Consider the following 288,358-nt stretch of genomic DNA (forward strand, 5'->3'; position numbering starts at 1 on the left):
TGTGACCTTACTGTATTGGTTTATTGTTTCTAATAATCTTTTTGTGGAGTCCTTCGGGTTTTCGATGTATAGGATCATATCATCAGCAAAAAGTGATACCTTTACTTCTTCTTTTCCGATAAGGATGCCTTTTATTTCTTTGTCTTGTCTGATTGCTCTGGCCAGAACTTCTAGCACCACGTTAAATAAGAGTGGAGAGAGTGGACAACCCTGTCTTGTTCCTGATTTAAGGTAGAAAGTCCTCAGTTTTATGCCGTTTAAAATGATGTTGGCTGATGGTTTATCATATATGGCCTTTATCATGTTGAGATATTTTCCTTCTATACCCATTTTGTTGAGAGTCTTAAACATAAAATTGTGTTGTATTTTATCAAAAGCCTTTTCTGCATCTATTGATAAGATCATGTGGTTTTTGTTCTTTGTTTTGTTGATATGGTGTATTACGTTAACCGTTTTGCGTATGTTGAACCATCCTTGAGATTCTTGGATGAATCCCACTTGATCATGATGTATTATTTTTTTAATATGTTGTTGTATTCGGTTTGCCAGTATTTTGTTTAGAATTTTAGCATCTGTATTCATTAGAGATATTGGTCTGTAGTTTTCTTTCTTTGTGCCATCCTTGCCAGGTTTTGGTATGAAGGTTATGTTGGCCTCATAAAATGTGTTTGGAAGTATTGCTTCTTCTTCAATTTTTGGAAGACTTTGAGTAGAATAGGAACCAAGTCTTCTTTGAATGTTTGATAGAATTCACTAGTATAACCGTCTGGGCCTGGACTTTTATTTTTGGGGAGGTTTTTAATAGTTTTTTCTATTTCCTCCCTGCTGATTGGTCTGTTTAGGCTTTCTGCTTCTTCATGACTCAGTCTAGGAAGGTTGTATTGTTCTAGGAATTTATCCATTTCTTCTAGATTGTTGTATTTGGTGGCATACAATTTTTCATAGTATTCTACAATAATTCTTTGTATATCTATGATGTCTGTGGTGATCTCTCCTCTTTCATTTTGGATTTTATTTATTTGAGTCCTGTGCCTTTTTTCCTTGGTGAGTCTTGCCAAGGGTTTGTCAATTTTGTTGATCTTTTCAAAGAACCAGCTCCTTGTTTTATTGATTTTTTCTATAGTTTTTCTGTTCTCTATTTCATTTATTTCTGCTCTGATTTTTATTATCTCCTTTCTTCGGCTGGTTTTGGGTTGTCTTTGTTCTTCTTTTTCTAGTTCCTTAAGGTGTGAAGTTAAGTGGTTTACTTCGGCTCTCTCTTGTTTGTTCATATAGGCCTGAAGTGATATGAACTTTCCTCTTATTACTGCTTTTGCTGCATCCCAGAGATTCTGATATGTCGTATTTTCATTTTCATTTGTCTGTATGTATCTTTTGATCTCTGCGCTTATTTCTTCTTTGACCCATTCATTTTTTAGAAGTATGTTGTTTAGTTTCCACATTTTTGTGGGTTTTTCCCCCTCTTTTTTGCAGTTGAATTCTAGTTTCAAGGCTTTATGATCAGAAAATATGCTTGGTACAATTTCAATTTTTCTAAATTTGCTGATATTGTCTTTGTGGCCCAACATATGGTCAATTCTTGAGAATGTTCCATGTACACTAGAGAAAAATGTATACTCTGTCGCTTTGGGATGAAGTGTCCTGTAGATGTCTATCATATCCAGGTGTTCTAGTATTTCATTTAAGGCCACTATATCTTTATTGATTCTCTGTTTGGATGACCGATCTAGAGCCGTCAGTGGAGTATTGAGGTCTCCAAGTATGATTGTATTTTTGTTAGTTTTTGTTTTAAGGTCAATAAGTAGCTGTCTTATATATTTTGGTGCTCCTTGGTTTGGTGCATATATATTAAGGATTGTTATGTCTTCTTGATTCAGTGTCCCCTTAATCATTATGAAGTGACGATTTTTGTCTCTGAGTACTTTTTCTGTCTTGTAGTCAGCATTATCAGATATGAGTATTGCTACACCTGCTTTTTTTTGGGTGTTGTTTGCTTGGAGTATTGTTTTCCAGCCTTTCACTTTGAATTTGTTTTTATCCTTGTTGCTTAGATGTGTTTCTTGTAGGCAGCATATAGTTGGATTTTCTTTTTTAATCCATTCTGCTACTCTGTGTCTTTTTATTGGTAAGTTTAATCCATTTACATTTAGTGTAATTATTGACACTTGTGGGTTCCCTACTGCCATTTTATAAATTGCTTTCTGTTAGTTTTGTATCTAGTTTGATTCTTCTCTTTTGTTTTTCTATCATTTGTTTCTGTTTGTTTGTGTTCCATACTTCTTTCCTCTGTTGCTACCTTTTTTAAGTCATGTGTTTTTGTGGTGTTTTTTTCTAGGGTGGTTACCATTAAGTAATGAAAAGGGTACCTACCATATTCATTGTAGTACCCTATCTTATAAGTATTTCTGCACTTCATCGTCCTTTGCTACTGTTAATCTCCATTCTCTCCCCCCTTTTTTTTTCCTTTGTTGTCACAGTTTAAGTTTGGTTTTATTGTGTTCTTGGTGGAGCTGTTACTTGTGGTGTTGTTTTCTTTTGTTCTTTGAATCTGGTTGGAAAACCCCCTTTAGTATTTCCTGGAGTGGGGGCTTTCTCGTGATAAATTCTCTCATCTTTTCTGTATTTGTGAATGTTTTTATATCTCCTTCATACTTGAAGGATAGCTTTGATGGGTATAGTATTCTTGGCTGAAAGTTCCTCTCTTTCAGGGCTTTAAATATTGGGGTCCACTCTCTTCTAGCTTGTAGAGTTTCTGCTGAGAAATCTGATGATAATCTAATAGGCCTTCCTTTATATGTTGTACTCTTCTTTTCCCTGGCTGCCTTGAGAATTTTTTCTTTGTCATTGGTTTGTGTCATCTTTATTATGATGTGCCTTGGAGTGGGTTTGTTGGGGTTAAGAAAACTCGGTGTTCTGTTTGCTTCTTGAATTTGAGGCTTTAGTTCTTTCCACAGGCTTGGGAAGTTCTCATCTATTATTTGTTTGAGTATATTCTCCATTCCATTTTCTTTCTCTTCTCCCTCTGATATACCTATTATTCTTATGTTATTCTTTCTGATGGAGTCAGATAATTCCTGTAGGGCTTTCTCATTTTTTATAATTTTTGAGTCTCTTTCTTCTTCTCTCTGTTGTGCCTCAAGTTGTTTGTCTTCTATTTCACTAATCCTATCTTCAATCTGGGTTGTTCTGCTAGCTAAGCTTGTTACCTCGTTTTTCAGCTCGTGAATTGAGTTTTTCATTTCTGTTTGATTTGTTTTTATAGTTTCAATTTCCTTGGTAATATATTCTTTGTGTTCATTGAGTTGTTTTCTGATCTCCCTATATTGCCTTTCTGTGTTTTCTTATATATCTCTGAGTATTTTTAAGATTTCTATTTTAAATTCTCTGTCATTTAGCTCCAAGGCTTCCAATATGTTAAGTCTTTTCTCCATAGATTTTTCCACATCTATTTGTGTTACCTCTCTTTCTTTTGTATCCATAATATTCGATTTCCTCTTTCTTATTGGCATCTGAGGGTGGTCTTGTTGATAGCACTAATTAGAATTAATAAAGAGTAAAAAGTAAAAAAAAAAAAAAACAAAACAAAACAAAACAAAAACAAAAAAAACCAAACAAACAAACAAAAAAAAACAAAGGGTAAAACACCCCACAAAAAAAAGCAGTAATAATTTATTATTTCCCCCTTTTTTTTCTTTCTTCTCCTTCCCTCCTCTCCCCTCCTCAGGCAAATATCGTGCCTATAATGGAGGGCCTGGTTTGCGGTGAAGAGTTCAAGGGGCAAAAAAAAAAAAAAAAAGGGGAGTAGGGACCTACTAAATGCAAAAAAAAAAAAAAAAAAAAGGAAGAAAATCTTAGACAAGCATAAGTTGATCTGCCTGCGGGTGATGGTCAACTAAGAGATATAATGAGAGGGATAAGAGGGAACCAGAAAAAAGGACAAAAAAAGGAATAATAAAGAAGAAAAAATAAAAATAATAAGTAAAAATATGTTGTATTAAGTGAAGCAAAGACCAAATACAATGGAGACTTTGGGTTGGGAGGACCCAAAATGCCACAAAAATAAACTAACAAGAAAAAAACAAAAACAAAAGCGAAAAAGAAAAATAAAGCCAAAAAAAACCTTGAGTCCCAAATTAACTAATTTTTTTGTGATTGAGGATTAAATGGGAGGAAAGTAAAACGAGAAAAGAAAAAACGAATAGAAAGGAAAAAATAAGAAAAAGAGAAAAACGAAGGAAGAAATAAAAAAGGAAGAGAAATAAACAAAATAAAGCAAAAACAAACAAACAAACAAAAAAAACAAAAGAGGAGAGAGTGAGAGTTAAGTGTCCTGGAGTATAACCCCAAAGGAGGGTGAGGATGAAGAAGAGAAATAAAATGTAACACTTATGGGTAGTGTAGTTCAAGAAAAGGGAAGCATAAGATGGGCAGAGAATAGAAGGACCGAGGTGGAGGAAATAAAGGCAATAAGATAGAAGAAACAAACAACAACAACAAAAAAAAATTAGTGGAACAAGTTGTAAAGTCTGTGGATTTTTCTTGATTTTGAGATGTTAACTTCTTCCTTTTTCTTTTCTCTCCCTCTTCCTGGTCGGTGACTCTGTACCCCAGGCTCTGCCCCTGTGTCACATTTAGGTAGGGATTTGCAGTTGATGGGATTCTATGGCAATGTCATATAATTGGCTTTAGTCTTGCTGGTAGTCAAGGCTTGTTGGCGTTTGCAGGGTCCAACGATGAGAGAGTTTGCTTTCGTGGATTCTCTCTCCTAGTCCCCCCTTCCTGAATTAGCAGCCTGGTGATCCAGCTATAAGGCTGCCACTGCTTCTGCCTGGGGAGTAAGAGGCTCAAAGAGCTGGGAAATCCCCACTCTATCCCCACTCAGTGCAAGGCTTTGGGAAGGGCTCTGACAGTCAGGGCCTCCAGTGTAATCAGGCGGGGGTGGGAGTCAATTGTTGTCAAGGTGACTGTTCAGCGCCTAGCATTCAGTTGGACCTCTCAACCCAGGCTTTCCACACTTTGTAGCCTGTTTTGGCTGGTAAGAAGAGGCACTAGTCTCTGCTTGCGACTAGTGTGGTATAGATCTTATTATCTGCCAAGTCCTTCTTGTTAGCGTTTATCCCTGAATATGGAGGCTCTATCAATCAGAAGTTGCCCCCGCCCCTTTAGCGAGAGGCACTAAAAAATATCACGCCTCTTGTCTTGGGTCGGTGAACTGAGAGAGATCTTATCAATTAGAACCGAGGGTGCGCAGATTTCACGGGTTAAGTTAATTTTAGTAATTGGGTCGCAGCTGTGCTCCCGAAGGTATTTCAGGCTGCCTGCGCGCGCCCCTCCCCCAATGCTTGATTGTTAGCTTGAATGGCTGGGTGAGGTGCCCCGCCCGCGGAGAGAATCTCCCAAGTAGGGAATACCGCCCTGGGGCCTCTCCCGCTCCCGTGCGCGGGCCGCTGGGAACGTTAGCGGTGCTCAGTCTGCAATGCTCGGTCTGCAACCAGACCGGGCGCGCGCCAGCGGCTGCTCGCCGCTCCGGAGTGTGGGCGGTGCTCCCTCTGCAACCAACCCGGGCGCTGCTCGTGGCGGCTCGCGGCAGCGGCTGGCAGCGGCGGCTGGCGGCGGCTGCTCGCGGCTGCTGCTCGCGGCTCCCGAGTGCGGGATGACTTACCACAGGCGCACTTCCTCGCGGCTTGAATGAACGTCCCTGCGGTAGCTTCCTCCACACCCTCGTCTCTCAGATTCAAGTGATAACAGTCCTTTTGCTTTCAGTTTGTGTGGAACTCCGTAATGCTCCGAAGATAAATTTTCCTGTTTCTAGTTGATAAATTTGTTGTGATTTTGGGGAGATCTGTCGGACGCGCTGCTCACAGCGCCATTTCCGTGACGTCACTTCCAGTCTTAATTTAAAGAAATAAAACACAACAAAGATCTTATCTGAAGTGTAAAGCTGACTTAAGTTTAAAGTTTGTAAGTCCTGCCTTTTTTTTTGGTATTTTTCTGAAGCTGGAAACAGGGAGGCAGTCAGACAGACTCCCTCATGCACCTGACCGAGATCCACCGGCATGCCCATGCCCACCAGGGGGCGATGCTCTGCCCATCCTGGGGGTCTCTCTGTTGCAACCAGAGCCACTCTAGTGCCTGCGGCAGAGGTCATGGAGCCATCACCAGCGCCCGGGCCATCTTTTGCTCCAATGGAGCCTTGGCTGCCGGCTGCCGGAGGGGAAGAGAGAGACAGAGAGGAAGGAGAGGGGGAGGGGTGGGGAAGCAGATGGGCGCCTCTCCTGTGTGCCCTGGCCGGGAATCGAACCCAGGACTTCTGCACGCCAAGCGGACACTCTACCACTGCGCCAACCAGCCAGGGCCTATAAGTCTTGCCTTTTAACTTGAACTATATATAAGCTTGAACTATATACATTTGACATACTGAGAAATCTTTTTTTTCTTCTTTATCTCAATGAGAACTAGCTTTAAGGAGAAAAAATACATCTTCCTGATATTTAACTAGTAAAGTACTGTTCTAGCTAGTCATATTTTATTTTTGAGTTGGTTTATATCAAAAGTATACTTAGAGTAACAATGCCTTGCCAGCATCTGCTATTAAAAATAAAATTGTTTTTAATAGTTTAGAAATGTGACAGCATTAAAAATATATAAATTCTAAAGGAACAGCAAATGAGCTTTACATTTTCCCTACATTTCTCTAGCTCTTATTTTAATGTCTGAAATGTTTATAAGGCTGGAACACTAAAAGTTTTTTTCTCATAATTATTCATAAAATTCAATTAACCTATCATCAAATAAACAATTATGTTATCCTGTTTTTATTGCCCCCAATGGCTAGACTTTATATGAGTTATCTGAGTCAAAGTTTTACCTGAATTTCTTCTGAATTATGTTTTTTAATAAAAATGTATAAAGATATCTAAGCATCATTTTAAGCAAACTATTTATAAAACCAGCAAAACTATTTATAGCAATATTTAAAGACTATAAACATGCAGCTATATTTAACTCTCTAATTTAATCCTTATTTCCCACAACAATTTTGCAGAAATCATTCTTAATCTTTCTGTCCCTGATAAAAGTTCCTTGGGCTTATATATAGCTCCAAGAACACTTGCAGGCCCTTTTAAATTAATATCAAAACTCTTACAGGAAAGACGCGCCTATCTTCTGCTTACCTTTAAAAGACAAAATGACCTGCTTGCCTTTCTGTATTCCTCGGATCATTTCCCTGCTGTCCAAAGGAGGGGGGGGGGAATGTTAGAAGGAATAAATAAAACAATGTAAAACAAGAAAGGATGAGAGGAAGAAAAGACTCCAAACAAAAAGAAAAAAAAATGCAGTAGTATAGTACTGCTGGTGTGCATGAAAAAACAAAAAACAAAAAAAAACCCTATTATGGCTTTTTTTCCCCATTACCAGGGAGTAATTTTCCCTTCTCAAGTGAGAAACCTTCTTTGCCCTTTGAAACCAAAGTTGATATTTACTAATTAATTTATATAGAATGGTCCCTTAGCAACCATTTCCAAAAGGATCTGTTACCCCTGCTCTCTGGGTTTAAAGGTACACATTCCTTTTCCAAGTTGACTGTGTTTGTAGAGGCAAAGAGAATGCAGGAGTCTTCCAAAACCAGGTGTCAAGCGATAGTTCCAATAGCACCTGGAGAGTGAAAGGATGTCTTGGAAATTGGGCTGCTTCTATTTGACATTGAAATAAACTTTTTTACATTATTTAATTTATAGTTATTGTTATACCAGATGGGACGACCTTTAAGTTACCAAAGAATTACTATCTGCCATGGCGTGAAAATGTATTGAATACTTACTTCTTTATTGTTCTCGCTCACGTACCTTAATTATGGAGTATGTAAATGCCATAAGGAAATCATATTCTGTCTGTTTTGTTCATTGCATCCTCAGAATTCGATCACCAGCATAGAGTAAGCACTTAATAAACATTTGTAGACTGTTTAAGGGGACTTCTAATGAATGGTTACAAGTGCTTTCTAAGGCTTTGTAAATAATAATGGAAATTTGAATCTTATTTTCACTGCAGTGTTTTGAAAGCTGCTCAGTTCCCTTTCTTGACCAGCCTGTTAAGTCCACCTCTCTTATCTGGTCCTCAGGGTCTGGCCCTATACAATTACAGTCAGCGCCTGTGTCCAGAGCCCATGGAAATCATTCAAACCAGCCAAACCTAAACTCAGTTTTCTGCCTCGCCCATTCTTTCCCTTGGAAACCACAATAACAACATGCAAAACCGCAATAACAACGTGAGTCCCCAATTCCACTTTCTCTCTCTGCCTCATGACTGACCCAGATGCTTCCCCTGAGTGGCCCTGCAGGGCTTGCTCTGTTCTTTCTAGGGAAATGTGAGCATAACAAAATTGTCAAAGACTCTTTCTAATTTTTCTCTCTTAATCTGTGGCTAAACTCACCACCGCTCATCCCAGTTACTATAGTTAAAACATTCCCGTAGTGGTCAGACCTCCAAGTGATAGCACGTGCGTTTCTCTGCGTGGGGCCATTCTCCTGCTGCTGGAGCCAACTTTGTCATTCTGATGGGAGCTGGAACTGCTGGGGAACTAACACCTTGTAGAGTGTGGCTCCCAGACAATGCCTCACAGAGCAGTGATAGAAACACCCCAGCTCCCTTCTGCCCAGCTCTATAAACTCAGAGGCACATGTTATAGGCTGGGCCTCAGGCTTTTCCCAGCAATATTAAGCTCCAGTTGTTCACACTGATAGCTATTTAAATATTTTTTATTTTGGCTGACTTCTCTCTTTCTCACTTTCCTGTTGTCCTACCAATATTTTTAAATATTTTTTTATTTTGGCTGACTTCTCTCTTTCTCACTTTCCTGTTGTCCTACCAATATTTTATTTTGCCTCCCAAGGAAACTACTTGGATCTCATTTTAGTTGTCTGCAGCTGCTATAACAAATTACAACAAAAATTTACTCTCTTGGTTCTGGAAGCCAGAAATCTGAAATGAAGGTGTCAGCAAGACCATACTGCCTCTGAAGACTTTAGGGAGCCTTTAGTTCAGGGGAGCCTTGCTTACCTCTTCAGTTTCTGGTGCCTCGAGGCAAATTTGACTATGGCAGAACAATTCCAATTTCTGTCTCTGCCATCACACTGCCTTCTTTTCTGTAGTCAAATGTCCTGCTTCCCTCTTCTAAGGACCCTTGTCATTGGATATTGGCCTCACCTTATCCTTAAAGGAGCTCATCCTGAGATCCTTAACCCAATTACATTTGCAAAGGCCTTTTCCTCCAAATGAGATCACATTCACAAGTTCTGGGTAGACATATCTTTCCGAGGAAACCCAAATTTAGACCTCTGTTATCAAAAATTGAGATTGTCTCAGGGTAGCTAGGATTTCAAACCCCAGATGCTGGAGTCCAGACCCATCCTTGCTTTTGCTGATGCTCCCTGAAGGCTGCTGTCTGTACATGGAAACAGTTTCTGTTTCTCAGTTCAAACTTGGCTTCTAGCTAAATGAGTAATGAGCAAAGTTTCTTTCTTATCTGTGGATTTTGACAGTGCTTGTAACATTTCTACAGTGATGGGAGAAGCGAACCTCCTAACTCCCCAAAGAATTTGTTCTCTTCGTTCCTCCTTCTTTCTCCTCCTCTCGCAGATGTTGCTGTTTCTTCTGCTGTGGGTGACTGCCATTATCAACAACAGAACTGTTCGTTACTCCACACTGAGCTTATCAACCCGAATTTTACAAAACATGCATTAAAGCTCACTTACGTATTTCAGGTAGGGAGATGGTTCAGAGATTTTAGGATTTTGAGGTATAGATATCCTTAAATAAGTGACAAATTTCATCAGTGGAGCACAGACATACCTTCTATTTCCAAATCTCCCTCCTAATCCGGGACCTCTAGGAGGGGTTCTGCAGGCTTAAACAACATTGTCTCAGAATTAGAGTTGAGTGAAAATGGAGAGCAACCCCGGGTTATGGCACCAGTCTAATCAGATGCCTATTTGAGGCCCAGATCTCTTTCCCAAAGGTTTTGATAGGGTCTCCTGGATTCTGTTTGCTTTGCTTCTCTTGCCTGGGCTCAGATATGGGTTGGATTCTCCCTCACCAACCCCATTGTAATTATTTTTACCTATTCACCTTGGGGTCAGGAGGCTGATCTTGTGTGCATATTATAATTCAACACTGGCTTGGGGCATCTTTCTACCTACCTGCTATTTTGGGCTTGCCAGGAATTTCCCAAGCTTTTCAACCAAATGAGGAAATCTGCAGGGAAAAGCAAATGAAAGCATTGCATTCTATCATAACAGGAAGTGTCAGTTCATCTGCAGTTCAGTGTCCCACAAAGGAAGGGAAATGGAGACAGGTAAGAGATATAGCTGGAGGGTAGCAGGTGCCAGATCAAATGCTTAGGTGCCAAGAAAGAAATTTGAACTTAATCCTTAGGGCATTTTGGGGTCAATAAAGTACTTTAAGTAGGATACAGATAGACAATCTTGTGCAATATGCAATATATGGAAATTTGTCTGAAAGCAGAATCCACGACCCATTCCTTTTAGGTAGGTCATTTCTCCTAACAAACAATGCAAATGAAGGTCTTACAAAATATCTCTAATCAGTAGCAGACAAATGCCAATCAGCTGCTTTGTGCTTGGCTCAGGAGGGTGCTATTAGCATGATTGAAAACCAGACCTGTGCATCATGCCATCACTAATCCTGACCTGCCCAATCACATCATGGAGATCTCGGCTTTTCTCAACTCTCCGCTCAACATTGCTGATCCTCTAAAGAGAAAGGGGTAAAGCAGTACTGGCAATCAAACTATGGTGTGGCATATTTTTTTTTTTTGAAACCTCAGTTTATAACTACATTGTGAGTTGTATCTGCAGTGAAAACTGTTGATAGGAATTAAATGTGTTTCATTTCAGTTGTGCATGAAGGAAAAACATGGTCAGAAGATTTACCTGTCATTTATGTAAAAACATGTCATAATTTAGAAGTAATTTGGCATACTGTACTAGAGAGAGCAGGATGATACACCTGTGAAACTAACATAGTAATCCTTTATATATATACTATTATATATAATATTTGTATAATAATATATGTATAATATGTCCATATTATATACAGTATAAATATTTGTATACATATATAATCTATATAAATTATATACATATATAATCTAAAAAATATTACTTATCTATAATATTGGATTATATTTGTGTGTGGGCATGTGTATGTGTGTGGGTATACATATACATATATAAAACTTTTGAATCTCAATTTTAGTCTCCTCATGTATAAAATGAGGATTGTAATGCTCAACTCAAAGATTGGTTCTGAAGATTAAATTACTTATAAGGACCTGTGGTGGTGCAGTGGATAAATTACTTATAAGTAGTGTGCTTATCACGAGGCCTAGCATGTAGGAGGAATACAATTGCAGTGACTTTCCTTTCTAGAACACTTAAGCAGCAAAACCAAATACACAGAGATTTAAACATGTACAAAATTATGAATAGGTCTTACTTTCAATTATTAGTAGAAGAAAACAAAAAATTATTTATTTTTCTAAGTGGAAGAGTCTAAATTGATTATCAGTAAACCAAAATAATTGAGTTATTTATTTATTTGAGAAATTGGGCAAGAAAAGACAAAAACAAAACAAAACAGAGAAAACTTACAGACACAGACAATGATGTGGTGATAGCCCAGGGGGGCTGTAAGGGAGGTGGAGGAGGCTATAGCGGGAACAAATGTGATGGCAGAGACTTGCCTGGGTGGTGGGGTCAAACACAGTACAATGTACAGAAGATGTAGTATAGAATTATGCACCCAAACCTATATATTTTATTAAATAGTTTCACACCAATAAATAAAAATTTTTAAACTGAGTTAATTTCTAGTCTTTTTATGTTCTTATTATATTACTCACTTAATATAACTTTATTGTATTATCCAGATCATCTATTTTATTTTTTTTCTCAAATTTTCATTTCAAATTTCGATAGGTTCATATCTAGATACAAACATCTATCCTTCTAAAAATAATTAGTACACTTTATGCTATTTGACAATTTTCAGATTTGCTTTTATTTTATTTTTCAAACTGATGTAGGTATACACAAACATTTAATATTCAGGGTTATAAATGATTGATCATCATTACACAGTTCAAAGAAATCTTTAGGTTTTTTGACATTTCTCTCTCAAGAATTAGGGTCTCTGTTTCCTCTCCTTGAACCTGAGTAGTTTCTGTGACTAGTAAATGATGACAGCAGAAGTAATGTTGGGCCCATGTCTGGGCTCAGGCCTTCAGAAACAAGCAGTGCACACTCCTCCATCTTACAATACTGACTCCAGGAACCCTGAGCCAGCATGTTGGTCTGATTGTTCTGAAACAAGCATGTTGGAGAGGTCACTTCCAGGTGTTCCAGTTGACAGTTCCAGTTGAGCCCAGTCTTCTAGTCATCCCAAACCAAGACACTAATCATGTGGGGGATGTCACTTTCAATCTTCTATCAGTTCTCTCTGCTGGTTGAACTGTAGAATGGACCAGGGTTAATGCCACAGGCAGAAGTGAGTTGCTCAGCTGAACCCTGCCAGCATTTCTGAACCCCAAAACTGTGAGATCTAATAAAATGAGTATTGTTTAAAGGCACTAAATTGTGAGGGTAATTGGTTATATAACAATAGATAGCAGAACAATGGATTTACAGCAGGGAAGTGGAATGTGTTTCTCTCCTTAGTTGTATTGTCAGTATAGATTCAGAGAATATGTTGTGAACTCCAGTAAACTATAATGGATAAATAGGCATCAGAATAAAATTATAATATTTTTACAACTAGAATAGTTTCACATTGATAATCTTATACCTGGGAATTTTTTATATTCCCATAGTTTAAAACTACACTTAGATTTAAAGTGTAGTTTTTCTCAAAAGTATTCATTTTTCAGGATATTATTATGAATATCTGAATCAGAACTCTGCAATTCACCTGTGATTTTAGAGGCATAAATTCACATCAATTTTACTTAAATTATTAGATATTTCTGAAAAAACTATCCTTATAACAGATTCAAACTAATATTTTTTCCTGGTAATACTATGGTGCAGATGTGAGTGATAAATTAAGCTTTGTGGAACACTAGGTGTTATTCATGATGCTTCTGATAATAATTCTTATACTTGGAAAATAGGTATTAAAGGATAACAAGAGAGTATGAGAATTATTTACGTATACTGTGCATTCAGATGTGTCACAGACACTTAAAAGTAGTTAAGATAAATGGTAAATGGACTGCTTGCTTAAAACTTCCCCCTTAACTTCTGCTCCTGACTTCTGTCAGGTGTCCTTTCCTCAGTTCTCACTACACATTTCCTGCGTGTGTGTGTGTGTGTGTGTGTGTGTGTGTGTGTGTGTGTGTGTGTGGGCAAGGGGATTACATCTATTCTCAGGGCCTTTACATTTGAAACATCAAATGTACATTTGAAGAGATCCAAATGTACATTTTTTTTTCTTTTTCTTTTTCCTTTGAAAACGGTAGGGAGAGAGAGAGACAGAAACATCAAGCTGCTCCTGTACGTGCCCTGACTGGGAAATCAAATCAGCCGAGCTATCTGGTCATGGCTTAATTTTTGATTTTTAGAGTGACAGAGAGAGGAAGGGAGAGAGAGGGAAGAGAGAAGGGAAGCATTTGTTGTTCCACTCAGTCATGCATTTTTTGGTTGCTTCTTATATGTGCCCTGACCAGGAATCAAACCCATAACCTTGTTGTTTTGGGACAACGTTATTAACTGACTGAATTCACTGGTCAGGGCCCAAATTTACATTTCTAGTTTTAACATTTTTCCTGTTTCAAACCATATTTAAAATTGCATAAAAATCTCCATCTAAATAACTCTCCAATACCTCCAATCAAACAGTCAAAAACCATTTCATTCATTCTGTTCAGTTGCACAGTCATTCAAATCTATGAAGCTGGAAACTTTAGAATGACTTTGATCTTCTCTTTCCTAATCCTATGATAATTGCACTTCAAGTCTTGTGGTTTCTCACTATGAAACACTGCTTTTATTCTGTCTCATGTCTGTTTGCACACAATTTACACTCTCATCTATGTATTTCCTGCACTTGCACAATTAATTTCTCTCTTTTTAAAGGCAAATCACTTGTATGTTTGTTGTTAAAATATTGTTCAAGAAAAAAGAAAGTCCAGCAAGAAGATAGTTTTCTTTTAACTTAATATGAGAAAAATCTATGTCTCATTTGAGAAAATAACATACTTCCTTTATTCTGATCAAATTCCTGTAAAAATTTATATCAAATTATTAAATTATAACATTTACTACAAATGTGCATACCAAAGTGTGCACTAATCACAAGTGTACAGTTTAGTGTATTTTGAAAAAGTGCACACACTTCAGTAACCACCACACATGTAAAAATAACATTTTAGAACTCTCAAAGACTATTCATGCTCTCTCCCCAAAGGTAACCACTTTAAAGACTTCTAAATATCAATTAGTTTGACCTATTTTGAACTTTACATAACTGGGATAACAGTATGATTCTTTTGTGTTCATTGTCTTTTGCACAATTACAAAGTTGTTTTTTATTCATATTGTAATATATAACAGTAATTTGCTTATTCCCAATGTTGAATGATATTCCATTGCATAGATATGCCAGAATTTATCTGGTTTGCTATTGATTCACATTTAAATTGTCCATTTTTAGCTATTCTAAAGAATGCTGTTATGAACAGCTTTATGAGTCTATGTTAAAATGTGGATGTAGTTGTGTTTAGCATATTCCTTAAGAGTGTAATTGGTTGTAGTAACATCTGTTTTAATAAATGTTACCAAGCAACATTTCAAAATGTAGATACCAATTTTTATTCCCAGCAGTTGTATATGAGTATTCTAGTCCAAATCTTGGAAACATAGGTATTGTCAGTATCTTTAATCTTAACCATTTGGTGAACACATAATTGTATTCATTATGGTTTTAAATTTCTCCTCATGATAACTAACATGTGGCCATGAGATTGGCCACATATTTATAAGCCTATTCACAATTTCAATGCTTCTTTTTTGTAAAGTGCCTGTTCAAACAGTTTGAACATTTAAAAAACTTCTTTGCTTGCTCTGGCTTATTGTTTTGTAGGGTTTTTTTATTTATTTACTTTTTTGTGTATTTGATATACAATACCTTTGTTACATATATGTGCAGCAGGTATTTTCTACTCTGTGGCTTGCATAATCACTCTCATAAGGTCTTTTTATAAACATAGACTTTTTGTACTAATATGGTCCAATTTATTAAGGGTTTTAAAATTTGGTTAGGTTTTTGAAAAAAAGTCTGCGTAGAAAATATTTTATTTGTTCTGGATGATGACTAAGTGAATAGAGCATCAACTTCAGTGTATGGATGTCCTGGGTTTCATTCTCAGGGCATATAAGAGAACTGATCATCTGCTTCTACCACCCCTCCTCTCTTCTCTCTCTTCTCCTCCCACTGCCAGTGACTTGACTGGCTCCAGCATCATCCCCAGGAAGTGAGGATGGCTTGGTTGGTCTGAGCTTATCAGCCTCAGGCACTAAAAGTAGCTAGTCAATCAAGTGTCAGCCCCAGATGAGGTTGCCGGGTGGATCCTGGTCAAGGCGCATGGAAAAATTTGTCTCACTATCTCCCCTCCTCTCACCAAAAAAAAAGAAAAGAAAAGAAAAGAAAATATTATATACTGCTCACAAAAATTAGGGGACATTTCAAAATGAATATGAAGTGATAAAATATCCCCTAATTTTTGTGAGCAGTGTATTTATAATTTTACATTTAACTTTTCATCTTTAGACAATCTGAAATTAAATTTTATGCAAGGAATCAGTAATAGATAAAAATATTATGTTTTCCCATATAGATATTTAATGGGCCTAGTACCACTTATTAAATAAGACCATCTTTTCCTCATTGCCTTATAAAGATAGCTCTTTACAAATCAAGTGATATTATATGTGTGGGTCAGTTTCTAGAATTTCTGTTAAATTTCATTGGCTTATTCAGCTCTCCTTTGTTAGAATTCCTATGCTGCTCAAATTATTATAGCTTTATAATTTGTTATTAGAGTAAGACCGCTAACATTGTTCTGTTTCTTCAAAATTATCTTGATATCTATATTTGGAATTCAGCATCTGTATGCAAATTTTAGAATAGGCTCATCAAGTTACACAAAACTTCATGGATTTTAATTGTTTTGAATTTATAATTCTTATTTTTTAAAATATTGAGTCTTCTGATCTGTGAATATGATGAATCTTTCATTTTTTTAGCTATTCTCATTTTTTCTTTTTTTCTTTTTTGTATTTTTCTGAAGCTGGAAACGGGGAGAGACAGTCAGACAGACTCCCGCATGCGCCCGACTGGGATCCACCCGGCACGCCCACCAGGGGCGACGCTCTGCCCACCAGGGGGCGATGCTCTGCCCCTACGGGGCATTGCTCTGCCGCGACCAGAACCACTCTAGCGCCTGGGGCAGAGGCCAAGGAGCCATCCCCAGCGCCCGGGCCATCTTTGCTCCAATGGAGCCTTGGCTGCGGGAGGGGAAGAGAGAGACAGAGAGGAAGGAGGGGGGGTGGAGAAGCAAATGGGCGCTTCTCCTATGTGCCCTGGCTGTGAATCGAACCCGGGTCCCCCACACGCCAGGCTGACGCTCTACCGCTGAGCCAATCAGCCAGGGCCTCTTCATTTTTTCTTAATAATGTTTTGTAACATACATGATCAAAGTCAAAATTTTTATTTTGTCATATAATACTTTTTAAAATATCATGTCAAGGACCTTTTCTGTTTACTCCCTGCCACTTTCTACCATTCATACGTTTTCCCAAACTCTTTGAACTTCTTAATATGTCTAGAATAAAAGGTTATTTATTAACTCTTTTCTTTTGCATGTGATTTTTTTCTTCTTTCTCAAAAATTTTCTTCTCTTTCATGCCTTGTAGTTTTCTAGCAATAAGTTAAAACAAAGCTCACCTCTCATCATCTCTGTTAAATCTATCCTTGCAAAGTAAGTTGCAGTGCCCTAAATGCATTGATAACACTTTTTCATATCACTATATTTAATGTATATAACTGTTCCTTCTATAAACTTTCAATTACTATTTGATGACTGAGTAGATGTGTCTCTGTTAGCTAATCCTACTCAATTCACATACCTAGGAACACAAACACAGAGGGAACTCCATATCCCCCTTAAGTTTCAGAGAGTCTTGGAATCACCTGGTGCTTAAAATAAGTTAAGAGATTTATAACAAACATTTTAAAATTCACCTTTCAAGAAAAACTTAAATTCCTATTGCTGTATTTTTAAGCCTCTTATAATTTAGGTTGGCAACACATAGTATGTGTTTCACAGACCAACAACATCAGAATCATGACAAGGAGGGACATATCAGGCCCCCTTCCCTGGCCTGAACCCAGACCTTCTGAATTAGAAAAAATGGATAGAGAGTCAGTACTATAAAAAATGTCAGTACAATATTTATGAGCATTAACTTTTGGTATTCATTGACCTAGGAATGGCATTTTGGACATTGTTTCAAATGGCAGTTTGGCTTTTCAAGCAGAGTTATCCTTTGGGTATTATGGCCTTAAGATCTTCCCCTTACTGTCATTCCCTCTGAGAGTGTGTCCAGTATTCTGAAACAAGGTTTCTAGAATTAAAGCAGTCTGAAGGCTTCAGTAGCAGGCAGTTTCAGTTGGAAACGGCATACATAAGAATATATCAGAGATCAGAATACAAGGAGGCCTGAAGGAAACAACATCTCTATTACTGTTGTGGAAATCTGCCACAATGGATGCCAACCCAGTCTCTGGTTTTTGTTCATCCTATTTTAATTACTCTATTTCCACTTATAATGGCACAGACATGGTCCAGAAATCGGCAATGACAGTTATATTTCCATTGCAGGAAAAGTGAAAGAGCAGTTTCCGAGCATCAGGACTGGCCATTTTAGGCCCGTATGAGAGGCGGAGGAAGCAGTGAGTGAATTTCTCCACAATCCAGGTAACAGTGGACATCTAGACTGTGTGACATACTGAGGTATAGAGACTTTTGTCCTGTATTTTTTTCAAATGTAGAGTGAGAAGACCTATTTCTTGCCCTCTTTGCTCCTTGACGATGTGAGCCATTCTATTGTGCCCCAGAGCTTTCTAATTAGAAAGGCCCCTTGTTATTTGTCATGTCCAATGAGTTAATGGCAGAGAAGCTTCTTCTGTGACACTAAAATGCTGAACTGCAAGGAAATGGTGAGAACTCTGCTGACTTACATGAAAACAAAGTCGGAACAATGTAACTCCCCCTCCCCCATAACCCTGAGTAGAATACAAACCAGAAGAATATTTCAGCCTCATTTAATTTTGATGAGGATGCTGTTTATTTGTTCATTATAAATATCTCTTCACATTTCTTTATAGCTTTCAGAAGTTTATAGGCTCATAGATGGATGTCTAACAACAAGGAAGGAGAAAACTGCTGAATTTGGAACCACAGTGTTGTTTAAATTACTTGGAGAGTGTAGTCCCTGGGACATATGCTAAGATAGTAAGGGCTGATCCATTTCCAGATGGAGTTCTCATACCAAAACCACAGAAGGACTATGAATTTCATTTCACAACTGACAATGCCTCATTGCAAATCCAGCTGCCTAAGGATCTTGTTCCAAAACAGATTTATAAGAGGGCCAACAAAGGCCATGCAATAAAATGTTTCTAGGCAAAGGCCATGTAAGGAAATGTACGAAAATTCCTAGTACTAAAGACTACTCTAATTATTCTCCAGTCAAATTACCCAATAACACTGGGATAATGCTTCATTTGCTAGTTGGAAAATATACTGAGAAAAACAATGATGGCTCTCTTTTAGAGACAGCTAATATCTATCTATGTAAAGAAAAGATGTAGCTTCCCTAAAAGTTCTGACACTCTGAGTATAACTGAGCTTTAGAAAAGTGATGATAACATAAGTAATGTGGAGCCCATGCTTTCTTAAAATATTAAAAAGATTTCCTTGGGATTGGCAGACACTAAAAGTGGTGAGTATGAACGGAATATGTTACCTAATGCCAGCTCCTTATTTCAAAAAAAATCCTAAAATGTAACATATCAGTATGGGTAAGAGCCCAGATGCTGAAGAAATCATGAATTGCCCAAGGCCAATTCTAGGACTAAACTTGCTCACATGGGATGGTATTAATATTTGCTCATGATTGTCTCTTAGTTGTCAAAATATGGTGAAAGCAAACATATCAGGGAAACTAGAGGCAATTCTCTGATCATCAACCTAATATTCATCTTAGTAAAGGTGTGATAGAACTTAAAATTAATTTTGTTCATTCCATATGTGAAACAAAGATGAGGAGTCTAACAAGAGTCCCAGCTGCAGTGAGTTGGACATAAAGCTGTGTAATGGATCATTTGATGCCTAATGTTCATCATAATCATTACATCACTGGCATGATGTTGGCAGTGGCTCTCAATTCTGGTGGCACATGCTAGGAAGAGTTAAAATATACTGATTCCTCCATCACCCCACAGTTTTATTTAATAGGTCTGGGGTGGGGGTTGGGCATCAGCATTTTTTTTTCAGGCTTCCTCAGGTGATTCAAATGTACTACTGAGGCTGTGAACCACTAACTCATTGGACTAGGTCCTTTATTTCTCAACTTGGCTATTCATTAAAATGAGAAACCTTTAAAATTATTCCAGTTTACTCTGGGCCCCACCCCAGACCAGTTAAATCAGAAGGTTAGAACTTCTGGATACAGACATGTTTTAAAGGTTAACTGGAGTCATTCCATTTTGCAACCAGGATGGAGAGGGCTAGCTTTCTCACAAAGCAGATAGTAGTTTTCTACCTTAAAAACCATGTAATACAGTATAACTTAAAAAAAATGGACTTTCTTGCATTTTAGTAACCTAATGTCTAATATATATTATATGTACATATATGTAAATAACTTTATTATGAATCAGAACATGGAGGATATAAAGGGAAAAGACATAGTTTTGCTTTCAAGAGGTGATGAAGCTGTTTCATTGAATTTGCATTTTCCATCAGAATTTTAATATCATAAAAATTGGCAGAAAAGGAACTGGAGATTTTTTTTAATTTGTAAAACTGGGAGATAATTCTCATTTCAGGTTCTGTGAGTAAAAAAATAATTCATTTTTAGGAGATACTGTCTTCAGCTGTTTAAATCCTAACGTGCTTGAAAAATGCTGATGTGCTAGAAATATTCCGTTCCAAATGAGTCGATTATGAAACATCTAAAATCGAAACAAAAGATACAGTTAACTTATAATTACTCTGTTGAAGCATTTCATGCAAATCTTGGCAAACAGGTGATTCCATCTGAAAAATCTCAAAATATGAAAGTCAGCAATTCTTAGGTATGTGGAATCATTATGTCCAAGAACTGTGTCATGATATTTGCAAATGCCAAGTAGGTTTTCAATAAATGAAAGAAAGAGTAAAAGGTTTTATATTTTTATCATATATACCAACCACATTATTAGGTGCTTTTACAATCTTTTCCTATATGACATAATACCAATAGCATTCCTGTGATTCAGTAATGTATTTACATATCTGAGAACTGAGAAACCAGAGACTCATAGAAATTAAGGAGCTTTCTCAATGTCACGCAATTACAAGGTATCACAATATACAAGATTTCTTTGATCAAAGATCACTTGCTCCTTGAAGATCCAGTTTTTATTAGTACTTCTAAAAAATTTTTCCTTCAATTGGAAGTAGTCTGTATTGCCTTCTCTCTCTACATAAGCAACAATTGGGAATTGAACTTTTATACTATTGTTCAGTTGTTTGTTAATCCTCAGTATGGTGATTATTAGCCAGAACTCAATAGTGTTCCAGTTTCTGTTGGAGCTTACTAAAAAAATGTATCACTTAAAATCTTTGCCTGGGTAGGTTCTGAATGGGAAATAAAACACATTTCTGCACTGGTGATTTAATGCCTTCTAGGACCCATTGTCATTGGGAAAATCAGGTACCATCTACATACTCTGTAAAATAGGAAAGGGGCTACTTTTTGAGGTCATTCACTAGTTACTCCTAAAAGCAGTACTCAGAAATAAATTAAGTTAATCATGACATCAACCAAGTTGATGCTTTCACATTGAGGGCAGGAGCCAAGTGGTTAATTTTCTAAATCTTCAGTACACAGCAACCTGTCTTCCATGTAACTGGCAGTTGGCAAAGGTTTGCTGCAAGGGTTATGACAGAGTTTTGAAGATTTATATTACCTGTCTGTACCACCTCTATTTCTCTTAACCTTGTTTTTATTTTCATTACAGATCTATGCATATGCACACAGGTACAACATTATAAAGGGGAAGAAAAAGTTCTTGTTGAAGATTTATTTTGGAGAGAAAACTTCATTGTTCTGAGGAAGCATATATTCAATGGATTTGCAAGGAATTTTTCTAAGTAAAGAATAAAAGTGATCATCTGAGAATAGCTGTCCATTTCTGGGAAATGTCTCTTCTGCCATCTCTTTCTATCCCCACAATATTAGTTTCTAATTGCTGCTATAACAAATTACTGCAAACAGTGATATAAACAACACGAATGTATTACACTCCCATCTGGAGGTCAGAAATCCAGCAAGGGTCTTACAGGGTTGTATTCTTTTCTGGAGACTCCAGGGAAAAATCTGTATTCTTGCATTTTCTAGCTCCTAGATAGTGTCTAAATTCTTTGGCTAATGGACTCTTCCTTCATCTTCAGTCACCAACATCACATCTTCTTGACCATTCTTTTATTCTCATATAGCTCTCTGACCACAGCCAGCAGAGGAGGAAATTGGCTTGGCTCACTTAGATAATTCAGGTACTATTTTCCCACCATACTTACTTCTTATCCAGTGCTATTTTCAAATATTCTAAGAAAAGATTTGCTTTGACTCTACAAGGAAGACTAAACATTTTCTGTAGCCAAAAGTGGCATTATTGGTAAAATTAATTCTGAGATTCCTAAATATCTTTTAGTGATCTATTGATAGGATTTGGGAGGTGTGCAATGCTTGAAGAGTGAAAATTCCAAAGGCCAAGTTGTAACTATCAAATAGAGGGGAGAAAAAATTGCAAGCAAAAGAAGGAAATGACCAAGGTGCTTGTGAGCTATAGGCATGGGCTATAAGGCTCCAAGAAGAGGAAGACACAGGAGTCAACCCTTTCCTAATCCATCCTCTAAAGATTCCACCCCTAATTCTGAGACTCTTCAAGGATAGCAGTCCACTCTCGTTTGCAATGATGGGATGCTATCTCAGGGTGGTCCTCAACTATTTAGATGCTTGATAAGACTTCTATATAAAAAATAAAGAGAAATCAAATGTCTTCTTTCTCCCTCAAGTTAATCTTTTTAAAGCACATCTATAAGATTCCAAGGACCTACTGTGGTCTGCAGTATTTGCCAATAAAACACATGCAATAAGTCCCTAAAATGTGTTAGATCTTCACATATTTTATTTCTTTCAATTTTCTCATTTTGTTATGAGGTTATACCTCTATTTTGTAAGGAACAAAACCCAGGTTGAGTAACAATCTTGAGAAGCAGCTCTTTTTTTTTTTTGCCTGAATAGAGAGAAAAGCATATTTTAGCTAAAAGAACACAATTTTGGACCTCAAGGACCAAATGATAAAGTAGATAATCACATACAAAAAAAAAGAGTTAAAATGGTAGGAAAATATGCTAAATGTCATAGGGTGATGGTACAAACTGCTATAAAAATATTTTATCAAGGCACTCAGATTTTATTTAAAAGTGCTAAATTGTAGATTATGATATATTTGAAAAATTTGGCAAAAGTACCAATGAAGAGACAAAGGTGGGCATAGGCAGAGGCTAGAGGATACAGATATAGATGGCTAATTAATGAGATTTTCTTGTGTTCTCATTGCCCATATGCTAGAGTTAGTCATCATGATTAGTGAAGTTAACTTCAAATCACTGTAGTTTTTCTGAGCCTAGTTAGTTTCCTAAAATAAGATAATTTTGCATAGTAAAGGTTATATGGTAGATGAGTTTTAAAACTATTTCCAAATTTCCACTGCTTTTTATATCCAAACCCTTTGCAATATGACCGACATCTTTTCCCATCAATAAGTGGAGTCTTATTTCCCTAACATTGCAACTTGTGTTGACTGAAAGTGTGTGCAGCCTAAGAAGACTTACATGTTGTTTTTTTTAAAACTGTCACTAGCTTGAAACAAAGCATAAAACACATAGAATAGAGCTGAATTTGTCCAGCCGTCCCAATTGAGGCCCACAATATGTGAGAGAATCTACCTAAGATCAACAACAAAAAAACTGTCAGAGATGACGTCAGAGTAATGGCGCGGTAGGAAGCAATACCGATAAATCTCCCCCAAAACTCAACAAGATCTTCAACCAGAAACAGAAAAACCTATCCTTCAAGCCTCCAGATGTTTCGCAATACACCTGAAGGTATGGTCTAGCAAAAAATTGGCTAAATATATAATCAAACCCCGAAGGAAATAGGGAGTAAGAAATGCTCCGCCTTCCTCACTAACCTAAACAGGGCGGGTTTCACTGGAAACTGAGAATATAGAAACTGAGGTAGGCAAAGGGGGTGAATAGATCCAGGCTACGGCACAAATGGCCGAACAAGGCTGTGGCACAGAGATCCAGGCCAAGTAAAAACTGTTCCTGTGGCAACCCGGGCAATACAAGCTAACACTCACGCCAAACCCAGACAAAGAAAGACAAGTGGGGCAGCCATTTTCCCTGATCTCAGGGTTGGTGCGCGCAGATAGTGGGCGAGAGATTCCTTCCAAAGCCCCGAGAGTGTGCGCCCATGTTGTCCCACAGAGAGGCAGAGTCAGAGGCCTTTGTGTGGGCCGAAAGTGGAATCTCCGGGCCGCCCCAGTGCCCTGGGAAAGCCGCGCATGGGGACGGAGCGAGAGCCAATTCCAACACCAGAACTTTTCTGTGTGGGTGGGGATTTCACTCAGGTGAGACTTCTGGCCTGATATCCTGGTCGGCACGCACGGAGAGTGAGCGAGAGATTCCTCCCAGCACATCAGGAGTAGGCACCCGTGTTACCCTACAGAGGGGCAGAGTCAAAGGCCTCTGTGTGGGCTGAAAGCGAAATCTCCCGGCTGCACCAGCACCCTGGGAAAGCCACGCCCGGGGACGGAGCGAGAGCCAATTCCAACTCCGGAACTTTTCCGTGCAGGTGGGGGTTTCACTCAAATGAGACTGCTGGCCTGATATCCTGGTCTGCACACGCAGATAGTGAGCGAGAAATTCCTCCGAGTGTCTCGGCAGTGCCCGCCCGTGTTATCCTACTGAGGGGCAGAGTCAGGGGCCTTTGTATGGGCGAAAAAGCAGAATCTCGGGCTGCCCCAGTGCCTTGAAAAGCCACACCCGGGGACAGAGCGAGAGCCAATTCCAACGCTGGAACTTTTCTGTGCGGGTGGGGGTTTCACTCAGAGAGTGAGACTGCTGACCTGATATCCTGATCTGCGCGCATAGATAGTGGGTAAGATATTCCTCCAAGTGCCTCGGCAGTGCGCGCCTATGTTATCCCACAGAGTGGCAGAGCCAGAAGTCTTTGAGTAAGCTGAAGCCCCACCTGTTTATGCTAGCAGCTCTGACTGACTGAGCCTTACCCAGAGCCCTGTGCTGAGTGGGAATAGAGTGGGGAGTTGCCAGCTCTTTGAGCCTCTTACTATCCAGGCAGAGGCAGCAGCAACCCCATAGCTAGATTATCAGGCTACTAATTGAGGAAGGAAAGACTAGAAGAAAGGCTCCAGGAACACGGACTCTCTCACTGTCGGAGCCTACAAATGCTAATGAGCCTTGACTGCCAATGAGACTCAAGCACAATACACGACATCGCCATAGAGACTTATCAACTGCAAACCTCTACCTGAGCGTGCCAAAGGGGCAGAACCTGAGGTACAGAGTCACCAACCAGGAAGAGGGAGAGAAAAGAAAAAGCAAGAAGATAACCTCTCAAAATCAAGAATAATCTGCAGACTTTATAGCCTATCCCATTTTATTATATTGGTTTGTTTGTTTATCTTATCTTCATTCTTGATATTTTTTATTTCTCCTCCAATTTGGCCATTTAACTCTCTGCCGGTCTTACTCTGTCCTCTCCTTGAACTACACTACCCATAAGTGTTACATCTCCCATTATCTTTTCTTTCCTCTTCCTTACTCTCTATGAGGGTTGCACTCCAAAACCCTTAACTCTCTCTCTCTCTCCTCTTTTTTCTTTTTTCTTCTTTTAGTGGTTCCCTCTTTTCTCTCTCTCTCTCTCTCTTTCTTTTCTCCCTCTATTTTAGTTTCTTCCTTTGTCCTTTACGTCTCCTCTCATTCAAACCTCAATAAAGAACAACATCTTATCTGGGACTCAAACTTATGTTTGTGGCATTTTGGGGGGTTTTAACTTCACCTTTTTAACACACTATCAGTGCTCCCATTCCTGGCTCTCCAATTTATCTAGTTCTTGTTCCACTAAACACAATAGTAATTTTTTAATTTGTCCCCCCATTTTCCTGTTTCCCTCTTATTCCTCTCATCATAACTCTTAGTCAACCAACACCTAAAAGCAAATCATTTTATTCTTGACCAAATTTTTTTTCTTATTTGCTTTTTGTGGGTCCATATGCCCTTTTTTTTTCTTTTCTTTTTTTTTTTTTTTGCCCCTTTATTACTTCTCTCCAATTCAGGCCCTCCATTACAGGCATTGTTTGTTTTATTTAGTACAATATAATTCACAGTTCACCACAAGATTTTCTCAAGAAAAAGTGGAGAGGAGAGGAGAGAAAAAAAAAGAGGGGAGAATTAATTTCCTTTTTTTTTTAATTTTTATTTTATTTTTCTTTATTTCATTATTAACTTTTTAAAAATAACAACTCTTTTTTATTTTTTCTAACTTTTTATTGTTTATTAAATCTCATTAATACTATCAACAAAACCATCCTCAGATTCACTAAGGAAGAAAAATTTGAATATCATAGATACAAAAGAAAGAAAGGTAACAGAGCTAGATGAGGAAAAATCTATGGAGAAAAAATTTAATATATTGGAAAACTTGGAGCTAAATGACAAAAATTTAAGATAGAAATCCTAAAAATCCTCCGAGATATACAAGAAAACACAGAAAGGCAATTTAGGGAGCTCAGAAAACAACTCAATGAACACAAAGAATATATTTCCAAGGAAATTGAAACTATAAAAACAAATCAAACAAAGATGAAAAACTCAATTCACGAGCTGAAAAACGAGATAACAAGCTTAGCTAATAGAACAGGCCAGATAGAAGAGAGGGTTAGTGACATAGAAGACAAGCAACTTGAGGCACAACAGAGAGAAGAAGAAAGAGACTAAAAAATTAAAAAAAATGAGATAGCTCCACAAGAATTATCTGACTCCATCAAAAAGAATAACATAAGAATAATAGGTATATCAGAGGGAGAAGAGAGAGAAAATGGAATGGAGAACATACTCAAACAAATAATAGATGAGAACTTCCCAAGCCTGTGGAAAGAACTAAAGCCTGAAATTCAAGAAGCAAACAGAACTCTGAGTTTTCTTAACCCCAACAAACCTACTCCAAGGCACGTTATAATGAAATTGGCACAAACCAATGGCAAAGAAAAAATTCTCAAGGCAGCCAGGGAAAAGAAGAATACAACATATGAAGGAAGGCCCATTAGATTATCATCAGATTTCTCAGCAGAAACTCTACAAGCTAGAAGAGAGCGGACCCCAATATTTAAAGTCATGAAAGAGAGAAACTTTCAGCTACAAATACTATACCCATCAAAGCTATCCTTTAAATATGAAGGAGAAATAAAAACATTCACAGATACAGAAAAGATGAGGGAATTTATCATCAAAAAACCCCCACTCCAGGAATTACTTGAAGGGGTTCTCCAATCAGATACAAAGAACAAAAAAAAAAACAAAGCCACAAGTAAAAGCTCCAAGAAAAACACAATAAAACCAAATTTAAACTGTGAAAACAACAAAAAGAAAGGGGGGAGAGGATGGAGATTAACAGTAGCAAAGGATGATGGAGTGCAAAAGTACTCACAAAATAGTGCAATACAATGAACAGGGTAGGAACCCTTTTCATTAATTAAAGGTAACCACCATTGAAAAAACCACCACAGAAGCACATGAGATAAAAAGATAGCAATAGAGGAAAGATGTATGGAATACAACCAAATAAAAACAAAAGATAGAAAAACGAAAGAGAAGGATCAAACAAGACACAAAACTAACAGCAAGCCATCTATAAAATGGCAATAGGGAACTCACAAGTGTCAATAATTACACTAAATATAAATGGATTAAGCTCACCAATAAAAAGGCACAGAGTAGCAGAATGGATTAAAAAAGAAAATCCAACTGTATGCTGCCTACAGGAAACTCATCTAAGTAACAAGGATAAAAACAAATTCAAAGTGAAAGGCTGGAAAACAATACTGCAAGCAAATAACATCCAAAAAAAAAGCAGGCGTAGCAATACTCATATCTGATAATACTGACTACAAGACAGCAAAAGTACTCAGAGACAAAAATGGCCATTTCATAATGGCTAAGGGGACACTGAATCAAGAAGACATAACAATTCTTAATATATATGCAACAAACCAAGGAGCACCAAAATATATAAGACAGCTACTTATTGACCTTAAAACAAAAACTGACAAAAATACAATCATACTTGGAGACCTCAATACACCGCTGACGGCTCTAGATCGGTCATCCAAACAGAGAATCAACAAAGATATAGTGGCCTTAAACAAAACACTAGAGCACCTGGATATGATAGATATCTACAGGACATTTCATCCCAAAGTGACTGAGTGTACATTTTTCTCCAGTGTACATGGATCATTCTCAAGAATTGACCATATGTTGGGCCACAAACACAACATCAGCAAATTATGAAAAATCGAAGTTGTACCAAGCATATGATCTTATCAATAGACACAGAAAAGGCTTTTGATAAAATACAGCACAATTTTATGTTTAAAACTCTCAAAAAAATGGGTATAGAAGGAAAATATCTCAACATGATAAAGGCCATATGTGATAAACCATCAGCTAACATCATATTAAATGGCACTAAACTGAAGGCTTTCACCCTTAAATCAGGAACAAGACAGGGTTGTCCACTCTCTCCACTCTTATTTAATGTGGTACTAGAGGTTCTAGCCAGAGCAATCAGACAAAACAAAGAAATAAAAGGCATCCATATCGGAAAAGAAGAAGTAAAGGTATCACTTTTTGCAGATGATATGATCCTGTACATCGAAAATCCCAAAGAATCCACAAAGAGACTACTAGAAACAATAAGCCAATACAATAAGGTCGCAGGATACAAAATTAACATACAGAGGTCAATAAATAGCCTTTCTATATACCAACAATGAAACATTTGAGAATGAACTCAAAAGAACAATCCCCTTCACAATTGCAACAAAAAAAATAAAATACTTAGGAATAAACATAACAAAGAATGTAAAGGACTTATATAATGAAAATTATAAACCATTGTTAAGAAAAATTGAAAAAGATATAATGAGATAGAAGAATATACCTTGTTCTTGGTTAGGAAGAATAAATATAATCAAGATGGCCATATTACCCAAAGCAATATACAAATTTAATGCAATTCCCATCAAAATTCCAATGACATTTTTTAAAGAAATGGAACAAAAAATCATCAGATTTATATGGAACTATAAAAAAAACCCAAATAGCCAAAGCAATCCTAAAGAAAAAGAATGAAGCTGGGGCCATTACAATACCTGACTTCAAACTATATTATAGGGCCATGACAATAAAAACAGCATGGTATTGGCAGAAAAATAGACACTCAGACCAATGGAACAGAATAGAAAGTCCAGAAATAAAACCACATATATATAGTCAAATAATTTTTGATAAAGGTGCCAAGAACACACAATGGAGAAAAGAAAGCCTCTTCAATAAATGGTGCTGGGAAAATTCGAAAGACACATGCAAAAGAATGAAACTGGACTACAGTCTGTCCCCCTGTACTAAAATTAACTCAAAATGGATCAAAGATCTAAACATAAGACCTGATACAATTAAGTGCATAGAAGAAGACATAGGTACTAAACTCATGGACCTGGGTTTTAAAGAGCATTTTATGAATTTGACTCCAATGGCAAGAGAAGTGAAGGCAAAAATTAATGAATGGGACTACATCAGACTAAGAAGTTTTTGCTCAGCAAGAGAAACTGATAACAAAATAAACAGACAGCCAACAAAATGGGAAATGATATTTTCAAACAACAGCTCAGATAAGGGCCTAATATCCAAAATATACAAAGAACTCATAAAACTCAACAACAAACAAACAAACAATCCAATAAAAAAGTGCGAAGAGGACATGAACAGACACTTCTCCCAGGAAGAAATACAAATGGCCAACAGATATATGAAAAGATGCTCATCTTCGTTAGTTATTAGAGAAATGCAAATCAAAAGTGCAATGAGATACCACCTCACACCTGTTAGATTAGCTATTATTAACAAGACAGATAATAACAAATGTTGGAGAGGCTGTGGAGAAAAAAGAACCCTCATCCACTGTTGGTGGGAATGTAAAGTAGTACAACCATTATGGAAGAAAGTATGGTGGCTCCTCAAAAAACTGAAAATAGAACTACCTTATGACCCAGCAATCTCTCTACTGGGTATATACCCCCAAAACTCAGAAACATTGATACGTAAAGACATATGCAGCCCCATGTTCATTGCAGCATTGTTCACAGTGGCCAGGACATGGAAACAACCAAAAAGCCCGTCAATAGATGACTGGATAAAGAAGATGTGGCACATATACATTATGTAATACTACTCAGCCATAAGAAATGATGACATGGGATCATTTACAGCAAAATGGTGGGATCTTGATAACATGATACGAAGTGAAATAAGTAAATCAGAAAAAAACAGGAACTGCATTATTCCATACGTAGGTTGGACTTAAACGTGAAACTAAGAGACATTGATAAGAGTGTGGTGGTTACGGGGGGAGGGAGAAGAGGGAGAGGGAATGGGGGAGGGGGAGGGGCACAAAGAAAACTAGATAGAAGGTGACAGAGGACAATCTGACTTTGGGTGATGGGTATGCAACATAAGTGAACGACAAGATAACCGGGAGTTGTTATCTTTGAATATATGTATCCTGACTTATTGATGTCGCCCCATTAAAAATAAAATTATTAAAAAAAGAAAACAAAAAAAACCCGTCAGATCTGCATCTGAACACAGGAAACATGGGCCAGTGAGAGCCCCAATAAGCCCACTCAGAACAGCAGAAATTATTCATAAACTCATAGATTCATGAGATGTATTTAAATCCCCCCCCCCCCCCCCAGAACAGATAGTATGAATGACCGAAGATGATTCCTGCTTCTTTGAACACAAAAATAATGGTATTAGGCCCTGGTCAGATAGCTCAGTTGGATAGAGCATCATCCTAAAAAGCACAGAGGTTGCCAGTTGGATCCCTGATCAGGGCAAATACAGGAACAGAGCAAAGTTCTTCTCTTTCTCTCTCTCCCTCTTCTCTCACTAAAATAAATAAATAAAAATCTTAAAAAATAATGGTGTTAGCCTTTAAAACCACACAGTCCAGTGAATATTTTGCATTTGACAAAGATGGAGTAAATTTGAGAATAAGAAATGTTTTCTATTGTGTAAACATAATCTTTTACTTCTTGTAAGCAAAACAATTTTTGAGAGATTACTACCTACTATTTCCTTTGAAAAGAGATGTCAGAATTTGGTCTCAAGTCATGATTAATTAACAAAGTTATCTTCACACCATAAAAATTTAGAAAAAGGAAATAAAACTAGAAAAATAGGCAAAAATATATAAAGAAAATATTACAGATTTTTGACATAAGATAAAGCAGAAGGGGAATTCTCAGAGAAGAAAACATGCAAGGTGAGTACTGTGAAGGTAACTTCTGCTTGAAGTCACCTTCTTGCAGGGGTCTCCAAACTTTTTACACAGGGGGCCAGTTCACTGTCCCTCAGACCATTGGAGGGTTGCCAAATACAGTGGTCCTCTCACTGACCATCAATGAAAGAGGTGCTCCTTCCGGAAGTGCAGTGGGGGCTGGATAAATGGCCTCAGGGGGCCACATTGCGGCCCGCGGACCGTAGTTTGGGGACGCCTGTTAGAGTCTAGACCATAATACAGGCAAGGCAAGCTAACCTACATCTAGAGTAAAGGTAATGTTAAACGAGCCATAACAATATTTAAAACTAAATTTTAAAAGTATTAAGCCAAACTTCAAGTTACTTAACTTTCTTGCCATGACAAAGTCCGAAACTTGTAAAGGGAAAACACATTCAACAAAGTGAAATTTACCTTGTCCAGCATCTAATAAAAAACTATGATACATATAAGGAATCAGGGGGAAATAAAACTATAACAAAGAGAAAAACCAATGCATAGAAATAGACACACATGTCACAGAGATTATGGAATTAGCAAGCAGAGAATTTAAAAGTTTTTATGGGCCCTGGCCGGTTGCCTCAGCGGTAGAGCGTCGGCCTGGCGTGCGGGGGACCCAGGTTCGATTCCCGGCCAGGGCACATAGGAGAAGCGCCCATTTGCTTCTCCACCCCCCCCCTTCCTCTCTGTCTCTCTCTTCCCCTCCCGCAGCCAAGGCTCCATTGGAGCAAAGATGGCCTGGGCGCTGGGGATGGCTCCTTGGCCTCTGCCCCAGGCGCTGGAGTGGCTCTGGTCACGGCAGAGCGACACCCCGGAAGGGAAGAGCATCGCCCCCTGGTGGGCAGAGTGTCACCCCTGGTGGGCGTGCCGGGTGGATCCCGGTTGGGTGCATGCGGGAGTCTATCTGACTGTCTCTCCCCGTTTCCAGCTTCAGAAAAAAATAAATAAATAAATAAATAAATAAAAATAAAAAAAAAAAAAAGTTTTTATGACTAGCCTGACCAGGCAGTGGCGCAGTGGATAGAGTGTCGGACTGGGATGCAGAGGACCCAGTTTTGAGACCCCAAAGTCACCAGCGTGAGCTCAGGCTCATCTGGTTTGAGCAAAGGTCACCAGCTTGGACCCAAGGTAGCTGAATCGAGCAAGGGGTTACTCGGTCTGCTGAAGGCCTGTGGTCAAGGCACATATGAGAAAGCAATCAATGAACAACTAAGGTGTCGCAACGAAAAACTGATGATTGATGCTTCTCATCTCTCTCCGTTCCTGTCTGTCTGTCCCTATCTATCCCTCTCTCTGACTCTCTCTCTCTCTGTCTCCATAAAATATAAATAAAAAAATAAAATAAAAATAAAAGTTTTTATGTATATGCTCAAGTATGTAAAGAAAAGTATGAGCAAAATAAGAAGTGAGAGCAAAGAACCAAACTCTGTAGATCAGTGGTTCTCAACCTTTCTAATGCTGTGACCCCACAATACAGTTCCTCATGTTGCGGTGACCCCAAACCAAAAAATCATTTTGGTGGCTACTTCATAACTGTAATTTTGCTACAGTTATGATTCGGAATGTAAATACCTGATATGCATTATGTATTTTCCGATGGCTTTAGGCGACCCCGCCGGGGTCACGACCCACAGGTTGAGAACTGCTGCTCCAGATGAAAATCATAACATATAAATATTTTTTATTGCATTTATCAGGGTGATATTTGTTAATAAAACCATTCAGGTTTTGCCCTGGCCAGTTGGCTCAGTGGTAGAGTGTCGGCCTGGAGTGCAGGAGTCCTGGGTTCAATTCCTGGCCAGGGCACACAGGAGAAGTGCCCATCTGCTTCTCCTCTCCTCCCCCTCTCCTTCCTCTCTGTCTCTCTCTTCCCCTCCCACAGCCAGGGCTCCATTGGAGCAAAGTTGGCCCAGGCGTTGAGGATGGCTCTGTGGCCTCTGCCTCAGGTGCTAGAATGGCTCTGGTTGCAACAGAGCAATGCCCCAGATGGGCAGAGCATCGCCTCCTGGTGGGCGTGCCAGGTGGATCCCAGTCGGGCGCATGCAAGAATCTGTCTGACTGCCTCCCCATTTCCAACTTCAGAAAAATACAAAAAACAAACAAACAAAAATAAAACACCCATTCAGGTTTTAAGCGTACAACTCTGTAACATATCATCTGCATACTGCATTCTGTTCTCACCACCCAAAGTCAAGTCTCTTTCTGCCACCATTTATCCCCACTTTGTCCCTTTCCACCACCCCCTTTTTCTGGCTATCACCATGCTATTCTTTTTTTTTTTTTTTTTGCTTACCTTTTTTATTTTTAACCCAGCCACCCAACCCCCTTCCTCTCTCACAACTGTCAGTCTCCTCTCAGTATCTATGAGTCTTTTTCTATTTATTTGTTAGTTTACTTTGTTCAATAGATTCCCCATGTAAGTGAGACCATATGGTATTTGTCTTTCTCTGAATAATGTCACTCAATTGTATTAAAAGTAGATTAGACACTACAGAAGAAAGATAGTGAACTTAAAGTGAAATGAAGAAAGGAAAATAATAATAATAATAGTAATAATAATAATTAAAAGGACCTCAAGGGATATATAATTAGGTATAATTGTAAATAAGAAAAGAAACTATAAGATAATATAAGTATGCTATTTTAAATTTTATACATTATTCTTGAGGTAGTATATTATATGAAGATAGGTAGTCATAAATTAAAGATGCAATTGACTAAAAAAAGTTGAAAGAATAAAGTTCTCTTAGTGTTGACAAAATGTACTAAAAATGTTCAATTAATACAAAATAAGACAGGAAAAGAAGTAAGAAGGAAAAAAGGAAGCAAAAAATTTAGCAAGATGTTGATATAATCCCAGCATTATAAATAATTTCATTAAATATAAACAATCTATACATTTTTATTAAAAAGCATTGACTGTCGGACTGGATTAAAAATAAGACAGTCATATTCTGTCTACAAAGAATTACTTTAAATATAAAGATATAATTTCAAAGTAAAAGGATGAAAAAATATATTATGCAAACACTAATCAAGAGAATACTGGAATGATACACTAACATTGACTAATTGACTAAAGTACACATAAAAAGAAGAAAAAATATATATTAGCAGGAATAAAAAAGAGCATTTTGTTAATGAGTCAATTCATTGAGACAATACAATAATCTTAAATGTTTATGTTATAACAGAGCTTCAAAAAAAAAAATAACAGAGCTTCAAAAATACCTAAGAAAGAATATTACCAAACTGAAATTAGCAATAAACAAACTCTTTATTATAGTGGGATACTTCAATACTCTGTTTTTAGTAGTTAATAAAACAAGTAGTCTTAAAACAGTAGAATATGAAAAATTTTTAAACACAATCAATTGACTTCACCGAATTAGCATTATAAAGCGTTTCAAGTATTTTAGAAACCAATCTGAGCCCTGGCCGGTTGGCTCAGTGGTAGAGCTTCGGCCTGGCGTGCAGAAGTCCCGGGTTCAATACCCGGCCGGGGCACACGGGAGAAGTGCCCATTTGCTTCTCCACCCCTCCCCCTCTCCTTCCTCTCTGTCTCTCTCTTCCCCTCCCGCAGCCGAGGCTCCACTGGAGCAAAGATGGCCTGGGCACTGGGGATGGCTCCTTGGCCTCTGCCCCAGGCGCTAGAGTGGCCCTGATCACAACAGAGCAATGCCCTGGAGGGGCACAGCATCGCCCCCTGGTGGGCAGAGCGTCACCCCCTGGTGGGTGTGCCGGGTGGATCCCGGCCGGGCGCATACGGGAGTCTGTCTGACTGTCTCTCCCCATTTCCAGCTTCAGAAAAATACAAAAAAAAAAAAAAAAAATTGAAAATTTCTTATAAATTCAATATACCTTTAATGTATATAACCTTACAACTCCATTCTTAGATATTTAATGTATATAACCTTAGAACTCCATTCTTAGATATTTACACAAGGGAAATGGAGAGACTTAAATCTACACAAAGACAAGTACATGTGTGCTCTTAGATTCTTATTCAACATTGCCCCAAATTGGAAACAAATCTATCACTTGGGAAATGGGTGAAAAAACAGAAACATTTTCAGAAACAAAAAGCAAGATGCATTCAACCAGGTGGTTTAGTTTCAAAACTTTATGCTGCATAAAACAAGCCAGATCTAAAAGAGTGCAAATGGTATGTTTCCATTCATATAAAATTCCAGAAAATGCAAATGACAGGATGCACATAAATTTCCCTTGGAATAAAGGAGGGATGAGCGACCCTGATGCAAAGTCATAAGGAAACTCTTTGGTTTTATGGAAATGTTCTATACCTTGACTGTGGAGGTGGTTACACAGAGGTATACAGTTGTCAAATCTCATTGAACTATATTCACAAAATAGGTGTAATTTACTGCATGAAGATCATACTTTAATGCAATTTATTTTAAAAAAGAATGTCAGTTTTTCACCCCGTTCCTACCAGCCTCATTTAGATGAATATAATGTATACTCAGTATGTTAATTAGGAAATAACAATCTTTAAGGAAGAGCATTCTGTGGAATTAATGTCTGGGTAGGAGAATTGATGTTTTGAAATTTTTAATTGAAGTTGGCATTGCCTTCTTTTTTTCTGAAATGGAAATGTGAACACAAATAAATTTCATCTAGAAGGGAAATTCACAGCCATTACAAGTTCCTTGATTATGAAGGTGATACAAGGGACACGAATGAAACACCCAAATGCAAATTGACTGCCTTTACTTCTGTTATTTTTGAGTATCTGATGAATGAAGCATTGTGGTTAGCTAACTACCTTAGCTAATTAGAGAGCTAAACTAACCCAGCACTTTACAACTCTTTTAACCCATAGTGAACATGAAGAATAAAAAAAAAAAAAATTGAAGGTAATTAATCTAGGTGATGCTTTTAACTGTGTTAGGAAATGGCAGAGGATAATATTTTCACAGAGGGGAGATAATAAATCTAGTTTCAGTTGTGTTGAGTTTGAGGTGCCTTTAAAATCTCCAGTTGGAGATATCTAATAGGCAGATGGTAATACAAGCTAGGAGATTTAAGGAAAGTCATGGGTGCTAATAATGTCACAGCTATGGAATGAGAGATTGGGAGAAGTGGAAAGGAGAAGAGGAGAAGGGAGGGGAGAGGAGAGAGTTTTTTTAAAAAGGAGAGAAAAGATATGGTTAATATTTATTATAGACTTCTCTTTCAAGAAGTTGCATGTTTAAAGGTTAAAGAAAGGTAAAGAAAAAGAAAGGAAGGAAGGAAAAAATAAAAAAGGAAGGAAGGAAGAAAGAAAGAGAGAGAAAAAAGAGAGAGAGAAAGAAATAAAAAAGAGAGAGAGAAAGGGAAAGAAAGAAAAAAGGAGGAAAGAAGAGAGAAAGAAAGAGAGAGGGAGAGAAAGAAAGAAAGAGAGAGAGAGGGAGAGAAAGACAGAAAGAAAGAAAGAAAGAAAGAAAGAAAGAAAGAAAGAAAGAAAGAAAGAAGAAAGAAAGAAAGAAAAGAAAGAAAGAAAGGGAAGGGAAGGGAAGGGAAGGGAGGGAGGGAGGAAAGAAAGAGAGAGAGAGAGAGAGAGAGAAAGAAAGAAAGAAAGAAAGAAAGAAAGAAAGAAAGAAAGAAAGAAAGAAAGAAAGAAAGAAAGAAAGAAAGAAAAAGACTTGAGAGATTGCTAGGGAAAATATATATCTCTGATTCTTTATAGTAACTGGATGTCCAAAAATTCAATCCTATTCTCACACTACCTGGAGTTAACATCAGATTCCATACATTTAAAGGTTGTTTTACAAGACTTCCCTCACTTTCTTGCACTTCTGTCAAACTTTGCTACAAACTCAAGGCTTTTCATGACTTCTCCTTCATTTAGACTTAATAGTTTATTATTAGAATGCCTCACAGAACTGAGGAAAACACTTTTCTTATGCTTACTGGATGATTACAACGAATTCAACTCAGAAACAGTCTAATAGAAAAGATGCGTAGGGCAAGGTGTGACGAGGGTGGGGAGTATAGCTTCCATGTCTTCTCTGGGCAGGCCACCCTCCAGCACTTTCACCTCTTTGCCAATCCAGAAGCTCTTTAAATCTAATTATGCAAGTTTTTATAACCCAGTTTCTAGCCCAGACCTTTCCCTTCCCCAGGTGAGCTGGTGTGACTGGGGCTGAGAGTTTCCATACTCTAAGCACCTGTTTGGTCTTTCTGATAATCGATCCCAATCCTGAGGCTCTGTGGTGGTTTTGAGTTATCAATAGAAAAGACTCAGGTGTAATCAGAGGGACTCATTATGAATAACAAAAGACATGCCTATCATTCAGAAAATTCCAAAAGTTTTAGGAGATCTGTACCAGGAATATAAAACAAAGGGCAAATATCTTTTTTTTTATTATTCCCCAGTTTCTATCAGCTGAGGTATAGAAACCACCCAAGAGAATGAAGTATATGATAGAGCAGAACTATTAGATTTGTATGGTCTCCATGGAGATAGAAATGTGATAAACAGTATAATCTAAGTGCTAATGTTTGAAAACAAGGAGAAACACAGGTGAGAGAGATCTGACAGGATTCAGACTATTATCTATCTATCTATCTATCTATCTATCTATCTATCTATCTATCTATCTATCTATCTATCATCTACTATCTATCTATCTATCTACCACATACACAAACTTGAAATGCATGACAAGAAAATTGGAGCGTTTGAGAGAACAGAAAAACTGGCTAAAGTTAGGTCAGAGGCTTGCTGTACAGTTTTGCTGTCCTATGAGGCTGAAATCCACACATGTGTAGGGACCCCACTTTATAATATTACACAAATTCCTCAACAAAACTGATGACCCAGAACTAAGAACAGAGCAGTTGACTACAGACTTATTGGGGATTTTATTTTGGATTCACTATATAGTGCCAGTGTAAGAGGAAAACTTTCAAAAATTTTGTGTTTGAAACTTGTCAAGTATTTATTGATTAGATTCTGAAAAATCAAAGCAAGATTGTAAATTCAGAAGACGTGGTAAGAATTTCTAGATCAAAAAGACGAAGTATTAGCTGATGTGAGCATGTTGGGAGCTAGAGACACACATAAGGCTATTCAATATTGAAGACCAGTTTTCAAGATAGATGCAGTGGCAAGAGACAGGGAAATTTAGAAGGCCTTTAAATATATTTAAAAACTGAGGGCTGTGTGTGTGTGTCAGAGAAAGAAGGAGACAGAGTGAGGGACAGATAGGGACAAACAAACAGGAAGGGAGAGTGATGAAAAGCATCAATTCTTCGTTGCGGCTCCTTCATTGTTGATTAGTTGCTTTCTCATATGTGCCTTGACTGGGGAGCTACAGCAGAGCAGAATGACCCCTTGCTCAATCCAGCGACCTTGGGCTCAAGCCAGTAACCTTGGACTTCAAGCCAGCAGCCTTTGGACTCAAACTAGGGACCATAGGGTCATGTCTATGATCTCACGCTCAAGCCAGCAACCACATGCTCAAGCTGGTGAGCCCATGCTCAAGCCAGCAACTTCAGGTTTTGAACCTGGGCCCTCTGCATCTCAGTCCAATGCTCTATCTGCTGCACCACCTCCTGGGCAGGCAGGGCTGAGGGCTTTAAGGAACAACTCAGAACTAAGTTTAGGTGTGCTTAGTTCTAAGAATACACTAAGAAGTGTATATGATTTTCTTCCTTTTCTCTTTTGTTTTCTATACCTATTCCACATCTTCAGAGCCACATTCTTTTTCTCTTCTCACTCAGCATACGGGGATAGTGGAAGAGATAAAGATGAGGAGTGGGGAGTGGAACTATAGTTGTCATACTTTATATTAGAGCTCAGTGTTGGAGGAGAGGACATTGGCTGGGTGTGGAGTGAAAAGCACTGGGCAAAGTGAGACAATGAGGTGAGGTCTTGGTCCTGAAAGTGACTAGATCTTAATGGCGATGAAAACAATGTGTGGGTCAGGCATGCCTCACACCTTGTTGGAAATTGCCTTATGTTGAATGTGTATGTATGCACCCCAAGCCGACTATTAATTCTTTTTACTTACTACCATTGTAAATATTTTGTGTAGAACATTGCAATCTTTGTGTCACTGTTTTCAAGACTTAGATTAGTTAAGTGGTGCTGTGATTCTGGTCAACACGGAAGCAGAAAATTTTTTCACTGGTGCATCTATGGTTGCTTTTAAATTTTTGTATATTCTACCTTCCCTTTATACTCATGTAAAAGGAAAAATATTACACTTGTGTGTATATGTGTATTGTGCACATGTGCATGCACATATGTGTGTGCACAACACACAAAGCTGAATGAAGCCAATTATGCAAGGCTGCGATCTGAATTCGGTTTAGTTGTCATTAAATTGTTTTGTGACTGAGAACAGGATCCTTCGGGACATATTTTCTTCTTCTTCTTTTTCTTCTTCTTCTTTATTATTAAGTAGAAGGCAGGGAGGTAGAGAATTAGACTCCTGCCTGTGCTTTGACCGGGATCCACCTAACAAGTCCGCTATAGAGCAATGCTCTGCCCATCTGGGGCCATTGCTCTGTTGCTCAGCCACTGAGATATTTTAGCACCTGAAGCAAGGCCATGGTGCCATCATCAGCACCCAGGGCCAGACCTATTTTCTTAAAACAAAGCATACACACCCATTATAACCATTTGTGTCTGAAAAGAATGTACACGTTACTTGTATGGCAGTGAAGAATAGTTATAGTGAAATGCGTCTCATTACTGAAAGACTTTTCAGAGTTATGAACTACTTATTTTCTAAAACACAAGTTGATTTTTTTATACCTCTATAAAGCAGTAATATAGTTTTATTTCTTTCTATAACCATAATAGAATAATGGCCTGAAAGAGAGCAAAAGTCCCTATAAAATGTTAAATGTTTCAAAGCCACTTTATGAATTGAGATTCTTATTACAACTTAAAAATATTAATATGAATGTGTAAATAAGCGGGAGGTAGACCCTTTCAAGTATCCTCACATCTTGAAGCTGTCAAGATTTTAATTTTTAGCAAATGATTACTATATATGGAGGAAGACATAAGTAAACTGAAAACATTGTCTTTTAACATACTAATGTCTCTTTACCTAGTAATTTGGTGAAATAATTTAGCAAAATGCATCCACAGAAAATAGTTTTCTCTTCAAGCCTAATGCTCTTTTTCATCTCAACTGAGTATAAAATTATATCTTTCAAGATCTGTGAGTAGGAAAGGCTTTACGCCTGTTGAATAGTTCAGTGTGACATATGGTTTTAAACGCGACGATTTTATCTACAGCACACAGTAGCTGCAAATTTGAGCTAATGTTCCTGTGAAAACAAGAATTTGTCCAAAAGCTAAAGAAGAAGAAAAAAAATCATTTTAGTTACCATATGTAGAACACTGAAAACTGTATTAAATAGAAAACAATATTACATTTATGCATCACTAATAATTTAAAGGCATGTTTTTACATCTTGCTATTCTATTCAAACATTAATGGTAATAGGAATCTTAAATAAAAATTTTCTCCAGGGCTCAGGCAGGTAACACATTAAGAGAAGCAGGCACAGTGAGTATTGAGACTCACGAGGACTACCCTCTGTAAAGCAGGAAAGAGCTTTACAAAAGTTAGTAGTTTGTTGCCATGATCTACTGCTGACCTTGTGTTACCAGATGAGCCAAACTTTCAACAGATGCCCTATAATAAGATTTTTGTAAAATCTTATAATCATGCTAGCATTGGTATTTTTTAAACTTTATTTTTAAATAGTTCTATAGGTCAGTGTTAGTATGTGGCTGTTTTGTCCTACCCCACTATCTGTGCATGCTGCTGAATGAATGAAAAGATAGGTGGTGGGAGGGCAGAAAGTAAAGGATGAGGCAAAAAGGGAGAGAGAAAAATATATTTTCCAAAATATACATTGAGATTAAATTTTTATTGTGCTAAAGAATATTATCTAAAGTACTAATCTTAATCTTAATACAAAGAAAAATAAAGTTTATTAAAATACATATACAACTGATTAGGCTTTAGAACTTTATTTTTGCCTGATCAGGTGGTGGCACAGTGGATAGAGCATCAGACTGGGACATGGAGGACCCAGGTTCGAGACCCTGAGGTAGCCAGCTTGAGCACAGGCTCATCTGATTTGAACAAGGCTCATCAGCTTGAGCCCAAGGACACTGGTTTGAGCACGGGGTCACTCAGTCTGCTGTAGCCCTAGGTCAAGGCACATATGAGAAAACAATCAATGAACAAGTAAGGTGCCACAACAAAGAATTGATGCTTCTCATCTGTCTCCTTTTCTATCTGTCTATACCTATTTCGAGCAAGTTGGCCCCAGGCACTGAGGCTGGCACCATGACCTCACCTCAAGTGCTGAAATAGTTCAGTTGCCAAACAACAGAGCAATGGCTTCAGATGCATTGGCAACAGAGCATTGCCCCATAGGGGGCTTGCCAGGTGGATCCCGGTCAAAGCGCAGGCGGTTGTCAGACTTTCTGTCTCCCTGCTTTCACTTGATGATGATAATAATAATAATAATAATAATAATAAAAGAAGAAGAAAATATGTCCCAAAGGATCCTGTTCTCATTCACAAAACAATTTAATGACAACTAAACCGAATTCAGATCGCAGCCTTGCATAATTGGCTTCATTCAGCTTTGTGTGTTGTGCACACACATATGTGCATGCACATGTGCACAATACACATATACACACAAGTGTAATATTTTTCCTTTTACATGAGTATAAAGGGAAGGTAGAATATACAAAAATTTAAAAGCAACCATAGATGCACCAGTGAAAAAATTTTCTGCTTCCGTGTTGACCAGAATCACAGCACCACTTAACTAATCTAAGTCTTGAAAACAGTGACACAAAGATTGCAATGTTCTACACAAAATATTTACAATGGTAGTAAGTAAAAAGAATTAATAGTCGGCTTGGGGTGCATACATACACATTCAACATAAGGCAATTTCCAACAAGGTGTGAGGCATGCCTGACCCACACATTGTTTTCATCGCCATTAAGATCTAGTCACTTTCAGGACCAAGACCTCACCTCATTGTCTCACTTTGCCCAGTGCTTTTCACTCCACACCCAGCCAATGTCCTCTCCTCCAACACTGAGCTCTAATATAAAGTATGACAACTATAGTTCCACTCCCCACTCCTCATCTTTATCTCTTCCACTATCCCCGTATGCTGAGTGAGAAGAGAAAAAGAATGTGGCTCTGAAGATGTGGAATAGGTATAGAAAACAAAAGAGAAAAGGAAGAAAATCATATACACTTCTTAGTGTATTCTTAGAACTAAGCACACCTAAACTTAGTTCTGAGTCGTTCCTTAAAGCCCTCAGCCCTGCCTGCCCAGGAGGTGGTGCAGCAGATAGAGCATTGGACTGAGATGCAGAGGGCCCAGGTTCAAAACCTGAAGTTGCTGGCTTGAGCATGGGCTCACCAGCTTGAGCATGTGGTTGCTGGCTTGAGCGTGAGATCATAGACATGACCCTATGGTCCCTGGTTTGAGTCCAAAGGCTGCTGGCTTGAAGCCCAAGGTTACTGGCTTGAGCCCAAGGTCACTGGATTGAGCAAGGGGTCATTCTGCTCTGCTGTAGCTCCCCAGTCAAGGCACATATGAGAAAGCAACTAATCAACAATGAAGGAGCCGCAACGAAGAATTGATACTTTTTATCACTCTTCCTTCCTGTTTGTCTGTCCCTATCTGTCCCTCACTCTCTCTCTCTCTGTCTCTGTCACACACACACACAAAAAGAACTTAATTTTTTTCCAACAGCTGATAAAGATGGAAAAACTCAGGTAGACTGTGGAATTGATTTTGTGTATGGTATAAGATAGAAATCACAATTTTTTTTTCAACATAGATAGAATATTGACTTTGCACCATTTGTTGGAAAGACCATCCTTTCCACAATGCTCAACAGTGTCAACTTGATTGCAATCAAGTAATCTATCTATCTATCTATCTATCTATCTATCTATCTATCTATCTATCATCATCTATCTAATCTATCTCATCTATCGATCTATATATCATCTTTCTATCTCTCTTTGGATTCCATATTATAGTCCATTGTTTATTTGACTAATATGACAGTACTCTTGTAACAGTACCACACAGTCTTAATTTTTGTAGTTTTATAATAGGCCAAACTTGATACTGTTAGTCTTTCCACTTTGGTGGGTTTCCCATCTCAAAGAATGCCTTGGCAATATTTGGCCTTGTGTGTTAATATATAAATTTTTAAATCACCTTGTTAATTTCCAGTCTCTCTGGAAAACATTTTGGCACACAGATGGACGTATGTACCCAGGGACTGTACTTTAAGTACATTTTCCACAGAAATGCAAACAGTGGACTTAAAGACATATGCAAAAGTGTTCACAGCAGCACTTTGTAATAGGCAAAATCTGGAAATAATCCAAATATTCAGCCACAGTAGAATAAATAAATTAATTGTTTTATATTTAATCAAGTGAGAGCTATACTGTATACAGCACTGAAAATGAACTACTGTTGTAAGTAATGACACGGATAAATACAGCAATATTGAATAAAAGAAACCAGACACATTGAATACAAATTGTGATTCAATTCATATAAACTTCAGAAACCAGTAAAATAAGCTGATGGCATTGTAAGTCAGTATATTCGTTGTCTTTGTGGTTGAAGGCATAACTGGGAGTTGCTTAAAGGAAGCTACTTGTGTGCTTGTAATCTTCTACTACTAGGCCTGAATGCTGGATACATGGGAAATTTTACTTGTGAGAATTTCTGAAGCCGCATGTTTATGACTTCTGTGTCTTTTGATATGTATGCTATACCTTAGTAAAACATAATTTGAAAACATAGTTGTAGAGCCTGAGGCATAATAGCTTTCTTGTTTGTTTTTGGTCCCATTTAGTTGATTTGTCTTTTCCCTACAGAGAAAAATTTGAGAACAAGAAGATGTTTGTGGGTCCAGCAACATGGCATTATACTGTATGGTATAATAAACAAGGCTTTTATTTATTTATTCATTTATTTTTCTGAAGTTAGAAATGGGGAGGTAGTCAGACAGACTACTGCATGCGCTCGACCAGGATCTATTGGACATGCCCACCAGAGGGCGATGCTCTGCCCGTCTGGGGCATTGCTCCGTTGTGGCTGGAGCCATTCTAGCACCTGAGGCCAAGACCAAGGAGCCATCCTCATCACCTGGGCCAACTTTGCTCCCATGGAGCCTTGGCTGCAGGAGGGGAAGTGAGAGAAAGGAGAGGGGAAGGATGGAGAAGCAGATGTGTGCTTCTCCTGTGTGCCCTGACCAGGAATCGAACCCTAGACTTCCACATGCTGGGCCAAACTCTACCACTGAGCCAACCAGCCTGGGCCAAAGGCTTTAACTTTTATATTACACTTTTCTACGTCAGGAGAATCCATGTAAGAACCTCAGAAGATACCTAGAGTTACAGTGAGGAAGGTGCGCAGATAACTGCTGACCATTAGGTAACCAAGAACAGAAATTTTGAAGGAAAAGACAGAATAAGAGTGAATTAAATTGGGACTTATATTATAGAGAGGTCATAGGAGTCATCTAATCATATTTCTCTTTTTATTGAAAATTTTTTTCCTTTTCTTTCTCCTTTCATTTCACCAATGATTAGAAACTAAAGACTCCCACTGATGTAGCACTGACTAATGAAGAAAATTTTGCAACAACACCCCAAGATTTCTATCAATTCCTGTGTTTTTGTGAATTGGGTTCAACTGCTCATTGATATGAACAGGCTCATGGAGTCAAACAAGAGCCTATTGACAACTGTAAGGATAAAAGAACTTAATCTGGGCCACAGGGCTCATTGCTACCAATTTTGTGCTATATTATCAGCTGATAATAATTGTGTGGTATTCTCTCAAGCATGTAGATACAAACACTAATGTTTGTGGTATCATATGCTTCATTTCAGGTTGTCTTAATAGGGACATTCATGCCATTGGCTCCAAGAGTTAAGGTTGGGATTTTGTAATTTTTTTTCTATCTTGAACAGTTATTTTCAAATGCTTGTAGTTCCAGAACTTAATTTTTAAGAGAAATAAAACAAGAAACGTGTTTGGCGGTGGGCATACAATGCAATATGCAAATCATGTATCATACAAAAGTACACTTGAAACCCATATTATCTTATTAACAAATGTCACCCCAATAAATTTTTAAAAAAAGAAAACAGAACAAGGAAAGCGTAATATGCAAACAGATCAAAGTGGGTCCACTGTGAATGAAGCAGCCTGGGAAGAACACAGACTGGCTCCACTGAGTCCTGCTCAGCCTCTCCTTGCATTCCAGCCCAGCCAGCCCCTCAGACTGTCCTTCACAGAACCCGTCCTCAGCTTGGGTTTTCCCCAAAACACAGAGTCTGCAACAAAGTCTCACATGTAGGTATCTTACTTGAGGATAAAATCCCAGGGCATATGATTGTCTGGGAAAAAAGGAAGAGAAGTAAGGGAGAGCCGATACAAGAGTGCATTACATAACTAGTCATCACTATGGGTGACTGGGGACCAGCAAGCCTTAGACACAAACCTTCTGTTCTAGGGTTAGCTTTCTAAAGCCTGCTTTTCTGTGACCTACTGCATGCCTTAGACTCACCTGGAGTGCTCCCTAGTGCAGGCTCCTGGGCCATGAGGCAGAACTGCTGAATCAGAATTGCCTTAGCAGGGTCCAGGAATCTTCATTTTACATAAAAACTGTTAGGACTCAGGGGTTGGGAACCTATGGCTCGCAAGCCAGATGTGACTCTTTTGATGGTTGCATCTGGCTTGCAGACAAATCTTTAATAAAAAAAAAATTACGTTAAAAATATAAAACATTCTCATGTATTACAATCCATTCATTTCCAATCACTCATGTTCATGGTTGCGGGTGGCTGGAGCCAATCACAGCTGTGATTGGACAACACCAAATTTTTATTGGATAATGTATAACGTACATGGGTCATTGTATGGCTCTCATGGAATTACATTTTAAAATATGTGGTGTTCATGGCTCTCTCAGCCAAAAAATTTCCCAACCCCTGTTTAGGTGAACAGGCACAATAAAGTTTAAGAACCATTACTGCGCATTTAGATGTGGTTCAGCTGGAACCCATTGGCTCAAAAACACCCCTTTTGTATAAGTACCGTGCACTAACCGATTGTGCCACTGGAGCTCCAGAAACACCCCTTTTGTAAAGGGCTGATAGCATTTCTTATCAGTTGAAGCCGTTATTAATATTAAGTATATGGTGAAATAGGTAGGTGATGAAACAATTATTTTGTAAATAAATATACACATCCCACACTCATATTCTTTCCAGGAATCTTCTCTGTTAATTACCTCTGTCCCCCCACCCCCTAACCCCCCGCCCCCACCCTGCCACACACACACACACACACACACACACACACCCATGCAACTGCAGGTCTTTTGGGTTTTGTCGAAATACTCTTGACATTTGTGCTTGGACATTTGAAAAGTTTCTTCTCTTTACACTATTAAGCATTTCATTGATTGATTTGGGCCTTTGCGCTTTCTCCAGATCTATTTTTTCCTTAACCCTTCTCACTCTTCAGGGTATTTTGTGTCTAAATGTTGACCAAATAATTCTCTACACTGTAATCAATAAAATGTTTCCTCTTGGACTAAGAAAGTAAGAGGTTTTATTGCAACTCAGTTCCAAAAGTAGTAGACAGAGCCTGGATGTTTAAATAGAGCCTGAAGCAAGGGCTTGCCAACCTTTTAGAGGCTGCATAACAAATATCCTTTATTTGCTTCTTCAGGTGTTAGAGTTAGCTGAAGCCTGTTGAAGGTCATCCCTTGGCCTGCACTCCCTGCTACCAATACCAACCTTTGTGAGTCCCCTATGGAAATAAAAATTACCCCAGGAGGGATCGTACTAAGCTATAATCAGTTAATACCATACTTTTCAATTAATGCTCTAGCAGAGATTATTTGAAAGTCAGTTGAGAATAGGAACAAAGGGACAGATTGGTACTTGGAAAGCTTGGTTAGAATAAAATGAAAGAAAAATAAAGTAAAAAAAAAGGTGTTGGGCAGATAAAATATATTATGCTCACTTTGTTAAAGATGGCACTGCCCACATGGAAGCCCGTCGCCCAGGTGATATTAATGTGCGTTGGGGACGGGCTGTGGGCAGGCAGGATCCTTGTAGCCTGGGGCTTGGTTTTAGGACTAAGCCTTTTCCACACTTTTAGATGTGGGGTGGTACAATCCCATCATGCCTCAGATAAGTGACTTTGTATTAGAGACTTCCCTATTTTGTATATTGGATTAAAGGTTTTGATTTCTACACTATAAAGTGGGGGCAAACCTGGAGCTTGCTCTCTCGGTTCCTGAGATTAGCATTAGAGAGGAGAACAGAGAGGAGAGCAGAGAAAGGCCACGTGGAGGAGGCCAGGAGAAGCAGCCAAGATGGTAGAGTGCTGAGTGAGAAGCCAGTTTGTGCAGAGTTTGTGCAGGGAGAAGGAAGGAGATGGGGAACAGAGGTGAATAAGTCTGGTAAGCTAGAAACCTTTGATTCTAGGAAATTTGGATAAGTCAGTAGCTTTGTGAGCACTGAATGAGTGGGTTTTGGAGCCCAGTGTGTGTTTTTACTTGCCTGCCAGGTGCAAGCTAGGATTAAAGATGATGGCCCACCAGTTTTTGGCTCCGTTGTTTCTTTACCGACTGTCCGAATCCAATGTGATCCTGCATGTGAATGGCCACGATGGCGGCTCCTGGCCATACAAAAGGAAATAAATTTTTATGATTTTGCTTAAAACTGGTAGGTGGTCATGGTACTTCAAATCATTTGGGCTACCTTAATTTGCCAACCTAGGGTTTAAAGGTACATTACATACCTTGTTTTATTATACTTGCTTTACTGTGCTTTACAGATACAGGTTTTTTACAAATTGAAGGGTTGTGGCAATCCTGCACTAAGCAAGTCTATCACTGTTGCTTTTCCAATGGCACTTGTTCACTTGATGTCTCTGTGTCCCAGTTTGATAATTCTCTGAATATTTTGAACTTTTTTATTATTATTATATTTTTTATGGTGATCTGTGATTAGTGATCAGCAATAAAAATAAATCTTACCATTTTGGACAACTTAGATGGATCTAGACGGTAGTACAGTATGGGAAATAAGTCAGACGGAGAAAGACAAATACCATATGATTTCACTTACATGTGGAATTGAAAAAAACAAACAAAATATAAACGAACAATACAGAAACAGGCTCATAGAAGCAGAGCGCAAACTGATGATTGCCCAAGAGTAGGGATGTGGTGGGATAAGTGAAAAAGGTGAAGGGGAATATGAGGGACAAACTTCCAGTTATAAAATAAATAAGCTACGGGGATGTGGTGTACAGCACAGGGAATGTCATCAATAATATTGTCATAACTTTGCACCATGAAAGATGGCTACTAGACTTATTGTGATCATATAGAAAGGTACATAAATGTTTAAACATTATGTTGTATAATGTATAATTGGAACTAATATAATACTCTATTCCAACATCCTTAAATATATTTTTTAAATGTGTGTGTTCTGACTGCTCCACTCTTCTGTCTTTTTTTCTCTCCTCGGGCATTCCTATTCCCTGAGACACCACAATATTGAAATTGGACCAATCAATAACCCCACAAAGGCCTCTAAAAGTAAGAGTAAAGTGGAAGGAAGAGTCACACATAGTGCTATTATACACTCAGTAGATTATAGTGTTGTGCAAGCATAGCTTTTTTTTTAAGGGGGATAGACAGATTCTCACATGTACCCCAACCAGCATCCACTCAGTAACTCCCATCTGAGGATGATGCTCAAATCAACTGAGCCATCCTCATTGCCTGGGGCTGAGGCTCAAACCAATCTTCCACTGGCTGTGACAGGGGAAGAAGGAGAGAAGGAGGAGAGGGAGGGAAGAGAAACAGATGGTTCCTTTCCTTTCCTTTCCTTTCCTTTCCTTTCCTTTCCTTTCCTTTCCTTTCCTTTCCTTTCCTTTCCTTTCCTTTCCTTTCCTTTCCTTTCCTTTCCTTTCCTTTCCTTTTCTTTTTTTTTTTTTTTTTTAATTAAGTGAGAGGCAGGGAAGCCGAGAGACAGACTTCCACATGTGCCTGACTAGGATTCACCTGGCAAGCCAACTGGGCAATGCTTTGCTCATCTGGGCTGCTGCTCCATTACTGAACTATTTTAGCACCTGAGGCGAGGCCATGGAGCCATCCTCAGCACCCGGGGCCAACTTACTCTAACCACTCAAGCCATGGCTGCAGGAAGGGAAGAAAAAGAGAGAGATGGTGGGGGAGAAGCAGATGGTAACTTCTTCTGTGTGCCCTGACCAGAAATTGAACCCAGGACTTCTACATGTCCAGCCAAGGCTCTACCACTGTGCCAACCAGCCAGGGCCAGATGGTTGCTTTTCATGTGTGCTCTGACCAGGTATTGAACCTGATGTCCATATGCCAGGCCAATGCTCTATTCACTAAGCCATCCAACCAGAGCCACAAACATAGCTTTTATTTGCACTAAGAAATCAAAATATTTGTATGGCTTGCTTTATTGCAATGTTTACTTTATTATGGTGGCTTAGACTGAACCCTCAAATTCTCAAAGGTATGCTTGTATTTTGAAATTTTGAATTTTAAAAATAATTGAGATTTTTTTTCCAAAAGGGCAAAGAAAGCCACAGATCATTCACTTTTGCATGTCATTACATAATGATATTGTGACTCTATAGTTTATGAATATAGTATACAGAGAATTTAAAAGGTCTACACAATTCCCACATTATCTTTTATTTGCCCTGTGTTTACTGCCCAGAACTTAAAGATAAGGGATGCTTAGGCCAACAATATTTGTGTGGGGATTGCAATTCTAGAAGGCTGCCAGGAAGGAATATATTGGACAAATTACATTCCATTTTGAGGCTGACCCTAATACAAAAATAGCATTTCCTTTTTAAAAGGATGGAAGTAAGTTGGTTTCTCTATTCCAAGAAGTTGGTATATTTCCCCATGTATGAGGCACACATTTTTTCAAAAAATTAGGGGTCTAAAACTGGGTGTGTCTTATACAGTGGCTGTAGATTTTTTTTTTAATTGCATTTCTTGCTTTTTTGCACTTATTTTTGCTCTCATTGTTGAAGACACAGATCAGACACAGATGAGGACAAACTAATGGAAGGGAGTTTTGACAGTGATGAGGAGTTGTATGAATTTTATGATGAATAAAAATTGAGTTCAATAACTTTATGTAATACATTTTTTTTTCAAATTTCAGGCCCCAAAATTAAGCTGCATCTTATATGTGGCAGTATCTTATCCATGGAGAAATATGGTATTTATGTGGTCATATTATACACTGCTCACAAAAATTAGGGGATATTTTATCGCTTCATATTCATTTTGAAATATCTGCTAATTTTTGTGAGCAGTATACAACACATCCAACAACTTCTGCCTTGCATGATTCTTTTCAATTTGTTTATACAAGGGGTCCTCGGGTTATGACAGTCTCAACAAGAAACATTTCAAGTTTACGATGTTCACTCCCATAAATACTTTTTAAAAATTGAGACGTGTTTTGGCTTATGCTGTTAGTGTTGTACTTATGGACTATGTGGGTGAACTAGTTTGGTTGCACTCAGCAGAAGAATATGCAGTAACTATGAATAGGCTATGAGTGAGGCAGTTGGCATCCCCCAGTGCACTTACCTATGCCATTTTGGACTGTCAAAAGTGCAAGTGTTCCATTTGCATTGCTTTGGCGACTTTTTGGCCCTTATCATAGCTTGTAAACAAAATTCAGAGCTACTGGCATCACATGGAGAGGAGCTGTCTGCTGAGGACCTCATTCAGCTGGAGAAGCAGCTGTATGAAGAGGAAGACATAGAACCCAAGAACCCAAGAGATTTCCTAACAAGAGTTTGGCAAAAGGTTTTTCTATGGTAGAGGATGGGTTGGCAAAATTTCAGGCTGAGAACCCCAGTGATGACAGATTCAGTAAGGTCTACAGAGCTGTTATGGATGTCTTACAGTGCTCTAGGCAGATTCTGGAAAAGAAGAAGTCATCAACCTTCCTGACTAGCCTGGAACAATTCTCTAAGAAGGTAGAGAGGCATGAAACAGATCCTGTACCCTCTACATCACCTGCTTCTCAAGATGAAACACCTGTAGTACAGGTAGAATCATCTCCAGCATCTCCTGCATGTTCCTTAGGCAATCCTGATTCACCTGACCCAGTATCTCCAGCACCTTCTGCAGGTTCTCCTGCCTCTTCAGCTTCCTCCTCCTAATAGGTCACTCTCTCCCACCTTGTGATGCCCCTTCCAGTGTGCAAGCCAACCACAAGAATAAAGGTAAGAAATTTTTTTACACTATTTTTTTATTTTTTCTGTTTTTGCTAGAGTATAGTGTACAGTACAGTATATTTATGTTATTTTCCTTTTTCTGTGGCTTAGTTGTGTTTTTATGTTCTAGATTATAATTTTACAACTGTGTTAGGATAGATAAGTAACTTAGGCTAGGATGTATTTTGACTTACATCAAAATTCAGGTTATGTCACTATTGTAGGAACGAAACTGTGCTATAACCCGAGGACCCCCTGTATTTTAATATATATGGTACAAAAGAATATTTATACCATATATTATAAAGTCTGATTATATAATGAACAACTGTGAACCTATTATTTAATTCAATGTTCAAACATGGTTATATAACTTTCCTCTGCTTATTCATCTCCACTCCCCATAATCTCTCTCTTTTCTTGCACAAAGGCAACTAGTACCTTGAATTTTTTTTGTTATTATTGCCTATTCTATGTTTATATTTCAATCATCTATTTATAGGTCTTAAATAACAGGTTTTTTAGTTGTTATCTTTTTTTTTAACTTTGTATTCAATATACGATATTGGCTATCTTTTTATGAGGGTTACTCTTTTTCACTTTGCATCTCATTGCTAAAGTTAATTTATACTTGTCATCTGTAGTTGTAGTTCAGCATGTGTATTTCACTGAATGACTATGTCACAATTGATTTACGTATTCTTTTGTCAAAGGGGAAAGTGTTATTTCCACTTTATTGTTGCTGTATGAATATGTTCTCCTATGTCTCCTGGTGCACATATGTGCAAGAGTTTCTCTTGTGTGTAAACCTAGGACAGAGTTTCTTGATTTTAGCACTATTGACATTTGGGGTCAAATAATTCTTGGTTGTGTGGGGCTATCCTGTGCATTGTAGGATAGCAGCATCTCTGGCCTCTACCCACTAGATGACAGTAGTGTCCCCCAGTTGTGACAACCAAAAATGTCTCCAGACATTGCCAAATATTTTCTAGGGTTCAAAATCACTGACCTAGAAATATAACTGTTGGGTAGAGATTAGAGATCAAGAATATAAATATTTACATTTATAATAGAATGTCAAATTGTGTGCCAAGGTAATTATAACAACTTAGTGTCACTAGGTTTGTTATTGATTCATTTCTTCTCCAAGCTTGGTGTTGTCATATCTTTTAATTTGAGATAACTAAATAAGTATAAAATTGTATGGCATTATGATTATAATTTATATTTCCTTAATTATTGAGTAGATTGAAAACCTTTTCACATGTGCATTGGCCACACTTGTTTCTTCCTCTGTTAGGTGCCTGTGTGTTTTGGTCTTTGCCTAGTGATTGTATGTCTTATTGATTTGAAGAAATTATTTATATGTTCTGGTTACTAATCCATTTATTATTAAGTGAGTTGTAAATATCTCTCCTAGTTAGCCATTTGCTTTTTTCTTATTCTCTTTATAATGCTGTTTGATAAACAGAATTTCTTAATTTAATATAATTGAAAATACTTTTCATGTGTGAGGACTAAAAAACATAATACAGTTTCTTTACCTTCTAAGTTTTTCTAGCTGGGCTAATAATAAAATTAACATGAGGCATTAATAGGATAAAATCACATTTTTATTACTTGCACATGGGGAATTTAAATACGCATGAAAAATTCCAAAAACAGTGAGGCAACATTAGATATATACTATTTATATGAAGCAATAAAATATCCCCTAGTTTTTGTGAGTAGTATATATGACATTTTGGACATAGAAAAGAAAGGAAATGGCATCTTAGACTTCAAGGAGCAATGAACAATTTACAGATAGTTGAGGAGGAACAGAACACACAAGGCAGGCAAATTCTTGCTGGGCAGTCAGAAACAATGGGACACAGGGACAGATAGCCAACAGGCCTTTGCCTAAAGCCTTCTCTCCCCTTTAGCATGCTGACTTCAAATTAGGCTAAAATGAACATCCCAAGATTCTCTTCCTGGAGCAGCCTTTTCTATTGGAATATGTGAATTTCTTAGATAGAAAGGGGGATAGTCAAAGATTCTTTCTGAATTCTTTGTTTCTTAATAAACAGCTTAAAATCAATACCCTAAAAGGTAGCTTCAGGGTGGAAAAATTTGGTCCCCTTCAGTGGGTTAGCTTTTTTTGACCCAACATTACAAATACATTTGCCTATATATAAAATATTTTTCTGAGTTTAGCACATAGATAAGATAACTTCTGCCTGACTTGCTATCTCTTGTATTGTTTACTCTGGGGGAAACCACCTGCCATGATTTTAGGATGCTCAGCTGTCCTGAGAGAAGACTCACATGGAGAGGAACAGAGGCCTCCAACCAACAACCAACACCAATATGCCAGCCAAGTGAGCAAGTGCCTGGGGAAGGGGATCTTTCAACCCGTGTCAAGCCTTCAGATAACCGCAACATTATGAGCGACCCTGAGCCAGAACCCAAATGCCAGACCCTCCAATTTATGACTTTCAGAGATTAGGAGAGATAATAAATGATTATTGTCATTTTAAGCTACTAAATTTTAGGGTAATTTGTTACACAGCTATAGATATCTAATACAGCTTGCCTTTTGGTTTGTTAGTGACCTTTGATTATGATCAAATAACTGACTCTATTTGGTGAGAATCCTGCAGGACAAAAACTGAGAAGTCTTTCTTTCAGACTAGGTATGCTTCCTGCCTGTGACTCTGGGTGCCATAAGTGGAAACTTCTGTTTACCTGAGAGGCTTGGGTCAGGTCAAGAATTCTAGACTCAACTCTTTTACTTAATATTTACCTACAACTCAGTACCCAACAGCAGTGCTTGCTGATCTATCTTTAGGTCATCCCTCTCTCTTGACCCCTGATTACTACCCCCAGTTTTCCACTGTAATTTATGTGGCAGAGGTGAGGGGAAGGGATCTGAATATCTCCACCAACTCAAACGCAAACAACAGTGTTTTAAGACTGTTTATGAAAACAGTAGCAGCAGGAGGCCTTCAGAGAACCTAGTCAGCCATAGTACTACAAGCAAATAGCCAAAAAGATTTTGCCAAGGCCTTCTCATCTAGAAGGTTGTAGCAGACAGCTTCTTTCCATTATATAGGTAGGTGTTCAATACTTTTGGAGCTTTGTGGTTTCCAAAAACTAAGGTGAAAGGCATTTTAAAAGCAATAATTGACCTGTTGACAGAAATAAACTGATTGAATTTAGATATGCTATTAAATATGGGGTTATATAAGCTAGAGGTATTCCTTTAGCCTTCCCAAGGCATATACGTTACCTTATTTAACTTATTATGTGCCAAAAATTCAGGGCCTCCAACTAGTGTGAATTTTCCAAAGGGAGGAATTCCGGAGACTACAAACCTGAAAATTTAATTTTTACTTCCTCTGGCACTAACTCTTTTGCTTCTTTGGGCCCCAGTTTCCAAATCTATAAAATGTGGAGATGGTTTGACATGATTGTTAAGATCTTTCCCAGCTCCCTTATTTTAAAAAATATCTATGGATAACACCTTTGGCAGTAGAAATTAAAATATAAAATAGGCCCCTCTTGGCCACCAAGCATCTGAGAAGGCTGAGGGATTGTTACGAAGTTCCAATATTTGAGTCCATCTGCCTGCGTGCACTGGCCCACAGAAGTGCACCAGCAAGAGTTTGCCGTAGAGAAAGGTTAGTTAGAGAATTGGCCAATCTGGGGATGGGAAGCTCATGCTCCAAAGACTTGACTCCCCAATGGTGTGTAGTTTACAGATTATATAAGACAAAATTATAAGACACCGTGCGTTAGGGGTTTGGGATCATGCTGGGAAGTAAAGTTGGAGTAATACATTTCTTCAGGTCACAAGGACAGCTCTGAAGTCTCCTCTGGCATCCCTCTGTCTGGTTTCATGGAGAAGTAGCAGGGAGTATTTCACCTTAGAGTTCAGGAGCTGAAAGTCAAGATGGTATCTTCAGCCTTGTGACCTTTAGTCAGGTCTGGGCTATTGTCTTCTGCTGCCTCAGGGTTGCTGGTTATCCAGGGTAGAGGTCAGGTTTATGAGAAGTGGAGAGAGAGAGAAAAGGAAAGAGGAGATGATTTCTAGAGCTAGGATACAAAGACAAAAGTAATCAAAGTAATAAAGACCCTTGGTTTCAAAATGACAAGATTATTCTCATATTTCCAGTTGCCAACTTCACATTTCACATTGAATTGGCCTCAGCCTTTGAAGACCCTTTCATTACCACTACAAATGCCTCAGACATGCAGTACTTTAAACATATTTAGATATTAGTTAGCACATTAATAAGCAGTTTACACCTGTCAGAGACATGAATGAGAAACTTTGGGATGAGACAAAAAGAAGAAAGAAAATGTTAACAGAATTGAGAGAACAGCAAATCAAACTTTGCTGAATCATAATCTTGCTCGGGATCAACTTGAGCTTCACAAAAAGCTTTTTACCAATTAAAAATTGGCTTTATATGTGTGTGTGTGTGTGTGTGCATGTATGTGTACATATTTATGTGTTTAGGTATGTAAATATTTATGAACAATAAGAATTAATTGAAAAATTTGAGGTTGTTTTGCCAGAGAAAGACCTTCTTCAACAGAATCCTGCTTTTGTAGGGGTCAGGGCAACTTTCCTCTTACCTTTTAGTTCTTCTGGCTGGTTGAATAATTAAAAAAACCAAACATACATCAGACTAACAGAAAAAACCCAAATTTTAATATGTTCGCATGGGAATTCACATAAGCATAAAAATTCCAAAGATAGTGAGGCAAAACTAGGTATATATGTCATTTTGGACAAAGGAGAAAAGGGTTTAACAGGAACCAGGTCTTAGATTTCAAAAGCGAGAATGGCCAATTTGCAGGTAATTGAGGAAGGCTGAATACATGTGACAAGTATATTTTTGCTAGGCAACCCAGAAACAGTGAGACACAGGGATTAGCCAGTACACATGCTTGGAGTCTTCTTCCAGTCTGATGTTAGGGTGAAAATGCTTATGATGATTATGCCCAGGTACCTTCTGAAGCTGATTTTTCTATCGCAGATCTCTTTAAGGAGAAAAGAGGAAAGTGAAAAAACTTTTTGAGCTTGATAGGTATTAACTGATTTCAGTTCAAAATAATCTGTGTGCCAAGGTGGCGCATTCCAGAAAGGCAACTCTGGACTGTCACAATTTCCTCTCATCCTTTCTAAGCAAAGAGTGTTTTCTGCAAAGTGAATATGATGAAGCAACTGGGAATTGGGTCTGCCAAGAAAGGCTTTGTCTTTAACTTGCTTAGATGAGTCATTCTTGAGTTGGCAGTCCCTGACCATCTTCCCAGTTGGTGCCTGCACAGTGAGCCTCGCTGTGACACACTCCTCCAGGCACCTTGCAGGTCTGCTGGAAGAGGTGGTGGCAAGCTGAAAGATAGCACTTGTGGTTCCTTTTGACATGTCAGTCAGATACTGAATGCTTTCATGATGACTATTCAATTCAGTGCACCTTTATGTATCTGGTGGCATTTTCAAATGCAACCCACAATTCCCTTAATTTTGTTACTTCCCACATCAGAAACAGAAAGCTAAAGAAGGAAGATTGTAAAGAAGGTTTCACATTAAGGATTTGGGTGACAACAACCTGGTGATTTTTCAGTCAATCAGGATTTTTTTCCCCCTTGGGAAGAAATAGTAAGTAGGTGGATAATTATTTAGTTGAGCTTAAAATGTTTCTTCTGCATGAGTTCCAGAGAAAATGAAGATGCTTTTGTTATTAGCAGGGTAATAAAAGGCAGGCCTGAGGTTTCTGGTAGAGAAGGGAATTTCAAAAGGTATGGAGTTGAGGGGGAGTTTTCAGTTGTATTGTTAAAGAAAGGGGGAAATGAAGGACAGAGAGAGGGAATAAGTATCTTTTGTGACAAGGAGTATAAAATTTATTTACTAAAGGAAACCTAGTTAAAATTGCCATTAGAAATAGGGAATTCAAAATTTACCATAATTATGGCAAATTTGATTTGCTCTTCATGTGAAATACTGCATATCCTAATGCCATGGAAATAGTCTTTGATTAAATTAAAGCTTTTCAAGTAAAGAAGAAAAAAAATCTGATATACATACATCTCATTAGGTAGTTCCTTACTGTCAAAAACTGGATTCAGACCTCTTATTCTAGGGAAATCCTGGATTCACTGTGAGTGGGTGATAGGATTCAAGTATTCGAAGATAGAAAATTAAAAGTAAACATATTTGTTGAGAAAATTTAGCTATCTATAACATAAAAAGGAGACAATTGTCATTTGATGATGACATGCATTTCCTCTAGGTCTCTTTTTTATTATTAATATTAAGTGAACAGAATTATGAAATGGTAATGTTGCTGTTAGAAATAGGGCTCTTCCATGGAGTCACGAGAAAAATATTTTGGAGATCCACACATGGGAGGATGTAGTATAGTGGTAAGATTTATTGGAGTGACAACAAAGGACTGTCTCCAAGTGCTTGGTGTCTCATCCACGACCAGGTGGCTTAGCGCCCTCCCACTGGGGAAAAAGTCCAGCTTGTCTTCACCAGATCTAAGAGAAGGGCCAAGATCTAGAGCTGTTGTGTCATTGGCTGGACATCTGGAGCTTCCATATTTAGTTCAGTTTAGTCCATGCCAAAGCTTAGTCCAGCTCAATCTCTGTCTCCTTCAGCTAGTTTAGTCTCTGTTCCTGGCTGTGCTAAGGCACTGTGCTGCTACAATGAAGCCGGCACTTGGAGCTTGGGCCTGAATAGTAGCTGGGCCCACACAACTGCAATATATCCACGCTTGGAGTCACTAGACTTCTACTGAGAGAGAGAACATGTGTGAACAAGTAAATGAATGGGTGAATGTGTGCTACTGAAATGGGCCTTTGTTAAGCTTTGATTATATTACCTGGAGGCTTGGGAGAGAGAGGCTCTCTTTCAAACTAACCAATCTCTTTATTAATCCTTCCTTTGGGCTGGTGGGTCTTTTCCTCATTCAATCTTTTCTTAGATCTTCTGGGGTTCCATGCCATTGTCCAGTCCAATCCTTTTCTCAGACTAGATACCTCCCCTTAATGGCACCTACTGTGCATGCTCTTATTGTGCATACACTTAGCAAAAGAATTTCCTCTTTATTGTTTATTCTTCACACCCAAACCCATAGTGTGAGCAAGTAAACTTATTGCACCAGGGCGATTGGAAAGCCAGTCCTTCCTGCCTACATGGGGGGATAAATAGGTATTAATCCCCTTGGCAGGGATAATAAATAGTTCAATTAATAGAGACAGATGAACAGAATAAAAATCAAAGTTGTAATACATGCACGTAGGGAATTCACATAAGCATGAAAATTCCATTTAATTGTTCCTTAGTTATGTCTAAGAGTTAGTCCATTTAATTCCTGGATATGCTGGTATAAGAACATAAAACAGACAACAAGACAGACAGTTTATTCTTCTGGCTAAATAGATGTATTTAATAGTTAATTGATTTATAAAGAACTTGTTGAATTGTAATGTATTATGTTATCTACTAGTGATAAAATAGTAAACAGAAAGCAATATCTACCCTCATGGAACAGCTTATTAAACATTGTAATACAGCAAAGACTGCACTGGGTAAATAAAAGGAATTACACAGAAAACCCTGAGTCACTAGAAGGAGGTTTCTGTAGATGGTAGTATGGGAGTTGAGACCTGAAAGACAAGTAGGCTTAGTCAAGTGAATGATAGGAAATTGGAGAGGAACATTTCAAGGAAAGAAAGCAGTGTATTCAATGACCCATAGTTAAAACAAACAAAAGAGAACAAAACAAAAACACTGTATAGTCAGGGAGCTAAATTTTGTTTAAAATGGCTAGACACGGCTGTTAGTGTCAAGTTTTCTAAATCACAAGCCTTCAAGCTACAACCATTTCATCTAATCTGAGTTAAACTCTGTGCTGGGCTTGATAGAATTGCAAATAAATACATTTGCAAATGGAGTTTTATATCTAATAATTATATAATAATACTATAACTTTAAAGTAATATCCAAAGTCGTCTTGGTTCTCTCACAGATTTTTTATTTTATTTTATTTTTTTATAAATAAATTTTTATTAATGTTAATGGGGTGATATATAATAAATCAGGGTACATATATTCAAAGAAAACATGCCCAAGTTATCTTGTCATTCAATTATGTTGCATACCCATCACCCAAAGTCAGATTGTCCTCCGTCACCTTCTATCTAGTTTTCTTTGTGCCACTCCCCCTTCCCCTCTCCCTCCTCCCCTCCCACGCACCCTCCTCCTTCCCACCCCCGGTAACCACCACACTCTTGTCCATATCTCTTAGTCTCATTTTTATATCCCACCAATGTATGGAATCATGTAGTTCTTGATTTTTTCCAATTTACTTATTTCACTTGTATAATGTTATCAAGATCCCACCATTTTGTTGTAAATGATCCAATGTCATTATTTCTTATGGCTGAGTAGTATTCCATAGTGTATATGTGCCACATCTTCTTTATCCAGTCTTCTACTGAAGGACTTTTTGGTTGTTTCCATGTCTTGGCCACTGTGAACAATGCTGCAATGAACATGGGGCTACATGTGTTTTTACGTATCAATGTTTCTGAGTTTTTGGGGTATATACCCAGTAGAGGGATTGCTGGGTCATAAGGTCTATTTTCAGTTTTTTGAGGAACCACCATACTTTCTTCCATAATGGTTGTCCTACTTTACATGCCCACCAACAGTGAATGAGGGTTCCTTTTTCTCCACAGCCTCTCCAACATTTGCTATTACCTGTCTTGTTGATAATAGCTAATCTAACAGGTGTGAGGTGATATCTCATTGCAGTTTTGATTTGCATTTCTCTAATAACTAATGAAGATGAGCATCTTTTCATATATCTGTTGGCCATTTGTATTTCTTCATAGGAGAAGTGTCTGTTCATGTCCTCTTCCCATTTTTTTATTGGATTGTATGTTTGTTTGTTGTTTTTATGAGTTCTTTTTTTTTTTGGATATTAGGCCCTTATCTGAGCTGTTGTTTGAAAATATCATTTCCCATTTAGTTGGCTGTCTGTTTATTTTGTTGTCAGTTTCTCTTGCTGAGCAAAAACTTTTTAGTCTGATATAGTCCCATTCATTTATCTTTGCCTTCACTTCTCTTGCCTTTGGAGTCAAATTCATAAAATGCTCTTTAAAACCCAGGTCCATGAATTTAGTACCTATGTCTTCTTCTACGTACTTTATTGTTTCAGGTCTTATATTTAGGTCTTTGATCCATTATGAATTAATTTTTGTACAAGGGGACAAGCTGTAGTCCAGTTTCATTCTTTTGCATGTGGCTTTCCAGTATTCCCAGCACCATTTGTTGAAGAGGCTTTCTTTTCTCCATCGTGTGTTGTTGGCCCCTTTATCAAAAATTATTTGACCATATATATGTGGTTTTATTTCTGGACTTCCTATTCTGTTCCATTGGTCTGAGTGTCTATTTTTCTGCCAATACCATACTGTTTTGATTGTCGTGGCCCTATAATATAGTTTAAAGCAGGGGTTCCCAAACTTTTTACACAGGGGGCCAGTTCACTGTCCCTCAGACCGTTGGAGGGCCACCACATACAGTGCTCCTCTCACTGACCACCAATGAAAGAGGTGCCCCTTCCGGAAGTGCTGCCGGGGGCCAGATAGATGGCCTCAGGGGACCACATGCAGCCCGCGGGCCATAGTTTGGGGACGCCTGGTTTAAAGTCAGGTATTGTAATACCCCCAGCTTCATTCTTTTTCCTTATGATTGCTTTGGCTATTCGGGTTTTTTTATAGTTCCATATAAATCTGATGATTTTTTGTTCCATTTCTTTAAAAAATGTCAAAGGAATTTTGATGAGAATTGCATTAAATTTATAAATTGCTTTGGGTAATATGGCCATTTTGATTATATTTATTCTTCCAATCCAAGAATAAGGAATATTTTTCCATCTCATTGTATCTTTTTTCGATTTCCCTTAACAATGTTTTGTAGTTTTCATTATATAGGTCCTTTACATTCTTTGTTATGTTTATTCCTGGGTATTTTTTTTTTTTGTTGTTGCAATCGTGAAGGGGATTATTTTTTTGAGTTCATTTTCTAATATTTCATTGTTGGCATATAGAAAGGCTATGGACTTTTGTATGTTAATTTTGTCTCCTGCGACCTTACTGTATTGGCTTATTGTTTCTAGTAATCTTTTTGTGGAGTCTTTGGGGTTTTCAATGTATAGGATCATATCATTTGCAACAAGTAATACCTTTATTTCTTCTTTTCCAATATGGATGCCTTTTATTTCTTTCTCTTGTCTGATTGCTCTGGCCAGAACTTCTAACACCACGTTAAATAAGAGTGGAGAGAGTGGACAACCCTATCTTGTTCCTGATTTAAGATAGAAAGCCTCAGTTTTATGCCATTTAATATGATGTTGGCTGATGGTTAATCATATATGGCCTTTATCATGTTGAGATATTTTCCTTCTATACCCATTTTGTTGAGTGTCTTAAACATAAAGTTGTGTTGTATTTTATTGAATGCCTTTTCTGCACCTATTGATAAGATCATGTGGTTTTTGTTCTTTGTTTTGTTGATACGTTAACCGTTTTACATATGTTGAACCACCCTTGAGATTCTGGGTTGAATCCCACTTGATCATGATGTATTACTTTTTTAATATGTTGTTGTATTTGATTTTCCAGTATTTTGTTTAGTATTTTAGCATCTGTATTCATTAGAGATATTTGTCTGTAATTTTCTTTTTTTGTGCCGTCTTTGCCATGTTTCAGTATGAGGGTTATGTTGGCCTCATAAAATGTGTTTGGAAGTATTACTTCTTCTTCAATTTTTTGGAAGTCTTTGAGTAGAATAGGAACCAAGTCTTCTTTGAATGTTTGATAGAATTCACTAGTATAACCATTTGGGCCTGGACTTTTATTTTTAAGGAGGTTTTTATTAGTTTTTTCTATTTCCTCCCTGTTAATTGGTCTCTTTAGGCTTTCTGCTTCTTCTTGACTCAGTCTTGTATTGTTCTAGGAATTTATCCATTTCTTCTAGATTGTTGAATTTGATGGCATATAGTTTTTTGTAGTAATCTACAATAATTCTTTGTATATCTATGATGTCTGTGGTGATTTCTCCTCTTTCATTTTGGATTTTGTTTATATGAGTTTTTTCTCTTTTTTCCTTGGTGAGTCTTGCCAAGGGTTTGCCAATTTTGTTGATCTTTGAAAGAACTGGTTCCTTGTTTTATTAATTTTTTCTATAGTATTTCTGTTCTCTATTTCATTTATTTCTGCTCTGATTTTTATTATTTCTTTTCTTCATCTGGTTTGGATTGTCTTTATTCTTCCTTTTCTAGTTCCTTAAGGTGTGAAGTTAAGTGGTTCACTTGGGCTCTCTCTTGTTTGTTCATATAGGCCTGAAGTGACAGGAATTTCCCTCTTATTACTGCTTTTGATGCATCGGAGAGATTTTAATATGTTGTATTGTCATTTTCATTTGTCTGTATATATCTTTTGATCTCTGCGCTTATTTCTTCTTTGACCCATTCAGTTTTTAAAAGTATGTTGTTTAGTTTTCACATTTTTGTGGGGGGGTTTTCCCTCTTTTTTGCAGTTGAATTCTAGTTTCAAGACTTTATGATCAGAAAATATGCTTGGTACAATTTCAATTTTTCTGAATTTGCTGATGTTATTTTTGTGGCCGAACTTATGGTCAATTCTTGAGAATGTTCATGTACACTAGAGAAAAATATATACTCTGTCACTTTGGGATAAAGTGTTCTGTAGATGTCTATCATATCCATGTGCTCTAGTGTTTTGTTTAAGGCCAATATATCTTTATTGATTTTCTGCTTGGATGAACGATCTAGAGCCATCAGTGGTGAATTGAGGTCTCCAAGTATGATTATATTTTTGTCATTTTTTGCTTTTAGGTCAATAAGTAGCTGTCTTATATATTTTGGTGCTCCTTGGTTTGGTGCATATATATTAAGAATTGTTATGTCTTCTTGATTCAGTATCCCCTTAATCATTATGAAATGACCATATTTGTAAATGAGTACTGTTTCTGTCTTGTAGTCAGCATTATTAGATATAAGTATTGCTACGACTGCTTTTTTTGGATGTTATTTGCTCAGAGTATTGTTTTCCAGCCTTTCACTTTGAATTTGTTTTTATCCTTCTTGCTTAGGTGTGTTTCTTGTAGGCAGCATACAGTTGGATTTTTTTTTAAATCTATTCTGCTACTCTGTGTCTTTTTATTGGTAAGTTTAATCCATTTACATTAGTGTTATTATGGACACTTGTGGGTTCCCTATTGCCATTTTATAAATTGCTTTCTGTTAGTTTTGTGTCTTGTTTGATTCTTCTCTTTTGTTTTTCTATCCTTTGTTTTTGTTTGTTTGTATTTCATACTTCTTTCCTCTGTCGCTACATTTTTTAGTCATGTGCTTCTGTGGTGGTTTTTTCAAGGGTGGTTACCATTAAGTAATGGAAATGGTACCTACCATATTCTTTGTAGTACCCTATCTTATAAGTGTTTCTGCACTTCATCTCCCTTAAAATGAAAGACTGTTAATCTCCTTCCTCTCTCCTTTTTTTTTTGCTTTTGTTGTCCCAGTTTACATTTGGTTTTATTTTGTTCTTGGTGGAGCGTTTACTTGTGGTTTTGTTTTGTTTTGTTCTTTGAATCTGGTTGGAAAATCCCCTTTAGTATTTCCTGGAGTGGGGGTTTTCTGATGATAAATTCCCTCATCTTTTTTGTATTTGTTAATGTTTTTATTTCTCCTTCATACTTGAAGGATAACTTTGATGGGTATAGTATTCTTGGCTGAAAGTTCCTCTCTTTCAGGGCTTTAAATATTGAGGTCCACTCTCTTCTAGTTTGTAGAGTTTCTGCTGAGAAATCTGATGATAATCTAATAGGCTTTCCTTTATATGTTGTATTCTTCTTTTCCCTGGCTGCCTTGAGAATTTTTTCTTTGCCATTGGTTTGTGCGAATTTCATTATGATGTGCCTTGGAGTAGGTTTGTTGTGGTTAAGAAAACTCGGTATCCTGTTTGCTTCTTGAATTTGAGGCTTTAGTTCTTTCCACAGGCTTGGGAAGTTCTCATCTATTATTTGTTTGAGTATGTTCTCCATTCCATTTTCTCTCTCTTCTCCCTCTGATATACCTATTATTCTTATGTTATTCTTTTTGAGGGAGTCAGACAATTCCTGTAGGTCTTTCTCATTTTTTTTTTTAATTTTTGAGTCTCTTTCTTATTCTCTCTGTTGTGCATGAAGTTCCTTGTCTTCTATGTCACTAATCCTACCTTCTATCTGGCCTGTTCTATTAGGTAAGCTTGTTACCTCGTTTTTTAGTTCATGAATTGAGTTTTTCATCTCTGTTTGATTTGTTTTTTGTTTTTTGTTTGTTTTTTTGTTTTTTTGTTTTTTTGTTTTTCATTTTTCTGAAGCTGGAAACGGGGATAGACAGTCAGACAGACTCCTGCATGCGCCCGACCGGGATCCACCCGGCACGCCCACCAGGGGCAGTGCTCTGCCCCCCAGGGGGCGATGCTCTGCCCATCCTGGGCGTCGCCATCTTGCGACCAGAGCCACTCTAGCGCCTGAGGCAGAGGCCACAGAGCCATGCCCAGCGCCCGGGCCATCTTTGCTCCAATGGAGCCTTGGCTGCGGGAGGGGAAGAGAGAGACAGAGAGGAAAGCGCAGCGGAGGGGTGGAAAAGCAAATGGGCGCTTCTCCTATCTGCCCTGGCCGGGAATCGAACCCGGGTCCTCCGCACGCTAGGCCGACGCTCTACCGCTGAGCCAACCGGCCAGGGCTGATTTGTTTTTATAGTTTCAATTTCCTTGGTGATATATTCTTTGTGTTCGATGCATTGTTTCCTGAGCTCCCTAAATTGCCTTTCTGTGTTTTCTTGTATATCTCTGAGTATTTTTAGGATTTCTATTTTAAATTCTCTGTCATTTAGCTCCAAGGTTTCCAATATATTATATTTTTTCTCCATAGATTTTTCCACATCTGTGTTACTTCTCTATCTTTTGTATCCATGATATTTGATTTCCTTTTTCTTAATGGCATCTGAGGGTGGTCTTGTTAATAGCACTAATGAAAATTAATAAAGAATAAAAAGTAAAAAAAATGGAAAAAAATTTGGAGAAAAAAACAAAAAAAAAACAATAATAATTTATTATTCCCCTCCCTTTTTTTTTCTTCTCTTTTCCTCCTCTTCCTTCCCCCTTAGGAAAATATTGTGATGAACTGTAAATTATATTATGCTAAATGGAACAAATACTGCCTATAAGGGAGGGCCTGAGTTGTGGGAAAGTGTTCAAGGGGCAAAAAAGTAAGTAGGGACCCACAAAATGTAAAAATGAAAAAAATTTGGGTCAAGTATAAAATAATTTGCTTGTAAGTGATGGTCGACTAAGAGATATAATGAGAGGGATAAGAGGGAAACAGAAAAAAGGAAAAAAATAACTATTATATTAAGTGGAGCAAAAACTAAATAGAATGGAGATCCTGGGTTGGGAGGAATGCTAATGAGTTAAAAAGGAAGGTAAAAAGCACCCAAAATGCCACAAAAAAAATTGAGTCCCAAATTAAATAATTTGTTTGTGATTGAGGATTGAATGAGAGGAAAAGTAAAAGGAGAAAATAAGAAACTAGCAGAGGGAGAAATAAGAAAAAGGAGAAAAGGAAAAAAAAGAAAAAAAACAAAAAGAGGAAGAGAGAGAGAGCGGTAAGGGTTTTGGAGTGTAACTCTCATGGAGAGTAAGGAAGAAGAAAAGAAATAAATGTAACACTTATGGGTAGTGTAGTTCATAAGAGGACAGAATATGACAAGCAGAGAATAAAAGGACCAAGGTGGAGGAAATAGAAATAATAATAATAAAGGCATGAAGATGAAAGAAACAAAAAAAAATAGTGGAACAAATTATAAAGTCTGTGGATTTTTCTTGATTTTGAGAGGTTAACTTCTTCCTTTTTCTTTCTTCTCCCTCTTCCTGGTCGGTGACTCTGTACCCCAGGTTCTGCCCCTGTGGCATGCTTAGGTAGAGATTTTCAGTTGATGAGACTCTACGGCAATGTCATATATTAGGCTTCAGTCTTGTTGTTAGTCAAGGCTTGTTAGCGTTTGCAGGCTCCGACAATGAGAGAGTCTGTTTTCCCGGAGCTCCTCTCCTAGTCTCTCCTTCCTGCATTAGCAGCCTGAGGATCCAGCTATGAAGCTGCTGCTGCCTCTTCCTGGGGAGTAAGAGGCTCAAAGAGCTGGCAAATCCCCACTCAACGCAGGGCTCTGGTTACCAGAACTGCCAGCATAATCAGGCGGGGCTGGGAGCCAATTGCTCTCAAGGTGACTTTCTATGAGCCTCCAGGCCTGTTCAGCAGCCTAGCACTCTGTGGGAGCACTCCCCCCAGGCTTTCTGCACTTTGTAACCTGTTTTGGCTGGCAAGACGATGCACTAGTCGCTGCTGGCAGTACAGGAGGTCTTAACATCTGCCAAGTCCCTCTTTTTAGCGTATATCCCTGAGTATGAAAGCTCTGCCAATCAGAACTTGCCCCCACCCCTTTAGCAAGAGGCACTAAAAAATATCATACCTCTTGTCTTAGATCGCTTAACTGAGAGAGATCTTGTCAATTAGAGCCATGTAGGTCAGTTGGGAGGTGAGCAGACTGTGGGTTAAGCTAATTTCAGCGATTGGATCCGCTGATCTGCTATAGAAAGGATTGCAAGCTGCCCACGCGCCCCTCCCCCGATGCTTGATTGTTAGCTTGAATGGTTGGGTGAGGCTCCCCACCCACCCAGGGAAGCTCAGGTGTAGGGAAGTTCACTTTGACGCACTCCCCGTGCGCCGCTGGCAGGTGGTGCCCGTGGCGCGGGCGGCTGCTGAAGCTCAGGCGGCTGCTCACAGCGCGCGCGTTTGCTCCCATGGGCTGATTCACCACAGGCACACTCTTTCCTCGGCTTGAACGAATGTCCGTGCCACAGCCTAGCCTCCTCCACACCCTTAGCCCCCCCGACTCTCAGTTCCAAGTGAAAGCAGCCTTTGCTCAGCTTAGTGAGGAAGGCAGAATGTTTTTTTGTCCTACTTATTTACTTCAGCGTTGATTATATATTTAGTCAATTTTTCGCTCTACCCTACCTTCACCTTCAGTGTGTGGAACTCCCGGACACTCCAAGGATAGATTTTTCTGTGTCTGGTTGATGAACTTGTTGAAATTTTGGGGAGATTTGTTGGTCACACTCCTCACGGCACCATTTCTCTGATGTCCTCCTCTCACAGATTTTAACACTCATCCTATTGCAAAAGAAATTTATTCTCTTTTCATCCTATATCTGATATTTATTCTCTTTTCCCATTTGTGGTGAATAACCTTAGCCTGTCAACCCAGTTCAAATCTTGAAATTATACAGATATGTTAAGTAATATTCCCAAAATCTAACACATCATAAAGTTCTGTAGTTTTGAATTCCTCTTAACATTCTTTAAGTACACTAATATTAGACAAAATGGACTTTAGCATAAAATTATTCTTAGAGGCAAAGAAGAATACATTTTATAATAATAAAAAAGGACTTTACTTAAATAATAAAAGGGCCAATATATGTACCTGACAAGAGAGTCTCAAAATACACAAAGAAAAAACTGACAGGACTATAGAAAAATAGATACATTGGAAAAAGTTTTAAATGAGAATACTCTAATGGACATCTTTGACTTTGTTGGTGTTAATGTCCCTCTCTTCTTAATATAGTCTCTTTTATCATGGTTACATATATCACAAAGTTCATGTGAGAATAATGCACCCCTTCCAATCACAAGATGGGAATAATTAAGGTCCCATAAGCTCTAGAGTTAATGGTATGTTCCATTATACTTATAACAACAACAACAACAACAAAAAGAACATGCATACCAGATTAAACCAAGCAAAGACAAGTGAATTTCAAGTAAAGTGAATGCTGGTGCATTGATAATATTATTTTAATCCTGATTTATTTTTGGATCCAAAATACTAGTCACTTTTCAATATAGGAGCTATTCTGTTCCTCTTTTACTTAAGCCTATTGAGTCAGGATTCTGTCACTTGCAACTGTAAATGACAAAACAGCAAAACAGAGTTAATAATTATAATTCTGGTCACCCATTCTAATGGGAAGACATTCCCCACACCAAGCAATTCATGTATGTAAGTTGGGTGTCCCCCAATTTATCTCAAGTTATGACATTGTTTACCTTAGATATCTGACACTTAAATTGTGTCAGATTTCACAGATTTAGGACTCATTCTTAAAAACTATCCCCTCTGTAAAACCAGTAGCCACGGCCACCATCACAACCACCTGGCCCATGCAGGTTTAATTTGATTCGGACAGACAGTAATGAAAAAATGAAGCCAAGAACTGGTGGGCCATTACTTTTAATCCTAGCTTGCACCTGGCGGACAAGAAATACACACAGTAGGGAAACACTTCCCTTTTCATTCAGGGCTCCCAAAGCCACTGACTTATTGGAGTTTCCTAGAATCAAAGGTTTTTACCTCACTAGCCTTATTCATCTCTGTTACCCATCTCCTTCTCTCTGCACAAACTGGCTTCTCTTTCAGCACTCCACCATCTTGGCTGCTTCTCCTCTCCTCCACATGGCCTTTCTCTGCTCTCCTCCAGCATGGGCTCCTCTGCTCCATTTTATAGTGTAGAAATCAAAACTTTTAATCTAATATACAAACAAGGAAGTCTTTGATACAACGTCACTTAGCTGAGGCATAATGGGATTCCTCATGAGAGTGTACCACCTCACATAATGCAACCGTCAAGGGTTGGGGAAAAACTTAGTTCTGAAAAGATTTTAATATTAAAAGGGCAGGAAAGGCTTAGTATTAAAACTAAGCCTTAGGCTATAATGACTGCTGGCTTACAGCCTGTCTCCCACACCCAATGCAAACTATAAGTGAGCAAACATATACATCATATTTATAAACGAATTTGACCACCCTCTGTTCACTCTACTTCAGATGCCAATTAAAAGTGCAGGTGGTCATTTGTACTTATGACTGACCAACTATAGATCAGAAGTTTTGAAAACAGCCTCCTAGTTTTTATTAATTTGGTAGAGTGGCTCACAGAACTCAGAACTCACATTTTACTTCCTAGGTCGCTAGTTTATTATGAAAGTATATAACTCAAGAACAACCAGATAGACAAATGGGTAGGGCTCAGAGCTTCCATGCTCTCTGAGAGCACCACTCTCCCTGCATCGCCGTGACTTCACCAACCAGGGAGCTATCCAAAAGCTGTCCTTCTGTGTTTTAATGAAGGTTTCACTGCTCAGGCAGCATTGATTAAATCATTGGCTGTTAGCAATTGATTCAACCTCTAGCACCTCTCCCCTTCTCAGAGGTTAAAGGGATAGGACTGAAAATTCAAGTTCTTTAATCATGTGGTTTGTTCTCCAGGTAATTAGCTCCTATTCTTAGGTGAGATCCAAGAGTCATCTCATTAATATAACAAACAACACCTTCATTGCTCCCATCATTTAGAAAATTCCAAGGGTTTTAAGAACTGTGTTCCAGAAATAGTGAAAAAAGACCAAAAGTGTATCTTTTTTTTTCATTTTTAAGTTCAATATACTGTACTACATAAAATAATTAAATTTTACAAGTAAATTGAGGCTTAGAAGTTATATCTATTATTCTATTCACTATTTTTTTTTTGTATTTTTCTGAAGTTGGAAATGGGGAGAGACAGTCAGACAGACTCCCGCATGTGCCCGACCGGGATCCACCCTGCACGCCCACCAGGGGGCGATGCGCTGCTCACCAGGGGGTGATGTTCTGCCCCTCTGGGGCATCGCTCTGCCCCGGCCAGAGCCACTCTAGCGCCTGGGGCAGAGGCCAAGGAGCCATCCCCAGCACCCGGGCCATCTTTGCTCCAATGGAGCCTCGGCTGCGGGAGGGGAAGAGAGAGACAGAGAGGAAGGAGAAGGGGAGAGGTGGAGAAGCAGATGGGCACTTCTCCTGTGTGCCCTGGCTGGGAATTGAACCCGGGACTTCTACACGCCAGGCCGACGCTCTACCACTGAGCCAACCGGCCAGGGCCTATCCACTAATTTTTTAACTTAGCTTTCTCTTTATTACAACCAGAAATTATAGCTACCAAATTATGTGAGAATATTGTTGTGTTCCAGAAAAGAGTGAGTTAAGGAAGAAAAGAAACAAAATAAATCTCTATGTAACCATTAAATTGACAAGCTAATTCTCTTTTCATGTATTTGAAGGTCATTATTTTAATTCCCTATAGATATATTATTGTGACCAGATTTATTCATGGAAGTCATTGATGAAATATAACAAAATTTTATTATTATAAATTACAATGTCTTACCTGACCAGGAGGTGGCGTAGTGGATAGATCGTAGGACTGGAACGCAGAGGATCCAGGTTTGAAACCCCAAGGTTGCTGGCTTGAGCGTGGGCTTATCCGGGTTGAGCTCAGGCTCACCAGCTTAAGCGCATGGTCGTTGGCTTGAGCCTGGGATCACAGACATGACCCATGGTCACTGACTTGAGCCCAAGGTTGCTGGATTGAGCAAGGGGTCACTTGCTCTGGTCTTGACCCCTCCCCCATCAAGGCACATATGAGAAAGCAATCAATGAACAACTAAGGTGCCACAAAGAAGATTTGATGCTTCTCATCTCTCTCACTTCCTTTTGTCTGTCCCTATCTGTCCCTCACTCTGTCTCTGTCTCTGTTGCAAAAATAAAATACATGTCAATAATAAAAGTACATCACTAGTTTAAATGATTAAAGACCATTATGTATGATTAATTATTGAGCAAGGTACACAGAGATAATATCTTTATTTTACTCTGATCGCTGTCTTCTAATATGGCTAGTCATATCTCTCCCTTTAATTTTTTTTTTTATAATTTTATTTTTTTAATGGGGTGACATCAATAAATCAGGATACATATATTCAAAGATAACAAGACCAGGTTATCTTGTCGTTCAATTATGTTGCATACCCATCACCCAAAGTCAGATTGTCCTCTGTCACCTTCTATCTTGTTTTCTTTGTGCCCCTCCCCCTCCCCCTTTCCCTCTCCCATTCCCTCCTCCCCCCCGTAACCACCACACTCTTATCAATGTCTCTTAGTTTCACTTTTATGTCCCACCTACGTATGGAATAATGCCGTTCCTGGTTTTGTCTGATTTACTTATTTCGCTTTGTATCATGTTATCAAGATCCCACCATTTTGCTGTAAATGATCCTATGTCATCATTTCTTATGGCTGAGTAGTATTCCATAGTGTATATGTGCCACATCTTCTTTATCCAGTCATCTATTGACGGGCTTTTTGGTTGTGTCCATGTCCTGGCCACTGTGAACAATGCTGCAATGAACATCTTTACGTATCATTGTTTCTGAGTTTTTGGGGTATATACCCAGTAGAGGGATTGCTGGGTCATAAGGTAGTTCTATTTTCAGTTTTTTGAGGAACCACCATACTTTCTTCCATAATAGTTGTACTACTTTACATTCCCACCAACAGTGTATGAGGGTTCCTTTTTCTCCACAGCCTCTCCAATATTTGCTATTACCTGTCTTGCTAATAATAGCTAATCGAACAGGTGTGAGGTGGTATCTCATTGCCGTTTTGATTTGCATTTCTCTAATAGCTAAAGAAGATGAGCATCTTTTCATATATCTGTTGGCCCTTTGTATTTCTTCCTGTGAGAAGTGTCTGTTCATGTCCTCTTCCCATTTTTTTATTGGATTGTTTCTTTGTTTGTTGTTGAGTTTTATGAGTTCTTTGTAAATTTTGGATATTAGGCCCTTATCTGAGCTGTTGTTTGAAAATGTCATTTCCCATTTAGTTGGCTTTCTATTTATTTTGTTATCAGTTTCTCTTGCTGAGCAAAAACTTCTTAGTCTGATGTAGTCCAATTCATTAATTTTTGCCTTTACTTCTCTTGCCTGTGGAGTCAAATTCATAAAATGCTTTTTAAACCCAGGTCCATGAGTTGAGTACCTATGTCTTCTTCTATGTACTTAATTGTTTCAGGTCTTATGTTTGTATCTTTGATCCATTTTGAGTTAATTTTTGTACAGGGGGACAAACTATAGTCCAGTTTCATTCTTTTGCATGTGGCTTTCCAGGTTTCCCAGCACTATTTATTGAAGAGGTTTCTTTTCTCCATTGTGTGTTGTTGGCCCCTTTATCAAAAATTATTTGACTATATATATGTGGTTTTATTTCTGGACTTTCTATTCTGTTCCATTGGTCTGAGTGTCTATTTTTCTGCCAATACCATGCTGTTTTGATTGTCGTGGCCCTATAATATAGTTTGAAGTCAGGTATTGTAATGCCCCCAGATTCATTCTTTTTCTTTAGGATTGCTTTGGCTATTCGGGGTTTTTTATAGTTCCATATAATTCTGATGATTTTTTGCTCTATTTCTTTAAAAACGTCATTGTAAGTTTGATGGGAATTGCATTAAATTTGTATATTGCTTTGGGTAATATAGCCATCTTGATTATATTTATTCTTCCTAGCCAAGAACAAGGTATATTCTTCCATCTCATTATATATTTTTCAATTTCCCTTAACAATGGTTTATAGTTTTCATTATATAAGTCCTTTACATTCTTTATTATGTTTATTATTAGGTATTTTATTTTTTTGTTGCAATCGTGAAGGGGATTATTCTTTTGAGTTCGTTCTCAATTGTTTCATTGTTGGCATATAGAAAGGCTATTGACTTCTGTATGTTAATTTTGTATCTTGTGACCTTACTGTATTGGCTTATTGTTTCTAGTAGTCTTTTTGTGGATTCTTTGGGGTTTTCGATGTATAGGATCATATCATCTGCAAAAAGTGATACCTTGACTTCTTCTTTTCCGATATGGATGCCTTTTATTTCTTTGTCTTGTCTGATTGCTCTGGCTAGAACCTCTAGTACCACATTAAATAAGAGTGGAGAGAGTGGACAACCCTGTCTTGTTCCTGATTTAAGGGGGAAAGCCTTCAGTTTAGTGCCATTTAATATGATGTTAGCTCATGGTTTATCATATATGGCCTTTATCATGTTGAGATATTTTTCTTCTATACCCATTTTGTTGAGAGTCTTAAACATAAAATTGTTTTGTATTTTATCGAAAGCCTTTTCTGCGTCTATTGATAAGATCATGTGGTTTTTGTTCTTTGTTTTGTTGATATGGTGTATTACGTTAACCGTTTTATGTATGTCGAACCATCCTTGAGATTCTGGGATGAATCCCACTTGATCATGATGTATTATTTTTTAATATGTTGTTGTATTCGATTTGCCAGTATTTTGTTTAGTATTTTAGCATCTGTATTCATTAGAGATATTGGTCTGTAGTTTTCTTTTTTTGTGCCATCCTTGCCTGGTTTTGGTATGAGGGTTATGTTGGCCTCATAAAATGTGTTTGGAAGTATTGCTTCTTCTTCAATTTTTTGGAAGACTTTGAGTAGAATAGGAACCAAGTCTTCTTTGAATGTTTGATAAAAATCGCTGGTATAGCCATCAGGGCCTGGACTTTTATTTTTGGGGAGGTTTTTAATGTTTTTTTCTATTTCTTCTCTACTAATAGGTCTGTTTAGGCTTTCTGCTTCTTCTTGACTCAGTCTAAGAAGGTTGTATTGTTCTAGGAATTTATCCATTTCTTCTAGGTTGTTGAATTTAGTGGCATAAAATTTTTCATAGTATTCTACAATATTTCTTTGTATAACTACGGTGTCTGTGGTGATTTCTCCTCTTTCATTTTGGATTTTGTTTATATGAGTTCTTTCTCTTTTTTCCTTGGTAAGTCTTGCCAAGGGTTTGTCAATTTTGTTGATCTTTTCAAAGAACCAGCTCCTTGTTCTATTAATTTTTTCTATAGTTTTTCTGTTCTCTAATTCATTTATTTCTGCTCTGATTTTTATTATCTCCTTTCTTAGGCTGGTTTTGGGTTGTCTTTGTTCTTCTTTTTTTAGTTCCTTAAGGTGTGAAGTTAAGTGGTTCACTTGGGCTCTCTCTTGTTTGTTCATATATTCCTGAAGTGATATGAACTTCCCTCTTATCACTGCTTTTGCTGCATCCCATAGATTCTGATATGTCGTATTGTCATTTTCATTAGTCTGTATATATCTTTTGATCTCTGCACTTATTTTTTCTTTGACCCATTCATTTTTCAAAAGTATGTTGTTTATTTTCCACATTTTTGTCAGATTTTTTTCCTGTTTTTTGCAGTTGAATTCTAGTTTCAAGGCTTTATGATCAGAAAATATGCTTGGTACAACTTCAATTTTTCTGAATTTGCTGATGTTGTTTTTGTGGCCCAACATATGGTCAATTCTTGAGAATGATCCATGTACACTGGAGAAAAATGTATACTCAGTCACTTTGGGATGAAATGTCCTGTAGATGTCTATCATATCCAGGTGATCTAGTGTTTTCTTTAAGGCCACTTTGTCTTTGTTGATTCTCTGTTTGAATGACCGATCTAGAGCTGTCAGCGGTATATTGAGGTCTCCAAGTATGATTGTATTTTTGTCAGTTTTTGTTTTAAGGTCAATAAGTAGCTGTCTTATATATTTTGGTGCTCCTTGTTTCGTTGCATATATATTAAGAATTGTTATGTCTTCTTGATTCAGTGTCCCCTTCACCATTATGAAATGGCCGTTTTTGTCTCTGAGTACTTTTGCTGTCTTGTAGTCAGCATTATCCGATATGAGTATTGCTATACCTGCTTTTTTTTTGGATGTTATTTGCTTGGAGTATTGTTTTCCAGCCTTTCACTTTGAATTTGTTTTTATCCTTGTTACTTAGATGAGTTTCTTGTAGGCAGCATACAGTTGGATTTTCTTTTTTAATCCATTCTGCTACTCTATGTCTTATAATTGGTGAGTTTAATCCATTTACATTTAGTGTAATTATTGACACTTGTGAGTTCCCTATTGCCATTTTACATCTTGCTTGCTGTTAGTTTTGTGTCTTGTTTGATACTTCTCTTTCGTTTTTGTATCTTTTGTTTTTATTTGGTTGTATTCCATACATCTTTCCTCTGTTGCTATCTTTTTTATTTCATGTGCTTCTGTGGTGGTTTTTTCAATGGTGGTTACCTTTGAGTAATGAAAAGAGTCCCTACCCTGTTCATTGTAGCAAACTATTTTGTGAGTACTTTTGTACTCCATCGTCCTTTGCTACTGTTAATCTCCATCTTCTCCCCCTCTTTCTTTTTGTTGTTGTCACAGTTTAAATTTGGTTTTATTGTGTTCTTCTTCGAGCTTTTACTTGTGGCTCTGTTTTTTTTTTGTTCTTTGTATCTGATTGGAGAACAACCTTTAGTAATTCTTGGAGTGGGGGTTTTCTGATGATAAATTTCCTCATCTTTTTTGTATCTGTGAAGGTTTTTATTTCTTTTTCATATTTGAAGGATAGCTTTGATGGGTATAGTATTCGTGGCTGAAATTTCCTCTCTTTCAGGACTTTAAATATTGGGGTCCGCTCTCTTCTAGCTTGTAGAGTTTCTGCTGAGAAATCTGATGATAATCTAATGGGCCTTCCTTTATATGTTGTATTCTTCTTTTCCCTGGCTGCCTTGAGAATTTTTTCTTTGCTGTTGGTTTGTGTCAATTTCATTATGATATGCCTTGGAGTAGGTTTGTTGGGGCTGAGAAAACTCGGAGTTCTGTTTGCTTCTTGAACTTGAGGCTTTAGTTCTTTCCACAGGCTTGGGAAGTTCTCATCTATTATTTGTTTGAGTATGTTCTCCATTCCATTTTCTCTCTCTTCTCCCTCTTATATACCTATTATTCTTATGTTATTCTTTTTGATGGAGTCAGATAATTCTTGTAGGGCTATCTCATTTTTTTTAATTTTTGAGTCTCTTTCTTCTTCTCTCTGTTGTGCCTCAAGTTGCTTGTCTTCTATTTCACTAATCCTCTCTTCTATCTGACCTGTTCTATTAGCTAAGCTTGTTACTTCGTTTTTCAGCTCGCAAATTGAGTTTTTCATCTCTGTTTGATTTGTTTTTATAGTTTCAATTTCCTTGGACATATATTCTTTGTGTTCATTGAGTTGTTTTCTGAGCTCCCTACGTTTCCTTTCTGTGTTTTCTTGTATATCTCGGAGGATTTTTAGGATTTCTATCTTGAATTCTCTGTCATTTAGCTCCAAGGTTTCCAATATATTAAATTTTTTCTCCATAGATTTTTCCTCATCTATCTGTGTTACCTTTCTTTCTTTTGTATCCATGATATTCGATTTTCTCTTCCTTAATGGCATCTGAGGGTGGTTTTGTTGATAGTATTAATGAGATTTAATAAAGAATAAAAAGTTAAAAAAATAAAAAATCGAAAAGAGTTGTTTTTTTTAAAAAGAAAATTAATAATGAAATAAAGAAAAATAAAATAAAATAAAATAAAAATTAAAATAAAAAGAAATTATTCCCCCCCTCCTTTTTTCCTCTCCTCTCCTCTCCCCTCTTTCTTGAGAAAATCTTGTGGTGAACTGTGAATTATAACAAACAATGCCTGTATTGGAGGGCCTGAATTGGGGAAAAGTAATAAAGGGGCAAAAAAAAAGAAAAAATAGAGAAAAAATAAAAGAAAAAAAAGGGGGTATGGACCCACAAAAAGCAAATAAGGAAAAAATTTGGGTCAAGAATAAAATTATTTGCTTTTAGGTGTTGGTTGTCTAAGAGTTATGATGAGAGGAATAAGAGGAAAACAGAAAAATGGGGGGACAAATTAAAAAATTACTATTGTATTTAGTGGAACAAGAACTAGATAAAATGGAGAGCCAGGGATGGGAGCACTGCTAGTGAGTTAAACAGGTGAAATAAAACCCCCCAAAATGCCACAAACATAAGTTTGAGTCCCAGATAAGATAATTTGTTTGTTATTGAGGTTTGAATGAGAGGAGATGTAAAGGAGAAAGGAAGAAACTAATATAGAGGGAGAAAAGAAAGAGAGAGAGAGAGAAAAAAGAGGGAACCACTAAAAGAAGAAAAAAGAAAGGAGAGAGAGAGAGAGAGTTAAGGGTTTTGGAGTGCAACCCTCATAGAGAGAAAGGAAGAGAAGAGAAAAGATAATGGGAGATATAACACTTATGGGTAGTGTAGTTAAAGGAGAAGAGAGAGTAAGACCGGCAGAGAGTTAATCGGCCAAATTGGAGGAGGAAAAAAAAAGTGTCAAGAATGAAGATAAGAGAAACAAACGAACAGATATAATAAAATGGGATAGGTTATAAAGTCTGCAGATTATTCTTGATTTTGAGAGGTTATCTTCTTGCTTTTTCTTTTCTCTCCCTCTTCCTGGTTGGTGACTCTGTACCCCGGGTTCTGCCCCTTTGGCACGGTCAGGTAGAGGTTTGCAGTTGATAAGTTTCTATGGCAATGTCATGTATTGTGCTTTAGTCTCGTTGGCAGTCGCGGCTCATTAGCATTTATAGGCTCCGACAGTGAGAGAGTCCGTGTTTCTGGAGCATTTCTCCTAGTCTTTCCTTCCTCAATTAGTAGCTTGATAATCTAGCTATGGGGTTGCTGCTGCCTCTGCCTGGATAGTAAGAGGCTCAAAGAGCTGGCAACTCCCCACTCTATTTCCACTCAGCACAGGGCTCTGGGTAAGGCTCAGTCAGTCAGAGCTGCTAGCATAATCAGGCGGGGTTTCTGCCCACTCAAAGACCTCTGGCTCTGCCCCTCTGTCCGGTAACACAGGCGATCGCCCACTTCCGGGGCGCTTGGAGGAAACTCTCGCTCACTATCTGCACGCGCAGACCAGGATATCCGGCCAGCAGTCTCACGCTCTGAGTGAAACCCCCAATCGCATGGAAAAGTTGCAGCGTTGGAATTTGCTCTCACTCCGTCCCCGTGCGTGGCTTTTGCAAGGTGCTGGGGTGGTCCGAGATTCCGCTTTGGCCCACACAAAGGCCCCTGACTCTGCCCCTCTGTGCGATAACACGGGCGCGCACTGCCGAGGCACTCGGAGGAATCTCTCACTCACTATCTGCGTGCGCAGACCAGGACATGAGGCCGGCCGCGTTTCCCTCTGAGTGAAACCCCCACCAGCATGGAAAATTTCTACCATTGGAATTAGTTCTCTCTCCCTCCCGTGCGCGGCTTTCCCAGGGCGCTGGGGCTGCCCAGAGACTCCATTTTTGGCCCACAGAAAGGCCTCTGACTCTGCCTCTCTGTGGGGTAACACGGGCACCCACTCCCGGGGCTTAGGAAGAAATCTCTCGCCCACTAACTGCGCGCCAACCAGGAGATCGGGTAAAATAGCTGCCCCGTTTGTCTTTCTTTGTTTGGGTTTGGCGCGAGTGTTAGCTTGTTTTGCCTGGGTTGCCACAGGATCAGTTTTTCCTCGGCTTGGATCTCCGTGCCACAGCCTGGTTCGGCCATTTGTGCCACAGCCTGGATCTATTCACCCCCTTTGCCCGCCTCAGTTTCTATATTCACAGTTACCAGAGAAAGCTGCCCTGTTTAGGTTAGTGAGGAAGGCGGAGCATTTCTTACTCCCTATTTCCTTCGGGGTTTGGTTATATATTTAGCCAATTTTTCACTCGACCATACCTTCGGGTGTATTGCGAAGCATCTGGAGGCTCCAAGTATAGGTTTTTCTGTTTCTGGTTGAAGATCTTGTTTAGTTTTGGGGGAGATTTATCGGTATCACTTCCTATCCTGCCATTACTCTGACATCATCCCCCCTTTAATTTTTAAATGATTCCATAGTTTCTTAGTAATTTTAGATTATAAGAAGATTCAAATATATATATATACCCACTTTCAGGAAATAAAAAAAAAAAGAATTCTAGGCAAGTTTAAGCCAAGATTCTAGTCTCATATCTGTAGGTAGAGCACAGAGCTTATTCCTAGCAGCTGTGGCTGATGCAATGCTGTGAGAACACTTCAGCACCTGAAACCCTCCTAGGCACACCCAGGAGGGAGCTAACCCGGTGTAAGGAAGTAACTCAGTGCTAACCAGGTAGCTTCCTGATCTTTTCAGCCATTGGCTATGAAGAACATGCTGTAACACCCTATAGGCTGAATCCATGTTTATAAGCTAGCTTGCTTCCTGAATAAATCAGATCTACATCACCGAACCTGGTCCCCAGAGTTGGGTCTCTGTGTCTCCATTGTCCTCACCCCCAGTGGGACTTGTCCACACATATCTAATTTGATGTGAGTGTTTTTCTTTTCATAGCTTAGTTAAGGCCCATGGCTGCAGTCGAGAATGGCCCATGATCTAAACTTTCAGATTTAATTTTACTATTTCAAGCCTTTAGCTTCCGTTTTTTTGTATTTCTCTCTGGGCCAACATGTTCTCCATTTTAGCAAGCTTCTAAATACTGCTCTCTTGTTCTTGAATATAATTTTTTTTTTCAGTTCTTTAGCCAGGATCTCCCAAAGTTGTTCACTGACATTGTTCCAGATTATTGCTTCATGACATGGGTGATGTACTTTTCAGCTGACCTAGAATGACATCCTTTCAGCCTTTGTCCCCAGGGATCCATTCTGTTAGGATCCCTTCAACCCCAATACGCCTTTTTAAAGTATGACAGCTAAAGCTGTCAAATCAAATCAAGACAGCTAAAACACACTTGGTCTAAAAGAAATTCATTCCTGTTTTTCTGCCAGACTGTGGGTAGTCTGATCCTCAAGCCACTCTCTCGTCCTTCTCTTTTCATGGAAGGCATTTGTAGCCAATCATTTATCCTCTGATATTTGCAGTTTGACAACAGACTTTAGTATCTAATTTTATGGACACTGTCAAACTTCAGGGGACACACATAAATTTCTTCTAAATGTCAAGTGCTCTCAGGGCCTTACCATCAAACTTTGATGCACTGACTAAAGCTAAAAATTTCTGCATCTTGCAAGTGTTAGATTGGAGAGGATGGCTGGTTTCTCTTCTTTTGAAGATATTCAAAGTCTCTACAAAAAGCTCTTTTGAAGCCAATCTTACTTGGTTAAGTTGGGGAGAGCTCTCCTTCCTTTTCTTAATGTGTATTTTTCCCAATAACAGCACTTGTTAACAGATAAATAATTCTCTCATTTCATAACTTTTCTTTCACTTCATGAATTCCTATATTTTGTTTATATGTAATGGATGGGGAAATGAGTGGGAGAAATAAGTCTTAGTCTAATCACTTCTTAGCTTACCCTTGAGCGTATGTCTTTGGCTGCTCTTAAGAACATAAAGGCACTTATTGACAGTGGTGATACATATTTGGTAGCCATCATGGAAGGCCATTGTAATGGATTCAAATCATAATGTTGAAACAGTATTCTGGAAAGACCTGATGACACTGGATTTACTTCTTCATTTGCTGGATCATCAGGAAATCAAGGGGTCTCCAAAGAAGAGCCTAAGGTAATGAAGTGGTAGAACTCAGGGAAGTGGCTACTTACCAACTGTCCTGATTTTTTTTTTCTTTTGTGACAAAGACAGAGAGAGAAACAGATAGGAACAGACAGGCAGGAAGGGAGAGAAATGATAAACATCAAGTTTTCATTGTGGCACCTTAGTTTTTTATTGATTGCTTTCTCATATGTGCCTTGACCAGGGGGCTACACTAGACCAAGTGACCCCTTCCTCAAGCCAGCGACCTTGGGCTCTAGCTGGTGAACCTTGCTCAAACCAGATGAGCCCACACTCAAGCTGGTGACCTCGGGTTTGGACCTGGGTCCTCTGCATCTCAGTCCAACACTTTATCCACTGAGCTACCACCTGGTCAGGCCCAACTCTCCTGAATTTTTATATCTTAGCAACCAGGTGATTATCAGTGCCTCCTATGGCCTTTGGTTTGTTAAGTTTGAGCTTAAATCCACAGATAATAAGAAAAGTCTTATTCCATGTCCTGTTACATTTGAGCTAAGATGGAGCCAATGCCCAAAAAATGTTTGATAAAACTAATACAACATAGTTAAGCAAGGAGCTTTGGGGGGAGGAACCATTAAATAAATCAGAGATGTAAAAGGAGAGGAAAACCAAAAATGTGCTAACTAGAAAATATGAGTCATATTCAAAGTAGGCCATTTGTAGTAGAGAAGACAAGAGACTGAAGGTGAAGGGAACAGCCTTGTGTATATTAGTGATCTTCGTAAGAAGAATCTTAGGAGGGCGGTGAAGCTGAAAGCTAAAGCAGAGAGATGAGAAAACAGGAACAGAGATCAGCAAATGAACATGGCAAGTGTAGGTAACTCAAGTGTGAAGTTTTTAAGGATGGAAGGAAGTTGAGTGGTAGTAAGAAGGGCATACAGAACAGGAAAGCTTGTTCAGAAATGTTTGGTGGTGGTTGTTGATTTTAATAACTTAAACGTATTTGAGGACCGAAGAATAGGAGTTGGTAGAGAGTCAGTGGCTGTGACTGTGAAGAAAATGTGGAGCATAGTCCCTCTGTATCTGCAAGGACGTTATCAGGAGCTCACACAGATGGAGGTATTGGCTTTGGGAATGAGGAAGTTCATCTCCCCTACAAGACTGGATGATTGCATTCGAGTATTTACCAGGGTTCAGAAAAAGAGCAAATGTGAACAGAAGTAGTAGCTTAAGCTAGTAGACTCTCATCTTCTGTATCAAGTAGAAGGCAAAAACATGGCCAGTAGTGGCGGGGTGAAAAAAAAAAAAAAGAGGGGAGGTCTAGAATATTCAGAAAAGGGGAGGGGAGAATTTGAAGAACTAAATTACTGAGCTGCAAGGTTGAATCTAGTCAGAAACCAAGTTTTTGGTGGGGCTGGTGGTTCTGAGCAGATCTGTATGTCCTGAGGCTGAGGGAAAGGAATGTAGAGATAAAAGGTGCATTTGATTCAGGGAAAGGGGCCAGAGCTCAGATTAGGCTCTAGTGAGGAGGGGGGAGCAGAACAGAACTGAGTGTCTTGGGCCCAGGCATGGGGGAGGATCCAGAGAGTGGACAGAATGAAGAATAAGGCTCTGAGTAAATGGCAGGCTAGGTTTAAGTAGGAAGCAGATCATGTACCTGTAAATGGAGGAGGGGTTGACACACTGGCCATTCTTCTGAAGGGGAAACGAGTTTCAGGGATGTTGAGGCCTGGAAGGCCTGCTAAACTGTAACAGGTGTGGGAAATAGGGGATCACGAAGCTCTTCACTGCTGTGACTTCTGATCTGAAATAAGTTTCAACAATGTGAGATGCAGAGGATATAAAGAGAGACCTTGGAGGGGACAGGAGGGAAGCCACAAGGACGTACACAAATATGTGTGTGTTCCCTTGCTTTTGAAAGAAAACATTTTGTTTTCAGCAAATAGCTTGCATTTTTTGCTTCCTTAATTTTTTTTAAGTAAATACACAAAACAGCTTGTCACTGCTGGCTTCACAGAGAAGCAAGACAGGCCCTTGAGTGTTTTCCAGTAACCACCTCCCTAAGCTGGTTCTCACACGAGAAAGAAACTCAGAGTAACAAAAGGTGCTTGTGAAAGGTTCTTTTAGACTGAAATTTGGTGGAGATTAAAAAAGGGCGAAAGTTCAAATGAAAAGGAGCCACTGCCAAATAAGCAGGAATTTTAGCCAAGGGGAAGGAAAAGGAGACACTGGTTTAAAATGCAAGAAACCATGGCGAGCCCACAGTTCAATGCTAGAATCTGGTTCACAAGAAATGTCACACAGAGCTGGGATTGTTTATTCAAAGCAGGCCATGAGACAACAGTTGTCTCCAATGGGCACTCACACAGCTTGGATTCAAAATTATAAGTGCATTTTTAAAAGTGTCCAGCACTTCTCTGTGACCCGTTTGGTATTAAGCAAAAAGAAAAGAAAGCACAGAGTTGATTCTCGGTGTCTCTTGTGGGTTCAAGACAGCTTTACATATGGAAAAGTATTTTGGTGTCAGCTGTTGAACTGGTTTCCTGCTTTCTGATGTCAGTTGCCATTGGAAACTCTGCCTAGCTGTGTGGTAACATCACCCAGTTCCCAAGGTTCAGAAACCAACATCCCTCTACAGGAAAGCATTTCGTTCTTTATAAGTACATATTGTGTTTTGCCCCTGTTTCTGGGTGAGAAGGGCTTGCAAAGAGCTAAAAGATTGTGAGAATAAAGCTGTGGTATTAAATATGAGAGAGATGTGTCTGATAAAATGTAACAAGAGGTTCTGCAAGGACCAGAAACCCACCTTCACATCCCTGCAGTCCTTCCAATTTAGATCGTCCATTTGCTGTCATTATCACTGTACAGATTGGAGCTGCAGTCATCTGTCCTTCCTGTGTGAATGACATACATGGCTGTCAATACAGCAAGAACTTTTAGAATGAAGAGGGTCTCTGAGTCTCTGAAATTTTTGCCAAAGCTATTGTGCCATTTTGCATATGCATTTTTCTGGGTGAATATGTCTATAACTTTCCTCAGATTATAGGAATGGTCCATGACCCAAAATGCATTAAGTGGCCCTGGCTGGTGGCTCAGTGGATAGACATCAGCCCATAGGTTGGATGTCCTGGTTAGATTCCTGGTCAGGGCATACAGGAAGAGCAACCATTTGTTTCTCTCCCCTCACTCTCCCCCTTCACTCACTCTTCCTTGCCTTTCCTTCTTCCCTTTCCACAGCCAGTGGCTTGATTGGTTCGAGCGTGGCCCTAGGTGCTGAGGTAGCTTGGTTGTACAAGTATGTCAGCCTCAGGTACTAAAAATAGCTCAGCACTGGAACATTGGTCCCAGATGGTGTTGCCAGGTGAATCTCGGTTGGGGCACATGTGGGATTCTGCCTCAGTATTTCCCCTCCTCTCACCTGAAAACAAACAAACAAATAAAACTCTCCCAAAAAATAATAAAAAGCCCCAAATGCATTAAGAATCACTGAACCAAAGTGTCGCCGAATAAAGTACATTGGCCATACTCAGACATATGGAAAGAATGTAACCTAATGGTTTTGATTATGACAATGTAGTAATATGGACAGTACACTGAGCAAGCTGTCCTTCTGGTTAATGGATACAACATATCCAAGGAGAGGAAATTTTCAAGAGGCAATTGAGTCTCTGCTCAAAGCTGAGAGTATTAGTATTCCTCCTGTCAAGGCGTGAGGATCATCTTTCAGCTCAAAAAGAGTGTGTCGTGTCTGTATTCTTCTTGTTTTCAAATCCTGAGCCATTAGGGAGTCTGGGAGATGCAACAGAATCTCTTTTGTCTGGAAGGGAAGAGGTAGGTTTCAGAGCTCAGTGTAATGGTTCCACAGACCAAGTTAATATTGATAAAGGAGAAGGTCAGCCTAATCATCGGGTCTCATCAGGGGAATAAGTCTAGTGTCCTGTTCCAGCACTAAAAACATACAATCTGAAGTCAGACTGCTTGGGTTAAATCCTGGTCCACTAAGTAGTAGATAGTATAACCATGTGCTAGTTACACATCATCTTTGTGCCTGTTTCCTTGTTCTTACAATGGAGTTATAATAATGCAGTTGGTCCTCATCTGTCAAATATTTACTCGGCATATTCATGTGATGAGGTAGGTGTTGTAGGCATACCAAGATGAACAAAACCTGTGTATAACAAAGTAAATAAATAAAACTGTGGTTATGAGCAGTGGCTTCATAAGGTATTAATAAAAAATATATTAAGAGAATGTAGGGATAGGATCAATTTCTTACTAGTTCTCAGCATTTTCCTGAGAACTTCCTGGTCTTAAACCTCAATGGATATGTATAATAAATTAAAAGGAGGAAAGTACTAGCTTCAATAAGGTACATGGGTTAAGGACCAAGTTTATCATTGTGGTCTGTTCAGACTATTTAGATTATAACGTTGTCATCCACAGAGTTTGGTGGTTAACAGCCCAGTTTCTGGAGCCAGACTGCTTGTATACAGGTCCCATTTTTTCCACTACTAACTCTGTGACTTTGGGCATGTTACTTAATCTGTCTGTTCTAGTTTCCTTAATATAGAAAATAAAGATAATAATAGTGCTTTCTAGCATTACTGTGAGGATTAAATAAGCAAATATTTTACAAGCACCAGAACAGTCTCTGGAATATAATATGCTCTATTTTTATATTTAATAAATGACTAAATATTCATCTCTAAATGTCCCACACCAAACACATACTAATGAATAAAAAGATGATTACTGATTAATGGTTGAATGAATGAATGTAAAAAAATAATCTTAGAAAATGCCAGTAGTAGAGAAAATATGAATAAATTATTTGAAAAGAGCAAATTTGATAGTTAAAGTATTTGCAATTGCTGCTTTCCTATATAAAAACTTTTAATGTTGCAACTTCATTAATATAAAGTCCAAATTTTATGGCATGGTATATTAATAAGAAAAGGATAGGTTTTGCAGCAGTAGTATGTAAATCCCAAATCTCAGTGCCTTAGAAAACAGAAGTGTATTTCTTTCTCTAGCAAGGTCTGATGAAAGCGTTCTCATCCATGTGATCACCAAGAGATTCAGGCGGTTTATCCTGTGATGGTACCATCTCATGTCACCGTGATGGGAGAAGAGAAGAATGAAGTAGAGAAATCAACTCTTAATTGTCATGGTTCAAATGTGTCATTTCTGCTTACAGCCCAACCTTTAAAAGTAGTCATATGTCCCCATTGCAGCTGATGGGGGCAGGCTGAGAAATTAAGGACACACATGGATATTCACCCAGTGAGCAGCTATCTCAAGCACATATGGCATTCAGGACCCTCAAAATCTGATTGCAGTAATTCCCACCTTGTCTTTCAAATTAAATGAGGACTTAGGTCTCATAACAGTGTGGAAATCATTCAGTGTATACAACAGGCTCTCTCCACAAGAAATTCTGCGAGTGGCACTAAAGAGAGTCTCTCTAGACTTCTATTTGGCTCTGTGGGGGAGACAGAGAAATACAAGCTGGGGCTCCTGCCCTCAAGGAGCTTACAATATAGTTAAGGAAATGTGCAAAGAGAGTTAAAAATTTAAGGCAATGTTGAATCAAGTGCATATGGGAGCTGGAGATAAGGTAGCTTGGTTTTATATAAAGAGCGTGAGATTTGAATCAGACAGCCTTGGGCCCCAGAGTCTACTACTTGTATTATCTTAAGGAGGCCACTTAACCTCTACCAGTATATATTATATACATATATACTGTTGATGTATACATACACACTTAATAACTCAATGAGTAGTAGCTATTATTGCTATTTTTATTTTTGTGTAAAAAAATTTCCTTGATGCAAAATAAAATTTTTTTAGGCATGTGATAAAATACCATCTCAATTATTCTTTTTAAACCCCTCTTGAAGTCAGATCCAAAGCCAAGGTAAATGTGTTACCCATCTAGTCTGAAAGAATTTCTTCTAGATCTGGTCAGGTTCTAAGCCTACATGTAGATTTTTTTTACTGAATTTTGAGGGGAAACATGACCACAAAACCTATACCCAGCAAGACTGCAATAGTAGCTGGTACCTGCAAAGGTGAACAACCCTAGAGCATATGACTCAGCCAGATGTTCACTGGTATCCCGCAGGGCCTGCAGGATTCTTTCAGAACCACACAGTTGGGATTAAAGGTGTTGTTGGGAAGGAAAATAAGAAAGTCTCCAATGCACTTTCTATTTCAGTAAATGCCTCCGCACTTTTCAGCCTCCTGAGCCTGGATTATGGGGGGCTTTCCTAAGTCCATTGCTTAAGCTTTCCAAGTCACGTTTCCTGAATTATTTCAAAACTAATAAAATGGGGTTATTATTTTCTTGGCCCTTTAGGTGATTTTGATTCCCAGAGTCAATTTAGAGTAGCAGATGTACCATCTCTTTTCCTGAGCCCTGCCCATCGCAGATCAGCTGCCCTGGGAACTTATGAAGGGTGTTGACAGATGTCCCATGTATACCCTCATCTGTGATAAGGGGCCTGGGTGAGTGGAGCTCCCTCTCTGTAGCATCGCACACTATTGATCACCACAAACATCAGTGGATCCCTTTTTTATTCTGCAAACATTCTCTACTATTTAGAATAAGAATATCAATCATCTCATCATCTCCCTCAGAACACAGAAGCAAATAAGAAGGAAGACAATTTAACGGCATAAAGCTGCCCTGCGCTTTGTTCAGCAGAGTATCCAATTCTGTTGAATAATTTTCCATAGGCACAAATGATAAAGGAGGGGGTGATTGCCCATCTGTTTGCCCTCTTGGCTTTTGTCCAGCCTTTATTGTCTCTTTCAAGCTGGATCCATCTGATTGCGTTAGTGATGCAGGAAGGCATCACCAAACATGCGAACATTCCTGGGTTCTGGGACCTCTTCCCACATTGAAGTGGAGTGATACAAGGACTTTGCCATAGAGTATCTCAGCAAACTGGAACTGCAGTAAGATATTTAAGGTCAAAGCCATGACATCTGTGGCTGGGAAGGGGCCAAGAAAGATCATTTATATCTTCTGCTGCACACATGTGATTTATCATCCATCATCAGGCTTCAAGATCTTGACTGAGCAGCCAAGAAAGCAGAGCGAAGAGCTTTCATCTCTGCTTTCAGGATTGTTGTTTACATTACTTTGCCTTGTTTTTTTTTTTGTTTGTTTTTGTTTTTGGGTTTTTTTCCCCTACATGCTTATAGAAAGCTTTTTCAGGCTTGGGCAAGACTTTGCCAGGGCTTTTGTTTCAAGAGGACAAATCAGAATGGGAGCTGGGCAAGGAGGAGGAGAGACTAAAGTGGTGTTTCCCAATGTGAGGCCCATGCCCCACAGGGGGCAATTCGATAGTTAAGGGGGGCAATTTGAAAATGGACTCGACACGACTTTAACTCTTTCGCCCCGGGCCATTTAAATGCAATGCTAGATATCGGTGCCAAATTTAACAAAAAAATGCAATTCTTAAATAATTGCAGTAAATAATTATTAAGTATAATTTGGTTTGACGAGACCAAAATATCAACTGGGTGATTGGCGTCATCGGGGAACCCCGGACATTTTAAAAACTCGCTAAACAACGCAGTTATTCTCACCTAATTGGCCCATTGCAACTTCTGTAGTGTTTCACATCATTCAGTTGGTGTTAATTTGAAATAAGTGTCAGTCAAAACTGTTGTAAAAGCTCATTGATTTAATAAATATACATCTATATATTGTATAGATATAATTGGTAAGTATTTGATTTTATTTTTATCAATATTAAACTCTTTATTAAGTACTTCTTGCATCGGGGCTAGAAAGCACTAATATTTTATAAATATTATTGGGGCTATAATAGTGCATGCACGACAATTTTAATTTTAGAAGCATAACTTTCCAGAAAATTTTGTCAAGTGGAAAAAATATAGATACCTTTGGATTTGTGGTGGTAGTGTAGTAAATGTGTTATATACATTTAAATAAATATAATTTTTAGTATACGTTTACTCTATGTCACATTGAATATATTTTAATATTAGTTTTTAATTGATCTTATTTTTATTTCTTATAGCCCATAGTGAAATGAGTGGTGCAAGCAAGGAAAAAACTCATCAATATTCGGAGGAATATTTAAAATTTGGGTTCATACCCACTGTTCACGATGAGCAGATTCCTTTTTGTCTTTTATGCCAGCAATGCTTGACCAACGAATCAATGAAACGAGGTCATCTTGAGGCGCATTTGAAGGCAAAACATAGTGCTCATATTAATTCCAATTTGAGTTACTTTAAAACTTTAAAGAAAAATTTTGAAAAAAGAACAACATTAAAGTCTCTATTTACTGCTCATACTTCAACTAATAATCGTGTTCTTGAGGCTAGTTATCAAATTTCTTTATTCATCGCTAAAACTGGAGAAAATCACACTATAGGAGAGAATTTAATAAAACCGTCAATATCAGCATTTCTTAAAACGGTTCTTGAAAAAGATGACAAAGATGTAAAAGCTATGCCACTCAGTAACAATACTGTTAGCAGAAGAATAGACGAAATGAGTGAGGATATTGAAAAACAACTTATTGAAAAGCTGAAAACAAGAAAATTCTCCTTGCAAATGGATGAATCAACTTTGAGAGACAGTGAGGCAGTATTGATAACTTACGTAAGATATATTGATAAAAGACATTTTGCTGAAGAAATGTTGTTCTGTAAAAGATTAGAAAGCACCACTACCTCCAAAGATATATATAATAAGCTAAAAAACTACTTAGATGTCAATGATATACCAATGAAAAATATAACATCTTGTGCTGCAGATGGTGCTCCCAATATGATGGGCAAGAAAAATGGCTGCTTAAAATTGATGAAAGATGCAAATCCAGAAATGATTCTTGTGCATTGTGTTATTCATAGGGAAAACTTGGTAGCTAAAAACATCTCGCCTGTTCTGAATGAAGTATTACATACAGTAATAAAGTGTGTTAATGCTATTAAAGCTAGTGCCAAATGTGAGCGTCTTTTCAAGTTATTTTGTGAAGAACAAAATGAAGACCATGTGAGACTTTTACTTCATACTGAAGTAAGATGGCTATCTAAAGGAAACTGTTTGAAAAGATTTATGGAACTGTTTGATACTCTTAGTGATTTTTTAAGCGACAAACCTGAAATGAAGTATCTGTTAACAATAGATGGTAAAGCATTTGTGAGTTATTTAGCCGATATCTTTGAAAAACTAAATATATTAAATAAGCAACTTCAAGGAACAAATAAAACTTTTGTCGATGCAAAAGCAAAGATATTTGGTTTCATTACCAATATTGAGTTATGTCAGAAACATATTAACAACAAAAACTTTAAACAGTTTCATTGGCTCCAAAAATGTGAAGTAACTGATACCGCTTTACTTGTTATTGTCAATCATTTGAATATTCTGTCGGCTGATTTAAAAGAAAGATTTTCTGATTTAAAACAAATTGATTTCCCAACATGGATGATGCAGCCAATGTTAGTGGATTTGTCTGATATATCACATATGCAGTATCAAGAAGAACTCGCAGAATTGCAAAATGATGAGTCAGTTAAAGCTTTATTTAATATCAAAGGAGCGATGGCATGGCTTTGTGAGGAAACAGAAATCAAATTCAACCAAATGTGCAAGAAAACTATTGCTACCGTTTCCATCTTCATTTTTAGCTGAATGTGGATTTAGTGCTGTAAATGATTTACTGGTAAAAAAAAAGAAATTGGCTGGATATAACACAATGTGGAGACTTGAGACTAAAGCTAACCAAATTGGAACCTAATATAAAATCTCTGAGCAGATTTTATATTAAATTTCTGTTTTTCATTATATGTTTTGAAATTTTACTTACTGTGTTTTGTTAACAATTTCATAGTGATTTCTTCCTAGAACCTATCATTTATGTTTATTAAGTGAACAAATCAATTTTTTAATGTTAAAAATTATGTATGTTACATAGGGGGGGACATAAAAATTTTAGAAAGGTTAAGGTGGGGCATGGCACAAAAAAGGTTGGGAAACACTGGACTAAAGCATTATCATCACTGGCCTCTAGGTGGTAGAATTCATAGCCAAATTTTTTTTTTTAAGGAAATGGGCCTGGTTTCCAAATTTTATAAACTTCATCAGAAAAGAAAATATTTACTACTTCCACTTAAACCCCATGTGAAAAACCCATACACAATTTTCTCTAATTTTCTATTCTCTTCAATTTGTGAAGAATTATATAGCTCATGAAATAGACACAGTTTAGATTAGAATCAAAACATTTTCACTGGTGAAGACTGACTTTTATTCATGTTGTGATTTTTTACGTACCCTGTTATAGAATGGCAATTGTCGCTGTACCTAAATGCTTTCAACTCACTCTCTTAGATCCAATCCGATAGGATGTATGATGGTAAAGGAACTGCCATCATGTGGGAGGGCCTGCGGTTCAATTCTAGGCTGTGGAACTAATCAGAATACTTCCTTTACATCTCAGGCTGCATTTTCCCCACCTGTAAAATGATACAATGGGATAAGATAGTTTTCTAAAGTCTCTTTTTGCTCTGAAAGTCTTTTTTTCCTTCAGGATATTTGCTTCAAGTGGCATTTGCACATTTGTATTAACAATTTCTCTGTATTGATTTTGTGGCTACTCTATTAAATGGAAACATGCTTATCTTTGTCTTCACAAGTGTAATGGTGGCTAAAAGGGAGAAGGTGACATGACCTTCACCCTTTAAAGGCACATTATCCTGAGCAACTTCTCGGCTGTGCTCCCAATCTATTTTTGATTATGTCTCTTCTTTTACTAAAAACATGGTAATACAAAATTTAGAAAGAAGACATCTAGTATGTTTTTACTTTCCCCCACTTTCATTTAAAAATGCGCGGCTATCATGCACTTATTTTATAATCTATCATTAATCTCTGTGACACCACTGTGATTCGGATTTCAGAACATTTTTGAAAGGTGCATTGTCTCATACTGCTTTTTTACAGTGAGTTGCATTTTGCTACTATCCACCTTAAAGGTTGTTAAAGCACACTCATAATGGGTTATCATGATCCCAGATTAAAGCAACTCCTCAACACCAGAATACACATCCAAGCTTTCCTTACATGGATCTGATTTTACTTTTCAGACACAAAGACCTGTGTCAGACTTGTTCAGGGTCTGAAAGAAAAATATAATAAACCATTAAGATCCAGCCTCAGAATTCAGTTCCTCTGAAGTCCTGGGTAGTGATACTACTTACGTATTAACATTTCTAAGGACAAAAGGGGAGGGGATGGGAATGAACATTTATAAAGTCCCTTCTGTCATATATTTCAGATGCTATATTACGTACCTTAGGTACATTATAAACTTTTTCTCAACTAATCCTTTAGCAATTTCTCAGCAATCTGTGAGGTAGGTAGTATCATGGCCAAGCTACAGATTTTGAACACTACTGACTATGGAATGATCTGGAAATATAGAAGTGCGACTTAAACCCAGGTTTGTTTGTCTACTAAACCCATATGGTGGGTTTATGACTGCTTCTTCCTTTTGTACTTTTAAACTGATTGTTCTGTGTCCACATCAATTTCTTACATTAATTCCTTCAGTATTTAGTAGCTTTTATTTTTAATCTTCTACCATGCAATCTTCAGCAAGTATGTTGTTTATTGGAGTTCGGTGTTCCCCTGCCGGTCATTTCACCAGGAGGAGCAAAGTTCTGCAAATATTTTTAGATCTGGCACAGGGTCTTTGCTAAGCCAACCACAATGGAGCCTATGATTCATGAATCTGAAAGTCCTTCCCTGAAATAGAGTCATCTGTTTGCCTTGCCTTGTCATCAAATAAGGTGATGTAGTTCTAAGGGACAAAGAACACAGGCAAGGATATAAAATGTTGCTGGTGGAGAATAACTGCTGGAGTCTTGTGAACATGTTGAATCAGTTTAAGAAATTAATTGTTTAAATCTTCCTGAAGGAGATGATTTTTCAGGATTCTTTTTCCCATCATATGTATACAGTTGTATGTATGTATAAAAATTGAAAGTAGAGATTGTGGAAAAACTCCAAGTGACCTAGAAACTATGAACATTTTTTTACAAATGCTAGGTAGAGGAAAGTCAGCAGCAGATGCAGTCTGTAAGCTTTATGCAGGTTGAAGATACTGAAGATCACATACAAGTCATTTAACCAGATGTGAACATCAGCGCAAACATACATCCTCTGCAATCCTATGGCAGGGTGCCCAGCGGGGAGAAAAATTTAGACTTACCTAAGGAAACATGCTTGGCTTATACCATCAAATATTGAGATTTAATCTCCCTTTTATTCAATTAATACATATTTTAGTTGTAAGAACGGGAGTACTGAGAAACAGAACTCCCTTCCAAAAAGTAACAATTTTTAATTCTTAACAAGATCTCATGTTTCCAGGAACAAGGAATTCTTTGCAGATTTTTCATCATGTTAAGTTGAAATGCCAGAGCCCTTTTCAGGATCCCATGGCTTCTTGTCATTGTTTGTCACGCCTCAGAGAGACCAGGGCCTTCCTATCATTTGACTCTTCAAAAAAAACCTTTTAAAGGTTCAGTATTTGGAAGTCATTCTTGTGAATTTAATATATTTTATTTTCCTTCTTAGGAGACTCTAGTTATCTGTATTGTGTAGAATTATATAATTGGCATTCACAAGCAAGTAATTACCCAAATAAAATGCTTACTTCTTGCTCTTTCTCTTGGAGAAGATAATAATAAATTGACAAAAAATAAAAAAGATATAAAGAAAAAATGTCAGGTCTGTTTAAATTTAACTTCTTATTGGTACTTTAATACTGAAATACACTGTTCTTTGTACAAGAACAAGAAAACCCAATCATCAAAATATTTTAAAGATAGTTTTATTGACAAAATATCTCATGGCAAAGGTCCTAGCTCACATACAAGATCCTGCTCAAGAATTGAATAAACAATATATCACCCTCTGGTTCACCACATGCAGTTCAGAGACAAAGATGATCTACCTCAGTAGCTCTAAGCCCTGACTGCACATTAGACTTTCCTTGAGGTGAGTTTGAAACCCATCATTACCTAGATTCTCCCTGCACCCAGGGTTTTGGTTTAGTTTTTCTGGGGTGGAGCACAGGCTTTTTATTTTTAAAAGCATCCCAAGTGAGTCTAATATGAAGCTAAGATTGAGCATTGCTGCAACTTTCAGTAACTCTCTTCAACACAGTACAAGACAAACATGGGTGCTGGAAGAGGGAGGGAGGGAGAGGCGAGGACAGGAGACGGAAGTTGAGTTTGAGCTTACCAACAATTACTGGACATTTTTATTATTTTCTCTTTCTCCTTTCTGGCAGTGATGTAACACAGTATAAAGACCCTGACCTTGAACTGACCAAAGGACCAGATTTCTAATGGCAGGACCACTCCAGTATTTCATATTCAAAGCCCCAAATACAAGTCATTAGAGTTACTGCTCTAATGTTATTTTATTTCTCGTGTTAGTGCATAGGATAAAAGTGAAGTCAATTTCAAGCTGCCTGGAGCTGAGATTCAAAAGTTAAAAATAAAGAGTATATATATATATTCGCAACCCATCTTTCCTCCAACTTATGGCTTGACATCAATATTCTGCATTTTCCACCATTGGCACATAATTAGTGGGTGCCTCCACTTTCAGTTCACTTTTAAAAAACATTTATTGCCACCCCATCATCATCCTCCTCTTTCAATATCCTCATCCTGGTTAAGAAAATGGCTGTGTTACTCTGGCTGGATAGCTCAGTTGGTTGGAGCATCGTCCTGAAGTGCAGATGTTGCTGGTTCAATCCCCAATCAGGGCACATACAGGAATAGCTGTTTCTGTCTTTCTCTCTCTCTCCCTTCCTCTTTCACTAAAATCAATAAACAAATTTTTTTAAATAAAAGAAGAAAGAAAATGGCTATATTCTTATCCGGTCTTGGATCTACAATACTGCTCTCCTGCTAGAGAATTCTCCTCCAACCCTGTTCATTCTGCTTTCTTGCTCTTTCCTACTGTAAGTTCACAGAACTATTTCTCCAGTGTTATCTCCTATTCAAAGACTCTGGCCCAATTGATAGATTTTCTTATATAATTCTGAACAAATTACCTGATTGAAACTGTAATTTGAAACAGGTGTTCCTGTCTACAATTTGGATCGCTGGAGAATTAGGGACTTTGAAACAAAACAGGTTTGGAAAATCAAATTCTGACCCTGCCTCACAGAAAATATTAATGAAGTGGGAATAACAATGTCTGCTTAAAAGTTGTTCTGGAGATTATAATGAAATAATACATTCCAAGTAGCTGGCATACATTGTCACATTCCAATTTTTGACATATGTCTCCCCTTTATTACTGAAGGGCTAGAAACTATGTTACAGATCTCATTCAGACTGGTAGTATTTAAGATCTCAGGTTTGGAGCACATGGGATATATTCTTTAATCCTAAAAATGAAAAGTATGAGGCTTTTCTCACTTTCTTTAAATTATGCAGGCATCTTTTATAATTTGAAACTATATTTATATAGTTTATTGACAAAATATTAGGGTTCATGAATTTAGATATAGAAACTTTCACAATAGACTACAGGGCTGTGTTTCTACAAGGAATCTAGATTACATTGAGAATATTAACATTAATTTCATAAAAACTCTGCCTCATCCCCATAGACTTTTTTTTAACAGTTATAGGTTCAGAGCAAAATTAAGCAGAAAGTACAGAGTTCTCATTTATCCCCTGTCCTCACACATGCATCAGCTCCTTCACTATATCTTGCATCACAGAAAGATGCTTGTTATAACTGATGAAACCACACTGACATATCATTATCGTCAAAAGTCCATACATTACATCATCAGGGTTCCTCCATCATGTTGTAAATTCTATGGGTTTTGACAAATGTAAAATGAGATGTATTCACCATTATCATATCATATAAAGTAGTTTTACTACCCCCTTCAAATCCCCAAATATGTGCTCCACATATTCATGCCTCCCTTCCCCTCGAAATGACTGAAAAATTGACTGTCTCTGTAGTTTTGCCTTTTCCAGAATGTCATATAGTAGGAATCATATACAATGTAGTTTTTTTCAGATTAGTTTCTTTCACTTAGTAAGATGCATTTGAGATTCCTTCATGCCCTTCATGGTTTCTTTTTAGCTCTGAATAATGTTTCACTTCTGGATATAGATTTATTTATCCACTCATGTAGTAAAGAACATTATAGTTGCTTCCATGTTTTGGTGGTTATGAAAAAACTGCTATATATTCCTATGTGCAGATTATTTTTGGACATAAGTTTTTAATTCATTTGGGTAAATACTAATGAACAAAATTGTTGGATCATAAAAACTCCATTTTTTGTTGTATCAAAATTCATTGTCACTGCTATTTGCAACATGATAGATTAAATGTACTTTAGAATCAAAACAGACCTTTCAATCAAATAGACTTAATACTAAATTAGGATGCTGCAACAAACAGTTGGCTATTTTGAACAATATAGATATCATAATTCCAGACACTTTAGGTGTATTGAATAATATGCCTCATGCTTCCAGTGAAGAAATCTATTGCTCCCTATCTCATGTGTCATGATTTTCAAGTGTCACACCCCAACATGTGTCCTATCAATACTGTGCCTATTTAAACCCCACTTTAAATATGAGTGATCTGAAGATATCTACTGAACTGGTAGGATAGGTTCAACAAGAAGATAATTAGAGGAGAGATGAGGATAAGCATTCTCATTCTGGAGGAGGATCCTAGGTCAATGAGTATAAGTTTACGAGAGGACAAGCGATTCTGAAAACAGCACAATTGCTATCTCCCAGATGTGTCCTATGACCTATATCCCACCCCCTTGTATTCATATCTAAGGCAATGGAGAGCAGAAACTATATATTAAAGCTAAAGTTAATTATTTTTACTGAAAAATTTATAGAAAAATGAAGCATAAACAATCTTATTTCAAGAATTACAAGTGGTGGAGCATCGGCCTGGCATGCGGAAGTCCCAGGTTCGATTCCCGGCTAGGGCACACAGGAGAGGTGCCCATCTGCTTCTCCACCCCTCCCCCTCTCCTTCCTCTCTGTCTCTCTCTTCCCCTCCTGCAGCCGAGGCTCCATTGGAGCAAAAGATGGCCCTGGTGGGCGTGCTGGGTGGATCCCGGTCGGGCGCATGCGGGAGTCTGTCTGACTGCCTCCCCGTTTCCAGCTTTAGAAAAATACAAAAAAAAAAAAAATTACAGATCACAGTATAACCAAAGGGGAAAGTGCACTTTCCCACACCTTGCTGTAAGGTATTTTTCCCCGCCGAGAAGGTAGGAAGGGGGCCAGAGCCACAAAGTGTGGAATAAATAAACGGCTTTATTGAGTACAGAGCGCATATCCCGTCCAGCAAGGTTCCCTGGCCCCGAGGAAAGAAAGATGGAGGAGATGGAGGCTAGGGAAGTTGCACGGATTAAACCACGTGGGAGATATTTAAAGGGTCCCTCTAGGGAAGTGGAGCTACTATGACGTGGTGAAATTTCACTGGCTGGCAGACGATCGCTTCTTTCCAAATGGTTCCTGGGAAGCTTCCTTTGGCGGGCTTGATTGTGGGCAGTCCTAGCCAAAGTAGGCGGGTCTGAGTTCTCCACATGACTATCCCTCTATCCACCAACCTTACATTCTGACCTTTTGTGTTAAATAGAAAAAGGGGTGCCGTTTATTCATCTGGCTACTTCCTGCTGAATAGAGGTGTCGTGGGGAGGGGGAGATCAGAAAATGGTGGATTGGAGGAGTGTCAGGAGGAATATCTGTGTGGCTGTGACTGGAGAAACTTCGCAGTCCCGTAAGGATTTAAAAAAAAAAGAGAGGAGTAATAGGGGAATTTGCAGGGTCCAGCCTTTTGGTGAGCTGGAGATGGATGGAGTCCAGTGGTTCTGACTGCCAGTGGTCCTATAAGGAGGTAAGTTTGAGGCAGAACTGCATGTCAGGAGTGGTGTAAAAAGGGGAAAGGAAGAGGGTCCCATCCATTCCCATAACCGAAACCTGTGAGGGAACTAGAGGTCCAGAGTGTGATGGTAAAAACAGAGAAGGCAGCCCCCATGTCCACAAGAAATGAGATGGACTGACTTACCCACTTGTTGCAGAACCCTGGGTTCTCCGAGTCCAGGCCATGTCCTAGGAGTTCGAGTGATGCACCCACCTGGCTGGATTGGCCTTCCATTTGGGCGGCTTGTCCTCCACGTAGAGGCGATGAGGAAAAACCTGTTGCCCAAAGGGGCAATCACTTCACCAGTGACTGGGCTGCTTGCAGTCAGGGCAGGGCTCAGTGGGCAGCCACCGGCAGGGGCCCTGTCGGGACCAGTGGTCTTGCTTGCCACACTTAAAGCAAGCTGCTAGTGGCTCTGCTGGTCTCAGGGTTGCCACAAGAGTTGGGGTTTGGAGTGTTACCTTCTGATGCATGGGGGCCTGGTGAACAGGCCTGTTTCTACTAATTGGGACCATTGAAAACTTTAAATGCCATGTTCACAGGTTCCGGATAGGGTTTTGGGGGATTGGGAATAAGAGGGGGGGGGGCTCGTGCAGAGCCCGGCACCCAGATCCCGCAGGAAAAACGCTGGAGCCAAAGGCAGGACAGGGCAGGAACTTCCTGTAAGAAAATTGGGGTTGGACGTCCTGAAAACCAGTGTAAGAGCCAAAGCCAGGCTGAGAAAGGCCTGATGGAGGCTGGACTAGAGAAAACAGTGAAGGGAGGGGCCCCTGGCCAGCAGGGGAGGAGAAAGAAAGATGGTAGTAGATGGCGAATAAGAAACAGGTTTTTGCAAAGGGAGGGGAGAGAGAGTTTGGAGTCTGCGGAGAAGGAAAGATTAGAAGTAGAGGTTTTAGGTGAGGTTTCTCTGGCCAGAAAAAGGGCCTTGCGGTGGAACAGGCAGCACAGAGATTAAGGACAGGTGCGCAAATAATTAGGAGCCGTGAATGTAAGAGATCTCCAATCATTTCCCAGCTATTTTGGCGATAGTTAAATTGGTGAGGGTGTTAACACCGAAAGTCCCTTCAGGAGGCTAATTGAGTGGGTTCTGTGGCCTGGCCACAGAGGAGAAGAAGAACAGTTTCTTCTTCCTTAGGAAGGGAAATTCCTGTGCCCCAACAGCTGCACTCAGTTCTCGGAGTGGTCAGACCTGAGCATTAGCATCCTAAAAACTCAATGTCCAGCCACGGATGAAAGTGGATGTGCTTGGGGAGGTCTCCACAAGCACACGCTCACTCGGACGGATGGAAAAGCCTTCCCTGACATAGCTACGGTTTTGGACAGGGAGTCTCGGAGGAAAGAACTGAGAGGAAAGCTGGAGGCAGGGGACTTACCACACCATGCGCTGAAGTGGGTTGGAGATCGGAGATCGTGGTTCTTTCTCGAAGGGGAGAGGAAAGGAGTGGTCCTTGCGGACTTCTAACTCCTTCCGGGTTTTTGGCACTAAAATGTAAGGTATTTTTCCCCGCCGAGAAGGAAGGAAGAGGGTAGAGCCACAAAGTGTGGAATAGCAGACGGATTTATTGAGTACAGAGCACACATCCCACCCGGCAAGGTTCCCTGGCCCCGAGGAAAGAAAGATGGAGGCTAGGGAAGTTGCACGGATTAAACCGCGTGGGAGATATTTAATGGGTCCCTCTAGGGAAGTGGAGCTACTATGATGTGGTGAAATTTCACTGGCTGGCAGACAATCGCTTCTTTCCAAATGGTTCCTGGGAAGCTTCCTTTGGCGGGCTTGATTGTGGGCGGTCCTAGCCAAAGTGGGCGGGTCTGAGTTCTCCACATGACTGTCCCTCTATCCACCAACCATACACTCGCCTTACATTATCTTGCAGATTTAGCATCCAAAGCAGTGGGTGGTGGACTCTGTCAGAGAAGGTACATGGACTCTGGTTGTCAGTGCAATAACCCATTGGACTTGTAGTAAGGACAAGAAGAATGTAGTAGTTATTGGATAGAGTAGCAGTGGATGGAGCTTGGCAGAGCTGATATGTGTGTTAACATTTGGGAATTTTCAGTCGTTAATAGTGAGACTTTGCAAAAGGACAACACATTGGACAGATTGAAGGAGCCTGGGTTCCTCATGATGACTTCATGAAGCTGCCTCATGAATCTAGTCCCAGCCATCTCTCTCTATGACATTCAGTGAGAAAAAGACAAAGTCATCTCTATCTGGCTAGTGTTATTTTGGGTCTCTCTAATTGCAGTAGACCTTGTATTCTAGTAGTATCCCTATTTCTCACTTAGGCCACTGCCCACAGAATGTGCTCATGCTATCCCCTGGCTCCTCTGTAGATCCTCTTCTGAAAGCCTATATTCCAGTTACTTCCTGAACAACCCTAACTCCATTTTTCTGTGAAAACATACATTTCACTTGAAAAATTCACTCAGGTTTCTATTAGAGCTTTCCTTAAGAAACTGAAAATTTTGGCCCTGGCCGGTTGGCTCAGCGGTAGAGCATCAGCCTGGCATGCGGGGGACCCGGGTTTGATTCCCGGCCAGGGCACATAGGAGAAGCGCCCATTTGCTTCTCCACCCCCCCTCCTTCCTCTCTGTCTCTCTCTTCCCCTCCCACAGCCAAGGCTCCATTGGAGCAAGGATGGCCCGGGTGCTGGGGATGGCTCCTTGGCCTCTGCCCCAGGCACTGGAGTGGCTCTGGTCGCGGCACAGTGACGCCCCGGAGGGGCAGAGCATCGCCCCCTGGTGGGCAGAGCATCGCCCCTGGTGGGCGTGCCGGGTGGATCCCGGTCGGGCGCATGCGGGAGTCTGTCTGACTGTCTCTCCCCGTTTCCAGCTTCAGAAAAATACAAAAAAAAAAAAAAAAAGAAAGAAACTGAAAATTTTAAGTGGTTAATATTATTTATATTTTATTTTATTAGTAGTAGTAGTATTTTAAATAAGTAAGAGCAGGGGAGGCAGAGAAACAGATTTCCACATGCACCCCCCCCACTAGGGATCTACCTGGCAAGGCTGCTATGGGGTGATGCTCTGCCTGTCTGGAGTGTTGCTCTGTTGCTTGGCAACCCAGCTATTTTTAGCACCTGAGGCAGAGGCCACATAGCCATCCTCAGCTGCAGGGATCCAACTCGTTGGAGCCAATCAAGTCATTGCTGCTGGAGGGGGAGAGAGAGAGAGTGAGAGAGAGAGAGAGAAGTAGAGAGAGAAACAGAGAAAGAAAGTGGGAAAAGGGAGGAGTGGAGAAACAGATGGTTGCTTCTCCTCTGTGCCCTGACCTGGAATTGAACCCAGAACACCCACATGCCAGGCAATGCTCTACCACTGAGTCAACTGGCCAGGGCCAATATTATAAATATTTATATTTTAATGAAGCTTAGAGAGAAAAGTTATGGTAGGAAAAGAATGACCAATGGTAGGGATGTCTCTCACGGTGACGACCTATAGAGACGAAATAAGATCTGTAGGTTTTCTTCATAAATATTTTGATTGTGCCATCTCCACCACTTCACTCTTATATATGGCTGACCTGGGGGGATGGAATCCACAGCTGTGTCCCACAAGTGTCCTTTATAGCAATCTCAGTATATTTCCTACAGCCTGACTAACCTGAATTGTTTCTGTTCTGAAAACTAAATATTTTCTAAAACATAAACCTAAAAGAATAAAAAATCCTAAAGAATGCAAAAGGCATTCACATGGTCAAATACTCAAGGTTTCTCAGGTATATACAAGGGGTCCTCAAGTTATGACAGTCTTGACATAGGATGTTTTGAGTTTACAACACTCACTCCCATAAAATCTAAAAAAAATTGAGACGTGTGTGTTTTGGCTTATGCCATTGGCATCCTTCTTCCAGACTACATGGGTAAACCAGTCTGGTTGCATGCAAATGAAGAGTACGCAGTAAGGCGGCATAGATGTGAGGGAGTCGGCATCCCCTCCATGCTTACCTACCCCACTTTGGACTGTTAAAAGTGCAAGTGTTCCATTTGTGATGCTTTGTCATTTTTACTGTTTTATGTCATTTTTCTTTTCCTGTGGATTAGGTGTATTTTTATGTTCTATCTAGATGATGATTTTACAACTGTGTTAGGATAGGTAAGTGACTTAGGCTAGGGTGTGTTTCATTTTAAACCAAAATTCGGGTTACATAACTGTCGTAGGAACAGAACTGTGTTCTAACCTGAGGACCCCTGTACAGTTACAAACATGTTTAACTTAAACCCAAATTAGGGTAGCAACAGTGGGCCTGATGGCTGCATCTTCCCTCTGTTTGAGCACGTACTTGTGAGCCAACACTCTGTGTGATGTAAGATGTTTTTAACAGTGTCTATCACTGAGCAGATGATTAATGAATATTATTGAATGAATGATGAATGACTGCTATGTGAACAATATTGTTCAGTAGGTAAATCTCCATTTGTTATATTTTTTAGACATTTTTAGTTCCTAAGAGACCTTGGGTATAAGACTGGCATGGAAAACATGTGATCTGGAAAAAAAAATTAAAAAGACAAGTTAAGGAGAAAATGTGGAGGAGGGAGCCAGAAAAGTTTAAGAAAGAAAAAATTCATAACTCTCTTTTCACCCTGAGCACTATATTTCTAGAATAAAATATTCCTTGTTCAGCAACAGAGTTTATTTAAGCATACTAACCCCAGTATGAGGCATCAGAAGGTGGGGAAAAAAAACAGTTGGGTATTGAAATTATTTATTTTCTCCACAAATGGGAAAACACAGACACAATTGCTGGAAATTTATAGCAGTAGCTCAGAATGTATAAAAGATTCCTAGAGAAGCACAGGTGACTATAACAAGCTTCAGGTGGGTGGTGTATCATTTTACCTTTTGCAGTGGGGGTACAAGCAGGAAGAAGACACCAGCTTCATCTTATAAGGCTCAGGGAAGTTAAATCAGTCACTGACTGGGTTAATTTTCTAATTCTTTGACTTCTGCATGCCTCATACATTGTTCATGATTTATTTTTATTTGCTAAGCTTGTTCCAGGTTGTATCATCAGGAATTCTCTCCAGCTGATCAATATATAGTTCTAATGAATGAGAACTCATTTTCTTTTTTTTTAAAGAAAAGCATGGATGCCTATACCTACTGAATGCACCCTCACTCCTGGCACAGAATATGTTCTCACAAGACACCATCCTCATTGCTTAACACAACAGTGTATTCTCAACTTGAGTCTTTGTAGAAGACAAGTTTTGTGCTGGTAAATGTTTAACAACTGCCTCTAAGATGGGGTGGGGACCTGATTTCTAGAATTTATCAGTCTCTGTGGTGTAAATATACCCACTATGACCTATTTCATTGTTGTCTGTATGAGGCAACACAAGCCAAAATTGGACAGAGATGTCCACAATCCACTTCCAAGATCCAATACAAGCCACCTTCAGACACCATTATGTGTGATAGTCAATCAACTCTAAACTCCTTGAAACCCACTTTCAAACACCAAGATGTCTCTTAGGACTATAGACCTAGTAAGTACATCTCCCTGCTGGTTACCTTCTCTACAGAATGCCACCCTCCCACCCTGGGTTAATATATTTTCCAAACTTTGCAAACAGCCTGTTCTCTGTTCCTGCTATTGAATATGATCACCCTACGTGCACATCCCATCCACTGCCTTCCTTTCTAATCCTTCCCTTTGTCTTGAACTCTGGCCACCTCTCCCCAGACCACTGTTGTCTCCCCTTCTAGTAGTTCCACAAATATTTCCCAGGAAATATTGTTTTATTGTGAAATGTCTTTCAATTTCTTTTTGTCACTAATTTCCCCAGGGTTACCTAAATCTGAAACTAACCTGTCTCCCCCAATCCCATTATGTGTCTGAAGACAGTGCTGCTACCTTTGTCTAAGTAAATAAATGACATTTGCACTATTTGCCTTATAAGGTGAAGAGAAGAAATCAGGGAATCCCTTCTCCCTGCTGCCTCTTCTCGGCTGCTGTTACATTAATATTTCCAAAGGTGAACTTATCTTCTCTATTACCTCTTTTTTTAATGTCATTTCTCTCTATTCTTGTTGCTTTCATCTGCTAATTTCCAAGAAAGGCACCAAACTTTCCCAATGACTTAAGCATCAAGTCCACACATTTTTTCTCTCCCTTTTCCCTTGTCATTACAAATTTCAACAGCCAGTTACTTTTGTAAGCATATGTCTAGCTTATCACCCTAATGGTATTATTTATCTTACTGAAAATAAAGTATCTTTTTTTCTCATACACACATTGTATTCGCTCCTATCTCAGTAAATATGGTGGTTATCCTCCATTTGGCCACTATTCCAATACATTTCCTACTTCAAGTTGTGCTCCAAAGAGCTGGCCCTGCTCATTGTGTCACCTAGCTCCCTTGCTCCCCTTGCTTCTCATTATGACAAACTGATGACAGTCACAGCAGAAGTTGAGAGACTGGGAGGAAAGAGGTTGGGCCTTGTCCTCCTGCTCCCTCCCTGCTTCCACATCATGGCTCTAGCAGTGGGCACCTCCTTCTAGGACTACAACTACAGCTCTGTCAAATGGTCCTTTCTCTATGGTTTCAGTCTTCAGTGAGTCCTAGAACATTCTTTTCTAGGTGTGCCCACTCACTGTTACACATCCATGGGCCCCTAGGAATAGTCAATAAAGTCTTTCCAGAGCTCTACCACATTATACCTTGTTTTTTGCAAGGATCTCCTCTACGATAAGATCACAAAAAATATCAGTTATTCCATCTGAAATTGCCTCTTCAGCACTGTCTCCATTGGAAAACCCTATTTATCTTTAAGGTCCAAATGAAATGCTACTTACTATACAAAACAATATTCCCCTGCATCTCCCAGTAGAATGTAGTAGCTTCTTTCTCAGAATTCTCAAGGAATTTATTTACAACTCTTTTAATAAATTTACATTATTAACCAACATTGGAAAAGTCATATCTTTGTCAGATTTTAAGGTAAAATTTAAGTTTGCTAAGATACTTCAGTGTTTTCCAAAAAGTACACCTCAAATATCTGTTGAATGAACAAGATATTCATGTCATCATCTTTCATTTCTCTACCTCTTATATTTTTTCTAGCTCTTCTTAACAACCAATAAACACTCCTTTATGAATTGACTTTATGCTACATTTTCTACTTCTTTCCTCTCTTTATCTCACCAACCCCTTCTGTAATTAGACAGTCACTTTTACCAAATCAAGTCCTAAATTTCCTACATTTTTCTTTTCAATGGTCTTGCTTGCATTTTTAGTTTATCATTGCAATATGTAGGCACCACTATCTTAACCTCCCAATATCCCAAGTTGATAAAATGGTCCTGTCTTTAAAAATAGCCCCTTAGCCTTATTTCGACACTTCTGAAAGTCATCTGTTTCCCCTTGTGATGCAAAATTAGAAACTCAGAATCATCTTAAAATACAATTTCTCCCACTTCTTGATCCTACCTCTTCAAATTCCCTTGCATTATAATAATATTTTCCATAAGTATTCATTCACCATAATTTATTCTCCCATTTATTTCTGCCAAAATTATTAATACATAATAAATTATACATAATAAAAAGAATCTTCATATTTTGCATGTTTTCCTCATTACAATATATAGTTGAGGGCTAGAATAAGTACCAGAAGCCAAGTTTACCACCTTTATTTTATAGAAGGAACAATGGGATTAAGAGGGGTCAAAAGACTCAATCTCACACATCTGGGTTGTGTGGAAAAGCTGGAACGAGAGACTGTCTCATAACACCTACTGTGGCAATTTTTCCACTATCACAGTTTACCTCTATCCTCCTGCTAGATTAGTGTTCATTCTCACTGACCTCTTTATGTGATACTCTTGCTTATTAACTACTCAAGGTTTTCTATTGTCCCATAGGTAAGTAAATCACTCTGACAACCAGTGATCTACCTGCAGCTCTGTACTATACTTTTGGCCTCCCTCACCTCCACTGCCCTTTAATTCACCTATGTGTAAAATTATATGCTTATTATATAACTTATTAATTTCTAACTATATTCCATGCTCATCCACCTCTGTGTATACCTTTATGCTCTTCCTTGGCCAACAATGAACTACATGATCAATGCCATGTTCTCCATTTCACTTCTCAACACTGTCTTAACCAGGTATAATATCTCCTTTCTTTTACACACCTTAATAGTATGTCTATGATTTATTACTGAAAGTAGTGCTCCTTTGTAGAATGATCATAAGCCTATTTGCCTCTCTTTCCATTTTCCTCTATCTACTTACTCACCTTGATGTCTCTCATACCATCAGGTGCAGGACTTTATACAAAATGAACACTCAGTCAATGTTTATAAATTTTTATTTTTATGATAGTCCAATCTATTGACTGGTTATTTATTTTACATACCTGATTATTTTATTTAATATATTATTATTTTGGCTCTAAAATCTTAAGATGCTTATCTCACTACTATAGTATTATAATGTTGATTCTGAGGGATGGTGGTAGCATAAAAATTGTGGTACAGAGTCTCCCTCCTCCAATATAAAAAGGAATAACAAAACAGTCCTGCTAAAAATTTCCCAGCAGTAGGAAGAAATAAGAAATAATTATAAACTTCCAAAAGTGATAACCATTGGAATAGCAGAAGATTGTGGTATACAGGCCAGTTTGACAACCCTGCTCCTACATCAGGAAGCATGAGGATAAAAAACATTTTAAAAAATCTTTAGAATATGTCTGAATACTCTCTGCTTTGACAAGGAGTAGGCTAAAGGGAGGCTAAAGGGATGAGTGCATATGCCTGGGAAAATCAAGATCAAACATTGTGTAAATGGTCTACAAACCACATCTGGATCTTGGAAAAAACAGGAAAGACCCTTGGTTTTCTTGCTCCAGCATATAGTGCTAAGTTGAGGGAATAAGGCAAAGTTCAAAAGAGTTGAATGTAAGCCAAGCTGGGTGGAATGGAGTCTAACAAGGGACATCTGGTGGAATCTCAGCAATAAGAGAGAACTTGAGACCTCAGCAGAAACTGCGGTCAGCCTCATCCTTGCTTTCCCCTTTCCTGCATCCTGCTCCAGTCCAAAAGGGAAGATCAATGACTCCACAAAAGGTGGGGATGCCAAAGCTAAATCGCACAAACTATTTCAGAGAAAAAATAAGATCTAAATAAGGTGGAGGAAGAAAATAAATGCTTTAAGAGCTATGAAAATATATTACAGCTCCTCTCTGCTGAAACCAAACTATGCAAGTGAAGAAAGGCATAGCTTTTAAAAGATAACACAGATTACCCAATTTGAGAAAGTATATAATCCAAGAAACAGGCAGAAAAACAAACCCTAAGATAAAAATAAAAACAGCACAAATAAAATAAATAAACTAGAGGCAGCAGTAAACAGAAAATTATGATGAAGATGAGGTTTTCTTTATAGTTAATAAAAGTAGAGACAAGCTTAAATTAATTAGAAAGAAAATAAATATGGAAACTGTAGTCTGTCTAACCTAAAGGTTGATATTGCTCAAGTAAAGACTCCAACAAATAGGATAGAAAATAATTTGAGATATAATATGGGAAAATCACCTACAGTAAATGATGACATACTCTTCCAGTCGATTGGGCACATCATATACTAAGAAAAGTTAACACAAAGCTACTAATATAAAAGCACATTTAGTTATTAAGTAGAGCATCCTTCAAGTTTCCAGAAAGAAAAAGCAAGTTACATACATGTGAGGAAATCTGACTGTCCTCAGAATAAACACAATTTCAGAAATTGTGTAACAAAATTTCCATTATATCAAATCAATTTGTTTTTCAGATACAAAAACAATAGAAAAACATTTTTGTATATGAAATAACAGGTTCATTGAAACTTGGCAACATGAAACTTTTGAAAAACCTACTTGTAGATTAAATGCAACCTCTGGAGAAGTAAATCAAAATAAAAAATACTGAAATTAAGAAACCATGATAATAGAGCAGTGAGTTAAACAATTTATTTAGTTATGACTCCAAGGTAAAAACAACTGGGTAATTTTTATCACCCTAAATTAAATACTATATATGATTAAATATTAAATATAAAAAGAAGCTGACTCAGAATTATGTAGGTTATTATTTTTCCTCATTTTTTATAGAAGTAAATTAATGGTGATGACTAAAATTAAAATACATAAATTAAATAAATTTGTGCTACCTACAATTTATTGATGGCTTTAGTATTTTCTATTAAACTTAGAAAAATCTTTTAGTATTTATTATTTCATGTGATGCAAATGTCTAAAGTTCTACAGTTCTTACATTTACTTCAGTTGCTTATTATGTCGCTAAATTCATGTAATATTAAAATTACTAGCCAATATTTTTAAATAACAAGTATTCTATTTTAAAATTATTTTTGTCTTTCCTCTCTAATATACATATAGTATTTTTGTCTCTATATTTTTATTTCAATATATTTAGAAAGATTATTTAAATAATACATATCAAATGTAATTTTTTCCTAACCTTTACTACTGTTATTATGAGCATTATTAATGCTTTACCAGTAGCAGAGGACATGTATTGAGGGTATTTGCACTCAACACTGAGCTAAACATTTTTATGTATGTTATCTCAATGAATAATCAAAATAATCTTATGCAGTAGGTACTATAACACATTTATTGTACAAATGAGAAAACTGGGGTTGAGTGGAGATAAAGAGCTTGTCCATGGTTCTAGCCTAGTACTCAGTTGGTTCAAGCGTTGTCCTGATACGCCAAAGTTACAGGTTCACTTCCCTGTCAGGGCACATACAAAAGTAAATCAATGAGTGAACAAATAGGGGAACAACAAACTGATCTCTTTCTCTAAAAATTAATTAAAAAAAAACAAACTTGTCTATGCCCACACAACTAGTTGATGGTAAAGATATAATTCCATCAAACTTGCCTAAATCCCAACTTTATGTTTTTTACCAAGTTTATGTAATTTACCATTAGCTACACAATACTGAATATTTGATATTACTAAGGATAGTGGATTCTCATGTTAACCATCCCATGGAGATCTGCTTTTTTAGGTAGTCAAAAGAAATATATGTCCAGAAGACAAAGCTAGTTAGGGCTTTAGTTTCCAACTCCAATACAATATCTGGTGGCCTATTTTGATTCTGCAGATGATTCTTCTTGCAGAGGCTACTCTTGGTCAAAGTGACCTCTTTTTCCCCTTCTTCCTGAGTCCATCCACTTCATGTGCCAATACTGAAGATTTTGGAGTCTAGAGAAAATGACCACTCAAGAGCAAGACCATCAGATATTCACATTTCTCTTCTGTTCTTTCTCATTTTCTCCTCTGTGCTCTGCTTTTCTGTGACTTTAATATATCTCATTATTGAAGACTTTTTCTAACACATTAAGTAAAGGACAAGACAGGTTAAACTTAAGATGGAGCTTTTCAATTTTTGATTTTGGTAGAATAACCAGGAAGTCTGTTAAGCACAAAAATGCCAACATCCAATGATTGATAAGTTTCTGCAAACTGTCTGTCTCAGGAATCATAAGAATCCATTTAATTAGATGATAAGGAAGAATAACTTCCAGGACTAGGAGAAGGGGAAACATTTTTATCCAAAAGATGAGGATTTCAGACAGTTACTTATTATTTCATGTATCTGCATGCTTCTGAAAGAGTGGAATAGATTTTTTAAATATGTCTGGAACTAATGATATCATGAATATACTGAATATGTAATTAATAATACTTTAAAATGTGAAAATATAGGTTTCTGTTAACATATAGCTTGAGAGAATGACCCAGAAAGGCAAGACATTTATCTGTGTAGAACATTCACATGAGAGATGAAAACAGACTACTTTTCCTTTATGATTAATAAGGAAAATATTTTCAAAACATGATTTTCCCTCCAAAGTGGCATGTCAAAGAAATAAGAGAGAAAGAAAAACAACGCAAAACAGAAAAGTTAGTCCACTCTTGAGAAATCAAAGTTTACTGAATTAAAAGAAACCATGCTAAATAAAGAAAAAGAGAAATAAATTCATGTCAATCAAACAGGAAATATCACTGTTAATGAAGAGAAGCATACAAACAAAGCCTTTACTTCTCAAAGTAATGACTCCTCCAAAGATCCCTTCCATATTTCAAGTGAACCACAAGAGAGTACTTGACAGGGAAAAAAAGATAGCAACCTTAGCAGCTGAAATAACTCTTTTTAAAAATATATAAATAAATTTTTATTAATTTTTAATGGAGTAACATCAATAAATCAGGGTACATATATTCAAAGAAAATGTGTCCAGGTTATCTTGTCATTCAATTCTGTTGCATACCCATCACCCAAAGTCAGATTGTCCTCTGTCACCTTCTATCTAGTTTTCTTTGTGCCCCTCCCTATCCCCCAAGCCCTCTCCCTCCCTCCCTCCCCCTGCCCCCATAACCACCACACTCTTATCCATGTCTCTTAGTCTCGTTTTTATGTCCCACCAATGTATGGAATCCTGCAGTTCTTGTTTTTTTCTGATTTACTTATTTCACTCCATATAATGTTATCAAGATCCCACCATTTTGTTGTAAGTGATCGATGTCATCATTTCTTATGGCTGAATAGTATACCATGGTGTATATGTGTCACATCTTCTTTATCCAGTCTTCTATATATTTTTTTTACAATGATTAAAGCCTTTAAGCAAACTCTTGGCCAATACAGCAAGAATTCATAAAAGAGTAGTATCCTTAACATGTTCATCAAGTCCAAATTGGCTCCATCACCATGCCAAAATCCCTGAAAAATGTAACCCAACCCCAGTTCAGTCTGTTAGGAGCTGTCCCAAGGAGCAGGAGTCCAGGAAAAGTCCACATCTTGGGAAAAGTCCTCATGGCACTGGAATTGTTGTCACAATTCTATACTTTCCAGCTCACATCCAAGTCCCAATGACCGCTGCTTCTAGCTGGTAATGATTCAGGTAGACTGGAAAAGCCATCTGCAGCATGTGTGGAGATGGAGCTTCTGTTCTCCTCTGCCTGGAGAGATGAGACCAGGTTGCTTTTCCCTGGAGCTCTGCGACTGTGGCTTGGTAAAGAGAACCTTGGGATAAACTAAGCTGGGTGGCAAAGGTAGATTCAAAATAGAAGTTGGCAAAAGGGGGAAAGAGAGCTCTAAATTAGGAGTAGATACCAGCCTGAAATATGAGTGGGGCATTGAGGTAGGAGGAATAAAGGAAACACTATATATTAAACAAAGCAGCAGAAAATAGGACTATCAACACCCACAACAGAGATCTTCGAGGGAAGAATAAAAAACCTGACTATTCAGGCAAGACATAGTTAAGTGGCCCTTGTGCAAATGAGATCAGTTTACCTGCTTCTTGGAAGAAATACCCTAGGCTCTTCCATAGTGTTGTAGATGGGGCCGACGGCCCTGGGCACCTCAGCCTTCAGTGGCAAACCACAGCATTCTGGGCAAGGTTAGGTCATAGGTGGCTGGAGCAGGGCTTGAAGAGATTGAACCCTCCCTCAGAGGAGCAAGGAGGAAGCCTACCTTCCAGTGTCCTTGTTTCCTTACAGCAGAGGCATGTAAGTCTGGCAGGCTTTAGCTCAATGACCTTCCTTTCTACTATTGAAGCAGGACCCAGATGAAATCCTATGAGACCTCTTTGGGGCGTTGAGCCTTTAAGGGCGTATCCTAAAAGTTGGTAGTTCCCCTGATCTCTATTGGGCTTTTTCTGCCTCTTGGTATCTTAAAGGCCATGCTCAGAAGATCTCGCTGAGGGGTTTGAGGATCCCCATCCACCTATATAAATCTATTCCATAAATCTGGAGCTATTTGGAAAAAGACAAAACAGTGTTATTAGCTGGATCAAATAAAGAAGGTAGTAGTTTGCAGGAGAAAAAAGATTTGGCATCTCCTGTTCATCATCATTTTAAAAAATTCCCATAGGAGTTCCAGGATATGACTCCCCCCTTTTAATTTTTTTTTTAAATTGACCTTAAAATATTTTCTGGGTACACTTTAATAATACCTTGACTTTAAAAAATTGTAAGAATGAAAAAATACAGTAAATGCTTTTGATCTATATGCAGGAGCATTGTCAGTTTAACCAGTTTAGGAAATTCAATCATAGAACAGTGCATACAGACAATGAGCTATAACATGCTTAGCAGCCTCTCCTGTTCTGACAGAGGTTACTATAAATCCAGCATATGTATCCACTGTAACGTGGACATAGGACTCTTTGCCAAATGAAGGTATATGAGTAACATCCATATGCCAAAGTTGTCCTGGTATGGGTCCTTGAGGGTTAACTCCAAATGAAGGGGCAGATTGTAGTATAGGACCCCTTGGACAGGATTTCCCAATCTGCCATGCTGCTTCCTGAGAAAGTTGAAACTGTTTACACAGGGCTGCAGCGTTCTGGTGATGAATAGTATGAGACTGAATTGCTCGATCTGTCATGGTTGCTCCAAATAATTTTCTTTTGGGTAGCTTGATCAACAAGGGCATTCCTAGGCCCTGGCCGGTTGGCTCAGTGGTAGAGCATTGGCCTGGTGTGCAGGAGTCCCGGGTTTGATTCCTGGCTATGGCACACAGGAGAAATGCCCATCCACCTCTCCACCCCTCCCCCTCTCCCTCCCCCCTGTCTCTCTCCTCCCCTCCTGCAGCCAAGGCTCCACTGGAACAAAGTTGGCCCAGGCGCTGAGGATGGCTCTGCGGCCTCTGCCTCTGGTGCTAGAATGGCTCTGGCTGAAACACAGCAACACCCCAGATGGGCAGAGCATCTCCCCCTGGTAGGCGCACCGGGTGGATCCCGGTCGGGCACACGCGGGGAGTCCATCTGACTGCCTCCCCGCCTGCAACCGAGAAAAACACACACACACAAAAAAGGGCATTCCCTTGTGCTAAAGCTCCAGGGAACATGGAGTTAGCTCAAGTATGTCCTATAAAACATAGATCTCTATGTTGATATAGAAGTCTTTGAAGAAGGAGGAACTGCTGAAATAGTTCATCAGCATTTGTCCCTAAGACAGCAGTCTTTATACTGGAAACACCATAAGTAAATATTTGCTGTCTGTATATAGATTAAAGGGGGAATATGGTAAATGCTTGAAAAGCCATGATCATGGAATATAATTGTAGACTTTGAGCTGATTTTAAGTTGACAGTTTCAGTATAAAGTTGTCCATTGATTTGCAAGAGCGATTTGCCATTTAGTGGAAATTTCCCAGAGCCATTGTTGTTGATCCTTTGACAAAAGGAACAACAATATATTTTTTTTTTTGGCAAATGAATGTTACTCATATACCTTCAACAACAATAATTTTGAGGCTCAAAACCTATAAGCTGTTAGGGTCACCTATGCCCCTTGATAATCCAGGAGGCAACAAGATCAAAATATGGAAGTGTATTCCATGGGCTATTAGATGGTTCAATGTGCCCAAGCTGTAGCTGCTCTTGTACCAATTGAGCAGCTGCCCTAAGTTTCTCCTGAGAAAGGGGCCATTGGTCTACCCATACAGAATTATCTGATTTCCAAGTAATTGGGTCTGCACAATGCATTGTTGAGGTAGCAGGAGCTACCAAGACTCCTATGCTAAATTTTGATATCCTAATCCACATCTTCTGGTATTGGGTGCCATTTCTATGGAGGTAAGAATTCCTCACTGTTCTTTCCCTAGTCCCTTGGTGGGCAAAAATCCCCGATCAAGCATCTGAGTACTGACTAGACCATTAGGACTGACAAGCAACACTCCCAGATTTTTCAAAACATCTCTACTCCACAAATTAACTGGCCATCCAGGGAGCATATAAGGCTTAAAAAAATCTAGAATGGCTTTCTTAATCTTACCAATGTAGAAAACTAGAACTTTGTTGAGGGGATTTACTCTGCCTTATACCTTGTAATTTTGTGGTTGCTGTGTGAGTGGGCCAGGAAGGAGGCCAATGTAGCTTAGCAATAACAGATACATCAGCTCCAGTATCTAAAAGTCCTTTAAATTTTTGCTCATGTATTGTTAGTTCCATTTCAGGGCATTCCTGACCTATTTTTTTTTTTTTAAATCCAACTGGCAAAATCAGAGGAGCCAAATCACCAATTTGCTTGGGACCCCTTTTGCAGGATGTGGCCTGAGAAGCAGAATTAGCATCCTTATACTATTCTTCCAACTGCCTGAATTAGCCGTGAGACACATTCTTTTTTTTTTTTTTTTTTTTTTGATTAATTGTCATGAGGTGACATTGATAAAATTATCTTCCGTCACCTTATAACTGGTTTTCTTTTTGCCCCTCCCCTCCCCCAACCCCCTTCCTCTCCTCCCCCTTCACCCTGTAACCCCAACACTGTTCTCCATGTCTCTGAGCCTCATTTTTATGTCCCAACTATGTATGGAATCATATAGTTCTTAGTTTTTTCTTATTTACTTATTTCACTCAGTATAATGTTATCAAAGTCCATCCATGTTGTTGTAAAATATCCGATGTCATCATTTCTTATGGCTGAGTAGTATTCCATAGTATATATATACCAAAGCTTTTTAATCCACTCATCCTCTGATGGACACTTAGGCTGTTTCAAGATCTTTGCTACTGTGAGCAATGCTGCCATAAACATGGGGGTGCATTTCTTCTTTTCAAACAGTGCTATGGTGTTCTTGGGGTATATTCCTAACAGTGGTATAGCTGGGTCAAAGGGCAGTTTGATTTTTAATTTCTTGAGGAATCTCCATACTGTTTTCCACAGTGGCTGCACCAGTCTGCATTCCCACCAGCAGTGCAAGAGGGTTCCCTTTTCTCCACATTCTCATCAGCACTTATTCTGTGTTGTTTTATTGATGAGCGCCATTCCGACTGGTGTGAGGTGATATCTCATTGTGGTTTTAATTTGCATTTCTCTAATCATTAGTGATGTTGAGCATTTTTTCATATGGCTATTGGCCAACTGTGTGTCCTCTTTGGAGAAGTGTCTATTGATTTCTTTTGCCCATTTTTGGATTGGATTGTTTGTCTTCCTGGTATTAAGTTTTACAAGTTCTTTATAAATTTTGGTTATTAACCCCTTATTAGACGCATTGTCAAATATATTCTCCCATTGTGTAGTTTGTCTTTTTATTCTGTTCTTATTGTCTTTAGCTGTGCAGAAGCTTTTTAGTTTGATAAAGTCCCATTTGTTTATCCTGTCTTTTATTTCACTTGCTTGTGGAGACAAATCAGGAAATATATTGCTTTGAGAGATGTCAGAGAGCTTACTGCCTATGTTTTCTTCTAAAATGCTTATGGCTTTATGGCTTACATTTAAGTCTTTTATCCATTTTGAGTTTATTTTTGTGAATGATGTAAGTTGGTGGTCTAGTTTTATTTTTTTGCAGGTAGCTGTCGAATTTTCCCAACACCATTTGTTGAAGAGTCTGTCTTTACTCCAATGTATGCTCTTACCTCCTTTGTCAAATATTAGTTGTCCATAAAAGTGTGGGTTTATTTCTGGGTTTTCAGTTCTGTTCCATTGATCTATATGCCTGTTCTTATTCCAGTACCAGGCTGTTTTGAGTACAATGGCCTTATAGTATAACTTGATATCCGGATGTGTGATACCTCCCACTTTATTCTTCCTTTTCAAGATTGCTGAGGCTATTCGTGTTCTTTTGGTTCCATATAAATTTTTGGAATATGTGTTCTATATCTTTGAAGTAAGTCATTGATATTTTAATCAGTATTGCATTGAATTTAAAAATTGCTTTGGGTAATATAAACATTTTAATGATGTTTATTCTTCCTAACCATGAGCACAGAATATGTCTCCACTTGTTTGTATCTTCCCTGATTTCTTTTATCAATGTTTTATCATTTTCTGAGTACAAGTCTTTAATCTCCCTGGTTAAATTTATTCCTAGGTACTTTATTTTTTTGGTTGTAATGGTAAAGGGAATTGATTCCTTAATTTCTATTTCTGACAGTTTATTGTTAGTGTATAAAAATGCCTCTGATTTCTGAGTATTGATTTTATATCCTGCCACCTTGCTGAATTCATTTATCAGGTCTAATAGTTTTTTGACTGAGACTTTAGGGTTTTCTATATACAATATCATATCATCTGCAAATAATGATAGTTTTACTTGTTCTTTTCCAATTTGGATGCCTTTTATTTCTTTTTCTTCTTTGATTGCTGTGGCTAAGACTTCCAGCACTATGTTGAATAAGAGTGGTGAAAGGGGGGCACCCCTGCCTTATTCCTGATCTTAAGGGGATTGCTTTTAATTTTTGCCCATTGAGTATGATATTGGCTGTGGGTTTCTCATAGATGGCCTTTATCATGTTGAGGTATGTTTCCTGTATTCCCACTTTGCTGAGAATTTTGATCATGAATGGGTGCTGAATTTTATCAAATGCTTTTTCTGCATCTATTGAAATTATTATGTGTTTTTTCTCCTTCCTTTTGTTTATGTGATGAATCACATTGATTGATTTGCAAATATTGCACCAGCCTTGCCTCCCAAGAATAAATCCCACTTGATCATGGTGTATGATTTTTTTCATATATTGCTGGATCCGGTTTGCTAATAATTTGTTGAGGATTTTTGCATCTAAATTCATCAGGGATATTGGCCTATAATTTTCTTTTTTTGTGTTGTCTTTGCCTGGTTTTGGAATCAGAATTATGCTCACCTCATAAAAGAAGCTTGGAAGCCTTCCTTCCTCTTGAATTTTTTGAAATAGCTTGAGAAGGATAGGAATTAGTTCTTCTTTGACTATTTGGTAGAATTCACTTGTGAAGCCATTAGGCCCAGGACTTTTTTTGGGGGGATGGGGGTTGATAACTGTTCCTTCTCATGTGCTGTAATTGGTCTATTTAGGTTTTCTGATTCTTCCAGATTACTTTTTGGAAGATTATATGTTTCAAGAAATTTGTCCATTTCATCTAGGTTGTCTAGTTTTTTGGTGTACAGTTCTTCATAGTATTTTCTTACAATATTTTGTATTTCTGTTGTGTCAGTTCTTATTTCTCCACTCTCATTTCTAATTTTATTTATTTGAGTCCTCTCTCTTTGTTTCTTGGTGAGTCTGGTTAAAGGTTCATCGATCTTGTTTACCTTTTCAAAGAACCAGCTTCTGGTTTCATTGATCCTCCATATTGTTTCTTTAGCCTCTATGTCATTTATTTCTGCTCTGATCTTTATTATTTTCTTCCTTCTACCAGCTCTGGGCTTTACTTGCTGTTCTTTTTCTAGTTCTTTTAGATGTAGGGTCAAGTTGTTTATTTAAGCTTTTTCTAGCTTCTTGAGGTATGCCTATCATGCTATGAACTTCCCTCTCAGGACTGCTTTTGCTATGTCCCATAAATTTTGAGTTGATGTATGCTCATTATTGTTTGTTTCTAGAAATTTTTTAATTTCTTCTTTGATCTCATTGTTTACCCATTTGTTATTTAATAACATGCTATTTAGTTTCCAAGTGTTTGAGTATTTTTCAGTTTTTCTGTTGTAGTTTATTTCTAGTTTAATGCCATTGTAATCAGAGAAAGTGCTCAATATGATTTCAATCTTCTTAAATTTGTTGAGACCACTTTTGTGCCCTAACATGTGGTCTATTTTAGAGAATGTACCATGAGCACTTAAAAGAATGTATATTCTGCTGTTTTAGGGTGAAAGTTTCTGAAGATATCTATTAAATCGAGTTGATCTAATATGTCCTTTAAGTCTGCTGTTTCTTTGTTAATTTTCTTTCTTGAGGATCTATCTAATGATGTTAATGGGGTACTAAAATCCCCTACTATTTTAGTATTGCTGTTGATTTTGCCCTTTAAATCCATCAAAGTCTGCTTTATATTTTTAGGTGCTCCTATATTAGGTGCGTAGATATTTATAATGGTTATATCTTCCTTTTGGATTGCTCCCTTTGTCATTATGTAGTGACCTTCTTTATCTCTAACTATAGTCTTGTTTTAACGTCCATTTTGTCTGATATAAGTATTGCTACCCCAGCTTTTTTTCATTTCCATTTGCGTGAAATATTTTTTTCCATCCCTTTATCTTCAGTCTATGTGCATCTTTTGATTTAAGGTGTGTCTCTTGTGGACAGCATACGTATGGGTCCTGTTTTCTTATCCATTCAGCTACTTTATGTCTTTTGATGGAATCATTTAATCCATTTACATTTAAGGTTATTATTGATATGTAATTGTTTATTGTTTAAAACTGTATTCCTCTTTTGGTATATTCTTTTTCTCCTTTGATCTGTTTACAACAGGTCCCTTAGCATTTCTTGCAGCCTTTGTTTGGTTGTAGTAAGTTCATTGAGTTTTTTTTTTTTTTTGTCTGTAAAGCTTTTTATTTCTCCTTCAATTTTAAATGATAGCCTTGCTGGATAAAGTAGTCTTGGTTGTAGGCTCTTGTTCTGCATTACTTGGAATATTTCTTGCCATTCCCTTCTGGCCTCAAGTGTTTCTGTTGAGAAGTCAGAAGTCATCCTTATGGGGGCTCCTTAGTAGGTGATAGTCTTTTCTTCTCTAGCAGCTTTTAATATTTTCTCTTTATCACTTAGCTTTGGTATTTTAATTATGATGTGTCTTGGTGTTGATTTCTTTGGGTTTTTCCTTAATGGAGTTCTCTGTGCTTCCTGAACTTGTGAAATGGTTTCCTGCCTTAATTGAGGGAAGTTTTCAGCTATGATATGCTTGAACAAAGTCTCTATCCCTTGTACTTTTTCTTCTTCTTCTTCAGGAACCCCTATGATGCAGATGTTATTTCTCTTCATGTTGTCACAGAGCTCTCTAAGAGTTTCCTCAGACTTTTTGAGTCTCTTTTATTTTTTCTGCTCTGCTTCTTTGCCTTTATTTATCGTGTCCTCTAACTCGCTGATTCAATTCTCCACTTCATCCATCCTGCTTTTAATTCCTTCCATTGTGTTCTTTATTTCAGATATTGTATTTGTCATTTCTGACTGATTTTTTTTATTATTTGAATGTCCTTTTTTATATTTGCTATCTCTTTATTTAGGTTTTTGTAATGACCATCTATTGTTGTTCTAATATCTTTGAGCATCCTAACAATTGTGATTTTAAACTCTGCATCTGGTAATTTGGTTATACTGATTCATTTAGGTCCTTTTCTGGGGATTTCTCTTGGTTCATTTGTGTTGCATTTCTCTGCCTCCACATTTTCTCTGTGTAAAGGAAGTTTTGGCCCCTGGAGTCCACTGGGTATGGCCTCTGTTCCCTAGGTATGGTCTGTCTGCAGGCCCGCCACCCCCTCTTCTGTTGCTGCCTACGGCCTTTGGGTTTGGGCATTGCCGTTGCATGCCCACTGGGGCTGTTGCTGTGGTTTCTGCCTCTCCTTCACGGGAGTGGCTCTGCTCACATGCTCGGGTGCACAAGCCTTGGTGGCCTTGGCCTTTGCCCTGATATAACTCTTCAAAGAATAGTCTCCTCTTTCTCCATGTTAATTTTCTTAAGTTTTCCTCTTGGAATTCAGCGACCGTTTGTAAAGAAGAAACTTGCAAACACTGACCCAGGTTTTCATTGAGTGACATTGTCTCTCTTTATAGTTCTTTTTTCATATTATCGAACAAACCCACAGATTCCAGTCTTATCACTCCCCCCCCACACACAAATGAAGTATACCACCACCAGCTTTCAGAAGCTCACATCTAACATCCATTAGCACCCATCCTCAAAAGCATATCTCCATTAGTGGGTGGCTGATTTATGGTAAGATGTGGTAATATATTCATCTCCTATACCATGTCTCTGAAGTTTTTCAAAGATATACTTACATATGATTAGTAGTCTGATTAGCATCAGTCAAAGCAGCAGCAGCCACATCCTATACACTTGTTCACCCCACCTCATTTCTGGGACATGTTTCTACTATTTGAGTTATGATCCCATTCCTAAATTAGCCTCAAATAGATTATGGATTCCTTCATTTTATTTTTTCCTCTTTTCCAATAGGCTACAGCCAGCAGGGCATCATCATTAAAATTCCCCATAAAGCTCATTTGTTTATTATTTCCCTTCCCCCAACTTCCATATCTCTTCTACCCTGCTATGAACTCTCACAGAGCTGAAGAATTACCCGTGGAAATCTCACTGGTGGAGATGCACAATCTAGGGAATCATTTCAAGCTTCTCCTGTCTGTCAAATAAAGATGACAAATATTTACTGTCTCTGGACACCCCTCCAGGTACTTTCGTATTCACAATTTTATTTTATTCTGTATTTTAGGAAACAAGATTTCTTTCCTTATGAACAGGTGCAAATACTGCTGACATTTATAACACTCCTCAAAGACAAGGATGAAGAGAGGGTCGAGGCTTGCATGATGTTGGTTCTTCCCAGAGACTGATATCAGAGGATATTTTTTGAGGTGACTGTTATTTGTTTTTTATTATCCCATTCTCTCTCTCCATCCCAACGAGACATAACTATGCCAGAATCATACTTCATATTCATCTATAGGAACATCTGGTCCATGTCTAACATTTAATTTCCACACCATTAGAGTCAAACAATACATGTACATCAGTAGATAATGTAATGCATTATCATGCAAAGCAGAGAGTAGCAATTTATTAGTCTAATTTAAAATAGCCTTCAGCAAAAAGTAGTGCATCTTAATTCAGAATTCTGAATGGAATGACATATTTTCCAGTAAAATTCAAAAGTATGTACTCAGAGAGGCTTTGGAAAAACTTTCCTGAATGTATTATCTTCTGCATTATCCAAGGATGAAATACTGATTCTGGTTTTTATGTTCTAAACCAATTTCATCTATAACAACATGAAAAGAGATAACAGTCTTAGGAGAAGAGGAATAAAGGAATTTCTTGGACCACAAATAGACCCCCCACATCTTTACTTTTTAAAAATCACAACTGGAGTGTGTAGGTAACTCAGAATTTCTTTGTATGTACTTAAAAATCACAAAAAATTGCTTGTGTTAAATGTAGCATGAATTTTGCTTCTTTTTTTTTCTCTATAAGACATTTCACTGTATTTTAGCTTTACAGACAGAGGATACATAGTCTTAGTTTGTCTTGTGGAAGACTTTATAATTTGTACAAGGATTTAAATGATACAGTCTTAGAAAATAGCTTAAAACTATGCAGCCTGCACAAATCATTCACATATTAAAACACATAGACTTAAAGATCTTTTCAGTTTTTACTAAAGAAAATTAGAAGAGTGTCTAGTTTCTTAATACAAACACTTGATACAAAAAGATGTGTAATACTTGTTAACATTGATAGAAAACATTTCCAATCCCTTAAATGTTATAAACAGAAGTAATAGCATATACTTACAGTATGTCTATGACAGTATATTCTGAATTCTTTGACAGTAACCAAAGGTACACTACAGAGGACAATATCATCTCAAAAGAGATGGGTACATTTGTCATTTTGAGATTCTCAATGGTGCTTAATCTGCTACTCAACATTCTTTCTCCATCCACGGCCAGTCCCTGTGATGAATGTATATTCCCTAATTTTCATGAGTTTACAGATTTATGAGGGCAGTAAGAAATGCACATATATAATGAGAGGAAATAATATGAAGCACTAAATGTCATAAGAAAATGTCATAAGAAAATTGGAAAAGACATTTTGGGAGAGAGGGATTATTTCTTGTTCCAGACCAAAGAAAGGCTTCAAAACCAAGTTTGCTTTGTGCTGGAATTCAGAGGTCAGGTTGGCATGTCCTGAAAATGTTCTGTGACACAGCCCAGAAGGCAAGATTCTGACCCTTTAAGAGAGTTAATGAGACAGTAAGTCAGTCGTGGTATGCCATGCCAGATTGATATGGGCCACCTTACCCCCAAGACCCCACATGTTTCTACCAAACTTTCTGTTGATAAGGTTAATCCTTAGCTCAGATTCACCAATTAGTGTAAAAATATTTGCTCCTGTTCAGTGGTTGAGGTCTTCTACTTGAAACGTGTCATATGACTAATATTTTGTTTTCTCTATTCCACTCCTACTTTGTGATACCTGACCAATTTGGTTTGATACTGAGGCCACCTGCCCTGTGACCAGCATGGCGCAAATGCGGAAACCTCCAGGACAGTGATGTCTAGCTTTAATCCCTGATTGAACTAACTTCAGGGAAACTGGATGAGGTACTGTGTGCATTTCTATAATCTGTTACCCTTGATAGTCTTCAAATCAGTTTTTGGCTCCCATTACCTCACTCTACCCCAAAACGCTTGAATTTATCATGAATCTAGGAAAGTTGTCAACAACCTGGAACAGATATTCAGGTATGCCTTACCCCAAACCCAAACCATGACAACCAAATTCCCCAGTCTTCCAAAGTTATCTAAGGCTTGTTATGTACATTGAGTGTCATCTTTCAGTCATACATTATAATACATGTAATATATATAATAAAATAAATTAAAAACAAGAGTAAAATTTTGAAAGTTAAAAATCCACCTCCTGAAAGATCTACCCAGCAAGCCCCCTATAGGGTGATGTGGCCTCTGCTCTGTTGCTCAGCCACCAAGGTATTTAAGCCATGGAGCCATCCTTAGTGCCCAGGGCCAAATTGATCAAACCATTCCAGTCACGTCTGCAAAAGGGAAGGACAGAGAGAGAGAAAAGAGAAAGGGGAGGGGGAAGAGCGGAGAGGCAGATGGGTACTTCTCCTGTGTGCCTTGACCAGGAATCGAACCTGGGATTTCCACACGCCAGGTTGATGCTCTACTGCTGAGCCAACCAGACAGAAGCAGATAATTACATTTAAATATTTCCAATTTTAGTTCTTGTAGTGATTAACACTATAACTATATGTAATATATAGACTCTGTTCTAGAAAGAAGAGGAAATTTGTTCACTTACTAGAGTCACCTCATTTCAATTTATGTTATTATATTTTTAGTTCTTCAAGTGATTAATTTTATAGTTTTAATTAATATTGTTTCTTCAATTTTAAAATTATCTCCACCATGTAGTTTCTTTATTTTGCTCGATAAATATTTATGGAACACCCACATTGACCAAAGGCTCTGAAACATACTGGCTATAAAATGATGTGTAAAAACAGACATAAACCTTGTCATCATAGAAATTACTGCCTAATGGAAAAGATAAAAATCAATTAATAATGACACAAACAAAGAAATTATAATGAGAAATGCTACCCAGAATTTTATAGAGTTGTGAGAGATTATTTTAAGAAGGTCAGAGATGGCTTCTCAGAAGAGATTACCTTGATAAATGATCTTAAAAAATGAAAAAAACTTTACTATATGGAGAATGGTAATGAGAAAATTCTAGGCAGAAGAGCAGCTTATTCAATGGCCCTGTGGCAGAAAAGTCTTGGTGAGTATATCATGAAAGAAGCCAGTGGGACTCAAGTGGAAAAAGCTGGGAAGAGCAAAGAGGTAAGACAGAATAGATTAATATGGCCTGGCCATGCAAAGCTTTTCAGGCTTTATTAAGGGATTTTGCTTTATCCTAAGAGCCAGGGAAAGGCACTTACTGGTTTTTAAGCAGAGACCAATAGTGATCAGAATAGTTTTGAAAACTCTACCCTGACTAGACAGTTTGGTAAAGATGAATTAAGGAACTGGGGTATTATTTTTTTCCACTGAGCTTTTACTTTTTTCTTAACCTTGCTTTTAAAGTTTCCAAGGTTTTTGTCATTTTCTTTTACTTTATTACTATATTGGAGCCTTCAATGCTTTCCCAATAGGTTTAATGTTAATGTTAAAAGCCCTAAAAATATCTACTACTTTATGATCCAGCAAATCCCACTCTTTGGTATTTGCTCATACACAAATGAGAGCACATAGCTTCCAAAATACTGGGAAGGAGGTTCACAACAGCTTTACTCATAATAGCCAGAGATAAAAAGAACTCAAATGTCCAAAAGTCTCAACTAAGTTATGGTATGTAAATATGAATATAAATCATGGTAATATTAAGTGTTACCCAGCAATAAAAAGAGAGTGAATTACTGGCATATATAATGATAAAAATGATTCTCACAGCAAAAGAATTCAGGCACAAAGTAATACATACCATAGAATTGAATTTAGATGAAGTTCAAGAACTGACAAGTTAATGAGTAGAGATGGAAGTGGGAATTGTGCTCACTATTTGAGGGTGGCAGAGGGGTGTGACTGGTAAGAGGCATTCAGGCAACTTCTGGAGGACTGGAAGTGTTCTTTATTTTAATCTGGATAGTTCTTACTTAGGTGTATACATCTTTAAAAACCCATCAAACCTTATAAAGATTACTGAACTTGACACTCAGTAGTCTACATATATTCTCCAATAGAAATGTAAAAAGAAAAAACAAGCAGTACTTACGATATTGTGACACTGCAAATACTCCAGACCCAAGTGACACATTTGGCACAGATTCCTGGGTACCCTTCTGAAGATACTATTTCAAGAATGGAGGCCAAATCGATTCTTTTATCTTATCTTTTGTAATTTTCTCAAAATCATGCCTGCCATATGGACAGTGTACTTTAAAGTTCTTGCATGTCAGAAAATGTCTTTATTTTACTGTCTCTTTTGTTTGGCTCTACATCACTTTTTCTTCAGAATACTGAAGGAATTGTTCTGTTGTTTTCAGTGGGTGTCATGTTGTTTAAAAAATGTCTAAAGTTAAACTAATTTTTATAACTTTTAAAATTTCCTTAGTAAGTTTTAGGAAGCTTTTCTTTATACTTGGAGCTCTGAAATTTCACCAGAATGTTGTGGCTATTGTATTATATTTCTATTACTACTTAACAAATCACCATATACTTAGCAGTTTAAAACCAGTTAATTTATATCGTAGTTTTCTGTAGGTCAGAAGTCTAGTCTAGGAAAGACTTAGGTCAATCTTCTGTTCTAGGTCTCACAAGGCTAGGTTGTTTACTGGGCTGCATTCTCATGGGGAGAGTGGAGTAGGGAAGGATTAGCTTCCATGGTCCTTCAGGTTATTGGCGGAATTAATTTCCTTGAAGCTGCTGAATTCATGGCAGCTTGCTTCTTCAAAAGCAGCAACAGGGAGAGAGAGTTTCTTCTTTCAATTTCTTATTTCAGGGAAGTTCTTATTCCTCTTTTAAAGGGCACACTAGATTTGATCAAGCATCCGTAGGACAATCTCATTTTGATTAACTCAAAGTGAGACCAATTAGAGACTTTAATTATCTCAGCAAAATCCCTCCACTTTTACAGCATAAAGTAACCTGGTGCAGGAGTAGCATCCACCGTAGTCTTAGGCCCCTTCCCATAACCAAGGGGACATTATACAGGACATGTACATAAAATACTGAGAATCTTGGGAGCTGTCTTAAAATTCTACTTACCACAGATTTAAAAATATATATATTTTTTCTTTTCAGTATCATTTCTATATCATCAAAATTTTGCATAAACTGAGTTCAAAATATTGGTTGAATAATCACTTAATACAGCTACTTTGTAGCCCCTTTTAAATTTAAAGATATAAATTTTTCTTCTGTTCAAAAAAATTTTCCAATTATATCTTCAACAATATGTTTTTCTTTCTTTCTGAACACTTTATTTAATGTATTTTTAATAAATATTACCCAGGTCTCAATATTTTCTCTCATGTGTCTCATCTCTTTGTCATTTTGATTTATGTTCTTAGACATAAGTGCATGGAGGGATAAACGTCTATGAATTTTTAGATCACCAACTTTAATAACTGTGTCCAAGTCACTTCATTACCCTATTCAATATTTTATTTTGACAACCATATGCATAATTTCCAACAACTGTTTGTAGCTCTTTTATCCTGTTCAATTCTGGTAAGATAGCTTCTCAAATCTCTCTAAGAATACTGAAATCATAAGTTTTATTTCTTTTTCTTTGAATAAGCTACCTGCTTCTTTCCAGAATCAATCACTTTTTTTCTTTAGTCTCTTTTGTGAATTTTATAAACCCCCTTGTTGTAGATTTTACTGAATGTCTGGTGACCTTTGGTTATGCGTTCCTATTTGTTAGTGAACCACTACGTAGTTTCGATGTAGTGAAGAAGGTCCATACCTTTGCTTCTATATCTGATGTGCCATACTCTCTCCATCTTCCTACCTTGGCTCATATTATTCTGGTAACTGCATCTGTAAATCCTTCTTGTTCCCAGCATTCACTAGCACCTCCCACATTTTGAGGCAAGAGCACATAGTTTAGAACTTAATATAAGCTGAACATATGTTAGCAGGTTACTGGGATAGTTTACTTCAACATTAGTGTGATCTGTTTCCCATTAGTTTTCCTTGAAAGTGTGGGCCAGCTTCAGGCTCTGTGTGCACAGGTAAGGTGTGCATTGTGGCATGAATGACTTTGGTTATACATCAAAATAGGACAGGCATTTAGTTGAGGAGCCAGCCAATACAAATGACTCTGGGGACACATTATTATTCCCCCTCTTGGACAGCTCTGTCTTGTCTGTTGGAAGGTTTACATTAGTCTTTGCTCTACTACTTCATGTATCAGCACCTGTACCATAGTCCCTTATATTTTTCTGGTAGACTATTTCATTTCCTTAAATGGCAGCTTTCTGGGTATATTCACAGGATGGACATCCTGTGAGTCATGCTGTATGAGTGGAAGTGGGGCTATGGATACCAAGACATTACTGGTCCAGCTGTTTAAGAGAGAGCATGCTAATTAATTCCTTGATAGCTACCACACAGCCCTCTTCTGCTCACACTGCTTGGAAACACTAAGCATGAAGTCTTTCCTTTATCTGCCAGAAAGAAGGATATCCACTTCCACTCCAGCCTTCTGTGCATTATCTGGCTTTGCTCTGGTGAGAGATCCATTATTATGATCATTTCTCCTTTCCATCTTTCAGATGGATGCTAGATCATAAAATGCTTTATTGATGGGGATGAAACTTGAAGCAAAGCAAGATTTATTATATTATTCCCTTTAATCAATATTTGAATATTGAGTTTGCAAACCCTAGTAGGTATTGAAGAAGATCAAAAATGATAAAAGAGTCTTTTTATCCCAGGACCTTACATTCTGGTAGTATTTAAATAATAGTGGAAGACTAAGGACATTCGAAGGCTGGAAAAAATAAATGAGCATGTAATGAATGATACAGAATCAAAGCTGTGAACTAACTATATCTGAACAGACTGGTATGTTGAGTGATGAATTAGGGGCCATGCCAATGAGGGACTCCCACTCTAAGCTGTGGGTGCAGGTGAAATTGCTAAATCTGAGGAGCTATTAGCTTAAGAAGGTAATGTCTCACAATGATGGAGCTTATGCCGAAACACAAGATGGAGCTTCTGGCTGTTCTCAGGTGCTACCTTGTGAATCTCTGTAAGCTATTATGTGTCACCTAGACTGCATTAGTTTTCTATTGCTGTGGGACTATAAAAATATAAGGGACTATGGTACAGGTGCTGATACATGATACATTGTTATAAACCCATTATCTTAACACAACACAAATTTATTATATCATAGTTTCCATAAGTCAGGAGTCTGGGCATAGAATAGCTAGCTCTCAGCTCAGGTTCTCATAAGTCTGAAATCAAGGTCAGACAGAGAAACTTATTTGGTGGCTCTGGGAAAGAATTCACTTCCAATTTTATTCTTATTCTTGGAATAATTCAGTTTCTTGCAGTTGTAAGACCAAGGTCCTTCTTACTTTTCAAGCTGTTAGCTGGGGGCCATAGATTTTTTGCCATGTGGCCTCCTCCATACTCAAGCTAGCAGTGGCAATTCAAATTCTCTCATGCTTCCTATCCCAAATTTTATTTATCTTCATCTTCTAGAACCAAATTTAAAGAGTTCATGTGATTAAGTCAGACCCACTAAAATAATCTACCTTTTGATTAACTAACATTTAACTCAGTAGCAATCAAAATTAGATTTGCAAAATTGGTTTTATCACATAACTTAATGGGATAGATGTCATATTCAAGAATTACTCTCTCAGTTAAGAGGAGGCAATTAAGCATGGCTATGGACTGTTGAAGATCATCTGAGAATATACCTGCTACATGGGGTCTTGGAAACAACTACTTTCCCCATAACACCACCAGTAATGTGGAAAATAATCAAACACTTACATTTTCTTTCACTTCTCCTTTCTGCATTTATACCTACCCTCATTAATTTCACCCATGCACAGTAAATTTCTCTGAAAAGAGATAAGCAGAGAACTATTATGGGTAGAGAACTTTGCCTTTAGACTTAGTATTGAAGTCCATTTTTCTAGACTAAAAGAATATAATATAGAAACTTAGGGAAATAAATCCTTTATCTTTTCTATTACTAACCCTAGGGTCAATTAGAAACTCTGATTCTCCCACTCAGAAAAGTAAAAGGAGTCAAATTTACACTTATAAAATGTCTGCTATAAGCTAGGTGCAAAGATTTACATACTTATATATAATATCACTTATATCATTCTTCCAGAATCTGAGTATTATCTTCATTTTATGAATGAGAAAGCAAGGAGAGGAAATTCTTTGCTCAAGGTCACACAAATGAAGTGAAAAAGCTGGGAGTTTAATCTAGGCTGAGAACTTTTACAGATGTTACTGCAACTGCTGGGATGCAAGCAAATGAAGGCAATCCTTTCTATTAGCAGATGTGAGACAGTCATGAGGATGCTCAGGGTGCTTTACCTGCAGTCATAAGCAAAGCTCTGTTGACTTACAAGGCAAGTGTCGAAATATCTAAATATGGCTCTAAGACTTGACCTACTAAATCATTCATGGTAGGGGGCAAAATTCTCCTTTTTATTCATCCAAAGACTGAAGGTCAATATCACAGTTGGAGACTTGAACCTAAGGATCTGAAATGATGACTGAAGTGGTGTTGGATCAACTTTATTTCTTCTTTCTGAGTCAAGGAGGCTGAAATAACAATATAAGACAACATCTGAGATCCTAAACCATGGTAGAGAAGACATTGTTGCCATGGCCCCTGCTTCAGTTGTCCATTTAGGCTGCTATAACAAAGTACCGCAGACAGTCTTATAAACAACAGAAATTTATTTCTCACAATTCCAGAGGGCAGAAGTCCAAAATCAGAGAGCCATCATGATCAGGTAAGGGCTTTCCTCTAGGTCACAGACTTCTCATTCTATACTCATTTAATAAAAGGGGCTTGAGAACTTCTGGGGTCTCCCTATGAGAGCACTAATTACATTTAAGAAGGCTCTACCCTTGTAACTTAAACTCCTCTTAAAGGCCCCACTCCCTACCATCTCATTGGGTATTAGGATTTTGCATATGAATTTGGGCAAGAAGAGGCACAAACTTACAGATCATAGAAACAACATTCTAGGTACATTTTTATTTATTGATCTCTTTACTTGAACAAAAGATGTACAATGGTTTATACAGATACAAAAATATAACAAAATTAATAAGGTAGCACTTATTGAGTTCTTATTACTCACTAGGCACCATGTAATTTCCTCAAAACAGTCTACTAGTTAGGTATCAATATTTAACTCATTTTATAAATGAGAACAAGAAATGTTAAGAAGGTGAAAGAACTCACCTGAAGTTTAACCAACTAATGAGTAATGAATATAGGACAGAAATCATGCTAAATAAGAAAGGAAAATGAGAGTAAGGGCATTATTTGGTATCAGGTGTAAAATATACACTATGAATTACTATTTACTTGGTATGGGCAGAGTACAAATCAGACATTAAACTTTCTATCAGATAGTAAAAAGAAAGAAATTTGATCAATCACTATTCTCAATATCTATTTCTAGGACAAAGACAATCAATCCACTATTCTTGATAGTATGACCAATGAGAACATTTCACTTAGAGTCTTTATGGAGAAAACCATGCATAATTATATGTATATGAAAGCATATATTGCTAAACATTTTAATCTAGATCATGTATTTTACATGCATTTTATTCTCAATTTTTATAATAAGCATATGGTTTCAGTGCCATTCTTATCCACATTTGACACATAGCCAAACTGAGACCTAAGATATCAACCAACATGCCCAAGGTCACAGAAATGTAAACGTAGGTAGTCTGTTGCAATCTGTAATAATTGTTCTGTGCTGCCTCCATTGATCAATTTACTATCAACCTTACAGTAGTTTTGTGATGCTATTTTTTATAGCATCATTAAATATGAGCATCACACCAAAGTACATGGCAGTAAAAAATAAATAAATAAAGACAATTGAGAGCCAATAAATATAACAGTGTAGACAGAGAAGTATATAGCCGAGTCCAGGGATAGATTTTATTTATTTATTTGTTTGTTTGTTTGTTTATTTTAGGTGGGAAGAAGAGAGATAGTGAGGTAGACTTCCACATGCACCCTGACCAGATCCACTGGGGAATCCCATCTGGGGTAAATGCTTAAGTATCAAGCTACTTTTAGCACCTGAGGGTGACCGAGCTATGCCTCAGTGCCCAGGGCCATGCTCAAACTAACTGAGCCACTGACTGTGGGAAGTGGGAGGGAAAGAGGGAGACGAAGGGGAGGGAGAAAGCAGATGTTCGCTTCACCTGTGTGCCCTGACCGGGAATTGAACCCAGGATACCCATAAGCCAGGCCAATACTCTATCCCCTGAGACACTGACCCAGGCCCAGGGATTGATTTTAGAACATGAGTTCTCAACATGAATAATATCATCCACAAGGAAGTGATGATTAGTTTTTTTGTTTTTGTTTTTTTTTGGTTTTTTTTTACAGAGGCAGAGATAGACAGGGACAGACAGACAGAAACGGAGAGAGATGAGAAGCATTAATCATTAGTTTCTCGTTGCGCATTGCGACTTCTTAGTTGTTCATTGATTGCTTTCTCATATGTGCCTTGACCATGGGCCTTCAGCAGACCGAGTGCCTTCAGCAGACCGAGTAACCCCTTGCTGGAGCCAGCGACCTTGGATCCAAGCCGATGAGCTTTTTGCTCAAACCAGATGAGCCGCGCTCAAGCTGGCGACCTTGGGAACTCGAACCTGGATCCTTCTGCATCCCAGTCCGACACTGTATCTACTGCGCCACCACCTGGTCAGGCATGATTAGGTTTTGATAGGTAAAAACCTCTTAGATATTACAATGGTCATAGCTTCCAAACAGCCACAGCACAAAAACATATATACCATATATTTCAACTTTTTCAAGGAGACAATGGAGATTGGGGAAGTGCCTTAAAAAAGCTCTGTAAGGAGAGAATTATTTTAAAAAGTTGAGAAATAATGACTTAGAGAAATAGGTGAACCATATATTTTTCAGATTACCTTCATAGATATTATTTTCTCAACTTGTGGATTTGATAGCTATAAAGCATCAGTGCATTCCATACTGTCTACCCTCACCAAATGTACAGTTAACCTATTATCAATTGAATGCAAATACCTTTGCCCAAACAGATACCTTTGGAGGGATACAGCTGACATTTCCTGTGAAAACTGAGATGCCTAACAAAGATAATAAGGACTCAAATGTCACTTCTGCTATAAAGTAACAGAGTCTGTATACCATGCTAAGATTCTGCTTATGATGGATTAAAATTGTTTTATATCATATGAACACATAGACAGTCAAAGGTCCACAAATCTATATAAAACATTAGGGCAGGATAAGGTTAGTTAAAAGTTTCCTGCTTTTGGGGGTGAGAGTGGATTGAAGCATCTTCATCTTGTTAAAGAACTATTACATACCTTTGAACCATGCTATCCTTTCCCCCTTTTTATATGCTTTAGAAATGTTTTAATTGTTTTCAGAATACCTGCCTAGGTAATGGCTTCAGATGAAGAATAATTAAATTATAGCCCTCTGTTCTGGAAAGTCTTGGTAGTCTATTAATGCCACCCCAAAGGATGCAGGGGTGAACTAATGCAACATTCTAACATCGGGTCTGGGATTTTACTCTACTTAAAACTAATATATAAGTCTGCAACTGCTTGATGAATGCTGCTGAAAGACACAAGACTCCAAATTCTTTATTACATACAGCAAAGCAAGCAGCATAAACACCAGCATGTTTGCATCCTTTTCTCCTAAGTTCCCATGTTGCACAGGGGTGACGCAGACAGCCCAGATTGATGCTACACCTGTAATGGCTTTGCCTATATCCAAGGAGCACTAAAACTGGAAACCTGTTGTTTTATAGCAAACAATAAGCAAGCCTGCTCTTTGTCTCAGCAGGGGACATTTTCTCATACCTCAAGGTTGCTTACTGTAAACACAACACTGAAAAATGGCCAGGTAAAGAGTAATTAGGGCCTTGAATTCATTGCATACTCAGGAAGACAGTAGAAGCAACAGAAACTCAAGGAAGGGTGTCTATTTTTTTTTTTTTTTTGTATTTTTCTGAAGTTGGAAACGGGAAGGCAGTCAGACAGACTCCCGCATGTGCCCAACTGGGATCCACCCAGCATGCCCACCAAGGGGCAATGCTCTGCCCATCTGGGGCATTGATCTGCCGCAATCAGAGCCATTCTAGTACCTGAGGCAGAGGACACAGAGCCATCATCAACACCCGGGCAAACTTTGCTCCAATGAGCCTTGGCTGTGGGAGGGGAAGAGAGAAACAGAGAGAAAGGAGAGGGGGAGGGGTGGAGAAGCAGATGGGCGCTTCTCCTGTGTGCCCTGGCCAGGAATCGAAACCAGGACTCCTGCATGCCAGGCTGACACTCTATCACTGAGCTAACCGGCCCGGGCCAATTTAGCAGTTTTTTACAAAACTAAACATACTTTTTTTTTTTGACTGGGATAAGGGATATTTTTTTTTACTTTTTAAAAATTTTTTTATTCTTAATTTTATTGGGGTGCCATCAATAAATCAGGGTACATATGTTCAAAGAAAACATGTCCAGGTAATCTTGTCAATCAATTATGTTGCATACCCATCACCCAAAGTCAGATTGTCCTCTGTCATTTTCTATCTATTTTTCTTTGTGCCCCTCCCCCTTCCCCTCTTCCCCCCCCCCAACCACCACACTCTTGTCAATGTCTCTTAGTCTCGTTTTTATGTCCCACCTATGTATGGAATAATGCAATTCTTGTTTTTTTTTCTGATTCACTTATTTCATTCCGCATAATGTTATCAAGATCCCACCATTTTGTTGTAAATGTTCCGATGTCATCATTTCTTATGGCTGAGTAGTATTCCATAGTGTATATGTGCCACATCTTCTTTATCCAATTTTCTATTGAAGGGCTTTTTGGTTGTTTCCATGTCTTGGCCACTGTGAACAATGCTGCAATGAACATGGGGCAATATGTGTCTTTACGTATCAATGTTTCTGAGTTTTGGGGGTATATAGCCAGTAGAGGGATTGTTGGGTCATAAGGTAGTTCTATTTTCAGTTTTTTGAGGAACCACCATACTTTCTTCCATAATGTATGTACTACTTTACATACCCACCAACAGTGAATGAGGGTTCCTTTTTCTCCACAGCTTCTCCAAAATTTGCTATTACCTGTCTTGTTAATAATAGCTCATCTAACAGGTCTGAAGTGGTATCTCATTGTAGTTTTGATTTGCATTTCTCTAATAACTAATGAAGATGAGCATCTTTTCATATATCTGTTGGCCATTTGTATTTCTTCCTGGGAGAAGTGTCTGTTCATGTCCTCTTCCCCTTTTTATTGGATTGTTTGTTTGTTTGTTGTTGAGTTTTATGAGTTCTTTGTATATTTTGGATATTAGGCCCTTATCTGAGCTGTTGTTTGAAAATATCATTTCTCATTTAGTTGGCTGTCTGTTTATTTTGTTGTCAGTTTCTCTTGCTGAGCAAAAACTTCTTAGTCTGATGTGGTCCCATTCATTTATTTATGCCTTCACTTCCCTTGCCTTTGGAGTCAAAATCATAAAATGCTCTTTAAAACCCAGGTCCATGAGTTTAGAACCTATGTCTTCTTCTACGTACTTTATTGTTTCAGGTCTTATATTTAGGTCTTTGATCCATTATAAATTAATTTTTGTACAAGGGGACAAGCTGTAGTCCAGTTTCATTCTTTTGCATGTGGCTTTCCAGTTTTCCCAGCACCATTTGTTGAAGAGGCTTTCTTTTCTCCATCATGTGTTGTTGGCCCCTTTATCAAAAATTATTTGACCATATATATATATATGGTTTTATTTCTGGACTTTCTATTCTGTTCCATTGGTATAAGTGTCTATTTTTCTGCCAATACCATGCTCTTTTAATTCTTGTGGCTCTATAATATAGTTTGAAGTCAGGTATTGTAATGCCCCCAGCTTCATTCTTTTTCTTTAGGATTGCTTTGGCTATTCAGGGTTTTTTATACTTCCATATAAATCTGATGATTTTTGTTCCATTTCTTTAAAAAATGTCATTGGACTTTTGAAAAGAATTGCATCAAATTTGTATATTGCTTTGGGTAATATGGCCATTTTGATTATATTTATTCTTCTTATCCAAGAACAAGGAATATTCTTCCATCTAAGTGTATCTTTTTCAATTTCCCTCAACAATGCTTTGTAGTTTTCATTATATAGGTCCTTTACATTCTTTATTATGTTTATTATTAGGTATTTTATTTTTTTGTTGCAATCATAAAGGGGATTATTTTTTTGAGTTTGTTCTCAAATGTTTCATTATTGGCATATAGAAAGGCTATAGACTTCTGTATGTTAATTTTATATCCTGAAACATTACTGTATTGGCTTATTGTTTCTAGTAGTCTTTTTTGTAGATTCTTTGGGGTTTTCAATGTATAGGATCATATCATGTGCAACAAGTGATACCTTTACTTCTTCTTTTCTGATATGGATGCCTTTTATTTCTTTGTCTTGTCTGATTGCTCTGGCTAGAACCTCTAGCACCACATTAAATAAGAGTGGAGAGAGTGGACAACCCTGTCTTGTTCCTGATTTAAGGGGGAAAGCCTTCAGTTTAGTGCCATTTAATATGATGTTAGCTGATGGTTTATCATATACGGCCTTTATCATGTTGAGATATTTTCCTTCTATACCCATTTTGTTGAGAGTCTTAAATATAAAATTGTGTTGTATTTTATTGAAAGCCTTTTCTGCGTCTATTGATAAGATCATGTGGTTTTTGTTCTTTGTTTTGTTGATATGGTGTATTACGTTAAACGTTTTACTTATGTTGAACCATCCTTAAGATTCTGGGATAAATCTCACTTGATGATGATGTATTATTTTTTAATATGTTGTTGTATTTGATTTGTTAGTATTTTGCTTAGTATTTTAGCATCTGTATTCATTAGAGATATTGGTCCAGAGTTTTCTTTTTTTTTGCTGTCCTTGCCTGGTTTCATTATGAGAGTTATGTTGGCCTCATAAAATGTGTTTGGAAGTATTGCTTCTTCTTCAATTTTTTGGAAGACTTTGAGTAGAATAGGAACCAAGTCTTCTTTGAATGTTTGATAGAATTCACTAGTATAACCATCTGGGCCTGGACTTTTATTTTTTGGGAAGTTTTTAATATGATAGTTTTTTCTATTTTTTCCCTACTAATTGGTCTGTTTAGGCTTTCTGCTTCTTCTTGACTCAGTCTAGGAAGGTTGTATTGTTCTAAAAATTTATCCATTTCTTCTAGATTGTTGAATTTAGTGGCATATAGTTTTTCATAGTATTCTACAATAATTCTTTGTATATCTATGATGTCCGTGGTGATTTCTCCTCTTTCATTTTGGATTTTGTTTATATGAGTTCTTTCTCTCTTTTTGTTTGTTTGTTTGTTTGTTTTTGTATTTTTTCTGAAGCTAGAAGCAGTGAGAGACAGTCAGACAGACTCCTGCATGCGTCCGACCGGAATCAACCCGGCACGCCCACCAGGGGCGACGCTCTGCCCACCAGCGGGCAATGCTCTGCCCTTCTGGGGCATCGCTCTGTTGCGACCAGAGCCACTCTAGCACCTGGGGCAGAGGCCAAGGAGCCATCCCCAGCATCCTGGCCATCTTTGCTCCAATGGAGCCTTGGCTGCGGGAGGGGAAGAGAGAGACAGAGAGGAAGGAGAGGGGGAAGGGTGGAGAAGCAAATGGGCGCTTCTCCTGTGTGCCCTGGCCGGGAATCGAACCCGGGACCTCTGCCCGTCAGGCCGACGCTCTACCACTGAGCCAGCCGGCCAGGGCCTTCTTTCTCTTTTTTCCTTGGTAAGTCTTGCCAAGGTTTTGTCAATTTTTTTTATCTTTTCAAAAAAACAGCTTCTTGTTCTATTAATTTTTTCTATAGTTTTTCTGATCTCTATTTCATTTATTTCTGCTCTGATTTTTATTATCTCCTTTCTTCGGCTGGTTTTGGGTTGTCTTTGTTCTTCTTTTTCTAGTTCCTTAAGGTGTGAAGTTAAGTGGTTCACTTGGGCTCTCTCTTGTTTGGTCATATATGCCTGAAGTGATATGAACTTCCCTCTTATCACTGCTTTTGCTGCATCCCATAGATTCTGATATGTCGTATTGTCATTTTCATTTGTTGGTATATATCTTTTGATCTCTGCACTTATTTCTTCTTTGACCTATTCATTTTTTAAAAGTATGTTGTTTAGTTTACACATTTTTGTGGGGTTTTTTTCCTCCTTTTTGCAGTTGAATTCTAGTTTCAAGGCTTTATGATCAGAAAATACGCTTGGTACAACTTCGATTTTTCTGAATATGCTGATGTTGTTTTTGAGGCCCAACATATGGTCATTTCTTGAGAATGATCCATGTACACTGGAGTAAAATGTATACTCTGTCACTTTGAGGTGAAATGTCCTGAGATGTCTATCATATCCAGGTGCTCTAGTGTTTTGTTTAAGGCCAATATATCTTTATTGATTTTCTGTTTGGATGACCGATCTAGAGCCATCAGCGGTGTATTGAGGTCTTCAAGTATGATTGTGTTTTTGTCAGTTTTTGTTTTAAGGTCAAAAAGTAGCTGTCTTATATATTTTGGTGCTCCTTGGTTTAGTGCATATATATTAAGAATTGTTATGTCTTCTTGCTTCAGTGTCCCCTTAGCCATTATGAAATGACTATTTTTGTCTCTGAGTACTTTTTCTGTCTTGTAGTCAGCATTATCAGATATGAGTATTGCTACGCCTGCTTTTCTTTGGATATTATTTGCTTGGAGTACTGTTTTCCAACCTTTCACTTTGAATTTTTTTTTATCCTTGTTGCTTAGAAGAGTTTCTTGTAGGCAGCATACAGTTGGATTTTCTTTTTTAATCCATTCTGCTACTCTGTGTCTTTTTATTGGTGAGTTTAATCCATTTACATTTAGTGTAATTATTGACACTTGTAGGTTCCTATTGCCATTTTATACATTGCTTTCTGTTAGTTTTGTGTCTTGTTTGATTCTTCTCTTTTGTTTTTTTATCCTTTGTTTTTGTTTGTTTATATTCTATACTTCTTTCCTCTCTTGCTACCTTTTTTAAGTCATGTGCTTCTGTGGTGGTTTTTTCAAGGGTGGTTACCATTAAGTAATAAAAAGTGTTCCTACCTTGTTCATTGTAGTACACTATCTTGTGAGTAGTTCTGTACTCCATCGTCATTTGCTATTGTTAATCTCCATCCTCTCCCTCTTTTTTTTTTTTTTTTTTTTTTTGTCACAGTTTAAATTTGGTTTTATTGTGTTCTTGGTGGAGCTTTTACTTGTGGGTTTGTTTTGTTTTTTTCTTTGTATCTGTTTGGGAAACCCCCTTTAGTATTTCCTGGAGTGGGGGTTTTCTGATGATAAATTCCCTCATCTTTTCCGTATCTGTGAATGTTTTTATTTCTCCTTCATATTTGAAGGATAGCTTTGATGGGTATAGTATTCGTGGCTGAAAGTTCCTCTCTTTCAGGACTTTAAATATTGGGGTCCACTCTCTTCTAGCTTGTAGAGTTTCTGCTGAGAAATCTGATGATAATCTAATGGGCCTTTCTTTATATGTTGTATTCTTCTTTTTTCTGGCTGCCTTGAGAATTTTTTCTTTGTTGTTGGTTTGTGCCAATTTCATTGTGATGTGCCTTGGAGTAGGTTTGTTGGGGTTAAGAACACTTGGTGTTCTGTTTGCTTCTTGAATTTGAGACTTTAGTTCTTTCCATAGGCTTGGGAAGTTCTCATCTATTATTTGTTTGAATATGTTCTCCAGTCCATTTTTCTCTCTCTTCTCCCTTGATATACCTATTATTCTTATGTTAGTCTTTTAATGGAGTCAGAAGATTCCTGAAGGGCTTTCTCATTTTTTAATATTTTTGAGTCTCTTTCTTCTTCTCTCTGTTGTGCCTCAAGTTGCTTGTCTTCTATTTCATTAATCCTACCTTCTATCTGGTCTGTTCTATTAGGTAAGCTTGTTACCTTGTTTTTCAGCTTGTGAATTGAGTTTTACATCTCTGTTTGTTTTGTTTTTATAGTTTTAATTTCCTTGGTGATATATTCTTTGTGTTCATTGAGTTGTTTTCTGAGCTCCCTAAATTGCCTTTCTGTGTTTTCTTGTATATCTCTGAGTATTTTTAGGATTTCTATTTTAAATTCTCTGTCATTTAGCTCCAAGGTTTTCAATATATTAAATTTTTTCTCCATAGATTTTTTTTTCTCATCTATCTGTGCTACCTCTCTGTCTCTTGTATCCATGATATTCGATTTTCTTTTCCTTAATGGCATCTGAGGATGGTTTTGATGATAGTACTTATGAGAATTAATATAGAATAAAAAGTTTAAAAAATTATTATTTCCCTTTTTTTTTCCCTCTCCTCTTCTCTCCCCTCTTTCTTGAGAAAAAATTGTGGTGAACTGTGAATATTTATTCTGCTAAATAGAACAAAAACTACCTATAATGGATGGCCTGAGTTGGGGAGAAGTTATAAAGGGGAAAAAAAGGGGGTATGGACCCACAAAATGCAAAAAAGGAAAAAAATTTGGGTCAAGAATAAAATGATTTGCTTTTAGGTGATGGTTGACTAAGAGATATAATGAGAGGAATAAGAGGAAAACAGAAAAAAAATTTTAAAAAATGAAAAATTACTGTTATATTTAGTGGAGCAAAAACTAGATAAAATGGAGAGCCAGGGTTGGGAGTACTGCTAGTGAGTTAAAAAAGCTAATTAAAAAACACCCAAAGCACCACAAAGAAAAATTTTTGTCCAAAATGAAATAATTTGTTCATGATTGAGATTGAATGAGAGGAAAAGTAAAGGAGAAAAGAAGAAACTAATATAGAAGGAGAAATACAGATAGAGGAAAACACAAAAAGAAGAAAAAAGAACAAAAGGAGAGATAGAAAGAGTTAAGGGTTTTGAACTGCAACCCTTATAGAAAGAAAGTAAGAAGAAAGGAAAGATAATGGGAGATGTAACACTTATGGGTAGTAGTTCAAGGAGAGGAAAGAGTAAAACTGGCAGAGAATTAAACTACCAAATTGGAAGAAGAAGAAAATAATCAAGACAAGAAGATAAGAGAAACAAATGAACAAATATAATAAAATGGGATATGTTATAAGTCTGTGGATTATTCTTGATTTTGAGAGGTTATCTTCTTTCTTTTTCTTTTCTCTCCCTCTTCCTGGTCGGTGACTCTGTACCCCGGGTTCTGCCCCTGTGGCATGCTTAGGTAGAGGTTTGTAGTTGATAAGTCTCTATGGCAATGTTATATATTGGGCTTCAGTCTCGTTGGCAGTTGAGTCTCATTAGCATTTGCAGGCTCCAACAATGAGAGAGTCCATTTTTCCAGAGCCTCTCTCCTAGTCTTTCCTTCCTGAATTAGCAGCCTGATGATCAAGCTATGGGGTTGCTGCTGCCTGGGGAGTAAGAGGCTCAAAGAGCTGGCAAATTCCCACTCTATCCCCATTCAGCGCAGGGCTCTGGGTAAGGCTCAATCAGTCAGAGCCGCTAGCATAATCAGGCGGGGCTGGGAGTCAATTGTTTTCAAGTTGCCTTTCTATGCACCTCTAGGCATGTCCCGAATGCCTCAGCACTCTGTGGGACCACTTTCCCCAGGCTTTTGGCACTTTGTAACCTGTTTTGGCCGGGTAGAAGATTTCCTAGTCACTGTTTGCAAAGCAGGAGGACTTACAAGCTGCTATATCCCTCTTTTTAACATATAGCCCTGAGTATGAAAGCTCTGCCAATCAGAGGTTGCCCCCACCCCTACGTGCATAGCATAACAAGAGGCACTAAAAAATATCTCCCCTCTTGTCTTAGATTGCTGACCTGAGAGAGATCTTGTCAGTTAGGGTCGCATAGGTCAGTTGGGAGGCAAGCAGACTGTGGGTTAAGCTAATTATTCACGGGTCTGTTAGCTTGTATGGCTGGGTGAGGTGCCCCACCCACCCAGAGAAGTCCGAGTGTAGGGAATCTCGCTTTCCCGTGCCACTCTTCAGGGCACAGGGGTGACACTGAGACTCCGGTCTCAGCCCACGCAAAGACCTCTGACTCTGCCACTCTGTCCGGGAAAATGGGTGCTCATTCCCGGGGTGCTCGGAGGAATCTCTCGCCTACTATTCACGCTCACCGACCAGGATATAGGGATGGCTGCGTCTCGCCCTGGGTGAGGCACCCCACCTGCCCAGAGAAGTTTGAGCTTAAGGAATTTCACTCCTGCACACTCCCACACGTCACTCTTCAAGGTACAAGGTAGGCACTGAGACTCTGATTACAGCCCACGCAAAGGCCTCTGACTCTGCTTTTCTGTCCAGTAATACAGGCGCCCACTCCTGGGACTCTAGGAGGAATCTTTCGCACACTATCTGCGCTCACCAACCAGGAGATCGGGGCGATGGCTGCCCCACTTGCCTTTCTTTGTCTGGATTTGGTGTGAGCATTAGCTTGTGTTGACTGGGTTGCCACAAGCACAGTATTTCCTCGGCTTAGATGTCCATGCCACAGCCTGGCTCGGATGTTTGTGCCGCAGCCTGGTTCTATTCACACCCTATGCCCTCCTCAGTTCCTATATTCTCAGTTCCAAGTGAAAGCAGCCCTTATTTCGGTTAGTGAGGAAGGTGGAGTGTTTTTTTCTCTGTCTTTTTCTTCGGGGTTGATTATATATTTAGTCAATTTTTCATTCTATCATACCGTTGTGTTCAGTGCGGGACTTCTGGAGACTCTAAGGATAGATTTTTCTGTCTCTGGTTGAAGATCTTGTTGAAATTTTGGGGAGATTTATCAGTATTGCTCCTTACGGTGTCATTTCTCTGATGTCACTCCCTAAACATACTTTTTATCACACAATCCAGTAATTAAGCTACTTAATATTTACCCAATAGTTAAAAAATTGTGTCTACACAAAAACTTGAACATGGATATTTATAATGGGTTTATTCATAATTGACAAAATCTAGAAGCAACCAAGATGTCCTTTAGTGGGTGAATGGATATATAAACTGTGGTACATCCAGACAGTGGAATATTATTTAACACTAAAGAGAAGTGAGCTATCAAGCCACAAATACGCATGGAATGAACTTAAAAGTATATTGCTGAGTGTAAGAAGCCAATCTATCTATACAAGGCTACGTATTGTATGATTTCAACTGTATAATATTCTAGAAAAAACTAACTGAGTGGTATTGTTTATGTTGACTACATTTTTAAAGAATCATCTGTCTGGTCCTCTTTGTTAGTTGTAATTATACACTTTTAAATATTTGTATAATATTCTGGAAAAAGCTAAATGTAAAACAAACAAAATCTTCTCAATGGTAAGGGTAAGTCAGAGAAACATTGAGGCCAACTGTAAGAGCTTTCAGTGTGGCCACTGCTGGAACACTTGAACAACCAAATAAATATAGTGCTGAATAATAAACCAAAATATAAAATAAGTATCCATGAGTTCATACTGATATAAATAAATGATTCAACAAATAAATAAATGGGAAAGAAGGAACAAATTATCATGCATAAGAAATTCTAATAAATTATTTAAATACTTCACCCTAAATGAGGGGGAGTATAACTCCCAGTCCTTAAGTATGGGCTGTGCATAATGACTTTCTCCCAAAACCACAGAATAGAAAGAGGGAGAAAAGAGTCACTTTACTGTGGAGAAACTTGACATACTGAGTAAGCCAGGTGACTGAGGTCAAGATCAACAGTGATAAGTCATGCTGATAGTATATGCATTTGGTAGGATGTTTTGGGAATGGCTCTTTACCTCTGTGGTCTTCCTATTCCAGACACCTGGCTACGCAGGAGAAAAACATCAGGCAAGTCTCAATTGGGGGATATCCTACAACATACCTGACCAGTCCTCTTCAAAACTCTCCAGGTCACCAAAAACTAAGTGAGTCTGAGAAAGAGAGGAAACTAAGGAGGCAAGACAACTAAATATAAATGGTGTCCTGGATGGGATCCTGGAACAGACAAAGGACATTAGGTGACAGCGAAGGAAACGTGAATAAAGTAGACTTTATTAATGTATTTTTTTAATATGACGAATATACTATACTAGTGATAGGTGTTAATAAGGGCACAACTGTATGTTGGATATATGGGAAAATATGGGAACTCTATATATACTATTTATCATATTTTTGTGACATTATTTAGACATAAAACTGTCTAAAATTTCCAAAGTTCATTTTAAAAAGATGACATTTTGTTGTGCTAAGGAAAATGTTATATAAAGGAGGTGTGTTTTAATGTAGCCTAGTAGTATGCTTGCAGAAAGATAAGCATACATTGAACTTGGAAGTGACTCTTACAATAGAGTGGTCTTAAATAAAATCACAGAGTATGTGCACAAGAAAGTGGTTGAGAATGGCTACTTGGCAAATACAGAAATTTTTGTATTTGAAATTACTTATAATTCTTTGGAGACCTGAGCATGAATAAATGACATAGCCATCCAAGTGGAAAACTTAGGCCTTCCCATGGGGAAGAAACCTCCTTGGAAAAGAACTAGACTTAAAACCCATCTATATAAGGCCCTGGCCAGTTAGCTCAGTGGTAGAGTAGAGGCCCGGAATATGGAAGTCCTGGGTTCAATTCCTGGCCAGGACACATAGGAGAAGCACCCATCTGCTTCTCTACTCTTCCCCTTCTCCTCTCTCTCTATCTCTCTCTTCCCCTCCCTCAGCCAAGGCTCCATTGGAGCAAAGTTGGCCCAGGCGCTGAGGACGGCTCCATGGCCTCCACATCAGGAGCTAGAATGGCTCCAGTTGCAGCAGAGCAACACACCAGAGGGGCCGAGCATCACCCCCTGGTCGGCATGCTGGACAGATCTCAGTCGGGCCCATGCAGGAATCTGTCTGTCTGCCTCCCCTGCCCCGCTTCTCACTTTGGCAACAAAACAAAATATCTATGCAGGATGAATGAGAATCCATTTGCCCACACTATTAAACAGATTTTCACCAAACATTAATGATGAGAGTGATATCTCAGAGAAAAAGGCGGGTAGGAGAAGAATTACAATTTCTGGGAAATGTAGGGTGATAGGTTGCAAAAACAACCCAGTACTAGGTGCTTAGGCAGATCTGGGAGAGTCTTCAACAAGGAGCAGGACTGAATGTATCAGAATAGAAGATCTCAGACAGGCAAGACTGAAATCTGGGGGTTGTCAGAGGAGGCAAAGTTTGGAGTTCCAAGAGTCATCTGAGTATAAGAACTCCGAGTCCTGGGCTACAGACCTGAGCCCATTCTCTGTTTCTGTCTCTCACCAGCTGTGTGATTCTTCTAAGTCTTTATTTCACCAGCTGAACAATGAGACTAATAAGAGTCATTATCTCATAAGTTGTGAGTATTAAATAACATATGATTTTAAATGTTTAGAATAGTGTCTGACTCATATATAATAAAAGATAGCTGCAATTATTATAGTTATGATATTATTCATACTATTTTAAGGGATGCTTATAGAGGCTAACAAGATGGGGGAAGCATTTAAAACAGTGTCTGGCAAAAAGTAGAAACAAAGTAAACAGTTGTTTTAAGATGCCTCTTCTGAAAATGATGTTGACTTGGTCCTGGGGAATGCCAGATTGGCTTTCAGTTGTCATTGGTGTCTGCTCCTGATTATCTGCGTGGTATTTACATGTCTGGAGAGAGTTCTTCATTTCTTCTCTGTTCATTTTTCCTTTGTTCTTCTGCATTAATTTAAAAGTTAAGCACTAATCATCATAGTTAACCATTGATTGAATTTTTAACTTTTTTAATAATCCAATTTATTACGGTAACACTAGTTAACTTAATCATGTAGGTTTCAGGTAGTTCAAGTTTGCATTTAATGCTATAATCTGTTCTTTTTCTGTAGAATCAGTTTTGCTAAGAAGCATTTGAAGAGAAATACACACATGATATCAGTCATGTTTACCAGTTTTCTGGACAATAGTTATTTAACTTTTTCGTAAATGTCATACTAACCAGTAAAAATTTGTTGTCTAAGAGTTCTACTTGTAGGTGTGATGTGTCTTGAAGAAATAGTAAAAGGAAAACAGGATGATTACTTGCAATGCCCCTCATGCTCTGGGGCAGAGGATCAAAGATACATTTTAAATCAATAGAGCTAAAGTCCAAAAATTTGGGTGTGGTCATAACTTAATAGCTATAAATCTTAGTCTGCGTTGCCTGAAAGCAGAACTGAGATTATGTCTTCCATGAAGTCACTGAGGTTGTCTATTGGAAAATGTGATGGGAAGGATAAGTACACAGGGTAGAGGGAATGAAATAGAAAAGAAAGAAAAGCCAATATTAGGAAGCATTATCAAGTTGGCTACTAGAGAGAGTGATTAGAATTTTATCCCACTAGACTTTCACAGAAACATTATGAAATGGATCTCAAGCTATACATCCAAGTACAGAAGAGTGAAGCCTTTAACCACTGATACCTGAGTTCATAACTGAGTATACGAACTCTCCTGTACTTCTGGCTTTCACGTGCCTGTGTGCTAAGTGGGTTCACATGAAATTTTTCTAGGTGGCATCAGAGAAGTCCCAGGACAGGAAGTGTGAGAGATGCAGTCCAGGCCTAAAGTAGGGCTTTGCTTGTTGTATTTTTGCAAACCTTGATGAAGTAAGCTTGATAGTAGCGCTGAAGTAGTGAATAAGATATGTGGAACACTGTCTAAAATCACTATGCCATAAAACTTACTGTGGGTTGTGTAAAAACACCATGCTATATCAATGCAATAGATTTCTACATAGCAATGAGAATGAACAAACTACAACTACACACAATAATGTGGATGACCCTCGCAAATGAAAAGCAGACAGACATAAAAAAGTATCCTATCTATATGAAGTTTAATTTAAAAATAAAGAGTAAACTATAATATCAGAGGTCAAGATAATTGTTACACTTGAGGAGATAGAGACTGGAAAGTAGCAGAGGGAACTTCTGTTACAGGAAATTTCTCGAGTCTTCATTTGGGTTCTGGTGATCTGTATATACTCACTTTATAAAAATGCATCAAACAATATACTTTACTTTTTAAATTTGTGTTTGTTGTTTTAACTTAATACAATTCACACACATGCACACAGAAATTAATTTCCAAGTAGAAGATCTTTACTGAAGAGTTAAGTGCACACTTTAAAATCATTGAGGAAGGGGACATACTTATTTCTGAAACTAAAAATCTGGACAAAAATTTACAAAAGAGTCCTAGGAAAAAAATAGACTGTATGGTTTGAGATAAAAGAGTGTTGTATTTGTTGATATAGCTAATTCATTCAGTAATTGCAAGCAATAAATATTGATCTATTAAGCTTTTCCTTTCTGTAAGAATTATACTAGGTATTTAGTTAAAAATAAAATAAGCAAAGAAGTTGTCTTTCTAGAGCTTGCAGAGCTAATGGGGAGCTAAGAAATTTGTAATACAAAGGAGATTTCATCACACACACACACACACACACACACGAAAGTTAACTATGTGAGATGATAAATTAATTAGCTTGACTGTAGTTAATCATTTCACTATGTGTATGTATATCAAGCCATTATGTTGTATACCTTATGTATATACAATTTTCATTTAAAAAATAAAATAATATATTTGGTATCAAAAGGAAGAACCAAGAAAACATTGCATTAAAAAAATAAAATTATTAAAAAAAAAAAAAAGAAAGAAAACATTGCAAGAGTTTGGAAGTGGAAGAAGCCACTTATAATGAAGAGGCTCAAGAAAGCTTTTGTGGGGGAGGGGCATTCTGAGTCATGCTTTAGTCAAAGTGGGCTGAATTTAGTTATGTGGAGACTGGTGGTTAAGGCCAGCTAAGGACCACATCAAGATAAGAGCTGGAGACAATGATTCACTGTCCAGAGCCATGTTCTATTTATCTGGTTAATGTGGGTAGATTCATTTATTTGTCAGTTAATTTGACAAACCTTTATTAAATTGCTCCCATGGATCAGGCCATGGAATAGAATAGTAAATAAGTTTCTCATTCTCTCTGCACTTGTGGATGTTGTAAAGCCCAAGGGAAGATAAGTAAGTAAATGACTCTTTAAAAGAAAGTGCGATGCAAGGTTTGATGGAGAGACAAATGCTGTGAAAGCTCAGAACAGGACTACATAACAGAGTTGTGGACTTGGAGATAAACTCCCAGAAGAAGTGTCCTGCCCTGTAAGACCTAAACAATCATGTAGGGTCATGTTAATACTGCCTCTGGGATCCCAGGCTAAGAAATTTAAACAGTATACAATAAGTTATGCTACTTGCATCAACACTTGAACAAAGAAGTAATATGATACAAATATTTCTTGGAAGTGTAATCTTGCTGCTACACAAGATGACTATAAGAGAAAATAAGGGTAGGGAGACCAGTTAGCATATTTTAGATAAGATAGTAAGTGTCTAAACAAGTCAGGCCAGGGAAATTTTGAGAAATGGACAGATTTGAGACATACTGAAACAATAGACCGGAAAGAATTGTTAAATTGATTTTATTTTGGTTGAGAGAAGAAGAGGCATTCAATGACTGTTAGCTTAGTAACCTGTGTCATTAGCAGAACAAATGTAAGGGAAGAGGCATTCTGGGGATTGAGGGAACACTGGATTCTGTTTGCAGAGATAGCTGGCAAGGTCAGCTTTGGATGCATTGACTCTCAGAAGCCAGAAAGATATCCTGGTAGGGAGTTTTACATAGATTGAGTCTTAGGGAGAATATCAGAGCTGGAAATGTAGTTTTAGAAGTTTTGTACCACATGGACATACTTACTGCATTCAAGAAACTGAATGAGATTATCAAATAACATGACATATATAGAGAGAAAAATGAGGAAATGCTGGCCAACAGTGAGACCCTAGGGGCAGGGAAGACATGGAGAGGGGTGGGAAGAAAATAAAAAAGGAAGAGCAGGTAAAGTGAGGGAGGAAGAAAGTGCCAGAAAGTCATTAGAACAAAGTTTCAGGAGGAAAGGGGAGTGGTCCACAGCGTCAGATGTTATAGGAGCGTACTATTAAAGCAGTGCTTAAAAGACATGCTACTATATGTATATTACCTTGGGACAGGCAACCTGTGAAAAGAACAGCTAGAATTGTTACTATTTTATTTGATATTTCCTGCAAAGTCCTCTGTCCAGGGATAACTAACATTTTAAGCTAAGCGTTATGAGCATATTTTCTTGAGAGCCAAGACTTTAAAAACCCAACCAAATCATTTGAAATGGTCACTTGGGTTTAGCAATTTTGTAATTTTGGCTTAGTGTCTTTATGTAAAACAACTCATTTTAATGGCAACCTTAGCTAGAAAGGCAATAAATATTTTAAAACCAAAATACCTTTAAAAAACAACAACAAAATACGAGAAGTGAAATGTTTACCTCAGGCAAGGGAGTAAGGCCATACAAATATACAGCGATGGGAAATGATTTCACTTTTTAGGTGATGTCCAAACAACACAATCAACAGTTCAAATGTTATAGAAATGTCCACCTGAAACTTGTGTACTCTTATTGATCAGTGTCACCCCATTAAGTTTAATTTAAAAATAAAAAAGAAAGAAAACCTGAATACTTTGATTTTAAATAATCTTGCAACAGTACAAAATGAGACTAAGAGTAAGGTATTAAAAACTAGGAAAAGAGATACAGATAGCATCTTTTTAAGCAGGTATTCATCTCAAACAGGTAAGGGAAAGCTCCCATCTAGGAGTAGTGTGGTCTCTCTCTTTTGAAAATTTTCCCACTAAAATCTGGGATGAGTTGACATCTATGAACATCCAAGTGGATTCAGATTTGTCATTTCAGTTGTCAGCAGGTACACCTCTCAGGTCAGCTCCTTTCTTTAGTAGTAACTTCATGCACCCACTTTGTCCTTCTGTCCTGGTGTAGTTATCAACAGCAGCACCTCCTTCCATTTTCAAACAGGTCCCAAAATGGATTTTAAGTTACATGGTTGCTCCACTACACTCCGCAGAAAATAATAGTGAAATTTGAAGGCTATGACATTCTGATAAACTGGAATTTGAATTTAGAGCCCACCACTTGGAGGCATAGTTCTGGCAAGATTTGCTCTTGGGCAAATTTTAGCTTCTTGGGCCTCAGTTTTCCCAAATGATAAAGGAATATAACTAAAGAAATTATTAAATAAGGTTATTGTAATGAGGTGATGTCCAGAAAGGTTTGAGCACTTCACTGGAACATGCAGAAAACCTTGGTAAATGCTACCAGTAATTATTATTATTATTATTACTGTTGTCATCTCCCATCTAGAGACTGGGATTTATTTGAAGCTATGTTTTTGGTTTTTTTTTATCCTATTTTGTTTTGCATGGTTATTGACCTTTTTAAGTTCCAAGGGGAATGCCCTCTTCCTGGTACTAAGAGTCCACTGAAGATGACATTTCTCTTGGTGTTGGGTGCAGTAAGAAGTACCCTAAATAATCTTGCCCCCATGTGGGTTTATCCCAGCATCAATTTCACTATAGGCTCCATGGTAGTCAGCCATAGCTCCTAGACCCAATTTGATGTGAAGGCAGAAATAGGGCCTTTGTCAGATTTCTCAGTGGATAGAGTATCCACCTGGCATATGGATGTCCTGTGCTTGATTCCTAGTCAGGGCCCGCATGAGAAGCAACTACCTGCTTCTCTCCCACATGCTCTCCCCTTTCTCACCAACTTCCCCTCCCACAGCCGGTGGCTTGACTGGTTCATTCTAGCATCAGCCCAGGTGCTAAGGATAGTTCTGTTGGTCCAAGCATCAACCTCATGAGCTAAAAATAGCTCAGTTGATTTGAGCATTGGCGCAAGATCGAGGCTGTGAGATGTATCCTGGTTGGGACTCATGTGGGTCTGTTTCACTGTCTCATTCTTTCACTTAAAAAAAGACAGAAATAAAAGAAAGAATTACAAATAAAAGAAAGAAATATCAAACTACATAACCAGTATTCTAAGTTCAGGCCATATATATTTAAGAGGCGTTTTTCTTATTTTCATATGTGTTGCTACAAGTATGACAATATAAATTTTGAGAGGATAAAGTCTTTTTCCTATAATTATTATGTCCTATGACCTGAACTCCAAGTTTTCTAATACTTTGAAAACTGAACCAAATTACCTCTGTGGATTTTCTCACTGCCTCAGAAGTTAGAAAACATGCAAAATATTCTTTTACCTTTTATAGATTCCACTATCATTTTAGGCCACAAGTCTGCGTCTCAAAGATAGTCTGTCATACATAGTGCAATAAAACTATCACTACTTTTGCTTTTTAAAGCTTTTTTCCTGAAGGTCTTATTATCAGATTCTCTTTGGTTGATGAAAGCATTAGAACATTTGAGTCACACTTAATGAAAGCATCACCCAGTGCCAACATCTCATCTGATTCTTAAGAACTGGAGGATTGTGTGATGTTCTTTATTTTTACGCCTTCTACATTTATGCTTTTATTTATTTTTTAAAGCTGCAAACTGTCTTAATGTTTATATTTTATCAAAAAGTCAGAAAATCTAAATAGCCAATTCAAGTTAAAGATCTACTAGTGAAAATTTTAACCAGTTTAAAAGATTTCTGGATCTCTTGACTCCAAGTCCAATACTCTTTCCTGTTGTTGCAGAGACGTTTCACAGCTTGGTTCTGAACTCTGCAGAGAAGGAAGATGGTAACTGACCAGAATCAAAGTGGAATGAAGCTAAGGACATGGCTGGCCACCAAAAGGAGAGCCAAGCTCAGGGCAGGTGGGCAGTCCCCAGGAGACACCCTAATGCCCCAGGTTGGCCTCCCAGGTCCTTTTCAGGGATTGCTGGCAGCAGTGGACTAACCTAGGTGTGGTCTCCATGGGGCACTCAGTCCTGCCAAGCCTCCTGCTAGCTCAGCCAAAACTCTATACTTGAAGTTGCTGATTACATACAGCATTTTCAAATTACTTCAGATTTGTTTTCTAAAGAAAAACCTGGGATCTATAAGAAATAAAGGGTCAGTATGGAGAGAATACATTTGTGCTTTTAATTTCTCTTATATCTTGTCTGTATGGATGACATTGATGTTTATGGACATTCATGATTACCTACGAGAAAGGGAGGAAGTAAACATTGGGATGTTTCCCTTCTTTGAGTATTGACCCTGTTTCCGTTTGGTTTTAGCTGTGTTAAGGGTTGGGGGAATTGGGAGAAGGGGGCAATGCATGAGTCCTCAGGCTTCTGGTCATACCCATGGAGGCCTGCCGCTGTCCCCCAGCAGATACAGATCCACATTGCCCTTCCCCTCTCTATACCTAAAGGTTCTTCTGGACAAGAAGCAGATAACACTAAGAAAAAATAATCCTCTTTCCTTTCAGATTCTAGATGTATTTGCCAAACGATATATTATTTTCTGTTCAAGAGGCTATAGTAACCTACTGCTCTGATAATACATTTCCTTCATATTGTGATTGCCTGAAACTTGCCCACTTTAAATAAAGAGTACATCATTTCCTCAAAATACTCATAAGCAGTACAGGAAGTGATTACAAACCCATTGCAATGAAGATTCCATGAGACAAGACAAACATTCAGCTCAGTGTCTGGCACACAAGTCTTTTTGGTAAACACTGGCCATTATAATATATTAGCCTATCGTTTAAGCAGGATGTTTTGATTCTCATAACAATAGGCTACAGCCTAGACAAAGATGCCACATCAGGGTTTACTGTTCATCCATATCACATCAGGCCAGACTTGGTTGAGAATATAGTGCAGATCCTCCTCAGGCCTCTGTCTTCAGAAATATTATTGCTCTGAAAATAGTAAATAGAGAAGAGCTGGTGACAAGTTACTGAGCTGGAAATAAAGGAATAAAAAGAACGCACTTATGAACACACGGGTTTTCAAAAACCTCTTAGCACATCTATGGGACTTTATTTGGAATCAGTGCCATCTGCTTGCTGGATGTCTCTGACAGCACTGTGTCCATGAATTTGGACCCTTCTTTCTTCCCCCTCAGCTGTGCAGTGGAGCCAGATGTTCTTGTGTTTCAGCAGCGACCACATCCATCAAGTTCTCTGTGAGACAGGATCATTCACGCTTGTGTAACTTCATTTCTCCAGCAGTGAGACTAGTGGGCTTGTTTCATTCATTTTTTTCCCCTTGATTTTTCTCTCCTGTTGCTTCAAATTAAATTAAAAGCCAGCACTGTCACTAATTAACCAAGGGTGGTATATTTGTAAACCTGGATTTGCCGGTTTGCCAGTTGGGTTGCCAGTTGAGAAAAATCCCTCTGCACTCTTTGCCAAAATAGGGTTTACCAGGCACCATTGGTGTCTTGGCAAGGCTGCTTGGGCTTTGTCAGAACATAATATAACTGTGTAAAAGATGTCCTTCAGAGATGTGAGTTGCCTTGTGTTGTTCCCAGCTTAAATATGCTGTGTGAATTAATTAACACCAGCATGAGAGTAAACACTCAGATATTGTTACCTTGCATGTAGCAGCAAACAAATTTCTGTGCATAGCTTTCTGTCTCGTAAAAAAGAATGATGGCAGCTGTTATCACAGGAAGAGAGAGTATTGGGAGACTAAAGCACTGGCATCTGCTAACAGGCAGTCTCTCTTCCCAGGTTCTAACAAGCTCACAAACTATGAGAGCTGTATTATCAGAAGTGGGTCTTAAAAATATTGCAGACTTTGCCCATTGAAGAGGTAACTGTGTGTTTGAGGGCAAGTGTGCCATCAAAGAAATTTCAGCTGCAGGGTAACTGAATCCATACTGGAAAGAAAGTTTTCTTGCTCTCTTTCTCCTCTCACCTGTGTAAGAGCTCTAGTGAGAGCTGGGCCGCCAGAGGCCAGGGACTAGTGGCCTAAAGCAGTAGTCCCCTACCTTTTTTGGGCCACAGACCGGTTTAATGTCAGAAAAATATTTTCATGGACCGGCCTTTAGGGTGGGACGGATAAATGTATCGCATGACAGAGACAAGCATCAAGGATGAGTCCTAGACGGATGTAGGAGGGAATCTGGTCATTGTTTAAAAATAAAACATCGTTCAGACTTAAATATAAATAAAACGGAAATAATGTAAGTTATTTATTCTTTCTCTGCAGACTGGTACCAAATGGCCCACGGACCAGTACCGGTCCGCGGCCCGGGGGTTGGGCACCACTGGCCTAAGGTAACTATTGCTTAGCTCTTGAACACCCTGAGTTTGACATACTCTGGGCTGTGGAGTAAAAGAGGGTGCCTGTTTCCTCTGATCCTTGATCTGAAGTGAACCTGACCATTGGAATCTGAGATTCAGCATGACCAAAGGAAATGAAGTTAAAGATAAGAGTCCAGCCTATGGAAATAATGCTGATTTTCATACAATCCAATGAAAATAGAATTCATTTTTTTCCCTTAAAAATTTGCTTTTAGTCTGGGAACAAAGACCAAAAAATACCTTTATATATATATATATATATATATATATATATATATATATATATATATATATATATATTCTTTTGTTTTGTTTTGTTTTTTGTTTTGTTTTTAGGTGAGAGGAGGGGTGATAGTGAGGCAGACTCCTGCATGCGTCCAGACAGGGATCCACCTGAAAACCCCATCCAGGGCTGCTGTAGTACTGATTTATTTTTAGCACCTGAGGCTGATGAGCTCCAACTGAGCTATTCTCAGCACCCAGGGCCAGGCTTGAACCAATCAAACCACTGGCTGTGGGAGGAGAAAAGGGAAAGAAGGGGGAGAGAGAGGGGGAGGGAACAGATGGTCACTTCTCCTGTGTGCCCTGGAACTCGAACCCAGGACATCCATATATCAGGCTGATTCTCTATCCCCTGCGCCACAGGCCAGGGCCAACATATATACTCTATAAGAGTGCTGTCCAACAGAACTTTCTGTGATAATGGAACTGTTTTCTGTGCTGTTCAGTATGGTAGTCTCTCACCACATTGTGGCCCTTGAACACGTGAAGTAAGCCTGGTGAAGCTGGAGAACAGCCACTTATTTTATTTTTATTTAAATTAATTTAAATGCAAATATTCACATGTGACTATGAACTCTATTGGATAGCACAGCAGCTCTACAGCATATGAACAATGGTGTTATTTTACATTTGTGCAAACCTTTGTGTTGACTGGTATAATAGAAGTTGACTGGTTCTCAAATCTGTTTCTTCTACACTTTGTCTGTTGTAATAGCTTTGGTTGAGTTTATGAAGAAAATCTAGCCATTCCCATACCTATACACTCTGAAAGAGAGATATATACTCAAGAATCAAGATTTAATAAATTAAGAATATTTAATGCTTCATCAAGGACATTTTTAAATGATGTTCATATTTAAAAGAAAGCATTTGCTACCACAGCCCAGATTTATGCTAAGCACCAGCAGTTTTACCTACCACTGCTTTTATATCAATAGTTCAAGTGTCACCGAGATGTGCAAAATTGAATAACATGTAAATGTTGCTTTGTAAATTGTTTAGACTGTTTAAACCTTCTGTGAGGGTATCCAGGACCCTTCGAATCTCTCCTGCATACCCCTCCCCTCCATAAAATCACACACATGCCACTTTATATCTAACAGCACAACTTTGCTCTGTTCTCTGAGCCTTGGGAGCCAGCCAATAGGGATCCCACCATCTTCCTCCAAGCACTTAAATTATATTTTCCAACAAACAAAATTACCACCTTAAAAGAGATCCTGTGCCATTTGAAATAGTTGTTGTATTCCTTGTTTACCCTCTCCCTTGCAAACAGATCTGCAAGTTCTTACTTTACCTGCAAGTTCAGAATTTTCAACCTGTCTGCTGAAAAGCCCCACCAGGATACCACCTACAAATAATCATCTGTTTATTTCCTTGACTCTCTATTCCTGCTATTACTCCTTAAAAGAAAATAGTATTTACTTCATAAATATGAGCTGGATTAGTGAATATTGTGAGGAACGTGTCTGCATGGCCCAGCCGCACCTCTCACCTCTCCCACACTGACCTGCTTCTCTTCCTGTTTACTTTTCTTAAGGACCTCCCTGCCACACAGTCACTAACAATAAACACTTGAGGCAAGAACTTCTTTTTGTTTACTTAATATAAAAATCATGAGTTATATAGACAGTCCTTAGAGTGAGTAAGTGCATGACTACCTTTCATTGGGGTAGAAATTTTTAATTGAAAAAAAAGACTTGTGACTTCTTTTAGCTTTCTGGTTCTCAATGTAAGATGTAGCCGAAAGGAGCTGGATCCATGTCATGTAGCAGTGCGAATAATATATTTTAAGACATTGTCGAGAGTAATGGCGGGGTAGGAAGCGATACCGATAAATCTCCCCCAAAACTCAACAAGATCTTCAACCAGAAACAGAAAAACCTATACTTGGAGCCTCCAGATGCTTCGCAATACACCCAAAGGTATGGTCGAGTGAAAAATTGGCTAAATATATAACCAAACCCCGAAGGAAATAGGGAGTAAGAAATGCTCCACCATCCTCACTAACCTAAACAGGGCGGTTTTCTCTGGTAACTGTGAATATAGAAACTGAGGCGGGCAAAGGGGGTGAATAGATCCAGGCCATGGCACAAACGGCCGAACCAGGCTATGGCACGGAGATCCAAGCCGAGGAAAAACTGATCCTGTGGCAACCCGGGCAATACAAGCTAACACTCGTGCCAAACCCAAACAAAGAAAGACAAGCGGGGCGGCCATTTTACCCGGTTTCCTGGTCGGCGTGCGCAGTTAGTGGGTGAGAGATTTCTTCCTAGGCCCTGAGAGTGGGTGCCCGTGTTGCCCCACGGAGAGGCAGGGTCAGAGGCCTTTCTGCGGGCCGAGGGCAGAGTCTCTGGGCAGCCCCAGCGCCCTGGGAAAGCCACGCACGGGAGGGAGAGAGAACTAATTCCAACGGTGGAGATTTTCCATGCTGGAGGGGGTTTCACTCAGAGGGAAATGCAGCCGGCCTCATATCCTGGTCTGCGTACGCAGATAGTGAATGAGAGATTCCTCCGAGTGCCTCGGCAGTGCGCGCCCGTGTTATCGCACAGAGGAGCAGAGTCAGGGGCCTTTGTGTGGGCCAAAGCGGAATCTCGGGCCACCCCAGCGCCTTGCAAAAGCCACGCACGGGGACGGAGCGAGACTCAATACCAACGCTGCAACATTTCCCTGCGGTAGGGGGTTTCACTCAGAGCGTGAGACTGCTGGCCGGATATCCTGGTCTGCGCGCGCAGACAGTGAGTGAGAGTTTCCTCCAAGCGCCCCGGAAGTGGGCGCCCGCCTGTGTTACTGGACAGAGTGGCAGAGCCAGAGGTCTTTGAGTGGGCGGAAACCCCGCCTGATTATGCTAGCAGCTCTGACTGACTGAGCCTTACCCAGAGCCCTGTGCTGAGTGGAAATAGAGTGGGGAGTTGCCAGCTCTTTGAGCCTCTTACTATCCAGGCAGAGGCAGCAGCAACCCCATAGCTGGATTATCAGGCTACTAATTGAGGAAGGAAAGACTAGGAGAAAGGCTCCAGGAACACGGACTCTCTCACTGTCGGAGCCTATAAATGCTAATGAGCCTCGACTGCCAACGAGACTAAAGCACAATACATGACATTGCCATAGAGACTTATCAACAGCAAACCTCTACCTCAGCATGCCAAAGGGGCAGAACCCGGGGTACAGAGTCACCAACCAGGAAGAGGGAGAGAAAAGAAAAAGCAAGAAGATAACCTCTCAAAATCAAGAATAATCTGCAGACTTTATAACCTATCCCATTTTATTATATTTGTTCGTTTGTTTCTCTTATCTTCATTCTTAATACTTTTTTCCTCCTCCAATTTGGCCGATTAACTCTCTGCCGGTCTTACTCTCTCCTCTCCTTGAACTACACTACCCATAAGTGTTACATCTCCCATTATCTTTTCTCTTCTCTTCCTTTCTCTCTATGAGGGTTGCACTCCAAAACCCTTAACTCTCTCTCTCTCTCTCTCTCTCTCTCTCTCTCCTTTCTTTTTTCTTCTTTTAGTGGTTCCCTCTTTTTTTCTCTCTCTCTCTTTCTTTTCTCCCTCTATATTAGTTTCTTCCTTTCTCCTTTACATCTCCTCTCATTCAAACCTCAATAACAAACAAATTATCTTAACTGGGACTCAAACTTATGTATGTGGCATTTTGGGGGAGTTTTACTTCACCTTTTTAACTCACTAGCAGTGCTCCCATCCCTGGCTCTCCATTTTATCTAGTTCTTGTTCCACTAAATACAATAGTAATTTTTTAATTTGTCCCCCCATTTTTCTGTTTTCCTCTTATTCCTCTCATCATAACTCTTAGACAACCAACACCTAAAAGCAAATCATTTTATTCTTGACCCAAATTTTTTCCTTATTTGCTTTTTGTGGGTCCATACGCTCTTTTTTTTTCTTTTTCTTTTTTCTTTTTTCTTTATTTTTTTTTTGCCCCTTTATTACTTTTCCCCAATTCAGGCCCTCCATCACAGGCATTGTTTGTTATAATTCACAGTTCACCACAAGATTTTCTCAAGAAAGAGGGGAGAGGAGAGAAGAGGAAAAAAGGAGGGGGGGAATAATTTCCTTTTTTAAAAATTTTTATTTTATGTTATTTTTCTTTATTCCATTATTAATTTTTTTACAAAAAAAACTCTTTTTGATTTTTCATTTTTTTATTTTTTTTATTTTTTTAACTTTTTATTCTTTATTAAATCTCATTAATACTATCAACAAAACCACCCTCAGATGCCATTAAGGAAGAGAAAATCGAATATCATGGATACAAAAGAAAGAGAGGTAACACAGATAGATGAGGAAAAATCTATGGAGAAAAAATTTAATATATTGGAAACCTTGGAGCTAAATGACAGAGAATTCAAGATAGAAATCCTAAAAATCCTCCGAGATATACAAGAAAACACAGAAAGGAAATGTAGGGAGCTCAGAAAACAACTCAATGAACACAAAGAATATATGTCCAAGAAAATTGAAACTATAAAAACAAATGAAACAGAGATGAAAAACTCAATTCACGAGCTGAAAAACGAAGTAACAAGCTTAGCTAATAGAACAGGTCAGATAGAAGAGAGGATTAGTAAAATAGGAGACAAGCAACTTGAGGCACAACAGAGAGAAGAAGAAAGAGACTCAAAAATTAAAAAAAAATGAGATAGCCCTACAAGAATTATCTGACTCCATCAGAAAGAATAACATAAGAATAATAGGTATATCAGAGGGAGAAGAGAGAGAAAATGGAATGCAGAACATACTCAAACAAATAATAGATGAGAACTTCCCAAGCCTGTGGAAAGAACTAAAGCCTCAAGTTCAAGAAGCAAACAGAACTCCGAGTTTTCTTAACCCCAACAAACCTACTCCAAGGCATATCATAATGAAATTGACAGAAACCAACAGCAAAGAAAAAATTCTCAAGGCAGCCAGGGAAAAGAAGAATACAACATATAAAGGAAGGCCCATTAGATTATCATCAGATTTCTCAGCAGAAACTCTACAAGCTAGAAGAGAGTGGACCCCAATATTTAAAGTCCTGAAAGAGATGAACTTTCAGCCACGAATACTATACCCATCAAAGCTATCCTTCAAATATGAAGGAGAAATAAAAACATTCACAGATACAGAAAAGATGAGGGAACTTATCATCAGAAAACCCCCACTCCAGGAATTACTAAAGGGGGTTCTCCAATCAGATACAAAGAACAAAAAAAAAAACAGAGCCACAAGTAAAAGCTCCAAGAAGAACACAATAAAACCAAATTTAAACTGTGACAAAAACAAAAAGAAAGAGGAGGAGAAGATGGAGATTAACAGTAGCAAAGGACGATGGAGTGCAAAAGTACTCACAAAATAGTTCGCTACAATGAACAGGGTAGGGACCCTTTCATTACTCAAAGGTAACCACCATTGAAAAAACCACCACAGAAGCACATGAGATAAAAAGATAGCAACAGAGGAAAGATGTATGGAATACAACCAAATAAAAACAAAAGATAGGAAAACGAAAGAGAAGGATCAAACAAGACACAAAACTAACAGAAAGCAAGATATAAAATGGCAATAGGGAACTCACAAGTATCAATAATTACACTAAATGTAAACGGATTAAACTCACCAATAAAAAGGCACAGAGTAGCAGAATGGATTAAAAAAGAAAATCCAACTGTATGCTGCCTACAGGAAACTCATCTAAGTAACAAGGATAAAAACAAATTCAAAGTGAAAGGCTGGCAAACAATACTCCAAGCAAATAACATAAAAAAAAAAGCAGGTGTAGCAATACTCATATCGGATAATGCTGACTACAAAACAGGAAAAGTACTCAGAGACAAAAATGGCCATTTCATAATGGCTAAGGGGACACTGAATCAAGAAGACATAACAATTCTTAATATATATGCACCAAACCAAGGAGCACCAAAAGATATAAGACACCTACTTATTGATCTTAAAACAAAAACTGACAAAAATACAATCATACTTGGAGACCTCAATACACTGCTGACGGCTCTAGATCGGTCATCCAAACAGAGAATCAACAAAGACATACTGGCCTTAAACAAAACACTAGAGAACCTGGATATGATAGACATCTACAGGACATTTCATCCCAAAGTGACTGAGTATACATTTTTCTCCAGTGTACATGGATCATTCTCAAGAATTGACCATATGTTGGGCCACAAAAACATCAGCAAATTCAGAAAAATTGAAGTTGTACCAAGCATATTTTCTGATCATAAAGCCTTGAAAGTAGAATTTAACTGCAAAAAAGAGGAAAAAAATCCCCCAAAGATGTGGAAACTAAACAACATACTTTTGAAAAATGAATGGGTCAAAGAAGAAATAAGTGCAGAGATCAAAAGATATATACAGACTAATGAAAATGACAATACGGCATATCAGAATCTATGGGATGCAGCAAAAGCAGTGATAAGAGGGAAGTTCATATCACTTCAGGCATATATGACCAAACAAGAGAGAGCCCAAGTGAACCACTTAACTTCACACCTTAAGGAACTAGAAAAAGAAGAACAAAGACAACCCAAAACCAGCCGAAGAAAGGAGATAATAAAAATCAGAGCAGAAATAAATGAATTAGAGAACAGAAAAACTATTGAAAAAATTAATAGAACAAGGAGCTGGTTCTTTGAAAAGATCAACAAAATTGACAAACCCTTGGCAAGACTTACCAAGGTAAAAAGAGAAAGAACTCATATAAACAAAATCCAAAATGAAAGACGAGAAATCACCACGGACACAGTAGATATACAAAGAATTATTGTAGAATACTATGAAAAACTTTATGCCACTAAATTCAACAACGTAGAAGAAATGGATAAATTCCTAGAAAATACAACCTTCCTAGACTGAGTCAAGAAGAAGCAGAAAGCCTAAACAGACCAATTAGTAGGGAAAAAATAGAAAAAACTATCATATTAAAAACTTCCCAAAAAATAAAAGTCCAGGCCCAGATGGTTATACTAGTGAATTCTATCAAACATTCAAAGAAGACTTGGTTCCTATTCTACTCAAAGTCTTCCAAAAAATTGAAGAAGAAGCAATACTTCCAAACACATTTTATGAGGCCAACATAACTCTCATACCAAAACCAGGCAAGGATGGCATAAAAAAGAAAACTACAGACCAATATCTCTAATGAATACAGATGCTAAAATACTAAACAAAATACTAGCAAATCGAATACAACAACATATTAAAAAAATAATACATCATGATCAAGTGGGATTCATCCCAGAATCTCAAGGATGGTTCAACATATGTAAAACGGTTAACGTAATACACCATATCAACAAAACAAAGAACAAAAACCACATGATCTTATCAATAGACGCAGAAAAGGCTTTCAATAAAATACAACACAATTTTATATTTAAGACTCTCAACAAAATGGTATAGAAGGAAAATATTTCAACATGATAAAGGCCATATATGATAAACCATCAGCTAACATCATATTAAATGGCACTAAACTGAAGGCTTTCCCCCTTAAATCAGGAACAAGACAGGGTTGTCCACTCTCTCCACTCTTATTTAATGTGGTACTAGAGGTTCTAGCCAGAGCAATCAGACAAGACAAAGAAATAAAAGGCATCCATATCGGAAAAGAAGAAGTAAAGGTATCACTTTTTGCAGATGATATGATCCTATACATAGAAAACCCCAAAGAATCCACAAAAAGACTACTAGAAACAATAAGCCAATACAGTAAGGTCGCAGGATACAAAATTAACATACAGAAGTCCATAGCCTTTCTATATGCCAACAATGAAACAACTGAGAAGGAACTCAAAAGAATAATCCCCTTCACGATTGCAACAAAAAAAATAAAATACTTAGGAATAAACATAACAAAGAATGTAAAGGACTTATATAATGAAAACTATAAACCATTGTTAAGGGAAATCGAAAAAGATATAATGAGATGGAGGAATATACCTTATTCTTGGCTAGGAAGAATAAATATAATCAAGATGGCTATATTACCCAAAGCAATATACAAATTTAATGCAATTCCCATCAAATTTCCAATGATGTTTTTTAAAGAAATAGAGCAAAAAATCATCAGATTTATATGGAACTATAAAAAACCCCGAATAGCCAAAGCAATTCTAAAGAAAAAGAATGAAGCTGGGGGCATTACAATACCTGACTTCAAACTCTATTATAGGGCCACGACAGTCAAAACAGCATGGTATTGGCAGAAAAATAGACACTCAGACCAATGGAACAGAATAGAAAGTCCAGAAATAAAACCACATATATATAGTCAAATAATTTTTGATAAAGGGGCCAAGAACATACAATGGAGAAAAGAAAGCCTCTTCAATAAATGGTGCTGGGAAAACTGGAAAGCCACATGCAAAAGAATGAAACTGGACTACAGTTTGTCCCCCTGTACTAAAATTAACTCAAAATGGATCAAAAATCTAAATATAAGACCTGAAACAATAAAGTACATAGAAGAAGACATAGGTACTCAACTCATGGACCTGGGTTTTAAAGAGCGTTTTATGAATTTGACTCCAATGGCAAGAGAAGTGAAGGCAAAAATTAATGAATGGGACTACATCAGACTAAGAAGTTTTTGCTCAGCAAGAGAAACTGATAACAAAATAAACAGAAAGCCAACTAAATGGGAAATGATATTTTCAAACAACAGCTCAGATAAGGGCCTAATATCCAAAATATACAAAGAACTCATAAAACTCAACAACAAACAAACAAACAATCCAATAAAAAAATGGGAAGAGGACATGAACAGACACTTCTCCCAGGAGGAAGTACAAATGGCCAACAGATATATGAAAAGATGCTCATCTTCTTTAGTTATTAGAGAAATGCAAATCAAAACTGCAATGAGATACCACCTCACACCTGTTAGATTAGCTATTATTAACAAGACAGGTAATAGCAAATGCTGGAGAGGCTGTGGAGAAAAAGGAACCCTCATACACTGTTGGTGGGAATGTAAAGTAGTACAACCATTATGGAAGAAAGTATGGTGTTTCCTCAAAAAACTGAAAATAGAACTACCTTATGACCCAGCAATCCCTCTACTGGGTATATAACCCCAAAACTCAGAAACATTGATATGTAAAGACACATGCAGCCCCATGTTTATTGCAGCATTGTTCACAGTGGCCAGGACATGGAAACAACCAAAAAGCCCATCAATAGATGACTGGATAAAGAAGATGTGGCACATATACACTATGGAATACTACTCAGCCATAAGAAATGATGACATCGGAACATTTACAGCAAAATGGTAGGATCTTGATAACGTGATACGAAGCGAAATAAGTAAATCAGAAAAAACCAGGAACTGTATTATTCCATACGTAGGTGGGACATTATAGTGGAACTAAGAGACATTGATAAGAGTGTGGTGGTTACGGGGGGGATTGGGGAATGGGAGAGGGAAAGGGGGTGGGGAGGGGCACAAAGAAAACAAGATAGAAGGTGACAGATGACAATCTGACTTTGGGTGGTGGGTATGCAACATAATTGAACGACAAGATAACCTGGACTTGTTATCTTTGAATATATGTATCCTGATTTATTGATGTCACCCCGTTAAAAAAATAAAATTATTAAAAAAAAAAAAGAAATTGTCATCAACTTTTACAAGATTCTTTAAAACTCAGAGATATTTAAAATTTAAGAGGGCTTCAGCTGTCCTCCCTGCCATGGATTTCATCATGCTAAAATTGACAATACTAAGAGAAATTCCACAATATTTGATCTAGGTGTGTTAAACTATTGATATGAAAATTTAATCTGATATTCTAAAGGAAGAATAGTATAGAAGTGCAAGAACTAGACAGGATTAAGAAACTTCTCTTTTAGTCTTGGATTTTCCCCTAAATAGCTGTTTGAACTTGGACAAGTAATTAAACTTCTTAGGTTTCAGTCCCTTTATGATATAAACTTTCTTTTCCATCTTTTAGTTGTTTTCTTTTTCTTTATCAAGTGAAAAGTGGGGAAGCAGAGAGACAGATTCCCACATGCATCCCAACTAGGATCCACCCAGCAAGCCCACTACTGGGCAATGCTCTACCCATCTAGGGCCACTGCTCCATTGTTCAGCAACAGAGCTACTTTTAGCACTTGAGGTAAGGCCATGGAACCATCCTCAACACTCAAGGCCAACTTGGTCAAACAGTTAGAGCCATGGCTGTGGGAGAGGAAGAGAGAGAAAGAGAAGGGAGAAGGGCAGAGGGAGATGGGGGGAAGCAAATAGTCTCTTCTCCTGTGTGCCCTGACTGGGAATTGAAGTGGAGACTTCCACACACTGGGCCAACACTCTGGTTTTCTAAATCTATATAATCTATTGCTTCCTTACTCTGATAAACCACACACTTATAGTTTGTCTTTTGCAAATATAGATAATGAAAAATGTAACTAAATTTTATTTTGCTTGGAGATTATTTACTAATGTACAAATGATATGAGATGCAAATGTAAGCATTAAAGTGTATATGGTTTGGCTTCTGTGCATACTAAGCCAAGTGCAGCATGAGAAACCCAAGGCCAGAGGTTATTCATTTTCTACTCAATGGAACAACTTTTTGTCATACATCAGTAAACTCTCCAGTCAGAAACAACTAGTTTATAAAAAACATAAAGATGAAAGTTACCTTTAAGTTTTCTGGTTTGTCAATAATACTGATTATTTACAAATATAGATTCATAAATATAACATCACATGCTTAATTAAAATTTGACACTACACAAGATGCAACAGAATGCATTATTTTCTAAATCTTTATCTCATTGAACAGGACATAACAAATACCATTTATGCTGGTTAATACACAGGCAAAGGTATTCATGCACGTGTGCACAGCCCTAAGTACTAGGACTGGGAATATCTTCCTTCTAATAACTTTACAGTGTTGTCAGATTAGCAACATGGGGGCATTATTTATAGCTGCATATATTAGCTTTTCTATGTTTCACTGAGAAAGGTATAACACAGATTGCTGCCTATGGTTTGAGACTTGGTATAACCATTCTACTTGCAGTGAGAATATTTTTTATATCAATATCTTAACACACCTGTGCCTTTCTTCATACCATCATTATCACTGAGCCATGTGATCAAGCACTGTCAAGGGCACTATGAGGGGAGAGGCATATATATTAACCTTAGACCATACAGTGATTTATATTGGAGCAAGTCAGCATGATGAGTTTGTTTGATAAGACTGTGGATAGGAAAAAACTGCTATGACTCCAACTATGGCACTAATTCAGAGAAAGGACTTCTGTCGAGGAAACAAGCAGATAAAAAGAATCAGCCACTGTCTCTAATGAGGTGGTCTAAGCTGCTTTGTCAATCATCAAAGTTAAGCGGTTGGTTTGAGATATCTATTGAGGCTGTTCATTGCTTTAAAAAATGCAATTCTAGCCACAAACATTTTTAAATTAAATGTATATTTCTTTATGAACGGACCCTCTGGCAAATGTCTTTTTAATTAACTAGATATCATTTTTGTCTTTTTCAGACAACTCCAATTTCTTCCTTACTAAATTAGAGGAGTATCATTTCAACTTACCTAGAATTTTACTGTTCACAGTAAGCAATCTGACTGATCACAGTGAGTTTCATGTAGCCTCATTCATATCTGTCCCCATCTCTAGGAAACTGAAATATTTTTTCTAAAAGCACTTATTAAATTGTAGTAGAGCAAATATCCTTAAGTAAAATGACCAGTGACAACCCATTTATTTACCCCTTATCATCTTTGCAAAGAATCTTAGTTATAAGATGTCATCAATCTCTCCTCTTAGGATTAAAGTATGACTGCTCTCCCTCTCGCCTCTCACTGCCATCTGTTATGTATTCCTTACCTAGAATTTTCAAGATAACATCTTAAAATGCCCTAAATGATTTTATTTTTATTCTTTTTAAGATATTGCTTCAAGATGTGCCTGTCTTTTCTTTTCTTTTCTTTTTTTTAATTCACTGATGTTAGCAAGAGAGGAATGGGGAGAAGGAGAGAGAGAGACAGAACATTGATATGTTTTTGTATGCACCCTGACTGGGGTTTGAACCAGCAAGCTCTATACCCCGGGACAATATTCTAACCAACTGAGCTATCTAGTCAGAGCCCCATCTTAATATTTTGATGACTAAGTATACAGTGTGAGTGACAAGAGAAACTAGAAAGGAATACAGCGGCAATCAAATTACTCTTATAGGCAATGCATCTGAATGAACAGAACTATGCATAGTATTGAATTGAAAATGCATAGTATTAAACTAGCAGTGACTAAAAGTTAAAACTTTTATATTAAAACACTTTTCTTGCCTGCAGGATGATACCTGTGTCTTTTCCCCCTCATCAGTCCACCTTGAGACTCTGTTTTGTTTAATGTATGTGACTGGTTTGCAAGCCTGAGCTAACTGAGAAAGGGCTCTTTCTAAGGATAGTAAATCAAAATAGCATCAGAATCACTTCAAACAAAATTTTAAAATTCAAGTTCAGAACAAGTAGTTTATACTGCAAATATTTTTGTCTTCACACCTGCTTTCCTTCTCAACTATGTCTTCAGTGACATTGTGCAAAGCAACTACAAGGGCAATTCCATTTCCATAGGTTACAATGACCTGCAGAAAAGAATAAAACAGAATGAAAAGAATAGAAAGAAAAAAAAACAAGCCTTCTTTGTTCCTTTGTACATACAAACTAAGCATGAGATAGAAATCACAGTGGAAGTCAGTGTCATTAAAATAAAGTGACTTGTTTTTATCACAAGGCTATTTTCAGTTAAGTCCACTCTAAATCTTATCTTTATTCATCCTACAGGTTATAGATAATGCATCACCATATTAAAATTCTCTGCTTGAGCTGAATCTTCCTATCTCTGGTAGGCAAGTTGGGTTTTATGTGTGTTGATTTTAAAAAGACAACAATATGAAACCTTTGAAGTTGAAATTTCTTGAGTTCAGGCAATGTTCTATGTATTGCACAGATCCTGCCTGGCAATTTTAGAGAACTACAGTAATTAAAGTAAATGATATAAAGTAAATAGTATAAGCAAAGATCTGGGTTGGTCTTAGGAAAACTTTTATTGAAGCGTAATATATATACATACAGAAAATACAAAAATCTTAACTGCTCAGTTTGATGAATTTGCACAAAGTGAACATGCTCTCCTAATCATCAGCTAGATCAATATATAAAACATTAACCAGCACATAAGGAGACCTCCCATGCCTTGTCCATATATATATGGACAAGATATATATATAATCTCCCCAAAAGTAATCACTCTAATGACTTCTACCACCAGAGATTTTGGTTAGCCAGTGTTTGAAATTGATAGAAACAGACTTATAAAGTGTGTATTCTTTGTGTCTGGCTTCTTCCCTCTATAGCATATTGCAGAGATTTATTCATTTTGTCATATGTGACAGAGGCTTATCTTTTATTGTTGTATAATATCCTTTTTTTTTGTATCTTCAGTATATCAAATGTCCATTAATATTTGAGCCCTTACAAAGCATGCTATGATCAACATTGTTTTGTCACACATACACAGGCATTTCTGTTGAGCATGTACTTTGGGGTCATAATGTATATTGAACATATTAGCAGACACCACCAAACAATTTCTCAAAGCAGCTATGTATGAGGCTTTCAGTTGCTCTACATCCTACATGTCATCTTGGTATATTCAGTTTTGTTATTTTAGCTAATTTGTTGGGGGTAAATAGGGGTTTTATATTTTAGTTTTAATTAGAATTTCTTTGACAACCAATGAAGGTAGATACTTTTCATATGTCAGTAGGCCATTTGGATATATTACTTGTGAAGCACTTGTTAAAAGCCTGAGCTAATTTTTCTACTGACATGCCCTTTCACTACTGATAGGTAGAAGTTTTTAAGGTATTTCTGATAAAGTCTCTTGTTACATATATAGATGCAGTGCAATGTCTTCCCCATCTCTGAAGCTTGCCTATCACTCTCCTAATGATGTCTTTAATGAGCATACATTTTAATTTTGTCTAATTTACCAAAATTCCTTGTGATTCGTGCTTTTTAGATCCTGTTTAAGAAATCATTTCTTACACAAATTTTATATAAATATTCTTTGTTACTTCCTAGGGGCCCTAGAGTTTTGTATTTTTTTTTCATTTGTATTATAAATTGCCTTAAATTATAAATTAGATAGATTCTTTGTCTATAAATATACATTTCACTCAACATCATTTATTGAAAATACAATCCTTTTTCTCAATGCATTGCAGTGACGTCTTCAGGAGACCATATATTTGTTAGTCTATTTCTAGATTCTCTATTCTGATCTATTTGTCTATTTATCTATCATTAAGCCAATACCATACTGTCTTGATTTTGAAGCATTAGAATAAACTTGATATTTGGTAAGCCCTCTAACTTTTTTTTCCTTCAAGATAGCCTTTCCTTTATACATATTTTAAAATAAGCTTACAACCATACTTCATCCCCTTCCCCCTCATTGCAAACATAAAACAACAACAGTAAAACCTCTGGCACTTTCACAGAAAAAGTGGTAACTGTATAAATTAGTTTGGGGAAATTTGAAACTGAGCAGAGCCTGGCAGTTGTGAAACTCTCTGGTTAGTACATAAGAACAAGGAAAAAAGCGGTACCCTTTTGGATGGTGATCAGAATGGGGTGAGGGAATGGAGGGAGTGGAGAAAACATGGAGGGAAGACAACAGTGAGGCATAAGGAAAAAAAATTTGCATTATATGGTTGATTCCATCTGTCCTTTAGGTTGACTTGTAAGCTCTATATTTAAGTAATAGAAATCTTATTATCATTTTCTTCCTATCTAATTCACATGGAAAATCTGTATAGTGCAATTAGTAGAATAAACTTTAGCTTGGAAGACAATCCTTTTTTAAGTCCTCAAAAAGTAATGGCAATATGAGAACAAAGTTTTAATACACTTTTACATATACTTCTAACAATAAAGCAAACATATGACTTATGCAGAGCAAGTTAATTCTCATCTGATGGGGGAAAACTGTGACTCAAAAAATATTAATGACTAAGGCCTGGGTAAAGAGCTGGATTCCAGGACTCTTAAATCTTGCTTTATAATTTGTTTCCTTCCAGAAATGTCTCTTGGCGTTTCAAAGCATAAAAGTAGTAACCTTAGAGCAGGGGTAGTCAACCTTTTTATACCTACTACCCAGTTTTGTATCTCTGTTAGTAGTAAAATTTTCTAACTGCCCACCAGTTCCACAGTAATGGTGATTTATAAAGTAGGGAAGTAACTTTACTTTATAAAATTTATAAAGCAGAGTTACAGCAAGTTAAAGCATATAATAATAATTATTTACCAAGTACTTTATGTCAGATTTTCGCTAAGTTTGGCAGAATAAATCTTTATAAAACAACTTACTATAGTTAAATCTATCTTTTTATTTATACTTTGGTTGCTCTGCTACTGCCCACCATGAAAGCTGGAATGCCCACTAGTGGGCGGTAGGGACCAGGTTGACTACCACTGCCTTAGAGTATTTCCAAAGTGTATCAAATGTCTACTCTTCCTTTTATACTGCAATCATTTGTCTACTTTTATTATTTCATCAACATTGTGATAAGAACTCCCTTTGGGTAGCACCTTCATTAGGCCTGGCATTATAACTATCTCCAGTTGAGTACAAAACAATGAAATAGATACCCTACAAGATGAAGGGCAGAGTATAATCTGTATTTTACAATGAAGTATAATTAGTGGTATAAGCAAAGTGGTTAATTAGTACTAAGTCAAATTCTAAAATGTCAAAAACATCAAAACAAAATCAAAGTGAAAACAAACACAGTTGTGGTTGATAAACAGGTACCAGACTCCTGAAACATTGAACATGTAACTAAAAAGCTGAGGACTTGTTCAGGTAATCCCTAAATTTTAATTTCCCTCCCTACCTCTTGTGTTTCTTTAGCTTTTTACTGAAGTCAACTTAACAATATTTATTGGCTAAGATGAAAGGCAGTATAACTAACAAGGAAGAAATGACTGAGCTGTGAGTCTGGAAATGTAATTTCTCAGTCCCCACCCTAAACATTAAAATTCATCTTTAAAATGAGAGTGTTAGGCTTGATGTCATCTAGTGTCCTGGCTAGCCCAGAGGTTTCTAGGATCTTTTGACCAAGTGGGGAGGAGAGAAACAGAGGTTCACATGGGATTTGAGGAAGACTCTAAGAGAGCTACTAATGCTTTACCTCATTTGGACATATTTTCCCATCCCCAAAGGCTGACAATGAGGTTTAAGGGTCATATGCTGAGAGGATTTGGGGGGAAATAATTTGAATATTTATATAAAGTGTGAAATATTATGTGGAATATGAAAATGTCTGTGGTATATAGTCCATGTCACAGAGCAGCTTTTAGTGTCCTTGGGGAAGATATCAATACAAATATGCAATGATGTAAAAACTCAAATAAACCTGACTGAAGTGCTAAAATAAAAAAATATAAACATTGGCTTTTATACAAACTCAAAGGTACATGAGCTAACACTGGAAGTGTACTGAAGGTGATCTTGACAAAGAAGCTAAGAGAATGGGCATCTGAATAAGGAGATGTATTGTAGGTCTGTATATTTTTAATAGGAATATGATAATCAAGGTATTGAATACATAGAAATGAAGGTGGTATCTTTCAGGAACAATGGGAAGAAGCCATCCTGGATTTGAGAAAATGTTTAGGGCATTAGTGAGAGGTAGGACTAGAGGGGTCAGGGAGCATCCATACTTTATCGGAGGTTTTTGGGCTGAAGACAAGGACTTCCGAAAGTTAATGGGGAGTTGGCTACAGGACAGGATTACAGGATACAATTTAATCTTTTAGATAGATCAACTGGAAGACTATACGAAGGAAGAGACTAGTAGCAAGTGTCAACTTTGATATCTATTGCAATTGTCAGGTATAGGTGAAGACCTAAAGCATTAAACATGAAAAATTCAATATTGAAGGAGCTTCCTTACCAACTCTTCTCTCATCCTTTCCACTAATGTTCTGCATAAACCTCTGGGTAATAGATATCAAATTGTTCTTTAACTCATCAAGCCTAAGAAACTATCCCAGTCCCCGGTGGTGGTTCTTTGTTGGGTAAAACGGAATTCATTTCTGTAGATTGCTTCACGGAGGCCTCTGGGAAAATCATTCTTTGAGGTGACCTTTGGTTTCCACATGATTGTGGAGATATGACCCAATCTCCACCCTTAGCTCAAAATGAAAACAAATCCCCCTCATTACTTTTTGGCTTGCCTTACTTCTTAATCCCGGCCAACTTTTTTCCAGGGTCTCCTATCTGCTCTCCTCCCACGATAATATTCTTGCCTGTTTTGCTCCCTTGGAGCCAGAGACATACTCTTTATGTGGTAGAAAAAAGTAGATCTCCCCCAAAGCTACTCTGGACTAGCTGTCCATAGCCCAGTGATAATAGTTCCACTATCTAAAAGAAAAATGATTTTTACCACAAACACTCCCAGGATGATTCAGCCCTGACTTCTCCTAGGGGTGGGGGCAGTGCAGTTTACCCCTCTTCCCAGCATTCAGGCTTCTGTGAAGAAGCATCTGCTGCCTTGTTCTTTTCTATATTAGGATAAAATGCTTTTTGGCTGGCTGATTTCAGGCCCCTAGGAAAAGAGGGGGAAAAGAGTTTCTCATAAAGTCTTCATTGCACAACCAATCCATCTGCATCCTGGGAACCCCAGGCATGTTTTCAGGGACTGAGCCACAGAGCAATAGTTCAGAGATGATGGAGTTGGAAGCTGGGTATGACATGCTTACTCTGGGGGTACAGATGGTATCTATTTAATTTAGCTAGAATTCCTCCACTGTGGTTGCTTTAAAACACCGGGATCATTTTAAGTGGCTTCTTATCACATTTGGGAGGGCCAGAACACTTTTCCTAAAGATTAGTCAGACACAGCTTTTGGTTTACATAGTTCAGATGTGGAATTGGAGAACCAGCTGAAAAAGAATGGTGTCTAGGGATCAAAATTCCTATTTAAAGATGGCCTGTCCTTGAAAATATGTCTGAAAAGCACCTGAAGGAAAACATTTCAGGGAGACAGGTTCCTATCAGTTTGTTCTGTGGGCAGGGCTGCAAACAAAGGCACAGTGTTCACGTTAAGATTCCTGACCCAGATTAGGAGCTGGAGACCAAGGGAGGTGGGGATGCTAAAGGAAGCACCCGCCTGTGGGATGTTGTTGGCCTATCTCATGAGGAGACTTGCTAGGGAAGTCTGGGGAAAGCAGATTGTGGTTTGCTCTGTTTGTCTGTCTGTCTCTGTCATCTCTCAGTGTTTTGTGTGCCAGTGATCTAGTTCACAGTGAAAGGGCTGACAGGCTGCATGGCGTCGCTGGTCATCATTCAGAAGTAGATGCGGAGGCCCAAGCTATCTCCTGGAAAATAATCACATTTGCAGTGTTGTGAGCTTTGTGTTTATTTTTTAATTATTGTAATGATGATGATGATGATAATAATAATAATCATTGTTGTTGCTATGATTTTATCAAATTGACCCACTTAATGTATTTCTTGTCACACTTTGAATGCTCTCATGGGCATGGGATATAGCTGTCGAACAGGACTTAAACGTAGCAAATCTTATGTCTCAGTGCTTGCAATTATTTAAGGACCAGCAGACTGCAGCCTCCTCTTTTTGTTCAATAAGATGGCTTGCAAAGCCAAAGTGAGGCACATCACAAAAAAGGGTAAAAAGGGCTAAATAAATATATGGTGATGGAAAGTGATTTAACTTTGGGTAATGGGCACACAATGCAATGTACAGATTGTGTGTCATAAAAATGTACATGTCAAACCTATATGGCCCTATCAACCATTGTAACCCCAATACATTTAATTAAAAAAGAGCAAATAAAAAAAAGTCAAGGTGATGAAGGAGGAAGAAAATGTTTATAAATGATAAATATAAGCTTTTTCTCAAAGTCCAGACTTTATGCCTCCGGTCATAACATAGCAACCAATTTTCAGAGTTTTAACAAGTAGCTCCCAAAAGACTTCCTATTTGGTGTTGGGAAATTGACAGATTATAGTTTCTTGCTCCCTGGTTAGGGTTTATGGGCCAGGGAACAATTTTTATTAAGTTTCAATGCATCTGTGATGCTTAAATAAGAGACTGAAGGAGGCACTTGTTCTGTACTTTAGGGTAAGTTGCATTAATTTTTATTTTAGGCTGTCTCCAAACATGGCTTTTATAGACTAATTAAAAAAGCAATTTTTATTAGTGCACAAAAAACAATGAACACAGTCAAGCATGAATATCTTACAACCAGGGTCATAGGAAAATTATGAACTAAAAAATCTGTGATAGTGGCACAGAAATCACAATGCCTAGATGTTGCGTTCTTGAGGTAAATTAAACTCTTACCTAAATGGAAGATTCTGAAAATGTAAATCTCCACTAGTGATTCTTCTTCATTCTCATCCCACTGCAGTCAGAATTCTGTATCTATATCCTTCACTAGTTTATGCTCATCATAAGCTGTAAGATCAACTTCAATGACTCAGCTCTTAGTGGGTAATGTCGCCCATTTATACCAATCCTCATATTCCCATTTGCTTGTTCAGAATATGCTGGGAAACACTAAATCCTTGATAAAAAAAAATCTGTCAGTAAAATCACTCTATTGTTATATCTCTAGGGAGATACTTTAAAACTGTATGAGCAGAATCTTTCAAATAATAAAAAAATACGAATTATCAGAAGTTTAAAAAATGTAAAGTACATTTTGAATAACTCTCTTATCGAAGCTATTTTTGAAGGTTTTTATATAGTGGTACCTACTACATTGTTATACAATTATAATGTGTATTTGAGATACATTATCTCAATTAATGTTTGTTGTATACCAAAAGAAATTTCCCACAAGTAAAAAAAATCAGTAACTCACCCCAAAATTTTGTTTATTTAGTGCCAATCATCTAAACTTCCAGATGACTGTCAGTGATTTCGACTTTTGAATCTGCCAGTCTGGGGTCTTGAGTTTACCCTATAATTTGGAGCACAAATCATTACGTTTGCTACTTCTGTGAATTCAATGTTTCAACCACATGATTAGCCTGCCATGAAGATTTTCCATTGCTTCAATACTCCAAGAAAAAAAAGGAAAAGAAATAAGCAAGCAAATTAAATATCTAAGAATTTTAATTTTAATATGTAACCTATTACCTTGTCTTAGACAAAGCATCTTGACTTTCTTAGCCTTAAGTTGGCTCAATTGTCCGAAGACGGTGCTCATTGTTGAGGTATTTTGTTTTATAGAAAAATAAAAGCAGTCTCTAGAATTGAGTTGGAAGTCCTACTCACAAAGTAACCTATCTAGATGGTGCCTTTGTTTTTGATATTTTCTTTTCTATGTTCCCCTTAGTGAAAGCATGTGGGAGGTGGGGGAATTGGAGGCTATTCCATAATTTCTGTACAGGAGGGACTTAGCAGCTGAGGACACTCATTTGTCTGAAAGTTGCCTTTAACTAGCAAGTACATCATTTTACTTTAGTTGCATGTTTATTTTGAGAAACTTTGAAGGAATTGTTGGAGATTATAAGGAACATTGTCCATGTTATTTAAGGCAATACTAGCAGCTAAAATGAACAAATGGAAAAATCTCAGTGGTTTAACACAACAGTTTACTTCTTATTCATATAACATTTTTTTTAGGTAATTAAATTTAACAGGGTGACATTGGTCAACCAGAATACATAGATTTAGAGAAAACATCTCCACATCATTTGGACAGTCCATTATGCTGTATACCCATCACCCAAAGTCAAATCATCTTCTGTCATTCTATATTTTGATTTTCTTTAAGCCCCTCTCCTTCCCAATATCCCCCTCCCTCTCTTCCCTTCCCCTTCCCCTGGTAACCACTGCACTTTTATCTATGACCATGAGCCTCAATTTTGTGCCCCACCTATGTATGGAATCATACAATTCATAGCTTTTTCTGATTTATTTATTTCACTCAGTATAATGTTATCAAGGTCCATCCATGTTGTCATACATGATACTATGTCATCATTTCTTATGGCTGAATAGTATTCTGTAGTATATATGTACCACATCTTCTTTATCCAATTCTCCGTTGAAGGACATTTTGGCTGTTTCCATGTCTTGGCCACCATGAACAATGCTGCAATGAACATGGGGCTGTATGTATCTTTAAGTACCAATGTTTTCAAATTTTGTGGGTATATACCCAGTAGAGGTATTGCTGGGCCATATAGTAGTTCTATTCTTAATTTTTTGAAGAACCACCATACTTTCTTCCATAATGGTTGTACTACTCTACATTCCCACCAACAGTGAATGAGGGTTCATTTCTCTCCAATACTTGTTATTACCTGTCTGGTTGATAATAGTTAATCTAACAGGTGTGAAGTGGTATCTCATTGTAGTTTTGACTTGCATTTCTCTAATAGCTAGTGAAGAAGAGCATTTTTTCATAATCTGTTAGCCATTTGTATTTCTTCTTGGGAGAAGTGTCTGTTCATGTCCTCTTCCTATTTTTTTACTGGCTTGTTTACTTGTTTGTTGCTGTTTTGTGAGTTCTTTATATATTTTGGATATTAGTCCCTTATCTGAGCTGTTGTTTGAAAATATCATCATCCATTTAGTTGGCTGTCTATTTGTTTTGTTGACAGTTTATTTTGCTGTGCAGAACCTTCTTAGTTTGATGTGGTCCCATTCATTTATCTTTGCCTTCACTTCCCTTGCCTTTGGGGTCAAATTCATAAAATGTTCTCTGCTGCCAAGGTCCATGACTTTAGTACCTATGTTTTCTTCTATGTAATTTATTGTTTCAGATCTTATATTTAGATCTTTTAATCCATTTTAAATTAATTTTTGTGCAAAGAGATAAACTGTAGTCAAGTTTAATTCTTTTGCATGTGGCTTTTCAATTTTCCCAGCACCATTTATTCAAGAGGCTTTCTTTTCTCCATTGTGTGTTTTTGGCTCCTTTATCAAAGATGATTTGACCATATATATATATATATATATATATATATATATATATATATATATATATGGTTTTATTTCTGGGCTCTCTGTTCTGTTCCATTGGTCTGTGTGTCTATTCTTCTGCCTGTATCATGCTGTTTTGATTATCGTGGCTCTGTAGTACAGTTTGAAGTCAGGTATTGTAATGCCTCCAGCTTCCTAAAGCCTTGGATTATTTTGGTTATTCTAGGTCTTTATGTTTCAATATAAACCTGATGATTTTTTGTTCCATTTCTTTAAAAATTGACATTGGAATTTTGATGGGAATTGCATTAAATTTGTATACTGCTTTGGGTAATATGGCTGCCTATTCTCTCCACTCCTATTCCACATAGTGCTGGAAGTTCTAGTCAGAACAATCAGATGAGAGAAATAAATAAAAGGCATTTATATTGAGAAAGAAGAAGTAAAGCTTTCACTTTTTGAGAGGATATGATCCTGTTACAGAAAATCCCAAAGACTCCACAGAAAGGCTACTAGAAACAATAAACCAATACAGTAAGGTCACAGGATACAAAATTAATATACAGAAGTCTATTGCTTTCTTATATGCCTGCAATGAAACCTCAGAAAAAGAACTAAGAAGAATCCCTTTTAAAGTTGCAACAAAAATAAAATACGTAGGAATAAACATAACAAAGAATATAAAAGACTTATATACTAGAAACTACAAAACATTACTAAAGGAAATTGAAAAAGACACAATGAAATGGAAAAATATTCCTTGTTTGTGGATAGGAAGAATAAATATAGCCATATAACATTCTAATGTAGAATACTGGTCAAGTTGCTTTTCTCCAAGTACTAATTCCTGGTCTGGCTCCTTCCATCCTGGGGCTTTAACCTCTTCAACAAAAGGCTCCTAAGGATGCTGTTTTTAGCATCAAGCTGAGAAGGGAAAAGGAAAGAGGGATTTCTTTTTTAATAAATCAGGTTTAAAAGTAACATATTCCCTTAGCTGGAACTCATTCTCATGGCCACATTTAATGACAAGGGAGGCTGGGAAATGTAGTCAAGCTGTGTGCTCAAGCAGAATAAAAAATGGGTTTGCCAATCCTCTGGCAGTGTCAGGTAGAAACTTCAACTTCACCCTCCAAATCTTTCCTTAATAATTATACTGGGAAGAATGTGAGGCACAAACTTTATTGTCAAGCTTCCATCTTCCAAGTTTCCAGTTTAGAGGTACCAGTGATGGTTATGAGATTCCCTCAAAGCCTAGCAGCCATAAAGAGACCTCTCCCTGAGAGTCTCCTGCCCACCAGGCTCTGCTATGCTTCCTCATTCATAAGCCTATGCCTCTGTAGAAACTACAGCTACCAGGATGACATTTAAAAGACGTAACTCATTGTGCACAGGAGTTACACATTTCAAACCCTCAAAATTGAGTCTTCTCATTTCTTTTTTCTCCTGACTTGGCATTCATTTTCTTCATGCTTGAATGAGCTTTTTAATTCTGCCAAGGTGTAAGTTCATATTTGCAACATTTTTATTTCAAAAGAAAATGCAAGCTAAAAGTCTGATTAATTTTCAAGAGCTAGAAAAGGTTTGTTTTTTCCCACCCCCATATAACACAAAAATGGATGTGCTAATTTAGCTGAAATGTTATGAAGTATGTACTACTGGGTTGAAACCAAGTATGGAAATTCCATGAACATTTCCCTCTGTGCAATCTCTTCAGAGGCACCTGTTTACATCCTACCAAACAGATTTCTGTTCCAATAATTAAAATGTAAATATATCCAACAACAGTAAAAGAAACTCACCAATTTGAGGATGCCTTAACTCTCTGAACAAATTTGATTCTTTACTATATAACATTACAGATGATTCCAGTACTGGAGTGATGTACTCTACATTTATACATGAAAATTATCAATAACTATCAGGGTTCTATTATTATCGTCAATTAAAGTGTTCAATCTACAGTTACAATTTCACTATAGTTTAAAAGTTCACCCATAAACCAACTAACCTTATAAACACTTTGACTCTTAATGAAATGATTAGTGGAAGAATAGTTGCAAGTCAGATGTTGTATAACTTCCTAGAAGCCAGTTTCCCACAGCATTGCAAGTTCTTGGAATTCCACTGATGATGTTCTCACACTATGCATGCTCAAAAATTCACTGGCAACACACATCTGTGTTTACCCTTTTAATCATGACAGTGTCCACAATACTTTTTATATTCCTAAAGGATTGAGTAATACCTTCAGAATATTAAAAGGCAAACATGACTTATGTTAGACCTGCAATCATTCTAGCATCCTTAATAATAAAAGAGTCTAAAATTGGAAATCACTAACATCCTGGAAGCAGAAGATTGTCAGAACTGCATATTTCTGGCTCAAGGGCAAATTAATATAATAGAAGGATATGCAAAGTAATGAAAGAAAAGACATAACCCTGGATACATGGGCCTTTGGGATTGCTTTTCTCACTCTTCATCTGCATTCCAAATTAGTTCTATTTAAATTAGGAAATTTTTTCAATATATAAAATACACTGTTGTGCATTTTACCACTTTATTTTGATAACAATAAATGCACACAGACTCTATCACAGGAAGAGAGAAGATCATCAATTAGTCTTTTCTTCTTGTATTGATTTTACTTTTTAAAAGGGTCTTAGGAGAAGAATATAAGAGCCAGAGTTCATTTCCTAACAACTCTGTGTTACAATCAGAATCAACAGACCAGAAAGCACTTGAAATTAGACATGCACAATAAAACTGGCACCATCTTCTTCCCACCCTCTTAGCCAACATCATTATTTATCATATTACCTTTCCCATTGAGCCAGATATGAGTGAAGAATTATTCTCAACATCAAGATTTAGGGATCAACTACTGCTCAACAATTGATCTAAACTGTAACTCAATATAAAAAACTCTATTTGCATTCCTGACATAGAGGATCCCTGGGTGAGAATCAAGGTGGAGGGTGGAGAGGAGATCCAGACAGTCATGACCTTGGAAATTTCTCTGTAGGTTCAAGTGGTCATGTCAGCAATAGAAGTTGCCATTCATATTATTATTTCTGAGGTGATTTTCTTTCTATTTTACTTTGGCCTCAAGAAGCTTTGATGGTTTTCTGGCAGACATAGCTGTGGTGACCACATGAGGGCTAGAGAACATAACAGAGAAAGACATCTAGCTTTCATTGTATATAGAATACTTTTTTCCTCCATTACAGTCTCACCAGTTATCGAGCCACGGGATAGATACATAGGCTGCCAAATGCAGTGACCTCAACAAAACAGATGAGGCCACCTATCAATATGCTGAGGCCCAGGAAGGGGTTTCCAGGGGCAATTTCTCCCTTCTGGGTCTCTGAAAAGTAAAATCTGTGCTGGCCCGTAGCTTTTTGGTCAATTGGTTACCCACTGGAAATTCATTCTGAATCACAGGCAAAAGCAACACATATGCAAAACCAAACGGCCAGCAACTATTGCATTAACCTCAAATCTATCTTATCTTTCTTTCTCTTCTTTGCCCTGATATTCTCATTATGTTTTTAATTTTTTTCCTCTTTTATTGATTTATTGGGGTGACACTGGTCAACAAAATCACATGTGTTTTAAGTACGCAGTTCCACAACACAGCATCTGTCACTGAGCCATTTGCACACTGCCACAAGTCAAGTCTCCTTCCATCACCGTTTACCCTCCCTGTACTGTCTTCTACCTTCCCCACCCCCACTCCCTCTGGAAATCACCATACTGTAGTCTTTTTTAACTTTTTAAAATCATATTATGCTGTTTTTAGGCATATTAAATCCTCTGTGGAACAAGGAATGACATAAATACATAAATACAAATTAATATATGAAGACATTAAAATTTCTACCACTACATCTTGTTACATTTCACAGTCCACGAATCTACCATAGAAGGTTAATATCTTAGGAATATTGTTTCATTGTTTTGGTTTAGTGTGTATTAGTCAAAGGTGTCTGTTGTCCAAAGGCATGCTAATATACCTAAGAATAACACAATTGATATTATCATTGATCCACTGGCACAGTTGCATCTTTAAGATATTGTTGAGCCTTTTTTCCACATGAAAAAGCTAAAGCCATTAAAGGTATTCCATGATTTAACTGAGTCTCAGAAAACGCCAGAGGTGCAAGAAGTTATAGGAAGTTGGCTTATGTTTTTAGGGGTTAATATTCCCTTGAGAGAAGACATTATGTCTTCTCTTTATTTATGTCTGTGAAATCTTGCTTTTGACTTGACCAGGCTAAAAAAAATAATGTCTCACAGGTAACTGATAGACTGTGAAATTAAGTTCAGGAAATCAGATCACTTGAAGGAGCAATCCATATCCTTGAAATCAGCCTGCCATCACAGACTGGAAAAAATCTGGCTTTGAACTCTTCCAGCAGTTTTGTTCCCTCTATTTGTTTTTGCAGTTGGTGGAAGAAACTGATGCTTTTGAGAATGGCAGGAAAGAGTGAAAACAAAGCTTTTTTGCAAGCATTTTTGCTGGCAATAGGGTTCTTTTCTCCTTTGAGTCCTCTTAGTTTTGCAAATATATTTATCTTAAAGACTCTTACCATAGCTGTCAGCAGGACTTATTACAAAAGTAACTAGTAATGAACAAGAGCTGTTTCTTTATTCTACACCTGTCAAATATAGTGTTCTTTACTTGAGCGTCTGCAAATGTTGGTGGGCCAACTGTAATGTTGGACTAGACTCCATATTAAGAAAACAATCTGTTGTCTGTTGACAAGAGGTGGCTACTTACTATCTTATATTGATATAATAAAATTAAATCTGCTTTTAATGTGCACACTATTTATGTGTCAGGTGCTTGGTATATATTATTTCTAAGTCAAAGATAGAGTGATTATTATTATTAATTATTATTAATTGTTACTGTTGTTAATAATAATAATAATAATTATAAAACCTGGAGTTAAAGTTTTTCACTTAGACTAGGATGTGTAGAAGAGGTCAATGCCCATTGTATTGATAGGCCAATTCAAGTCATTGATAGATATGTAGAAAGGGTGGTGGATGTGAGGAGTATACATTTTGAAGAATGGAGTCAGACTGAAATATAGAAATCAAGAAAAGAAATATTATTAAGTTGCAAGAGAAAAGGACAATTAATTATTCTCAAGTGTGAATCAGGAATATAATAGTTTGCTAATCCTGTCTTTGCCCAAAATAAGGGCTGCCCATTCTGTGGTTATAGAAGCTCTCTGCACTGTTAAATTCCATATACTTTGTAGAGAATGACTGTTTTTTATCTTGTAAAATACAGTTCTAAATATATAATGATACATAACCCTCACCCTCAGGGCCTAGCAATTTAGAAGATTTCTTGAACTCATTTCTCATTTACTTAAAAATAAAGTAGGGCAGAGCCAAGAAGCTTAGTGAAACTTGTATCCAGTGGTACGGTATAAAGGAGCTGCAGTATGTGTGGGATGACCACTAACTCTTGACACCCTCTGCTCTGACAATTCTTCATATTGTCTTTAAATCAATTATCTGTAAAATGGGATTTTATACCATATAATCAGATACAACTAGCTTGCTTATTAAATATGCAGATTACTGGATTCTGACGCACTGGCCATGGCACTTACTTACCTACACTTTGATAAGCACTTTAATTAATATATAAAATAAAAATTTCTCCAAGTCCTCCTTTTTCTACCCAATTACCTCTCCCAAATTTGCTCTTAGGTAACTGCGAATAGATCTTTGCAGAGGTGTTAAAAAATAACCATGATGTTCATAGATTCTATTTAAAGGACTAATTCCCCCCAAAGATTTGCATTTTTGAAGTGGTTTCCAAAAAAATAAATATATTTCTTGAGGAGAAGGACATTGTGATATTAAAAGAAGCCAGTCTGTCAAAGTGTGATGTGCAAATGCTCAAATAATAAGAAAAATAATTACAACCAAAAATTATGGAACACTGATTTACTATGTGTCAAGTCCTTGTAAGCATTGTTGCTAATTCTTATTACAGACCATAGGAGAAGTAATATCACCTTTTTAATGAAGAAAAAAATGAAGGTTGAAGTGATGACATGCCTTGTTCCAAGACCATAAATATAGCAGATGCCTAAATCAGAATTTTAATTTTACATTGTTTTGACCTTATAGCTCAGTCTTTTTTCATTAGACCATATTTTTTTTCTGAAAAAAAAAAAAGAAAGAAAACAGACAAAGTACACATTAGACACCATCTTTAGAGAATTCTTGTGACATCTATTTGACCAAAGTTGCTGAGAACCCTAATTATTTTTATGAACTATTAAAACATTTCATATGTTTCTAGACATTTCTTTAATAAGGTTTAACTTTGCTGGGTTGAAAATGTGGCATTTTCATTACTGCCCTGAGACTCTTCCTGGACCCAACTCTTTTATTTCTGCTACTTTGGTTTCATTTCCATCAGTTTTCAAAGAGCTGCTTGTCTAAAATTAATTTTTTTCTAGTTACTTGCATAATTATGAAGTAACTTCAAATAAAGGTTATAGAGTTTTAGAGATATGTAGAAAGTGTAGATCTTTTGTGTAATTCTTATTTGTTGGCTGGAGAATAAATTTCCAGGTTTATAAATTTGTTCTGTCAGTTTGATATTCAGTTCAAAACATTTGCCATTCTGGCCCTGGCCAGAGAGTTCAATTGGTTAGAGCACTGTTTCAAAGCACAGAGATTGTGGGTTCAACCCGTGGTCAGGACACATACAGGAATAGATCTATGTTCCTGTCTCTCTTCTCTTTCCCTTCCTCTCTCACTAAAATCAATAAATATTTTTTTTAAGTATTTTCCATTCTGATTCCCAAGGAAAGCAACATTTCTCCTATAGTCATCTCTCACAGTATTGAAGAAAATCTTCATGTCTTAAATCTGGAAGCTTTTCTCCAGCTACTTTAGTTTTATTCTGTTTTTTTTTTTCCAGCGAGAACATACATATAAAAAAATCATCAACAAAGTGGTCAATCTAGATGAAATGAACAAATCTATAAAAACATATAATGTTCCAAAATGGAATCAGAAAGAATTAGAATCTGAATAGACAGTTTACAGCCAATGAAATTGAAGCAGTAGTCAAAAAACAAACAAACAAAAATCTCCCAACAAACAAAAGTCCTGGACTGGATGGCTTCATGGGTAAATTTTACCAAACATTCAAAGAAGAATTAACTCCTTACACTATTCCAAACAATTTTAAGAGAAAGGAAGACTCTTAAGCTCATTTAAGAGGCTAGCATTACCCTAATTCCAAAAGCAGATAAAGATACCACAAAGTAAGAAAACTTAAAAAATTATAGACCAATATTCTAATGAACATAGAGAATAAAATCCTCAGCAAAATTTTAGCAAGCCAGAGTCAGCATTACCTTAAAATGGTCATACACAATGATCAAGTGGGATTTATTTTTGGGATGCAAAATTGGTATACCTCTGCAAATCAATAAATGTGACACACCAGATAAACAAAATAAAGTACAAAACCCACATGATTTTATTAATAGATGCAGAAAATGTATTTGATAAAATACAGCATTTATTTATGTTAAGAACTCAGCAACATGGGAATAAAAGAAACACATCTCAATGTAAAAAGGCCATGTATGACAAATCTACAGCCAATATTATGCACAATGGGCAAAAACTAGAAGTGTTTTCTTTGAAATCCAGAACAGGATAGGGATATCTGCTATCACCACTCTTATTCAAGATAGTTCTAGAGGTTGTAGCCACAGCAATCAAATAAGAAAAAATAAAAGGTATCTAAACTGAAAAGGAAGAAGTAAAGTTATCATTATTTGCAGATGGCATGATACTGTATATAAAGAACCCAAAAGATTACACACACACACACACACACACACACACACAAACTACTATAACTGATAAATGAATCCAGTCAAGTAGCAGTATAGAAAATAAATATCCAGAATCAATTTGCATTTTTATATGCCAATAATAATCTATCATAAAGGAAAACCAAGAAAATAATACCATGCACAATTGATTCAAAAGTATAAAATACCTAAGAGTAAATTTAACCAAGGATGTAGAAGACCTGTACTCAGAAAATTATCAATATAAGACATTGAAAAAATGAAGTGAAGAAGATACTAATAAGTGCAAGCATATATCATGTTCGTGGATAAGAGGATTTAACAACATTAATATGTCTATACTACCCAAAGCAGTCTATAGAGTCAATACAATTTCTGTTAAGATACCAATGGTATATTATACAGAAATAGAACAAATATTACAAAAATTTATATGGAACTATAAAATACCCCAAATAGCCATAGCAATCTTGAGAAATAACAAAGTTGGAGTAATCGTGCTGCATGATATTAAGCTATACTACAAGCCCATGGTAACTGAGAGAACATGGTACTGGGCATAAAAACAAATATATAGATAAATGGAACAAAATAAAGAACGCAGAAATCAACCCACACCTATATGGTCAATTAAAATTTGACAAAGGAGGCAAAAGCATACAATAGGGTAAAGAGTCTTTTCAATAAATGGTGTGGTGAAAATTGAATAGATATGTGCAAAAAAGAAAAGAAAAACTAGACCACCTTTTTACACAAGAATAAACTTAAAATGAATTAAAGACTTAAATATTAGATGCTGAACTATAAATATCTTGGAAGAAAACATAGGCAGTAAAATCTCAGACATTCCCTGTAGCAATATTTTCTTAGATATATCTCCTTGGGCAAGAAAACAAGAGAAAAGATAAACAAGTGGAACTACATCAAACTAAAAAGTTTTGCACAGCAAAGGAAGCCATAAACAAAATAAAAAGACAACCCGCTGAATGAGAGAACATATTCACCCATACAACTGATAAAGGATTAATATCCAAAATTAATAAAGAACTTATAAAACTCAACATCAAAAATCTAATTAAAAAATGAGCAAAAAACCTGAATAGACACTTTTCTAAAGAGGACATTCAGATGGCCAATTTATGAAAAGATGCTCAATGTCACTAGTCATCAGATAAATGCATATTAAAACCATAATGCAATATCATTTTATATCTATCAGAATGGCTATCATCAACAAACAAGTGCTGGCAAGGGTATGGAGAAAAAGGAACACTTGTGCACTGTTGGTAGAAATGTGAGTGGGTGCAACCACTGTGAAAGCAGTATGAAGTTATTTCAAAATTTTAAAAATATTCTACTTCTAGAAATTTAGTCAAAGAATCCTGCAACACTAATTTGAAAGAATATAAGCATCCCTATGTTCATATCAGCATTATTTACAATAGCCAAGATCTGGAAATAGCTCAACTGCCCATCAGTAGATGAATGGATAAAAAAGCTGTAGTACATTTAAACAATGGAATACTATCCAGCCATAAAAAAAAAAATCTACCTTTTGTGACAGTTTAAATTGACTTGGAAATCATTATGCTAAGTGAAATAAGTCAGTAATAGAAAGACAAGTGCTATATATATGGTTTCACTCATATGTGGAATCTAATGAACAAAATGAACTAACAAGTATAATAGAAGCTGAGTCTTACATAGAGAGCAGGCTGATAGCTGTTGGTGGATGTTGGATGATGAAGGTGGAGGAATAGAGCAAAAAAACTTCAAAAAATAGAAAAAACTCATGGACATGGACAACAGTGTCATGATTGCTGGTGGAGGAAGGTGGAGAGTATAGGAGGCATAAATGATGATGGACAAAGACTTGACTTGGGGGTCAGGAGTGAACACACAATACAGTGTATAGAGATATTTTGTAGAATTGGGCAACCAAAACCTGTATAATTATGTTAACTAGTGTCATCCCAACAAAATTCCATTAAGAAATAAGTAATATAAGATAAATATTAAAAAATCAAAATTCCAAGATGTGTTTTGGAAACTTAAGTAACAAAGTGTTTAAACTGAACATTAATTTTACTCAAGGACATGTCCCAAAGGATTAGGAATCTTTTTGAAAGGCAGGTTTTCTTTTCTTTTCTTTCTTTTTTCTGTGACAGACAGAAAAGGTCAGAGAGGGGCACAGATAAGGACAGACAGGAAGAGAGAGAGATGAGAAGCATCAATTCTTTGTTGCAGCACCTTACCTGTTCATTGATTGTTTTCTCATATGTGCCTTGACCTGGGGGCTACAGTAGACCAAGTGACTCCTTGCTCAATCCAGTGACCTTGGGCTCAAGCTGGTGAGCTTTGAGCTTTGCTCAAACCAGATGAGCCCTTGCTCACGCTGGCAACCTCAGGGTCTCGAACCTGGGTCCTCTGCATCCCAATTCGATGCTCTATCCACTGCGCCACCATCTGGTCAGGCAGGCAAGTTTTCTTTAAGAAACTATGTTAAGAGAGGCCATCACTTTGCATTGATTAGGGTAAATCAATGGAGAATATCAATCATCACCTATGCTCTTCTTGTGTCCATTCTTTACATGTGCCAATCCAGGGCCTGCTTGCCCTCAGATGCTTCCCTGTCTTTTGTGTCATCAGTGGAAAATGTGGATGGAACATTTTCAAATCTTCCTGTTAGCCACCCTTCAGCAAAGTTCAGTCAATGGAAGACACAGGCAGAACCTTGTGGGAGGTGAGGATATAATAGACCCAAGTATGTCTTTCTTTTCTTTTTTGCCTTGTCCAGGTTTTTGGGCTGTGGCTTCAGATGCTCCACCTAACCAGCTCCTGCTGGATGTTTCTACTCATGTTGCAGCTTCCACCAAATGACCATTGTCTTTGGGCTCAGAAAACACTATCTCTTCCCTTCGTTTCTCCAACCTGGGAGTGAGAATTCCTTCCTGCTCTTTAAATCTTTTGGTTTACATTATTGCTTTTTGCCTGGTTTTTCAGCATCTCCATTACCTGCATAATACAATTTCATCCATATAGTTATCTGAACTGGATTTTGATTTTCTTGTTAACCCTGACTCATACTCTATGAACATAATATTCTTCAGAGCATTAATGAAATGTTTAGATTTATTTCAGTGCTTTTTAATGACAACCTACAAAAGTATGAGAAAATTGCTACAAACCTATCTATTGCTATGATGTTGAACTATAATTAATTATTGGGTATTTGTTCTTATGTATATTTTGTTGAAAGGATTTTTAATTGCATGCTAATTACACAGTAATTTTATTTTGACAAAAAAAATTTTGAAAAAATAACACATCAGGGCTTTTTTTGGTTTTTATTTGTTTGTTTCTTTAAATAATATTCAAGGTTATTAACTCATCTATTAAAATATCTACTCCATATACATTTCAAAGCATAATTTTTAAGAAAATATCTTAAATTTCTAAGCTAGCACAAATGTAGACACCTACTAAATGTTTTTATAATACTATCAACTTTATAAGACTTGAACTAGTACATAAAAACATCTTCATCTACATTTGAAAATAAATTAATAGTATACCTTGTGTATTTGCACAAAGTAAAAAAGAGGGTCAAAATCACTTTTTTTAACATGAAATCTATCCAGTGACTTCCATAAAGTAGCTGGATAGTCCCTGTCCTTTAGCCAGGGCTACTACTGGTGGGAAAACCATTCCTAATCCTAGTCCCAAATTGTTACACAGACTATTTTGGCTTTCTTCAAACTCCTTTTATTCCTGTGTCCATAAATAAACTATATTTATAGCTTAAATTGCTGATAGATGAAGTCATGTGTCTGAGTTTTGGCCAATGGAATGTGGGAGAAAGTGATGCTTGCCCTTTCATTCTTGATTCCTAGAAACTTCTTGATTTAGTCTCCACTTGCAAACTTCTTTCACTTTGCCAAAAACAAATATTATAACTGAAGAACCTATGATTCTAAAATGGCAAGTTACAAGCTGAAGCTGGGATCCTCAATGACTGTGGAACAGAGCAGCTCACGTTTTCCAAAGGCTCACATGTATTGGACTGTGATGTGTAAGGAAATTTTGCTTTGACTTGTTGGTCACTGAAATTTCAAGGGTAGAGTAGTAAGTATTTAGCTTGATTAATACAGAGATAAATTAAGTGCTGACAGAACAAAATCTGAGATATATTATTAATGGGAGATCTAAATTTTTCCTTTTGTGTTATTTTTACTACTTCACTCATATTCTTTTCTTCTGATTTCCTTATATTCATATTAATATGGAAAATAAGCTCCATTGAAATATTAATTAAGCAGGGCATGCTGCCAAAGGCATGTCTGTTGGTGTGCTTTGAGAATTTATTTTGTATTTTATATTTCATAACTATAGCATGAAATCTTTTTGTTAGTCTCCCTAAGCTGGACAAAAGACATGCTCTGTGTTGAAGGTAATTGGGACTTTCTAAATGGGTCATCAATCTCTTCTAGGGGGAATAACCTGCTCTTTTGCAGAAGGAAAGGCAGGAAGGAACTCTTTTTATATGAGAACCTTAAAAAATTCAAGGGTTTGCAGGACCTGAGGAAAGAATAGAAATGAAGATATAGGTTTAGGATATTTGATAATAGTCTAAGGCCAGAGGCATGCTGAATCAATAGACCAAATGAAGTATGCACGAGGGACTCACATTAGTGTTTAGAACCAATGGATAGAGGATCTATCTCATACTTATTCCATATTTCTGTAATAGTTGACTAACCACCACATGAAGACCCCTCCATTGTACCAAGGCCAATACATACATAACAGTGGAGGAGCAAAAGGCCCAGTACTCTATAAAATGAAGTGATCTATACTATAATAGTAATTCTTGAAGCAAGATTAGAAGACAGTAAATATTCCATTGCTTGACAATTTCATGACTCTGTACTCTAGGCATAGATGTGTTATATTTTTATTCCAATCTTCAATATTCTTAGCCTGTATGATTTTGCACAGCTTATTTCAAATAAATTAGGGAACATGAAGCTCTAAGAATGCAGTTCTTATTTGTAGTAAATATTCTGTACCATAGGTTCATCTTCTCTTGTGGATGACTGTTTCTGGTTGGTTAGGCTGACTTCAGAATGGAATCCTGGTAGATTGAAAGAACATTATCTTTAAAGTAAAAAATATATATATATCATTTGGCTGTTGGAAAACCTATTTAATAATCTTTTGATATTTTTTCCTCTACCTACCTCTGGAATTATGATGGCTATCTATATGGATGAAATTCTAACCATGATGACTACTACATCATGGAATTGTGCTCAGGATGAAATTAAGTAATATATATAAGTACACCTAGGATGTTGCCTGGCACATGGCAGGGACTCAGTAAATCTATAGATATTATGCAATTTTTTAAAAAATAAATGGACCTTGGTGTTTCTGTGTCCAGGGAGACCCAGGGAGAACAGCTGTTGTTTCTAATACAAGTATAGCCATGACATTTTTCTCATACCTCCTCAGTCATTTACCTTTTTCTTATTTACAGCTCCTGTGGGCCTGAAAGCTATATTACTAAAGGTGGAATGTATAATACAGCTAGAAATGCTGTCATGCTCTCTGATGTAATGAGGGCCCCACTCTTCACAACTTGTCCTAAAACTAGCCCCAGAATGACAAGGACTTAATTTTCCAAACTCTGATCCAGGAAGAACCATTATTTTCTTGGAATTTACAATCAAGAATTCTTTAATTATAATACATACATTTGATGTTTGTTATTTTCTCATTTCTAAAATACTATTCCTCTATAGCAGCGAAGGCAAGCAGAAAGATATGTTTCTCCTTTCCTCCCTCCCTTCCTTCCTTCCTTCCTTCCTTCCTTCCTTCCTTCCTTCCTTCCTTCCTTCCTTCCTTCCTTCCTCCCTTCCTCCCTTCCTTTCTTTTTAATTTCTTTCATTTTCCTTTCTTTCATCCTCTTTGGTCTTCATATTTTTTTTTGGACAAAATCCAACAACATTATCTTTATGTCTATGAACTATTTGTACCTCTCTAAAAAACTTGAAAACTGTGCCCATTTTCTTATTCTGGTCTAATAAATCATCCTTAGATCTGTTCAGTACCACAGGGCATGAAAGCTTCCCTGACCCTACAAGGGAGCATCATCACACAATCACCTTCATCTAAAATCATTATCATAATTCCCACTTATTACACTGAATTATGATGAAGAAATAAAAAAATATATGTGAATCGTCTGAATAAAAATTTAGCTAAAAATAAGTCTTTTACCTATTTTTTAAAACTATGAAGTTATTTAAAGGCCAATACAGTTTTTGAACACAAGTCTGTGTCATATAAGCAATTGGGTAAAAGGATACAAAAAAGTAGATATAAAAAAATTTTGTTCATAAGGACAACATGTATATAATACAAGACAGTGTGTCAGTTGTCAGAGGAGAGGGATGAACAGAGAGATCAAGGTGTTGAGGTCATGGAATGTCCTCTTGGAGGAAGGAGACTTTAAAAGGATTTGAAAGCAGAAGGAAGAATGATAGAATAATGTAGACCTTCAAGTTAAGTATATAAAAAACACATAAGAAAAATATGGACAAGGGAAAGTATGGAAATTAATAAAATAAACTTCACTAGAGTAAGAATCAAGTTGGGAGGGAAGAAGAAATAAATGAAGCTGGGTGAGAAGCTCATGCAATGTAGAGTGTTAAAGAACAGACAAGACAACTGGGCTTTGTCCAAGGGGCAATGGGAAAACTGGGGATTTGAAGTAAGACCATGATGAAAGGGATGATTAAAAAAGACTAAAAGATCAAGAGGGAGTGGGTATTAAAGACAGAAAATTTTGTTAGGGATTGTTTCAATTTTCCAGAAGGAGATATTGAATATTTAGAAAAGGAATAGAGGAAGTCAAACCATCACCAACAACAACAAAATCCTCACAAGAGAGTAAGAAGAAACATGACTTGGAGTTTATGATTGGACATTATGGTCATGGTTCTAAAACACTAGCAGACACCAGAATGTTTTGTGGTACTCATTAAAACTCAAACTTTGGGTCCCAATCCAATGTTTTTACTCTTTATGATAAGAGAATCACAGGGGCTAAGAAGTTCTCAAGATTCCATGGAAGGTAGAATTATGTATCTAACACTTAATGTCAGGCATGTTGTATAGATTTTATTTCCCAAGATTAGAATAGACATATAGTCAAGTAAGAGGATATTGTATTCATACTTATTAAATTTCACATGTCATTTGAACAGATAATACCATAAATACATTTCTTTTCCCAAAAAACAATCACTGTACCCACACTCCCTTTCTAAGGTCAGAACAATGATTTAAGAATCACATTGCACAGCAGTGATATACTACGTATTTTCAGAAATTAACCAAAATGAGAACTCCTGGGGTACATAACTCAGCTCTCCCCTTCTAACATGTGCATGGTTTCCTTCATCTCCTATTATGCTCTTTGGACTTGTAGTCATGCAAATAACACAAATGAACAGCTGCATTCAGTGAACCAGATGGTCACATGTGGGAACAGAGATGAGATAGAGACAATAGAAGTAATAGCCTATAAAGTAGGTTAGCGCTACTGATATCCTACTTTTTTTTTTATTAACACAAAGTGAAAGGTTAATTATTTCCATCCATCCTCACTTAACAGAAAGAATTAATCTTGAAGGCACAGTAAGAAATTTGCAGCAAAATTCCATGACTGCTTATTCCAAAACTGCGTAGGATAGTAATTAAATGTGTGCTGGAGAGCTTGATGGAAACAATGAAGAGACTGATGTGAAACTGTTTTTTGAGATATATGTGGCAAAGTTTGAGGGTTTTAGAGAAGAGAGTAAAAAAGAAATATGTTCTTTTTATTTCTCAGTGTTAAACCCAGATGAAACAAAAGAGAGTCTTTCGGTTACCAGATGCTGTTTTACTCTGATATCCAAGATATTTGAAATCAAGATAACTCTTTTCCTCTGTGCACAACATAAATCATGTTTAACATTAATTTACATTTAAAGATGCCATGTATATTCTTATATTTTGTAGACATAAAAAGATTTACAATGTTTCTAAATTTCCCATAATTGTATTTTTATTTCCTCTCTTAAGAAGTCCTTCCTCGTTGCACAATATATGTGTAACCATCTTCATTAAAATCGCATGTTTAGTCATCTTTCAATATCCATGAAGAAGGAGAAATTGTGATGGACACCACTGCTTTGCAACATATAGATTGACTTGCTGAAGAATCTTAAAGTATATAAATGGCAGTTAAAATCCAAGATAATCATATTTTATCTATATCTTCATTATCATAAAAATTGAAGTCAATCTATTGCCTGGCTCCACCTTTTTTTTATAAAAGAATCTAGGGCTTAGGCCTTTTGTAAATAGTTACATAAAAAATGAGACACAGGAAATAAACAATTAATACTGCTATAGCAAAATAAAACACTTGACTCCAATATTAGAAATAAAAAGAAAATATTTTTAGTAAAATTAATTGAATAATAAAAGAAAAACATAGAAAAATAAATGTTTAGACTTGATTTGATTACATAAAAATATTTTAGATTATATATCTTTTCTTAGTATAAGAGTAAATCATGTTTATTTGTAGACAAATTAGAAAAGACCCAAGATATAAAGGATAAAATAAAAACTACCCATTATTCTAGAGATAATCAGCATTAATAATTTGTTACATATATTCCTAATCAATAATTTACACATTAAACACACGAATAGCTATACATGGATACTGAAGATATCCTACATTTAAAATAGTCAAAATGGATAAAGGACTTAAATGTAAATCATGAAACCATAAACATCTTAGAAGAAAACATAGGCAGTAAGCTCACTGACATCTATCTCAGCAATATATTTGCTGATTTATCTCCACAGGCAAATGAAATAAAAGACAAGATAAACAAATGGGACTATATCAAACTTAAAAGCTTTTGCACAGCTAAAGACAATATAAACAGAATAAAAAGACAAACCACACAATGGGAGAACATATTTGACAATATGTCTGATAAGGGGTTAATAACCAAAATTTATAAAGAACTTGTAAAACTCAACACCAGGAAGACAAAGAATCCAATCAAAAATGGGCAAAAGAAATGAACAGACACTTCTCCAAAGAGGACATACAGATGGCCAATAGACAGGTGAAAAAATGTCCAATATCACTAATCATTAGAGAAATGCAAATTAAAACCACGAGATACCACCTCACACCAGTCAGAATGTTGCTCATCAACAAAACAACACAGAACAAGTGCTGGTGAGGATGTGGAGAAAAGGGGACCCTCCTGCACTGCTGGTGGGAATGCAGACTGGTGCAGCCACTGTGGAAAACAGTATGGAGATTCCTCAAGAAATTAGAAATGAACTGCCCTTTGACCCAGCCATCCCACTTATAGGAACATGCTTCTTTTTAAAAAGTTACCATTAAATATTATTCTTTTTCCCATAATATATTATATTTAAAGTTATTTTCAATCATGGTCATTAGTCATGGAATGATATCTCAGTCATTTTACGATTATATGTTTAATTACTTTCTTATTGAAAGTAGTTGTCCTGAGCTGGTTTGTCCAGTGGATAGAGCATTGACCCAGTGTATGGACATCATGGGTTTAAGCGCTGGTCAGGGCACACATGAGAAGCAACCACCTGTTTCTCTTTTCCTTCCTCTTGCCCTTCTCTCTCTCTTTCCCTCCTGCAGCCAGTAGCTCAATGGGTTCAGCATCAACCCTGGGTGCTGAGGATAACTTGGTTGGTCTGAGCATCAGTCTGAAGCACTGAGGATAGCTCAATTGATTTGAGCATTGGCCCCAGACAAGAGTTGTTGGGTGGATCCTGGTCAGTGGGCATGTGGGAGTCTATCTCCTCTCCTCTCACTTGAAAAAAAAAGAAAAGAAAAAAGAATATATATTTAATTCAAATTTTGTACTACTAATAATGATGTGATAAACGTATTTCCTATTATTAGATTATTAGATTCCTACTAAGTTCTTGTACTCTGATAAGGAGATAGAAATTTATCAAGTAATCAATCAGAGCCAGAGCTAAGACCTTTTCCATAATTTTTATAAAGGATGAAGGAGACAAGAGGTTGTGGCACTTTAGTTGTTTATTGATTGCTTCCTTACATGTGCCTTAACAGGTGGGCTCCAGCCAAGGCCAGTGACCCCTTGCTCAAGCCAGCAACCTTGGGGTCAAGCCAGAGACCTTGGGCTTCAAGCCAGCGACCATGGAGTCATATCTATAATCCCACCCTCAAGCCAGCAACCCTGCGCTCAAGCTGGTGAGTCCACACTTAAGCTGGCGACCTCGGGGTTTTGAACCTGGGTCTTCAGCATCCCAGGTTGACGCTCTATTCACTGTGGCACCATTTGGACAGGACAACATAATTTTTTAATAGCTACTCTTGTTTTTAGGCATATTTCTACTGGGGACACATCGGTAGACAAAACCTGAGAAGCCCCTGGCTTCATGGGACTTGGGTCCTAGCATTCTCATTTATTAAGATATGGAAAAGAAGAATAAATACAATGTTTTGGGGAGTTTAGTGGGAGGGAAAGAAAAGGGAGATATATAAAATTCTACTTTGAGCATGTTGGGATTGAGTTTCCAGTGAGCTACCCAAGTAGAGGTTTACTGAAGTTTCTCAGGAAATAAGTCTAGACTAGAAACATTGAACTGGAACTGATCAATACACAGAAGGGCACAAACACCACGGGAGTGGCTACAATCACCCAGGGGGATGGGCTGACTGAGAAATACTGAGAGTGTAGAACTTACACCCAAGGAACACCAACATATTAGAAAATTATATTTGCAAAGGATATGAAAAGAGAAAAGATGAAAGAAAAAAAACACTAAAATTGTGGAGCCATGGAGCCAAAGGAAGTATATTGCCAGAGAAAGAAAATAGACAATAATAAATCTTCTGAGATTTCAACTGAAATTAAGATTGAAATGTTCACATTGCATTTAGAGACATAAAGTTTATTACTAACACAGATGAGAAGTATAACAATAGGCCCTGGCCGGTTGGCTCAGAGATAAGAGCATTGGCCCAGTGTGTGGAAGTCCTGGGTTCAATTCCTGATCAGGCACACAGGAGAAGCACACATCTGCTTCTTTACCCCTCTTCTTCTGTCTCTCTCTCACTTCCCCTCCCACCGTCATGACTTGGCTGGCTCGAGCAAATTGGCCCAGGGTGCTGAGATGGCTCCATGACCTCACCTCAGTAATAAAAAATACCTCAGTTGCCAAGCAACAGAGCAGTAGCCCCAGATGGGCAGAGCATCGCTTTGTAGAGGGCTTGCCAGGTTGATCCTGATCAGGGCACGTGCAGCAGTCTGTCTCACTGCCTCCCTGCCTCTAACTTAATAATAAATAATAAATAATAATAATAATAAGAAGAAGAAGAAGAAGAAGAAATATAACCCACTACACACTTCTTTAATCTCTTATCTTCATTGTTTCCAATAGCAATAGAATAGCTACTGCCTTCTGTGGCCACACCCTGTATTTTATCTTGAAATCATAAAGTCAGACATTACACTCTGTGGCATTAACATTGTTTCTCCCATCTCACATATGCAAATGCTTCCAATTCAAAAAACCATTTGATATTGACTCTATCAGTACATTGATCCCCTTTTTATCCTAACTATTGGTTCTTCCCATTCCATAGTGCAACACTCTCCCATGAACATTGAATAATTTTAACCCAGTTTGGGGGCATTGGTGATGTGACAATGCACCTCTACTTGTAAACCAACAGAAATGCTATACTCAGCATAAAAACATGTAGATTCTCTTTTTATAAGATTTTTATCAGGAAGTATGAGTTGCATTCTAGCTATCTGTTTAATTGCAAAACACATCAGGAAGTACATCTATAGTTCCATAGGTGAAGGTATAGTGGAATTTCCATTAAAAAAAAAAAAAACACTCTCAACCCTCTAATGATGATCATTAAAAAAACTCACTTCCCTGAAATTGTCATTTATCCATGAAACCTAGAAATCTCCTAGAGAGAGATAGCATTTGAACCAATGGAAGCCAGAATGATTGGGCTCAGTGGCTATTGTCTTAGTTTGAGTTCCCCCAAAATCTTCAGATAAGAAATCAAGTTCAAGTGATATATTTGGGCATGATACCAAAAAATAACAATGGAAGGAAAGGGGTGAAACAGAGAAAGGAAGGCAGCTAAAAAAGGGTGTGCTATTATACCAGTTACTCCATTGAGTAACTGGAGCTTAATCTTACTGGAAAGTTCAGAGTGTCAAAGTAGAACATGTCACTAGGAGTTATCCCCATTTCCTTTTTGCCTCCAGGAAAAAGCTAGAGTATTTATACCTGCTAATAATAATGCTCAGCTAGCAGTGCCCCTGGTGATAGCAGAGGTGGAGACACAAGGAGCGAGAAGACAGAGAGGGTTATATGCAATGGGAAGGCAGCCTCTGCTCCAGCCTCCTCTGATACTCCCCTACTCAAAGATGCCCAGATAGCCCTTACAATTTCTCTCCAGGATATAAGATTCCATAAAAATCTATGGGTTTATATTTTAAAAAACAGTTTTGTTTAAAAATTGTTATTTGGATTTGAAAATGATATTTAAAGTGTTCCTATTTAGGTTTTCAGGAGATCCCTTTTTGCTGAATTTTACTTAAGTAAACCAGTACAAGGTCTATTGGTTTTGTCTAATGGTATAACCTAGTGAAAAAAAAATGTCTGTATGTATGCATGATGACTGAATAAGACCTAACATGAAAACATTTGATCTTGTTCTCCTAATTTTGTTTGCTTACTTGCTACCTTAATCAATAAAAACTGGCTTTATTCCAGCATAAAAATTAACCCCAATATCCCAATGATCTAACACACTGAAGGGTTATATTTTAATCATATCATGTCCCATATATCAGCACAAGAATCTCTGCCTTACATAGTCATTCAAGAACGCAGGATGACAAGGGGTCCACAATGTTATAGCTACACCCTGTGCTATATGCAGCTTGTTTTGTTACAGCAGCAAGGAAAGAATGTGAAAAATCATGCATAAATTTTCTTTTGTCTCAACTTATAACAGACAAATCATTTCTGCATACTTTGGCCAGAACCTCTCACATTGCAAAACTAACTGCAAAAGGCTGAAGATGTAAGAAGGCAAAGGGATTGTGATGATCGTTATGGTTTTTGTTATACCTACTACAGAGGAGACACTCTAACAGTCATCCAGGACAGAGGCTTTTCAGTTGTGTCCTGCAGGAACTCCACTGCTCCCAGCACCCATTAGGTGGAACAGTCATTCTGTTTCCCTCCCATGTTAGCCAGGAAAGCTATTCTTTAGTATTTTTTCAATATTGATTTTTTTGTTGAAGAAAAAATTCTGTAGCTTTGAAAATAGTTAGAATGTGGCAATGTGATTCAGTCTTTTTATTTTAAAGATAAGAGAAATCAAGTCCAGTGATGCAAAGTTTTTAAGGTCATGCAACTTGTTAGTAAAAAGACCTTTTAATAAAATCTTGTTAGGACATCACCCACTTAGACATTATGCCTCTCATTGCTGGAAAAATCTTTTCTCTAAGATATGTGTGAGAGTATCTGGAAAATATTAAGCAGGAAGTGATTTGAGAAGTAAATGAAAGAAGAGGAAAAAAATCAGAAGAGGGAGGCAGCTAGAAAAAAAAAAAGTTTTGGCAAAGTGTAAAGAGTTAAAGTGAGAGAGCCAGAGAGAGAGGTGCAGAAGGTGTTAAGAAGCTGGAGCCCAGAGAGCCACCTAGTCTAGACTCCAGATGTGAGTACATGGCTTCTGCGTTGCGATGCTGAACCCTGCAAATACTTTTGCCAGATGTCAGGGCTGAGCTGCAAATCCTTGGATGGGTGACAGAATTGGCTGTTGTTCTGTTCAGTGTTTTGCTTCTTAGCGTGTTACTCTGCTGGTTGCTCTAAGGTTATAACACCAAATAATGGAAAAGCCTTTTATTCCTGCAGTTGGCATTTTGGCTGACCTTGAAGAAGGGAAGCTCAGTGCTGAAGCCCTCTTGAGTATACAGAAGCAGGTTGGTAAACTCGGACTAGAAGATGTAGCTACCTTCCCAAATGGAGATCAACCTGACCTCCAGGAAAGACTAAACTGTGAAGAGACAGAGTAAATAAAAGAGAAATAGGTTATCCCTGGCTAGCAGCAGTATCTTGGGAAAATAGCTTTATCTTTCTGGGACTCCATTTCCTCTGAAAGATTTAACTAATTGCTCTCTAAGTTCCATTTGAACATTGACACTCTATAATCCTGTGAAATAGCACCATAAAGGAAGGATTAAAAAAAAAACCCATGTTCCTTTTAAGCTTACAAGATAAATCATCAAAAAACCCAAAACATTTGGCTTTGTTAAATAAATAAGGTAAATACTTATATTTGCTCTCTGCAAGTGAGCTACTTGTAGAATCTAGCAATGAGATTAACACATGAAAACTAAGATGGAACAGCCCTAAGGACAAGGAAGAGTTTTTAAAAAAGGATAATATTAAAGGGCCAGTCACAGGCAATAATTCAGAAATCAACAGAATTTGTGTTTCTAATTTTTCCATCATTCTACTATTCTTTAAACCAATACTTAGTATCTGCTACATGCTATGCCTAGAAACTTGATGGAAAGGGAAATAGCTCAGTCTTCACCCCTGTAAAGTCTACAATATAATGGTAGACTTAAGTGATTAAGCAAAGCTATAATGCAGTCAATAAGGACAATCACAGGGGAAGAGGTGTGACAGATGCAAATGGGAGAGGCATCCAGTACAGGTTTGGAATACCAAGGATCGTGAGGACATGCTTTGTAAACTGAGTCCTGTCAGAAAGGTGAGAAGGAATTAATCAGACAGTAAGGTAGAGAAGGAAAGTTCTAGGCAACCACTTAAGGCATGATCAAGAAACTGAAAATAGCCTGACCAAATGGTGGTGCAGTGGATAGAGTGTCGGACTGGGATGCTAAAGACCCAGGTTCGAAACCCTGAGGTCGCCAGCTTGAGCGCGGGCTCATCTGGTTTGAGCAGAAGGCTCACTGGACCCGAGGTTGCTGGCTCAAGCAAGGGGTTACTCGGTCTGCTGAAGGCCCATGGTCAAGGCACATATGAGAAAGTAATCAATGAACAACTAAGGTGTCGCAATGCGCAACAAAAAACTAATGATTGATGCTTTTCATCTCTTCGTTCCTGTCTGTCTGTCCCTGTCTATCTCTCTCTCTGTCTCTGTAAAAAAGAAACTGAAAATAATGCATTATGTTGTCCACTTACTGCCTGTATCATCATGGGTATACTAATTAACCTCTCCCAGCCTCAGTTTCCCCATATCAAAAATGAAACAGTAGCAGATCACATAGAGAGCATATATATATATATATATATATATATATATATATATATATATATACACCTTGGTATTAAATGAGATGGCATATATACACCTACTACAGAGACTACCATATAACAGGTGTTTAATAAGTGATAAAAAATTATATTATTACAGTATAGGACTTGAACATTTTGCCCAGGTTTCTAGCTTAGGGATTGGTTAAATGGTGATGCCATTCCTCACTTAAGGAATATAGGAAGAAAATGCAGATATGGCTGGGAGGGGTAGGAAGATGATAAATTCAATTCTTGAAATACTGAGTTAGAAGCATATGTTCAACCAGCAGATCATGTGTCCAGTAGGTAGTTGTATGTATGTATGTATGTATGAATGTATGTATGTATGAATGTATGTATGTATCTATCTATCTATCTACCTACCTATCTATTATCTATCTATCTATCTATCTATCTATCTATCTATCTATCTATCTATCATCTATCTATGAAAGAAGGAGAGAGAGCTGGACTGAAGATATATTTTCAACTTAATGCACTTATGATACAAAAAATAATGCACCCCATTTCCCTTTCATTGTCTCATGTTGTTTTTCTGAAAAGCTCCTTTTTTTTTAATCCAGTCGTTCACCCATAGCTGTCAACTTCTAAATTCTTAGCTAATAATTAATTGTATTTTAATAGTGGGAGAATTGTAAATGTTAAGAAAACTGAAATTCTTTAGGACCCTGAGAAACAGCACCATCAGACAAGTTTGTGAAATCTTATGATCAACTGAAGTTGAATCATTGAGCAAAGTTGGTCAGGTCACAAAGAAAGCCAGAGGCTCCTAAGCCACACCTTTTCTATGATGATGTTGTTTTCTAAAAAGAAAACAGTAGTTGGTCAATAGGGTGGATCGGACATAGTTTTCCTGACATTTCTTTGTAGCTGATAAATGAAATTAGTTAAAAAACATTGTCAGTGTAGCAAAACTGCCTGCATCCCTTATTTTTTTATTTGAAATTAACATCAGATGAAACAATTAATGCCTTTCAGAGAATTTTTTGGATCAAAAACATACACATAATCACATGACAAAGTTGGCATTTAAAGGAGAAAAAAAAACTTTATTTAACATAAAACTTATTGAAAAATTCAAAGGCAGCCAACTGGGCAGGAAATTAAGGTGAGGTCTCTGAAAAATCTCTCTGCTCATCTATAGGAGGAAACATCAGGAGGCTTGGCTGCAGTTCCTTAGATGTTTTCCATATAAAGTCTTTGTTTAGTGAGGCTATAAGCTGTCCCAGATATTACCTTCTTCCCTCCCACTGAATATAAAACTCTACCAAGTCTCTACTCTAGAATTAAATTCTAATCCTAGGCCTTCTTTTCTGCTGTTGTATATGACCTCAGACTCTGAAGAACTCCAAATTCTAGTTCACAATCTACTTTCACTGAGACCCTGATTTCTCTATTCTCAGTGATGGGTAGAAAGAGCTCAGACTTAAAGCAGAATATATTCTTCTCAAACGTAAGTGAGTGTGAGGTGCACAAGACCCTCTGAAGAGTATTAAATTAATAAGCATTTATTTATAAACCTGATGTGTTAAGTCTAATTCAACTCTCCCACTACTCACAATTTAATTCATATATTGAAGCTGTAGCTGCTATTGCAGTTTTAAAATCACTGGATTTTGTGTTAGAGAAGTAGAATGTGTGTTCTGGTCCTACCTCTCATAGCTATATGAAATTGGGCAAGTTATTATTATCAGTACTGGAATTTTAATCTCCTCCCCTCTAAAAAAATGGAGGGCCAGACTTTCCTTTCTGTGTTCCAGTATTGTTTTATTATACCTCTATTTCAAGAATTGTCACCTTTAATTATAATGATTATTTGCATATCACTGAGATTATGGATTGCATCTTAGTTACCTTTGTGTACCTTTATATTCCCAGAATACAGAACCTGGATCATTGTAGATGATCCATGAGGTTTTATAAAAGGCATGAAAAATATCACTGCCTCACAAAGTTGTCAAATATATTAACAACAAGCATAACAGTTGCCTAGCTGGAATGTGCACCTGCCTCTTCTTCAAACACACAGAAATACAGAATATAATATAACAAAGTGATGGTTTTAGTTTAACAATGCTCAAAATAAAAGGGAGGAAAGTCCTTATGCTGTTAAAATAAATAAGGAAGTCAATGCCAACGTTTCAAGCTCAGATAATGCTAAGGAGGCTTAAGGGACTTTTGATGAGAATACATACAACAGAGCTAGCTAAAGGAGTTGTAATGCTTATGATGGAGTAAGGTGATGTGGACAAGAGCTCACTAAAGATGAAGACTTATACTTGAAACGTCTGTATGAAAACATGTCCTTGGAAGAGTTGCTCCCTCTCTGGAAACTAGACTAGAAAAGGTCACCCTGAGACTCTACTGGGAAAAAAAAGTATCTGCTACAACAAATTCAAGAATCAAAAATAATAAGTAACGCTTAAAAAGTATTTTACATTGAATATATCTCACACTCATAAGAGAAGAAAATAAAACTCTTATATGAGAACACAAATTCATGTTATTGAAGCTTTCACAAATCAAAAAACTTTATGGAAGTTGCATTCAAAAAAATTTTTAAATGATCAATCGTCCAAAAAATTGGTCGGCCATGAGAAAGAGCCAGCCACAACAGACAAGAAAATGAGCACTTTTAATAATAGACCATCTAAAAGAGATAATATTAAAAGTACATTGAACATAATGGTTAAAAAGACAAAAGAGAATATAAAAACCATAATAAAAAAATATGATTCCATGGGGAAGAAGAAAACATTTGTAAATATCCATGTAGAAATGTCAGTCAATGAAATAAAACACAATTGGTCAAGTTAAACAGGAGAAAAACCAGTTGCAGAGAAAAGTAGTGAAATGAATGATAAGAGCAAACTACACAGATTATAAATATTAAGTAATAATAACAAGTAGCTGCAAAGAGCGGTCAAAATATATTGATGGCAGAAGGAGAATGACCAGGGAACAGAAGACAGGTTTGCCAGATAAAGAAGTTGGAAAGAATGGAACAAAGACATTTATTTGAGACAGTAATGGCTGCGATTTTTCTGGTATTGAGTCAATTCATGATTTCCCAGATTAAAGTAGCATAATAATAAATGTAAAATGATTTTAAAAAGTTTTTAAATGTACTTCTAAACACATGAAATGAAATTGAAGAAAGCACTCTTCTACAATCATAAAAGTAAAAAGAGAAATGAGGCAGATTAGATTACTTACAATAAATATAAATTAGTAACAAAGAGGTCAAAAAACAAATAAATGAGATTTTTCAAAGGAGTGAGGGAAAATAACTGTGAATTTAGAATCTCAATGCTAGCCAAACTTTTCAAAAAGCAAAACTAAGATAGCAATTTTAGAAAAAAATATTGGGAGAATTTACCTTCCACAAGCCCTGTAAAACTATAGAAGAATAAATATCAGTAGGAGGAAAATTCAGCCCCCCCAAAAAGAAGCAAAAGTAATCACAAAGCAAAAATGAGCAAAGAAACATGGGTAAAAACTAAAGAAACATCAATTCTAAATAGACATTAACAATTCAAATAGATAATTTAGGTGGGGTTTCTGAACAAGGTGGAAATAAAACACAAAATAATTATAACAAAATGAAAAATGGAAAATTTAAAGCATATTAATCTCTTTTCTGTAGTAGTAAAGAAATTGTTTAGATTTAGACATTGTTGAATTTAAAATGTCCTAAGAAAATAGAAGTAACATCAATAAATGTGTAAATTCTAACCTAGTAAAAATAGAGTAAAAAGAGGAAAGAAAAAAAGGGAGGAAAGAAAAAATTAAGTTTGGTTATTTCAATAAAAATACTAAAGGAAAAGAGTAAAGCAAAGCAAAACATAGCTGAAAAAATGTTCCAAAAATATTAGCAATATCATAAAAATAGATTTAAATTGCTTGTTATTTTTTATCAGTGAACAAAATATAGAACAAATTCTAGCTACATACTTTTTATGAGATAACTAAAACATAAGTATGCAAGTGGTTTGAAAATTAAAGGATGAAAAATATATGTAAGAAAACATTGTCATAAAGATTGTTTAGTCGTGTTAATAGACAATAAAATAGAAATCCAGAAAAAACTTATTAGGACAAAGAGAATTATTATAATGAGGAAAAAAATGTTTATAAGATTTACATAATAATACAAAGTTTTTTTGGTACATAAGTCTAGTTTTAATTATATAATTATATATTATAAAAAAATATTTATTAACAGAATTGCAATAAGAAACTAAAAAATGCAAAGTATGAAATATTGACCAAACTCACAAAAACCAATTCTAAGAAAATAAAATGCTAAAATTCTTAGGGAAAATAGAAAGTCAGAATATACCAGAAATAATAAGCTAGATCTAATGGACATATATTAAATTTTATAATCAACAATTAATTACAATATAAACTCATCCAACTTGTATGGAACATTTTTAGACTGATCATCTACAAAATCACAAAAGACTCAAGAAATAACAACAAAAAAATCTATATAACAGAGACCATGATTTCTGATTTTAAAGCAAGTAAATTGGTATTTAATTACAAAAGATAGTCATAAAATTACAAATATAAAAATTCATTCGTAAATAGTCACTGGGTCAAAGAAGTGGTATTGGAGCTTACAAAGTATTTAGAACTAAACAATAAACTATCGCATGGCAAAACATCGTAATGCTGCTAAAATATTATTGGTGTGTAAATTTATGGCTGACCTGTATAGATTTATGTAAATAGGTTCTAGTACCCTCTAGCTTCATGTTAGAGCCACACCAGGGGATCAGACTGGGTTAAAAAATTGGTATTAGGAGATTTATTCTCCTGGTATTCAGCCCAAGAGATAAACTGGCTATGTCCCACCAAGTTTACTGCTCCCCGCAAAGAAGTAGATAGTTGCTTAACTCTTTCTCCTCTGGGGTGCAGTAAACATTCCCTCCACCATTTCTTTGGGATTGGAGGTTAACTTCCCAGCTGCAATTAGCCCTGGGTTGCCTTATTGTCTCTTGAGGTTTCTGTATATCCACATCTTTTTATTTTCTTTTTTTCTTTTTTTTATTTCTTAAGCTGGAAACAGGGAGAGACAGTCAGACAGACTCCCGCATGCGCCCAACCGGGATCCACCCGGCACGCCCACCAGGGGCGATGCTCTGCCCACCAGGGGGCGATGCTCTGCCCCTCTGGGGCATTGCTCTGCCGTGACCAGAGCCACTCTAGCGCCTGGGGCAGAGGCCAAGGAGCCATCCCCAGCGCCTGGGCCATCTTTGCTCCAATGAAGCCCCGGCTGCGGGAGGGGAAGAGAGAGACAGAGAGGAAGGAGGGGTTGGGGGTGGAGAAGCAAATGGGCGCTTCTCCTATGTGCCCTGGCCGGGAATCAAACCCGGGTCCCCCGCATGCCAGGCCAACGCTCTACCGCTGAGCCAACCGGCCAGGGCCTATCCACATCTTTTTAAATAGTCCTGTTGTAAGTAAACCCTGCTTAAATTATACTGATTTGAAAATGTCATTTGTTTCCTGTTGGGACCATGACTGAATCAGTGAAATAGATTTATTTTAAAAGACTTGTTCACTCCTGGAGAAAGAGAGTGAGTAGAGAAAGGGCAAAAATGGTATGCTTTTCTGGGGTGACTATAATCTGGACATTGGAGATGTCTGAATCTGGCAGATGCACTATTCCTGCCCTTTCTTTCCCTGGGCATATTTCTGGATTCTTTAGAAACTCTCCATCTCTCACCCTTACTTGCCTTGACATGGTCACCATATTCTTTTGCTGGCCACCATTTGGCCACCTTTGACTCCATCTCAGAACCAGTGCTGCTGACAGGTGGACAACTCCTCTGCCCTCAGGTGAATAGTGAGAAGGAAGAGAGGACTTCTAATGGAATGAATGAAGAAAGATCGTCTCAGCTTGATCTATAAGATTTTATATTTTTAAAAATGTTCTTTATCAACATCAAAATATTAGCATGAATATTAATGTGTTTCATTTGAATGATAGATACAGGGATGCCATATTATTTTCTTTATGTTTAAAAACATTTAATGCTTAGGAAAACAATTTTTGGAAAGAGTAAAATGACAAGGTATGCACCACTATGACACAGGGAGTTAGCACATTTCTCTGGCATTTTATTCACACCCCATCCCACACCTCTACCACTACCAACATGCTGATTTCAAATTGCAGAGATGAAGCAGACTATTTACACTAAACAAAATTAGCAACAAAAAAAGAAATATTTTTCAAAGGTCTGAGAGGAAATAACTGTGAATTTAAAATTTTCAACACCAGCTAATTTATTCCAAAATGTAAAAGTTAGAAAATAATTTTAGAGAAAAAAATTCTGGGATAATTTACCATCCACAAGCCCTTGCTGTAAAAACTATAAAATAATAAATATCAGTAAGAATTATACCCAAAGGAAGAAAGAATATTTCAAGAAACAGAAGTATAAGGTATCAAGTTTACATTCTTCCCACTGCATCCCAACAATCCCAAACCAACTTGCCAAATGAGATCTTTCCAAGTTGTTTAGGATGGGAATAGGCTGGTAAGAGAAAAGAGGATGGAAAAAAGTTACAAGATTTCTGAAAGAGTTGAAGCTACAGGTTATGCACTCTCCAGTCCCATAATCCACCCCCCACCAGAAGGGGCTGCATCTCTTCTATGGGTTCTTTTCCCTTAACTGGGTAACCTTCACCACAGCAGCCATTGTTTATCCCTGTAGAACTCAGCTCCCCTTTATTTTCTTATCTCTACAAGCCACACCCCACTTCTCTGTAATTTAAAAAATCTGGAAGCAATGGGAGTATAGGTTTGCCTCAAGGCCTCAGTAACAGAACATAAAAACTGTATTAGTAATGTCTGAAGGTTGAGTACACTGCCACTATCACAATTGAAGCAACAGATCCTAATTACACTTTATATATAAGTAGCTACAAGCTTTGTCTGCATTAAAGAGGCTGTCATGAACTTGAATTACATGTTTAAACTTAGCACCCACCCATGTATAAACTCCAAGATTTTACCTTAATTATCAGCTAAGGTTTGTTTGTTTGTATTTGTATAAGATTACATGGTATGCAGAATAATATAGTGTTCAAGCTCAGTTTTTAATTGAGAGATAAAGATTTTGAAATGTCATCATTTGATAGTGACAGGCCAGAACTTAAGTCTTGGGTTTCTCTCTGACTGCAGGTCCAGCGCTCTCTTTCCAATTTTTGGATAAGATATCTGGACACTTCTAAGAGCATATAAGGATTTTCTCAGTTACTAAGTATAATATCTTGTTAAATTAAATATGGGAAATGAGAAACCATGAACTCAAGCTATATAAACATTTTTATTTATTAGCTTATTAGTTTATGAAAAATTATTGAGAACCTATTGTATACCAGGCATTGGTATCCACACATGTCATACAACTCTTTAAAGAGCCCATAGTAGATTTGCCCAAGATAGACGGGCTTAAATAACAGAAGTGGTTATTTTAGAAACCACTTATACATTTAATTTAATACTTTTAGTTTTATGATCATATCATAATGTTCTGCCATCTTTTATCAGAATAATGTTGGTTTAGCACCTTGGTGCTTTGATGCTATCCAGGGCATTTCCCAGTTGATGTTCTAATAGTAGGTTTTTGAAGAGTTGGCATTGGCTTCCAGTCTTACTTCTAAAGTGGTCAAATACTTTTATGCATCCAGGTTTTGGATTCATTGAAAATCAGTCCTTTGACCCTTTCTTGTCATCTCTTTGTTACCAAAAGCATCAGAAGAATGACAGTGTCCAGCTGCAATGTGCTGGTGACTACAGAGAGAAGTAATGTTTTCAGTAGGTCACCATGTACTGAAGTAAGGGGTTAAAAATCAATGTGTATTTCTAGCAGAGGCCCTGGACAAATATGAGGCTAATGGTGGACAAATTTATGTGTGAAGACAAGAGCACACAGGAGAATCAGAAACTAAAGAAGGAGAAAGATGCTGAATAAGAAACACAAGCTTTTCTTTTGCCTCTGGAAGAACACTTAGCTACAATTTGCCTTCAAAACTATTTCATATTAAGTGGCTTCTATTTGCATAACACTTACTTTTCAAGGCACTTGCTGCATATTATTGCCATGTAGTCCTCTAGAGATCATATAGTGTTGGCCAAAAACTTGAGGCTTGCCAAAGGCATACAGGTCTCAGTAATAAAGTCCAAAGCTTGGCCCTGGCCGGTTGGCTCAGTGGTAGAGCGTCGGCCTGGCGTGCAGAAGTCCCGAGTTCGATTCCTGGCCAGGGCACACAGGAGAAGTGTCCATCTGCTTCTCCACCCCTCCCCCTCTCCTTCCTCTCTGTCTCTCTCTTCCCCTCCCGCAGCCGAGGCTCCACTGGAGCAAAGATGGCCTGGGCGCTGGGGATGGCTCCTTGGCCTCTGGCCCAGGTGCTAGAGTGGCTCTGGTCGCAACAGAGAGATGCCCCGGAGGGGCAGAGCATCGCCCCCTGGTGGGCAGAGCGTCGCCCCCTGGTGGGCGTGCCGGGTGGATCCCGGTCGGGTGCATGCGGGAGTCCATCTGACTGTCTCTCCCCTTTTCCAGCTTCAGAAAAATACAGGAAAAAAAAAATGTCCAAAGCTTGCAGAACAAGGCAGGGAGAAGATCAGAAAGTAAAGGGAAGACCGGAGTTATCCTACTCTTGTGATCATGCTTTTGTGTGGAGACACAGTATCACAGTTTTGGTTTGGCTATTGCAAGAGGCAGATCTGAGGAAATAGATGTCCTTGATTCTGGAAAGTAATTCTGAGTATTTAATGAAATTCACTGGGGTACTAATGGGGTGGTCATGATAAGTAATAAAATTTAGTCCTGATAATGACTCAGAAAATGTTCATGTGCATTTCCTCCATTGATCAACCATGGGGGACCTGCATTCTGGAGAAGGAGTTCTAGTGAGACATACATTTCAGCCTGGCCAATGTTGCATCCACCGGGTACGAGAACAAACGTTGGAGACTTTCAGGAGTTTAGATGTTACTTTATTGGCCAGTTTAACCTGCACGGGGGCGAACTCCCAAGATGTCGGAGACTCCGTGCTCACAAGGAGCTGCAAATGGAAGCCGCGCCTGGCGCTTACAGCCAGGTCCTTATAAATCCTAAGTGAGCAAGCATTTACAGAAGCAGATGTGGCAGTTTAGCTATTGGCTAGGGAGGTCGCACGCAGCATAGCAACAGGGGCCGGCATAGCAACAGGGGCTGGTTTTAGCTTAGTGGCGAATTTCAAACATAAACTTCTGATAAGGGTCTCTGACCTTCTTTGTTCTCAGCCTCACAGGGGCCCTATCAGCACTCCCTGTTCCTTCAATAGTTACACTCTTGGCAGCCCCAGCATATCAGTACTCCCTGATCTAACATTCCCCCATCTCTTTTGGGCATAAATCAAACCCTTGATTCTTCATCAGTGGGGAGACTGGTGTAAGGTTGGGACAGAACCATTAATTTTACTACATCTATCCTCTCCTTTACGAATGCAAGGAGCTTATTAAGGATTATTGGTCCAAAGGTAAGAGCCAATAATAATAATAGGAGGGGTCCAGCAATTGTGGATATGAGGGTAGTTAACCAAGGAGAAGTCTTGAACATAGAGGCATACTAGCCAGGGCTGTCTTCTTCTAGGTTCCTATTCTTTAATCTGTTTGCAAGTATCTTGATATTCTCTCTAATTACTCCAGAGTGGTTAGCATATAAACAACATTCTTCTCTTAAAGCAGCACACAGTCCTCCTTGCTCAAGGAGGAAGAGGTCTATCCCTCTCCTATTCTGAAGGGCTACCTTGGCTAGGGAGTCTATTTGCTTCTCGAGGTATATTACCTGTTCCTGGAGAAGCACAATATCTTTGGAGAAGGTCTTGGATAACTGTCTGAGGGTAAGTTTTCCTTGAATGAGGGATACTATCCCTACTGCTGCTGACCCTACAATTCCTATGGTAGCTATGATAGGGATAAGGAGTGGAGCTTGTTTTGCCCGCCTCAGGGGAGCAACAAGGAATTAGGGGTTTTCCTCATATAGATATACCTGTGGAATAATATAAGCACTTACACAAAGCTCAGGATGAGTGGGGACTATACACTTGAAGATACCTTGAGTGCACACAAACCATAGTCCTTCAGGTGCCTTTGTCACTTTTGGACCCTCTAGGGTGGCAGGTAGAGTTTCTTGGTTAAGGCAATAGTCACTGTAATTGGAATTACCTAAGGTGAAATTTTCCAGGAGGTAGCAGGTTCCTTTCCCGTGGAACTCTGCTAAAGTGAGAGATCCTTCTGAGACACAATCCTTTATCTGATCCTGGTTCTGGTCCCTTGTAAGGGTTACTGTAGTGGGAGCCAGTTCCCCTTCTCTCAAGGTGTTGGCTCCCAGCCCTACATAGAAAGGGGGTCTGGGACTAAGGCAAAGCCAACAAGATTCTGTAATTTCAGGCTGTGTCTTGTTAAAGAAGGGAAATACCTTATCCAATAAATCTAGGGCATACATCTCTTGGTGGTGTGGTCTTTGTCTTTCTAGTAATGGACTGGGAGTGTAAAAAGGCAATTTATGGTTCTGCTCTCCTGGCTCGACTGGGACAGAGTCTGCAGTAGGAGTCGTGGCAGCTCCGCTCTGGTCTGGGCCTGTCTTATTGTCTGGGAGCTTTGGTGCTGCCAGAGTGAGTGCTGCCAGGAGGCTGACAGGGGGCCTAGGTGGCCTGAGTGGCAGCCCATTCCCTACTCCTCGAAGGAGAGGTCTGTTCTTTGTAGGAAGTTTTCTAATGGTGAAAAAAGTACCTGGGTCATTTCCCCATACATATAATCATAGTCCCCAGATTTTTCCTGAATTCTAACTTGGGTCTTGAAGCTTCTTAATGGTAATAATGGTAGGGTTGCAATTATCTTTAGCACAGTTATCATCCCAATTATCATGGGGCCTTTTCCCCCCTAATCTAGTCCTTAATCGAAGAAGACTTATGTCTGGGTCTGGTTTAGGTGGACTCCATTGAAATTCACTGACTAGGGTCTCACAACCCCACTTTTTACAAAAATAATCTGAGTGAGACCTGCATATGTGACGCCGTCCGGAAGGGGGTTTGGGACAAGCATACTGTGGAGTATACCATGAAGCCCTATTTTTCACATTGGGGTCATACCTATTACCTAAGGTGTATGAGCTAGGCAAATCATCAGCGAGAGGGCTCCTGGCTGAATCAGAATGTCTCCAAGCTGCTGGTGAATCACAGAATTTGTCTTCAAAGAACTTTGATAAGTCAGCTTGAAGAGTTATGGGGTTGTTATTATCCCAGGTGTTATTCTGTGCTATAACTGTGCCATCTGCTGTCCTGATTAAAACCCATTCCTGCAACTCTAGTCCCTTGCTGGGTAAACAATAAAAAGTCATCAGTCCTAAGTGGAGGAGAAGGTGAGCTTTAGAGGCTCTCCAGGGGTCCACTTGACTTGCCATCTGCGAGATCCTTCGTAGGGTGGTTGGGCCGGCTTCACGTGGAAGAGGTGATCCAGTAGGGCTTTTCAGCTACCTTAATAGCTGTGGGTGTACTCAGGATCACTGGAACGGTCCATTCCAACGCGGCTCAGGGTTGCCCCGTCTGCGGTTGAGACTCCACACCCACTTTCCAGGCTCTGGTGGCTCCGGTAGTCGGGAGCTGTGTTTCACATTTGATGGGCTGATCTCTGGAGGGCCTGCACCTCACTTCTGATGTGTTACAGGACCTGCAAGGACTTGAGGAAATTATGATTAGAAATCTCTAGTTCCCCTCTGGTCAATCGAGGTACAAGGGGCACAGGTTGCCCAAATAAGATTTCATAAGGGGTCCATTTATTGAGATCGGGGGTATATCTGGTTCTAAAAAGGTCGAAAGGGAGGAGCTCAACCCAGTTTTCACCGGTCTCCCCTCTCAGCTTAATTATAGTTTCCTTCAGAGTCCTGTTCATTCTTTCTACCTGTCCCGAACTTTGGGGCCTATAAATGCAATACAATTTCCAAATGATACCTAACTTAGTGGCTAATTCTTGAGATATCCTGGATATGAATGCAGGTCCATTGTCTGACCCTAGGGCTAGGGGAATGCCATATCTAGGTATGATTTCCCTTAATAAAACTTTGCAAACTGTGGAAGCAGCCTCTCCTTGCGTGGGGAATGCTTCTACCCATCCTGAGAAGATGTCTATTAATACTAATAAATACTTATAACCTGACTTCCCAGGGGTCATTTCTGTGAAATCTATATATTTCCCACAGTTCTCCCGGAGCTTTCCCCCGATACCTCACAAAGGGGGGTAGCTTCTTATTCTGCACATTTACTCTGGCACAGATACTGCACCTCGAGACAATGGAATGGACAGTATCCCTGATGTTGGGTCCTACATAATACTTCCTGATAAGTTGACCTAACTTATTCTGCCCTAGGTGAGTGCTAGTATGAATATCTCCTACTATTTCTCTGACTATTCCCTGGGGTAAATAGAGCCGGGAGTCAGGAAGCTCTATCCATCCCTGCTGGTTTCTCTTTCCCTTCAATTGTATCCCTTCCTGCTCTTCTTCTGGGGAATATCTAGGATCTGGAGGTAATGTTGGCTTAGGCAATAATGGTAAAAGGCTTTCTTGTGGCCCAGTGGCTGCCTCTCTTGCAGCTGAGTCTGCTAGGTTGTTACCCTTTACAATAGGAGAGTCCCCTCTTTGGTGCCCTTTGCAGTGGATGATGGCAACTTTGGTAAGTAGCCAAATGGCGTTTAGGAGGGCAAGAATTTCACTGCGGTTCTTAATGTCCTTTCCCCCTGCTGTCAGGAGGCTTCTCTCCTTATATATGATCCCATGAATATGGGCGGTGGTGAATGCATAACGGCTGTCAGTATAGATGTTGGCAACTTTTCCCTCTGCTATCTGTAAGGCCCTAGTTAGTCCTATTAGCTCTGCCCTCTGTGCAGATGTCCCTGTGGGCAGCGCTTTCTGCCATAGGACCTCATCTCCCGTGGTCACTGCTGCCCCTGCATACCGCTGTCCATCCTTGATAAAACTGCTCCCATCAGTAAAGAGAGTAAGGTCTGCCTTCTCATAGGCCTGATCCCTTAAGTCCGGGCGGGAGCCAGTCACTGTGTCAAGGATTTGCTTGCAACTGTGGGCCAAAGTGGAGTCTGGTATTGGCAACAGAGTCGTTGGGTTCAGGGCCACAGTTTTGAGGAACTGAACAGAGGGAGGATTCAGCAGCTGAGCCTGATACTGCGTTAGCCGCACATTAGATAGCCATCTGTCAGGAGGTGCTTGCAGCACTTGCTCTATGTAGTGTTTCCCAATGACTTGGAAGTCCTGCCCTAAAGTCAATTTACTAGCCTCCTTGACTAGTATGGAGGTGGCAGCAAGTGCCCTCAGACATGTTGGCTATCCCGAGGCTACAGGATGAAATTTCTTGGACAGATAGGTGACAGGCCTCTTCCATGGCCCAAGTTCCTGGCTCAGTACCCCTAAAGCTACCCCCCCCTTTTCTGCTATAAATAGCTGAAAGGGTTTGGCCAGATCTGGCAGGGCCAAAGCTGGGGCAGTCACCAGGGCCTCTTTAAGCGCTTGGAATGCTTGCTTCTCCTTATCTGTCCATGTGAACTGCTCTTCCTTACCCCTGGTTAGTTCATGCAGGGGTTTAGCTAGTTCTGCAAAGCCTAATATCCACAGTCGGCAGTATCCTACTGCACCCAGGAATTCTCGTACCTGCCTTTTGTTAGTAGGCTCAGGGATCTGCAAGACCGTCTGGATTCACTGGCTGGACAATGTCCTTTGCCCTCCCTGTAAGTTATACCCTAAGTAACTTACAGTTTGCATCACAATCTGGGCCTTCTTGGCAGAGACTCGATACCCCATTCACCCGAGATCTTGAAGCAGGTCCAAGGTAGCTTCCTCACACTCTCCTTCGTCCTTGGCAGCTATGAGGATGTCATCTACATACTGGAGCAGTACAATCAATGGATTGGAGGAACGGAAAGCCTGCATATCTTTGCTGAGGGCCTCATTAAAAATGGTGGGGGAATTCTTAAACCCTTGTGGTAGTCTAGTCCAAGTGAACTGCTCCACCAGTCCATTATCTGGGTCATTCCATTCAAAGGCAAAAATCTCTTGGCTCTGAGGCTCCAGGGGAATACAAAAGAAGGCATCCTTTAAATTCAGGACAGAATAATAGGTATGAGTTGGGGGCAATGAGCTCAGTAAGGTATACGGGTTGGGCACCGTGGGATGAATAGTCTCTACCTGCGCATTTACTTCCCGCAAGTCCTGGACCAGATGATAGTCTTGGCTCCCTGGTTTCTGGACGGGAAGCAGCGGGGTGTTCCAGGCTGATTGACACCTCCGGAGGATGCCTGCCTCCAGCAGGTGTTGCAAGTGCCGGGCAATTCCCTGTCTAGCTCGGGCTGGGACCGGATACTGCCTGATCCTAACCAGTCTAGCAGTGCTAAGCAGTTGCACCAGGACAGGTAGTTGGTGAGCGGCCAAACCTGGGGAGTTGGTTTCCACCCAAACCTCAGGTACCCGGGCAAGCAGGGTGTCTGGAACCCCTTCCTCGGCCTCCTTACCTTCCAAGATGGTGGCAAGTAAGTGTTCTTCAGACAGTGGGACAGTTACTTCCATGCTGACCTCTGCCTCTTTGCTCCTCATAGGGCTTTCCTCCCGTCAGAAGGTTATAGTGGCCTGTAGTTTCTGCAATAAGTCCCTTCCAAGCAGTGGGTAAGGGCAGTCTGGAATGACTAGAAAAGAGTGGGTGATGGTGCCTCGACCTAAGTCAGTAACTCTTGCGGTGACCCATGGGTAGGCTTCTGCTTTGCCTGTTGCCCCTATTATCTTAGTAGTTGCTTTCCGCATCTGGCCCTGTGGTTTCTTTAGAACTGAGTAGGTGGCTCCCGTGTCGTCTAGGAAGTCTATTGACTTTCCTTCGACTGTTAAGGTGACCATGGGCTCCTGGGAGCCGACGGGAATGGAGCCCTGGCCCCGTCAGTCTAAGGTTTGGATCAAGACCTCTGGGGTTTGTTTTGGCCTCTGGCTGTTGGCCCTCAACTTTGGGCACTCTCTCGTCCAGTGTCCTTTCTCCTTGCAATAGGCACATTGATCCTTGTCTATTCGCTGTCCTTGGCCCTTCCTCTGTCCCCCTTTTCCTCTGGGGGGAGGTTTCTGAGCAGCGATCAGGATCTTGGCTACCTCCTTTGCTCTGCCAACCTCCGGATCATCCCTGTTGATATATACTTTCTGGGCTATTTCTAATAGCTTACTCCTATTCTCCCCCTCGAACCCCTCAATTTTCTGAAGCTTTTTTCTTATATCAGAAGCGGCTTGAGTCACAAAGGCTATGTTTATTAGCCTCTTGTTTTCTTCCGCTTCTGGGTCTAAGGGGGTGTACACTCTATATGCCTCCATGAGTCTCTCTAAGAAAGCTGCCGGGGATTCTTCCCTCCCCTGGATGACCTCACTTACCTTGCTAAAGTTGGTTGGCTTCCTAGCTGCTGCCTTGAGCCCCTCAACAGAGCCCGGTGATACTGGAGGAGCGCATCCCTTCCCCCAGCAGTATTAGGGTCCCAGGTAGGAGGTTGAGATGGGAGAACGTCTTCTACCTCCCCTCTTCCCTCCCGAGTTTCCCTTTCCTCCCCCAATACCGCCTTAGCAGCTTCTTTCATTATTCTATCCCTTTCTTCAGAAGTGAAGAGGGTTTGTAAAATCTGATGACAGTCGTTCCACGTAGGCTGTTGGGTCCTAAAAATGGTCTCAAGGAGAGATATTAATCCCTGAGGTTTCTCAGAAAATGGGGGATTTTGATGCTTCCAATTGTATAAATCACTGGTGGAAAAATGCACATAGATGAGGTGAGGAGGTGCCTGTGGATCAGCATCTGGTGCCGGTGGCGCCTCCTGGAGGGGCAAGATGGCTGCCCCCCCCCAAGGAGGCGTAGCCGCGCCTCCGCTGAAGAAGAAACAATGGCCTCGTCCCTCGCCAAAGGAGGAAAACGGGCCATGCCCCCTGCAGAAGGAGGAACGACCATGCCTCCCGCCGAAGAAGGAATGGCCACGCCTCCTTCCAAAGAAGGGAAAACAGCCATGCCCCCTGCTGCAGGAGGAAAACTGGCCGCACCCCCTGCCAAAAAAGGGAAAATGGCCGTGCCCTCTGCCGAAGGAGGAATGACCATGCCTCCCTCTGAAGAAGGGACAGCCACGCCTCCTGCTGAAGGAGGAATGGCCACGCCTCCCACCCCATAGACCGCCCCTCCTCGGGTGTGGGGCGGACTCAGGAGCCCACTCACGTCCTGCCACAAGGAATCTGGTTCCTCCTGCCCCTGATAGGGTGGAGGGGAATTCACCAGGTCTAGGTGGTCCTCCGGCGGTCCAGGCAAAACAGGGTAAAGTCTGGACGGTTCACCAGGCTGTGTCGGGGAATGGACTTCTCCCTTTTCCTTTTCTTTGACCCTCCCAACTTTCTTATCCCCTGTAGTGAGACAAACCACTCACCTGCCTCGCTGGCTGTCCTTCAGACAGTTTCTGATGTACCTAGGCCACTCAGTGGCTATATCTACCCACACATCTATATACAGGTATTGGTCTGGGTGGGGTGCTCTATAGACAATGGCTCTAACAGAAAATAAAGTTGGAAGGTCAAAAGTGCCCTCTATGGGCCATCCCACATTAAATGCAGGCCAGTCCAGCTGGCTCAAGGTTCGGAGGAAACCTGGACTCAGAGGTGGACCTCCGTACCCCTGAGCTCTCTTCTGGAAATCAGAAAAATTCTTCAACAGGCACTCGAGCGGGGATTCAGGCACAGATTCCTGTTGTCCCATTCTGGATGACTCAGGAATAATGAGAAAGGGCAGGATACAGGAAACACACTATTAACACAGGGAACACACTTGTTTCTCTCACACTCAACTCAGTCATTCAAGCTCAGACAAACCACAGTGCAGCGCAAAAAGGATTCCTAATGTGACCGGTCACTCCTAGAGTTAACAAATCCAAATATCCAAATTTCAGAGGGCAGTGTCCCGCCTCTGAAAGCCCCGGGTGGGTTACCGGCAGCATCCCACCTACCACCTCAGGAATGTGCGCTCTAGAGCTCAAAAGCCAACCCAAATGAGGATCCTCAGTGAATACTTACCCAGCTCGAGCTGTTTGAACTGCTGTCCCTCCAGGCTCCGACCCAAAACTCCGCCAAGGGAGAATCCCGGGCGAGCCCCCAAAATATTGGATCTGGGTACGAGAACAAATGTCAGAGACTTTCAGGAGCTTAGATTGTACTTTATTGGCCAAGTTTAACCTGCGCAGAGGTGAACTCCCTGGTGTCCTGAGACACCATACTCACAGGGAGATGCAAATGGGAGTTGCCCCTGGCGCTTACAGCCAGGTCATTATATTCAATATATCCTAAGTAAGCAAGCATTATACAGAAGTGTATGTGGCGGTTAACTATTCGCTAAGGGGTCTGCACGCAGCATAGCAACAGGGGCTGGGTTTAGCTTAGTAGTGAATTTCAAACATAAACTTCTGATAAGGGTCTCTGACCAATGGAATGCAAATGTTTTCCCTCCTTTGTGCTGATCTTCTTTGTTCTCAGCCTCAGAGGGGCTCTATCAGCACCTCCCTGTTCTGGCTCCTTCAATAATTACTTCTGGCAGTCTCAGCACCCCTTCCTGAATCTAACAATATTATTATATTTATTTCTATGATATCTGTAAGAATAGCTCCTCTTTCATTCTTGAGATTGAAACTTGTGTTCTTTGTCCTTTATTTTCTTGGTAAATTATACAAAGTATTTTTTAAATAAATTTTACTGATCTTTTCAAAAGATGTATTTTTGGCATGCTCTTTTAACCTATTGTTTCACTATTTTCTCTTTAATTTTTGCTCTTTATAAAGTTATTATCTTCATTTCACTTGGGTTTATGCTTTTCTTAACTTAACAAATCATTAATGTTAGACCTCTCTTCTTTTCTAATATAACCACTAAAAGCTATATATTTTTGTTCAATCACTGCACTAATTACTGCATAAAGTGCCTTTTAGTTAGATTAGTATGATCAGCAGGCTGGGGTTTTGCTTTAGCTACAGTACATTTCTTTTTGCATTGATACATTTTTATAGTTCCCTGAATAGAATTTTACTAAGGGTTTTGAGATAACAATGTAACCCATGTATTTTTGGATTCTCTAAAGGCTTTTAAATATTTTTTTAGTGTAATTAATTGGCTTACACCCCTATTCCACATAGAGTGGGAGACCCAGCATCTCAGCCTCCATGCCTGAGGATTCTTTGGAGAACAATGTTTCTCCTAATTACCTGACTTTTTACCCTGTTTCTCTTCTCAGTCTTCACACTTGACTTCTTAAATATGTTCTTCCTTTCAACATTCCAGTTTATCACTGGAAAAATCCATGATGCCTTTAATTCCCAGAATACTACTGACCTAAAGGTACATGTACTGAAGGCTCAGGGCTACATAGTGCTAATATTATAATTTAGGACAATCAAGAATGCTATTTACCCTTTGTAATCCTTTGCCAATCTCATCTTCTGGGGTCTAGAAAATTTTTCCATTTTCCTCATCCTCTTAAAGTCAGTGTCCCATTATGATGATGGGCTCTCCCTTTTTCCTGTGAGTTCCTGCTCTCTCCTCTTTATCTGATGGTGATTTTTCTACAAAATAATTAATTGTGTTCCTGCTTACATTAACACAGAGAGCCCTGTGCTCTGTCCTTATAGAACCAAAAAACACTTTTTAAGTTATCATAATATTGTCAGATGACATAAATAAGACATGATTATTTAAATAGATATCACATTAGTATAAAATAAACTCTATTACCAGAAAGAATTAAGAAATTATATATTAGGAATAATCAAATAGCTGACAAAGAGAATTCCCAAATATAATAGATATAGATTAAGATCTTCTTAAAATATTAGGGTATAACTATAAAACTGTTTCTACTGGAATTACATTAATAGAATATTTTTGAAAAGCTGAGGAGTATTTTGGCATCATATAGTATTCTTATTTTATATATGGTGGACTTTGCATAGAACCCCCAAAAGTGTCAACAAATAAATATCTGTAGCAGTTAAAGCTCTGAAAACAGAAGGTATACGTATGCAATATGTATGTATACAAATGTTTACCAAAAACAGTCTTCAGTCTTCATACAAATTAACAGTTGCATGTCCAGATCATTGGATAGATGGATAAAAACACACAGGACATACATGTTACCTTTACATTGTCAGTTAAGTCCATGGAACATTGCCCTTGGCTTTAGTACAAGAACCAACCTTAGAATTGCCAGGGAATATGGGCACTGCCTGGAGAGGACTGATTGACTCTACACAAGTAATTCTCATTTGAGAATTATGTGGCAGAGACTTTCCCGCAATGTGCAATGTGGCTGTCCATGGACATTAGCAGACTTGACTCAATTTGAAGTTACTTTTCAAAGATAAAGCCTTAATACTGCATTTGAGATTTAACAGGACCAAGCTTTGCATAGATGGATTTTTTTTTTCTCATTCCAAATGAATTGGAATTCCCTCTCTCTCTCAAATCAATAGAAAAACTAAAAACTAAACATGCCCTCACTTCACACCTTTATTTGTATTGAAGATTCCATTTTAAAACTCACTGTTAATTTGCTGAGTTATACATATCAACAGTATGGATTTTAATCAGATGACCTTTTGTGTAAATATTTTCCTCAGATTAAAATCTACCATTTCAGTCTATTTGTTCCATTTCAAAATTTTGTAAATTTATATGAAGTCAAATGTATTTTTTGGTATACATATATTCTTACATTATTTCATCATTTAACTCATTATCCTCAAGGTAATTGATATAATCTGATGTAAAACTCTAATTCTAAAACTTTCTTTAGTTCTCAAAAGAACTAACAAGTAATTCTGCTCTTGTCTGCTTTACTTTGATATCATCATTAATTTATGCTATATCTTTTAAGGGTAGTCAGACTTGTTTTGAGACATAAATGATAGAAGTAAGTATAGTTAATGTTTATTGAATACTATTTGTCAGATACTTTGATAAACTCTTTACATACAGTATTTAATTTAATGTTTACAATACTATCAAAAAGGTACTATTGTAAACAAAGAATAACATTAAAGTTACTCTTGTTTTGCAGACAGGAAACTGAGGTTTAGTGAGATTTAAATAACTTGCACAAGTAGTATATTTATTAAGTAGTGGAACCAAAATTCAAACCTAGGGTTTGTTTTTTCAATAATAGTTTAATTTTAGATTATTGTTACATTTACAAAAATTGTAAAATTGGTACAGAGAGTTTCTATACACCCTGAACCAGTTTTCCTTACTATTAGGGACTTACATTAATAACATTTGTTTTAATTAATGAACCAAAATTGTTATACTTTTATTAATTAAAGCCAATACTTGCCCTGGCCAAGTAGCTCAGTTGGTTAGAGCATTGTCCTGATACACTATGGTTGTGTGTTCAATTCCTGATCAGGGCACATAAAAGAAACAAACAATGAATGTAAAAGTAAATGAAAAACAAGTCCATGTTTCTCTCTCTCAATTTAAACAATAAATTTTTTAATAAAATAAATCTCACATTTTATTCAGATTTTCTTACTTTTTACTAATGCACATTTCCTGTTTCAGGATTCCATCCAGAATCCCACATTACATTTAAGTATCATTTTACTGAAGTTCCTCTCAACTGTCATGGTTTCTCATATTTTTCTTGCTCTTGATGACCTTGATATTTTAATATTGTAGAAAACATTTGAATTAGAATTTATCTGATGTTTTCTCATGATTAGCCTGAAGTTATAAAACTTGGGAGGAAAATCACAGAGACAATGTACTATTTTATCATTGCAGCATGTCAAGTAAACATACTAACAACATGAGTTATGACTGTTGATGACCTTGATTACCTGGTTTATCAGATTTCTCTACCATGGTACTTACCACCCCTCCCACACATACTTTTCATACTGTACACTTTGAAAAGAAGTAACTATTCACTATCCATACTTAAAGAACTAGCCATTACTTAGGATGGAGTGCTTACAGAATTTATTTAAAATTCTTCTGCATGGGAGATTTGTATCTTCTTCCCCATTTATTTATTCATGTAATCACTTATTTATATGAGTATAGACTAATGGATCTTTATTTTATATGTTGGGTTATAAGGAAAAATTATTATATTTATTTTATTGCTTTAATTGTTCTAGCTTTGGCTATCAGGAGCTCTTTTATTTGGGTCCTCTGTCCCTTGAATATATACAATTGAGATGTGTGTATTTGATTATTATTTATTTGTTTATTTGATTGACTTTCTGATCTAACATTTCTTCCCTATCTTAGGAGACATTATACAATATTCCATTATGAGCTGTATGAATTTTTTTAAATGTTCTTTATCAAGTTGAAAAAGTTACACTATTCTTAATTTGTTAAGAATTTTTATCATGAATTATTGTTGCATTTTTGTAAATGCTTTTTTTTCTGTATCAATTGGCATACTTATACAATTTTTAAAATGAGATTGAGATTATTCAGTACCTTTTTTCCTTTTTAAAAAATTTTATTTATTTATTTTAGACAAGAGAGAGAGAGAGAGAAGGGAGGAGGAGCAGGAAGCATCAACTTCCATATGTACTTTGACCAAACAAGTTCAGGGTTTTAAACCAGCAACCTCAGCGTTCCAAGTCAATGCTTTATCCACTGCACCACCATGGGTCAGGCAGTTTTGTTTTTTTTTCTTTAGGTTGAAATGCAAGATTATATTATTATTTTTTTAAATGTTGAATCAGCTTTGCACACCTGAAATAAATTTCACTTGGTCACAGTGTATAATTCTTTTTAGAGATAAGTGGATTTTATTTGGTATTATTTTGTTGAGGATTTTTTTCTTCATGTTCATGAGAAATATTAGTCTACATTTTTCCTTTCTTGTGTTATTTTATTTGGTTTTGGTATAAGGGTAATACTAGCTTAATAGAATAAGTTAGGAAGAGTTTGTTCTCCTTTTATATCTTGGAAGAGATTGTAGATATTTGGTATAATTCCTTTCTTAAATGTTTGGTAAAATAATCAGTAATACTTTTTATTTGTAGAAAGCAGGTTATTAATTGTTGATTTCATTTATTTAAAGATATAGGCCTATTCAGATTATCTATTTTTGTTGTCTGAGTTTTGGGAGTTTGTGTATTTCAAGTAAATGGTCCATTTCATCTAACATATCAATGTTATGAGCATTGAATTGTCCATAATATTTACTTATTATCCTTTTACTATCTATTGAATTGATACTAAATGCTCCTCTTTCATTTTTAATTTAATTTAATTTTTTAAAGCAATTGTCTGTAATAGATGAAAATTATGTATTTTTTTCATTTTTTTCTTCTTTTTTTAAAATTTATTGTGTTAACATGGATTCAAGTGTCCCACTGAATATAACACCCTCACCCCCCACTGCCCTGTGTGTCCACATTTACATCCCTTTCGCCTCCCACCCCTCAAGTCCCTCCCCCCTTCCCTCTGGGATTTGCTGTCCTGCTATCTATATCTCTGTTATGTATTTATAATTTCACTCATCCCTTCACCTTTTTTATCTCAACCCCCCTTCCCTCTGACAGCTGTTCCTCTGCTCCTTGTGTCTCATTTCTAATTTTAGTACTTTGTATCTTTTCTTTTTATTTTCATTCTTATACCTGTAAAACCTTTTATCTCTGTGGCTTCTTTCAAAATGTTCTTGTTGTCATTGGTTTTCTCTAGTTTAAATATAATATACCTAGCAGTTTATTTTTTAATATTTACTATGCTTGATATTTTCTTAGTTTCCTGGATCTAGAGTGTTATGTCTTTTTTTTTAATTTTAGAAAATTTTCAGCCATTATTGTTTCAAATATTTCCTGTTACATTCTCTTCTACTCCTTCTATTATTCCAATTACATGTATGATACACAATTTGTAATTGTTTCATCCTCTAATATTCTAGTCATATTTTTCACCATTTTTCTTTGCATTTTGGGAAATTTCTACTGACAATCATGCTCACTGAATCTTTTATTGGTCAAATCCAGTCTTTTCATAAGCCCATCAAAATAATTTTTTTACAGAGTTTTTGTTTTCAGCATTTCCTTTTGATTATTTCTTAGGATTATATCTTTCTGCTTACATTATCTACTTGTACTTGTCTATTCTCTTGTACTTGTCTATTCTCTTTTCCATTAGAGCTCTTAAAATACAGTATTCCTAAATAACTAATAATTATTTTAAATTATCTAACTAATAATACCATACACTGTGTCATAATGAGTCTGGATCTGAGTCATGTCTTGTCTCTTCAGACTGGTTTTTCTTGCCTCATAGTATACTTAGTAAATTTTTGTTAAAATCATGATATGATGTATTGAATAACAAAAGTGATAAAAAAAAAAAGTAAAGGTAAATTGGCCATTAGTGTGAGGTTTTTGTTCATCTGCCTGGGAGGTGGCTATGTTCAATGTTTGCTGCAGTTGTAGTTGACAGAAGCTTCATTATTAGGGTGGCAGTTTGCCCTTGTGATTTCAAGTTTGTGATGGGTCTAATAAAAGTCAATGATTTTCTGTTTGCTCAGCTATTTTTTTTAATGTGAGGATGGAAGTGATGACTTCCAAGCTTTTTAAAAGATGGAGCTGAGAGCAGACATCTCTAAACCGGAGTTTCTTAGAAACCAACACATGTGCACTTGACTACCATGCTATACTCCTCCCTATCCCTTCCTATGGACTTTCTGCTTTATAATTAAGTTGATGCTGTTTTAAAATGTATACCAATACCTAATACCCCTACTTATGTCTTCTCTATTCATATTTTTAAAAATCTGTTCAAAACTTTATTTTTCAGAAAGCCTTTAAATTATTTTGTTACTCTTACAAGAACAGATGAGTCATCATTGCTTAACCTTTTCTAATACCTTTCACACAAGACTATACTTTCAGGGATCATTTCTATAGTTTGTTAATATCTTTCACAAATTATATATATTTTTATGTGGTTCTTCAATGCTATCATGTTGAATTTATTAATTGTATTACATATTCAAATGTCCTAGTCTTTTAATTTTCAAGTTGATAAAGCTTGAGAGTAGTGTATTAAGTTTCCTTAGTAAAAATTTAAAATACTTCAATTTGAAATTTAAATTTGTTACTGTATTTTCAACTCCCTTGTAAGTTTTCCATAATATCAACTAGCTCTCTTTTTTTATTTAACCTGTGATTCATCTTAATGTTTTTTGATGACTTTTTGTTCCTATTTTATAAAGACTTATTCTCCTAATTATACTGAGGAAATGAACTGATATAATACAGAACAGGTTTCCACTCACTTTACGAGGTACACTTTTCCATGAATTTTTAAAGGAGCACTCCCTTTCTCTTAGGATAAATGTTCTCCTGGGTCTTTTTATAAAATTTTGACTCATATATTTGTTCACTTAACAATCATGTACTGAGAATAAATCACATTCAGTTTCTGAAATACATGCTCAAGTTACAAAGTTTATTGAGACTTTGGCCCAGCAGTCATGAAGCAGAGAGTATCATAGTCAAGACAAAGAATTAACTTGAAAAATTATAATGTGATAAGTACTATGGTTGAGGTACACCAAAATTGGCTATTAAATCTTGATTATTTGAACTTTCTAAACTTCCACTTTCTTGTTGTGTACTAATGGAAATAAGGACAACACTTACCTCCTGGGATTACTGTTAAAAGTAAACAAGGATGCCTGGTCCAGAACAATGACTTAAGCAGTTAGCTATTATTTTGATCATGAACAATTTACCATGAGCCTCCTATCTGCAATTCTACCATCAGTCATTTTCTGCCTAAGTCCCCTTTTTTATTTCTTCAAAGCACTTATTAACATAAGAAAATTTTTATTTATATTTCAGATTACTAATAGATATTTCTTCCCATAATAATATTAGTTCAAGCAGGTGAGAACTTTGTTTTTATTGTCACTGCTTGCTATTTGGTCAGGTTCTGGAAAAATGATGCCCAATCAATGATGAATAAATAATTAAAATATTTGCTTCTCTGAAACTATTTTCTCAATGCATGCTACCTGTAGAAAATGTGGAAGCTACAGAACTGTATAAAAATTAACTCCCATCTTTGAGCATTTTTGAAAAAAATATACTTTGAGGATTTTCATGAATTTTCTTCCTGGGTTTTCTTATCAATACATCAGTTAGGTCATATTGTATTTAACAATGGTATAGTCTGCATTTTCATACTTAACTTTATAATCTATAAATTTTACTTCTATTTCAAAACTTTTTTCATGGACTTATATTTCTTTTTTTCTTTTTCTTTTTATTAAATTTAATGCAGTGACATTGATAAATCAGGGTACATATGTTGAGAAAAAATATCTCTAGATTATTTTGACATTTGATTGTGCTGTATACCCCTCCCCCAAAGTTAAATTGTCTTCTGTCACCTTCTATATGGTTTTCTTTGTACCCCTCCCCTCCCCTAACCCCTCTCTCCTTCTTCACCCCATCCCCCCTCCCCCAACTCCCCACTCCTGTTGCCATCACATTCTTGTTCATGTCTCTGAGTCTCATTTTTATGACCCTTCTATGTATGGATTCATCTTAGTTTTTTTTTCTGATTTACTTATTTCACTCTGTATAATGTTGTCAAGGTCCATCCATGTTATTGTAAATGATCCGATGTCATCATTTCTTATGGCTGAGCAGTATTCCATAGTATATATGTACCAAAGCTTTTTAATCCACTTGTCCTCTGACGGACACTTGGGCTGTTTCCAGATCTTCGCTATTGTGAACAATGCTGCCACAAACATGCGGGTGCATTTCTCCTTTTCGAGCCGTTCTATGGTGTCCTTGGGGTATATTCCTAAAAGTGGGATAGCTGGGTCAAAACGCAGTTTGATTTTCAGTTTTTGGAGGAATCTCCATACTGTTTTCCACAGTGGCTGCACAAGTCTGCATTCCCACCAGCAGTGCAGGAGGGTTCCCTTTTCTCCACATCCTCGCCAGCACTTATTCTGTGTTGTTTTATTGATAAGCGCCATTCTGACTGGTGTGAGGTGATATCTCATTGTGGTTTTAATTTGCATTTCTCTAATGATTAGTGATATTGGACATTTTTTCATATGCCTATTGGCCATCTGTATGTCCTCTTTGGAGAAGTATCTATTCATCTCTTTTGCCCATTTTTGGATTGGGTTGTTTGTCTTCCTGGTGTTGAGTTTTACAAGTTCTTTATAAATTTTGGTTAACCCCTTATCAGACATATTGTCAAATACGTTCTCCCATTGTGAAGTTTGTCTTTTTATTCTGTTCTTGTTGTCTTTAGCTGTGCAAAAGCTTTTTAGTTTGATATAGTCCCATTTGTTTATCCTGTCTTTTATTTCACTTCCCCATGGAGATAAATCAGCAAATATATTGCTCCGAGAGATGTAGGAGAGCTTACTGCCTATGTTTTCTTCTAAGATGCTTATGGTTTCATGGCCTACATTTAAGTCTTTTATCCATTTTGAGTTTATTTTTGTGAGTGGTGTAAGCTGGTGATCTAGTTTCATTTTTTTGAAGGTAGCTGTCCAATTTTCTCAACACCATTTGTTAAAGAGGCTGTCTTTACTCCATTGTATTTCCTTACCTCCTTTGTCAAATATCAGTTGTCCATAGAACTGTGGGTTTATTTCTGGGTTCTCTGTTCTGTTCCATTGATCTATATGCCTGTTCTTATGCCAGTACCAGGGTGTTTTGAGTACAATGGCCTTGTAGTATAACTTGATATCAGGAAGTGTGATACTTCCCACTTTATTCTTCTTTTTTAAGATTGCTGAGGCTATTCGTGTCCTCTTTTGGTTCCATATAAATTTTTGGAATATGTGTTCTATATCTTTGAAGTATGTCATTGGTATTTTAATTGGTATTGCATTGAATTTATAGATTGCTTTGGGTAATATAGACATTTTAATGATGTTTATTCTTCCTAACCATAGGCACAGTATATGCTTCCACTTGTTTGTATCTTCTTTGATTTCTTTTAATAATGCTTTGTAATTTTCCGAGTACAAGTCTTTAGTCTCCTTGGTTAAGTTTACTCCTAGGTACTTTATTTCTTGGTTGTAATTGTGAAGGGGATTGTTTCCTTAATTTCTCTTTCTGACTGTTCATTGTTGGTGTATAAAAATGCTTCTGAAAAAGAATGAAGCTGGGGGCATTACAATACCTGACTTCAAACTCTATATAAGGCTACGACAATCAAAACAGCATGGTATTGGCAGAAAAATAGACACTCAGACCAATGGAACAGAATAGAAAACCCAGAAATAAAACCACATATATATAGTCAAATAATTTTTGATAAAGGGGCCAAGAACATACAATGCAGAAAAGAAAGCCTCTTCAATAAATGGTGCTGGGAAAATTGGAAAGCCACATGCAAAAGAATGAAACTGGACTACAGTTTGTCCCCCTGTACTAAAATTAACTCAAAATGGATCAAAGATCTAAACATAAGACCTGAAACAATAAAGTACATAGAAGAAGACATAGGTACTAAACTCATGGACCTGGGTTTTAAAGAGCATTTTATGAATTTGACTCCAATGGCAAGAGAAGTGAAGGCAAAAATTAATGAATGGGACTACATCAGACTAAGAAGTTTTTGCTCAGCAAGAGAAACTGATAACAAAATAAACAGAAAGCCAACTAAATGGGAAATGATATTTTCAAACAACAGCTCAGATAAGGGCCTAATATCCAAAATATACAAAGAACTCATAAAACTCAACAACAAACAAACAAACAATCCAATAAAAAAATGGGAAGAGGACATGAATAGACACTTCTCCCAGGAGGAAGTACAAATGGCCAACAGATATATGAAAAGATGCTCATCTTCTTTAGTTATTAGAGAAATGCAAGTCAAAACTGCAATGAGATACCATCTCACACCTGTTAGATTAGCTATTATTAACAGGACAGGTAATAGCAAATGTTGGAGAGGCTGTGGAGAAAAAGGAACCCTCATACACTGTTGGTGGGAATGTAAAGTAGTACAACCATTATGGAAGAAAGTATGGTGTTTCCTCAAAAAACTGAAAATAGAAGTACCTTATGACCCAGCAATCCCTCTACTGGGTATATACCCCAAAAACTCAGAAACGTAAAGACACATGCAGCCCCATGTTCATTGCAGCATTGTTCACAGTGGCCAGGACATGGAAACAACCAAAAAGCCCGTCAATAGATGACTGGATAAAGAAGATGTGGCACATATACACTATGGAATACTACTCAGCCATAAGAAATGATGACATCGGATCATTTACAGCAAAATGGTGGGATCTTGATAACATGATACGAAGTGAAATAAGTAAATCAAAAAAAACCAGGAACTGCATTATTCCATACGTAGGTGGGACATAAAAGTGAAACTAAGAGACATTGATAAGAGTGTGGTGGTTATGGGGGGAGGGGGGAAAGGGAGAGGGAAAGGGGGAGGGGGAGGGGCACAAAGAAAACTAGATAGAAGGTGACAGAGGATAATCTGACTTTGGGTGATGTGTATGCAACATAATTGAAAGACAAGATAACCTGGACTTGTTGATCTTTGAATATATGTAACCTGATTTATTGATGTCGCCCCATTAAAAAAATAAAATTATAATTAAAGAAATAAAATAAAATAAAAAATAAAACTGCTTCTGATTTCTGATTATTGATTTTATATTTTGCCACTTTGCTGAATTTATTTATCAGGTCCAGTAGTTTTTTGACTGAGACTTTAGGGTTTTCTATATACAATATCATATCATCTGCAAATAATGATAGTTTTACTTCTTCTTTTCCAACTTGAATGCCTTTTATTTCTTCTTCTTGCCTGATTGCTGTGGCTAGGACTTCCAGGACTATGTTAAATAAGAGTGGTGAAAGAAGGCACCCCTGCCTTGTTCCTGTTCTTAAGGGTATTGCTTTTAATTTTTTCCCATTGAGTATGATGTTGGCTGTGGGTTTCTCATAGATGGCTTTTATCATGTTGAGGTATATTCCCTGTTTTCCCACTTTGCTGAGAGTTTTGATCATGAAAGGGTGCTGGATTTTATCAAATGCTTTTTCTGCATCTATTGAAATTATCATATGGTTTTTCTCCTTCTTTTTGTTTATGTGATGAATCACATTGATTGATTTACGAATATTGTACCAGCCTTGCCTCCCAAGAATAAATCCCACTTGATCATGGTGTATGATTTTTTCCATATATTGTTGGATCCAGTTTGCTAATATTTTGTTGAGGATTTTAGCATCTATATTCATCAGAAATATTGGCATATAATTTTCTTTCTTTGTATTGTCTTTGCCTGGTTTTGGAATCAGAATTATGCGCACCTCATAAAAGGAGCTTGGAAGTCTTCCTTCCTCTTGAATTTTTTGAAATAGTTTGAGAAGGATAGGAATTAGTTCTTCTTTGAATATTTGGTAGAATTCTGTTGTGAAGCCATCGGGCCCTGGACTTTTCTTTGTTGGGAGTTTTTTGATAACTGTTTCGATCTCATTTGTTGTAATCGGTCTGTTTAGGTTTTCTGATTCTTCTAGATTGATTTTTGGAAGATTGTATGTTTCAAGGAATTTGTCCATTTCATCTAGGTTGTCTAGTTTTTTGGCATACAGTTCTTCGTAGTATTTTCTTACAATATTTTGTATTTCTGTTGTGTCAGTTGTTATTTCTCCTCTCTCATTTCTAATTTTATTTATTTGAGTCCTCTCTCTCTTTTTCTTGGTGAGTCTACTTAAAGGTTCATTCAATCTTGTTTACCTTTTCAAAGAACCAGCTCCTAGTTTCATTGATCCTCTGTATTGTTTCTTTAGCCTCTATGTCATTTATTTCGCTCTGATCTTTATTATTTCCTTCCTTCTACTACATTTGGGCTTTACTTGCTGTTCTTTTTCTAATGCTTTTAGATGCAGGGTTAAGTTGTTTATTTGAGCTTCTTCTAGCTTCTTAAAGTGTGCCTGTAGTGCTATGAACTTCCCTCTCAGCACTGCTTTCGCTATGTCCCATAAATTTTAAGTTGTTGTATGCTCATTGTCATTTGTTTCTAGGAATTTTTTTATTTCTTCTTTGATCTCATTCTTAATCCATTCATTATTTAACACCCTGCTATTTAGTTTCCATGTGTTTGAGAATTTTTGAGCTTTTCTGCTGTGATTCATTTCTAGTTTCATGCCGTTGTGATCAGAGAAAATGCTTGATATGATTTCAGTCTTCTTAAATTTGTTGAGAGCACTTTTTTGCCCTAACATGTGGTCTATCCTAGAGAATGTACCATGAGCACTTGAAAAGAATGTATATTCTGCTGCTTTAGGGTGAGAGGTTCTGAAGATATCTATTAAACCGAGTTGATCTAGTGTTTCCAATAAGTCTGCTGTTTCTTTGTTAATTTTCTTTCTTGAGGATCTATCTAGTGATGTTAGTGGGGTATTGAAATCCCCTACTATTATAGTATTGCTGTTGATCTCGCCCTTTAAATACATCAAAGTCTGTTTTATATATTTGGGTGCTCCTATATTAGGTGCATAGATATTTATAATAGTTATATCTTCCTGTTGGATTACTCCCTTTATCATTATGTAGTGGCCTTCTTTATCTCTTACTATATCCTTTGTTTTAAAGTCCAATTTGTCTGATATAAGTATTGCTACCCCAGCTTTTTTTTCATTTCATTTTGCATGAAATGTTTTTTTCCATCCTTTTACTTTCAATCTATGTGTGTCTTTTGTTCTAAGGTGTGTCTCTTGTAGACAACATATGTATGGGTCCTGTCTTCTTATCCACGCAGCTACCCTATGTCTTTTGATTGGATCATTTAATCCATTTACATTTAAGGTTATTATTGATATGTAGTTGTTTATTGCCATTTTCTTCTTTAAAGGTGTATTCCTTTTTTGCTATATTCTTTTCCCACTTTGATCTGTTTACAACAGGCCCCTTAACATTTCCTGCAGCATTGGTTTGGTTGTAATGAATTCCTTGAGTTGTTTTTTGTCTGGGAAGCTTTTTATTTCTCCTTCGATTTTAAACAATAGCCTTGCTGGATAAAGTAGTCTTGGTTGTAGGTTCTTGTTCTGCATTACTTTGAATATTTTTTGCCATTCCCTTCTGGCCTCAAGTGTTTCTGTTGAGAAGTTGGATGTCATCCTTATGGGGGCTCCTTTGTAGGTGATAACTTTTTTTTCTCTTGCAGCTTTTAATATTTTCTCTTTCTCGCTTAGCTTTGGTATTTTAATTATGATGTGTCTTGGTGTAGGTTTCTTTGGGTTTATCTTTAATGGAGTCCTCTGTGCTTCTTGGACTTGTGAGAGTTTCTCTTGCATTAATTTAGGGAAATTTTCAGCTATGATATGATTGAACAACATCTCTATTCCTTGTTCCTTTTCTTCTTCTTCAGGAACCCCTATGATGTGGATGTTATTTCTCTTCATGTTGTCACAGAGCTCTCTAAGAGTTTCCTCTGACTTTTTGAGTCTCTTTTCTCTTTTCTTCTCTGCTTTCATGCCTTCATTCCAGTTGTCCTCTAACTCGCTGATTTGATCCTCTGCTCTATCTATCCTGTTTTTAATTCCTTCCATTGTGGTCTTCATTTCTGATATTTTATTTGTCATCTCTGACTGGTTCTTTTTTATACTTGCTATTTCTTTATTTAGGTTTTCAAACTGCCCCTCCATTGTTGTTCTAAGATCCCTAAGCATCCTTACAATCATTATTTTGAACTCTGCATCTGGAAGTTTAATTATTTCCATATCACTCAGCTCATCTCTCAAAGGTGTGTCTTGTGGTTTCATTTGGGTTGCACTCCTTTGTCTTCTCTTCATGGTGTTTTATTTGTAGAGTTGGTTGAGTCTAGGCTTGGTGTTGTCTGCCTCCAGTTTTCAGTTGTGTTATTTCTAGGTTTTCTTGGGTTGGTATCAGCTATTATTTGTAATCCACTTTTGGATTTGGGAAGCTTTGAAGTCTTGATTTGTTTGTTTTCTTAACAGGTGATAGTCTTGTTTATTGATCTCAGCAGGGGGCTTCCTTGAAACTGTAACCAGGAATGCTGTGGGTGTAACCTGAGATGGTGAAGGTCTCTTCCACCAACTAATCTCACTGGGGGCAGGGTGTTTTCTCAGCTTCAGTAGGGGGAGGTGTATCTCAGATCTCCATGGAGACCTGAGTTACTGCCCCTCCTCCCCACTTCTTGTTTTCAGCTGTGTCTTGTTGCATTGATTGGAGCTGGATAGATGTCCGGAGATCTCTGATCTGGAAGCACTTCAGCTCTGTTTTGTGAAAGGTTCAGTCCCTCCCCCAGCAATGGCTGCCTCCAGCACGAATGAGTCAGCTTTTTTATTTCGTTTCTTGCATACCTTAGACCCTCACAGTCTGTCCCTCTCCCTGTCCTTTCCACTTAGGAGATAAGCTGGTCTTTTCAACCCACCTTGCTCCCTGGTCGCCAGGTAAGTGGCTGTGAGCAGTAGTTTCTGCTCTATTTCCTATGTGATATCCTCTCTGGGCTCTCAGCCTCACCCCCCCCCCTTCCATTCCTGTAAGTAGAGGAGATTCAGGCACTCCTTACCAGGATTATTGTGGCTTCCTCTTTGCTCCTTGGTTTTTGAGAGCTGTTCTTGCAGTTCAGTGTTGGTTTTTCATGCTGATTTTTCCTAAATTGATTTGTATTCCAGTTTGGTGTTGAGAGCTGGGCGTCTGTGCGTCCACCTACTCTGCTGCCATCTTGGATCTCTCATGAACTTATATTACATGTTCATTTACCAAGACCATAATTATCACATATTGAGTATTACACAATTTTCTAGTAACCTACAGATATAAGAGCAGCATAATTATAGTCATTGAATAAATGTATATGTTAGGACCACATAGAAGAACAAGAAAACACTGTTGTGGCCTTCAATGAACTTATATTCTAGTTGAGAACACACACAGTTTATAACCTCTTAATTTTTTTCTGTCATAATTATGATATTTTACAAAGAAGATGTATAGGTTTTAAGAGTCTCAATTAATTTAGGGTGGGAAAACATCAAAGATAATGTGAGGAAATGACATTTACATTGAGATCAGAAACTGATTAGAAATTGGTCAGGTTAAGGGAGGATAGAGAAAGAAGGGACTGAAAGAAGGAGAACTCCAAACTGAAGAAAAAGCATTAGAGAAGGTTGCAATGTCGAAATGAGCACAGGATAAGGAAAAACAAAGAAGCAGGACATGGGGAGTAAAGGAAATGAGGGTTTTAACCTGTGTAACTGTATTTGATGTATTCTGCATTTCTACATAATGCCCAGAACAGTGTCAGGTAGAGTTACTGAAGAATGTGGATTCATCAACTGTGGGGTTCACATTCTGAATTGTTCTTCTAGTAGTGATGACCACCACTGACTTATCACCCAGCCCTTTGACCAGTGACAGAGCACGTATGTACAAGCTTGTTCCTCATGATAAGTAGAGTCACTTGTGGTTGTAGAACGAACACATTTTCTATTAATTCGTGCAATTAGTCTTATAGATCTGAAGTTTTAATCAATTTAATACACCTATCTCAGGCAGTCCCCTAGTTATGAATGAGACAGATTCTGTAGGTTTGTTCTTAAGTTGAATGTGTACATAAATTGAACAGCTGCATTTACCTATGAAATACAACTTACACAGATATTTGTCTTAACATAGTATTTATTTTTACCTTTCTGTGCATATAAATACTTGAACACTTTCAAACCTATGGGACCTATCTGGTTAGAAAACAAGGGGCTACCTCTAATCTATTATATTTATCATTCATATTTATTTTTAGTGGGTTTCAAGGAAGGTCATAAGTGTATTGTCAGTGGATAATGGGGGATGGTCATGTGGGGAACTCAGACCCGTGAACTTTGGCTGGGACCACCCACAACCAAACACACCAAAGGAGGCTTCACAGGAACCATTTGGAAAAAAGCGACCATCTACCAGCCAGTGGGATTTCACCACGTCATGTTAGCTCGACTTCCCTAGAGGGATCCCTTTACATATCTCCCACATGGTTTAATCCATGCAACTTCCCAGGCCTCCATCTTACCTTGGGGCCAGGAAACCTTGCCAGGTGGGATGCGTGCTCTGTACTGAATAAAGCCTTTTGTTATAACACACTTGTTGGCTTTGAGCCCTCTTCCTTCCTTCTCAGTGGGGAAAAATACCTTACATTTTGGTGCCGAAACCCAGGAGGAGTTAGAAGTCTGCAAAGACCACTCCTCTTCCTCATCCCCTCTGAGAAAGAACCAGGAGAAAGAACCAGGATCTCCAACCTTGCACCTACTTTGGCGCACGGTGCAGTAAGTCCCCTGCCTCCAGCCTTCCTCTCAGTTCTTTCCTCTGAGACTCCCTGTCTGAAACCATAGCTACGTCAGGGAACTCTTTTCCATTCCGAGTGAACGTGTGCTTATGGAGACCTCCCCAAGCACATCCACTTTACCTTTTACATCCGTGGCCAGACCTTGAGTTTTTAGGATGCTAATACTCAATACTGACCACTCCGAGGACTGAGGGCAGCTGTTGGGGCACAGGAATCTCCCTCCCTAAAGAAGAAGAAACTGTTCTTCTCTGCTGTGGCCAGGCCACAGAACCCACTCAATTAGCCTCCTGAAGGGACTTTCAGTGTTAACACCCTTACTAATTTAACTATCGCCAAAAAAGCTGGGAACTGATTGGAGATCTCTTACATACACGGCTTCTAATTATTCGCACACCTTTCCTTAATCTCTGTGCTGCCTGTTTCACCATGCAGGCCTTTTTCTGGCCAGAGAAACCTCACCTAAAACCTCCACTCCTAATCTTTCCTTCTCTGCAGACTCCCAACTTTCTCTCCCTCCTGTCTGACCCTCGGGGGCACCCCTCTCTCAGGACTTTTCTCTGGTCCCTCTGCAGACCTCTTTTGTGCACAGTTCTTTTCCCTCTGAGAGCCCCCTCCCCTCCCTTCTCAAAAACCTGTTTCTTATTTACCACTACCATCTCTTTCTCATCTCCTGCTGGCCAGGGGCCCCTCCCTTCACTGTGTTCTTTAACCCCTCCTCTGTCAGGCCATTCTCAGCCTGGCATTGGCTCTTACACTGGTTTTCAGGACATCCAACCCCAATTTTCTTACAGGAAGTTCTGGCCCTGTCCTGCCTTTGGCTCCAGCGTTTCCTGCGGGATCTGGGTGCTGGGCTCCCCACAAGACCCCCTCCTCTTATTCTCAATCCCCCAAATCCCTATCTGGAACCTGTGAACATGGCATTTAAAGTTTTTAACAGTCCCAACTAGTAGAAACAGGCCAAGGCTGTTCACCAGGCCCCCATGCAGTAGAAGGTAACGCTCCAAACCCCAACTCTTGTGGCAACCCTGAGACCAGCAGAGCCACCAGCAGCTTGCTTTAAGCGTGGCAAGCAGGACCACTGGTCCTGGCAGGGCCCCTACCGGTGGCTGCCCACTGAGCCCTGCCCTGACTGCAAGCAGCCCGGTCACTGGTGGAGTAATTGCCCCTTTGGGCAACAGGTTTTTCCTCAGCACCTCTACATGGAGGACAAGCCGCCCGAATGGGAAGGCCAATCCAGCCAGGTGGGCACATTGCTCAAACTCCTAGGACACGGCCTGGACTCGGAGAACCCAGGGTATGCTGCAACTAGTGGGTAAGTCCATCTCATTTCTTGTGGACATGGGGGCTACCTTCTCTGTTTTTGCCATCACACTCTGGACCTCTAGTTCCCTTACAGGTCTCGGTTATGGGAATGGATGGGACCCCTTTCTTTCCCCTTTTACGCCACTCCTGACATGCAGTTCTGCCTCAAGCTTGCCTCCTTACAGGACCACTGGCAGTCGGAACCACTGGACTTCATCCATCTCCAGCTCACCAAAAGGCTAGACCCTACAAATCCCCCTATTATTCCCCTCTTTTTTTTTTTTTAATCCTTACAGGATTGCATCCGCGAAGTTTCTCAACTCACGGCCACATAGATGTTCCTCTTGACACCCCTCAAAGCCACCACCTTCCAATTTCTTCCTCCCCACGATGCCCCTATTCAGCAGGAAGTAGCCAGATGAATAAATGGCACCCCTTTTCTATTTAACACAAAAAGTCAGATGGTTCCTGTGAAGCCTCCTTTGGCGTGCTTGGTTGTGGGCGGTCCCAGCCAAAGTTCGCAGGTCTGAGTTCCCCATGTGACCATCCCCATTATCCACTGACCTTACAATAAGGAGTCTCAAAATTTTTCTTAAAGCTCTGAAAAAGATGAAGTGCAAAGTGTGTCCTCCAAAAAACTTCAGTGGTGCTAAAAATAAAAATTGAATTTTATAATGCAGCACCTTAATGAATATTTATCATTTAGAAATTAAGTTAATAGGAAAATATTGGAGAAAAAAGGGTCATTTAACATTTGTATTTGATGCTTAACCATTGACAAAATCTTCCAGAAAAACTGACCTAAAAATATTAATTAAATTCATCTTTCCATCTAGTTCTTGTGGGAATTACACATATTAAAGGCATATGAAAAAATAGCAGACTCCAGTTGTTCCATGCATCTCATACTTATTAAACCATATAAATCTGTAAGTTACACATTAACAAGTAGAATACTGGGTGGGGCTGTAAAGCCAGTGGCCACGGCCACCATCACAGCAGCCCGGCCCATGCAGGTTCGCATTGGATTCGGACAGTCAGTAAAGAAACAACGGAGCCAAGAACTGATGAGCTGTCATCTTTAATTCTAGCTTGCACCCGGCAGGCAAGTAAAAACACACACTGGGCTCCAAAACCCACTCACATTCAGTGCTCACAAAGCTACTGACTTATCCGAGTTTCCTAGAATCAAAGGTTTCTAGCTCATCAGACTTATTCACCTCTGTTCCCCATCTCCTTTCTTCTCCCCGCAGAAACTCTACACAAAACTGGCTTCTCACTCAACACTCCACCATTTTGGCTGCTTCTCTTGGCCTCTTCCACATGGCCTTTCTCTGCTCTCCTCTGCTCTCTCTGCTCTCTCATGCTAATCTCAGGAACCAAAGAGCAAGCTCCTGTTCTGCCCCTATTTTATAGTGTATATTCAAAACCTTTAATCCAATATACAAAAGTGGGAAGTCTCTAATACAAAGTCACTTCTCTAAGGCATGATTGGATTCTACCACCCCACATCAAAAAGGGTGGGAAAGGCTTAGTTCCAAAACCAAGCCCCAGGCTACAAGGATTCTGCCTGCCTTTAGCCCACCCCCAACACACATTAATATCACCTGGGCGATGGCCTCCTCGTGGGCAGCACCATCTTTAACAAAGCGAGCATAATACATTTTATTCGCCCAACAGGGGCAAAAGTAGGTTTATATTTGTGAGAATACAAAACATTGTATTCTTGTATTATTATTTATTAATTATTGTATTATTTTCTATATGAACAACTGTAAACCTACCTTTGTCCCACTCTGTATTCCTTTAATTATATAAGCTATCTGGAAGAATTTTCTAAAGAAACCACTAATACAACCATTGGGTATTTTATCAGAAACCTTGTATATGGAAAGCATTGCACAGGCACTGATAGAAATACAAAGATGTGTAAGTTACAGTCTTTGCTTTCAAGGAATATACAACATCTGCAATAAAATGGGCAGTTGTAGACTAATGTGATGGCTTTTGGTTTAATAGAATCCAAGCTGAGAATAAGGCAAAATAAAAATTATTCATTTTGAGTGTTTATGTGTGCTACCAGAACCAGGTCTACTCAATGTTATTATGTCATGATTTAAATAAGAGGCAAATTATTATACCTCAGAGTAGATACCTTTTCATGTCACCCTGATACCTGATAAATTTTCCTAACAGTCCATGATAAGTGAAACCATAAGAACTGGAGGTGGAGTCAAGAAACCCAAGTTATACTTATTTACATAAAAAGCATTTGGTGAAAAAATAACATTTAAGTTTCCCTTTACTTCAAGGTTCCTGATATTACTACTGTTAACATTGTTTAATTTAACTAATTAGTTCTGCCAGGCTGTCTCGACCATTATTTTTGCCTTAAGGCATGAAGTAGAACTTTAAAAGAAGCTATGATGAATGCCTGCAAAATGATGTACCCAAGCTCTGAAAACACTTTAAAAAATCTTTTTTTTTTTTTTACATTATGACTGAGACACATAAAATGAAGCTTTTAACTGACCTTCTTACTCCATCTTTATAGCTGTACTTATAAAGATATTATGAAATGTTAATTCTGTGAGCTGTCACTATCCCTCTTACAGATCTGGTGAAGTTGAAACCTATATAGAAATATACATGTATTTCTTGTGATAAATGTGCATATGTATATTTTTAATGATTCACATCTGTAACTATGCATCTCTATCATTGGTATACAGACTTTTTTTCCATGTGATAAAGTGTGTTACAAACTTTCAGTCTCTCTATATATTTTTTTATCTAAACAGTTTATATCGTGACAGATGGTCTATCCACTATGGGACATTTAATAATATGAAGCCTGCATTGTACAAGAGATTATTTAATTTTATGTTCATTAGAGGTAACATTTCATCAATGTGGTCTCCCCATGGACTTAGAACAGACTGAGACTGAAACAAAGTAGCACCTTATACCCCAGAAGTCCATAATGAGATAATCAGGACTCCAGAGATGCAGCTAGGGCAGCAGGATTCCACTTAAGGGCACTTAAAACATTATCGTCATAGGCTCTACATATATTCCTAGGTACTAAATTCAAACAGCAGGGAGGCAGCTTAAGGTTATCTGCCTTTTGGCAAATTATATAAAGGCCCTTTACCAGAAGGTTTGCAGATAGTAAGGGCGGCAGCAAGCAAAATGTTTACATTTCTGAACTTAATTTGAATTGCTATTGTAATAAAAAAAAATTTACCAAATGAACGTTTATTTATATTGGGATAAGGAAAAAAAAATCAAAGCTTTCAACCAGTAAGATCTGGGACAGCTGCTGCCCCTCCCAAGATCTATAGGTTGTCAGGCTTTTGTAACATACAACTTTGTTCTATTTATGAAAAAGAAAGTATTCCTCTAAGAACCAAGATTTAAGGCATACATCACAATGGATGTTTCATAGAGGTTGGAGAGAGTATAGTGAACTTCTGAAATTAGGAAATAATCCCAGTTCTGACCTTTAAGCCCTGGAACAGAACCTGCCGATGAATGAGGTAGAAGTTTTCCCTAAAAAAAAGTAACCTCAGCCTTTTCTTTATATAAATATTATATTATACATTAATTCTGGGAATTTGTCTTTAGACTGCTATTTTTTCTCCTCTTCTTTTCTGCATGCTCAATGTCTCTGAGGTGAGTCATGATGACATATTAAAAGAAAAGAATAACAACACCTACTTAATCAGCACCTGCTATTCACTTGCCTGGCTCTGTTTGTAGGCGTCTCATTACTCTCTCAGCATCTTCGGAGCCTGGCATTAGCTGACAGGGCTGAGGGAACTTCCATCAGCAATGGAAGTTTGTGGAGCAGGGCTGTGATCTCTAGTTATCTGACTTTAAGGTTCCCATTTAGTCACTGCACTGTAGTAATTCAAAACTTGGAAGCAAGCAATCTGTCACCTTAAGGCTTTCTAGTCATCTTTTTTTAAAAATATAAATAAATAAATAAATAAATAAATAAATAAATAAATGTCTAAAACTTTAATTTGGTGGTTGCTCTCCAAGTTAACATAAAAAGCAGCAGCACAACATCAAAATTACAACTAAACTACAGAACAACCATCACTGAGAACCACCTGAAATCTGGCTGAATGGAAGGCCTACAAGGGATTTAAAGAAGAAACCACATTGAGACTGATAGAAAGTGTGGAGATGCAAAAGAGGCTGGTCCCATGCTCACATGAGGCAGATCAAAGTCAGAAGGAACAGCTCAGCTGCACAGGTTCCCCCTGAATAGCATGAGGTCCCAGCTCTACTCCAGGCCCCCAAGCCCAGGCTTCCAGTGCTAGGAAGAGAAGTCCCCATAATTTTTGGTTGGAAAAACCAGCAGGGATTGTGGCTGAGTGAGAAGGAGAGCTGCTGGAGTCCCAGGCAGGTCCTCTTAAAGGGTCCTCACAGGGACTTAATCCAGACTCACTCTATTTGAGTTTTAAGGCTGGGCAGCAGCTTGATAGAAACCAGGGACATATGGAGAGAAACTGAACTGTCTGGCATCAGAGCAAGGGCCAGGAGTGGGTGGCAGCTTTCTCAGAGACAGAAGGCTATTGTTCCTTCTTTTTTAAAAAACTTTTATTGAATATAGTTGGATACAGTTTTCAGGTGTGCAACTCAACAAACTATCATCTGCATTGTTCCTCTGGTGAGCTCCCTACTTCCTACAGAGCTGGCAGGTGGGCGCCATATCTGAGTCTCCATCAACCTGGCTCACACTGTTTGTCCTGCTCTAGTGATTCCCTGAGAACCTGCCCCACCCAACTTTTGGGCCCACCCTAGCTATTTCCAGTGTTTTCCATACAAATGGCCTATCTTAACTCATGTTGCAGATTTTCCTAAAATTTCTCAAATAAGCAGCATCTGGCCTCAGCATGCCCCATACCCCTGACTAAGTGGCCCCAGGCCATGCACTAGCAGCCTGCCTTGGTTCACAGACTGGCTTCACCTGAGCACTTCTTTGCTCAGCACAAGTGGCAGCAATCTGCAGATTGCTGTGTAGGTCATGCACAGTGACTCTAGGTAGAACACAGGTGATGGCCTACACTTCTCAGGAGGTCCCAGAGCCAGTGTACACAGAGGACAGCTTCAGACTCAATCACCTCCACAAAGTGACACACTCAAGGGGTGGACTCAGAAGGCACCAGAGCCCCACTAAAGTAAGTTATGCTCTTTGGGGTCAGCCCCTCCATAGCTGATCCTCCGTGGTGGTTGGAGGTGGGTGGTCAGTGGTCGCTGCCAGTCCTTGCAGTAAGTTGACCTAGGGGTAAATCCCTTCTATTGATGTGCCAGTAGCAATCAAGGCTCAACTACAAGAGGAGGGTGTAAACAGCCCACACAGGGGCGCATCTTGAGTGTCCAGCTTGGGTGATCAGGGAGGCTGTGTCACTGGACCCTACAGACATTGCAGCTCTACCTAAAACATAGAAGATGAGAACAAAACTTCAGAGAAAAAAACAAACAAAATGGAGACAAGCAATTTACTAGATGCAGAGTTCAAAATACTGGTTATAAGAATGCTCAAAGAACTTAGTAAAAATTTCAACAGCATTAAAAAAAGACTGTTCAGAAATGAAGGACACACTAACTGAAATGAAGAATAATTTACAGGGTATCAACAATAGAGTAGATGAAGCTAATAATCAAATCAATAATTTGGAATATAAGGAAGTAAAAAACACCAAATCAGAACAGCAGAAAGGAAAAAGAATCTGAAACAATGAGGCTAGTGCAAGGAGCCTCTGGGACAATTTAACTATACCGACATTTGTGTCATCGGGATACCCAAAGGAGAAGAGAAAGCAAGGGATTGAAAACTTCTCTAACCTGGTGGGAAAAAGACATACAAGTCCAGGAAGCATAGAGAATCCATTTCAAACAAGATGAACCCAAAAAGGATCACACCAAAACACATCATAATTAAAACGCAAAAGGTTAAAGACAAAGAGAAAATCTTAAAAGCAATGAGAGAAAAGCAGTTAGTTACCTGCAATGGAGCTCTTAATTAGACTGTCAGCTGATTACTCAACAGAAACTTTGTAGATCAGAAGGGATTGGCATATTCAAAGTGATGAAAAGCAAGTACCTACAACCAAGATTACTCTACCCAAGAAAGCTATCATTTAGAATTAAAAGACTAATAACAGAGCTTCCCACAAAAGAAAAAGCTAAAGGTATTCATCACCACCAAACCAGTATTAAATGAAATGTTAAAAGGTCTTCTTTAAAAATGAGAAGGGGAAAAAAAGATAAAAAATATGAACAATAAAGTGGCAATAAATACATATCTATCAACAGTTGAATCTAAAAATAAAATAAATAAACAATTAGAATAGAAACAGACTCATAGTTACAGAGAATATTTTGGCAGTTGCCAGATGGGAGAGTTTTAGGGGAATGAGTGAAAAAGGTGAGAGGATTAAGAAGTACAAATAGATTGTTACAGAATAGTCATGGGAATGTCAAGTATAGCATAGGGAATATAGTCCATAATATTCTAATAGCAATGTATGATGTCATGGGTGCAAGAATTATAAGAAAGATCACTTAGTAAGTTATGCAATGTCTAATTACTGGGGTGTACACCTAAAACTAATAGAATAATGTGTTAGCTGTAATTGAAAAATTTTAAATAATATTTTTAAAAAGCAGTGGGTCATATTCAGTACTTCTCTAAGTACAGTGGAGAATAAAGAGTAAATGCTCAAGGGTGTCAAGGTGTTTATGGACTGATAGGATAAGACATTATTGATTACGAGAATTGCATTAAAAAAACTAAGTAGAAAAAATATCTGTTATAACTAACACAGGATACTTTCTAAGTGGCACACATCTCTTAAATTCACAGTATGTGTACTTACCCTTATAAACACTTGAAAGAAGGTAATGTTATGATTTCTCTTTACCTGATGAGGTGGTCTTAATCTTGTTACAATGTAGGGAAATTTCTAATGGTGGAATCTGGACCCATGCCCTGGCTGAGTCTGGGAACTCCACACTCGACTATCTTAAAGTAATGATCTGACTTTACTTTCTTTCCAAAGGGATTGGTTCTAGCTTTCATTAAAGGTGAAGAATAGTATCATATGTAGCTACTCTGAACCTGAATCAGGGAAAGCAAATAGTTCAGCTAGAGGTTAAAATCTCTTATTTCCTTGAAATATCAGAGCAGGGTATGACCAAAAATCAGAGCAGTGTACGCCATTACCAAAGGTATGAGAAAAATTGTTTAGGAGGATGTTTACCACCCCCTCACCAGGACATGTCCTGAGGGTTTTATATATACCTTTCTGCATCAGAGATTTGACATTACAGCTTTTTTCATCAGGTCTATTATTTGTCTTAGTTCTTTGTTTTGGAAATAGATACTGCTGGCTTGTTTTCATTTAATACTTTTGATATATTAATACATTTACATTGTCAAAAGTCAAAAATATTTTTAACATACAGAAATATATACATTGAAACATCTTGCCACTACCTCTGATAACCGTTTATCAGTCTCAACCCATACTGCCTGAAAAACCCTCATTCCTAGGAAAGCAGTGTCTGCTAGAGTTTCTTAATGAATATAAATATATATCATTTCTCTCTATTTCTAGAGAAAAGTTATTATACTATATACATTGTTCTGCACCTCTTTTGGTTACCAATTTACTTGAAGATCTTTATATATCAGCATACGGTTTCTATCTCCCATTTTTTTTTAAATTGAGTTAACATTGGTTTACAATATTCTATGAGTTCTAGGTGTGCAGCAATACTATTTGACATCTGTGTATATACTACACACTGTGCTCACCATTCATTGCTATACAATTGACACCTTTTACTCATTTTGCTCTCCTTCCACCTTCCCTGATTTTTTGTTGTTGTTGTTGTTGTTTTTAATATCACTGCCTGGTGTCCCTACTAAATCACTGGATGTTTGGATTGTTTACACTGGATAACCTTGAACATTTTTCACTGAGCACATCTGCATATATATCTGGATTAATTCCCATAGTGAAAATGGATTAAAAGATATATGAATATATTTAGAATTTTGGTAGGTATTATTAAATTTCCTTTGTGGCAATGGTAACATTTTAGGGTTTCCCAAGCTTTTGCACATCATAACACTGCAAGGAAATAAAATTATATTTGGGATAAACTGGAAAGGACATGGAGCTCTACAAAAGAGTTAACTTGTGGCCAAAGGGAACAAGCCTATGTGTTCTAACTGATTAGGATCCATCCAGCTGCCAGAGGTCTCAGATCAGCATCTTCAATGACAATGGCTGGAGAGCTTGGTGGCAATACATGTCTGGATCCATGATGTATGAGAATGTTTGTTTCCTATCAGTTTTACCAATAAACAGTCATAAACTTTGGAATTTGAGGTAACCCCATAGAGATTTTTTAAATTGTGTATTTATGCAGTTTTATTACTTTATTGTAAGTGAGGTTGATCATTTTTTTTTGTATGTTTAGGAGGTTTTGGAAGCTTTTTGCCTCTACGTGCTGTTCTTTCAATCTATTTCTTATTTTTTCTGTTCGACTGTCTTTAATTACTGATTTGAAGAAACTATTTATACATTAAGGAAAAAATGTCTGTGCCTATGATATAAATGACAGTGTCCCTCACTCCAATTTGTATTTGTTTCTTGACTTTATTCATGGAATTTTGTTTTAGAGTTTGCATTTGCTTACAAAAGTTTCTTTTCTGTTTTCCTGTGTTGCCTTTTACAATTTGGGTTTTGAATTGTTGGTTAAAAAAGACTTCCCCACAAATGAGTTCTCCCATTTTTTCTACTATATTAAAGACTTTATTTTTTAATGTTAATTTATTTTTAATTTTGGAATTGTTGATGACATTGTGAAACATGGATGCAACTTTATTTCCCCAGATGAGTTATACTAACACCATAATATAATAACATATGCTGTTATAAATAAATATTACCTCAATTAAAAAATGTCCATTTTGCCTTTGCATTTGAGAGGTGTTTTAATTTTACTTCATACAGGTTTGTACACCTTTATTAAGTTTAGTTGTAGAGATATACTGTTTTTCTTATTTTTATTGTTTCAGGTGTTTTTCCTGCCTGACCTGTGGTGGCACAGTGGATCAAGCGTTCACCTGGAACACTGAGGTCACTGGTTCAAAATCCTGAGCATGCCCGGTCAAGGCAAATATGGGAGTTGATGCTTCCTGCTCCTCCCCTCACCAAAAAAGTGTTTTTCCCATGTGTTCTAATGGCTTGCCTTTTTGTACATAATGAATTTATTACTTTTTTTTTTTTTTTGTATTTTTCTGAAGCTGGAAACGGGGACAGTCAGACTCCCGCATGTGCTCGACTGGGATCCACCCGGCACGTCCACCAGGGGCAACGCTCTGCCCACCAGGGGGCGATGCTCTGCCCCTCCCAGGCGTCGCTCCGCCATGACCAGAGCCACTCCAGCGCCTGGGGCAGAGGCCAAGGAGCCATCCCCAGCGCCCGGGCCATCTTTGCTCCAATGGAGCCTTGGCTGCGGGAGGGGAAGAAAGAGACAGAGAGGAAGGGGAGGGTGGGGGGTGGAGAAGCAAATGGGCGCTTCTCCCATGTGCCCTGGCCGGGAATCTAACCCGGGTCCCCCGCACACCAGGCCGACGCTCTACCGCTGAGCCAACCGGCCAGGACCATGAATTTATTACTTTTATTTGTAATGTTTATGTCTATGACTTACCTGAATTCTCTCACTCTGTGGTATTTTAATTGATTCTTATGTATTTTTAAATGCACCGTCATATCATCTCCACATTGTTACAGTATATATTTATGCTTCAAATATTAATTTATCTTGCCATATTGTACTAATTAGTAATGCTAGTTCTTTGTGGAATAACTGAGGTGATAGCATTTTTGTCTTCATCTTGATTTTAGTAAGAATGCCTGTAGTATATCACCATTGTCCATGATACTGACTTCTGGAGTGAAATAAATAAATATTGACTGTGTTTAAAGAATGTGTCCAACCATTCTTATTTAACTGAATGTGTTTCTGAAGATGATTATTGCATTTTCTCAAATGACTTTGCAGCATATGTAAAAATAATCATTTTTCTCTGATATTATATGCTTTATGTTAATGTAGTTTCTAATAATAAACCATCTTGTACTTCTAAAATAAATTTCTGTCAATAATTACTCTTTTTATATAATCTTGGATTACACTTGCTAACATTTTCTTTTGACTAATTCCATCATTATTTATAACTGAGACTAATCTATAGTTTTATTTCTATATGTAATGCCTTTATCAGGTTTCATTATCAATTTTTTATCTCCTTACCAAAAAGATTTAAAGATTTTTTTCTATTATTCTTTAAAACTGTTTAAGGAGATGACGTCAGAGTAATGGCGGAGTAGGAAGCGATACCGATAAATCTCCCCCAAACCTCAACAAGATCTTCAACCAGAAACAGAAAAATCTATCCTTGGAGCCTCCAGATGTTTCGCAATACACCCAAAGGTATGATCGAGCAAAAAATTGGCTAAATATATAACCAAACCCCAAAGGAAATAGGGAGTAAGAAATGCTCCGCCTTCCTCACTAACCTAAACAGGGCGGCTTTCTCTGGTAACTGTGAATATAGAAACTGAGGCCGGCAAAGGGGGTGAATAGATCCAGGCCACGGCACAAACGGCCGAACCAGGCTGTGGCACAGAGATCCAAGCCAAGGAAAAACTGTTCCTGTGACAACCTGGGCAATACAGCTAACACTCGCGCCAAACCCGGACAAAGAAAGACAAGCGGGGCAGCCATTTTACCTGATCCCCTGGTAGGCGCATAGTGGGTGAGAGATTCCTTCCAAAGCCCCCAGAGGGTGCGCCCGTGTTACTCCACAGAGAGGCAGAGTCAGAGGCCTTTGTGTGGGCCGAAAGCCTCCGGGCTGCCCCAGCACCTGGGGAGAGCCACACACGGGGAGGAAGCGAGAGCTAATTCCAACACTGGAACTTTTCAGTGCGGGCGGGAGGTTTCACTCAGAGGGCGAGACTCCGACCTCACATCCTGGTCTGCGCGCACGGAGAGTGGGAAGGAGACTCCTCCCAGCACCTCCGGAGTGGGAGCCTGTGTTGTCCCACGGAGGAGCAGAGTCAGGGGCCTTTGTGTGGGCCGAGGGTGGAGTCACGGGCTGCCCCAGCGCCTTGAAAGAGCAGCACACGGGGACGAGCGAGAGCCAATTCCAACATTGGAACTTTTCAGTGCGGGCGGGGGGTTTCACTCAGAGGGCGAGACTTCTGGTCTAACATCCTGGTCTGCGCGCGCAGACCCGCCCATGTTACCGGACAGAGTGACAGAGCCAGAGGTCTATGAGTAGGCGAAAGCCCCGGCTGATTATGCTAGCAGCTCTGACTGACTGAGCCTTACCCAGAGCCCTGTGCTGAGTGGAAATAAGAGTGGGGAGTTGCCCGCTCTTTGAGCCTCTTACTATCCAGGCAGAGGCAGCAGCAACCCCATAGCTGGATTCTCAGGCTGCTGGTTGAGGAAGGAAAGACTAGGAGAGAGGCTCCTGGAACACGGACTCTCTCACTGTCGGAGCCTATAAACGCTAATGAGCCTCGACTGCCAACGAGACTGAAGCACAATACATGACATCGCCATAGAGACTTATCAACTGCAAACCTCTACCTAAGCGTGCCAAAGGGGCAGAACCCGGGGTACAGAGTTGCCGACCAGGAAGAGGGAGAGAAAAGAAAAAGCAAGAAGATAACCTCTCAAAATCAGAATAATCCGCAGACTTTATAACCTATCCCATTTTATTATATTTGTTCGTTTGTTTCTCTTATCTTCATCCTTGATTTTTTTTTTCTTCTTTTTTCTTTTTTTTTTCCTCCTCCAATTTGGTTGTTTAACTCCCTACCGGTCTTACTCTCTCCTCTCCTTGAACTACACTACCCATAAGTGTTACATCTCCCATTATCTTTTCTCTTCTCTTCCTTTCTCTCTATGAGGGTTGCACTCCAAAACCCTTAAATCTCTCTCTCTCTCTCTCTCTCCTCTTTTTTCTTTTTTCTTCTTTTAGTGGTTCCCGCTTTTTTTTCTCTCTCTTTCTTCTTTTCTCCCTCTATATTAGTTTCTTCCTTTTTCCTTTACATCTCCTCTCATTCAAACCCCAATAACAAACAAATTATTTTATCTGGGACTCAAACTTATGTTTGTGGCATTTTGGGGGGTTTTTACTTCACCTTTTTAACTCACTAGCAGTGCTCCCATCCCTGGCTCTCCATTTTATCAAGCTCTAGTTCCACTAAATACAATAGTAATTTTTTAATTTGTCCCCCCATTTTCCTGTTTCCCTCTTACTCCTCTCATCATAACTCTTAGTCAACCAACACCTAAACGCAAATCATTTTATTCTTGATCCAAATTTTTTCATTATTTGCTTTTTGTGGATCCATACCACCACCCCTTTTATTTATTTATTTTTTTTCTTGCCCCTTTATTACTTTTCCCCAATTCAGGCCCTCCATTACAGGCATTGTTTGTTCTATTAAATACAATATAATTCACAGTTCACCACAAGATTTTCTCAAGAAAGAGGGGAGAGGAGAGGAGAGAAAAAAAGGAGGGGGGGAATAATTTCCTTTTTTAAAATTTTTATTTTATTTTATTTTTCTTTATTTCATTATTAATTTTTTAAAAAAAAACAACTTTTTTCAATTTTTTATTTTTTTAACTTTTTATTTTTTATTAAATCTCATTAATACTATCAACAAAACCACCCTCAGATGCCATTAAGGAAGAGAAAATCGAATATCATGGATACAAAAGAAAGAGAGGTAACACAGATAGAAGAGGAAAAATCTATGGAGAAAAAATTTAATATATTGGAAACCTTGGACTTAAATGACAGAGAATTCAAGATAGAAATCCTAAAAATCCTCTGAGATATACAAGAAAACACAGAAAGAAAATGTAGGGAGCTCAGAAAACAACTCAATGAACACAAAGAATATATGTCCAAGGAAATTGAAACTATAAAAACAAATCACACAGAGATGAAAAACTCAATTCACGAGCTGAAAAACGAGGTAACAAGCTTGGCTAATAGAACAGGCCAGATAGAAGAGAGGATTAGTGAAATAGAAGACAAGCAACTTGAGGCACAACAGAGAGAAGAAGAAAGAGACTCAAAAATTAAAAAAAAAAATGAGATAGCCCTACAAGAATTATCTGAATCCATCAGAAAGAATAACATAAGAATAATAGGTATATCAGAGGGAGAAGAGAGAGAAAATGGAATGGAGAACATACTCAAACAAATAATAGATGAGAACTTCCCAAGCCTGTGGAAAGAACTAAAGCCTCAAATTCATGAAGCAAACAGAACTCTGAGTTTTCTTAACCCCAACAAACCTACTCCAAGGCACATCATAATGAAATTGGCACAAACCAATGGCAAAGAAAAAATTCTCAAGGCAGCCAGGGAAAAGAAGAATACAACATATAAAGGAAGGCCCATTAGACTATCATCAGATTTCTCAGCAGAAACCCTACAAGCTAGAAGAGAGTGGATCCCAATATTTAAAGTCCTGAAAGAGAGGAACTTTCAGCCACGACTACTATACCCATCAAAGCTATCCTTCAAATATGAAGGAGAAATAAAAACCTTCACAGATACAGAAAAGATGAGGGAATTTATCATCAGAACACCCCCACTCCAGGAATTACTAAAGGGGGTTCTCCAATCTGATACAAAGAACAAAAAAAAAATAAAGCCACAAGTAAAAGCTCCAAGAAAACACAATAAAACCAAATTTAAACTGTGACAAAAACAAAAAGAAAGGGGGGAGAGGATGGAGATTAACAGTAGCAAAGGACGATGGAGTGCAAAAGTACTCACAAAATAGTGCGCTACAATGAACAGGGTAGGAACCCTTTTCATTACCTAAAGGTAACCACCATTGATAAAACCATCACAGAAGCACATGAGATAAAAAAGATAGCAAGAGTGGAAAGATGTATGGAATACAACCAAATAAAAACAAAAGATAAATAAAACGAAAGAGAAGGATCAAACAAGACACAAAACTAACAGAAAGCAATCTATAAAATGGCAATAGGGAACTCACAAGTGTCAATAACTACACTAAATGTAAACGGATTAAACTCACCAATAAAAAGACACAGAGTAGCAGAATGGATTAAAAAAGAAAATCCAACTGTATGCTGCCTACAGGAAACGCATCTAAGTAACAAGGATAAAAACAAACTCAAAGTGAAAGGCTGGAAAACAATACTCCAAGCAAATAACATCCAAAAAAAAGCAGGCGTAGCAATACTCATATCTGATAATGCTGACTACAAGACAGAAAAAGTACTCAGAGACAAAAATGGCCATTTCATAATGGCTAAGGGGATACTGAATCAAAAAGACATAACAATTCTTAATATATATGCACCAAACCAAGGAGCACCAAAATATATAAGACAGCTACTTATTGACCTTAAAACAAAAACTGACAAAATACAATCATACTTGGATACCTCAATACACCGCTGACGGCTCTAGATAGGTCATCCAAACAGAGAATCAACAAAGATATAGTGGCCTTAAACAAAACACTAGAGCACCTGGATATGATAGACATCTACAGGACATTTCATCCCAAAGTGACTGAGTATACATTTTTCTCCAGTGTACATGGATCATTCTCAAGAATTGACCATATGTTGGGCCACAAAAACAACATCAGCAAATTCAGAAAAATTGAAGTTGTACCAAGCATATTTTCTGATCATAAAGCCTTGAAACTAGAATTCAACTGCAAAAAGGAGGAAAAAAATTCCACAAAAATGTGGAAACTAAACAACATACTTTTAAAAAATGAATGGGTCAAAGAAGAAATAAGTGCAGAGATCAAAAGATATATACAGACTAATGAAAATGACAATACGACATATCAGAATCTATGGGATGCAGCAAAAGCAGTGATAAGAGGGAAGTTCATATCACTTCAGGCATATATGAACAAACAAGAGACAGCCCAAGTGAACCACTTAACTTCACACCTTAAGGTACTAGAAAAAGAAGAACAAAAACAACCCAAAACTAGCCGAAGAAAGGAGATAATAAAAATCAGAGCAGAAATAAATGAAATAGAGAACAGTAAAACTATAGAAAAAATTAATAGAACAAGGAGCTGGTTCTTTGAAAAGATCAATAAAATTGACAAACCCTTGGCAAGACTTACCAAGGAAAAAAGAGAAAGAATTCATATAAACAAAATCCAAAATGAAAGACGAGAAATCACCACGGACACCGTAGATATACAAAGAATTATTGTAGAATACTATGAAAAACTTTATGCCACTAAATTCAACAATGTAGAAGAAATGGATAAATTCCTAGAACAATACAACCTTCCTAGACTGAGTCAAGAAGAAGCAGAAAGCCTAAACAGACATATTAGTAAAGAAGAAATAGAAAAAACCATTAAAAACCTCCCCAAAAATAAAAGTCCAGGCCCTGACGGCTATACCAGCGAATTTTATCAAACATTCAAAGAAGACTTGGTTCCTATTCTACTGAAAGTCTTCCAAAAAATTGAAGAAGAAGCAATACTTCCAAACACATTTTATGAGGCCAACATAACCCTCATACCAGAACCAGGCAAGGATGGCACAAAAAAAGAAAACTACAGACCAATATCTCTAATGAATACAGATGCTAAAATACTAAACAAAATATTAGCAAATCGAATACAACAACATATTAAAAAAATAATACATTACGATCAAGTGGGATTCATCCCATAATCTCAAGGATGGTTCAACATACGTAAAACGGTTAACATAATACACCATATCTACAAAACAAAGAACAAAAACCACATGATCTTATCAGTAGACGCAGAAAAGGCTTTCAATAAAATACAACACAATTTTATGTTTAAGACTCTCAACAAAATGGGTATAGAAGGAAAATATCTCAACATGATAAAGGCCATATATGATAAACCATCAGCTAACATCATATTAAATGGCACTAAACTGAAGGCTTTCCCCCTTAAATCAGGAACAAGACAGGGTTGTCCACTCTCTCCATGCTTATTTAATGTGGTACTAGAGGTTCTAGCCAGAGCAATCAGACAAGACAAAGAAATAAAAGGCATCCATATCGGAAAAGAAGAAATCAAGGTATCACTTTTTGCAGATGATATGATCCTATACATTGAAAACCCCAAAGAATCCACAAAAAGACTACTAGAAACAATAAGCCAATACAGTAAGGTCGCAGGATACAAAATTAACATACCGAAGTCAATAGCCTTTCTATATGCCAACAATGAAACAACTGAGAAGGAACTCAAAAGAATAATCCCCTTCACGATTGCAACAAAAAAAATAAAATACTTAGGAATAAACATAACAAAGAATGTAAAGGACTTATATAATGAAAACTATAAACCATTGTTAAGAGAAATCGAGAAAGATATAATGAGATGGAAGAATATTCCTTGTTCTTGGTTAGGAAGAATAAATATAATCAAGATGGCTATATTACCCAAAGCAATATACAAATTTAATGCAATTCCCATCAAAATTCCAATGACATTTTTTAAAGAAATGGAGCAAAAAATCATCAGATTTATATGGAACTATAAAAAACCCTGAATAGCCAAAGCAATCCTAAAGAAAAAGAATGAAGCTGTGGGCATTACAATACCTGACTTCAAACTCTATATAAGGCCACGACAATCAAAACAGCATGGTATTGGCAGAAAAATAGACACTCAGACCAATGGAACAGAATAGAAAGCCCAGAAATAAAACCACATATATATATAGTCAAATAATTTTTGATAAAGGGGCCAAGAACATACAATGGAGAAAAGAAAGCCTCTTCAATAAATGGTGCTGGGAAAACTGGAAAGCCACATGCAAAAGAATGAAACTGGACTACAGTTTGTCCCCCTGTACTAAAATTAACTCAAAATGGATCAAAGATCTAAACATAAGACCTGAAACAATAAAGTACATAGAAGAAGACATAGGTACTCAACACATGGACCTGGATTTAAAGAGCATTTTATGAATTTGACTCCAATGGCAAGAGAAGTGAAGGCAAAAATTAATGAATGGGACTACATCAGACTAAGAAGTTTTTGCTCAGCAAGAGAATCTGATAACAAAATAAACAGAAAGCGAACTAAATGGGCCAAAAAATCTCCCCAAAATTTCAACAAGTTCAACAACCAGAGACAGAAAAATCTATCCTTGGAGCATCCGAGAGTTTCACACCCTGAAGGCGAAGGTAGGATCGAGCGAAAAATTGGCTAAATATATTATCAACCCTGAGGGAAATAAGTTGGACAAAGAAACTCTCTGCCTTCCTCACTAACCTGAGCAAAGGCTGCTTTCACTTGGAACTGAGAGTCATGAGGAGCTAAGGGTGTGGAGGTAGCTAGGCTGCGGTGCAGACGTTCGTTCAGACTGAGGAAAGAGTGTGCCTGTGGTGAATCAGCCCACACAAGCAAACGCCAGTGTGGCACGCCCCGAGCATCCCAGCCTCCAGCCCATGCTGCGAATGACTGCCCAAGTCCCACACCGTGAGCAACCACCTGTGTGCGAGTAATCACCTGCGCCATGAGCAGCAGCTGCCAGCGGCACATGGGGAGTGTGCCAAAGCGAACTTCCCTACACCCGAGCTTCTCTAGGCGGGAGGGGCGCCTCACCCAGCCATTCAAGCTAACAATCAAGCACTGGGGGCGGGGCACGCGCACAGCTTGCAGTTCATTCTGGAGAAATTCCACAGATCCAATTGCTGAAATTAGCCTAACCCACAGGCTGCTCACCTCCCAACTGACCTACGTGGCTATAATTGACAAGATCTCTCTCAGTCCAGCTATCCAAGACAAGAGGCGTGATATTTTTTAGTGCCTCTTGCTAAAGAAGTGGGGGCAACTTCTGATTGGCAGAGCTTTCATACTCAGGACATAAGCTAAAAAGAGTGACTTGGCAGTGTTAAGACCTCCTATACTGCAGGCAGTGACTAGGGCATCTTCTTCCCAGCCAAAACAGGCTACAAAGTGTGGAAAGCCTGGGGACAGTGGTGCCACAGAGTGCTGGGTGTGCTGAACAGGCCTGGAAGCTCAGAGAAAGTCAACTTGAGTGCAATTGGCTCCCAGCCCCAACTGATTACGCTGGCTGCTCTGACTGCCAGAGCCTTACCCAGAGCCCTGCATTAAGTGGGGATAGAGTGGGGATTTGCCAGCTCTCTAAACCTCTTACTCCCCAGGCAGAGGCAGCAGCAGCCTCATAGCTGGATCATCAGGCTGCTAATCCAGGAAGGAGAGACTAGGAGAGAGGCTCCAGGAAAACGGACTCTCTCATTGTTGGAGCCTGCAAATGCTAACAAGCCTTGACTACCAACGAGACTGAAGCCAAATATATGACATTGCCATAGAGTCTCATCAACTGCAAATCCCTACCTAAGCATGCCACAGGGGCAGAGCCTGGGATACAGAGTCACCGACCAGGAAGAGGGAGAGGAAAAAAAGGGAAGAAGTTAACCTCTCAAATTCAAGAAAAATCCACAGACTTTATAATTTGTTCCACTATTTTTGTTTGTTTGTTTCTTTCATCCTCTTGACTTTATTAGTATTATTTCTATTTCCTCCACCTTGGTCCTTTTATTTCTGCCTGTCTTACTCTTTCCTTTTCTTGAACTACACTACCCATAAGTGTTTCATTTTATTTCTTTTCTTCTTCCTTACTCTCCATGAGGGGTACACTCCAAAACCCTTAACTCTCTCTCTCTCTCTCTCTCTCTTTTTTTCTTTTTTCTTCCTTTCCTTTCCCCCTTTTTCTTGTTTCTCCCTATTAGTTTCTTCTTTTCTCCTTTTAGTTTTCCTCCATTCAATACTCAATCACAAAAAAATTATTTAACTTGGAACTCAAGTTTTTTGGGGATTTTTGTGGCACTTTGGGTGCTTTTAATTTGCTTTTTAACTCACTAGCCTTCTTCCCAATGCAGGATCTCCATTCTATTCAGTCTTTGCTCCACTTAATACAATAGTTTGTTTTTTCCCCCTTTTTCTGGTTTCTCTCTTATCCCTCTCATTATATCTCTTAGTTGACCATCACTTACAAGCAAATCATTTTATACTTGACCCAAATTTTTTCCCTTTTTGCATTTACTGGGTTCCTACTTCCTTTTTTGCCCCTTGAACATTTCGCCCCAAATCAGACCCATCGTTATAGGCATTTTTTATTCCATTTAGCATAATATAATTCACAGTTTATCACAATATTTTACTAAGGAGGAGGGAAGAGGAGGAGAAGAGAAGAAAGAAAAGGGGAGAGAAATAATAAATTATAATTGTTTTCTTGTGTTTTTTTCCCAATTTTTTTATATTTTTTATTTTACTTATTTTTCATTTTTTTTACTTTTTATTTTTTATTAATTCTCATTAGTGCTATCAAAAAGACCACTCTCATATGCCATTAAGCAAAAGGAAATCAAATATCATGGATACAAAATAAAGAGAAGTAACACAGATAGATGTGGACAAATCTATGGAGAAAAAATTTAATATATTAGAAACCTTGGAGCTAAATGACAGAGAATTTAAAATAGAAATTCTAAAAATACTCAGAGATATACAAAAAAAGCACAGAAAGCCAATTTAGGGACCTAAGAAAACAACTCAACAAACACAAAGAATATATTACCAAGGAAATTGAAACTATAAAAACAAATCAAACAGATGAAAAACTCAAATCATGAACTGAAAAATGAGATAACAAGCTTAGCTAGTAAAACAGGCGAGATAGAAGGTAGGATTAGTAACATAGAAGACAAGCAACTTGAGGCACAACAGAGAGAAGAAGAGAGAGACTCAAAAATTAAAAAAATGAGAAAGCCCTAAAGGAATTGACTGACTCCATCAAAAAGAATAACATAAGAATAAGGCCCTGGCCAGTTGGCTCAGCGGCAGAGCATTGGTCTGGCGTGCGGGGGACCCGGGTTCGATTCCCAGCCAGGGCACATAGGAGAAGCGCCCATTTGCTTCTCCACCCCCCCCTTCTTCTCTGTCTCTCTCTTCCCCTCCCGCAGCCAAGGCTCCATTGGAGCAAAGATGGCCCGGGCGCTGGGGATGGCTCCTTGGCCTCTGCCCCAGGCGCTGGAGTGGCTCTGGTCGCAGCAGAGTGATGCCCCGGAGGGGCAGAGCATCGCCCCCTGGTGGGCAGAGCGTCACCCCTGGTGAACGTGCCAGGTGGATCCCTGTCGGGCGCATGCGGGAGTCTGTCTGACTGTCTCTCCCCATTTCCAGCTTCAGAAAAATACAAAAAAAAAAAAAAGGAAAAAAAAAGAATAATAGGTATATCAGAAGGAGAAGAGAAAGAAAATAGAATGGAAAATTTATTCAAACAAATAATAGACGAGAACTTCCCAAGCCTGTGGAAAGAACTAAAGCCTCAAATTCAAGAAGCAAACAGAACACCGAGTGTTCTTAACCACAACAAACCTACTCCAAGGCATGTCATAATGAAAATGGCACAAACCAACGACAAAGAAAAAATTCTCAAGGCAGCCAGAGAAAAGAAGAATACAACATATAAAGGAAGGTCTATTAGATTATCATCAGATTTTTCAGCAGAAACTCTACAAGCTAGAAGAGAGTAGACCCCAATATTTAATGTCCTGAAAGAGAGGAACTTTCAGCCAAGAATACTATACCCATCAAAGTTATCCTTCAAGTATGAAAAAAAAATAAAAACATTCACAAATACAGAAAATATGAGGGAACTTATCATCAGAAAATCCCCACTCCAGGAGATACTAAAGGAGGTTTTCAAACCAGATAACAAGAACAAAAAAAAACAAAACCACAAGTAAAAGCTCCACCAAGAACACAATAAAACGAAATTTAAACTATGACAACAAAAGCAAAAAAAAAAAGGGGGGGGGGAGAAGACAGAGATTAACAGAAGCAAAAGATGATGAAGTGCAGAAACACTCGCAAGATAGGGTACTACAATGAATATGGTAGGTACCCTTTTCATTACTTAATGGTAATCACCCTTGTAAAAAGCACCACAAACACACATGACTTAAAGGTAGCAACAGAGGAAAGAAGTGTGGAATACAAACAAACAAAACAAATGATTGAAAACAAAAGAGAAGAATCAAGATAGATAACTAACAGAAAGCAATTTATAAAATGGCAATAGGGAATCCACAAGTGTCAATAATTACACTAAATGTAAATGGATTAATCTCACCAATAAAAAGACACAGAGTAGCAGAATGGATTAAAAAAGAAAATCCAACTGTATGCTGCCTACAAGAAACACATCTAAGCAACAAGGATAAAAACAAATTCAAAGTGAAAGGTTGGAAAACAATACTCCAAGAAAATAACATCCAAAAAAAAGCAGGCATAGCAATACTCATATCTAATAATGCTGACTACAAAACAGAAAAAGTACTCAGAGACAAAAATGGTCATTTCATAATGATTAAGGGGATGCTGAATCAAGAAGACATAACAATCCTTAAAATATATGCACCAAACCAAGGAGCACCAAAATATATAAGACAGCTACTTATTGACCTAAAAACAAAAACGGACAAAAATACAATCATACTTGGAGACCTCAATACACTGCTGATGGCTCTAGATCAGTCATCCAAACCGAAAATCAATAAAGATATAGTGGCCTTAAATGAAACACTAGAGCACCTGGATATGATAGACATCTACAGGACACTTCATCGCAAAGCGACAGAGTATACATTTTTCTCTAGTGTACATGGAACATTCTCAAGAATTGACCATATGTTGGGCCATAAAAATAATATCAGCAAATTCAGAAAAATAAATTGTACCAAGCATATTTTCTGATCATAAAGCCTTGAAACTAGAATTCAACTGCAAAAAAAGAGAAAAAAACCCACAAAAATGTGGAAACTAAACAACATACTTTTAAAAAATGAATGGGTCAAAGAAGAAATAAGTGCAGAGATCAAAATATAAATACAGACTAATGAAAATGACAATACGACATATCAGAATCTCTGGACTGCAGCAAAATCAGTGATAAGAGGGAAGTTCATATCACTTCAGGCCTATATGAACAAATAAGAGAGAGCCCAAGTGAACCACTTAACTTCACACCTTAAGGAACTAGAAAAAGAAGAACAAAAACAACCCAAAACCAGCCAAAGAAAGGAGATAATAAAAATCAGAGTAGAAATAAATGAAATAGAGAACAGAAAAACTATAGAAAAAATTAATAGAACAAGAAGCTGGTTCTTTGAAAAGATCAACAAAATTGACAAACCCATGGCAAGACTTACCAAGCAAAAAAGAGAAAGAACTCATATAAACAAAATCCAAAATGAAAGAGGAGAAATCACCTCGGACATTGTAGATATACAAAGAATTATTGTAGATTACTATGAAAAACTTTATGCCATTAAATTCAATAACCTAGGAATGGGTTGTTGAATCCATTCCTAGGAATGGATACAACCTTCCTAGACTGAGTCTAGAAGAAGCAGAAAGCCTAAACACACCTATTAGTAGAGAAGAAATAGGAAAAACCATTAAAAACCTCCCCAAAAATAAAAGTCCAGGCCCAGATGGCTATACTAGTGAATTCTATCAAACATTTAAAGAAGACTTGGTTCCTATTCTACTGAAAGTCTTCCAAAAAATTAAAGAAGAAGCAATACTTCCAAACACATTTTATGAGGCCAAAATAACTCTCATACCGAAACCTGGCAATGACGGCACAAAAAAAGAAAACTACAGACCAATATCTCTAATGAATACAGATGCTAAAATACTAAACAAAACACTGGCAAATCAAAGACAACAACATATTAAAAAAATAATACATCATGATCAAGTGGGATTCATCCTAGAATTTCAGGAATGGTTCAATATACGTAAAACGGTTAACGTAATACAACATATCAAAAAAACAAAGAACAAAAACCACCTGATCTTATCAATAGATGTAGAAAAGGCAATCGATAAAATACAACACAACTTTATGTTTAAGACACTCAACAAAATGGGTATAGAAGGAAAATATCTCAACATGATAAAGGCCATATATGATAAACCATAAGCCAACATCATATTAAATGGAATAAAACTGAGGACTTTCCACCTTAAATCAGGAACAAGACAGGGTTGTCCACTCTCTCCACTCTTATTTAATGTGGTGCTAGAAGTTCTGGCCAGAGCAATCAGACAAGAGAAAGAAATAAAAGGCATCCATATCGGAAAAGAAGAAGTAAAGGTATCACTTTTTGCAGATGATATGATCCTATACATTGAAAATCCCAAAGAATCCACAAAAAGATTACTAAAAACAATAAACCAATTACAGTAAGGTCACAGGATACAAAATTAACATATAAAATTCCACAGCCTTTCTATATGCCAACAATGAAATATTAGAAAATGAACTCAAAAAAACAATCCCTTTCACGATTGCAACAACAACAAAAAAATACATAGGAATAAACATAACAAAGAATGTAAATGACCTATATAACAAAAACTACAAAGCATTGTTAAGGGAAATCAAAAAAGATACAATTAGATGGAAAAATATTCCTTGTTAGTGGATAGGAAGAATAAATATAATCAAAATGGCCATATTACCCAAGCAATATATAAATTTAATGCAATTCCCATCAAAATTCCTATGACATTCTTTAAAGAAATGGAACAAGCCCTGGCCGGTTGGCTCAGCGGTAGAGCGTCGGCCTAGCGTGCGGAGGACCCAGGTTCGATTCCCGGCCAGGGCACATAGGAGAAGCGCCCATTTGCTTCTCCACCCCTCCGCCGCGCCTTCCTCTCTGTCTCTATCTTCCCCTCCCGCAGCCCAGGCTCCATTGGAGCAAAGATGGCCCGGGCGATGGGGATGGCTCTGTGGCCTCTGCCTCAGGCGCTAGAGTGGCTCTGGTCGCAATATGGCGACGCCCAGGATGGACAGAGCATCGCCCCCTGGTGGGCAGAGCGTCGCCCCATGGTGGGCGTGCCGGGTGGATCCCGGTCGGGCGCATGCGGGAGTCTGTCTGACTGTCTCTCCCTGTTTCCAGCTTTAGGAAAATGAAAAAAAAAAAAAAAAAAAAAGAAAGAAATGGAACAAAAAATCATCAGATTTATATGGAACTATAAAAAACCCCGATTAGCCAAAGCAATCCTAAGGAAAAAGAATGAAGCTGGGGGCATTATAATACCTGACTTCAAACTATATTATAAGGCCATGACAATCAGAACAGCATGATATTGGCAGAAAAATAGACACTCAGACCAATGGAACAGAATAGAAAGTCCAGAAATAAAACCACATATATGTGGTCAAATTATTTTTGATAAAGTGGCCAACAACACACAATGGAGAAAGGAAAGCCTCTTCAATAAATGGTGCTGGGAAAACTGGAAAGACACATGCAAAAGAATGAAACTCCACTATAGTTTGTCCCCTTGTACTAAAATTAATTCAAAATGGATCAAAGACCTAAATATAAGACCTGAAACAATAAAGTACATAGAAGAAGACATAGGTACTAAACTCATGGACCTGGGTTTTAAAGAGCATTTTATGATTTTGACTCCAAAGGCAAGAGAAGTGAAGGCAAAGATAAATGAATGGGACTACATCAGACTAAGAAGTTTTTGCTCAGCAAGAGAAACTGACAACAAAATAAACAGACAGCCAACTAAATGGGAAATGATATTTTCAAACAACAGCTCAGATAAGGGCCATTATATCCAAAATATACAAAGAACCCATAAAACTCAACAACAAACAAACAAACAAACAATCCAATAAAAAAATGGGAAGAGGACATGAACAGACACTTCTTTCAGGAAGAAATACAAATGGCCAACAGATATATGAAGAGATGCTCATCTTCATTAGTTATTAGAGAAATGCAAATCAAAACTGCAATGAGATACCACCTCACACCTGTTAGATGAGCTATTATCAACAAGGCAGGTAATAGGAAATGCTGGAGAGGCTGTGGAGAAAAAGAAATCCTCATTCACTGTTGGTGGGAATGTAAAGTAGTGCAACCATTATGGAAGAAAATATGGTGGTTCCTCAAAAAAACTGAAAATAGAACTACCTTATGACCCAGCAATCCCTCTACTGGGTATATACCCCAAAAACTCAGAAACACTGATACATAAAGACATATGTCACCCCATGTTCATTGCAGCATTGTTCACAGTGGCCAAGACATGGAAACAACCAAAAAGCCCTTCAATAGAAGACTGGATAAAGAAGATGTGGCACATATACAATATGCAATACTACTCAGCCATAAGAAATGATGACAATGGATCATTTACAACAAAATGGTGGGATCTTGATAATATTATATGGAGTGAGATAAGTAAATCAGAAAAAAACAAGAATACATGTTTCCATACGGTTGTGGGACATAAGTACGAGACTAAGAGACATGGACAAGAATGTGGTGGTTACCGAGGGGGGGAGTGGGGGGGGGGAGGGAAGGAGGAGAGGTGGAGGGGGAGGGGCACAAAGAAAACTAGATAAAAGGTGATGGAGGACAATCTGACTTTGGGTGATGGGTATGCAACATCATTGAATGACAAGATAATCTGGATATGTTTTCTTTGAATATATGGACCCTGATTTATTGATGTCACCCTATTAACATTAATAAAAGTTTATAAAAAAAAAGATAAGATTTTCTTCATTTTGTTGTTCTTGTTTTCATCTTCATGGATTTCAATTATATGTATTTTGGATTATTATTATTTTTTTGCTTGTTTTTTTGTGTCCATCACTTTATCTCTAACTTTTGAAATTGTTTTATTTTATTGTTTTTAATTCATTTTGTTTACTTTTCTCATTTCTATCATCTATTTCCTTTATTATATTTTTCACAGTGTGTGTCCTGGCTATAAGCCTTGAAGATTTATCTTCATTTACTTGCTAATTTTTGTTTTTCTTCTACTTTTTCCTGAGTTCTACCTATTCTAGTTTCATCTTTTCCTATTATAATTCCCACTCTTTTCTGAGTTCCAGTATTGCTGAAATTAAAGAGTAGCCTGAATTTTAAAAGATTCTCTTATTCTTTTTTACTTACTGGTAAAATTTGAGGTTTAATATAGTTTCTATGGCAACATTTTTCTTGTGAGTGTTCTTTTTGGGGTGAGTTTTGACACCGTTTTTCACATTTATTTTTATGTAGGATTTAGTATAGTTGTTGGGCTGGTATTTTTATATGACTTGTCATTGAATGAATTGAATTTTCTTGAATCAGTATTTTTAGAGAGTTGGTGGATGGGAGGGGAAGCTACAGACAGAGTAACCTTTAAGTTTTCATTACACAAAGAATCTTTATTTGCTGCCACAAAGATAGCTTTATAACAATATGGTTCATATGCGTGAATTTGTAGCCCTAAATTCCTTGATTCTCTGGGTCAAACAGTGAAGAGTGTGGTTGAACAGCTTGTGAACTTCAGGTTCAGCAGGATTTTTTTTCAAGTATGACTATAAATTTAAATTTATTTGCACCTCATCTCCAAGAACTATAATTTTACAATTATCTTCTGAGCTCTACTGCTTATGGCCTCACTTGGTGTTTTGTATTTTCACCACCTATCAAGAGTATTCAGCCAACTGTTTATAATTCCAAAGTCTCTTCCTTTTATTATTATTATTATTATTATTATTATTATTACTATTATTATATCCATATTCCAGGTTTGATTAAATTAGGATTTTGAAATAGTTTTAGTTTTTACTTCTGCTGCTATTGTATGATTTTTCAAGAGGAAAATAACTATGATGCTTTTTTCAGCTATATTTATGTTATGCTGTGCTTTAACAGCATTGAGTGAGAGAGCATCTATGACTAGATTTCAACAGATGAACTCTTAAGAAATCCAAGACTATGATGAAACCAGGAAAATTGAAAATCTCCAAGAATAATCTTGGAGTAAAAACATATACATCTAAAGAATCACTTAAATCAGAGGTAGTCAACCTTTTTATACCTACCGCCCACTTTTGTATCTCTGTTAGTAGTGAAATTTTCTAACCGCCCACCATTTCCACAGTAATGGTGATTTATAAAGTAGGGAAGTAACTTTATTTTATAAAATTTATAAAGCAGAGTTACAGCAAGTTAAAGCATATAATGATAATTACTTACTAAGTACTTTATGTCAGATTTTTGCTAAGTTTGGCAGAATAAATCTTTATAAAATAACTTACTATAGTTAAATCTATCTTTTTATTTATACTTTGGTTGCTCCACTACCGCCCACCATGAAAGCTGGAACGCCCACTAGTGGGTGGTAGGGACCAGGTTGACTACCACTGACTTAAATGAACACTTTAAGAATCATGAGAATTCAGATAAAGAGAAAATTAAGTGTTGTTGGGAGCAATGATCTAAAGGGTTACATGGCAATAGAGATTAGAAACACTCAGTGGAGGCTTGATCAAAGTTAACTTGTTTTCTTCCCTATAATTTTTTATCTGAAAACTTTGGAAAATTTCTTTTCACTTACTATTCTGTCTTGCTGGTTGCTTTCCATCCATCTCAGGATATGTCAAACTGTAAAGAAAATGAAAAGAGATAGAACCAGTTGAGGGGAAGAAAGAAGGTTTTGGAATAAAAATATTTTGTCCTCTGTACTGTCCAGGATTGATACCAGTTCCCCAGAACAAAGTAGGCTCTCAAGTAATTCTGGACCAACAGTTCTTGGCACAGACAAGATTTCCAAAAAAAAACAGAGATGCCTTTGAGACATATCATGGAACCTAACAGCAAGCCAAATTTGTGTGGCAAGTGAGCAGGAGGAAGCAGATTTAAAACATTTTGTGTGAAATATTTGTTGCTGTCCTCTTTGTTGTATAATATTTAAAATTTATTTTTTCCTTCTGAATATTTTACCTTGCTTTTATTAGTAATTTCAGGGAGGAGTACATAAAGTCTTTGGGAAGATGGGGCCCTCATTCCTCTCTGTGGCTTCCATGCAGCTCTCTGACTTTGCTCTCTCCACTGTTTACTTATAAGTTTGGTTTTGGCAGCCAGAATGTTTATTTTACATTTAACTGAAGTGTGAGGGGAAATACTGATAGGAAATCTAAACAAAATCCCTCACAAATGGTATCACTAAATGAGCAAAGTACCTGAAAGAGTCAAACATCCGGGTGCCCAGAATTCAAAGGCTGATTTTTCTTCTGTATAAGACACTCTTGGAATCTCTTCCTGCTCTGGCTAGTAATAAGATCATCTAAAAATAAAACTCTAGTAGAAAGAGGCTGTATTCACTGTCAACCTACACTGCAAGGCTGAGGCTCTGCCTCCCAGATTTTTTGTCTGTACTACCATGAGCTTTTAGAACAAGGTGTTCAAATGCCTTTGCTGTTACTTTAAAGACATGAGAGTGCTAGACCTTCTATCTGGTTAAAGTGTAAATTTTTTTCTTACTACTGAGTCAGCCAATGGTGATTATTGAAAAACAGCATAAAATAATTTCTCCCTTTTATGTAATCATATATATCTTCATAAAATATATATTTTAAAAGGAAAGATACAAAGGTATATATAAAACTAAAGGTATATAAAAGGATATTGGAAAACGTAAGTTTACATAATTTTTCACAGCAATCCAGTGAGAACAAATATTAAGCAGACAGATGTGTGCATGGGTGTGCTGCATATGTATATATGTTTGTGTGTATATATACAAATGCATTATGCTTATACACATGTATATATTAATTTTCTACCATAAAGATGGATATATATTTATATATACATATATACACAAACATATATATGTTACAGACAAACATATGTGTATATCAATATATATGTGTATATATGTATATAGATGTATGTAGACATATACATATCTCTAAACAAACTTATGTCTTCCATTAAATATGTCAATGATTGAATGATATATATCCTTATAATTCTTTTGGAATAATATGGCTATTTAATACACAGGAAGAATATAACTTAGAAAAGCAAGCACAATAGCCTAAAAGGTTATTCCAAAAGCATGTAAGAAAAGAATGGACATTATTTCTTAAATAGAGAAAGAAGAGAAAAAACTCTGAGATATTTTTGGAAATAAATATACAAACTGAAGGACCCTGCATGTAAAAAAAAACCTAATAACCCTTGACAAGATATTTTTCCAAAGTAGATGCCAGCTCTATTTCCAATTTTCTGTATCCCTGAATGAAGCTTGAAATTGTGAAAATTTTAATGTCTCTTTTACACGGTGAAAATATCATGGGTTGTTGATAACATATGCTATATGGCCTGGGTCTTCCACATTGTAGGGTGGCCCAGATGTGGACTGAAATGTAATTATAGTGCTAAAATTTATTTCTCTGAGAAATTCCATAGTATTAGAATAGTGGATAAATGGTAAGGTAACAAACACACCTAAAATATTAGTGGCTTATAACAGCAAAAGTTGATGTCTTGCTTACATGATATGTTGATTACTGAATTGACTGTGGCCTCAATTACACATCTATTTATTCTAAGTGTCAGTCTGGGATATAACTTTACTACCTGGAACATAACTGCTGGCAAGGAGAAGCACGCATGCAGAATTTCATACTGTCCCCTAGCACTTTTACTCAACTTCCACTGGCCAAAGAAGTTAAAGTAACATGCCCAACTTCCATGGGTGGATGAGGGGTTATAGGGTAATACAACCCCACTGTATGACTGGAATGAGGAAAACTATGTTATCATTGAACTGTCCTAATGACTACTAGAAATGAAAACATTTGATTACATTTTATTGTATTTCTGTTCTATGTTACTGATAAAAATAAAGAAATGAGAAGTCTTTTCCATTTCCCTATGAAATGAAAGGACTTCTCATTTCATTTTTACTATTTAATTTGAACTCCCAGTAAAAAAAAAACCCAAAAAACAAAGACCTCACTGGATGTTTTATGTCAAAGGTGGTAACACCAGTGTTTTCCTATAAGAAGCTATAAAAAGAGAAAATATTCTGAAAGAACTTGGAGTAATTTGGTCATGACCCGTCTCCTCTGTCTTCTTTGTAGAACAAAAACCTTAATCAGGGGAGAAAGGCAACAAACACTGTTGTCTATTATAAACAAGAAGGGAATGGAAAAATAACCTCTACCTTTGGAGGAGAAAAGACACATACTGGGCTCAAAACTACACAATGGGAAGATAAAAACATGGATAAAATCACAAACACGAGACTGAAGTACTTGATGAAAGCTTAAGACTGAAGCTTAGAACAATAGAGAATACCTTAAGACACCTTGTCAGGGTAATCATCTCCCAGTAAGAGTTACATGCAAGAGATAAACCCTTTTTGAGACAACACACAGAGGAAATGCCAAAAGCTGAGGGTTGAAAAGACATTGGGGAAAAGAGAGAAAAACTTCTGACAAAACAGTCTCTACTCACTAAAAAATATATAATGTGCTAAGGTAACCATGGCAACAATAAATCTTAATCCCAATTTAATTCCTAATTAGATTAGCTCTAACCATAGGAAAGTTTCAGCAGAAAAAATGGTGTACTGACTTATTGTCATAGACACTATATATTTCAGTCTTGATTATAATATGCAAAATGTCATGTCTGTACAAAAATTACAAAGCATTAGAAAAAAATTTCCAAAAAACAAAAAATCTTTAAAAGCAAACTCAGATATGACACAAGTGTTAGAATAATCTGACAAGGAATTTCAAATGATTATGACTAATGGGTAAAGACTCTAACTGAAAAGAAAAATAACATGCAATATCAATTGGGTAATTTCAGGAGAGAGGAGCAAGCTATTAAAAAATAGCAAGTAGAAGTATTAGAAATGACAAAACACATTAATAGAGATAAAGAATATGTTTGACAAGTTTCTTAAACTGGTCAGGGCCAAGGAGTATTAGTTTGATAGGGCTACCATAAGTACCACGGACTAATGGCTTAAAAAAACAGATTTTTTTTAAATTAAAATTTGGTAGTCTAGATGACAGAGACCAAGGAGTCAGCAAGGCTGGTTTCCTCTGAGGTTCTCAATTCATCTTGTAGATGGTCATCTTTTCCCTGTCTCTTCACATGGTCTTCCATCTGTGTGTGTCTCTGTCCAAATCTACATTTATTTTTATTATTTTTTTTTATTTTAATTGATTTTAATTTGTTGTGTTTACATAGATTCTAGTGTCTCACCGAATGCATCTTCACACCCCTGTATTCCCCTCAACATCTCCTTTGCCCCCCTCCCCACGGTGCCCTCCCCCCATCCCTTCAGGTTTATCCCATCCTATCCTCCCCTTTTGCTTTGTTCTCTTTTACTCTGGGTCCTTTGATCTCTCCTCTGTCTCAGTTCCATTCCTCAGTTCACATTGTTCCTTGGATTCCTCAAATAAGTGAAATCATACGGTATTTTTCTTTCTCTGCCTGGCTTATTTCATTTAACAGAATAGTTTCCAGGTCCATCCATGTTGTCGCAAAAGTAAGATTTCCTTCATTTTCATGGCCCCATAGTATATATGTATCACTGCTTTTTAAACCACTTGTCCATTGACGGACACTTGAGCTGTTTCCAGATCTTTTCTATTGTGAACAATGCTGCCATAAACATGGGGGTGCATTTCTTCTTTTGAATCAGTGATATGGTGATATATCTTGGGATATATTCCTAAAAGTGGAATGGCTGGGTCAAAAGGCAGTTCGATTTTTAATTTTTTGAGGAATCTCCATACTGTTTTCCACAGTGGCTGCACCAGTTTGCCTTCCCACCAGCAATGCAGGAGGGTTCCCTTTTCTCCACGTCCTTGTCAGCACTTATTATATGTTGTTTTGTTGATGAGCGCCACTCTGACTGGTGTGAGCTGGTATCTCATTGCGGTTTTAATTTGTATTTCTCTAATGATTAGTGATGTTGAAGATTTTTTCACCTATTGGCCATCTGTATGTCCTCTTTGGAGACGTGTCTATTCATTTCTTTTGCCCATTTTTTTTATTAGATTGTTTATCTTCCTGGTGTTGAGTTTTACAACTTCTTTATACATTTTGGTTATTAATCCCTTCTCAGACGTATTGTCCAAAATATTCTCTCATTGAGTGGTTTGTCTATTTATTCTGTTTATATTGTCTTTAGCTGTGCAAAAGCTTTTCAGTTTGAAGTAGCCCCATTTGCTTATCCTATCTATTATTTCACTTGCCCGTGGAGATAAATCAGCAAATATATTTCTGTGAGAGATGTCTGAGAGCTTACTGTTCATGGTTTTTTCTAAAATGTTTATGATTGCACGGCTTACATTTAAGTCTTTTATCCATTTTGAGTTTATTTTTGTGAATGGGGTAAGTTGGTGGTCTAGTTTCATTTTTCTGCAGGTAGCTGTCCAATTGTCCCAACACCATTTGTTAAAGAGGCTGTCTTTACTCGATTGTATGCTCTTACCTCCTTTATCAAATATCAGTTGTTCATAAAGCTGTGGGTTTATTTCTGGGTTCTCTGTTCTGTTCCATTGATCTATATGCCTGATCTTTTGCCAGTACCAAGGTGTTTTGAGTACAATGGCCTTGTAGTTATAACTTGATATGAGGAAGTGTGATGACCCCCACTTTATGCTTCTTTTTCAAGTTTGCTGAGGCTATTTGTGTTCTCTTTGGTTCCATATAAATTATTGGAATAGGTGTTCTATATCTTTAAAGTATATCATTGGTATTTTAATAGCAATTTATAAATTGCTTTGGGTAATATAAACATTTTAATTATGTTTATTCTTCCTATCCATGAACATGGTATATGCTTCCACTTGTTTGTATCTTTCTTAATTTCTTTTATCAATGTTTTATAATTTTCCTAGTACAAGTCTTTAATCTCCTTGGTTAACTTTACTCCTAGGTACTTTATTTTTTTGGTTGCAGTTATGAAGGGGATTGTTTCCTTAATTTTGCATTCTGGCAGTTCATTGTTGGTATATAAAAATGCCTCTGATTTCTGAGTATTAATTTTATATCCTGCCACCTTGATGAATTCATTTATCAGGTCCAGTAGTTTTTTGACTGAGACTTTAGGGTTTTTTATATACAGTATCATATCATCTGCAAATAATGATAGTTTTACTCTGCTTTTCCAATTTGGATGCCTTTTATTTCTTTTTTTTGTCTGATTGCTGTGGCTAAGACTTCCAGGACTATGTTGAATAAGAGTGGTGAAAGGGGGCACCCCTGCTTTATTCCTGATCTTAAGGGGATTGCTTTTGATTTTTGCCCATTGAGTATGATGTTGGCTGTGGGTTTGTCATAGATGGCCTTTATCATGTTGAAATAAGTTCCCTGTATTCTCACTTTGCTCAGAGTTTGATCATAAATGGGTGCTGGATTATATCAAATGCTTTTTCTGCATCTATTGAAATTATTATGTGTTTTTTCTCCTTCCTTTTTTTTATGTGATGAATCACATTGATTGATTGCAAATATTGTTTCAGCCTTGCATTCCCAGAATAAATACCACTTGATCATAATGTATGATTTTTTTCATATATTGCTGAATCCAGTTTGTTAATATTTTGTTGAGGATTTTTGCATCTAAATTCACCAAGGATATTGGTCTATAATTTTCTTCCTTTGTGTTGTCATTGCCTGGTTTTGGAATCAAAATTATGCTTGCCTCATAAAAGGAGCTTGGAAGTCTTTATACCTCTTGAATTTTTTGAAATAGCTTGAGAAGGATAGGAGTTAGTTCTTCTTAGAATATTTGGTACAATTCACTTGTGAAGCCATCAGGCACTGGGCATTTGTTTGTTGGAAGTTTTTTGATAACTGTTTTGATCTCATTTGGTGTAATTGGTCTGTTTAGGTTTTCTGATTCTTCCAGATTAATTTTTGGAAAATTATATGTTTCAAAGAATTTGTCCATTTCACCTAGGTTGTCTAATTTTTTGGCATACAGTTCTTCATAGTATTTTCTTACAATCCTTTGTATTTCTGTTGTGTCACTTGGTTTTTCTCCACTCAGATTTCTAATTTTATTTATTTGAGTCCTCTCTCTTATTTTCTTGGTATGTCTGGTTAAGGACTCATCAATCTTATTTACTGTTTCAAAGAACCAGCTCTTTGTTTTATTGATCCTCTGTATTGTTGCCTTTATGTCATTTATTGCTGCTCTGGTCTTTCTTATTTCCATCTTTCTACTACCTCTGGGCTTTACTTGCTGTTCTTTTTATACTTCTTTTAGGTGCAGGTTAAGTTGTTTATTTGATCTTTTTCTAGCTTCTTAAGGTATGGCTGTAATGCTATGAACTTCTTTCTTAGTACTGCTTTTGCTGTGTCCCATAAATTTTGAGTTGTTGTATGCTCATTATCATTCATTTCTAGGAATTTTTTATATCTTCTTTGATCTTATTGTTAACCCATTCATTATTTAATAATATGCTATTTAATTTTCAGGTGACTAGGTATTTTTCAGTTTTTCTGTTGTGGTCGATTTCTAGTTTCATGCCATTGTGATCAGAAAAAAATAGTTGATACGATTTTAATCTTTTTAAATTTGTTGAGACTGCTTTTGTGCACTAACATGTGGTCTATCCTAGAGAATGTACCATGCACACTTGAAAAGAATATATATTCTGCTACTTTAGGGTGAAAGGTTCTGAAGATATCTATTAAATCCAGTTGATCTAGTGTGTCCTTTAAGTCTGCATTTCTTTGTTACTTTTTTTTCTTAAGGATCTATCTAGTGATGATAGTAAGGTATTGAAATCCCCTACTATTATTGTATTTCTTTGAATTTTGTCCTGTGTATCCATCAAAGTCTGCTTTATATATTGAGGTGCTTCTATATTAGGTGCATAGATATTTATAATGGTTATATCTTCCTGTTGGATTGCTCCCTTTATCATTATGTAGTGACCTTCTTTATCTCTTACCTTTGTTTTAAAGTCTTTTTTGTCAGATATAAGTACTGCTACCCTAGTTTTTTTTTTTCATTCCATTTGCATGAAATATTTTTTTTCCTTTTATCTTCAGTATATGTGCATTTTTTGTTTTAAGGTGTGTCTCTTGTACACAGCATATGTATGGGTCCTGTTTTCTTATCCATGCAGCTAACCGATGTCTTTTGATTGGATCATTTAATCCATTTTTATTTAAGGTTATTATTGATATGTAGTTGTTTATTGTTATTTTATTCTTTAAAGCTACATTCCTCTTTTACTATATTCTTTTCCCCCTTTGTTCTGTTTACAACAGGCTCCTTAACATTTCTTGTAGCATTGGTTTGGTTGCAATGAATTCCTAAGTTGTTGTTTGTTTGTTTGTTTGTTTTTTCTGGAAAGCTTTTTATTTCTCCTTTGATTTAAATGATAGCCTTGCTGGATAAAGAAGTCTTGGTTGTAGGTTCTTGTTTTGCATTACTTTGAATATTTCTTGCCATTCCCTTCTGACCTCAAGTGTTTCTGTTGAGAATCAAATGTCATCCTTATAGGGGCTCCTTTGTAGGCGATTGACTATTTTTCTCTAGCAGCTTTTAGTATTCTTTCTTTATGTCTTAGCTCTGGTATTTTAATTATGATGTGTCTTGGTGTAGATTTCTTTGGGTTTTTTGTTATTGGAATTCTCTGTGCTTCTTGAACTTCTGTGACTTTTTTCTACATTAATTTAGGGAAATTTTCAGCTATGATTTTTTTGGACAATGACTCTATCCCTTGTTCTTTCTCTTCTTCTTCAGGAACCCTTATGATGCAGATGTTATTTCTCTTCATGTTGTCACAGAGCTCTCAGAGATTCCTCAGACTTTTTTAGCCTTTTTTCTTTTTGCTGCTTTGCTTCCATGCCATTGTTTATCTTGTCCTGTAACTTGGTGATTCGATACTCAGCTTCATCCATCCTGCTTTTAATTTCTTCCAGTATGGTCTTCATTTCTGATGTATTTGTCATTTCTGACTGATTCTTTTGTATTATTTTCATGTCCTTTTTTTAATACTTGCTATCGCTTTACTTAGGCGCTTGTTATGTCTATCCATTGTTGCTTTAAGATCTTTGAGTTTCCTAAGAATCATTATTTTAAACTCTGCATCCAGTAATTTGCTTATTTCCTACTAATTCAAATTCTTTTCTGGAGATTTCTTTTGTTGATACATTTGGTTTGCATTTCCCTGCCTTCCCATTTTGTCTGTGTATAAGAAGTGTGTGGCCACTGGAGTTTAATGGGTGTGGCTTCTGGGTTCCCTAAATGTGGTCTATCTGCAGGCCTACTACCCTTGCTCCTGCCACCTCTGGTGTTCAGATACAGGTGTCGCCAATGCCAGCCCGCTGTGATGGTCGCTGCTGTTTCTGCCTCACCTTTGTGGGTAGATTGTGTTCACATAACAGGGCTACAAGCCTTGGACGGCCCCAGCCTTCACCCCATCCCCTTGAGCAGGGCCATGCTTGCTCACCAGGATGTATACCTCAGCTTCGTGAGCAGTGCTGTGCACCCGTGCTCAGCCACAGTTCTCAGACTGTTCCCTGGCTTTCAATTTGCCCTTGCAGGCAGGACTGTAGACAAGACTGCTCTTGCTCACCTGGCTCATAGCCACAGTTCAGACTGCTTTTGTGTGCCCCTTCCACCACAATGGGTGCCCTCAGCCTCCATCCCCGCCTGTCAGGACTGTGCTCACAGTGGGTGGGACTCAGTAGCAGCCAGGCTCTGGTTTCCAACCCTGCCGATGGGACCATGCTTTCATGTCCTGCCCTTGTCCGCCCTCCAGCAAGCACTCAGCACTGTGGGGGGGGGGCGATGCAGCTCGGACCTTAGCACTTAATACTGTACCCCTGATGTCTTTGTGCTTATAAGCAATTCTTTGCTCTGACTCCAGCAGAAGAGTTTCTGTTTGTCTGATCTACTTCCCTTTGCTGGTATTGCTGGTTCCAGGAAAAATATTCACTTTAGGTTTGGGGAGTGACTCAGGCCATGGCTTAGGGTGGCTGTCCCTCAGAGTGTTTCTCCCTGTGCCTCCTAGTTTACACTCTCTTCCTGCAACTCCAGTCCTCTCCTCTTTCCTTGTCCCTCAGAGTCTTCGTGAGTACTTATGAAAGAGATTTTCTGTGCTGTCCCTTTGAGAAAAATCCTGGGTCTGAGAAATCTGTCTCTTTATTGCAAACAGTATCCTGGCTTGTTTCATAGCTAAATACTGTCTATACGCTTCTTCTAGGCTCTGGAACTGCAGGCTGGGGCTTCATTCCTGGGATTCAGTACCGTCCCCTCTTCGCTAAACTCACGTCCTGCTGTACAAATCTCTCCAGGATGCCATTTGCTCCTGGGAACTGGGCAGCCCTCTCTGCATTTCTGCTTTTCCTACCAGTCTTAGTGTGGCTTCTTCAGTGATCTTTGGTTAAAGAGTCCTCTTAGTTTAGTCCAAAGTTGGTTTTTCCAGATGTTCTTAAAATTAAGTTGTAATCAACTTTGTTTCTGGGAGGTGGAAGTTGGTATATCCGCCTACTCCATCGCCATCTTGCTGCCCTCCTAATCTCCATTTCTTATATAAGATATTTCTTATGAGGACACTAGTCATATTGGATAAGGTCCTACCTATAAAGATTCATTTTAACTTAACTACTTCTTTAAGAAGGTCACCAAAAGAATCCCTATCTTCAAATACAGTCATTTTCAAAATTACTGGGTACTAAGATTTCAACATATTAATTTGGGGGTGGGGCACAACTCAACCCATATTACAAGAAAAGATTCAGTGAGCTTAAAGATATGTCAATGTGTTATACAAACTGAAACTGGAAGAGAAAAATGAGGGAGGGATAACCCAACAGGAGAGATTATCCAAGAGCTTTGAGGCAATATTAAATACTCTAACATACATGTAATTCTAATCCCAGAAGGAGGGGAAACAGAGAAAAAAATTAAAGAAATAAGGAAGAAAATCTTTTACAATTAATGACAGACAATAACTTTGGGTACTAGAAGGTCAGGGAACAGCAAGAAGGAAAAAAAAACAAACCCAAAATACACAAGCACACATTCACAGGCACACCACTCCACAACTAAGTGCATTATATTCAAACTGATAAAAAAAAAAGGATAAAAAAAAGTCTTGAAGAAAATTAAAGAAAAAGGCATTACATACACATAATGAAAACAATAATTAAAGCAAACCTTTTTATCCGAAACCATGCAAACTAGAAAATAATGACGTGACATTTCTAAACTTCTGAGAGAAAAAAATCCAGTTAACCCATAATTTTGTATTCTGAAATAATATATTTAAAATTGGAAATTTGACAGAAGATCTAGTCAACAAGAAATGTTGGCTGAATTGTTTGGGCAGAAAGACTATGGCAACAGAAAGAAACTTAGATGTATACAAAGCAAGGAGTGTATTAGAAATGAAAGTAACATGAAATTGTAAATCATGTAATCAGTAAAAAGATACAAGCTACAAAAATAAATCAAATAGAAATTCTAGTATTGAATAGTATGAAACTGAAATAAAAACTCAATAACTTTTCTCACCTATCCTTTTCAGCATTTTACTAGAATTTTTAGATAATGCCATATGACAAAAAAAATAAAATAAAAAGTACAGATAGAAAACAAATAACTATAACTGTCTTTTCTGCTGATGACATTATCATGTATGTAGAAAATTCAAAGAATCAACAAGAAAACTGGAACAAATAAGTCATTATAAAAAAGCTATTTGGCCCTGGCCGGTTGGCTCAGTGGTAGAGTGTTGGCCTGGCGTGTAGAAGTCCCAAGTTCAATTCCCAGCCAGGGCACACAGGAGAAGCGCTCATTTGCTTCTCCACCCCTACCCCTCTCCTTCCTCTCTGTCTCTCTCTTCCCCTGCTGCAGCCGAGGCTCCATTGGAGCAAAGATGGCCTGGGTACTGGGGATGGCTCCTTGGCCTCTGCCCCAGGTGCTAGAGTGGCTCTGGTCACGGCAGAGCGATGCCCCGGAGGGGCAGAGCATTTCCCCCTAGTGGGCAGAGCGTCGCCCCCTGGTGGGCGTGCCAGGTGGATCCCAGTCGGGCGCATGCGGGAGTCTGTCTGACTGTCTCTCCCGGTTTCTAGTTTCAGAAAAATACAAAAAAAAATCTATTTAATAAAAGGTTCATACATAAAGCCAAGTCAATTGCTCTTGTATAACAATAATGAACAAATAAAATTTTAAATAATTAAAAACACTATACTATTTATATTAGCTACTTCCCCAAGTAAACTACTTAGGTAAAAATCTATCAAAATATGTACAAAGATGGTATATAAAATCATATAATAAATAAGTAAATGAATAATTTGAGAGATATTCTATGTTAATGGATAAGAAGACTTAATATTGTCAGGATGTTAGTTCTTCCTAACTTGAACTAGAGATTTAATACAATATTAACTCAAATTCCAATAAGTTATTTTGTGAATAATGAAACAGTAATTCTAAAGTTTATATGGATAGGCTCAACACAATGTTGAAGAGCCAACATAATATTGGATAAAACCAATACAATATTGAAGGAGAAAAACAAAGTTGGAGAACTGACACTACCTGACTTTAAAACTTACTGTAAAACTACATTACTCAAGACAAGTGTGGTATTGGTAGAAGAATAGAAAACCAGATTTATGAAAAAGACTATATAGCTAAGAAATAGGTTCACATAAATATAGTCAATTGATCTTTGACAAACATGCAAAAGTAACAGAATAAAGAAAAGAATCTTTCCAAATATCGCTAGACATCTATATACAAAAGAATAAATCTATACTCAGACCTTAAACCCTCACAAAAAAAAATGAACTCAAAATATATCACAGATCTAAATATAAAACTCAAAGCTATAAAACTCATAGAAGCTTTTTTTTAACTAAGGAACTCCGAAGAAGCCACACTGAGACTGGTAGGAAAAGCGGAAATGCAAAGAGGGCTGCCCAGCTCCCCTGAGTGAACAGCATCCCAGAGAGACTCGCGTGGTGGAAAGTGAGTTTAGCAAAAAGGGGAGGGTCCTGGACCCCAGAAACAAAGCCCCAGCCTGCAGCCCAAGAGCCTAGAAGAGGCGTACGGACAATATTTAGCTGTGAAACAAGTCAGGATACTGTTTGTGAGAAAGAGACAGATTTCTCAGACTCAGGATTCTTCTTAAAGGGACCACACAAAAAACCTCTTTCACAAGCATTCATCCAGGGCTCTGGGGGACAGGTAGAGAGGAGAGGACTGGAGTAGCAGGAAGAGAGTGTAATCTGGGAGGCACAGGCAGAAACACTTTGAGGGACAGCTACCCTAACTCCTGGGCTGAGTCACTCTTCAAATCTGAAGTGAACATTTTTCCTGGAACCAGCAATACCAGCGAAGGGAAGCAGGACACCAGCCAAATAAGCTCTTCTGGGGTACTCAGAACAGAGTCGCTTAGAAGGAGGGATCCTTCAGGAATACAGTATTCAGTGTTAGGGTCTGACCTGCAGTGCCCCCAACAACACTTCTTAGGGCTCACTGGAGGGCAGGCGGTGGCAGGACGTGGAAGCGCAGTTCCCTCGGCAGGGCAAAAGTCGGGCCAGCCATGACTGAGGCCCAGCGTGAGCTCAGTCTCTCCTGGTGGGGGCAGAAGGGGCGCACGTGAGCAGCCTGACCAGCTGTGGCCCACCTGCAAGCCTGACTATGGAGGAAAGGTAAAAGCCTGGGAACGGCAGAGACCTGTGGCTGAGTTCAGGCATGCATCTCCACCTGGCCAGCAGAGCCAGGGCTTGTAAGATCATGTGTGAGTGCAACTCCACGCACAAGGGCAGAGCGAAAGCTGGGGAACAGGTGCACACCCGCAACTGAGCGCAGGTACGCAGCCCCACTTGCCCACAGAGCCAGGTCTTATGGCCCAATGCAAGAGTGCAACTCTTCCGGCGGAGGCGGGGCAAAAGCCCGGAAATAGGCAGAGACCTGCGACTGAGCAAAGGTGGTCATACCTGTCCGCAGTGCCAAGGCTTGCAGTCTGATGTACAAGAACAACTCCGCCCACAAAGGCTGAGCAAAAGCCCCGGAATAGGTGGAGACACATGGCTGAGCAAAGGTGTTCACCCCTGTCTGCAGTGCCAAGGCTTGTGGCCCTGGGTGTGGCAAGCAGCCCCACATACAGGGGCGGGACAAAGGTCGAGGCTTGTAGACCCGGCATGCAAACACAGCTCCTCCAGTGGGGGAGAGGCAGAAATCACAGTGACAGCCGCAGCTTGCTGGTGCCAGCAATGCCCATGCCCGAACACCTGAGGCAGCAGCAGAGGAGGTGGCGGGTCTGCAGACAGACCACACCTAGGGAACACAGAGGCCACACCCATTGGACTCCAGTGGCCAAATCCTTCTTATACACAGACAAAATAGAAAGGTAGAGAAATGCAACCCAATTGAATCAAAAGAAATCCCCAGGACAGGACCTGAATGATTCAGATATAACAAAATTACCAGATGCAGAGTTTAAAATAAAGATTGTTAGGATGCTCAAAGATCTTAGAACAACAATAGTTGGTCATAACAAACAACTAAATAGATAGCAAGTACAAAAAAGGACATTGAAATAATAAAAAAGAATCAGTCAAAAATGATAAATACAATATCAGAAATGAAGACCACAAAGAAAAGAGTTAAAACCAGGATGAATGAAGCTGAGGATCAAATCAGCAAATTAGAGGACAAGATAAACGAAGGCATGGAAACAAAGCAGCAAAAAGAAAAGAAGCTCAGAAAGTCTGAAGAAACTCTGAGAGCTCTGTGACAACATGAAGAGAAATAACACCTGCATCATAGGGGTTCCTGAAGAAGGAGAGAAATAACAAGGGAAAGAGACTTTGTGCAATCAAATCATAGCTGAAAACTTCCCTAAATTGATGCAGGAAAAAGTCACAGAAGTTCAAGAAGGACAGAGAATTCCATTAAAGAGAAACCAAAAAAAATCTAAACCAAGACACATCATAATTAAAATTCCAAAGCTAAGTCATAAACAGAAAATATTAAAAGCTGCTAGAGAAAAAACTGCTATCACCTACAAAGGAGCTCCCATTAGGATGACATCCGACTTCTCAACAGAAACACTTGAAGCCACAAGGGAATGACAAAAAATATTCAAAGTAATACAGAACAAGAGACTACACCCAAGACTTCTTTCTCCAGCAAGGTTATCTTTAAAATTTAAGGAGAAATAAAAAGCTTCCCAGACAAAAAAAACAAACAACAAAATGTAGAATTTATTACAATAAAACCAATACTACAAGAAATGTTAAGAGGCCTGTTGTAAACAAATCAAAGGTGGGAAAGAATACAGCAAAAGAGGAATGAAGCTTTAAAGAATAAAATGGCAATAAACAACTACATATCAATAATAACCTTAAATGAAAATAGATTAAATGATCCAATCAAAAGACATAGGTTAGCTGTGTGGATAAGAAAACAGGACCCATATATATGCTGTCTACAAGAGACACACCTTAAAACAAAAGATGCACATAAACCGAAGATAAAGGAAAAAAAATATTTCATGCAAATGGAAATGAAAGAAAAGCTGGGGTAGCAATACTTATATCAGACAAAATGGACTTCAAAACAAAGGCTATAATAAGAAATAAAGAAAGTCACTGCATAATGATACGGGGAACAATCCAATAGGAAGATATAACCATTATAAATATCTATGCACCTAATATAGAAGCACCTAAATATATAAAATAGTCTTTGATGGATATAAAGGGCGAGATAAACAGCAATACTATAATAGTAGGAGATTTCAATAACCCACTATCATCACTAGATAGATCCTCAAGAAAGAAGATTAACAAAGAAAGAGCAGACATAAAGTACCCAGTAGATCAACTGGATTCAATAGATATCTTCAGAACCTTTTACCCTAAAGCATCAGAATATACATTCTTTTCAAGTGCTCATGGTACAATCTTAAGATAGACCACATATTAGAACACAAAAGTGGTCTCGACAAATTTAAGATTAAAATCATATAAAGCATTTTCTCTGATTACCATGGCATGAAATTAGAAATCAACCACAACAGAAAAACTGAAAAATACTTAAACACTTAGAAATTAAATAGCATGTTATTAAATAACGAATGGGTTAACAATGAGATCAAAGACTAAATTAAAAAATTCCTAGAAATGAATGGTAATGAGCATACAACAACTCAAAATTTATGGGACACAGCAAAAGCAGTACTAAGAGAGAATCTCATAATATTACAGGCATACCATAAGAAACTAGAAAAAGCTCAAATTAACAACTTGACCCTACATCTAAAAGAAGTAGAAAAAGAACAGCAAATAGAGCCCAGAGGTAGTAGAAGGAAGGAAATAATAAAGATCAGAGCAGAAATAAATGACATAGAGGCTTACGAAACAATACAGAGGATCAGTAAAACAAGAAGCTGGTTCTTTGAAAAGGTAAACAAGATTGATGAACCCTTAGCCAGACTCACCAAGAAGAAAGAGAGAGGATTCAAATAAATAAAATTAGAAATGAGAGTGGAAAAATAACAACTGACACAACAGGAATACAAAGGATTGTAAGAAAATACTATGAAAAACTGTATGCCAAAAAATTAGACAACCTAGATGAAATGGACAAATTTCTTGAAACATAATATTTTAAAAATCAGGAAGAATCAGAAAACCTGAACAGACCGATTATAACAAATAAGATCAATAGAGTTATCAAAAAAAACTCACAATAAACAAAAGCCTGGGGCCCAATGGCTTCATGAGTGAATTTTACCAAATATTCAAAGAACTAACTCCTATCCTTCTTAAGCTATTTCAAAATTCAAGAGAAAAGAAGACTTCCAAGCTCCTTTTATGAGGCGAGCATAATTCTGATTCTAAAACCAGGCAAAGACAACACGCACACAAAAAAATTATAGGCCAATATCCCTGATGAATCTAGATGCTAAAATCCTCAACAAAGTATTAGCCACCTAGATTAAGCAATATATAAAAAAATTATACACCATAATCAAGTGGGATTTATTCTGGGGAGGCAAGGCTAGTACAATATTTTCAAATCAATGAACGTGATTCATCACATAAAGAAAAGGAAGGAGAAAAACAACATGATAATTTTAATAGATGCACAAAAAGCATTTGATAAAATTCAGCACCCATTCATGATCAAAACTCTCAGCAAAGTGAGAATACAGGGAACATATCTCAACAGATAAAGGCCATCTATGACAAACCCAGAGCCAACATCAAACACAATGGGCAAAAAATAAAAGCAATCTCCTTAAGATCTGGAACAAGGCAGGGGTCCCCCCTTTCAGCACTCTTATTCAACATAGTCCTACAAGTGCTATCCACAGCAATCAGACAAGAATAAAAAATAAAAGGCATCCAAATTGGAAAGGAAGAAGTGAAACTTGTAATTTGCAGTTGATATGATATTGTATATAGAAAACCTGAAGTCTCAGTCAAAAAACTACTGGACCTGATAAATGAATTCATCAAGGTGGCAGGGTATAAAATTAATACTCAGAAATCAGAGGCATTTTTATACACCAACAATGAACTGTCAGAAAGAGGAAAAAGGAAACAATCTCCTTCACTATTGCAACCAAAAAAATAAAGTACCTAGTAGTAAATTTAACCAAGGAGATTAAAGACTTGTACTCAGAAAATTATAAAACATTGATAAAAGAAATCAAGAAAGATACAAAAAAGTGGAAGCATATACCGCGCTCATGGTTAGGAAAAATAAACATAATTAAAATATCTATATTACCCAAAGCAATTTATAAATTCAATGCAATACAAATTAAAATACCAATGACATATTTCAAATATATAGAAACATATTCCAAAAATTTATATGGAACCAAAAAGAGCACAAATAGCCTCAGCAATCTTGAAAAGGAAGAATAAAGTGAGAGGTATCACACTTCCTGATATCAAGTTATACTACAAGGCCATTGTACTCAAAACAGCCTGGTACTGGCATAAGAACAGACATATAGATCAATGGAACAGAACAGAGAACCCAGAAATAAACCCACAGCTCTATGGACAACTGATATTTGACAAAGGAGGTAAGAGCATACATTGGAGTAAAGACAGCCTCTTCAACAAATGGTATTGGGAAAATTGGATAGCTACGTGTAAAAAAATGAAACTAGACCACCAACTTACCCCATTCACAAAAATAAACTCAAAATGGATAAAAAACTTAAATGTAAGCCATGAAACCATAAGCTTCTTAGAAGAAAACATAGGCAGTAAGCTCTCTGACATCTTTTGCAGCAATATATTTGCTGATTTATCTCCCCGAGAAGTGAAATAAAAGACAGGATAAACAAATGTGACTATATCAAACTTAAAAGATTTTGCACAGCTAAAGACAATATGAACAGAATAAAAAGACAAAATACACAATGGGAGAACATATTTGACAATATATCAGATAAGATGTTAATAACCAAAATTTATAAAGAACTTGTAAAACTCAACACTAGGAAGATAAACAATCCAATCAAAAAATGGGCAAAAGAAATGAATAGACACTTCTCCAAAGAGAACATACAGATGGCCAATAGGCATATGAAAAAATGCTCAACATCACTAATCATTAGAGAAATACAAATTAAAACCACAATGAGATATCACCTCACACCAGTCAGAATGGTGCTAATCAACAAAACAACACAGAATAAGTGCTGCTAAGAATGTGGAGAAAAGGGAACCCTCTTGCACTGCTGGTGGGAATGCAGACTGGTGCAGCCACTGTGGAAAACAGTATGGAGATTCCTCAAAAAACTAAAAATTGAACTGCCTTTTGACTCAGCTATCCCACTTGTAGGAATATACTCCAAGAACACCATAGCATTGTTTCAAAAGGAGAAATGCATCCCCATGTTTATGGCAGCATTGTTCACAATAGTGAAGATCTGGAAACAACCCAAGTGTCTGTCAGTGGACGAGTGGATTAAAAAGCTGTGGTACATATATACAATGGGGCCATGAAAATGAAGGAAATCTTACCTTTTGCGACAACATGGATGGACATGGAAACTATTATGTTGAGTGAAATAAGTCAGGTAGAGAAAGAAAAATATCATATGACCTCACTCATTTGAAGAATCCAATGAACAATGTGAACTGAGAAATGAAATTGAGGCAGCGGAGAGTTCAAAGGACAAAGGAAACCACACAGAAGAAAAAGAAAAAGAAAGTAAGAGAGAAAAAGAAAAGAGGGAAAATAGAATATTCAAACTTTTTCTACAGAATAGAACTGAAGTGCTTTGATAACTTGATGAACAGTAGGACCATTAAAACCATTTTCAAAGCAGGAAAAAAAAACTCATAGAAAATATAATAGTAGAAATTTTAGGTGATCTTGAGTTTCATGAAGGCTTTTTAAATTTAATGAAAAGGGCATGGTCAATAAAAAATAATAAATGGGTTATATTAAAATCAAAACCTGCTTTTTGAAAGACATTGTTAGGGTAATTAAAATACTAAACAAAATTTTGGCAAAACATATATCTTATAAAATACTGTTATCCAAAATATATAAAGAATTTTTAAACTCAACAGTAAGAAAAACAAACAAACAAATCTAATTAAAAATTAGGTAATAGGTCAAACTGACATCTCAACGAAGAAGATATCCACATGGTAAATAGACATATAAAAAGATGTTGCACATCAGATATCAGCAGGGAAATATAAAGTAAAACAACAATAAAATACTACTATAGGCCTGACCTGTGGTGGCACAGTGGATAAAGCGTTGACCTGGAACACTGAGCTTTCTGGATCAAAACCCTGCACTTGTCTGGTCAAGGCACATATGGGAGTTGATGCTTCCTGCTCCTCCCCCCTTTCTCTCTCTTTCTCTTCTCTCTCTCTCTCTCTCTCTCTCTCTCTCTCTCTCTCTCTCTCCCCTTTCTCTCTCACTCCCTCTCCTCTCTGAAATGAATAAATAAAAATTTAACAATAAATAAATAAATGAAAAATACCACTGTACATCTACTAGAATAGCCAAAATCTGGAACAGTGACAACACTAAATGCTAACAGAAATCTGAAGCAGGGGTCCCCAAACTTTTTACACAGGGGCCCAGTTCACTGTCCCTCAGACCATTGGAGGGCCAGACTATAAAGAAAAACTATGAACAAATCCCTATGCACACTGCACATACCTTATTTTAAAGTAAAAAAACAAAACAAGAACAAATACAATATTTAAAATAAAGAACAAGTAAATTTAAATCAACAAACTGACCAGTATATCAATGGGAACTATGCTCCTCTCACTGAGCATCAATGAAAGAGGTGCCCCTTCCAGAAGTGTGGCGGGGGCCGGATAAATGGCCTCAGGAGGCCACATGCGGCACACGGGCCGGGCCATAGTTTGGGGACCCCTGATCTGGAATAACAGGAAATCTCATTAATTACTGAAGGCAATGCAAAATGACACTGCCACTTTGGAAGACAGTTTGACAATTTTGTACAAAACTAAACATACCCTTAATGTAGAATCCAGAAGTCACACTCTGTATTTTTCCAAAGGAGTTTAAAAGTTACATCCACACAAAACTCTGCATGTAGAGGTTTATAGCAATTTTATTTACAATTTCCAAAACTTGGAAGCATTCAAGATGTAGCTCAGTAGGTAAATAGATAAATACACAATGGAATATTATTCAATGCTAAAAAGAAATAAGCTCTCAAGCTGTAAAAAGATATGAAGGAATCTCAGTACATATTACTAGGTAAAGAAAAGCCAGTCTGAAAAAGCTACATACTGAGTTCAACTATATGACATTATGGAAAAGGCAAAACTATGGACACAGTAAGAAGGTCATTGATTGCCAGGGACTGGAGGAGAAGGAGAAATAAATAGGCAGCTTGCAGAAGATTTTTAGGTCAGTGAAAGTACTCTGTATGATGTCATAATGATGGATACATGTCGTTCTACATTTGTCCAAACCCATAGAATGTAGATTAGATTAAGTAGGAGTATGGAGTATGTTGCAAATAAAAATACGAGCTAGTGATTGGTCTTATTAGTTTTAAGAAATAAAGCAAACACCAAAAATTGACCATAATGTAAATTATAGATTTAAGGTCATTATAATGTGTTGATGTAGATTTATAGGTTGTAATAATAAATCTACTATTGCTAATGGCTTTTTGGCAAAAGTTGATAAGCTTATACTAAAATTAAAACAAATACAAGGGAAAAAATATATGTATATTAGAAAAATAAGAAACAGAATTAGAGTACTCACTCATCCCAACTTCAAATCTTATTTGAACAGCTATGCTAATCAAGACAGTATGATAATGCCACAGGGATAAATATACAGACCAATTGAACAGAATTGAGAAGTAAATCCTTATATTTATGGTTAGTTGATTTTCAGCAAGGTTGCCAAGACCATGAATTGAGGAAAAGAATAATCTCTTTAATAACAAGAGTTGTGACAACTGGATATCCACATGTCAAAAAAGGAAGTTGACCTGACCTGTGGTGGCGCAGTGGATAAATTGTTGACCTGGAAATGCTGAGGTCGCCGGTTCGAAACCCTGGGCTTGCCTGGTCAAGGCACATATGGGAGTTGATGCTTCCAGCTCCTCCCCCATTCTCTCTCTCTCTCCTCTCTCTCTCTCTCTCTCTCTCTCTCTCCCTCTCTCTCCTCTCTAAAAATAAATAAAATTAAAAAAAAAAAAGGAAGTTGGATACTTTGCTTTCACAATACACAAAAATTAACTCAAAGTGAATTATAGATTTAAACGCAAGAACAAAAACTATGAAACTCTTAGAATAGAAAAGTAATATTTGTAACCCCGGTTTAGACAAAGCCTTCTCAGATACAACATTTCACATTCTCACACCAAAACATGCTAAAACCAGAACAGAGGGACTTTCACACATCAATTTTGTCCATTTTCTCAGAAGCTACACAGTAGAAATCCCCTCACATTTCATTTTGTCATATGCTCTTTTTTAAAGGCACTTCTTGAAAAACTTAACAGAATTACCAAGATTGGCTCAGACTTGTCATCACCCTCTGGGAGTGGAGAGAAGCCCAGCATCCAAGAGACATGTCCACTTGGTGTCTGAATCATATTGAAGTTCTATTAGCAGAGGAAGTACTTCTTGAGTAGGAATTTACCAGCTGTCAGAGAGGGCATGACTCTATTATTCTTTACTGTAATGTATTCTTTACAGGGAATCTAGTGTTCCTTTGAGGAACGATGCAGCTGTTGGTTGAAATGTTCATTATAATATTTTAAAAGTACCATTTTATTTCTCATGTACTAAGAATTTTCATTAGGAATGCCATCAAATGACTTGCTTTAGTTTTCATTTTATTTTCAAGTGGAGAAAAGTTTGCCATTGATTTAGAATATATCTTTTGCTCATTGACAGGCTTTATTTTATTTTATTAAATAAATATTAATTTCTCCTTACCATATCAGAATACATCTTACTAGGGCATAAGAGTACTTGCATTTGAACGGAAACTTTCTAAATTTTGAAATGTACATTTGCAAAATAGATTTTTGTATGATGATTATTATAATAATCCTAAAATAATTTTAAAGTTTTCCATTTGTTTCTTGTTACATTTATTTTATGAACTATGAGTTTCTTAAACTTTTGAAAAATCTTTATTATAATATCATCAAATCTTGGAACATTTAACAGATCTTGGTTTATGATATATTTTGGTTTTTCATAGTTTAAGAAAAGGAATACATTTAAAATTTTTTTTTCCTGGAAAGCCATGGTTTTCATCAAAACATATAATAAAATAACTTAAAGATATAAAAAAAGTATTATGTTGTATTTTTCTCCGTAGTTATATCTTGTTTTCATTCCTAATTTTTTATAAATAAATTTTTATTAATTTTAATAGGGTGAAATCAATAAATCAGGGTACATATATTCAAAGAAAACATGTCCAGGTTATCTTGTCAGTCAATTATGTTGCATACCCATCACCCAAAGTCAGATTGTCCTCCGTCACCTTCTATCTAGTTTTCTTTGTGCCCCTCCCCCTCCCCCTTCATTCCTAATTTTGACTTCACATTTTCTCTAGACTTTCCAAGTTAATCATTTATTAAATTTTTCAAAAAACAAGTGCTCAGATGTATTTGTTAAACCATAAATTATCAACCTTTACTTTAAATATTTCTCTTGTTAGTTTTCTTAGAGTTGTTTTGTTGTACATATTCAGTTTTATCATTGAATATTTTGTTTACATATTTCATTCTTTTTAGCATAATGTTGATAATAATCAAGGTTCTGAATTGGTATATTTGGCTACATGTAATAATATTTTTAAGTCACACTATGATTATTTCCTAAATATTCTAAAATTGAAAATATTTTTTGTTTTATTAATTATACAATTTCAGGCAGTTCAATAAATAAAAGTAAATTTTCTCCTACCTTACCTCAAACTAACTTTTAAAGATATCAAATAACAATCTTTTTATTCTTCCAAATATCCATTCTTGTGCTTCTATCATTGCCTGCATGTACAACTATCTCTGTAATAGATTCCAGGGAGTAGGGTTCCTAGGTCAAGTGGTATGAGCATGTTTAATTTTGATAAGTACTCTCACACTGCATTCCACAGAAGGCTGTATCAGGTTATACAACAGTGATACACATTCATACCCCTTTCCCTGCAGTCTGGTCAACCTTAATCTATAACTGACATTTTTATTTATAATTGATCCCAGAAGTATTAAGAAAATAGACTTCAATTTTTAAGAAGCTAGACTTTTTCTGTCATTGGTGGTGATTGCCTAACATTTTATTTTAGGTGTTCTGAATTTTTTTGCAATAATTCAATATGAGAATGTGACCAGTTAAAATTTTACCTTTCAAAATGTATTTAAGTTTCCTCTAAAACTTCAGGGGTAAAAATATGTGCCTAAAAAGTTGAAGCATTCTTTCTCTGTAGAATACAACTTTATTATGTTCTATATTCATATAGTATTCTTATATTACTATATAGATATATTAAATATCTATATTTTTATCTAGTTAGTCTTTTAAAACTAAAATCTGTTTTAAAAACTTACTGCTGTGTTAATTTCTAATAGTGTTAATTGTATTTTTATTTAGTTAAAATCTTTGTATATCTCTGAAATTAAATTATAGATTCCTAGTCTGGGTAAGAAATAGTTCACCATAGTTATAGTTTCCATATATATAACATAGTATACATTTATAATCAAATAACAAGTCCAGGCTTCTGGCTTTCTTCCTTCAACTCAAATTTGGAAACACCTCAGCAACTAAGGGGAGTGGGGGTAGTGGAGGGTAAAGAGACCAAATGTACAGTGACAAAAAGTGGTTTGATATTGGGGATAGGCATACAATGCAATGCATATGTCACATGCCATGGAGATGTACACCTGAAATCTGTGTATTCCTATGGACCAATATCACCCCATTAAATTTACTCTCTAGGTTAATAATAATAATAATAATAATAATGGAAAATGTTTAAAATGTTTGAATAAGCATCTGGGGAGAAAAACAGTGAATGAGTCCCAATATGTGAAAACAGCTTCCAGTGGGCAAGTTCTGGGGTGCATATTTGTGGTCTGGCTTCAAGACACTTTTCTGGGAGTGCCCTTTCCTCTGCTGGCTTGCACCTTTCCTCTGTTAGGAAGCCAAGAGTTATAAATGTTAAGTGTGGTCCAGACTGTTTTCTCTCACTGGTAGAACCAGGCACTATTCTTAGAGGATAGCTACTCTTTTCTTTTTTTTTTTTTATTGTATTTTTTTAATTTAAATAAATTTTAATAATGTTAATGGGGTGACATTAATAAATCAGGGTACATATATTCAAAGAAAACGTGTCTAGGTTATCTTGTCATTCAATTATGTTGCATACCCATCACCCAAATTGAGATTGTCCTCCGTCACTTTCTATCTAGTTTTCTATGTACCCCCCCCTCCCCCAAACCCTCTCCCTCCTTCCCTCCCACGTCCTCCCTCCCCCCACCCCTGGTAACCACCACACTCTTGTCCATGTCTCTTAGTCTCGTTTTTATGTTCCACCAATGTATGGAATCATGTAGTTCTTGTTTTTTTCTGATTTACATATTTCACTACGAACAATGTTATCAAGATCCCACCATTTTGTTGTAAATGATCCAAAGTCATCATTTCTTATGGCCAAGTAGTATTCCATAGTGTATATGTGCCACATTTTCTTTATCCAGTCTTCTATTGAAGGGATTTTTTGTTGTTTCCATGTCTTGGCCACTGTGAATATGCCATGGAGATGTACACCTGCAATGAATATGGGGCTACATGTGTCTTTACGTATCCATGTTTCTGAGGTTTTGGGGTATATACCCAGTAGAGGGATTGCTGGGTCATAAGGTAGTTCTATTTTCAGTTTTTTGAGGAACCACTATACTTTCTTCCATAATGGTTGTACTACTTTACATTCCCACCAACAGTGGATGAGGGTTCCCTTTTCTCCGCAGCCTCTCCAACATTTGCTATTACCCGTCTTGTTGATAATAGCTAATCTAACAGGGGTGAGGTGGTATCTCATTGTCATTTTGATTTGCATTTCTCTAATAACTAATGAAGATGAGCATCTTTTCATATATCTGTTGGCCATTTGTATTTCTTCCTGGGAGAAGTGTCTGTTCATGTCCTCTTCCCATTTTTTTATTGGATTGTTTGTTTGTTTGTTGTTGAGTTTTATGAGTTCTTTGTAAATTTTGGATATTAGGCCCTTATCTGAGCTGTTGTTTGAAAATAACATTTCCCATTTAGTTGGCTGTCTGTTTATTTTGATGTCAGTTTCTCTTGCTGAGCAAAACCTTTTTATTCTGATGTAGTCCCATTCATTTATCTTTGCTTTCACTTCTCTTGCCTGTGGAGTCAAGTTCATAAAATGTTCTTTAAAACCCAGGTCCATGAGTTTAGTACCTATGTCTTCTTCTATGTACTTTATTGTTTCAGGTCTTATATTTAGGTCTTTGATCCATTTTGAATTAATTTTAGTACACGGGGACAGGCTGTAGTCGAGTTTCATTCTTTTGCATGTGGCTTTCCAGTTTTCCCAACACCATTTGTTGAAGAGGCTTTCTATTCTCCATTGTGTGTTGTTGGCCCCTTTATCAAAAATCATTTGACCATATATATGTGGTTTTATTTCTGGGCTTTCTATTCTGTTCCATTGGTCTGTCTATTTTTCTGCCAATACCATGCTGTTTTGATTGTCGTGGCCCTATAATGTAGTTTGAAGTCAGTTATTGTAATGCCCCCAGCTTCATTGTTTTTCCTTAGGATTGCTTTGGCTATTTGGGGTTTTTTATAGTTCCATATAAATCTGATGATTTTTTTGTTCCATTTCTTTAAAATGTGTCATAGGAATTTTGATGGGAATTGCATTAAATTTATAAATTGCTTTGGGTAATATGGTCATTTTAATTATATTTATTCTTCCTATCTAAGAACAAGGAATATTTTTCCATCTCATTGTATCTTTTTCTATTTCTCTCAACAATGCTTTGTAGTTTTCGTTATATAGGTCCTTTACAGTCTTTGTTATGTTTATTCCTAGGTATTTTATTGTTTTTGTTGCAATCGTGAAGGGGATTATTCTTTTGAGTTCATTTTCTAATATTTCATGGTTGGCATATAGAAAGGCTATGGACTTTTGTATGTTAATTTTGTATCCTGCGACCTTACTGTATTGGTTTATTGTTTCTAGTAATCTTTTTGTAGAGTCCTTTGGGTTTTCAATGTATACGATCATAACATCTGCAAAAAGTGATACCTTTACTTCTTCTTTTTTGATATGGATGCCTTTTATTTCTTTGTCTTGTCTGATTGCTCTGGCCAGAACTTCTAGCACCACGTTAAATAAGAGTGGAGAGAGTGGACAGCCCTGTCTTGTTCCTGATTTAAGGTGGAAAGTCCTCAGTTTTATGCCATTTAATATGATGTTGGCTGATGGTTTATCATATATGGGCTTTATCATGTTGAGATATTTTCCTTCTATACCCATTTTGTTGAGTGTCTTAAACATAAAATTGTGTTGTATTTTATCGAAAGCCTTTTCTGCATCTATTGATAAGATCATGTGGTTTTTGTTCTTTGTTTTGTTGATATGGTGTATTACGTTAACCGTTTTACGTATATTGAACCATCCTTGAGGTTCTGGGATGAATCCCACTTGATCATGATGTATTATTTTTTTAATATGTTGTTGTATTCGATTTGCCAGTATTTTGTTTAGTATTTTAGCATCTGTATTCATTAGAGATATTGGTCTGTAGTTTTCTTTCTTTGTGCCGTCCTTGCCAGGTTTCAGTATGAGGGTTATGTTGGCCTCATAAAATGTGTTTGGAAGTATTGCTTCTTCTTCAATTTTTTGGAAGACTTTCAGTAGAATAGAAACCAAGTCTTCTTTGAATGTTTGATAGAATTCACTAGTATAACCGTCTGGGCCTGGACTTTTATTTTTGGGGAGGTTTTTAATAGTTTTTTCTATTTCCTCCCTGCTAATTGGTCTGTTTAGGCTTTCTGATTCTTCATGACTCAGTCTAGGAAGGTTGTATTATTTTAGGAATTTATCCATTTCTTCTAGATTGTTGAGTTTGGTGGAATATAGTTTTTCATAGTATTCTACAATGATTTTTTGTATATCTATGATGTCTGTGGTGATTTCTCCTCTTTCATTTTGGATTTTATATATTTGAGTCCTGTGCCTTTTTTCCTTGGTGAGTCTTGCCAAGGGTTTGTCAATTTTGTTGATCTTTTCAAAGAACCAGCTCCTTGTTTTATT

The sequence above is a fragment of the Saccopteryx leptura genome, chromosome 3 (assembly GCF_036850995.1).
Source record: "Saccopteryx leptura isolate mSacLep1 chromosome 3, mSacLep1_pri_phased_curated, whole genome shotgun sequence".
NCBI lineage: Eukaryota > Metazoa > Chordata > Mammalia > Chiroptera > Emballonuridae > Saccopteryx > Saccopteryx leptura.